Below are 288,358 nucleotides of genomic sequence, written 5' to 3' on the forward strand. Positions count from 1 at the left end.
CACAACCACACTAGGCCCCAATTACTATTGTTTGTACCCCTAAAAGGCTAGATGAGGAGTAGGGGGGGTATGGAACAGGCAGCACCCTCAAACCTTCAGAAGTATGAGATGAACCCCAACAACTTGGAAAGGTGGATCTCTCTCACACGTACCGACACAGACTATCCCGCAATTCAATTGATCCTCAAAGGTTTTTATTGAATAGCGGAATAGGAAATATGATCAAAAAAAGTGTATGTATCTCGCACGTACACAACCACACTAGGCCCCAATTACTATTGTTTGTACCCCTAAAAGGCTAGGAGTAGGGGGAGTATGGAACAGGCAGCACCCTCAAACCTTCAGAAGTATGAGATGAACCCCAACAACTTGGAAAGGTGGATCTCTCTCACACGTACCAACACAGACTATCCCCCAATTTAACTGATCCCCAGAGGTTTTTGATTAAATAGCGGAATAGAAAATATGATCCCAAAAAAGTGTATGTATATCACACGTACACAACCACACTAGGCCCCAATTACTATTGTTTGTACCCCTAAAAGGCTAGGAGTAGGGGGAGTATGGAACAGGCAGCACCCTCAAACCTTCAGAAGTATGAGATGAACCCCAACAACTTGGAAAGGTGGATCTCTCTCACACGTACCAACACAGACTATCCCCCAATTTAACTGATCCCCAAAGGTTTTTGATTAAATAGCGGAATAGAAAATATGATCCCAAAAAAGTGTATGTATATCACACGTACACAACCACACTAGGCCCCAATTACTATTGTTTGTACCCCTAAAAGGCTAGGAGTAGGGGGAGTATGGAACAGGCAGCACCCTCAAACCTTCAGAAGTATGAGATGAACCCCAACAACTTGGAAAGGTGGATCTCTCTCACACGTACCAACACAGACTATCCCCCAATTTAACTGATCCCCAAAGGTTTTTGATTAAATAGCGGAATAGAAAATATGATCCCAAAAAAGTGTATGTATATCACACGTACACAACCACACTAGGCCCCAATTACTATTGTTTGTACCCCTAAAAGGCTAGGAGTAGGGGGAGTATGGAACAGGCAGCACCCTCAAACCTTCAGAAGTATGAGATGAACCCCAACAACTTGGAAAGGTGGATCTCTCTCACACGTACCAACACAGACTATCCCCCAATTTAACTGATCCCCAAAGGTTTTTGATTAAATAGCGGAATAGAAAATATGATCCCAAAAAAGTGTATGTATATCACACGTACACAACCACACTAGGCCCCAATTACTATTGTTTGTACCCCTAAAAGGCTAGGAGTAGGGGGAGTATGGAACAGGCAGCACCCTCAAACCTTCAGAAGTATGAGATGAACCCCAACAACTTGGAAAGGTGGATCTCTCTCACACGTACCAACACAGACTATCCCCCAATTTAACTGATCCCCAAAGGTTTTTGATTAAATAGCGGAATAGAAAATATGATCCCAAAAAAGTGTATGTATATCACACGTACACAACCACACTAGGCCCCAATTACTATTGTTTGTACCCCTAAAAGGCTAGGAGTAGGGGGAGTATGGAACAGGCAGCACCCTCAAACCTTCAGAAGTATGAGATGAACCCCAACAACTTGGAAAGGTGGATCTCTCTCACACGTACCAACACAGACTATCCCCCAATTTAACTGATCCCCAAAGGTTTTTGATTAAATAGCGGAATAGAAAATATGATCCCAAAAAAGTGTATGTATATCACACGTACACAACCACACTAGGCCCCAATTACTATTGTTTGTACCCCTAAAAGGCTAGGAGTAGGGGGAGTATGGAACAGGCAGCACCCTCAAACCTTCAGAAGTATGAGATGAACCCCAACAACTTGGAAAGGTGGATCTCTCTCACACGTACCAACACAGACTATCCCCCAATTTAACTGATCCCCAAAGGTTTTTGATTAAATAGCGGAATAGAAAATATGATCCCAAAAAAGTGTATGTATATCACACGTACACAACCACACTAGGCCCCAATTACTATTGTTTGTACCCCTAAAAGGCTAGGAGTAGGGGGAGTATGGAACAGGCAGCACCCTCAAACCTTCAGAAGTATGAGATGAACCCCAACAACTTGGAAAGGTGGATCTCTCTCACACGTACCAACACAGACTATCCCCCAATTTAACTGATCCCCAGAGGTTTTTGATTAAATAGCGGAATAGAAAATATGATCCCAAAAAAGTGTATGTATATCACACGTACACAACCACACTAGGCCCCAATTACTATTGTTTGTACCCCTAAAAGGCTAGGAGTAGGGGGAGTATGGAACAGGCAGCACCCTCAAACCTTCAGAAGTATGAGATGAACCCCAACAACTTGGAAAGGTGGATCTCTCTCACACGTACCAACACAGACTATCCCCCAATTTAACTGATCCCCAAAGGTTTTTGATTAAATAGCGGAATAGAAAATATGATCCCAAAAAAGTGTATGTATATCACACGTACACAACCACACTAGGCCCCAATTACTATTGTTTGTACCCCTAAAAGGCTAGGAGTAGGGGGAGTATGGAACAGGCAGCACCCTCAAACCTTCAGAAGTATGAGATGAACCCCAACAACTTGGAAAGGTGGATCTCTCTCACACGTACCAACACAGACTATCCCCCAATTTAACTGATCCCCAAAGGTTTTTGATTAAATAGCGGAATAGAAAATATGATCCCAAAAAAGTGTATGTATATCACACGTACACAACCACACTAGGCCCCAATTACTATTGTTTGTACCCCTAAAAGGCTAGGAGTAGGGGGAGTATGGAACAGGCAGCACCCTCAAACCTTCAGAAGTATGAGATGAACCCCAACAACTTGGAAAGGTGGATCTCTCTCACACGTACCAACACAGACTATCCCCCAATTTAACTGATCCCCAAAGGTTTTTGATTAAATAGCGGAATAGAAAATATGATCCCAAAAAAGTGTATGTATATCACACGTACACAACCACACTAGGCCCCAATTACTATTGTTTGTACCCCTAAAAGGCTAGGAGTAGGGGGAGTATGGAACAGGCAGCACCCTCAAACCTTCAGAAGTATGAGATGAACCCCAACAACTTGGAAAGGTGGATCTCTCTCACACGTACCAACACAGACTATCCCCCAATTTAACTGATCCCCAGAGGTTTTTGATTAAATAGCGGAATAGAAAATATGATCCCAAAAAAGTGTATGTATATCACACGTACACAACCACACTAGGCCCCAATTACTATTGTTTGTACCCCTAAAAGGCTAGGAGTAGGGGGAGTATGGAACAGGCAGCACCCTCAAACCTTCAGAAGTATGAGATGAACCCCAACAACTTGGAAAGGTGGATCTCTCTCACACGTACCAACACAGACTATCCCCCAATTTAACTGATCCCCAAAGGTTTTTGATTAAATAGCGGAATAGAAAATATGATCCCAAAAAAGTGTATGTATATCACACGTACACAACCACACTAGGCCCCAATTACTATTGTTTGTACCCCTAAAAGGCTAGGAGTAGGGGGAGTATGGAACAGGCAGCACCCTCAAACCTTCAGAAGTATGAGATGAACCCCAACAACTTGGAAAGGTGGATCTCTCTCACACGTACCAACACAGACTATCCCCCAATTTAACTGATCCCCAGAGGTTTTTGATTAAATAGCGGAATAGAAAATATGATCCCAAAAAAGTGTATGTATATCACACGTACACAACCACACTAGGCCCCAATTACTATTGTTTGTACCCCTAAAAGGCTAGGAGTAGGGGGAGTATGGAACAGGCAGCACCCTCAAACCTTCAGAAGTATGAGATGAACCCCAACAACTTGGAAAGGTGGATCTCTCTCACACGTACCAACACAGACTATCCCCCAATTTAACTGATCCCCAAAGGTTTTTGATTAAATAGCGGAATAGAAAATATGATCCCAAAAAAGTGTATGTATATCACACGTACACAACCACACTAGGCCCCAATTACTATTGTTTGTACCCCTAAAAGGCTAGGAGTAGGGGGAGTATGGAACAGGCAGCACCCTCAAACCTTCAGAAGTATGAGATGAACCCCAACAACTTGGAAAGGTGGATCTCTCTCACACGTACCAACACAGACTATCCCCCAATTTAACTGATCCCCAAAGGTTTTTGATTAAATAGCGGAATAGAAAATATGATCCCAAAAAAGTGTATGTATATCACACGTACACAAGCACACTAGGCCCCAATTACTATTGTTTGTACCCCTAAAAGGCTAGGAGTAGGGGGAGTATGGAACAGGCAGCACCCTCAAACCTTCAGAAGTATGAGATGAACCCCAACAACTTGGAAAGGTGGATCTCTCTCACACGTACCAACACAGACTATCCCCCAATTTAACTGATCCCCAAAGGTTTTTGATTAAATAGCGGAATAGAAAATATGATCCCAAAAAAGTGTATGTATATCACACGTACACAACCACACTAGGCCCCAATTACTATTGTTTGTACCCCTAAAAGGCTAGGAGTAGGGGGAGTATGGAACAGGCAGCACCCTCAAACCTTCAGAAGTATGAGATGAACCCCAACAACTTGGAAAGGTGGATCTCTCTCACACGTACCAACACAGACTATCCCCCAATTTAACTGATCCCCAAAGGTTTTTGATTAAATAGCGGAATAGAAAATATGATCCCAAAAAAGTGTATGTATATCACACGTACACAACCACACTAGGCCCCAATTACTATTGTTTGTACCCCTAAAAGGCTAGGAGTAGGGGGAGTATGGAACAGGCAGCACCCTCAAACCTTCAGAAGTATGAGATGAACCCCAACAACTTGGAAAGGTGGATCTCTCTCACACGTACCAACACAGACTATCCCCCAATTTAACTGATCCCCAGAGGTTTTTGATTAAATAGCCGAATAGAAAATATGATCCCAAAAAAGTGTATGTATATCACACGTACACAACCACACTAGGCCCCAATTACTATTGTTTGTACCCCTAAAAGGCTAGGAGTAGGGGGAGTATGGAACAGGCAGCACCCTCAAACCTTCAGAAGTATGAGATGAACCCCAACAACTTGGAAAGGTGGATCTCTCTCACACGTACCAACACAGACTATCCCCCAATTTAACTGATCCCCAGAGGTTTTTGATTAAATAGCGGAATAGAAAATATGATCCCAAAAAAGTGTATGTATATCACACGTACACAACCACACTAGGCCCCAATTACTATTGTTTGTACCCCTAAAAGGCTAGGAGTAGGGGGAGTATGGAACAGGCAGCACCCTCAAACCTTCAGAAGTATGAGATGAACCCCAACAACTTGGAAAGGTGGATCTCTCTCACACGTACCAACACAGACTATCCCCCAATTTAACTGATCCCCAAAGGTTTTTGATTAAATAGCGGAATAGAAAATATGATCCCAAAAAAGTGTATGTATATCACACGTACACAACCACACTAGGCCCCAATTACTATTGTTTGTACCCCTAAAAGGCTAGGAGTAGGGGGAGTATGGAACAGGCAGCACCCTCAAACCTTCAGAAGTATGAGATGAACCCCAACAACTTGGAAAGGTGGATCTCTCTCACACGTACCAACACAGACTATCCCCCAATTTAACTGATCCCCAAAGGTTTTTGATTAAATAGCGGAATAGAAAATATGATCCCAAAAAAGTGTATGTATATCACACGTACACAACCACACTAGGCCCCAATTACTATTGTTTGTACCCCTAAAAGGCTAGGAGTAGGGGGAGTATGGAACAGGCAGCACCCTCAAACCTTCAGAAGTATGAGATGAACCCCAACAACTTGGAAAGGTGGATCTCTCTCACACGTACCAACACAGACTATCCCCCAATTTAACTGATCCCCAAAGGTTTTTGATTAAATAGCGGAATAGAAAATATGATCCCAAAAAAGTGTATGTATATCACACGTACACAACCACACTAGGCCCCAATTACTATTGTTTGTACCCCTAAAAGGCTAGGAGTAGGGGGAGTATGGAACAGGCAGCACCCTCAAACCTTCAGAAGTATGAGATGAACCCCAACAACTTGGAAAGGTGGATCTCTCTCACACGTACCAACACAGACTATCCCCCAATTTAACTGATCCCCAGAGGTTTTTGATTAAATAGCGGAATAGAAAATATGATCCCAAAAAAGTGTATGTATATCACACGTACACAACCACACTAGGCCCCAATTACTATTGTTTGTACCCCTAAAAGGCTAGGAGTAGGGGGAGTATGGAACAGGCAGCACCCTCAAACCTTCAGAAGTATGAGATGAACCCCAACAACTTGGAAAGGTGGATCTCTCTCACACGTACCAACACAGACTATCCCCCAATTTAACTGATCCCCAAAGGTTTTTGATTAAATAGCGGAATAGAAAATATGATCCCAAAAAAGTGTATGTATATCACACGTACACAACCACACTAGGCCCCAATTACTATTGTTTGTACCCCTAAAAGGCTAGGAGTAGGGGGAGTATGGAACAGGCAGCACCCTCAAACCTTCAGAAGTATGAGATGAACCCCAACAACTTGGAAAGGTGGATCTCTCTCACACGTACCAACACAGACTATCCCCCAATTTAACTGATCCCCAGAGGTTTTTGATTAAATAGCGGAATAGAAAATATGATCCCAAAAAAGTGTATGTATATCACACGTACACAACCACACTAGGCCCCAATTACTATTGTTTGTACCCCTAAAAGGCTAGGAGTAGGGGGAGTATGGAACAGGCAGCACCCTCAAACCTTCAGAAGTATGAGATGAACCCCAACAACTTGGAAAGGTGGATCTCTCTCACACGTACCAACACAGACTATCCCCCAATTTAACTGATCCCCAAAGGTTTTTGATTAAATAGCGGAATAGAAAATATGATCCCAAAAAAGTGTATGTATATCACACGTACACAACCACACTAGGCCCCAATTACTATTGTTTGTACCCCTAAAAGGCTAGGAGTAGGGGGAGTATGGAACAGGCAGCACCCTCAAACCTTCAGAAGTATGAGATGAACCCCAACAACTTGGAAAGGTGGATCTCTCTCACACGTACCAACACAGACTATCCCCCAATTTAACTGATCCCCAAAGGTTTTTGATTAAATAGCGGAATAGAAAATATGATCCCAAAAAAGTGTATGTATATCACACGTACACAACCACACTAGGCCCCAATTACTATTGTTTGTACCCCTAAAAGGCTAGGAGTAGGGGGAGTATGGAACAGGCAGCACCCTCAAACCTTCAGAAGTATGAGATGAACCCCAACAACTTGGAAAGGTGGATCTCTCTCACACGTACCAACACAGACTATCCCCCAATTTAACTGATCCCCAGAGGTTTTTGATTAAATAGCGGAATAGAAAATATGATCCCAAAAAAGTGTATGTATATCACACGTACACAACCACACTAGGCCCCAATTACTATTGTTTGTACCCCTAAAAGGCTAGGAGTAGGGGGAGTATGGAACAGGCAGCACCCTCAAACCTTCAGAAGTATGAGATGAACCCCAACAACTTGGAAAGGTGGATCTCTCTCACACGTACCAACACAGACTATCCCCCAATTTAACTGATCCCCAAAGGTTTTTGATTAAATAGCGGAATAGAAAATATGATCCCAAAAAAGTGTATGTATATCACACGTACACAACCACACTAGGCCCCAATTACTATTGTTTGTACCCCTAAAAGGCTAGGAGTAGGGGGAGTATGGAACAGGCAGCACCCTCAAACCTTCAGAAGTATGAGATGAACCCCAACAACTTGGAAAGGTGGATCTCTCTCACACGTACCAACACAGACTATCCCCCAATTTAACTGATCCCCAAAGGTTTTTGATTAAATAGCGGAATAGAAAATATGATCCCAAAAAAGTGTATGTATATCACACGTACACAACCACACTAGGCCCCAATTACTATTGTTTGTACCCCTAAAAGGCTAGATGAGGAGTAGGGGGAGTATGGAACAGGCAGCACCCTCAAACCTTCAGAAGTATGAGATTGTGTTCACTGTACCCCACAAAGATTGAGTTCACTGCACCCCACAATGATTGTGTTCACTGCACCCCACAAAGATTGTGTTCACTGCACCTCACAAAGATTGTGTTCACTGTACCCCCCAAAGATTGTGTTCACTGCACCCCACAAAGATTCTGTTCACTGTACCCCACAAAGATTGTGTTCACTGCACCCCAAAAAGATTGTGTTCACTGCACCCCAAAAAGGATGTTGTTCACTGCACCCCAAAAAGGATGTTGTTCACTCCACCCCAAAAAGATTGTGTTCACTGCACCCCACAAAGATTGTGTTCACTGCACCCCAAAAAGATTGTGTTCACTGCACCCCAAAAATGATTTTGTTCACTGCACCCCAAAAAGGATTTTGTTCACTGCACCCCAAAAAGGATGTTGTTCACTCCACCCCAAAAAGATTGTGTTCACTGCACCCCAAAAAGATTGTGTTCACTGCACCCCACAAAGGATTTTGTTCACTGCACCCCAAAAAGATTGTGTTCACTGCACCCCAAAAAGGATGTTGTTCACTGCACCCCAAAAAGGATTTTGTTCACTGCACCCCAAAAAGATTGTGTTCACTGCACCCCACAAAGGATTTTGTTCACTGCACCCCACAAAGATTGTGTTCACTGCACACCAAAAAGGATTGTGTTCACTGCACCCCAAAAAGATTTTGTTCACTGCAGCCCAAAAAGATTGTGTTCACTGCAGCCCAAAAAGATTGTGTTCACTGCAGCCCAAAAAGATTGTGTTCACTGCAGCCCAAAACGATTGTGTTCACTGCAGCCCAAAAAGATTGTGTTCACTGCAGCTCACACACAGAAAAATGGATGTGGATCACTGACACCTGCCTATCTCCAATCCCACACCACACAGCAATATCGATTGTAGTTTGTAGAACACAGTTTCCCTAAAATTCAGCAGACTCTGTCCCTAACAGGATTGAGAAGAGATCGTAGATCAGGATTGAGTGCAGACCCCACCCCCCACACAGCAATATCGATTGTAGTTTGTAGAAGACACTGACCCTATAATTCAGCAGACTCTATCCCTAAAATGCCTACAACTCGCCCTGCCTAAACACTCCGACCTGTCCCTCAATTCTATCCGGACACAAATGGTTTTTTCCTGCCTATCTTTCCCTAATCAGCAGCCAGCACGTTGATGTGTGCTCTGTCCCTGAATCTAAGCAGCATAATGACGCCGCTGCGGCTGCCTCGAACTTATAAAGACTTGGTCACATGCTTCAGACGGCCAATCACAGCTACTGAGACATTTGCAGGCATGGCTGGGATGGCTTAAGGCACACCAGTTAAACGATTGTTGATTGGCTGTTGAAAGCCCGCCATGAAAAGAGCGCCAAAGCATGCAAAACCCGGAAATAAAACGACCGAACACGGATTTTTACCCGAACATACAGTAAAGTGTCCGTGTCCGTGTTCGGGTACAAAAAATCCAATTATTCGGTACGAACACGAATAATACAGTCCGTGTTCGCTCAACACTACCTAAGACCACTTTCCTCATAGAGCAGGATGAGAGACCAGCCGTCAGCCTCCTCCGGGGACTCTGCTTCCTGCCAAAGACACCCTGTCACATGCAGGGCCGTTTTTAGATAAAGTGTGGCCCTGGGCAAACCTAAAAGTGGGGCCCCAAATTTTTTTATATTCTACCAAAAATATAGGCGCATTTAATCAAATTTAGCCAAATAAAACATACAACTACATGAAAATATGCTTTAATTAAATAACATTAAATAGAATAAATAAGAAATCAAGTGAGCTTTGCACACCTTCACAAATCAGATCACCCCAATTTCTGCACCTTCACACCTCAGACCACCCCAATTTCTGCACCTTCACACCTCAGACCACCCCAATTTCTGCACCTTCACGCCTCAGACCACCCTAATTCCTGCACCTTCACGCCTCAGATCACCCCAATTTCTGCACCTTCACACCTCAGACCACCCCAATTTCTGCACCTTCACGCCTCAGACCACCCCAATTTCTGCACCTTCACGCCTCAGACCACCCTAATTCCTGCACCTTCACGCCTCAGATCACCCCAATTTCTGCACCTTCACACCTCAGACCACCCCAATTTCTGCACCTTCACGCCTCAGACCACCCCAATTTCTGCACCTTCACACCTCAGACCACCCCAATTCCTGCACCTTCACACCTCAGAACACCCCAATTTCTGCACCTTCACACCTCAGACCACCCCAATTCCTGCACCTTCACACCTCAGACCACCCCAATTCCTGCACCTTCACACCTCAGATCACCCCAATTTCTGCACCTTCACACCTCAGACCACCCCAATTCCTGCACCTTCACACCTCAGGCCACCCCAATTTCTGCACCTTCACACCTCAGGTCACCCCAATTTCTGCACCTTCACACCTCAGACCACCCCAATTCCTGCACCTTCACACCTCAGATCACCCAAATTTCTGCACCTTCACACCTCAGATCAGCCCCTGGTAGGCTGGCACTGGCAGCAAATATTTTATTCAAATCAGGATTTCTTCAGCAAATAGGCTGGCATCAGAGTCAGACAATTACCAAAACCAATGTCATCATGACACATGATCAAAAAAATGAGGAAAAATAAGGATTTCTTCTGCAAATAGCCTGGCAGTGACATCATCAGATCAGACAAGGCACTGGCAGGCATTGTAGTAGACTAGTACTATGCCTGGCTGCCAGTGCCAGGCCAGCCTATTTGCAAAAGAAATTCTGATTTGAATTAAATTGTTGCTGCCAGTGCCAGTATATTTGCAGAAGAAATCCTGATTTCTTTGAATAAAATTGTTGCTGCCAGTGCCAGCCCAGCCTATCTGCAAAATAAATCCATAAGTAGAAGTCACTCCTCTCTCCAGTCCTCCACTTACCTTGGGTGTGCTGTGCGGTGTGGCTGCAGAGTGTTCCCGCTGGACATAGTACAGGAGATGGTCAGAGACTGCAAACATGATACAAGAGATGGTTAGAGACTGAGGACATGATACACGAGATGGTCAGAGACTGAGGACATGATACACGAGATGGTCAGAGACTGAGGACATGATACAGGAGATGGTCAGAGACTGAGGACATGATACAGGAGATGGTCAGAGACTGAGGACATGATACACGAGATGGTCAGAGACTGAGGACATGATACACGAGATGGTCAGAGACTGAGGACATGATACACGAGATGGTCAGAGACTGAGGACATGATACACGAGATGGTCAGAGACTGAGGACATGATACACGAGATGGTCAGAGACTGAGGACATGATACACGAGATGGTCAGAGACTGAGGACATGATACACGAGATGGTCAGAGACTGAGGACATGATACAGGAGATGGTCAGAGACTGAGGACATGATACAGGAGATGGTCAGAGACTGAGGACATGATACAGGAGATGGTCAGAGACTGAGGACATGATACAGGAGATGGTCAGAGACTGAGGACATGATACACGAGATGGTCAGAGACTGAGGACATGATACACGAGATGGTCAGAGACTGAGGACATGATACACGAGATGGTCAGAGACTGAGGACATGATACACGAGATGGTCAGAGACTGAGGACATGATACACGAGATGGTCAGAGACTGAGGACATGATACAGGAGATGGTCAGAGACTGAGGACATGATACAGGAGATGGTCAGAGACTGAGGACATGATACAGGAGATGGTCAGAGACTGAGGACATGATACAGGAGATGGTCAGAGACTGAGGACACGATACAGGAGATGGTCAGAGACTGAGGACACGATACAAGAGATGGTCAGAGACTGAGGACACGATACAGGAGATGGTCAGAGACTGAGGGCACGATACAGGAGATGGTCAGAGACTGAGGGCACGATACAGGAGATGGTCAGAGACTGAGGGCACGATACAGGAGATGGTCAGAGACTGAGGGCACGATACAGGAGATGGTCAGAGACTGAGGGCACGATACAGGAGATGGTCAGAGACTGAGGGCACGATACAGGAGATGGTCAGAGACTGAGGGCACGATACAGGAGATGGTCAGAGACTGAGGGCACGATACAGGAGATGGTCAGAGACTGAGGGCATGATACAGGAGATGGTCAGAGACTGAGGACATGATACAGGAGATGGTCAGAGACTGAGGGCATGATACAGGAGATGGTCAGAGACTGAGGGCATGATACAAGAGATGGTCAGAGACTACAGACATGATACAGTAGATGGTCAGAGAGTGCAGACGTGATACAGTAGATGTTCAGAGAGTGCAGACGTGATACAAGAGATGGTCAGAGACTGCAGACGTGATACAGGAGATGGTCAGAGACTGAGGGCATGATACAAGAGATGGTCAGAGACTACAGACATGATACAGTAGATGGTCAGAGAGTGCAGACGTGATACAGTAGATGTTCAGAGAGTGCAGACGTGATACAAGAGATGGTCAGAGACTGCAGACGTGATACAGGAGATGGTCAGAGACTGCAGACATGATACAAGAGATGGTCAGAGACTGCAGACATGATACAAGAGATGGTCAGAGACTGCAGACATAGTACAGGAGATGGTCCAGAGACTGCGGATGTGATACAAGAGAAGGTCAGAGACTGCAGACATGATAGAAGATAGAAGGACACTAGGGGGGCTGGAGAGCACAGGGAAAGCAGATAGCACTGGAGGAGCTGAAGGGCAAGGGGGGGGGGCGGGGGGGAACTGGAGAGAATTAAGGGGGGGGTTTGGAAAGCATTGCAGGGGGGTTGGAAGGCGCAGGGTGTGGATAGCACTGGGGGGGGGGGGGTGGTGGGCAGGGAAAACCAGGGGGATGGAAAGCATGGGGGGGGGGGGGGTGGTGGTCAGGGAAAACCAGGTGGATGGAAAGCATGGGGGGGGGGACTGGATGGCACTTAAGGGGGAGCCAGGGAGCACAGGGGGGTGGAGAGCACTGGGGGAGCCAGAGAGCATAGGGGGAGATGAAAAGCACTGTGGGGACTTGAAGAGCACGGGGGGGCTAAAGAGTACAGGGGGTTTAAGAGCACTGGGGGAGGGGGGCTAAGATCACTGGGGGGGCTAAGATCACTGGGGAGGGGGGCTACGATCACTGGAAAGGGGGGCTACGATCACTGGAGAGGGGGGCTACGATCACTGGGGAGGGGGGCTATGATCACTGGGGAGGGGGGCTACGATCACTGGGGAGGGGGGGCTACGATCGGGGGGCTACGATCACTGGGAAGGGGGGCTATGATCACTGGGGAGGGGGGCTACGATCACTGAGGAGGGGGGCTACGATCACTGGAGAGGGGGGGCTACGATCACTGGAGAGGGGGGCTACGATCACTGGGGAGGGGGGCTATGATCACTGGGGAGGGGGGCTACGATCACTGGGGAGGGGGGGCTACGATCACTGGGGAGGGGGGCTATGATCACTGGGGAGGGGGGCTACGATCACTGGGGAGGGGGGGCTACGATCACTGGAGAGGGGGGCTACGATCACTGGGGAGGGGGGCTACGATCACTGGGGAGGGGGGCTATGATCACTGGGGAGGGGGGCTACGATCACTGGGGAGGGGGGGCTACGATCACTGGAGAGGGGGGCTACGATCACTGGGAAGGGGGGCTACGATCACTGGGGAGGGGGGCTACGATCACTGGGGAGGGGGGGCTACGATCACTGGAGAGGGGGGCTACGATCACTGGGGAGGGGGGCTACGATCACTGGGGAGGGGGGCTATGATCACTGGGGAGGGGGGCTACGATCACTGGGGAGGGGGGGCTACGATCACTGGAGAGGGGGGCTACGATCACTGGGGAGGGGGGCTACGATCACTGGGGAGGGGGGCTATGATCACTGGGGAGGGGGGCTACGATCACTGGGGAGGGGGGGCTACGATCGGGGGGCTACGATCACTGGGGAGGGGGGGCTACGATCACTGGAGAGGGGGGCTACGATCACTGGAGAGGGGGGCTACGATCACTGGAGAGGGGGGCTACGATCACTGGGGAGGGGGGCTACGATCACTGGGGAGGGGGGCTACGATCACTGGGGAGGGGGGGCTACGATCACTGGAGAAGGGGGCTACGATCACTGGGGAGGGGGGCTACGATCACTGGGGAGGGGGGCTACGATCACTGGGGAGGGGGGGCTACGATCACTGGGGAGGGGGGGCTACGATCACTGGAGAGGGGGGCTACGATCACTGGGGAGGGGGGCTACGATCACTGGGGAGGGGGGCTATGATCACTGGGGAGGGGGGGCTACGATCACTGGAGAGGGGGGCTACGATCACTGGGGAGGGGGGCTACGATCACTGGGGAGGGGGGCTATGATCACTGGGGAGGGGGGCTACGATCACTGGGGAGGGGGGGCTACGATCGGGGGGCTACGATCACTGGGGAGGGGGGGCTACGATCACTGGAGAGGGGGGCTACGATCACTGGAGAGGGGGGCTACGATCACTGGGGGGGGCTAAGAACACAACACTGGGGGGGGGGGCTAAGATCACGGGGGGGGGGCAGTAAAAGAAGTTGAATAGGAGGGGGATGGGACAGCTCAGCTGCATATAGAGAAATTGATATTTCCATATCTCTCCTGCAGCCGCAGAATGCCTGCAGAAGGGAGAAGAATCCATCCAGCGGCATGAGACATCAAATCCTCTCTATATGCAGCCGAGCCGAGCCGCCCCACCCCCCTCCTATTCAGCACAGGCTGCAGTGGCAGTCACTTACCTTCTCTCCCCGCAGCCGCCCCCCCGCGAGCAGCCCGAAGTCGGGCTGAAGGAGCTCCCATCTACAGTGGCTGCCTTCAGTGATCATCGGCGGCCGCGCGGGAAGGAAGACACAGACACACACTGACTACTTGACTTCCGGACCGGCTCCGCGGCCAATCAGCCTTCTGCTCAGGGGGGGGTGTGACCCACACCCCCCCTGAACAGAAGGCTGATTGGCCGCGGAGCCGGTATAGCTGGCAAGTACACCGGCCGGCGGCCGCCCGCAGTGAGGGAATGTCTTCTAGTGTCTCAGTCTGTGAGTGAGTCTGATGACTCTGAGCGCCGCGGCCCACCGGGACACTGCCCGGTCCGGCCCTGGCTGACAGTGACACGGGGCCCCTGGACATTCGGGGCCCTGGGCATTTGCCCAGTTTGCCCCCCCCTAACGCCGGCCCTGGTCACATGTCCCCTTGGCTTTTATGAGCAATCCCAGAATGCACAGCAAGAGTGCCCACCCACTGAGACTCCCGCAAAAGCCAATGTGTCACTGGCTGGGTTTCCTCCACTGTCCAACAAGCTCCCTTATTAGATACAGTGGGGGACACTCCCTCAGACCCAGTGAATCACACCAGGAAACATGCAACAGGCAACCTAATAGATCAGACTCCCCTGATAAGCAGAAGGCACATAAGATGCTTTTACCTAGCACCTACCTAGGGGGGTGCTACATAGTGTTACACCACCTTAGCACCTGATAGCTTAAATACATGTACAAGCTTTTGGGAATTGACAACAGGTATATCTTGTCTCTGTTGTAATGCAGGTCAGTGACCGGACCCGAACCTAGTAACTCTCTGTATTGCTGATGTTGGCATGGTGTCCACTATAAAATTTGCAGTGGCAGAGCAGTGTAGGACTTGCCGTGAGAGGGATTACTTTGACGCAGTTCACTAGTTTAAACGTGAATTGCAATATGTGTGATCTAAAATCCCAGTTTTTCATTGCATAGTTTGCTGGAAAGGGTGTAAAGCAGTGTGCAGAGAGTTCATCCAGAGTTCATGGTCAGTCAGAGTATTATAGCTCTTACACTGTCTGTGCTGTCGCTTACCAACTCTGAAGAAAGCTGCTAAAAAAGACCCTTAATAACTTTAGCCCCGGAGGATTTGGCTGCTCAGTGACCAGGCCCTATTTTGCGATTCGGCACTGCATTATTTTAACAGGCAATTGCACAGTCATACGACTCTGTACCCAAATGAAATTGACATCCTTTTTTTCTCACAAATAGAGCTTTCTTTTGGTGATATTTGATCACCTGTGCAATTTTCAAAAAAAGTGACAATTTTGAAAGAATTACAATATTTTTCACATTCTTTTATATGAAATTCTCTAAAAAAATTTAAAAATCTATTTTTTTTTTAACATTTTAGGCCAATTTGTTTTCTGCTACATATTTTTGGTAAACAAAATCGCAATAAGCGTATTTTGATTGGTTTGAGCAAAAGTTATTGCGTTTATTAACTACAGGAAAGATTTATGTCATTTTTATTGGGTTTTTTGTCGGCGATCTGCGATTTTGTTTTTTTGCGGGACTGCGACAGATCGGACCCTTAACTGACTCTTTGACAGTTTTGTGGGTACCAGTGACATTACTACAGTAATCAGTGCTAAAAATATGCACTGTTACTGTAAAAATGACACTGGCAGGGAAGGGGTTAACAGTATGTATGATCAAGGGGTTAAATGTGTCCCTAGGGGTGTGATTCTAACTGTCAGGGGGCATGGCTTGTGAAGTAATCACAGAGACATGCAATCCTATATAGCAGGATCACATAGCCTCTGTGATCACTTCAGGGAGAATGACAGACGGATGTGTTTACATCAGCCGTCTGTCTTTTTCTCTCAGCTGCAGGAGAACGCGAGTGGCCAGCGGCCATCGGAGCCGCCGGTCACACACACTGGCTCCCCAGCTAACGAGCAGGGGCGGGAGCGCACCACGGGGGGCGGGAGTGCGTCACCGGCGGTGCGCGCTCGCCCCCTGGAGTCTCCTGAGCGAGCGACATAGTATAACATCACTTTGCCCAGGAGCGGCTGCCTGCCGCAGTAAAACTGCGGTGGGGGTCGTTATGTGGTTAAATACACATTTCTAGATTCTGCAAATCTCTGGAGGTTTCTAGAAGGAATACTTAAAAGGGCATTATCTTACAACACCCATACAACCAATAAAAAAAATTGTTCTGCATTAAAAGCAGCCGTAAGTCCATGAAAGTAGGCCCAGATCTGATTGTGCCCACTTTTTTATTCTCTGATTTGATCCTTTTTTTTATCTGCTCCTTGTTCCAGGAGTGTCAGGTTCTACTATCTGTTCCCCCCACCTATCCCTCATTCGATATGTCACATTGATGTTAGATCTGCTCCAGAAAAGCTTCTTGCTGAGACTGAAAGCTACATGTAAACAAAATCTCATATATGGGCTTGACAGCTCCAGTGTCTGCAGGAATCTTAATTCCTGCCCTAAACTCCTCCAATGCTGTTGGATAATGAGACAACTCTCTAGCTTACAGAAAAAATCCACTTGCAGACCACAAGCTGCAACAAAAATACTTTCAGGCAACCATGACAACTTCAGAGAGTAGTAAAAAGCAGTGATGGTAGTAACTGCGTTTAAGTAAACGGCGTTACTTAACGCAGTTACTTTTGAGGGTAACGAGTAATCTAACTGATTACCCGTCCCCTCCCTGTAATGCCGTTGCCGCTACTTTACCACAATTACATCTACCGCCACCAGATGGCAGTAGATGTAATTGTAATTCCCCCTCTCCTCTATGACCGCTGTCCGCGGTACTGGAGAGAGAGGAGGAGGAGACTCAGACTGAGAAATAATGTAAAAAAATATAGTCCAGGACCAGGACTCCACCAGGGCAGCAGGAAGTCCACCACCAGTCCACCACTGCACACAGCCAGCCCAGAAGAGAAGAGAGAGGTGCAGACAGACAGGCCTGGAGGAGGACGGAGCCAGACGGACCTGGACCACAGTGTGCCAGTGCCTGGGCAGGACACACCACCACCAGCAGCCATCACAGCAGGTACCAAAAAACAAAAACCTCAAAGTCACAGACTCAGTCACAGTCAGGAGTCAGGACTCAGACCCCCACCACCACCAGTGTGCCACACCACTACCACCAGTGTGCCACACCGCCACCACCACCACCACCAGTGTGCCACACCACCAGTGTGCCACACCGCCACCACCAGTATGCCACACCGCCACCACCAGTGTGCCACACTGCTACCACCACCACCAGTGTGCCACACCGCCACCACCACCACCACCACCAGTGTGCCACACCACCATCACCACCGTGCCACACTGCCACCACCACCACCAGTGTGCCACACTGCCACCACCACCACCAGTGTGCCACACCGCCACCACCAGTGTGCCACACTGCCACCACCACCACCAATGTGCCACACCGCAACCACCACCACCAGTGTGCCACACCACCACCAGTGTGCAACACCGCCACCACCAGTGTGCCACACTGCCACCGCCACCACCAATGTGCCACACCGCAACCACCAGTGTGCCACACCACCACCACCAGTGTGCCACACCACCACCACCAATGTGCCACACCACCAGTGTGCTACACCACCACCACCTGTATGCCACACCACCACCACCAGTGTGCCACACCCCCACCACCCGTGTGACACACCCCCACCACCCGTGTGACACACCACCACCAGCAGCCAGCCACTCCAGGCAGCAGGTACCAAAAAACAAAATACAGTTACTCACACAGTCAGGAGGACTCAGGACCACAGTGTGCCAAACCGCCATCACTATTAAAGATCTTATAGAACATAATTGCATTATAGAATAGTAAAAAAAAAGTTACAGTTACTTTGCTTAGTAACTAATTACTTTTTCAATTTGGTAACTGAGTCACTAACTCAATTACTTTTTGGGAGAAGTAATTTGTAACTGTAACTAATTACTTTTTTAAAATAAGATGAGATGACCAACACTGGTAAACAGGTGTTGTTAAAAGACTAGGATTCACTGCTTATACAGTCTATGAGCTAGCATCAGTATTATTTTGCAAGTTCACAATTTGTAAATGCTTTGGGAGATGCAGCCTTTCTATTGTTGGTGGTAGTCTGAAATGCTGTCTCATTGTCATGTTAAAGCGGAGTTTCGGCCACAAAATTTTTCAATAAAAATACCCCCGGGACAGCCAGGGCTAGTACATTCCACAATGGATAGCCTCTGTACTGTCCCGGGTCGCACTTACCTTTTAGAAGAAATACTTACCTTGAAATTTTCTTCTCCAGCGCTGCCATCTCGCAACTGAAGCCAGCACGCCCTCTTCTGCGTCCTCTTCCATGTCCTCTTCTCCCAGAAAGCTCTCCCACTTCCGGTGCGGGTGTGTCATCCCTCCACAGCTTCTGGGCATGCCCAGAAGCTGTTTAGCAGGGAATAAGGCGCCCCACTGGAAGTGACGAGCGGGGCCGGTGCAGGCGCATTGATTCCTGGGAGCGATGACGTTCAGCTCCCAGGAATCAGTGCAAAGAGGAAGTGACGGCGCGGGCCGTGGCCGCAGAGGGAGGAAGTGGAAGAAAGGTGAGTATATTTTTCTTCAATAACAAGGTAAGTAAACAAAAAAAAAATCTTAACTATCCATTTCTTTTTCAGGTGACCAATAGCAAGCGGATGGCCCAAAATCGATTATGGCGATTTTGTGGCCGGAACTCCGCTTTAAATGCAACTGTGATTGTGATCATCAGGTTTTGCTGTCAACCTATGCTTCATACGTAAAATCGTACGAAAAAATCGCTTTCAAATTGATTGAGTTGGGGATAGTAGAGGGGAGTTGGGAGCAGCTGACAATATCAGTAGATGAAAGGATGTAGGCATGAAACGTTTTTTACACAACCAAACCACCACCAGGCGCTCATGCTATAACGCACCAAAATGTGAACTGCTCATGGGCCACATTTGTGATGATCAGTGGTGTATTTTGGTTTTGTGCTGCCCTAGGCAAAACTAAAATTGGGCGCCCCCCTCCTTTGTAAATTTGCCCCACTCCTTTTTTAACGGATGTGACTCCTTCCAAAATCGAAGGACTACAAGTCCCAGCATGAACCCCTGAGATCTCACAAGAGGGGGGTGAGAGGGGGTGGGTGTGGGAGGGATAGAGAGGGGGGATTAGAGGGGGTGAGGGAGGGAGAGAGAGGGGGGGATGAAAGAGGGGATGAGAGAGAGAGGGGGAGATGAGAGAGAGGGAAGGGGTCAAAGAGTGAGAGAGAGAGGATGAGAGAGAGGGGATGAGAGAGAGAGGAGGGATGATAGAGAGAGGGAGGGATGAGAGAGAGAGGGGGGATGATAGAGAGAGGGAGGGATGAGAGAGAGAGCGAGAGAGGGGGGTGAGAGAGGAGGGATGAGAGAGGGGGGATGAGAGAGAGGGGGGATGAGAGAGGGGGATGAGAGAGGGGGGATGATAGAGAGAGGGGTGATGAGAGAGAGAGAGATGGATGAGAGAGAAAGAGAGAGGGGGTGAGAGAGAAAGAGAGAGGGGGTGAGAGAGAAAGAGAGAGGGGGTGAGAGAGAGAGAAGGGGGATGAGAGAGAAAGAGAGAGGGGGTGAGAGAGAGAGGGGGTGAGAGAGAGAGAGGGGGTGAGAGAGGGATGTGAGAGAGAGGGAGAGAGACAGGAGGGGTGTGAGAGAGAGAGAGAGAGGGGGGTGAGCGAGGCAATAAAGTCTCAGGTGCAGGGGGGGGGCGACTTTTTTGCTGCCCCCATGCAAAGTGCCGCCCTAGGCCTGGGCCTTGTTGGCCTAGGCCAAAATACAGCACTGGTGATGATAGTGATGATTAGAAGTCCAGAGCCCAGTAACATAATTAGCCAGAAGTCAAATAAAATATAGTTTATTTCAACAATGAGTACCGTCCGAGCTTTGAAGAACCTAGGCTGGGCATTGGGTTTCAGCCTGAGTCTCACACAGTCATGCTTTATTTTTCCCAAATGGTTATCAAAGACTTGTGGGAATCGCTGTTTCAGGGATTCCACCCATCCCTCTTCATCCCCTGATTGGATGGTCACGGTGTTGCAGGGGTTAATGGCGATGTCTGGCATGCCAAAGTGAGCAATCCAGTCTCTCCCAAAGAGAGGGGGTCCCCCATGTTCTAGGATATATAATGGCATTCTTTTCGTCTGACCCTTGTAGGATACCTGTACTTTCACATACCACAGTGGGTGGAGTATCTGCTTTGAGTATGTCTGCAGTTTGATTGGTGTTGGACGGACAGTTGTTCGGATCAGAAGTTTTCTCCATTGTTTCTGGGTGATAACTGAAACTGCTGCTCCTGTGTCTACATCCATCTTGAGTTTCTTTCCTTCCACGGTTACCTCTACAGTCATTGCAGAGGGTGCTGAATGCATATGATGTATGTCCAATCTGTGGAGCACTTCCTCATCCTCTGATTCCGATGACGATGTATATCTTCCCACCATAAATGCCTTTGTCCTGGTGTTCAGAGGTTGTTTATTTCGCACCTTCTTACTACGGCAGACTCGTTTCAGATGACCTGCCTTACCACAATTATGACAGAGCTGATCCTTAAACCGGCAGACTTTGTGATCATGGTCTGTATTCCCACAACGGTAGCAAGCTGACGTCCGGGTTGGTGAGGTTCTATATTTACAGTTAGCTGCAGTTGGCTTGAGTGCTGTTCTGAAAACTTCCTCTTTAACCTCTTCCCTTCTGCTCTGGGGGTTTAATGCCTCTGTATCTTTCACAGCCATTTCCATCACTGAAGCTATCTCAATTGCCTTTGTAAGGGTAAGGTCTTTCTCTGTTAACAGTCTCTTTAGGCTAGACTCACTATTTAGTCCCATGACAAACTTATCCCTCAGTGCAGTCGGTAAATACTCCCCACAAGAACAGGTTGAGGCTAGTCTGCGAAGAGCGAGCACATAAGCCTTAATATCTTCACCCGGCTGTTGCTGCCGCTGATAGAACCTGAATCTCTCTGTAATCTCTAGTGGTTTAGGCTGGAAGTGATTTCCTAACAGTGTCAGGAGCTCTGCCAAAGTCTTAGTTGCTGGTTTTTCAGGGAAAAGGAGATCCCTAAGAGTGTCATATGTCCTAGCACCAACCAGTGTCAGAAATACTGCTACTTGCCTGTCGCCTAGGATGGCATTTGCAGCAAAATATTGTTCCAGTCTCTCAATCCAGGAGCTCCACGATGTCTGAAGTAAGAAGCCAGAGATGAATGTGGAAAAGCATTACCAGAGGTGGATCTGATTCCATCCTGCAGCAGCAGAGGTTTGCCGGCGGGCCCTGATGACAAGGGGAGATCTGCGTATACCAGGAGATCTGGATGGAGGGCAGATCCTGTGTGAGAAAGCCCCCTGCTGCGACCAAACAGTGGGGAAGCACAGTTTACCAGAAATAGTGTGGCTGGAACATAGGGATCAGCTGATTCACCAAAAAGGAAGTGAAGTTGGTTGAAAGGACTACATGTTTTATGGCACACTTCTATGTCAAATTCTGGCTTTTTTTTTAACAAGCCTTTATTAACATGCCTATTTAATGCCCCTGTCAGTTGTTAAGGCAGGATTTGACAAAGGGGTGTGCCATGATGAAACAGGTAGTCCTGGCAACTGACTTCACTTCATTTTTTGTTCAGCTTCCTGTTGGTGGATCAATCAATCTTCTCAATCGCCTGGACCTGCATAGTCCACTTCTCTCCCCCATGATTCAAATTAAAGTTCTTTGCTAAGTCGATATGCAGATCCAAGGTATTGAGAAGAATAGGGTTCTGAAAAGGGGGGGAGAGATGCTTTTCGCCGAGTGTGCCAGAGGGAGGTGTACTGGATATTCCATCTCCAGATTCGCATCCTGCTTGGTCTCAACTTTGAATGGAATGTGAGCCACTTCTACGAGTAGACAAATGGACACCTCTCTCCGGCACTGATGAATACACGTGACCCATGCCTTCACAATTGGTGGGGTCGTGTGTGTGCCTCTAGCCCCCCTTTTGTGAACGTTCTCCTATGTATACTGATATATTGTGGCATGTCTTATTAGAGAGTATTGGCAGACTTCCCCACATAGACATTTTTTATTGGGATAGATTAACTATTTTTAGTTTATTTTGCAAAATATGTATGTACGTGTCGTTTCCTTTTTTTTTTACTACATCTCTTTACTCTTGTCCAAACTTGTTTAATCATTTATTTGGCTTTTTTTTTTTTTCATTGGGTGACAGCTCTTGGTCTAAGCTTTGTCTTGTTTGTTCTTTTTGTGGTCCAAACATTTTTTTAAATTAATCAGGATTTTTTTTTTTCATTTATTTTTATTACATGTTATCTGGGTATTTATACTTATTTAGATATCTGTATATACTGTATGAACCACTATGCTGGATGAAATGGTTCACTCTAGATACAATTTTTTTAAAACAAACAGCTAAGGCAGGGGGAGCCTATATTAACATCACTTGACACCTGTGTCAGGTGTGGGAGGGACTATTTAACCGCTTGCCGACTGCTCACAGTATATAGGTCTACGTCGCTCGCCTGTGAGGCTCTGGGGAGCGAGCGCGCGCCCGCGGAGGCGCGCTCCCGTGCGGTCACGGACCCCCCCGCGCGTGTGACCAGCGGACCCGATGTCCGCCGGTCACTCGGCGATCGGCGGGGGAGAGGGAGAATGTCAGGCAGCTTGTGTAAACAAGCCACCTGTCATTCTCCTCACTGTAAAAACACTGATCACATGGATCTACTATGTAGATCCGTTGATCAGTGTCCTTACAGCTCAAGCCACAGCCAATCATAGTAGAAAGCACGCCCCTAGGGACACACACAGCCCCTCCCTCCCAAATAAAGTTAACCCCTTCACTACCAGTGTATTTTTACAGTAACAGTGCATATATATAGCACTGATTACTGTAGAAATGTCACTGGTAACCCCAAAAGTGTCAAAAATGTCAGTCAAGGGTCCGATCTGTCCGCCCCAATGTCGCAGTACCGCAAAAAAAATCGCAGATCGCCGCCATTACACGTTAAAAAAAAAAACACCAAAAATGACATAAATCTTTCCCTTTGTTAGTAAACGCGATAACTTTTGCGCAAACCAATCAAAATACGCTTTTTGCAATTTTTTTTACCAAACATAGGTAGCATAAAACAAATTGGCCGAAAATTTAAAAAAATTTTGATTTTTACATTTTTTTTTGGGGAATTTCATATAAAAAAATGTGAAAAATATTGTTATTTTTGCAAAATGTATGCTCTTTTTTTTGTTTATAGCACAAAAAGTAAAAATCGCACGGGTGATCAAATACCACCAAAAGAAAGCTCTGTTTGTGGGAAAAAAAGGACGCCAAATTCGTTTAGATACAGCGTCGCACGACCGCGCAATTGTCTTTTAAAGTCACGCAGTGCCGAATCGCAAAATACCCCCTGGTCGTTTAGCAGGAAAATCCTCCGGGGCTTAAGTGGTTAAGGAGTGTCAGTATAGCATCCCTGGGTTATGAATAAGCACAGGGTATTTGTGTGAAACGCATCAACCTTCTGTATCTGCTACTGCCCTGTGTGAATTATTGTTGGGATGTTGCAATAAATGGACTCAAGACTAGCCATGGTGTGCAGCCTTTTCATCTTTAAATATGAGTCCCACGAAAGTGAGCTGGGGCTAGCACCCATGTGTGGAGTTCAATCAGCATAATCATCCCACCTGCAGCGGTCATCCTCTGCCATCCTCTGCATCAACTGCACACTTTCTTTTTCTCATCTATCTCTGAAGATGCTGGTTGTAAAGTATAACTAAACGTTCTTTAGGTTTGGATATAGTGGTTAGAACTTCTGTCAAGTTTTTATTGCTGTCTCTGTTTATCACTCTTTCTAACTTTTTATCCACTGGTTATAAAAATGAGGATAAATAAAAAATTATGAGTTGCCACCAACAAAAGAATAGAGGGAAAATCAAGATCTGACTGCTATTACCTTACGGCTCATTAGCAATTTCCGGATCAGTTATCCTCAGTGCGCATCTTGGGAGCCAATTTGTAATGTTCTCAAAGCTCAAAAAAAGGTCCATGAGCTATTTTGACACATGTCATGCACAATGCAGCCTATATGAATGGGCTGCTCAATGCATGTAGCACAACAACACATCATGCGTCATTGAATGAATGGGTCCTTAAAGTACACAGATTCGATTTCTCAGCTTCCAGGAGGCAGGGGCAGGGATCCGACTCCACACCCTGCATGCATACCCTGCTCTGCATCCAGAGCAGAGAGCTGAGTGTAATCTGACACCTAAGTGAAAGAAATGGACGCACCCCTTCTATGCAGTCTCATTGAGAAACTTGCACATCTGACGCTATCACTCACCTGCTATGTGCTGGGGAAAGGGGTAACAATTATCTTGGACTGACTGATGTCAGAGGAAAGTGTGAAAAGTGACATATGCATATTGCATGAGAAAGACAAAGCAGCCAGGATCCACACTAGGTGCTATGGATTGATAAAAATGTTACTAAATATGAGGATATACTTTGTTTATTTTACTTTCTGAACTTTTACAACCACTTTAGGCTTTTTTTTTTTTTTTTTTTTTTTTTAGGAAGATGAGGTGGGAGTATAGATGTAAAATTTTTTTAGGAAGATGAGGTGGGAGTAGAGATGTAAAATTTCCAGAAAATTTGAAGCTTGGAAAAATGGGGAAAGAATGGAAACTTTAATAATAAAGTGCATATCGTTATCAATGAATATAGAATTAATAAATATTAAAGTGCAAAAGAATATTACAATAGTAAGTCCATTGTGCAACCATATGCAGAAATATTCTGTGCAAAAATACAAGATATATTGATGAAGTGCAGTCCAAAAAAAGGTTCCTTCAAAGAACTAAGGTGCTGGAAAGGTGCTCAAAAAATAGTCCATAAGGTGCCCAAGTGCTCTTCAATAGGGATGATCGAACTTTTGAAAAGTTCGGTTCGACCAGAACACCCGAACTTCACGAAAGTTCGGTTCGGATTTCAGAACCCCATTGAAATCAATGGGACCCGAACTTCTGTAATCAAAAAACACAATTTTTAAGCCCTAAAACCCAATAAATGCCCCTAAAAAGTGCCTAGGGTTCTGGGTCATGCCCCAGGGACTATTAATCACACAAAAAAAAGTTCTTAAAAATTGTTGTTTTTGATAGATAGCCAATTATTGAAAAAATTAAAAAAAAAAAAAAAAAAAAAGAGATTTCTTTGGATTTAGTGTCTGGGGGGTCTAAAAGGTGTACCTGTGAAGTTTCAGCTCTGTAGCATGTCCAGAACCAGAATTACAGCATACCAAACCTTCAAAAATGACTTTTTTGCTTAACCGCACCTTTCTTTTGCTCCTAATCAACGGCTCAGCCAATGTGTATGATGGGGACATAATGCAGTGCACTGGGAACAAGATTAGAGGTTTTTTTGGAAAAAGGTGCTGTCTCTTTAAATGTGCATATAATTAACGGGTGTATTTCCACAATGGGGCTTTTATTACCAAATGTTTCAAGAAGTCCAAAGATGTATGTAATTGCACTTTATTTCATGTAAAATGGTGTTTGGTGCACTTTAACTTGAAATCTCACAAGAAACAGACATATATGCACGGATACATTGAGGGTTAGGGGTAGGGGCCACAATGTAGTGCAGAGTGAACAAGATTAGAGATGTTTTGGATGAATACTGTTGTCTCTTGACTTTGAATAGAAGTAAAGGATGCTTAAAAATTGGGCATTTGGTGGTGCGGACGATGCCTTGACACCATATCCCTATGAAAGTGCTGGTAATGAAAGCAATAATTGCCTTTGTAAGGAAAAAAATTACAATGATATGCATCTGTGTGACAGGTGCGCAAAAATTGTTGTTTGGGTGTTGGCGGAGCCATACCACTGTAAGCCCAAAGAGCTGGTGTTGAAGAAGGCGTAAAAATTATGAAGGTGTGCACCTGTGGAACAGGTGCGCAAACATGGTAGTTTTGGTGTTGGCGGAGCCTCCCCACCATAACCCCAAAGAGCTGGCTTTGAAGGAGGCCCAAAAATTGTAAAGGTGTGCACCTGTGGAACAGGTTCGCAAACATGGTAGTTTTTGTTTAGCATAGCCTCCCCACCTTAACCCCAAAGAGCTGGTGTTGAAGGAGGCCCAAAAATTGTAAAGGTGTGCACCTGTGGAACAGGTGCGCAAACATTGTAGTTTTTGTTTTAGCATAGCCTCCCCACCTTAACCCCAAAGAGCTGGCGTTGAAGGAGGCCCAAAAATTGTAAAGGTGTGCACCTGTGGAACAGGTGCGCAAACACTGTAGTTTTTGTTTTAGCATAGCCTCCCCACCTTAACCCCAAAGAGCTGGTGTTGAAGGAGGCCCAAAAATTGTAAAGGTGTGCACCTGTGGAACAGGTGCGCAAACATTGTCGTTTTTGTTTTAGCATAGCCTCCCCACCTTAACCCCAAAGAGCTGGTGTTGAAGGAGGCCCAAAAATTGTAAAGGTGTGCACCTGTGGAACAGGTGCGCAAACATTGTCGTTTTTGTCATAACCAAAATGAGGTTCTGTGAACGTAAAGAGAATGAGAGGAGGGTTTGAGGGTGGCACCATGGTCCAGGCTTAAACTGAGGCTCAACTGCCACATCACAACGATAGCCTAGTCTACAAGGTCTGCATCAGGTGCATCAAAGCTTGATATCCACGACTGATTCATCTTAATGAATGTCAAACGGTCGACTGAGTCGGTGGAGAGTCTAGTTCGATGGTCTGTGACGAATCCTCCTGCTGCGCTGAATGCCCGTTCCGATAGGACACTGGAAGCAGGGCAGGCCAACAACTCCATGGCATACTGGGCCAGTTCTGGCCAGTGGTCTAATCTTAAGACCCAGTATGCCAGTGGATCGGATTCGTCACATGAAAAGCCCTCTGTGTCACTTTGTGCCCTCACGTAATCGTCCACCATGTGATGCAGACGGTGTCGATGCGATGTGGCAGCTGAGAGGCCTGGGCGGTGAGGACTAAAAAAAGACCGAAAGGCATCCGTCAACCGCACGCCTTCTCCAACGCTCCTCTCGTGACCACCAGTAGAATCCATGGTAGGTTGTCCCCGCCCCTGCACCCTACGGGAGTCGGGGAACATGTTCACCAGATTCCTCTTGAGACTGTCCTCAAGGGATTTGATCCTGTGGACTCTATGGGTGGATGGGAAAAGCTCCGAGACTTTACACTTGTACCGGGGGTCAAGTAGGGTGGCCAACCAATAGTGGTTAGTCTCTTTAATGGCCTTGATTCTGGGGTCCTTTCGCAGGCTCTGGAGCATGATGTTTCCCATGCGTCGCAAATTAGCGAAGGCCTGAGAAGCTGACTCCTCGGGGTCACTCATAACGACATTATCTTCAACGGGCTCCTCCTCCTCCCAGCCACGTACTACTCCAAAGTGTCCCGAGGGAGTCAAACTAGGCCTTGCAGATTGCCGCATGTCTTCCTCCTCCTCCTCCTCAAACCCTGCAAAAGTTCCCGCAGAATCGTCCTCCTCCTCCTCTTCCACCCCTGGATCCTGCTCGGGCCTCTGGGAGCTAGGCATAATGGGGTCAGGATTCTCAGGATAAAGGGGGCCTTGAGAGGCAAGGAAGTCCTCCTCTTCCTCCTGCTGCTCTGCCTCCAGTGCCCTGTCCATAATGCCACGCAGAGTGTGCTCCAACAAAAACAGTACCGGTAGGGTGTCACTGATGCATGCGCTGTCCCGGCTGACCATCCTTGTGGCCTCCTCAAATGGCGAGAGGACAGCGCATGCATCCTTAATCAAAAGCCACTGCCGTGGTGAAAAGAAGCCCAGGCGCGCAGAGCCAGTGCTGGTGCCGTACTCGCATAGGTATTCATTGAGGGCCCTCTGCTGCGTGTACAGGCGCTGCAGCATAGCCAAGGTGGAGTTCCAGCGGGTGGGCATGTCACAGATGAGGCGGTGTACCGGCAGGTGAAACTCGCGCTGCACTTCAGCCAAACGTGCAGTGGCACTGTACGACCGCCTGAAGTGACTGCACACCCTTCTTGCCATCCTTAGCACATCCTGCATTCCCGGGTACGAGTTCAAAAACCGCTGTACCACGAGATTCAGGACATGCGCCAGGCATGGCACATGGGTTAACTTTCCCTGACGAAGGGCGGCCAGGAGGTTTGACCCATTATCAGTAACCACCATCCCTGGCTGCAGCTGGCGTGGTGTCAACCACCTCTGGGCCTGTGCCTGCAGAGCCCCAAGAATCTGAGGGGCAGTGTGCTGCCTGTCCCCTAGACACACAAGCTGCAGCACTGCGTGACACCTTTTGGCCTGAGACATAGAATAGCCCTTTGAACGTTTACGTGGTATCTCATCATATTCAAAGGACCATTCTGCAGAGGAGGGCATGGAGGAGGTAGAGGAGGAGGAGCAGGAGGGGGTAGAAGTGATCGATCTACCCGGATCAGCGACACCACCAGCTGTTTGCAGACGTGGGGGCAACACTGGCTGCAGCACCGAGCCCTGGCTACAATCCCTTCCACTGGCAAGCAGTGTCACCCAGTGAGCAGTGACAGAAATGTACCGTCCCTGCCCATGTTTGCTTGACCAAGTGTCAGCCGTCAAGTGTATCTTACGGCTGACTGACTTGGCCAGGGATGACACTACATTGCCTTCCACATGTTGGTATAGGGATGGCAGGGCCTTACGGGAAAAATAATGCCGACTTGGCACCTGCCACTGTGGAACTGCACATTTTGCGAAGTCACGGAAGGGAGCAGACTCTACCAGGTTAAATGGTAATAGTTGCAGAGCCAGTAGTTTAGCCAAACTACTGTTTAGACGCTGGACATGTGGGTGGCGGGGAGTATACATTTTTTTTCGTTCCAGCATGTGTGGAATCGAAATTTGGCGTCTAGATGATACAGCTGGTGGTGTGCTGGAGGTAGATGCGACACTGCCTGCTATATCATCATCCCTGCCAGTGGAGGCTGCCAACAGGTGACGAGTGACTATAGCAGGGCCAGGAACAGACTGATGTGCAGGTGGAGCAGGTGGAGCAGATGGAGCATGAGGAGGAGCGCGAGGAGAACTAGGAGGCCGACTGACCAATCTTTGGCCCTTTTGTGGGTTCTTTAAATGCTCCTGCCAACGGGCCGAGTGGTGGGTTGTCAAATGCCTGTTTAGGCAGCTTGTACCCAGGTGGTTGACATTTTTGCCACGTTTTATACCCTTCTTACAAATCTTGCAGATCGCAACTGTTTTATCTGCATGGGATGTCTCAAAAAAGGCCCAGCAAGATGAGGTGTGTATAGTGGCCCGGGAGACAACAGGTGCGGCCTTAGATGGAGTAGGCCGTCTGCTCTCCCCTCTTGCTTGCTCTGCCTCCTCCTCAACCTCAGACCCAACATCTGACTCCATCAAAGACTGAGCATCAGGCCTGGCCTGGGAGACAACAGGTGCGGCCTTAGATGGAGCGGGCCGTCTGCTCTCCCCTCTTGTTTGCTCTGCCTCCTCCTCAACCTCAGACCCAACATCTGATTCTATCAAAGACTGAGCATCAGGCCTGGCCTGGGAGACAACAGGTGCGGCCTTAGATGGAGCGGGCCGTCTGCTCTCCCCTCTTGTTTGCTCTGCCTCCTCCTCAAACTCAGACCCAACATCAGACTCCATAAAGGACTGAGCATCAGGCTGGAGTAGATGGCCGACACTGTGGTCAAACAGCTCAGCTGACTCCTCTGCCATGTCTGAAATTGGGTCTAAGGGAGGACATGAGGTGGACATGGACTCATCTGTATTTGTTCTGACAACTGCAGAAGACTGACCACTTTTCTCTGCCTGGGTCACTGTAGTTGCAGATGATGCCGATGATGAGGGTTTGTTCATATAGTCCACCACCTCCTGTACATACTGTGGACGTATAGCTTGGCCACTGCCGGAGAACAATCCAAATGGTGGCCTGGCTGAGGACTGACCACCACGTCCACCCCTGCCTCTAGACACCCTAGAAGCTGTGCCCCTTTCCGCAGCAGGGCCACGTATGCCTTTTCTTGGTCTACCAGGCATATTTCTCAATGATGCGTTGGCAACTGTGTGCGGTGAAAAACGCACACTGCTATGCGACCCACAGTTGTCGCTGGATACAGCACAGCAGTTGCGTGTCACGCACAGTTGCAAAGGCTTTTGTACAGTGCACCTAACGCTTTGAACAACAGGCGTTAAGTTGTCACTGATGCGTTGGCAACTGTGTGCGGTGAAAAACGCACACTGCTATGCGACCCACAGTTGTCGCTGGATACAGCACAGCAGTTGCGTGTCACGCACAGTTGCAAAGGCTTTTGTACAGTGCACCTAACGCTTTGAACAACAGGCGTTAAGTTGTCACTGATGCGTTGGCAACTGTGTGCGGTGAAAAACGCACACTGCTATGCGACCCACAGTTGTCGCTGGATACAGCACAGCAGTTGCGGTTCACGCACAGTAGCAAAGCCTTTTGCACAGTGGACCTAACGCTTTGAACAACAGGCGTTAGGTTGTCACTGATGCGTTGGCAACTGTGTGCGGTGAAAAACGCACACTGCTATGCGACCCACAGTTGTCGCTGGATACAGCACAGCAGTTGCGTGTCACGCACAGTTGCAAAGGCTTTTGTACAGTGCACCTAACGCTTTGAACAACAGGCGTTAAGTTGTCACTGTATTTTGCTGCCTAGCAAGCACGTATACCTGCTGTGATACAGCAGCACTGTGCCACGTGCTCACTAAACAGAACCCTCACACTTTCCCTACAGAAACTAAATTTTCAAATCTAACTAATGTAGTACAAAGTTCCCTAACTACACTAGATATCCCTTTCCACTAAATAGAAAGCTCCATACAGCAGAAGACTGACACTGTCCCTTAAGTTTTTTTTTTTTTTTTAACTCTAAGAACCAGCACAATCGCTGTATCTAACTACACTGGCTGTAAGCTAAATACAATTCTGCTATATGGAGCTTTAGAACCACTCGATATGTAGGAAATGTAGTGTAGCAAGCAGGAGTCAGACAGAACTGCTTCAACTCTCTTCAACAGGCTCTGGATAACTGTGCTAGGGGTTAGGCGGGGCCATCTTATATAGTGTGGGGCGTATTCACTCCTGATTGGCCTCTGGTCCCCGTAGTCACTCCAATCACGTTCCTAGGAGACTCCTGCCCCCTCATTGGCTTTTGCAGACGTTTCTGGGCCAATCACGGGCTTTTAAAGCCCAGTTCCTGTCCCAGTGCATTTTGGGCGGTTCTGGTGGCCGAATACCGAACTTTTGCCGCAAAAAGTTCGGTATTCGGCCGAATATCGAACATCCAATGTTCGGGTCGAACCGATGGTCGACCCGAACCGTTCGATCATCCCTACTCTTCAAGAAGATAAACCCCCCATGGGGATGCACTCACCAGATTGAGGATATATATAGGCTTTGAGCAGATGAAATATCCCCTGGACAAGTAGATGGATCCAATACAGCCTCTTTAAAATCCAATACAGCCTCTATTTGAATGGCCCCTTATTATCTCCTCTCCTCTCCTTTCTCTCACCAACAACGTGTGTCAAAAGAAGGGGAAGAAGCCAGACATAGTGAAGCCCGTAGGTGTATTTATTAAAATCAAATATCAAGAATGGTACTCACAAACATAGTAAAAAATGAGCGTTGGTTAAGCAAAAACACGATGGGTCACTCCACTTCCGCGTACGCTGCCGGCGTGCATTCCACGGTGGTTTCAGGAAATGATGTTGTGATGCTCCGCTGCCCGGAAGTGCGTCGACGCGTTTCGCCCGCCTATTTTGGGCGTTATCAAAGACTTTGATACAGTTATATCGATATATTTATAATTACCTGTTAGCGCTGCCTTTCTGATTGATTTTATCACATTCTGGTTTTTTACTTAGTGAGCAGCAGCTCCAGGAAGCACAGTTTTATTCACATTTATACACCTTTTAGAGCGGGTTTTAACCATTTAGTTTTCACATATTAAAAATATAGTGTAGCCAAACAATTATCACAAACAGAATTTACTTTTTTGTAATATTTATTTGTAACAAAGGGAGCAACAATCTCATTAACTGCTTACTAGTTTATGTGGAACAGCCAAAAAGCCTCCACAAAACAATTTTCAAAACCAAAAGTTACAATTTTTCATATTTCCTCTCCACAGTATTAAATAAAAATAAAAATAAAAAAACCCCATTCTCATAAAAAGAATTGAAGATGGGGGAAGTGTTAAGAAGAGAGTGGGACTAAACAACTCGTCCGACGACAGATCTGCTGATTTTCGGATTGTTAGTATGGTGCTTTCGACAGCCGACTCCGACTTTTCGGCTGACAAAATCCTGATGTGCAGGCATTAAAATTTTTGTCCTCCATCAACACACGTCCGATTTTCATCTTATTAGTACAGACGGGGAAAAATCTTATGAGCAAGACTAGGCATGCTCAGAGATGAAAGAACACATAGAAAGCAATCCAACACATGACATCACTTCTGAAGTAGAATTCTGTCGTACGGGAAAATTCATGTGCATTCTAGAGCACATTCCAACCAACGGACACGCACTCTGGACAGAAGACGGATGACCGGTTGGCGGAAATTCGTAGCGTGTGTACGGGGCTTAAGTTTCAATGGACATGTAATCAGAATCATTTTCTGAGCTGAAATTGTCAGTATCTGTCTCTGCTTCTGCAGCTACTCTTTTCTGTCTGTCATCACAATTAGGAACTTCTAAAAACTGAAGGTTTGCCTGGATCGAAACAAGCTTCTCTACTCTTTCACATGTCAGTTTATTTCTTGACTTAGTGTGAGTGTTTCCAAACATAGATCAGATTCTTTCACATGCTGCAGAAGATGGAGGTATCTGGAGAAGGCGAGAAGCAATAGGAGTCAGAGACTTTGTTGTGCAAAGACCTTGCCACCATTTTGCAGGAGGAATATGTTTGGCAGAATCCCAGATTGCATTCCTGGACCAAATCCCTGAAGATGTTCTATATTCTGCAACATTTGAAAGTACCTTCCCAACATCAAGTCCTAAATGTGATGCTTGTTTTGCGATCTAGTCAAATGCAGTAGCAGTGTCATCATCACTTATGTTTGCACCTTTGAATCTTGAATCCAACAGATTTGCAGCAGCAAGAATTGGATGACAACAAAATTCTTCCCTTTTTTAAATAAAATCTTTCACTTTACTTTCTTCTATAGTTGTAAGTGGAGATATACTGAGATTTTCAAAAACAGTTGTTTTTATCTTGGTCATTAGATAAGGAATTTCTGACAAAAGTGCTCTGATTCAGATGCAGTGATTGCTGCAGCAATTGGCTTTAGAATCTTCAGGGAATTTTGCAGCTGAACCCAGAAGACATCATTACATAGTTACATAGTTTGTGAGGTTGAAAAAAGACATCTGTCCATCCAGTTCAACCTATGATGTGTGTGTGTGTGTGTGTTTGCTGTTAACCGTACATTGTATACCCCTGTATGTTATGGTCTTTAAGGTGCCCATCTAATAGTTTTTTGAAACTATCAATGCTCCCTGCTGATACGACTGCTTGTGGAAGAGAATTCCACATCCTTACTGCTCTGACAGTGAAGAACCCCTTACGTATTTTAAGGTTAAACCGTTTTTCCTCTAGTTTTAGTGAGTGGCCACGTGTCTTATTGTATTCCCTTTCTCTAAAAAGTTTGTTCCTTATGCTAGGGTCGCCAGTACAGTATTTTTACATTGATATCATATCCCCCTTAATCGTCTCTTCTCCAGAGAGAATAAGTTCAGTGCTTGTAGTCTTTCCTCATAGCTGATGTCCTCCATTCCCCTAATTATTTTTGTTGCCCTTCTCTGGACTTTCTCCAGTTCCAGCACATTCTTCCTGAGGACCGGTGCCCAGAACTGGACAGCATACTCCAGATGTGGCCAGACCAGAGTCTTGTAGAGAGGGAGAATAATCTCTTTATTTCTGGAGTGAAATGTGCTGCCCGCCAGTGGCCTTCCCATCAGTGCTGCCCACCAGTGCCCATCATTTCCATCTATCAGTGCCACCCACCAGTGCCCATTATTGCCCACCAGTGCCGCCAATCAGTGCCGCCTATGAGTGGCCATCAGTGCCCATCAGTGCTGCCTATCAGTGCCCATCAATGCCGCCTATCAGTGCCCATCAGTGCTGCCTATCAGTGCCCACCAATGCTGCATATCAGTGCTGCATATCAGTGCCCCCTATCAGTGTCGCATATTTGTGCCACCCCATCAGTGCCTGGTCATCAGTGCCTGTCAGTGCGGCCTCATCAGTGCTCATCAGTGCAGGAAAAAACATATCTATTCACAAATTTTATAACATAAACAAAAAAGTTTTTTTATTCAAACTTTTCGGTCTTTTTTTATTTGTTTAGCAAAAAAGGAAAAACCTTGCAGTGATCAAATACCACCAAAAGAAAGCTCTATTTGTGGGGAAAAAATGACATAAATTTGGTTTAGGTGCAGTGTTGCATGACCGTGCAATTGTCATTCAAAATGCAACAGCGCTAAAAGCTATAAATTGGCCTGGGCGGGAAGTGGGGAAAAGTGCCCGGTATTGAAGCGGTTAATAACTTCTTTTGCTCGTCTATAGACCATTTGAAGGGTGTCTAACTTCATAATATCATTAAAAAGCAAGTTTAGCCCATGGGCTGCACATCCTATTGCAGTAATATGTGGATACTTCTCCATTATGATTTCCCATGCTGCTTTCATGTTGCTGGCATTGTCAGTAAGCAAAGCAAATACTTTACCACTCCCAATTTTCTGTAGGACATCACAGATTTTACAGCTGATATACTCTGCCGCATGTCTGTTCTCTCCATGCTTTTGTAAAAAACTGTCTGGGGTGTTGTTATAACAAAATTTATAATTCCTTCTCCTCTCACATTTGTCCATCCATCTGTAAGTAGTGCAAGACACAGTGCTTCATTCATTTTTCTTTGCACCGATTCCATTACACGATTACAATTCTGGCTCCAAAAGAGGCTTGCTCAAAGAATGCCTGCTGGGCAATTGGTATGATGGTCTTAATAATTTCAAAGCTATGTATTTTCAGTTATTGAAAACGGCATTCCAGAAGAATATATTGCTCTTGCAAGTGCTTGATCACTTTTTTCCTAATCTTCAGGTGTCATCTTGTCTATAAATGAAGTTAGTGAATCATTTTTGGATGCAGCTGTCTTCAGTATCTGTTTACTTGAATATGCTGCTGATGGGACAACACTTTGTGTTGCTGCTGACGCTATAGATGGAGTAGAAAGAGGACTTCTTAAACGAGAATGTTGAGAAAAACGATGTGCATTGTCATCATTGTTGTCCTCTTCACTTCGATCCATGAAGGATTTTTTAATATCTACAGGACACTTGTTACATACAAGAATGTGTTTTGTCATACTGGTAGCATTTGGAAATGCATATTTCATCTGACAATATTTGAAAGTCACATTTTTCTTTTCAGAAGAACTTGTAATGTGAAAATACCTCCATATGCTAGATGTTGGTCTCAACATTTTTCTGAGGGGAGAGGGAAATAAAAACAAGAAAAAATGACTACTTTGCAAGAAGACACTAATCTATGGTTGTGTGTGGGGGGTCACTGGGGAAGAACCAGATTACTGGTAATTAAATTATTATTTACACAAAAGTTTATAAAGATAAACTAATGTAGCTAAATGATTCAGTTTTCTGGATTCAGAATCAGATAAATGTAAACTCTTACCTTTTTTATATTTCAATATTTTTATTGAGTTTTCATGAAAAAGTCACAACAGTGCAAAGTATGACGTCAGGTCACGGCCATAAAATAAAGAAATAATACAGCATCTTCAAAACAGTAGATATAAAAATGGAAAAATGTAAACAGTGGGATACTGGCTTAAACTGTAACATACAGTAGGTATTGCCCCCAATCCTGCACACTCAAGGCCGGCTGGCCCGGGCCCCCCCCTCCGGCGCCCCTATGGGAACTTACTGCGCCCAGGAGGGAAGGCGGCCCCCGACCCCCAACGCCGCACACCCGACCGGGGGAAGAGTCTACCAACTGCCATTCCACAAGAAACCTTTCTGTATACTTAGCCAGGGCAAAGGCCATGGTCAACAGCAACTTCGGACCAACCATGGTCCTCTGGCATTAGAATCTCTGTGACCGGCATTAGAACATGCAATCAAAGAAAGAAATAAGGAAAAGAGATAACTGAGAGAAAAAGGAGGGAAGATGAAAGAAAGGGGAGTGAACAGGTAAAGTGGGATCCAGGAATAATGGAAAGAAGGGAAAGAGCAGTAGGATATGGGTAGGAAAAGGGAGCAGTAGCGATGAAAAAGGAGGGGTCGGCGTCCAGGCCCTTATACCCAAATCGGGGTGCAAATCCAAGTCATGTGATCCAAAAAGTCCCCTGAAACAGTTGGGGGATGCAGTCCGAACCGCCGCCGCCAACCTGACCGGGACCATGTACCATTGTAAAAACACTTTATAGTTAGCTTCTATTAAGGACGTATTAAGTATGGATTTAGAGTTAAACTGAGCTAGAGATATCCAGTCTGTGTGGTCTAGTTCCTCATCCAGATCCTCTTCCCAGCGCATCATATAAGGAAGTTTAGTGTCACCTTCATGCAGTATGTTATAGATCGTGGATATGTAGCTTTTTTGTTTATCTAACGTACGGCATAAGTACTCCATTGGTGTGGAGGTAGTAATGTCACATTTGCACTTGAGGGAGGTTACATAATGAGACAGTTGGGTATAGCGATAGTGTTCTCTCACTGGGAGGGAATGTTTCTCCCGCAGCTGGGCTCTAGTGAGCAATCCCCTGTGATCACCTAAATCTGCCAACCTAAGAAAACCCTTGTTCGTCCACCACTGAAATACTGAGGCACAGATGCCCGGAACAAGGGGTTGCCCAAGAGGGGTGCTAACGGAGCATGGGGGGACTTAAAGTTATGTCTTTTCGACAATCTATCCCATATTCCCAGAGAAAGGGACATGGTAGGGCAAAGAACTCCTGGTCTGTCCTTGGCCCGTAGCCACAACATATGATGGATTGGGACTTGTGGCAAATGGGGTGGGGGTCTCGGGAGTGAAAGCGGATTAGGTGGGTAAATTGAGCAGCATAATAGTACTTCCCCAAATCCGGGACCCAAATCCCCAGAGTAAACAGAGTGCGTCTGTTTACTCTAGGCCTCTTGTCACCCCATATGAATCGGATAACCGTCCCTTGAAATCCCCTAAGATCAGACATTTTAATCATTATAGGTAAAGTGCGAAATAAATATAACAGTCGAGGCAATACATTAATTTTCACCGAATTCAACCTACCGAACCACGATGGGGGACTAGCTGTCCATCTAGCAAGGTCCTCCCGCAACTTTTTGTACAGAGGTGGGTAATTGCGCGTGTAAAGAGTAGCGATGGAGGCCGTGAGATGTATCTCAAGATATGGTATCGACTGTTCCTGCCATGAAACTCTTACCTTTTTTAATTAAGTATATACTTTCAGGTCCTTTTTGTTGCTCTGTATTTTCTTCCAATGCTTTTGAGGCCTAGTGAAGAGGACAGAACAAACCAAACACACTCACTAACATGCAAAAGCTAAACTGAAACCTTTTTCTTGTTACAATAGCAGCACAGCACCTCCTAAAGGAAGAAATGCATACTGTTCTTGCATTGGAGGGTTCAGTTTGTTACTTAGGACTTGCTTATCCTCACTCACAGAAATTAGAATAATCTGATATCATAGATTTTTTTTAGAAATGATTTGGAAAATATTTGAACACCCTGTCTTAAAATATTTTATTTATCATGTTAAAATAAAATATTCCAAATTTTTTTTTCTTTTTTCAATTTTTCCAATTTTTTGGAAAAAAACAAAAAAACATTCAGGAAAAAAAAATTTTTTTTTTTTTTTTTCCGAATTTTTCAGTTTTTTTCCAGGCCTTCACATCTCTAGGTGGGAGGCATAAGTGAAAAGCCTACATTTTATTTTCCTATTACTGTTTGTGTCCACAGAAGGAGAAGAGATTTACAAAAAAAAAGAAGAAAAAGGTCTAGTTCAACCAATATAAAGGGAAAACAAATATTCTAAAGAAAAAAAAATCATACAATTCAATATACACTATCCTTTACCCACAGTTGATCAAAAGGATCAAAAGGAAGGCAAAAACCACAGAAAAGCATGAACCGATTTGATCCAGTGGGGGAAAAAATTCCTTCCTGATCCTGATTCAACTTTATCTATAAATGTTAGTATCAAGTTATTTTACATACATTTAGGAAAGAATCCAGGCCTTTTTAAAGCAATCTACTGAACTGACCAGAACCACCTCTTGATGGAGTCTTTTCCACATTTTCATAGCTCTTACTGTGAAGAAACCTTTCCATTTTTGAAAATGATTGAATTCTCTTTTCCTCTAGCCGTAAAGAGTTCCCCACTTGAACACTGTGATGACCTTAAAGTGAATAACTCAACACCAAGTTCACTATTTGGACCACTTATGTATTTATACATGTTAATAATATCCCCCTTAATCTCCTCTTCTCAAGAGAGCATAAATTCAGTTCCTCTACTTTTTCCTTATAGCTAAGCTCTTCTATGCCTCTTATTAATTTAGTTTTCTTTCTCTGCACTTTCTCCAGTTCCCCAATATCCTTTTTGTGAACTGGTGCCCAAAACTGAACTGCATATTCCAGATGAGGTCTTAATATTGATTTGTACAGGGGCAAAATTATATCTTTTTCTCTGAAATCCATACCTCTCTTAATACAAGAAAGGACTTTGCTTGCTTTGGAAACGCAGCTTGGCATTAATATTTTTATTAAGCTTATAATCTTCCAAAACACAAGGATCCTTCTCCACCATTGATTCCCCCATTTGTACCCCTCCAAATATGTATTATAGTATAAAAAGAAATCTAGTGTGTAACCAAATAGGCATGATTCTAAGAGTTTAAGGTGTGTCTTGAAATAAATTAATTATAGGTATGTTTAGAATATCCGGTACCAACATCCCTGTACTTAAATATAAGTGAAGCTCTGAAATTACAGAGCTCTCGTGTATACGAGAGAAAGGAGGGCTTGGCTATACCAATTTGTTTGGGACTTTTTACGGTACCAGTAAGAGAAATTTGATAAAGACAACAGAAATATAAAAAATTATGAATTTTATTCAAAACATTAAAAAATTCATCTTGTTAAAGATTTTTTAGAATGAATGTTGGTTGACATAGAGACATACAAAGAACATATAAAGAGACCACATATATCTATAGACAATGAAATATATCACATAAGTTTATGCTTGTACATATATAAGATCAAATGGCTGATAGTTGCTCAGAGTGAATAAGCGGAAAATTCATCCACTATGGCAAGATTCAGCGCCCGCCCGACATGTTTAACCACAGGGTGAAAGCCGCCTGTCATTCTCCCCTGTGTAAAAATGGAGATCTCTGTTTTTACAATAGGAGACCTGTCCCATCACAGTTAGAATCACGCCCTTAGGACACACTTAACCCCTCCCTCTCCAATACAGTTAACCCCTTCCCTGCCAGTGTCATTTTTACAGTAACAGTGCATGTATAGCACTGATTACTGCAGTAATGTCACTGGTACCCCCAAAAGTGTCAAAAACGTCAGTCAAGGGTCCGATCTGTCCGCCACAATGTCGCAGTACCGCAAAAAAAATCGCAGATCGCCGCCATTACTCGTTAAAAAAAAAACACCAAAAATCTTTCCCTTTGTTAGTAAACGCGATAACTTTTGCGCAAACCAAACAAAATAAGCTTTTTGCAATTTTTTTTACCAAACATATGTAGCATAAAACAAATTGGCTGAAAATGTTAAAAAATTTTAAATTTTAAATTTTTTTGGGGGGAATTTCATATAAAAAAAAGTGAAAAATATTGTTACTTTTGCAAAATTTACGCTCTTTTTTTGTTTATAGCCATGATCAAAAAATCGCACAGGTGATCAAATACCACCAAAAGAAAGCTCTGTTTGTGGGAAAAAAAGGATGTGAAATTTGTTTAGGTACAGCGTCGCACGACCGAGCAATTGTCCGTTAAAGTCACACAGTAAAAAATCACAAAAAAAACCCTGGTCAGGAAGGGGGTAAAATCTTCCGGGCCTTAAGTGGGTTATACACACAGCATTTGAAATAAATTATTCATGCATCACGGATTAGTGTATTTGATGGACTCATTTTTAAAAGACTTTTCTATATGATATATATTTTTTATGATATATTTTATATATTCACATAATATTTTATTTATGGACATTTTAGTGTTTTTTACTGCACTGTGTAAATTACTATTATCGTTCATTTATGAAAGATCCAACTTTGCGCTACTGTTTTCTTTGATGTGGCACCTATGTCATTTGGTTGCACATTAGATTTCTTTTTATACTATATTTCTGCGTAAGTAGCAGCAGTGAATAGGCATTATATGATATTTGATGTTTTAAGTTTTCCTAAGCACAGGGCTTTACTATATAAGAATATTGAGATTGGTAATTTATTTTTTAATATGCATGCAAATTCTTAGCCCACAAGTGCATGACTTTACATTTCATTTTTCAACATTAAACCTCATCTCCCACATACTGTACCTGTAATTGCACAATAAAACAGTAAGTAGGGGCATATCTAACATGAGGCAAACAAGGCATTTGCCTTGGGTGGAATTTTTTCAGGTTACAGCACCACCCCCAGGCAGAAGGGACACACCTAGGTGTGAGTGGTCTTCAGAGCAGGGCAGCCCAGCGCTTCCTGAGTAGTTTTTCCTGCAGCTCCACCAGCTCCCCTGGGCTGGACAACTGTCACAGCCAAGCTTCCTCTCCCCTGAGGATGGCCGACTCTGCTGCACTTTTATCATTTACACTTCTTTGGGTTCCTTACAGCTCACTCCTGTCTTACCATACACTGTTCAGCTGGCTGTTTGCACTGTGATTTCTATTGTTTCTTATACATACTTCTGTGACTTAATTTGTTTTTATCCAATTGTATACAATTTTTTTGGATATCTGCTCTTCTATAAATGCTTTTTACAGCTCATGTTATCTTTTAAATCTGTTGGTACAGATCCCATCTCTCACCCCCATCTCTCTCTCTCTCACCCCCCCCCTCTCATTTACCCCTCTCTCTCCCCATCTCTGAAGAGGTGGAGCTCTAATAGGAAGGGGTGGGGTTTACAGATGAAGGGGTGAATCTTAAACAGGAAAGGGTGGGACAAATTTATTTAGACAGGAGCTGCGCCCAATTTTAGTCTTGCCTAGGGCAGCAAAAAATCAAAATACACCACTGTCTGTAAGGAAGTTATTCCACTGCATAGCTTGGTGTCATCGGCAAAGACTGAAATGGAAAAAAAAAGAATAAAGCAAAGAAATCATCAAAAACAAGCCAGGATAAATAGGGAACAAAATCATATATAGATTAAACAAGTATTAAAATAAAAGTCAGTTTTCAAAGTTCATAATGTCCTTGGAATATGAGAGTACAACACTAACTCAACTGAGAGTGAAGCATTTCTCTGGAAAAAACAAAGGAACAACAAGGTGCGCCAGACTAAGTGTAGCAGTAAATTCAAAGGGAACTTAATTCAAAAAGAGCCAAATGGCTTTATCTCAACTTTATTTGGCAATTTTTGAATACATTCCCCATTGAATTTACTGCTACACTTAGTCTGGTGCACCTTGTTGTTCCTTTTTTCTAAAGACTGAAATGGTACTTTTAATCCCAGACCCTATATCATTTATAAATATATTAAAAAGTAAGGGTCACAACACTGAACCTTGGGGTACACCAATGAAAACCTTACACCTCAGTCCCAGAGTAATAATAATTAACAACTACTCTCTGAATTAGGTCTTTTAGCCAGTTTTCTATCCATTTACAAACGTATGCCCCTGGTAAGACATCACTGATGATAAAGCACATCGGGATTGACTGTTACTGAAGACATCATGCTTGCTTAGCCATCACTCACTTTCCTTTTTCAAGAGCTGAGAGTCTGCTGTTTTTTTACTTGTGCCTGTTTACAACTCATCAAAGGTACTTTTTATATATTTTATATAAAAGGACTTAAATGTTAGCAGGCTTCACTATGCTTGTTAATTATTTTTATTCCCAATCTTTTTGGAGCTGCGGCTTAGCAGCCACAGCCTATCTCTGATGCTGGGTTATTTCGTGCTTTTATGACCATTATAATTTAAGGTCTATGCTATCTGGTAAGAAGCGTATGCTAAGTGTTGGTGCTTGGGGGTGGATTTCATCAATCAACATTACTTATATACTTTTCTGCACTTTATGGACACTCTTGTTAAATTTTGAAAAGGACTTTTTCATTGAAAGGACTTTTTTATGATCACCCAACACTGGATTTTGCACCTATTTCATTATATCACTTTTATATGATTGATTTTTTTCAATTAAATATTTTGCTCATAATTTATTCACTGCATGTTTAGTTGTTTTTATGCCACATTATTTACCATATGATTATTCATGATTGCACTATTAGGATTTAGCACCGTTTTTTTTATTTTTATTGATCATTTACAGCTGGTATCATAGTTGGTTAGGTGGCTGATTACCTTTTCGTTCTTTTTGCTTGACCTAGCGCAGATTTTTTTCTTGTTTTATATAGTTCCTTTTTTAAATTTAGGTACCACATTGGCCTTATGTCAACGTCCAGTCATTAAAGAGCACCTAAAAATTAGAAACAATGGCTTTGAAATGACAGTCCAATTATTTTAGAATCCATGGGTGTATGCCATCTGGTCATGGTGCTTTATTCACCTTTATTCTGTATAAATATTTCTGGACCGTATCAATTTTCAGCCATTTGTGTATAATTGGGGCCGTGTCAATACAATCCATATTATGGACACGAGCTCCCCCATGCCCCTTTGTATACATTTAGTTACATAGTAAGGTTAAAAAAAGACATTAAGTCCATCTAGTTCAACCAATAAATACACAGAGCTGTATTAATAAATTTGCCTTTCCTTTATCCTTACTCACCCACTCTAGATTATGTTGTAAAGGGCCTACATGCTCAGACTTGACCTTTTTACTATTAATATCTTTGAGGAATTTTTTGCAGTTTATCCTACTATCTTTTGCAATCTGTTGTTTGTTTTGAATTTTTGTGGCCTTGATTTCCTTTTTACATATTGTGCTTTCTTCTTTGTAACATTTAAACAATGATAGTGTTCCTTTATTTTTATCTTTTTAAAAGTTATTTTCTTATTATTTATATATTTTCTAACTTTGGTCGTACGCCACATAGGTTTTTCTTTTTGTTTGCCTTTTAAACTTATTGCCCATGGGGATATACTTTGCAGTGTGTTCAGATAAAGTATTTTTGAAAAATTCCCATTTCTTTTCTGTGTTCATCGATGCCAATATTCCCTCCCAGTCTAAGCCTGGGAAAGTAGCCCTCATCCTTGGAAAATATACTCTCCTAAAGTTAGGTGTTTTTTAATTTCCAGCATGTGCTTGTTACTTACAGCTTACATTAAATAAAATCAGGTTATGGTCACTGCTACCCAGATGTTCTTTTATATGAACATTAGTAATAAGCATGGTTGAGTTTACCAGGTCCAGCAGAGCATAATTCCAAGTCAGGGTCTCTATGAAGTGTACCAAAAAATTGGCTTGTAATACGTTTATACATTTTTGCTCTTTAACCTTTTCACTTCCAGACCCTACGCTCCACTTTTTAACTCATCTGGCATTTTTTTCATAGCTTCATTGTTTTTCCTTTACAGATATTAGAGTTTGTAAAAGACCCCCCAACCCATATGTTTTCTGAGAGCACATGACCAGTAAAATAAAAAGAAGGTGCTACTGATGTTTAAGGCCTCATGATATTTGTGCAAATATTTATCAAACAATATTTTCGCTAAAAATACACTAAAATCATGATTAGCAGCAGATAAACCATTACCATTGTTTACTTAGAGTTTCCAGTGTTTATAAACCCCCCCCCCCCTCCCACATGATATCTATTTTCTGAAAGCACATGACCAATAGAATAAAAAGAAGCTACTGATTTTTAAGACCCCGCAATATTTGCACAACTGTTTATCAAAACAATATTTTTGATAAAATTACACTAAATGTATTATAAGCAGATACAAACACAGCAAATTTTACAACATTCCTGGTAATTTCCTACTAAATATAAAAGTGAAACCTATATTGAGTTAATAAATAACAAATATTTATACATTTTAAATTATGCGTTTTTGCAAAATGGTGGAAATCAAACAAACATACTCAAACATTTCTTTAAAAATCTGGAGGTTTTAATTTTTCACTAACAGCCTTCAGAGTTTGTAAAAGACCCCCCCCAACCATATATTTTCTAAAAGCACATGACTTGTAGAATAAAAATAAGGTGCTACTGATTTTTACGGCCCCTGCAATATTTGCACAAATGTTTATCAATACTTTTGCTAAAAATATATATAGTAATCATTATTAGCAGATACAAACATAGCACATTTTACAAAATCCCTGCTAAATTCTAACTAATAACTAATAAAAGCTTAAACTGTATTGAATCAATAAATTTTTTTTGCGCCTTTCTATGAAATGGTGAAAACGGAAGGTCCGCAAAACTGTAATCAAAAACAATTTACTCTAAAAATCAGCTTTCAGAGTTTGTAAAAGACCCCCCAAACTGTACATTTTCTGAAAACACATTCACAAGACCTATAGAATAAAAAAAATGTGCTACTGATATTTGAGGCCCTTCAATAGTTGCACAAATGTTTGGCAAACCATGATTTTCACTAAGCAAGCACTATAATCATTATTGGTGTACACAAACACAAAATAACTTACAATATTCCTACTACATTCCTAGGATTCATTCACATGGGGCATACTAAAGTGTGTGCCCATAAAGGGGCTGTGTTTACCCACATGTGGATGCCCACTTGTTCCGTGCATCCTCATGCAGGCTATCCCATTCATGTCAATCGGGATGCAGTGGCTACATGGGCTCAGATGCTGCTCCCAATTAGGGATGATCGAACTTTTCAAAAGTTCGGTTCGGCCAGAACATCCGAACTACCCAAAAGTTCGGCCCGGATTTCAGAACCCCATTGAAATCAATGGGACCCGAACTTCGGTAATCAAAAAACACCATTTTGAAGCCCTAAAACCCAATAAATGCCCCTAAAAAGTGCCTAGGGTTCTGGGTCATACCCCAGGGACTATTAATCACACAAAAAAAGTTCTTAAAAATTGTCATTTTTGATAGAGAGACAATTATTTAAAAAATAAAAAAAAAATTAAAAAAAAAAAAAAATTCTTTGGATTTAGTATCTGGGGGGTCTAAAAAGTGTACCTGTGAAGTTTCAGCTCTGTAGCATGTCCAGAACCAGAAAAAAAGATAATTTTTCAGTAGAGCAGGGATGGTGGGACCCTCCTTTCACACCTATATGATGTTTTTTTGGGGGTTCTGGACATGCTACAGAGCTGAAATTTCACAGGTACACCTTTTAGACCCCCCAGACACAAAATCACACAAAAAAGTTCTTAAAAATTGTCATTTTTGATAGAGAGCCAATTATTTAAAAAAAAAATTAAAAAAAAATAAAAATTTCTTTGGATTTAGTATCTTGGGGGTCTAAACAGTGTACCTGTGAAGTTTCAGCTCTGTAGCATGTCCAAAACCAGAAAAAAAAAGATTGTTTGTATTAGTGCAATTATAGATCTGTAATATGGCTTCTCGCTTTTCACACCTTGCCGGTTTAATAGTAGGCGTTTTTTTGGGCATTTTCTTGGGGTTCTTTGGAGTCAGGAAAAACATCTGAACTTGTGTATAGTGGTACTATACACAAGTTCAGATGTTTTGCCTGCCTCCAAAAACCCCCAAAAAATGCCTGCAACAACAACCTGGGCGTTTTTTTTGACGCTAGCGTTTTTTTGGGCATTTTTTTGGGTTCTTTGGAGACAGGCAAAACATTTGAACTTGTGTATAGTGGTATATATACCACTATACACAAGTTCAGATGTTTTTCCTGCCTCAAAAGAACCAAAAAAAAATGCCCAAAAAAACGCCTGCTATTAAACCGGCAAGGTGTGAAAAGCGAAAAAGCCAACATCCTGTGCTGAAAGTGTTCTAATACAAACAATCTTTTTTTTATGGTTCTGGACATGCTACAGAGCTGAAACTTCACAGGTACACTTTTTAGACCCCCCAGACACTAAATCCAAAGAAATTTTTTTTTTATTTTTTTTTCAATAATTGGCTCTCTATCAAAAATGACAATTTTTAAGAACTTTTTTTGTGTGATTTTGTGTCTGGTGGGTCTAAAAGGTGTACCTGTGAAGTTTCAGCTCTGTAGCATGTCCAGAACCAGAAAAAAAAAGATCATATAGGTGTAAAAGGGAGGTCCCACCATCCCTGTTCTACTGAAAAAGTATCTTTTTTCTGGTTCTGGACATGCTACAGAGCTGAAACTTCACAGGTACACTTTTTAGACCCCCCCCCCCCCAGACACTAATCCAAAAAAAAGTCATGCCTGCCTCCAAAAATGCCCGATAAATGCAAGAAAAAAACGCAGTAGAGAAGCCGTATTCCTGTTCTAATAAAAATTATAGGAAAATGCTAATTTCTGGGGGGTTCTGGACATGCTACAGAGCTGAAACTTCACAGGTACACTTTTTAGACCCCCCAGACACTAAATCCAAAGAAATTTTTTATTTTTTTTTATTTTTATATTTTTTTTTTTTCAATAATTGGCTCCCTGTCAAAAATCTATCAAAATGACAATTTTTAAGAACTTTTTTTGTGTGATTTTGTGTCTGGGGGGGGTCTAAAAGGTGTACCTGTAAAGTTTCAGCTCTGTAGCATGTCCAGAACCATAAAAAAAAGATCATATAGGTGTAAAAGGAGGGTCCCACCATCCCTGCTCTACTGAAAAATTATCTTTTTTTCTGGTTCTGGACATGCTACAGAGCTGAAACTTCACAGGTACACTATACACAAGTTCAGATGTTTTGCCTGCCTCCAAAAATCCCCCAAAAATGCCTGCAACAACACACCTGGGAGTTTTTTTTTGGACGCTAGCGTTTTTTTGGGCATTTTTTTGGGTTCGTTGGAGGCAGGCAAAACATCTGAACTTGTGTATAGTGGTGTATATTCACACATACTTATATGTTTATACACACCTAGACATATATAGGTGTGATAGGAGCAGAAATATATTGGTGTTAATTATTTCATTAGCGCAAGTAGTTTTTTCTGCTCCTTTCACACCTATATATGTCTAGGTGTATATATACAGACATGGGTGTGTATATATACCCCCTATACACATGTTCAGATGTCATGTCTGACTCCAAACATGTGCTCAAAAAAGCACTAGCAACGCCTGCAGCCAAAAATGCTGGCGACGGCGAAGCCATATTCCTGCAGCGAAAGTGACACAAGAGAAACTAGCTTTTCTCTATAGCGGTCACCCTGCTATGGAAGGGTTCGGTCACCCTGCCATAGCAGTCACTGTCAGTTCACCCTACACTACATTACGGTCACCCCACTATATGGAAGGGTTCGGTCACCCTGCCATAGCAGTCAGTTAACCCTACACTACATTACGGTCACCCTGACACTTCACACTTTCCCTACAGAAACTACATTTTTGAAGCTAACTAAAGTGTAAAGGAGCACTCTAACTACACTAGATATCCCTTTCCTCACACTAATAAATGCTAAATGACACTTTTAAAGTAAAATTAGCAGAACTGCTTCCACTCTCTTCCATGTCCTGTATTACAATGCTAGGAATTTGGCGGGGGCTATCTTATATACTGGGGGGCGTATTCACTAATGATTGGACTATGGACCCCCTAGTCACTCCAATCACATTCCTAGCATTCTCCTGCCCCCTCAATTGGCTTTTGCTAATGGTTCTGGTCCAATCACGGGCTTTTAAAGCCCATTTCCTGAACCATTGCATTTTGGTCGGTTCTGGTTGCCGAATTCCGAACTTTTTGGGCAAAAAGTTCTAAATTCGGCCGAACCTCGGACACCCAATGTTCGGGCCGAACTGATGGTCGACCTGAACCGTTCGATCATCCCTACTCCCAATCTGACATCCGTGTGGGTGCACAACCCCGTATGTAGACAGTATGAGCTCAGGGACATGCACCTAGACCCGTATGGATGTCAGTTTGGGAGCAATGGCTGTGATCATACAGAAACTACATCTCAAATGACGGCCTGCACAGGGATACACAGAACACCTGTGCATTGCTGAGCAGGTAAACGCGGCCTTCTAGGTGCGTACACTGAAATATTCTCTGTGTGAACAAGGGCTTACTATGGCGTTTTTTATTTTTATTTTTTACAATTTTATTTTTCAATATTTTGTAGGGGAGTATGGGGTGGGGGGTTGGTTAGATACCAGAGGTCTAAACAGACCCCTGATGTCTCCCCTGATGTTCCTTTTTTGAGACAGTGAAAGGGACTGAAAACCCTGAAGTGTCTTTCTCTGCATCCTGAGCTGCACTGTACTTGAATGAATGGGAGTCTGTATAGAGACTCCTATTCATTCACAAAACTGAAGTATAGTAAACACTGTTTCATTTTGTCCAGTGATCAATGGACATAGGAGCGACAGTTTCACTTAGCCCAGCAGAAGCTGCAGCCAGACCCCCCCCCCCCCGAGTGCTGGATTATTTGTTTTATTTTGCTGTGGCTTCCCTGGAGCATCTGTAGCCAGCCAGAGGGAATGGAGGGAAGCTGGCAGCTACAGGGAAGCCACCATTGATCAATACCGGCAATTAGTGCTGGGGGTTATCTGTGCCGTGGGGACCAGTGCAGGAGGGTAGGGGGTATTAGACTAGGGTTGGAGAGGGTAATTTTATCTATGGCAGGGTATGTGGAGGTGGGAGAAGCAGCGGCAAAATGGCAGAGGCAGCAGCAGCGGGTGGGGGGGGTTGGGGGTGTCACTTCTTGGGTCAATAAATCTCAACAGAGGATTGTCATACGCTGATTAGGGCTATAATTTTTTTTTCTTTTTGGATAGCAGACAGTCCCAGGGATTTCGTAACAGGCATGACAAATATTTGGAGGTTGTAGTTTTTTTGTCACAATTTTATGTAAAATGAAGAAATTAAAAAAACATTTAAAAATTAGTTTTTTATTTCACATACTGTCCCCAGTGCAGTACAGCATTATCGTATGACAGGTGTGGTGGTGATCAGGGATACTGACTGGTGACAGTATGTAAAAATAAATTATAAAAATATATTTTTTTTAATTTTTATTAATTTTTTCGTTTCATAAATGTTATTGTGGAAAAGCACATAACGTGTACAAAAACAAAGCAATGATAAGATAATACATCAGAAAAAACATTCTATACACAACAGCGTATAAGTGGAGATAACTTGTCAAACAAAGGAGGATTCAGATCCTATTTATGAATATGCATTGCATCTAGAGTTGAGCGAACACCTGGATGTCCGGGTTTGGCAAATCCAGCCGAACTTGAAAAAAAAGTCTGGGTTCGTGAACCGGACTTAACCCGAACTTTACCCCGATCCCGAACCTCGTTGAAGTCAATGGAGACCCGAACTTTTGAGCACTAAAATGGCTCTAAAACAAACATGGAAAGGGCTAGAGGGCTGCAAATGGCAGCAAAATCATCTTAAGAGCATGGCAAGTGCTCTGCAAACAAATGTGGATAGGGAAATACCTTAAAATAAAATAAAAAACTGAAAAATAAAAAATAATCATCTTGAATGATGTAGGAGGAGGACGAGGCTCATATGGAGTAGGAGGTTGAGGTGGCGGTGGTTATGGCAGTGTAGGTGGAAGCGGCAGCAGTGGAGGAGGAGGACGAGGCCCATATGGAGTAGGAGGTTGAGGTGGCGGTGGATGTGGCGGTGTAGGTGGAAGCGGCGGTGGAGGAGGACGAGGTAGCCAACACTGGTTTTTGTTTTTAATTTTATTTCTTTTTAAATTAGGGTACACCCCAAAATAGTTAGAAAGATCAAATACAGCAATGGCTGGGTAGGGTCGGTATACATGTCTATTCTGCACAAGGCACAGACAAGTCCTGTGGGATCCATGCCTGGTTCATTTTAATGAACGTGAGCTTGTCCACATTGGCTCTAAACAGGCAGCTGCGCTTGTCTGTAATAACGCCCCCAGCCGTGCTAAATACCCGTTCAGATAATACACTGGCTGCAGGGCAGGCCAGCACCTCCAAGGCGTAAAGGGCAAGCTCAGGCCATGTGACCCAGAAGTTGAAGGGGGCAGACCTGTCATTCAGTACGTCTAGGTGTGTGCACACATACTGCTCCACCATGTTAGTGCTGGGTCGTGGTGCTGCTGGAGGAGCTCCTGTTGCAAGGAGAGGATGTGGTCGATCTGTGCCAGCTACACGCACCAGTGAAACACCTTTCTCAGCTGCGAGTAGGCGTCAGAACCTTACAGCAGTATTTGGCAGGGCCTAATGCGCCTCTACAAATGTTGAGGCCAGAACAAGTACAGGCGATAGTAGATTGGGTTGCTGACAGTGCCTCCAGTTCCTTCACATTGTCTCCCGCCCAGTTTTCTGCTGAAAGGTCAGAGTTGGCACCTGCAGCTGATGTTCATCAATCTTTCACCTTATCCCCTTGCAAATCAGCCAAGCAGTCTGAGCCCCAAGTCATGCAGCAGTCTCTTCTTCTTTTTGATGACTCTGTTAGCATGGTTTCCCAGGGCCATCCACCTAGCTCTGCCCCAGAAGTGGAAGAGATTGAGTGCACCGATGCCCAAGCACTTATGTCGCAAGATGAGTACATGGGAGGACCATTGCAGCACGTCTCGGATGATGACGAAACACAGGTGCCAACTGCTGCGGAATTCCGAATAGTGTAGACCGACAAGGGTTGCAGGGGTGAAGACTGGGTGGAAGATGATGTGGAGGACGATGAGGTCCTGAGTAGTTTGGAGGAAGAGGCGGTGGTCGCACAGAGCCACCAGCACAGCAGAAGAGGGAGCAGGGTTCAAAAGTGGAGCGGCCGTGCCCTAGACACTACTACGCCTGCTACTGCCCAATGCAGCAAGGGACCGAGCACACCAAAGCCAGCTTAAAGGAGTTCCCTCGCGTGGCAGTTCTTCAGACAATGTGATGATGACAGGACACGAGTGGTTTGCACGCCTTCTCAACCTGAGCACAACCTGCAAGACCAGGCATCTAAGTGCAAAGCACGAGCTGCAGGGGAGTAGACACCTCAAAAACCAAGAAAGGTCTCTGGCTGCTCCTGCTTCCTCTTCTTCTGCAGTCTTGGCCTCTTCATCCACCTCTGTAGTGAGACCGGTACCTGCCACCCCGTAAACAGAGGATCTGCCAGCAACACCACCACCTGGGTCACCAAAAACCATCTCCACAATGTCCCGTGGAAGCGTTCAGCTTTCTATCTCCCAAACACTGGAGCAGAAGAGGAAGTACCCCCCCTACCCACCCACAATCCCTGGCCCTGAATGCCAGCATTTCAACATTCCTGGCCTTTGAAATGCTGTCATTCCATCTGGTGGAGACGCAGAGTTTTAAAAGCCTTATGGCGGTGGCTGTCCCACAGTACGTCGTGCTCAGCCGCCACTACTTTTCCAGGCAAGCCATCCCTTCCCGGCACAAGCAACTGGGTGACAAAATCAGGTGTGCACTGCGCAACGCCATCTGTGGCAAGGTCCACCTAACTACGGATACGTGGACCAGTAAGCATGGTCAGAGACGTTATATCTCCCTAACAGCACACTGGGTAAATGCAGTGGCGGCTGGGCCTGAGGTGGATAGCAGTTTGGTGCATGTCCTTCCACCACCGAGGATTGCAGTGCTCTTCAGTTTGCCTCCTGTTCCTAACTACTCCTACTCCGCTTCCTCATCCTCTACCGCCTCCTCATCCGGTCAGCACCTTCACCTTCACGACCTAACACCTTCACCACCAACTTCAGCACAGCCAGGGGTAAACGACAGCAGGCAGTTTTAAAACTTGCCTGTTTGGGGGAAAAAAACACTCACCGCGCAGGTGTTGTGGAGGGGCATTCAACAGCAGACCGTTGAGTGGTTGGTGCCAGTGAGCCTCAAGCCCGGCCTGGTGGTGTGCGATAATGGGCGAAATCTCGTAGCAGCTCTGGGCATAGCCGGTTTGACACACATCCCTTGCCTGGCGCATGTGCTGAATTTGGTGGTGCAGAGGTTCCTTAGAAATTACCCGATATGTCAGAGCTGCTGCAGAAAGTGCGGGCCGTCTGTGCACACTTTCGGCGTTCTCACCCTGCTGCTGCTCGCCTGTCAGCGCTGCAGCGTAACCTCGGCCTTCCTGCTCACCGCCTCATATGTGACGTGCCCACTAGGTGGAACTCCACCTTGCACATGCTGGCAAGACTGTGCGAGCAGCAGCAGGCCATAGTGGAGTTTCAGCTGCAGTACGCATGCATGAGTCGCTCTGTGGAACAGCACCACTTCACCACCAGTAACTGGGCCTCCATGCGAGACCTGTGTGCCTTGTTGTGCTGTAACATATGCAGACTAGGCCGCAATTTAATATTTTTTTCCCTAAATGGGTGTTTATTGAATAGCGGAATAGAACAACAGTATCCAAAGGGTGTATCTCACAGTAACATATGCAGACTAGGCCGCAATTTAATATTTTTTCCCCTAATTTGGTGCTTATTGAATAGCGGAATAGAACAACAGTATACAACGGGTGTATCTCACATGTACAGATACAGACTAGGCCGCAATTTGCTTCTTATCCCCTAAATGGGTTTTTATTGCAAAGCGGAATACAACAGTATGCAATGGGTGTATCTCACTGTAACATATGCAGACAGGGCTGCAATCTACTTTTTATTCCCTAAATGGGTTTTTATTGCAAAGCGGAATAAAACAGTATGCAATGGGTGTATCTCACTGTAACATATGCAGACAGGGCCGCGATTAACTTTTTATCCCCTAAATGGGTTTTTATTGCAAAGCGGAATAGAACAGTATGCAATGGGTGTATCTCACTGTACCATATGCAGACCGGGCCGCAATTTACTTGTTATCCCCTAAATGGGTTTTTATTGCAAAGGGGAATACAACAGTATGCAATGGGTGTATCTCACTGTACCATATGAAGACAGGGCCGCAATTTGCTTTTTATCCCCTAAATGGGTTTTTATTGCAAAGCGGAATACAACATGTGAGATGATTACAGCCACACACACCTACACAGGTTGAACTGGATGGACTATTGTCTTTATTCAACCTCACCTACTATGTAACTATGTAACAACAGTATGCAATGGGTGTATCGCACTGTAACGTATGAATGAAAATCTGAAAAATAATTGTCCCCTTAATTGGTGCTTGTTAAATAGCAGATTTGAAATGCTGAAAGTCACAGTAAAATATGAAGGAAAAAAGTTTTCTTCTTTTTTAAATGCAGATTAAGCAGACATATATGCACTGAGCTTGCATGAAATGGCCGCTAGCTAGCTACACACTGCATGCCTAACAGGTTGGATACTGTTTTTGTTCTATTCCGCTATTGAATAAAAAAAAAAAACACATTTGAATGAAAAATTGAAAAATAATTTTTTTCCCCTAAATACTGAAAAATAATTATTTTCCCCTTACATTGGTGCTTTTTGAAGAGCAGGTTAGAAAAGCAGTGTCTGTCTAAACACTGTATGTCAAAGTTAAATATGAAGGAAAATTTTTTTTTCTTTTTTAACCACTTAAGCCCCGGAAGATTTTATCCCCTTCCTGACCAGGCCCTATTTTGCGATTCGGCACTGCGTGACTTTAACGGACAATTGCGCGGTCGTGCGACACTGTTCCCAAATGAAATTGACGTCCTTTTTTTCCCACAAACAGAGCTTTCTTTTGGTGGTATTTGATCACCTGTGCGATTTTTTGATCATGCGATATAAACAAAAAAAGAGCGACAATTTTGCAAAAATAACAATATTTTTTCAAATTTTTTTATATGAAATTCCCCCAAAAATGTAAAAACCCAAATTTTTTAACATTTTAGGCCAATTTGTTTTCTGCTACATATATTTGGTAAAAAAAAATCGCAAAAAGCGTATTTTGATTGATTTGCGCAAAAGTTATTGCATTTACTAACTAAGGGAAAGATTTTTGTCATTTTTATTGTTTTTTTTTTATCGAGTAATGGCGGCGATCTGCGATTTTTTTTGCGGGACTGTGACATTGCGGCAGGCAGATCGGACCCTTGACTGACATTTTTGACACTTTTGGGGGTACCAGTGACATTACTACATATATACATATGCACTGTTACTGTAAAAATGACACCGGCAGTGAAGGGGTTAACTTTATTGGAGAAGGAGGGGTTAAGTGTGTCCCTAGGGGCATGCTTCTAACTGTGATTGGATGTGGCTTTTCATGTAACAGCAGAAATCTACGGTCCTACATAGCAGGACCGTATGATCTCTGCTGTTACACAGGGGAGAAAGACAGGCGGCTTTGTTTACATTAGCCGCCTGCCTTTCTCCTGGTGTAACCGACGATCGGTCCGCCAGTCACACGCATGGAGAGGTCCAAGAGCGAGCGGGAGGGTGCCTCCAGCGGCGCGCGCTCACTCCCTAGAGCCTCACAGGCAAGCGACGTAGTACTACATCACTTTGCCTGTGAGGGGCTGACCGCCGCAGTAAATAGCCGTGCGACGGCCGGCAAGTGGTTAAATGCACGCCTAACAGGTTGGATACTGTGGTTGTTCTATTCCGCTATTGAATAAAAAAAACCCCATTTGAATGAAAAACTGAAAAATCATTTTTTTTCCCTAAATACTGAAAAATAATTATTTTCCCCTTACATTGGTGCTTTTTGAAGAGCAGGTTAGAAAAGCAGTGTCTGTCTAAACATTGTATGTCAAAGTTAAATATGAAGGAAAAATGTTTTTTTCTTTTTTAAATGCAGATTAAGCAAACACATATGCACTGAGCTTGCATTAAATGTGCAGCACCGCACGCCACCCACCTAACAGACTGATAAAAGGTTTTTTTTTCTCCTTTCTCCTCACTGGGCTCAGGTCAGGGCATAAAGATTGTGCACTGCACCCCCACACAATCAAATCAATGTAGATCGCTGTCTGATTAAAGAAGATTCTTCCTATGCTTTCCCTCAAAGCAATCTCCAGCCTGACCCTACAATAATCTCCTATCTCTCCCTCCGGGCAAAAAGATTGTGCACTGAACCCCCACACAATCAAATCAATGTAAATCGCTGTCTGATTAAAGAAGATTCTTCCTATACTTTCCCTCAAAGCAATCTCCAGCCTGACCCTACAGTAATCTCCTATCTCTCCCTCAGCAAAAATATCAGGAACCTCTCCCTAGTACAGTTTGAGCAGAGTGACACGCGGCGCTATGTGACTCCAGCTTATATAGACTCTGGGTCACATGCTGCACTGGCCAATCACAGCCATGCCATTAGTAGGCATGGCTATGATGGCTTCTGGGGCACACTAGTTAAATGCTTGCCGATTGGCTGCCTTGCACCTGTTGAAACCGCGCCAAAACATCAAATAACATTACCGAACAATGGACAGCACCCGAACATACAGTGAAATGTTCGGGTTCGGGTCCGGGTACCGAAAAAGTCCGGTACGAACCCGAACAATACAGTCCGGGTTCACTCAACCCTAATTGCATCTAATTGGATAAACGATATCCCCTTTGAAAATACAATTGAAGGGCAAGGGTAATATTGCATATGAAAATGTGTTCTGTATGGAAGGGTTCATAATAATAAAGTATATGGTGTTAAGGTATTTTGCCTATATGTAATGCCTATATGTTTGCCTATAATATAATTCTGCACGAATAACATGGGGGTGTGGAGGGAGAGAGAAAGAAAAAAAAAAGGGGGGGGAGTGTAGTTATTTGAATGCACAGTATGAGGTCACGATATGTATACACATTTTCTCTTCTCTCTTCTTCCTCCCTCTCTCCCCTTTCTTCTCCCTGACTTCTGTTGATCTCGGCCCCGATCCACGGATGGGGGGACCGGTAGTTTAATTGTAAGGAGAAGCTAGACGGGATGTTTAGTCTCTATACAGTATAGAAGGAACAGATAAATCAGACTCTGATTTTTGATATGTGCTTTTGAATGTTTCGGTAAGTTTGTATCCATGTGATTTTTGCCAGGTTGTAGTAAATCTGAGTATGTTTTCTTGGGAAATGCTTATAAGTTCTTCTATTTCCTCGCTCTTGTTCAGCCTATGGAACCATTCTGTCATTGCGGAGTTATTAGTAGAGCGCCAGTGGGGTGGAATGCAGTTTTCTGCATTAATCATAAACCTTGTTAGGGATTTCAGGTATCTTTGTTTGGGTATTGGGGTATAGTGTAGGAGATATTTGGCTGGGGTGTAATGGATTCTGAGGTAACATTCAAAATTATGTTGTGAACCAGAAGGATTGTAATTTGAGGCACGACCACCATATATGTAGCATTGGGCCTTTTTCCTTTCCGCATCTCCAACAGGTATCAGATACGTGTGGGGAGAATTTGTTTAGGTGGGCTGGTGTTCTATACCACCTGGTTAGGATTTTTTAACCGCATTCCTGGATTGTTACGTTCATGGTTCTTTTGTGTATGTAGGTGCAAATGGTTTCCCAATCTGAGTCCCCCAACTGAAGTCCCAATTCTTGACTCCGGGACTGTTGCATTTGTATGTAGGTAGGGCTTCAAAGAGTGATGAGTACAGTAGTGAGATTAGGTGTCTTGTGGGATTTTTAAGTGTCCACAGGTTTTCTAGTGTCGTGAGCGGTCTTGACCAGTGTTGTTTGAGTTCTTTGTTCGACAAGAAATGGTGTAGCTGCATGTATGTCCAGTGTGTGATTTGGTGAGGCGCCAGTTTTGAGTTGATGTTTGGAAAGGTCATTAGTTTCCCTCTCTTAAAGAAATGGGAGGTCAATACATCCCTGTGAGGCCATATTTGTTAAGGAAAGTCGTTAGACATTCCAGGACAGAAGTCAGGGTTGTCACTCATCGGCGTTAGAGTGCCTAACCATGGGGTTGAATTTGCCTTTTTTTGGGATTTATAAAAGATGTCAAGTGTCGGGTATATCAAAGGGTCAGATTTTACTTCTTGGGAGAAATGCTTGTAGTTGATCCAGGGAAGCGAGTGTTGGGCTTGATCTATTAAGGAGTGTTCTAGTTCGACCCAGCTCTTAATTTTGTGGTGTATGTTCCAGTCTACAATGCGGGCTAGATTGTTAGCCCAGTGGTAGCCCTGTAGGCCCGGGAGTCCTATTCCGCCTTTGGTTCTTGGAAGAGTGAGTCTTGAGAATTTCGCTCTAGAGGGATTATTTTGCCAGATAAAGGAAGTGCAGAGTTTGCGAAATGATATAAAGAAGGAGGATGGAAGATGTATGGGGATCGTTTGCATAAGGTATAGAAAGCGTGGGAGAATAGTCATTTTAATGAGTGCTGATCTTCCAAACCATGAGATATTTAAGGAGGACCCATTTTTCAAATCTTTGCCAGTTTCTGCTAGCATTCTACCAAAGTTTATTGCTTCGTTAGCCCATTTAACTGACTTGACTGGCAGGAGTTGATTATTTCTGGAGGAAGAGTCACATTGAGAGCATTGGACTTAGAATAAATTATTTTAAGGTTGGAAAGTTTTTGGAAGAGGTCAAGATCCTTAAGGAGGTTAGAGATTGAAATGTGAGGTTCTGTAAGGAAAAGGAGAAGGTCATCTGCAAAGGCTGCTAGTTTGTAGGTGCGAGTTTTATTATTGATTCCCTTGATGTCAGGATTGGCTCTAATTTTGTTGAGTAGGGGTTCAAGCGTGAGGACAAATAGTAAGTGGGAAAGGGGACACCCCTGTCTAGTCCCATTATGAAGTTGGAAGGAGTCAGAGAGGTGGCCATTCACCCTTACTCTGGCAGTTGGGGCAGTGTACAGAGCTTTTACATAAGCCCGCATCCTGGGTAAAAAAATCCAGGGAGGCGAGTACTGCTTCCATAAAGTCTCAGGCCACTCTGTCAAATGCCTTCTCTGCGTCCAATAACAGGAAGAAGCCCTGTTGAGGCTGCAATGGTGAAGATTTAAGGGCTTTGATAGTATTATCTCTGGCCTCCCTCCCTGGGACAAACCCCACTTGGTCTACCGACATCAGGGAGGGGAGAAGCGATAATAGTCTATTTGCTAGTATTTTAGCATACATTTTTACATCTACATTAATAGATATGGGTCTATAATTTGAAGCTTGGGTAGAGTCCTTTCCCTCCTTACGTATAACTGTTATATGTGCTTCCATAAGCTGAGTTGATGATTGTGGTGCGTTATATAGGGAGCGGAATGCCGAGAGAAAATGTGGTCTCAGTATATCACTGAACGTTTTGTAATATTGAAGAGGGTATCCGTCTGGACCTGGGGCTTTACCCTGTTTCATATCTTTCAGGGCTTTATCAAATTCATTTTACATAGTGTTCATAAGGAGTGGAAGTATTCTTGAGGAAGTTAATGGGGAAAGGTGCAACGAGAAAGAGTTGCAATGAATAGTTAAAGGGGGAGCCTGGATAAAAAGGGAGAGGTGGTTATGGTCATAGTCAGGTTTCCATTAGTTTTTGCATCTAATGATGTGTATTTTTCATGATTACTCTTTTCTTTTTTTACTCTAGGGAAGTGATCGGGATTTATTTTTTATTTATTTATTTATTTAATTTTTTACACATGATGATTGTTTATACCAGTGAATTTCACTGGTATAAGCAACCATTTTTACTGAATGAAACTGATCTATTCAGTGTGTTTTGTTGTGATTAGTTGTGATTGGCCACAGCTAATCACATGGTACAGATGGGCTGTGATTTGCACTGTCTGTACCATGTGATTACTGTGACCAGTCACAGCTAGTAACACAATTGTACATAATGGATGGCATGAAAAGAAACCCTCTATTGTTTACAATTTTAATGTGATCTACTGTGATTGGTTACAGTGATCACATGGTACAAGCAGCAGGCAGGTACACTGATCCAGTGGACACAGCCGGTAACAGACCACACCACAGCACGGCACGGCAAAAGGGCTACGTGCTAGGTGAGTTTTGGGAGAACGTCATATGACATCCATCTAGATTGACAAAAGTCCCGCCCGGCTGTCAGTTTGCTAAAGGCCAAGCGAGAGGTGGTTAAAGTGTGCCAGGAAATGTCTGAATGATTAATTTCGTCAGCTATATCATTAATTTAATTGATCAATGAACAACAGTACTGTCAGGAACCGGCAGGACTGGTAGTGGATCCTCTGGACCAGAGAGGCGATGGCACGGGTTGTACTAGAGGACCGGTTCTAAGCAGTTACTGGTCTTCACCAGAGCCCGCCGCGGGATGGATTTGCTGCGGCGGTAACTACCAGGTTGCGTCCCCTAGTAACAACTCGACCCCTCTGGCAGCTGATATGGCGTGGTACACAGGGAGTAGGCAAGAGCGTAGTCGGACGTAGCAGAGGTCAGGGCAGGCGGCAAAGGTTCAAAGGCGAGTAGTCGGTAGCAACGGGTTCGGCAACAGGCAAAGCAAACAAACACAGCAGGGAACGCTTTCTCAAAGGCACAAGGCACAAAGATCCGGCAGGAAGCTGTGGGAGGAGAAGGTATTTATGGGTAGTGCACAGGTGAAGCCTAATTAAGTCAGCACTACCTCTCACAAACCTTAACCCTTAATAACCACTTTAGGCCAGGCACCAATCACTGGTGCACTGGCCCTTTGAATCTAAGAGTCCCGGCGCGCGCGCGCGCCCTAGAGAGCGGGGACGCACACGCCGAGACGCTGGAGTGCTGCCTGGAGGCATACGCTGTGAGCGCTCCGAGGCCAGCAGGGGGCCCGGAGCGCTCAGCGTAACAAGTACTTCCAATACAAATATAATTTATATTAAAAAAAATTATTAAGATGCCTAATAACTATATTTGAGATTCTTTTTCAATGCAAAATAAACATGGTTGTAAGTATGGACTAAAGATAATAACAATAAATCCAATTTATTTTACAGAAGTCACTTTACAAACATCATAAATACCAGTCAGATTGGAATATGCACAGACACCAAGATTTTGTCATTAATTGATCTCCTTGTTACAGTAGATTATTATATTATATCAACAATTATTTCAATCTTGTAGATATCCTAACATGTTTTTATTAAATTTGTCAGACAATAATCTGCGTTTGACTAACTATATCCTTTGGGCCACTGCAGCCGGATCAAAAGCCTTAGTCAGTCTGTAAATTATGCCAATAAGGCAAAATATAATAATCTAATTATGGAATATTAGGATATTAGAAGGGGGTTGCAAATTGACCAACACAAAATGATTGAAAACACAATAAAATCAACAAGAAAAATGGAAACTACAGTTTCCCTCCAAAGCGGATGTAGGGCATCACTGGGTAAAACAAGAAGGCTTTAAAATGGCTGCTGACTAGACCTTTAAAATGGCTGCCGATCAAAGGGTGGAGTTGTCTTTATAAAAATGTTGTCTGGCTATGCTGGAGATGTGTGTCCTGGCTTCAGTGAAGTGTGTGTCAGAGATGTGTCTCTGGATCTTCAATGAGTGTCTCTCCCAAATAATCAGTCTGTAGATGATGAATGTGTGTTCTTCTGTCTACCTGACTTGTCATCTTTTCAGGGAAAATATTACAACTCATAAACCCTCCCAGAGGCTGTAATCTTATTTTTTATTGGTAGCCCAGATTATTTATTGTTTTGTGTATTTAAGCAATAACTGACCTGACCACCAGATGGCACACTGGGACACAAAATGTCAATCCTCTAGTTATCGGGGGATATCTAAATCTTGTAGTTTCCAATCTGTTATAAGACAAATTCACCATTTTCTATACAGATACAATTATGTTAGTTTACCTAAAAACATAAAATGTCATTGAGGGCCTGACAGTCTTCTAGTGTGTGGTATTTAACGTTTTGGGTGTATCAGCATTTAAATGGAAAATGTTTGCTACAGAGAAAGGTATTTCATATATAGTGATTAAAATATTGTACACATAAAATAATTTGTATACTTGTAAAATTCTTCCAATCCACTACTTGAGTATGTCTACATGATACACACATATGTTGAACCATAATATTTACCCACAAACACAACTGTTGTAATATTATAGCGGAGTGCCCTTTTTAGATAAGATGATATCTTATGTAGATCTGTAAATTAACCAGTGTTTTAAAACTCTACTTTTTCCAGTCTTTTTCTACAATATCCCAAATATGTTTTATACTGAAATATACTATGTATATATAGTTTATTTTCTTGGCTTGAAATTTTCAGTTCTGTACTTTTGACTTTCTGGTTAAAGTTCTCACAGAATCCTTCAGCTTGAGGACAATGACCACCTAATCGCAGAAACTTGTTGAATGGGACCATATACCTCTTCTCTTCAGGCTGTTATTTCTTTTACTGCCAGAATAATGAAATACCAGCTGGACCATAGGATTTGTGTACAACTAGGTTAACTTGCTTGGGAAGTCAACTTTTCCCCCATTGTTGAAAGTCTCTGACTTAATTGATATGTACACAACCTTCTTGCAGAATAAATTGATTCAGTTTTAGCTTGTTGGTATAGGTAAACTTAGCCTGCAACTGTCCTCTGACCTAGTTGAAATCTGGTCTCAGATCAAAATTATAGAAATGATAAAATATTATTTTTTTATTTATAGAAACTCTAACATAAATCCCATCTGAAATTCTTGTTGAATACTAGAATCAATTACAGAGGCAGAGTTTCAATGAGATGGAGTATGGTAAGTCTCCTCCAATGACAGGTCCAGAGAGATTCTGCGCTGGTACCAGGGCATCTTCAGTTTGAGTTGTGTTCTCTCTAAGCACCTAGTGTACTGGTCCTCGGTCTTTGGTGTTTGATCACCTGTATTTTCTGAGGTTCCTCTATGAGAAGAACTGGTTTCAGATTGATGTGCACGTCCAAGGGTTGTCTTTGGTTTGTCTGTGTTAATAGATATCTCCGGCCAGCTTTGATCCTGGCAGTCTGGACTAAGCGATCATCTCAGGCTGTCTCTGTAAACTCGCCATCAGGAGTATCCCAGAATGCTATACACGACCCATTTTTGGACATCTCGGACACTTATGTCTCTTTGTGACTATTGACCAGTTCATGGACTGATTTCAACATCTTTAGGAATTTGGATTTTATAGGGCCACCGGGAAAATCTTGTCTGTGATGACACTTGGAACCTTCCATGAGGAGAGGAATTTCCTCTCCTTAACCTGGTGACATAGTTACATAGTTAGTCAGGTTGAAAAAAGACACAAGTCCATCTGGCTCAACCAATAAAAAAACAAAAAACAGTAACGAAAACCCAACCATACAATCCCATTTACACAATCACATACCCGCAAAGCATTATCCAATTTGCTACAGCAGGAGAAAAAAATTCCTTCCTGATCCCCCGAGAGGCAATCGGATATTCCTTGGATCAACTTTACCTATAAATATTAGTACCCATTTATATTATGTACACCCAGGAAAGAATCCAGGCCTTTTAAAGCAATCTAGTGAGCTAGCCAGAACCACCTCTGGAGGGAGTCTATTCCACATTTTCACAGCTCTTACGGTGAAGAAACCTTTCCGTATTTGGAGACAAAATCGGTTTTCCTCTAGACGTAGAGTGCCCCCTTGTCCTCTGTGTTGACCTTAAAGTGAATAACTCAACACCAAGATCACTATATGAACTACTTATGTATTTATACAGTACATGTTGATCATATCCCCCCCTTAATCTCCTCTTCTCAAGAGAGAATAAATTCAGTTCCTCTAATCTTTCCTCATTGCTGAGCTCCTCCATGCCTCTTATCAGTTTGGTTGCCCTTCTCTGCACTTTCTCCAGTTCCCCGATATCCTTTTTAAGAACCGGTGCCCAAAACTGAACTGCATATTCCAGATGAGGTCTTACTAATGATTTGTACAGGGGCAAAATTATATCTCTCTCTCTGGAGTCCATGCCTCTGTTAATACAAGAAAGGACTTTGCTTGCTTTGGAAACCACAGCTTGGCATTGCATGCTATTATTAAGCTTATGATCTACCAGAACGCCCAGATCCTTCTCCGCTATGGATTCCCCCAGTTCTACTCCCCCTAGTATATATGATGTATGCATATTCTTCCCCCCCGGTGCATAACTTTACAATTATCAACATTAAACCTCATTTGCCACATAGTTGCTCAATAAAACAGTGCATAGAGGTCAGCTTGTAAGCTAGAGACATCCTGTAAAGAAGTTATTCCACTGCAAAGCTTGGTGTCATCTGCAAAGACTGAAATTGTACTTTTAATCCCAGACCCTATATCATTTATAAAGATATAAAAAATTAAGAGTCCCAACACTGAACCTTGGGGTACACTTCTGTCTTTCATGAATCCATGCTGTATGTTGCTTAAAATATTTTTTTCCAGCAAGAACTCATATATGTGGTCTTTTATTAAACTCTTCAGTATCTTCCCAACTATAGACGTTAAACTAACAGGTCTATAGTTACTTGGCAAAGACTTTGATCCATTTTTACATATAGGCACCCCATTGGCCCTACGCCAATCCAGTGGTACTGTTCCAGTCCTTAAGGAGTCCCTAAAAATTAGAAACAAAGGCTTTGAAATTAGAGAGCTAAATTCTTTTCGGATGCGTGGGTGGGTGCCATCTGGTCCAGGCGCTTTATCCACCCTTATTCTACCCTCTGATAAAGTTGTAAAAATAGACCTTGTCATTAAATCCACAGTCCTTCTTAGTTGTTTTTAGATCATAGTAGGTCTTAGCACTAGTTGCAGCTTTCTCTAGAGTCTTTTGGACAAAGTGTTTCAATAGATCCTCTATGTACTGATGTGTGGTGACAGTCATAAGTTCAACTGGTGATATTATAGTGGCACTATTCGGTGTTGTCCATAACGCCATAAGAATCAATGGTAATTGCCCCCCGCATCCCTGCTGTGACAGCAGAGACGGGGAGAAGGATCTTCTCCCCGTCTCTGCTGCAACAATTTAAAAAAGACGCAGCCATGTGCGGCTCCACCCATGTTACTCATTCACATTACTCTGTGAATGGAAAACAAGTTCTGACAGCCTTTCCAGATTCTTGGGTTGTAGTTTTTAATGAACTACCACGCTGCTGTATGTAAAGTGGTATTTTGTTGGGTCTAACTGTCAGAATTTAAGCCGATACACTGACAAATATGGCATCAGTGATCTGCTGATCGCTGGTGCAATGCTCTCCAGGCTCCAAAAACAAACCTGCAAAAAAATGTGCATTTATAATTTTTTTTGTCAAAAGGTGAACTTATGCTTTAACAATGGTTTGAATGTGTTGTTCCACACTGCCTCTTTAGGCTGCTCTATAATTTCCTTTTAACCCTAAATGTCTTCCATAATTTGGCCATGACCTCACTAGTGAAGTGAGCCCCTCTGACTTGATTCCTTGCGGTAGTCATAATCGGGAAAATACATGGATTAACCAGTTCTGAACAGCAAGCCCGCATCGTACTGTGGTCTGGCAGCCGGCACTGCCTGCTTCTGGATTTAGGGCACACACATGCTCGCCCCTCGCCAACACCCACTGTCATTACACAAGCGGGAGTCTGTCAGCAGACATATTGAACAACCTTGGCAGTAAGTTTGAACAATCCCTAGCATGTGAGGCCTGTAGGCATAATCCTATACAATCTCATATGAGATTTTCCCAACCCGAGGACCAGATATAGGGGCATCGTGGGGATGATGTAACATGAGACCACGAAATTTGAGGGGAACGTCCTACTGTTGATTCCCATTTTGGATGTTCTAACTAGTAACCCATCCTGTAGGGTGAACTGGGATTTGGACTTTACTAAACTTCTCATATCCTCCTTGCCGATTCAGTCCTCCTTTGTAATAGGTTTCTTGTCTAGGATTCCTATCTAGATGAACAGTAATCAGGTCCTCACTGGTAGAATACTGACTCCACTGTGCTTCCTGGGGCTCATCCTGAGCATTGGCTTCATTTTTATTTGTACCCATTAGGTGGTCAATGTCCAGGAATTCCCTCTTAATTTCCCCTTCTTTGGCCAGGGAATCTGCTAAATCATTGCCCTCCTCCTCTTTTTCTTCTCTCTGTACTCTAAAGGGACCCCTGGACCTCTTTCCAAAAGATGGTAAGGCCATTTAATGTTACCAGTTCATCTATTTTGAAAAATTATTTGCCATGCTTCACTGGTTTGTACTTTTTTTTTCAACATACAATTCCTTTTCCAGCTTGGCAAATTAACTACAGTGGTAAACGTTTAACTCAACTTTCATGTTATATTCTACAGCCATTTTGATAACTTTGAGGATTGCTGTAAACTCTGCCACCTGGCTTTTTTTAGGCCCAATGTCATATCCCATGGATACAACCCTGTGTCCCAAGGTTGTGATATCAAGTGCACACATACACCCATGGCAATTGCTGACAGTATTCCTCGTCGTATACTTTATAGGGAGAGGATGCCTGTTCTTCTAAATAATCCTCACTGGTATTCTCTTTAGAGGGATCTGGAGCAGAGCAGTCATTTAGATCATGACATGTAAAAAGGTGCGTATAGGAGCCACAGCCCACATAAACACTAGCAGCGCTAGCAAACAACCTCCAACCGGGTTGAGGGTGTATGGCAAAATGGTGATTATAATAAAGCCAAAGGTCTCCGCCCAGCATCTAGCACACACACCCCCCTCCCCAAAAGGGTACAAATATGAGGAGAAGAGGCCGCGTGCTCACGCCCTCAGTAGAAGTCCAGTGCCGACGAAACGCGTCAGAGCGTGAGCACGCGGCCATTCAGTTGTATACCAAGGACATCCCAGGGGATCCCCAGTTATAACGCCCATTGAGTCCGGGCAACGTCGCGATCAGGTGGCTGGATCACTTGTACCGTGTGGCTCAGTGGGGACAACGTTTGCAGTGGGAGGACCGGGTTTTGTGCCTTGGACATTTGTTTCGCTTGACCATATCCGATTTCATGTGAGTGTGATTTTAACCTTTTAATAAAGCCTTGTTTGTACATATTACACTATGGGTCCCTATTTGTCCCCCTTTATGTGAGAGGAGAGGAGGAGGTGCTGTTCATATCTCTACTGGTTGGAGTGGAGTCCTGAGGGGATCGCCATCTGGGAGTGGAGTGGAGGATCATCTGTTAAACAAAGCGCTAGACCCTAGCGTTAAGGGTACGTGTTCACTCTCAAGGGGGGGAGCACAGTGGTGAGGTGAAGAAGTTTGAGAGTGACCAGCAAAGAAGTTTTGTTCAACACTATATAACATGTTTCCTATGCACCCTATCTTTCGTGTGACTTCACCCTGAGAACACCAAGGACTTCTGAACTTTGGCTTTATAATAATCAACATTTTGCCATACACCCTCAACCCGGTTTGAGGTTGTTTGCTAGCGCTGCTAGTGTTTATGTGGGCTGTGGCTCCTATACGCACCTTTTTACATGTCATGATCTGAGTATAGCGGCTGCTTTATTGGGTATACTGGCACATGAGAACTTACATCTGGCTGTTTGGCTAGTTGTATATGTTGGATCCTTTGAGGATTGCATCACTTAAGCGCTGAGTGGGTGGGATAAGGAACTATTGTTTCTTTCTTGCTCCTTTTGTGAGTCATTTAGATCAGCAAGTCCTTGGGTTACTGGACTTTTATTGCACTGTTTATATTTAATTTCTAATTTCCACACCTATAAGGATAAAATATCTGCGCTGATGCGATTATTAGACACAATACCATCACATATATGCTAACTTTGTAAATGCAGCACTGTAAAGGCTGATGCACAGTCTCCATTATAATATGTTTGCGTTTGATATAACTGCAAAATAACATAATTTTGCACTACCACACAGTAGATAACAGAGCCTTCTCACAGTCATTGAACTTGAACTCTACAGGACATACTGTAGTGTCTTAATGGCATATGCAATGACTTTGCTGATATTGTCCTGTTTCTAGCAAAGGACATTGCTCATGCTCATGCTCACATCTATAAATCCTGTCTCTAGTTAGCAAGGTTTACCTATTTCTAGGTATGCTAGACATGGCCCTGGGTGAGTTTCTTTTTTAGTTAATTCATGGCTATTTCCTGCCCTTTACCCCAGTGCCATGCTACTTCCTTTTTGAGAAAGTGAAGTAAGGGTTTGGCCAGCTCTACATAATAGTCTATAAACTTGCTAGTCTATTTGACCATACCTAGGAATGATTTTAGTTCCTTAAGATTAGTGGGAGTCTAAGTATTCAATAATGCCTCCACCTTCTTCTTCTGAGGATTTAATCCTTCAGAAGTAACCTCGCGACCTAGGAAAATTAACACAGTCCTGATACTATTGAGCCTTCTGAAGGGACAGCATCACACTTGCGTTGTTTATTTGATCTATCATCTAAGACATGTCTAAGCTCTATGAGATGTTTCTTCATATCTGTATTTTTGATCAGGGTGGCATCTACATAGGATAAGGTCCCCTTTTCTAGAGCATCAGGCATGGCTTTGTGCATAAAGACTTTAAATTAATGACGTGAGTTGATGAACCCATAAGGCATGCTTACCCATGTGTATTGCTTATTACCAAGACATAAAGGGCCGTACACACTTGACGAAAATCGGACGAAATATCTTCCGATTTTTCTCTGTCTTCTCAGCGTTAATTACCGTTTTTAGTTGACAGTGCATAAATGTTCACGAAATTTCTCGTCCGATTTTTCTTTTTTTTTTTGGCACATTTGTTCCTAGACTTCCGGGTTGTCAGCAACTTCAGATCATGCGCGGTCTTTCGTATCCAATTTTTCACGGACGTACTGATTTTTCACGGACGTACTGCATACACATTAAACGAAAATCTGTCGTCTGGGGACGGACGAAAAAAAATTTGGTGTTTGTCCCTCCGTTTTTTTTCGTTGAAAATGTCGGCATCGGCTGCTGAAAGTTGTGTACATGCTAGGCGAAAATCGGACGATTTTACCTCGGACGGGAATTTTCGGCAGATTTTCTACTAGTGTGTACCCCACTTAAAGGCCAATTTGTACTGGTCATCCTCTTTTACCCTAATGTTCCAGTATCCCTGTGCACAATCAAGGGCAGTTAATAATTTAGACCCTTGTAACTGGGTGAGGCACTGGTCTATATAAGGCAGGGATAGCCAGATATATAGACAAGTTTATTTAATTCTCTAAAAGGATAAGTTCACCTTTCATAACATGTTACATGTTACACCCATATTCAAGGTGTGTCATGGTGCTATTTGGAAAAAGAATGAGCAGGTGCTGAAAAAAGAGACAGAAGAATAAATATGTGCAAGTGCTGAGGAAAAGACCTGGCAAAGTTGCCAATACTTTACATGGTTATGCTTATTTGCGTAGAAATGCACGCATGCGCAGGAACTAGCACGTGTGCGCGAATGTTCGCACTTGGGTACTTTCTCGCACACCTGCTGCCAGTACTTGTGCCAAACATCCTATAACAGGTCAGTGGCTGCACTTACTTACTGCTGAATGATCTTCAGCTACCAGTACTCCGTACTCCTGTGTTTCTTGTATTCTTTGGGTTACGTGTTATCGACCCAGCTTGCCTCTGGACTTCTCTGCTGCATGATCCCTGGTTTTGACCCTGGCTTGCTCTAAGGACTCTGCTTTTCTTGATCTACTGTGCATGACCCTGGCTTGCTCCTGACTACCCTTCTGTATACTCCCTGGCTTGCCTTACTGTGTATGACTTCAGCGCTCATCTGGACTACGACTCTTCTCAGTTCAGTCCTGCCAGCCTGTTCCTGCTTCTTTCTTGGGATCGCTGCCCTAGTTCTGCTAGACACCTGGGCTTGGGAAGTCCTGCCATCTGCTCTGACAGACCATAGTCTGTATCGGTACGTGTGAGATACACCTTTTAAATTTGTTTGGCACATCTCCTTCCACCGCCGAGGATTGCAGGGTGCAGGGGAATTTTTTTTTTTCCCTTCATAGCCTGCTGCTGACAGTGACATAAAACATAAGACACTGCTGTGTTCACATGTGCTATTGAAAAATCACCAATTTTATATACTTTTTTCTATTCTGCTATTCAATATACACCCTTTTGGGGTGAAAAAAATTAAAATTGCGGTATAGTCTGTATCGGTACGTATGAGATACACCTTTTTATATACTTTTTTCTATTCCGCTATTCAATATACACCCTTTTGGGGTAAAAAAAATTAAATTGCGGCATAGTCTGTATCGGTACGTGTGAGACACACCTTTTTATATACTTTTTTCTATTACGCTATTCAATATACACCCTTTTGGGGTAAAAAAAATTAAATTGCGGCATAGTCTGTATCGGTATGTGTGAGATACACCGTTTTATATACTTTTTTCTATTCCGCTATTCAATATACACCCTTTTGGGGAGCATGAAACAGCAGGCCGATGAGTGGTTGCTGCCAGCGAGCCTCAAGCCCGGCCTGGTGGTGTGCGATAACGGGCGAAATCTCATAGCAGCTCTGGGCCTACCTGTTTTTTTTTTTTAACCAATAATTTTTTTTATTGAAGAAAAATAAACATGTACAAAGAATACGTTCCAACATTTTCATACATCAAGTATATCAGGTTACAAAGGAAAAGTTATTCAAATACATTCTCGTACGTGGTTCCATAAGAGCAAAACAGTAGAAAATCCCCCTGTGTTTTATACCTCTACCTTGAGGGCAGTCGCCTCGCCACCTACTAACACCTTTAGCAAACATGTAGCCCAAACATTACCAACGGGAGATCCTGTCAGGAGAGGAATGATCTCCACAGAGATACCCATCACCCCCAAAGGGGAACACACTGTGATTAGGTACCTCCTTAAGCCGCTGAAAAAGGAAGCAGACGCGCCACTACCTGCCTCCCTGTCCCAACCGGACTACTCTGTGGCTAGCCAGCTTCAAAAGTTGAGAGCAACCGCCTCCCACTTGCCTGTCTGTACACGGGGATCCTCTATAGCCCAACTTGAACCAAGTACTAACATAGGCTATACCATGTTGGAGAGCGAAAATAAAGAAGGAGTTAGGGAAAATTTGCAACTGGGGTTGGGAGGGGGGGGGGCCTGCCAAAGGAGAGATAACCTGTACCTTAGTCCTAGATGCGTCCCTCAAGTGTCAGAGGACCTGAGAATTTGGGGAAGCTATCCTCTAGCACTTATATTTTGTCATTAGAAGCCTTCAACCAAGAGTCCCAATTCTTATGAAACTTGTCTGCCCTCTTTTTTTTGTATACCAGCATCCTTTCCATTTCGCATTGTGAGTTGACTCTCCTCCTGATTTCCAAGACAGTCGGAGATTCAAGGGACCTCCAATGAGCAGCCAATGCTATTCTAGTGGCAAACAAAATGTGTGCCACTACTATCTTGCTCTGAGAAGGGAGGTCAGCAACTCCTATACTCAACATTGCCATCGCTGGATTAATGGTACATTGACGTCCACATATGAGCGAGAGAAGCGAGGAGACCTGTCGCCATAGTGGACGAATCTTAGGACAGTCCCACAGTATATGAAACAGGTTACCTCTATTGTGACACTCCCTCCAACAAATAGGTGAAATCTTAGGGTCTACCGCATGCAATCTAGAGGGGGTCATGTAATAGTTATGCAAGATTTTTTGCAAGTTGTCCCAGTGATCTACACAGGCCGAGGCTTTAGCATTAATTTTCATGGCCGCCGACCATTGAGATACGTGGAACGTTTGTTCCAGTATTTTTTCCCATTTCAACATAGGAGGGGATTTGCGCACTAGAGACCTTTGATGGAAGAGCCTATAAAAAAGTGAAATGCCCTTACTCTCTGTAGCCAAAGATCCCATAAGGAATTTCCAGATATGGAGGGGTATATGAAAATCAGGGAGGGGCGTGCATTTAAGTAGGGAATTTATGCGGTGCAGCGTAACTGCCTCCAGTACATCGGGAAGAAGATTGTGGGGAATAGCAAAATTTACCCCTTGCTTCTTCCACCGAGATATTGACAGTCCTGCAATCAAATGTGGGAAGGCTGCTAAGGGGATGGGGAGTCTTTTAACCCTCATGTCACCAAAGTCAATCTTCAAAAATCTCTGCCAGGCCAGAACAGAGGCCGCAATTGTTGGGTATGTAGATTTGCCGACATTGTGGGCGATACACGCCGCTATTGCCAATGCCGGCAGATCATGTCCCATCGTCACCTGTCGCTCGATTTGATTCCACCAATTGTCTTCCTGTCCCGAAAACCAAAATTGTGAGTGGTTAAGCAATACTGCATAGTAATAAGCCTGGGCGTCTGGTAAGCTCGTGCCCCCCACATATTTATCTGCATACAATTTAGAAATAGCAATCCTAGGTCTCTTCCCACCCCAAATGAAATGCCTAACCTTAGAGGCTAGCTTATCAAAGAACGTTTGGGGGATAGGGATAGGGAGAGTCCTGAAAAAATAGAGTAGTTTAGGGAGGATCTGCATCTTGTAAGCTGCTATCCTACCCAACCATGATAAATGAACCTTTCCAATCTGCTGGAATTCCGTCTCCATTTGGGACAGTAGCAGCAGGAAATTGCACTTATATAGGTCTTCCACTTGAGAGGGTAGCTGAATACCAAGGTAAGTAATTGAGGGGCTATCCCAGTCACATGCAAATAACTTTCTAAGAGCTACCAACCTTCTTTTGGGTATACATACGGGCAGGACAGAGCATTTGGTCTTGTTTACTTTATAGAGTGATACCCTACCAAAGGCATCCAATATTGTTTGAACTGCTGTCAGGGATGACTCAGGGTTGGTTAACGTGAGTATGATGTCGTCTGCGAACAGTCCTAGTTTTTGTTGGGTGGTCCCTATTTGTACGCCCGTCACCTCCGAGTTCGCCCTGATAGCCTCCGCTAGTGGCTCAATGACCAGCGAAAATAAAACGGGGGAGAGCGGGCACCCCTGACGGGTTCCATTGGACAATTTAAAACTTTGGGATAACAGGCCATCATTATATACCCTTGCCGTGGGCGCTGAATATAGAGCCATAATAGCCGTTTGGATACAACCCCTGAACCCGAATTTCTCTAGCGTAGCTGACAAAAAACCCCAGTGGACTCTGTCAAACGCTTTTTCAGCGTCAAGCGCTAAAAGCACCGACTGTTCTGTCTCAGCATCGATTGTACCTGTGACCTTCTTGTAGACCCAGTCTGTAAGTGTGTGCAGCAGGTTGAATGATGGCTTTAACAGATAGTTTACTCAATGAATAAAGACTCCAGAGGTGTTCTCCAATGCTTCTTTATGCTTCAAGTTAGCAAAGGCATAAACATAGAGGCTTTTCCATAGGTAAATTTACAATGAAGTTACACAGCTTCCACACTCTGCAGTCTCCTCATAACAACTAAACAAAATGGCAGTTACAGCAGGAAAATGGAGATGGAAGAAACCATCTAGCCAGAAACAGCAGGGGTGCAAGGAAGATACCAATAACATAACATAACATAACATGTAATAACAACTGCTAGACAGTTAAAGCTGCGTGGCAGCACACTCCCCGCCTGGTATCGTGAGATACCACTACACAATTATTTTCCATAAACATACAATTAACATTGCATACAGTAGAATGCTATGTAGCCCTCTCCTCTAAGCTAACTATGCTAGAGATCTAAGTGACTCCTTCACATAACACTGAATCAGAATTTTTGGAAGCAGGCATAATTAGGACTGTCTCAGTGACTGGTCTCAGGAAGGTTTTTGGGCTCCCGTCCTTTACAATCCTGACTTCCACACTTCGGACCTTTCCATCATCACTAGCAATGGCCTTTGAAATAACTCCAACTGGCCACTGGATCCGATTGGTTTGCTTTTCTTTTAGAAGAACCAGGTCTCCTTCCTTTAAGTTAGGCTTCTGGGTATGCCACTTTTTACGTCCTTGAAGAAGTGTGAGGTATTCCCTCCTCCATCTGTCCCAGAAACAATCTGCAAGGTATTGAGCGTATCTCCATTGATGTGTATATATGTCCTTTTCATCAAAGATGCTCTTTGGCGCTGGGATCTGTCCAATTTTCCGGCTCAATAATGCAGCTGGAGTTAAAACAGTTGGACATTCTGGGTCTGTGGATACAGCTGTCAGCGGTCTTGAGTTGATTATTGCTGCGACCTCAGCAAGGAATGTATTAAGTACTTCATGGGTAAGACGTGAAGAACTCACATCAAGCAACATAGAATCCAGTATGCGCCTTGCCATCCCAATCATACGTTCCCATGCTCCGCCCATGTGTGAAGCGTGTGGTGGGTTGAATTTCCACAGGTTTGCAGTGGCGGAGAAGGTGGCCCTTGGAGGTGGCTCTGTCTGAGAAGCTCGCTCCCGCAGGGGTTTGTTAATGCTCTGGGACGCTCTCTCGCTATAATTGAACTGGTTGGTCAGTTTTCTCTCCTTCTTGTTCCTGGATGATATTTCCTCACCTTCTGTCCATTCTTCACTAGCCTGAGCGTCAGACTTCCTATCTGTATCTTTGTCTCTTGGCTCTGTGGAGTCGTTGGTCTGAGTCTCTTCAATGACTCCCAACTTCGCCATCTGTCGCCGCGCTTCATCAGAGTCTTCGCATGGCATGTTTCCTTCCAGGGAGAAGTGTACGGCCAGCTGGTCCACGATGCTAATGGGTTTGTAGGCCCGTTCCTTAAAACTGTACCTCACAATGTTCTGGGGGGCATGAGGGTTGTTTGTAGTCAGGATACGAGCGAATTTCTCCTTAAGTTCAGCCTCGCTGAGTTCCAGCTGGTCCGGAGGCTTAACCAGAGTCTTGGCCTGCATCCATTCATCAGCTCCATCCCCCATATCTGTGGAGTCATCTTCATCCTCCAAATTTCTTCTTGAGCAGATGTTGGAACTCAATGCTACAACTTCAGGCCGGATTTCCGGATCAGTATCTGGATCCTCCAGGCGGAAATCGATATCTTCTTCTGAGTTTGTAGAAGACTGGTCCATTAAAAACTTGGGTCCTGAAAACCAAATGGTTTGTGTGAGGACAACTGCTGGCACTAAAATCTTCTGCATGAATGCTAGAAAGTGCTCTCGCTTCTCAGGTTTGTTACGGAGAGTTTTCTTCAGTGCAGCAAATCTGGTTAAAGCTTGTTCTCGATTGTTAGGGAGAGTAAGCCTTGGTACTCGGAAGGGTACTGGAGCTACCCAACTGTTGGAATTGTCCTTGAAGAACTCTTCATCCATAATCTTGATGAACTCCTTGTCTTCGACTGAAGGAGCAATCTTGTTGTCATCACAAGTAGTCTGGTACACTGAATCACCAAAGTCCTTTTGAGAAGTGAGCTTACAGTTAATACTTTGAAGTGCTTGATATGGAACTTCGTTTTTGAAATCAAGTCTTTCCTTCACATAGTAGTGCAATGGACATTTCATCAATCGATAGGTAACATTAGTTTTGTAGGAAGCTACATCCAAGAGCTTGTGAGATTGGTCTAAACAGACTTCTCCTATTATCACCCATCCAAGATCAAGTTTCTGGGCCTGAGGAGCATCATCTGGACCGTTACATAACTCTCTTATTTTATGAACTCTAGGAATGTCTCTCCCTAGTAGAATCAAAATCTTAACATCCTTGTTAAGTGGTGGAATGTAGTTAGCAATGTGGCTCAAATGAGGGTGATGACGTGCAACCTCTGGTGTTGGGATTTCTTCTCTGTTGTTCGGTAGCTGATCACATTCGATTAGCGTTGGAAGAGAAAACTCTGTGTCCTCATATTCTGATGCGACTATGAAGCCATGGGCTCTTCTTCCAGAAGTATTGACCTTTCCTGCACATGTCTGCAAGGTATAGGACCAGGTCTCTCCTTGAATGTTGAATAGGTCAAAGAATTCTGTACTGGCCAATGAGCGATTGCTCTGATCATCGAGTATGGCATACATTTTTATGGATTTTTGTGGACATCCTTCAGGAAAAACTCTTACAAGACATATTTTGCTACAAGACTTGCTATGAAGCCCTTCTCCACATACCTCTGTACACCTTGTGGTTACGGGGTCGGCATATTGCTCAGTTCTCTCCCCGCCATCATCTGATGTAGTCTTGGGGTTGCTGCCGAGTGAAGGTTTCCTTTTGAACAGATCTGAATGAAGAGCGTCCACATGTTTGTCACTGTTGCAGAGAGAACATCTGATGGCGATCTTACAGTCTCTAGCTAAATGATCGGAGGATGCACAACACTTAAAACAGATATTATGCTCTTTGAGAAATGACTTGCGTTCTTCAATAGGCTTGTCCTTAAATGCACGACATTTGGAGAGAGAGTGTGGCGCATTATGAATAGGACACTGTTGATTAAGATTGCTAGCTTTGATGTCTGTAGCTAAGACGTTGGATGCTATCGCGGTCTTCCCCACTGCAATAGGATGCCTTAAATCCTTGAATTTACCGTTGGTGGCAATACCCCTTGAAGTACTTAAAGGAATGGTGGTTGTATCTGGATAGAAGAAGCTTGGGTCATTCTTGGATCTTGCAACCTTCCGCACGAACTCTGAAAAATAAGAAAAGGGAGGGAAGGAAACACGATGCTCATACTTATACTTTGATCCTACACTAGTCCACTTTCCCTGAAGATAACTAGGCAACTTTGCTACAATAGGATTTACGCCCTGAGCAGTGTCTAAATAGCTAAGACCTGGTAAACTAGGATCTAACTTAGCAATTTCAAGTTCTTGAAGGAGGTCACCTAACTCTCTAAGCTTATGATTGTCCTTAACAGAGATTTTAGGAAAGTTGTTTAGTCTCTGGAATAAGGCAGATTCAATGACTTCGGGGCTCCCATAGTCTTGTTCTAGACGTTCCCAGGCAGCATCAAGGCCTGCTTTAAAGTTATAAATGTAGACAGATTTAAGTCTCTTTACTTGTTCTGAAGATTGACGCCCCAACCACTTTATTAGTAAGTCAAGTTCTGCTTGAGGATCAATGTCCAAGTTCTTGGTTACCGCCTTAAATGTAGATCTCCAACTCCTGTAGTTCTCTGGGCGGTCATCAAATCCAGACAGTCCAGTTGTAATCAACTCTCGTCGAATCATATACTTGCTGAACTCTGCAATGTCAGTGCTTTCAGTTTTTATAGCCACAGGGTCTACTGATGGTGCGCCGTCTTGGACCATGGTTGGTATCTGATGTTGGCTGGTAGGTAGAGAGAAAGGTGTTGCAGATGGGTTTAATTTAGGTAAGGGTCTGTCGTCTGAAGGTCTCTGAGCATTTGAAGTCAAAGAGAGCTGTATCAAAGGGGGTATAGAGTTCATTCTGTAGTCTTCTGCTGTGCCCTTGTAATCTCTATGCACATAGGGTTGTGGTGGCACATGAGCTGCGTAGGTTGATTCACTTGATTTTGTGACGTGCGGTAGTTGTGGAGGGTCTCTGTTAGTAGGTGTGTCTAGTTGACCAGCTTGCTTTGGCGACACATTGCCTTCTGATCCACTTGCTGGATGATTATGAGAAGAATATCCAACTGTAGGTGAGACTGTATTGTCGTGGTTCTGAGTTAAGACAAACTGTAGGGTCCTTTCAACAGGGTCTTGACAAGCAGCCAAGCTGGTACAAGCTGCTCCTTCTTCTTCCAATAGGGCTTGTTCCAAGACAGATAACTCTGCTAAAGCTACTTCCTTTTCTCTGTTCTTCTGAAGAATTTCTAGCTGAGCCTCTGTTTCTGCTTGAATGCGTTTAACTTCTGCTTTGAAGGCTGCTTCTTTTTCAGAGCAGGCGGCTTGAACCTGGGCTACTGCAACCTTTTGGCGAGCTTTGAGTATTTGGTCGCTCAGTATTGACCTTATAGAGCAGGACCGCAATGACTTAGAAGAAGATTTATGATATGAGCGGGCAGACCTAGAAGATTTTCCTGTGTGTCTGGAAGAAGCAGAGTTACAGGATGTAGTCTCATGTATCTGTGCCAATCTCCCTTCTATCTGTGCCTTTGCTTCAAGATATGTGCTATGCCTCTGCTGGTCAGTAGAAGTAAAGTCCTTTAATTCCAATGCAGCTTCCTCTATGTTGGAATGTGACAATAGGGAATAGTACTTCTCAGAAAGTCTTTTATAATTCTCAAATGCCTTCTTAACCCTTGAGAGAGCAGTGTTCAATTGCTCAGAATTGTTGCTAGTTTCATTAGTGGCTGTTATACAACTTAAAGTCTTTTCCCATAATGCAGTCAGGTTACTAGATGTTTCTTCCTTACTTGCTTCATAAACCTCCCTTGCCTTCAAGGATGGATGAGGGGCTCTGACAGGACGAGCAGAATGAAGTGAGGAGTCTGCTTTATCTTGACTAAATGCAGGTAATTCTGTGAGATCTCTGTCAGACATAATAAGTACTGTATTTCTGGTGTCTTGTTAGAAATCTGCCAGAGCTCAGCTCTGTAAGTAGTGACTTCTGTTATTAAGCAGGCTGGCTGAGGTATTTGTTGTTACAATAGCTAGCTAGGGCTGGAACTAGTTCAAACTGGATCACCTCAGAAGGCTGTAACAGTAATGAAGCAGTAATAGGTGGCTGGCTTCATATGCAGAGTAATGCTTCTGGTGACTCACAGACAAGTGTGGTACTTACAGTTCTGAAGCTGTATATTACAATGGACATTTACTTCAAGTACCTTTTGGAACTGTACTCTCTGAAGCTGTGTATTCCTGGAAATTTACTTTTTGAAGCTGTGTACTCCTTTAAATTTACTCTCTGAAGCTGTGTACTCCTGTAAATTTACTGTTCTGTCTCAGCATCGATTGTACCTGTGACCTTCTTGTAGACCCAGTCTGTAAGTGTGTGCAGCAGGTTGAATGATGGCTTTAACAGATAGTTTACTCAATGAATAAAGACTCCAGAGGTGTTCTCCAATGCTTCTTTATGCTTCAAGTTAGCAAAGGCATAAACATAGAGGCTTTTCCATAGGTAAATTTACAATGAAGTTACACAGCTTCCACACTCTGCAGTCTCCTCATAACAACTAAACAAAATGGCAGTTACAGCAGGAAAATGGAGATGGAAGAAACCATCTAGCCAGAAACAGCAGGGGTGCAAGGAAGATACCAATAACATAACATAACATAACATGTAATAACAACTGCTAGACAGTTAAAGCTGCGTGGCAGCACACCGACGGTGTCCGATGAATCTGCAAATGGGACAACAGATTGATCATACGCCGCGTACCGTCCGGCGCCTGCCTACCTTTGACAAAGCCCACCTGGTCTAAGCCTATTAACATCGGGGTGACATGAAGCAACCTGTTAGCTATTACCTTTGCGTATATCTTAACGTCCACATTTAGGAGCGAAATTGGTCTGAAGTTTTGGGGAGCATCTGGCGATTTCCCCGGTTTGGGGAGGGTAACAATCACAGCCTCAAGCATTTCCCTAGGGAAGGTGCCTGAAGTGAAAGCTGCATTAAAAACCTTGGCTAGGTGTGGAGCTAGATTCTGTGGGAAGGTTTTATAGTACTCAGCAGAAAACCCATCTATTCCCGGTGACTTGTGGAGTGGGAGCAATTTTATTACTGCTACTATTTCCTCCTGTGATATAGGGGAGTTCAAAATGGCAAGTGTGGGTGGGTCCAGGCTAGGTAGGTGGGTACTCAAAAATTGCTGAATCTCTGCTCCAGGAGGCATCGATGCAGGCTCAGAATCTGCTAGGTTATACAGGGATTCATAGTAATCCCTAAAGACTGCCGCAATATCTGTGGGATTAGAGGCTAGTTGTTGTGTCTGGTGGTGCTTCAGCTGAGTTATACGGGCCTTAAGTCTTCTGTGTTTTAGTTGAGAAGCCAACAGCTTCCCTGCTTTATTGCTATGAGAATACCATGAGACCTTCAACCTTTTAAAGTGAAAGTCGTAGTCTGCCGTTAGAGTGTTTCTAAGCTCTAACCTCAACGCTGTCAATTTAGTGAGCACCTCATTATTCCCCAACTGAGTCGTTTTATGTTTTTTCTCCAGATCCGTGATTGCAGTTTGCAGGTCACGAATCCGATGGGTTTTATCCCTCTTAAGCTGAGCTGCCTGTTGGATGAGAAGTCCCCTCGCCACAGCCTTGTGTGCACACCAGACCGTGGCAGGTGAACATTGGCCATTTGCATTAAGTTCAAAATATTCCTCCACCTTTTTCTGCAGGTCATTGCTATACTGCGGGTGGGAGAGCACATAGGTATTATTGCGCCATAGAGGCCTATGTACAGTATTAGGCTGTGAAATTAAATCCAGGGTTACGGGCGCATGATCCGACCACGTAATGGATTGGATACATGCCTTAGAAACATTTTGGAGAGTATATTTATCAGTCAGGAAAAGGTCTATTCTAGAGTACTTCTGGTGTACAGCCGAAAAATAGGAATAATCTCGTTCGGTTGAGTGGAGACATCTCCAGGGGTCATACAGGCCCTCTCCATAGCAGAGGGGTCCTATATTCGGCCTGCGTCTCCGCCCCCCCGAGGTGCAATCGATATCTGAACACATAACAGCATTAAAGTCCCCGCATATGATCAGAGATCCCCGCTTAGCACTATTTGCCATACGAATCATTTTCTTAAGGAATTTAACTGGTTTCTTGTTGGGTGCGTAGATGTTCAGCAATGTATATATTGACCCATTTATCTCCGCTATCAACAGAACGTATCTGCCCAAATCATCATGCTGTTCCTCTAATAGCTTAAAAGAAACCGTGTCCCGTATAGCAATTAATGTTCCATTACGCTTAGCTGGAGCACAAGACGTAAATACATACGGATACTTGGGGTGAGAGCATCTGGGGGCTTGGTCCTTGCAAAAATGTGTCTCTTGAACACAAACGATATCACAAGCATTGTCCATTGCAGTCTTCCAGAGATTTCTCCGTTTTGCTGGGTGGTCCTTCATTGAAGGACATCATCCTAATAGACATGACAGCTTTTCAAAGAGCGTTGGCTCCCTCCAGTGGCAGGTACAGGGAATGCAGGAAGGGAAAAACAAGAAGAAGTTAGGGGAAGAAGGCAAAAACAGGCCGAAACCAGCGGCCGACATAGCTGGTGTGTTTATTAAAAAAGAATAGCGCGCAAATGCAAAAGAAATTACTACCAAATCTGAAGAGAGTCCATAAATAAAAATGGGGGTTTGGTCCCACCATATGGCCATATCGTGCTCAAGCCCACCACTGCGTCAAAGTACCCCATTATCAGTGGGTCCTACACTATCCATGAAAAAGAGATGAATCCAGCCCTTCTAACCCTTGGAGACAACACTCCTTGCTGGGAAAAATGTGCAAATGCACTACAGGGGACTCCTCCTATATCCATTTGATGGTGGACACTGATTGAGTACAGGTGTATGTGGGGGGTGGGGAGGGCTGCTCAACCTCGATAGTCTGGTCAGACCGAATACATAATAAACAGGCAAAAAATTTGGGGGAGCATACCCATGTATTTCCAAAGCTGCTGCAGCTATGAACCAAAAGACATGTATATTAAAAAAGAATAGCGCGCAAATGCAAAAGAAATTACTACCAAATCTGAAGAGAGTCCATAAATAAAAATGGGGGTTTGGTCCCACCATATGGCCATATCGTGCTCAAGCCCACCACTGCGTCAAAGTACCCCATTATCAGTGGGTCCTACACTATCCATGAAAAAGAGATGAATCCAGCCCTTCTAACCCTTGGAGACAACACTCCTTGCTGGGAAAAATGTGCAAATGCACTACAGGGGACTCCTCCTATATCCATTTGATGGTGGACACTGATTGAGTACAGGTGTATGTGGGGGGTGGGGAGGGCTGCTCAACCTCGATAGTCTGGTCAGACCGAATACATAATAAACAGGCAAAAAATTTGGGGGAGCATACCCATGTATTTCCAAAGCTGCTGCAGCTATGAACCAAAAGACATGTATATTAAAAAAGAATAGCGCGCAAATGCAAAAGAAATTACTACCAAATCTGAAGAGAGTCCATAAATAAAAATGGGGGTTTGGTCCCACCATATGGCCATATCGTGCTCAAGCCCACCACTGCGTCAAAGTACCCCATTATCAGTGGGTCCTACACTATCCATGAAAAAGAGATGAATCCAGCCCTTCTAACCCTTGGAGACAACACTCCTTGCTGGGAAAAATGTGCAAATGCACTACAGGGGACTCCTCCTATATCCATTTGATGGTGGACACTGATTGAGTACAGGTGTATGTGGGGGGTGGGGAGGGCTGCTCAACCTCGATAGTCTGGTCAGACCGAATACATAATAAACAGGCAAAAAATTTGGGGGAGCATACCCATGTATTTCCAAAGCTGCTGCAGCTATGAACCAAAAGACATGTATATTAAAAAAGAATAGCGCGCAAATGCAAAAGAAATTACTACCAAATCTGAAGAGAGTCCATAAATAAAAATGGGGGTTTGGTCCCACCATATGGCCATATCGTGCTCAAGCCCACCACTGCGTCAAAGTACCCCATTATCAGTGGGTCCTACCCACCCCCCACATACACCTGTACTCAATCAGTGTCCACCATCAAATGGATATAGGAGGAGTCCCCTGTAGTGCATTTGCACATTTTTCCCAGCAAGGAGTGTTGTCTCCAAGGGTTAGAAGGGCTGGATTCATCTCTTTTTCATGGATAGTGTAGGACCCACTGATAATGGGGTACTTTGACGCAGTGGTGGGCTTGAGCACGATATGGCCATATGGTGGGACCAAACCCCCATTTTTATTTATGGACTCTCTTCAGATTTGGTAGTAATTTCTTTTGCATTTGCGCGCTATTCTTTTTTAATATACATGTCTTTTGGTTCATAGCTGCAGCAGCTTTGGAAATACATGGGTATGCTCCCCCAAATTTTTTGCCTGTTTATTATGTATTCGGTCTGACCAGACTATCGAGGTTGAGCAGCCCTCCCCACCCCCCACATACACCTGTACTCAATCAGTGTCCACCATCAAATGGATATAGGAGGAGTCCCCTGTAGTGCATTTGCACATTTTTCCCAGCAAGGAGTGTTGTCTCCAAGGGTTAGAAGGGCTGGATTCATCTCTTTTTCATGGATAGTGTAGGACCCACTGATAATGGGGTACTTTGACGCAGTGGTGGGCTTGAGCACGATATGGCCATATGGTGGGACCAAACCCCCATTTTTATTTATGGACTCTCTTCAGATTTGGTAGTAATTTCTTTTGCATTTGCGCGCTATTCTTTTTTAATATACATGTCTTTTGGTTCATAGCTGCAGCAGCTTTGGAAATACATGGGTATGCTCCCCCAAATTTTTTGCCTGTTTATTATGTATTTGGTCTGACCAGACTATCGAGGTTGAGCAGCCCTCCCCACCCCCCACATACACCTGTACTCAATCAGTGTCCACCATCAAATGGATATAGGAGGAGTCCCCTGTAGTGCATTTGCACATTTTTCCCAGCAAGGAGTGTTGTCTCCAAGGGTTAGAAGGGCTGGATTCATCTCTTTTTCATGGATAGTGTAGGACCCACTGATAATGGGGTACTTTGACGCAGTGGTGGGCTTGAGCACGATATGGCCATATGGTGGGACCAAACCCCCATTTTTATTTATGGACTCTCTTCAGATTTGGTAGTAATTTCTTTTGCATTTGCGCGCTATTCTTTTTTAATATACATGTCTTTTGGTTCATAGCTGCAGCAGCTTTGGAAATACATGGGTATGCTCCCCCAAATTTTTTGCCTGTTTATTATGTATTCGGTCTGACCAGACTATCGAGGTTGAGCAGCCCTCCCCACCCCCCACATACACCTGTACTCAATCAGTGTCCACCATCAAATGGATATAGGAGGAGTCCCCTGTAGTGCATTTGCACATTTTTCCCAGCAAGGAGTGTTGTCTCCAAGGGTTAGAAGGGCTGGATTCATCTCTTTTTCATGGATAGTGTAGGACCCACTGATAATGGGGTACTTTGACGCAGTGGTGGGCTTGAGCACGATATGGCCATATGGTGGGACCAAACCCCCATTTTTATTTATGGACTCTCTTCAGATTTGGTAGTAATTTCTTTTGCATTTGCGCGCTATTCTTTTTTAATATACATGTCTTTTGGTTCATAGCTGCAGCAGCTTTGGAAATACATGGGTATGCTCCCCCAAATTTTTTGCCTGTTTATAGCTGGTGTGTTAGCTGGTAGTTCTGTTGATAAAACGTAACCGTGCAAAACTTTTGGGGTGCAAGAAATCTCGCACTCAAAGCTGGGGTGAAGAAACATGAGCCGTACCCAGGTCCACGGGTACCAGCCAACCAGTGTATAACAACAACTCATTTTGGCAGATCCAATTTAGATATTGACAACCTTATTGGAACCGCCCGCACTTTTCAGGTGGGTTTGCTTGCGCTAGATTGCCCTCGGGTCCCCGAGGCCTGCGGTTGAAGGTTCTCATCTCTGGGAATAAGCCCCCATTGGCGAAGGAGATCTAGCCCCCTGGCCATGGATTGTATCACGTGTGTCGCATTATTCATGGTCACCGTCAGTTTTGCAGGGAACCCCCACTTGTAAAGGATCTTGTGGTTCCTCAAGATTTTTGTGATAGGAACTAGATTATGGCGGGCTGCTAACGTAGCTTGAGAAAGGTCAGCGTAGAGTGCAATCCCCCCATATGGATCCGGGAGAGAAGCATTCTGTCTGGAGAATCTCATTAGCTGATCCTTGATGTGGAAGAAGTGAATTCTTGCTATCACATCTCTAGGCACAGATTCAGGTATATGAGCCGGCTTGGGCAGCCTGTGTGCCCTGTCTATAATCACATCCGCCTCTGTGAGGCCTGGTAAAGTCTTGAGCATTAGTTGCTGCAGGAACGGTGTGAGTTCAGCTGGTTTCACTGACTCAGATATTCCCCTGAATTTTATGTTGATTCTGCGGGACCTATCTTCGATATCTGCCACCTTTAACTTAAGCTGTTTCAATTCCTCCTCCAATTCAAAGTGTACATCTACTAGCTCATTATGGGCCCCTGTGAATTCGTCCATCTTAGTCTCTACAAAGTCTACCCTCTCCCCCATATCTGAGAGCTTCCTGTTGGTGGACTTCATGAAGGACTGCATGTCCTTTTGGAGTGCCCCCCTCAGTGTCTGTATTAGATCCTTCATGGAGCTGTCCATTATGGGCTGACCTGTTGTGGGGAAGGCATCCAGCTTAAGGCCGCATTCATTAATTTCCTCTGCCTCTTCTCCAGCCAGAGTGTCCATGAGGTCTGAGGCCTGAGGTCCGGAGAGCCTCGTTTTTTGCTTAGCTGGGCTGGCGGTGGGGGAAGACGATTGTAAAGGTTGGCGATCAGCCGACTCACCCCTGTCCCAGTCAGATGCGGATGGATGGGCTTGTCCTTTGCCTCGAGGCGATCTGCTGCGGTTCCGTGCGGCGGCGCCATCTTGCCTGGCGCGGCCCGGAGCTGGGGTGAAGAAATCTAACAGTTTCTTCGGTTTCTCCCGGTCCTTTCGCTTCCCCGCCGCTGCCATGGTGTTCCGCGGGAGGTGAGAGTGAGTTGTGGCCGGTAAACCCTGCTCAAAAAGCCGCTGCGAGTTGCTCTATGGGACCTGGTGTGCGGAGCAGAAGGTTCAGGCGTCCATCCGCTCCGGCTGCCGGCTCCGCCCCCCTCTGGGCCTAGCTGGTTTGACGCACATCCCTTGCCTGGCGCATGTGCTATATTTGGTGGTGCAGAGGTTCCTTAAAAATTACCCCGATATGTCAGAGCTGCTACAGAAAGTGCGGGCCGTCTGTGCGCACTTTGGCGTTCTTACCCTGCTGCTGCTTGCCTGTCAGCGCTGCAGCGTAACTTCGGCCTTCCCGCTCACCGCCTCATATGTGACCTGCACACAAGGTGGAACTCCACCTTGCACATGCTGGAAAGACTGTGCGAGCAGCAGCAGGCCATAGTGGAGTTTCAGCTGCAGCACGCACGCGTGAGTCGCTCTGCGGAACAGCACCACTTCACTACCAATAACTGGGCCTCCATGCGAGACCTGTGTGCCTTGTTGCGCTGTTTTGAGTACTCCACCAACATGGCCAGTGCCGATGACGCCGTTGTCAGCTTAACTATCCCACTTCTATGCCTCCTTCAAAAAATGATTCGGGCGATGATGGAAGAGGATGTGGCACAGGAGGAGGAGAAGGAGGAGGAACAGGGATAATTTCCAAGGCTTTCAGGGCAGTCATTCACAAGTGGCTCCGAGGGTGGTTTCCTGCACCCACAAACGCCAGGTACACAATTGTCCAGCAGGGGCACAGTTCTGGAGGATGAGGAGGATGAGGAGGAGGAGATGGAGGAGGAGATGGAACCATGTTCACAGCAGGGTGGCACCCAGGCCAGCTCATGGCCATCACTGGTGCGTGGCTGGGGAAATACAGAGGACACAGACGATACACCTCCCACAGAGGACAGCCTTTCGTTGCCTCTGGGCAGCATGGCACACATGAGCAATTACATGCTGCAGTATCTCCACAACGACCGCCGAGTTGCCCACATTCTAACTTGTGCTGATTACTGGGTGGCCACGCTGCTGGATCCCCATTACAAGGACAAAGTACCGTCCTTAATTAAAGATGTAGTAGCGCCAAAACACTGAATAACAAATATAAATATGTAAACAATGTGGAGTGTCCACAGAAAGTCCCAATAGTCCAAAAGATGGAGAGATAGTGGAGACCAATTCCCAATTTGCGACTGTGTAGATGTAAAAAGCCAACACCAAGACGTGGAGTAACACCAACTGTTTACCAGATATTATTGGATATAAAGCGATGAAAACAGACTCAAGTAGGCAATCAATCAAAGGATAGATCACACCATATGGTCTCATCAGCTCCAATATATTAGGCAGCCATAATAACAGGGCGGTGAAATAGGCTTAGATCAAACCACCAGGAAAAGACGTATGGTCACAACAACTCCAGTTTACCTCGATAGAAGAAGGCAGGACAATAGTGCAGACTGTACGAACACTCATTTATTGCTTATGCCAAAAACATACTCACACATGGGTGGATACATAAAAGCATCATAAAGGTTAAAAACCGCGGTATATGGTGGCGTGCTGCTCGTTTTCCAGGTCGCCTGATGCGTGTCGTCAAAGTAATGACATCATCAGAGGCGGACCTGACTCCAAACGGCAGCACGCTTAAGACAGACTCAGCCGGAAATGACGTAGGCGGAAACCAGCCGCCGATGCGTTCCACTCGATCATCAAGCGGAACCGGAAGTGACGTAGGCGGAACAATCCGTCCATGCGTTCCATCGGGTTCCAAGCTATAACCGGATACAGTGCGGAGGGGCCGTAATAGGCCAAAAAGGGCCAGAAGAAAATAATGATTGGCCACCTCTCTGTCAGCAAAAAAAACCTAAATGAATAGAATCGCTGAAAACTCCGGTGATTATAATCTGTAATAACAAATCAGCTAGGATCGAGTGGAATACAATAAAATCATTTTAAAAACATAACAATTGTGCAATATTGTCTTAGGCTACAAATTTAACCATTTAAGGCCAAAAGATAGCCAATACATAATTAGACATTACTAAAAGGCCAAGACAAATGGTATTGATGCCAACATAGACGGATATATAGTATATGCATCATACATCCATGTCATCCTAATGATAGAACTCTAAAAACAAGACATTCATAAACATACATATTCCATATAATAGCAGCATGAAAAGAATGTATGTAAAAAAATAAAAATGAAAAATGAAAATAAAAATGAATATAAAAAAATGAATATAAAAAAAACAAAATATAATACATCACTAGAAATCGTCAAAAAATTTTTTTAATCCAACTAATTAGCTGTTGCTGATGTAACAATTTACGTCCCACTCAACATGCAACACCCATGGGGCATAAGTCCTCATATTGAAAATCCAACGAGTTTCCAAACGGGAAATCTCCCGATGGACATGGCTTCCCCTCCAATGGGGGGTGAACTTATCAATCCCCCATATTTTGGTACCCATAGGGTTTTTGTCATGGCAGTTGGCATAATGTCTTGAAACACTATGGTTAGGAAAACCCTTCCTAATATTTTTAATGTGCTCCCTCAACCTCACCGTTAATGTCCTCTTGGTGCGGCCAATGTACTGTAGGCCGCACGGACATTGCAGAAGATAGACCACGTTGGTGGAGGAGCAACCAATGAAGGGCTTAATAGGATGTATCTTAGAGGTAGCCGTAGATGTAACTTCGCAGAATTTTCTGCCAATAAGAGAATTAACCTTAAAAACCGAGCACCTTCTACACGGATAATAACCGGTTAGGGTGTGGAAAAAAGGTAACTGTTCCGGTTTATCCAGAACATTCGGAGCAATCTGGAGACGCAAAGGCTCTACACCCCTAAACGCTACTGGTGGAACTTCAGGGTGTTGAGGGCCCAGCACTTTGTCATTTTGAAGAACCTTCCAATGCTTTTTGAAAATACATTTAACGTCTCTATACTGCTTCGAATAAGTGGTAATAAAGGAAAAACCGAAACGATTGGAATCGGCTTGTTGTTTGGGCTGCTTCTGTAATAAAGTGGACCTATCAATATTCTCCACTTCACGCAGCACCATATTCAAATTGCCCTCGTCATACCCCTTATCTAGGAACTTATCCCTCAACATCAGAGCCTGACTGTGATAAGTATCTGTACTGGTACAGTTGCGACGAAGGCGTAAAAACTGACTTCTGGGTACAGAGCGCAGCCAGGAGGGGTGATGACAGCTCCCGTGCTCGATGTTCCCATTACGATCAGTCGGTTTGAAAAAAGTGCTTGTCACAACTGCACCATCCTTGATCTCTATCGTTAGGTCAAGGAAGTTGATTTTTTTATCACTGACCTCATGCTGAAGGACAATTCCGAGTGTATTGGAATTAAGGTCATTGATAAAACTGTCCAAAGATACTCTGTCGCCATCCCATAGGAGGAGGACATCATCTATATAGCGCCTCCAGAGAACCAATTCGGGTCTCGGCCGGCCATAGATGACGTCCTCCTCCCACTTGGCCATAAACAAATTTGCCATGCTCGGTGCATATTTAGCACCCATGGCAACTCCCCTCTTTTGCAAGAAAAAGGAGCCGCCAAACCAGAAGTAATTATGTTGCATGGCAAAAGTGAGTAGTGACAGGATGAACTCCCTTTGTGATGAAACCAGGGAATCATCCCTCTCCAAAAAGGTTTGAACAGCTTGATGCCCATGTTCATGGGAAATAATAGTATAGAGGGAGGTGACATCTGCTGTAGCCAGCAGATATCCTTCCTTCCACTCTATATGTTCCAATATATTCAGAACCTGTGTAGAATCTCGCAAATAAGAAGGGGTGTTGGTGACAATCGGTTGTAGGTACCCGTCTATATGGTGGACACTTGAAAACCCCCATTTTTATTTATGGACTCTCTTCAGATTTGGTAGTAATTTCTTTTGCATTTGCGCGCTATTCTTTTTTAATATACCCGTCTATATACCTCCCAACCCTACTAGTGACGGAGTCTATTCCGCTCACTATAGGGTGTCCAGGAGGATTAAGGGGGTTCTTATGTACCTTTGGGAGGTAGTATAGAACGGGTACCCTCGGAGCCACCGGAACCAAAAACGACCTCTCCTTCTTATTGATGATATTGTCCTGGTATCCCTGGTCAATTTGGGTAGATAAATCCTTTTTGTACCGATTTGTAGGATTATACAGGAGTGGACTATAAGTGTCCGTATCAGAAAGCAACCTATTCATCTCCGCATAGTAGGAGGATTTGTCGAGAACGACAATTCCCCCCCCCCCTTGTCAGCGGGCCTGACAACAATGTTGTTTCTTTTCTTGAGGGATTTGAGGCCCTCATTGAACCGAAACTCGTTTCTGTCCTTCCTAATTTGTAAGGCCTCTACATCTTTAAGGTTTTTTCGGTTTTTCCTTTATTACCACTTATTCGAAGCAGTATAGAGACGTTAAACGTATTTTCAAAAAGCATTGGAAGGTTCTTCAAAATGACAAAGTGCTGGGCCCTCAACTCCCTGAAGTTCCACCAGTAGTGTTTAGGGGTGTAGAGCCTTTGCGTCTCCAGATTGCTCCGAATGTTCTGGATAAACCGGAACAGTTACCTTTTTTCCACACCCTAACCGGTTATTATCCGTGTAGAAGGTGCTCGGTTTTTAAGGTTAATTCTCTTATTGGCAGAAAATTCTGTGAAGTTACATCTACGGCTACCTCTAAGATACATCCTATTAAGCCCTTCATTGGTTGCTCCTCCACCAACGTGGTCTATCTTCTGCAATGTCCGTGCGGCCTACAGTACATTGGCCGCACCAAGAGGACATTAACGGTGAGGGTGAGGGAGCACGTTAAAAATATTAGGAAGGGTTTTCCTAACCATAGTGTTTCAAGACATTATGCCAACTGCCATGACAAAAACCCTATGGGTACCAAAATATGGGGGATTGATAAGTTCACCCCCCATTGGAGGGGAGGCCATGTCCATCGGGAGATTTCCCGTTTGGAAACTCGTTGGATTTTCAATATGAGGACTTATGCCCCATGGGGGTTGAACGTTGAGTGGGACGTGAATTGTTACATCAGCAACAGCTAATTAGTTGGATTAAAATTATTATTTTTTTTGACGATTTCTAGTGATGTATTATATTTTGTTTTTTTTATATTCATTTTTATTTTCATTTTTATTTTTTTACATACATTCTTTTCATGCTGCTATTATATGGAATATGTATGTTTATGAATGTCTTGTTTTTAGAGTTCTATCATTAGGAGCCACTTGCCAGCAGGTGGTGCTGTGGAGCAGAGCGCGGGATCAGAGGCTGTCAGGGCGTGCAGGAGAGAGGAGTGTGTGTGGAGTGTGTGCGTGACCGACCGCGTGTGAGTAACCCCTTCCCCAGGAGAGCAGCGGCGGGGAGCGGCGCTCGAACCCCGACCCCCCCCCCCAGAAGCGAGCGGCGAGCGGGTCGGTAACCCCCCCCTCTCTTGTTGCGGGTGGCGAGCGGAACAGTAAACCCCCCCCCTTTTTGCGGCGGGCGGCGAGTGGTGCGGACCCCCCCCCCAGACAGAAAGGGAGCAGAGGAGACTAGCGAGCAAAGGCTGACCGGGAAGTGACAGAGGGAGGCGGGTGCAGAGCGGAGACTGACCGTCTGAGGGAAAAAAAAAAAAAAAACAGCCAGGAACTGCTAGAGTCAGACTTAAAGGGACATACACTAGGTAAGTAAGACTGGTGACTGAGATTGTACACTGACTGAGGGTGTAGTGTAGTACCTGAGTATCTGTGAGTACCTGAGTATCTGTGAGTACCTGAGTATCTGTGAGTACCTGAGTATCTGTGAGTACCTGTGAGTATCTGTGAGTACCTGTGAGTATCTGTGAGTACCTGAGTATCTGTAAGTACCTGAGTACCTGTGAGTACCTGTGAGTACCTGAGTACCTGAGTACCTGAGAGTACCTGAGTATCTGTGAGTACCTGAGTATCTGTGAGTACCTGTTGCTACCTGAGTGTCTGGGAGTACCTATCACTACCTGAGTGTTTTGCGTCTGACCGGGCTGTGCGACTGAGTGTTTTGCGTCTGACCGGGCTGTGCGACTGAGCGTTGTGTGTCTGACCGGGCGGTGCGACTGAGCGTTGTGCGTCTGACCGGGCGGTGCGACTGAGCGTTGTGCATCTGACCGGGCGGTGCGACTGAGCGTTGTGCGTCTGACCGGGCTGTGCGACTCAGTGTTGTGCGTCTGACCGGGCTGTGCGACTCAGTGTTTTGCGTCTGACCGGGCTGTGCGACTCAGTGTTTTGCGTCTGACCGGGCTGTGCGACTGAGCGTTGTGCGTCTGACCGGGCTGTGCGACTGAGTGTTGTGCGTCTGACCGGGCTGTGCGACTGAGCGTTGTGCGTCTGACCGGGCTGTGCGACTCAGTGTTGTGCGTCTGACCGGGCTGTGCGACTCAGTGTTGTGCGTCTGACCGGGCTGTGCGACTCAGTGTTTTGCGTCTGACCGGGCTGTGCGACTCAGTGTTTTGCGTCTGACCGGGCTGTGCGACTGAGCGTTGTGCGTCTGACCGGGCTGTGCGACTGAGCGTTGTGCGTCTGACCGGGCTGTGCGACTGAGCGTTGTGTGTCTGACCGGGCTGTGCGACTGAGCGTTGTGCGTCTGACCGGGCTGTGCGACTCAGTGTTGTGCGTCTGACCGGGCTGTGCGACTCAGTGTTGTGCGTCTGACCGGGCTGTGCGACTCAGTGTTTTGCGTCTGACCGGGCTGTGCGACTCAGTGTTTTGCGTCTGACCGGGCTGTGCGACTGAGCGTTGTGCGTCTGACCGGGCTGTGCGACTGAGCGTTGTGCGTCTGACCGGGCTGTGCGACTGAGCGTTGTGCGTCTGACCGGGCTGTGCGACTGAGCGTTGTGCGTCTGACCGGGCTGTGCGACTGAGCGTTGTGCGTCTGACCGGGCTGTGCGACTGAGCGTTGTGCGTCTGACCGGGCTGTGCGACTCAGTGTTGTGCGTCTGACCGGGCTGTGCGACTCAGTGTTGTGCGTCTGACCGGGCTGTGCGACTCAGTGTTGTGCGTCTGACCGGGCTGTGCGACTCAGTGTTGTGCGTCTGACCGGGCTGTGCGACTCAGTGTTGTGCGTCTGACCGGGCTGTGCGACTCTGTTGTGAGTCTGACCGGGCTGTGCGACTGAGTGTTGTGCGTCTGACCGGGCTGTGCGACTCGGTGTTGTGCGTCTGACCGGGCTGTGCGACTCGGTGTTGTGCGTCTGACCGGGCTGTGCGACTCGGTGTTGTGCTTCTGACCGGGCTGTGCGACTGAGTGTTGTGCGTCTGACCGGGCTGTGCGACTGAGTGTTGTGCGTCTGACCGGGCTGTGCGACTTGGTGTTGTGCGTCTGACCGGGCTGTGCGACTCGGTGTTGTGCGTCTGACCGGGCTGTGCGACTCGGTGTTGTGCGTCTGACCGGGCTGTGCGACTCGGTGTTGTGCGTCTGACCGGGCTGTGCGACTCTGTGTTGTGCGTCTGACCGGGCTGTGCGACTCAGTGTGGTGCGTCTGACCGGGCTGTGCGACTCAGTGTTTTGCGTCTGACCGGGCTGTGCGACTCAGTGTTTTGCGTCTGACCGGGCTGTGCGACTGAGCGTTGTGCGTCTGACCGGGCTGTGCGACTGAGCGTTGTGCGTCTGACCGGGCTGTGCGACTGAGCGTTGTGCGTCTGACCGGGCTGTGCGACTGAGCGTTGTGCGTCTGACCGGGCTGTGCGACTGAGCGTTGTGCGTCTGACCGGGCTGTGCGACTGAGCGTTGTGCGTCTGACCGGGCTGTGCGACTCAGTGTTGTGCGTCTGACCGGGCTGTGCGACTCAGTGTTGTGCGTCTGACCGGGCTGTGCGACTCAGTGTTGTGCGTCTGACCGGGCTGTGCGACTCAGTGTTGTGCGTCTGACCGGGCTGTGCGACTCAGTGTTGTGCGTCTGACCGGGCTGTGCGACTCTGTTGTGAGTCTGACCGGGCTGTGCGACTGAGTGTTGTGCGTCTGACCGGGCTGTGCGACTCGGTGTTGTGCGTCTGACCGGGCTGTGCGACTCGGTGTTGTGCGTCTGACCGGGCTGTGCGACTCGGTGTTGTGCTTCTGACCGGGCTGTGCGACTGAGTGTTGTGCGTCTGACCGGGCTGTGCGACTGAGTGTTGTGCGTCTGACCGGGCTGTGCGACTTAGTGTTGTGCGTCTGACCGGGCTGTGCGACTCGGCGTTGTGCGTCTGACCGGGCTGTGAGATTGTGAGTGTTGGGTGACTGACCGGTGTCAAGTGAGTGGAGCGGAATACCAGAGGGTGAGAAGGTAGCGTTAGGAAGCCAGGAAATAGCCACATAGGATAGACTTAAATCGCTGAATCCCCATTAGATTAGATAGTAGGTACAATGCCCGGCGGGTGTGGGGATGCGACTCGGTGTACATCTTGTGATATGTATGCGTTCCTCGGTCATGCGATCGAGGGCGAATACAAATGCGCAAAATGTGAGCACGTTGCTTCCCTGGAAGCTCAGGTCCTGAATCTAGGGAAGCAGCTGGCAACACTGAGACGAATGTCCATACCGGAGGAGAGCCAGGATTGTACCAATCAGGTGCAGACAGGGGCCTGCACAGAGGTGGGCGGAGTATCGGAGGTGCAGACATCAGAGCAGAGCAGAGGGGTGACAGTTAGGAGGGGTAGAAGGGGACAAGTCAAGGAGGCTGATCCTGGGCTGGAGCACCCCAATAGATACGCCCCGTTGTGTGATGTTGGGGAAACCAGTCAGGGACCAGCATTGCTGGAGCAGAGCGACGCCCCTAGCTGCCAGGGGACGAACTCCTCCAGTGAGGCCGGGAGAAAGGGAAAGGAAAGACAGGTGCTGGTGGTAGGGGACTCAATTATTAGAAGGACAGATAGTGTAATCTGTGACATAGACCGTGTGCGCCGAACAGTCTGTTGTTTGCCGGGCGCTCGGGTTCGGCACATCGCGGATCGGGTGAACAGATTATTGGGTGGGGCTGGGGAAGACCCAGCTGTCATGGTACACGTGGGTACCAATGACATAGGCAGAGGAAGACGGAGAGTCCTAAACGATTTCAGGGACTTAGGCGCTAAGTTGAGGACTAGGACCTCCAAGGTAGTATTTTCCGAAATACTACCTGTACCTCGAGCCACACCAGAGAGGCAGCGGGAGATTAGGGAAGTTAACGAGTGGCTGAGGAGCTGGTGTAGTAAGGAGGGTTTCGGGTTCCTGGAGAACTGGGCCGACTTCTCAGTCGGTCACCGGCTCTATGGTAGGGACGGATTGCACCTAAATGGGGTGGGTGCAGCCGTACTGGGTGAGAGGATGGCCAAAAAGTTAGAGGGGCTTTTAAACTAGGGAATGGGGGGGAGGGTACAGATGTAGAATTAGCCAGTGGAAAGCAAGTTTCAGAGGGCAGAAATGGGGGCATTAGCGGTAGGGTGTTCGGAGCCCCTATACCCAGGGTGGGTACGGGGAAAAATCAAGAGAGCAGCCTAAAAACATCAAAATTACGAGGCTTATATACCAATGCCAGAAGCCTGGCCAACAAGATGGGAGAGCTGGAGCTGCTGATGTTTGAGGAGGACTTAGATTTTGTGGGGATAACTGAGACTTGGTTTGACAGTTCTCATGACTGGATGGCGACCATTCAGGGGTATTCCCTTTATCGCAGAGATAGAGAGGGTAAAAAAGGGGGAGGGGTATGTTTGTATATTAAGAACAGTATACAGGTAAATATGAGGGATGATATTAATAATGGAGCTATGGACGAGGCAGAATCCCTATGGGTAGAGCTTCAAAGGAAAGGCACGGTGGGGAAGGTAATATTGGGCGTATGCTATAGGCCCCCCAACCAGAGGGAGGAGGGTGAGGTGGACCTCATGTTACAGATAGGATTGGCAGCAAGGATGGGAAATGTCATTATAATGGGGGACTTTAATTATCCTGATATAGACTGGGCAGAAGGAACCGCGCATTCAGCCAAGGCTCGGCAGTTCCTAAATGTTTTGCAGGACAATTTCATGGGTCAGATGGTGAATGCACCGACAAGAAACAATGCGGTACTTGACCTACTGATTACCAACAATACAGACCTGCTCACGGATATAGAAATACGGGACAACTTAGGGAACAGTGACCATAGGTCAATTGGTTTCAGTATTAATTACAGTAATAGGAAACACAAGGGTAATATAAGGACACTGAATTTCAAAAGAGCCAATTTCCCTAAACTGCGCTCGCTGCTAGAAAATATCAAATGGGATAGAACCCTGGGAACAAAGAACACGGAGGAAAAATGGGAGTGCTTCAAGAGCATACTTAACAAGGGGGTGGGCCAGTGCATTCCACAGGGAAATAAATTTAAAAGAGCAAAACTAAACCCTGGGTGGCTAAACTCCAACATAAAAATGTATATTAGAGCTAAAGAAAAGGCCTTCAAAAAATACAAGACTGAGGGGTCATTGGCAGCATTTAAGCATTACAAAGAGTGTAATAAGAAATGTAAAGATGAAATCAGGGCGGCTAAAATAGAACACGAGAGACATATAGCGGAGGAGAGTAAAAAGAACCCCAAGAAATTCTTTAAGTATATAAACAGTAAGAAAGCGAGGCCAGAACACATTGGCCCCATAAAAGATGATAAAGGAAAAATGGCCACTGAGGACAGAGAAAAGGCGGAAGTGTTAAATAATTTCTTTTCTTCAGTCTTCACAAAGGAATCGGGGGGCTACACGAACCCCGCTTGTAAGGCCGAACTAAATAATACACCTCAGGAAGTGCCGCCATGGCTAACAGAGGATAGACTTAGAGCTAAACTAGAGAAACTTAACATAAATAAATCCCCGGGACCGGATGGCTTGCACCCAAGGGTTCTAAATGAGCTCAGTCAGGTGATTGCCAGACCATTATTCTTGATCTTTAAGGATAGTTTACAGACAGGTATGGTGCCAGCTGATTGGAAAAAAGCTAACGTGGTACCAATGTTTAAAAAGGGGCCGAGATATATCCCGGGTAACTATAGGCCGGTCAGCCTAACATCTGTAGTCTGCAAAATTTTGGAGGGGATGATAAGGGACCACATACAAGACTTTAGTAATGAAAACTGTATTATAAGTAGTAATCAGCATGGATTCATGAAAAATCGTTCATGCCAAACCAATCTATTAACCTTCTACGATGAAGTGAGCTGCCACTTAGATAAAGGTAAGCCTGTGGATGTGGTGTATCTGGACTTTGCAAAGGCCTTTGACACCGTTCCCCACAAACGCTTACTGTACAAACTAAGGAAGGTAGGTATGGACCATAAGGTGAGTACCTGGATAGAGAACTGGCTCCAGGGGAGAGTACAGAGGGTGGTGATTAATGGGGAGTACTCGGATTGGGCGGGTGTGGAAAGTGGGGTCCCCCAGGGTTCTGTCCTGGGACCAATCCTGTTTAATTTATTTATAAATGATCTAGAGGAGGGGATATCTAGTACAATCTCAGTATTTGCAGATGATACTAAATTAGGCATGCCAATATCTTCTATGCAGGATGTGGAAATCTTGCAAGCAGACCTGAACAAAATAACGGGGTGGGCAACTACATGGCAGATGAGATTTAATGTAGAAAAATGTAAAGTAATGCACTTGGGGGCCAGAAACCAGAAAGCAAGCTACTCACTAGGGGGGGAACCTCTGGGTGAGTCTAGGATGGAAAGGGACCTGGGGGTACTGGTAGACAACAGGCTTGGAAGTGGCATGCAATGCCAAGCCGCTGCAAGCAAAGCCAACAGAATACTGGGTTGTATAAAAAAGGGGATTCACTCCAGAAATAAAGAGATTATTCTTCCACTCTACAAGACTCTGGTCCGGCCACATCTGGAGTATGCTGTCCAGTTCTGGGCACCGGTCCTCAGGAAGGATGTGCTGGAACTGGAGAAAGTCCAGAGAAGGGCAACAAAAATAATTAGGGGAATGGAGGACATCGGCTATGAGGAAAGACTACAAGCACTGAACCTATTCTCTCTGGAGAAGAGACGCTTGAGGGGGGATATGATATCAATGTACAAATACTGTACTGGCGACCCTAGCATAAGGAACAAACTATTTAGAGTAAGGGAATACAATAAGACACGTGGCCACTCACTAAAACTAGAGGAAAGGCGGTTTAACCTTAAAGTGCGTAAGGGGTTCTTCACTGTAAGAGCGGTAAGGATGTGGAATTCTCTTCCGCAAGCAGTCGTATCAGCGGGGAGCATTGATAGTTTCAAAAAACTATTGGATGGACACCTTAAAGACCACAACATACAGGGGTATACAATGTACGGTTAAAAGCAAACACACACACATAGGTTGAACTGGATGGACTTGTGTCTTTTTTCAGCCTCACTAACTATGTAACTATGTAACTATGTAAGGATGACATGGATGTATGATGCATATACTATATATCCGTCTATGTTGGCATCAATACCATTTGTCTTGTCCTTTTAGTAATGTCTAATTATGTATTGGCTATCTTTTGGCCTTAAATGGTTAAATTTGTAGCCTAAGACAATATTGCACAATTGTTATGTTTTTAAAATGATTTTATTGTATTCCACTCGATCCTGGCTGATTTGTTATTACAGATTATAATCACCGGAGTTTTCAGCGATTCTATTCATTTAGGTTTTTTTTGCTGACAGAGAGGTGGCCAATCATTATTTTCTTCCGGCCCTTTTTGGCCTATTACGGCCCCTCCGCACTGTATCCGGTTATAGCTTGGAACCCGATGGAACGCATGGACGGATTGTTCCGCCTACGTCACTTCCGGTTCCGCTTGATGATCGAGTGGAACGCATCGGCGGCTGGTTTCCGCCTACGTCATTTCCGGCTGAGTCTGTCTTAAGCGTGCTGCCGTTTGGAGTCAGGTCCGCCCCTGATGATGTCATTACTTTGACGACACGCGTCAGGCGACCTGGAAAACGAGCAGCACGCCACCATATACCGCGGTTTTTAACCTTTATGATGCTTTTATGTATCCACCCATGTGTGAGTATGTTTTTGGCATAAGCAATAAATGAGTGTTCGTACAGTCTGCACTATTGTCCTGCCTTCTTCTATCGAGGTAAACTGGAGTTGTTGTGACCATACGTCTTTTCCTGGTGGTTTGATCTAAGCCTATTTCACCGCCCTGTTATTATGGCTGCCTAATATATTGGAGCTGATGAGACCATATGGTGTGATCTATCCTTTGATTGATGGCCTACTTGAGTCTGTTTTCATCGCTTTATATCCAATAATATCTGGTAAGCAGTTGGTGTTACTCCACGTCTGGGTGTTACATAGTTACATAGTTACATAGTTAATGAGGCTGAAAAAAGACATGAGTCCATCCAGTTCAACCTATGATGTGTGTGTGTGTTTGCTTTTAACCGTACATTGTATACCCCTGTATGTTGTGGTCTTTAAGGTGTCCATCCAATAGTTTTTTGAAACTATCAATGCTCCCCGCTGATACGACTGCTTGTGGAAGAGAATTCCACATCCTTACCGCTCTTACAGTGAAGAACCCCTTACGCACTTTAAGGTTAAACCGCCTTTCCTCAAGTTTTAGTGAGTGGCCACGTGTCTTATTGTATCTCCTTTCTCTGAATAGTTTGTTCCTTATGCTAGGGTCGCCAGTACAGTATTTGTACATTGATATCATATCCCCCCTCAATCGTCTCTTCTCCAGAGAGAATAGGTTCAGTGCTTGTAGTCTTTCCTCATAGCTGATGTCCTCCATTCCCCTAATTATTTTTGTTGCCCTTCTCTGGACTTTCTCCAGTTCCAGCACATCCTTCCTGAGGACCTGTTGGTGATTTCTCTTTATATTCACCCTAGATACCTTAAATGTATACTCAAAAGTTAAGTCCCTGACTTAATAGCAACGTCTAGTCTGTTCTATGCAAATAAGGCAGAGCTCTGGAGAATGTTCTATCCTGCTAAAGAAAACACGTCCAAACCGTGATCAGTCTAAAACATTCTAGTTTTATTTGCAAAGCGGGGTAACTATTATACACAGTATTGAACAGGAAATACAGTTGGGAGGGGGGAATGAGTGCTCTCAGGAAGAGTCATGTCTCACAAAAGTTTAACAATGGGTTAATACAGAATGTTCGTTAGAAATTGCAAAATATGCCTTGTCTAGACCCTAAGACTTAGTATAACTAAAGAGGAAGTTAATGTGCGATAAAGAATGTATCTTTAGCTAAGGTGTGAAAACACTGAAAAAACATATCGGAAGATTTACTTAGGTCATTGTTCGTGTTAACTAAAGACTTAAAGTAACCTTAGGCTGAATTAAGTCATTATAAGTCAAGGCTACATTTAAAATGGTGTGACACAGGTCAAGCATTAGAAAATGGTTGCCAGCAACTAAGAAAGAGGTCCTGTCATTCTCCTTCAATCCCCTCTAGAAAATCATAATTACACATGCATGATTTTTCTCCTTATCATTTACACGGTGTCATCAGAGGACACAAGGCCTCTCTGGGAAGGAATAGCAGGTTAGGCGACAATGTCCTTTGTTTCCTTAGTATAATCAAATAAGGACCTAAACCTGCCCACCTAAATGGTAGACTTAGCTTTCTTAGCTTTATAAAACTTTACATATTCCTGGTAATCAAAAAGGGGTTTGGGTTTGTTGGATCAGAACACCTTGTCTAGCTGTTAGAACTGTGTCAACATTTTCAGCATCTCTGTTAAAGTACAAACTTACATAAGATCCCCCTCTACTAGGTGAGTCTGGGTTCTTTGTGGTTTTAGCAATTAGGCACATAATAAGCTTAAAGCATGCATATAAAAATAATAGAAAAAGTAAAATCATCATAATCATCATAGCAATGTCTTTTAACCAGGAAAACACTCCTCCAAAACCAAACCCTCCCATACCTACAAAGGGATCCCAGCTTTTAGCAATGTTACGGGCCTCTTCTTGCAACTTATTGACCTCCTTTCTGTGTTGGGCAATTATGTCATCATATCAAACCAGGCCCAAGCCAGATGTCCCTTGCTGAACAGATCTCGCTTGATTCTATAAGTCTTAAGGGATATCTTGGATGTGCACCTGCTTCAAGCACGTGCCCATTGTTGTCATTATCCACAACTCCCATAATTGGGACCACTGAAGCTAAATAGCACCATCCTGAGACATGGAGGGGGATCCAGGGGTAACATTCCTTCCCACAACATACATATATACTCTTTCCCAGTGAAAACGGTCTTTGGGAAATATATTCTTGTAGGCGTCTATTCTGTACTGTGGTCACAAGGTGGTCCAGTACTTTTTGTATGTCTCTAGAGAAATTCTGGTAATTACTCATTATGGTCTTATTTAAACTAGGACTTGATATATCAAACAGGGAACATGATTCTCCTAATGGGACTTGGCAGGAAGTAATATTAAGAATTTACTTTTTGCAAATGGAAGGGTTAACACGTGTTATTTCCCAGGCTGAAACATCAGTCTGGGAAATGGCTCCTACCATCTACTGGGAAGGTGATATTATTATTACTTGACACATTAGTTAAAGTAGCAGAGGTCTCTTTAAGAAACTGGGTAATATTCAAAGGGACAGCAATAAGAGGGATGCGGGCTGTTTCTGGATGGAGTTTGCTACATATCCAACATTTCTCAAAACCTGACTTCCTTGCATAAGCATATTTAAATTTTGTTAATAACATTTCACTATGAAAAGTGGGTGGATTCTCATCTACATCATGCTCAATACTCAATTCTCTCTTTGTTCTGTTATGTGTCTCATGTGCAGGGTATGGTCCGCATATACTTCTCATGACACCCAAATTTTCAGGGTGATAGATGCAGTTAGTAACAGTCCATACAAGGGAAAACACTGAAAATGGAATCAGGATTATCAGCAGCCACAGTTTGCCTGAGTCCGATGCAACTAGAAAAGTCATTTTCTACAGGGTCTGGGCGGTCTGCCCCTGTCAGTACCCCCTTTTCTTGACTCTCCTGTTCAAGGTCAGGGCAATCTGCCCCCGTTAGTACCTCTCTTGCTTCTGGATCCTCCTGTTCAAGGTCAGGGCGGTCTGCCCCCGTTAGTACCTTCTTGCTTGCTTCTGGATCCTCTGGCTCAGGTCCTGTCTGCACCAACTTCACTCTAGTGGCATGGATCCAAGTAGGGCTGTGTTTGGTCAAGACAGCGGTCCTGGTAACTGCTACCACAGTGGTCTCTGGGCCGTAGGCGAAATCCTTTTGCTTCTTTGCTTTGGGCAACAGCTTCACTACTACCACGTCTCCTTCCTGAAGGGATGGGTATTTTCCTGTAAAAAGAAAAGAAAAGGTGCGAGCAACTTTTCGTTCCGTTCCACTTGATTCTTAAGTTTCAATTACTCTTTATTTGTGCTATTCATTCTTTCCATTATACCTGAACTCTGCGGATAATAATCTATTTTCAAGATTTTAACTAGTTCCTGGCATATTTTTGATTAGAACTAATTCAAGGCAGGCACCCCCATCCAGGAATAAACTCCTGATTGAGAATGCACACCACCGTGTGGGCATCTCCCTTTTTGTGGTCCTAAAAGCTTCCACTTATCTCTTACACGTTCACTATTTGACTAAAAAAAAACTCTTATTTCTTCCCTGCTTTGGGCCTATATGTGAAATCTATTTGTAGATGTGTGAATGGGTTTGGTATTGGAGATGCTCATGTGTGGCCTTATATGTTTGGATTGTTTGTTCCTAATACAGATGATGCACCTAGCAACATATGCTTGCACTAAACTGTCAGTAATACTTCATATGTTCTTTCCCACCCCCTGTGTCCTATTCCATAATACTAGGCAATACACAGTGGGGTGCTAGCTGCGGGGATACACACAAGAGCTCCCCTCTTTTAGAAAAAGGCTATTCTCAACTTTTTCTAAAACATCACCCAAGTCCTTAAAACCTGTTCTGTAGTATGTGTTTGTAGCTTCAATAATGTGTGATCTTTTGGCTTGGAGCAGGAAACTAACTACAATAACATCCTCTGCTCCCTCTATGGCTGCCTATATACCATGTTGTGGTGTAACACACTCTTTAATACCAGTAGCCCATTTAAAACTGGGGCCTACCTAGGGTAAATGATGTGGTCATCCCTATTACCATCTCACAAGATGCTATGCTTGGAGTCACTTCAGGCATGCCTTTAGGCCTGGACTGCGACCATCTTTGGACAAAAACTATAGGGCAAAGTTTTCCACCATACTCCTGGGCAAGTACACCTGTCATGGTCTTACAATTGTCCCTTGCATAAACACAAAACATTTTTCCATGATTTGGGAGGCCCAGTGCAGGCGCTACAACCATAGCATTTTCAGATATATAAACGCATTTAACATTTCTTGTGATATTTCTGGACCTGTGGTTTGTCTCAAAATGTTATTATAGATAGGAGCAGTCTGGATCCATAACAATTAATGATCCTGTGGGCGGGCAAGACCCACTGTGGGCTGGCAAGACCCACTTCTTATATGACTGACTCTACTATCACCTGTGAGAACAACACCAAGGTAAACAACACTTTCCTGACACCATTGTCATTATTCCTGTGACACTTTGTTTCCACATACATGTACATTTCTTCAATAAACTCACTCGCTCTGACTGGCCTCCACAGAGTGACTACATATGTCATATACATATTGTAGCGGGACTGACCCATGAGCAGGTGTCCATCCCCTCTTGCGTGGTCTGGAGAACTATAGAGCGGACAATTGAATTGTCCGCTTGGCCCTAAGGCATTTCTACACCAGGTAAGTTACCTGGACTGAAAAATAAGAAACAAAGATGGCTGTGTCTCCTCGTCCAATAGGACGCTTTAAAAAAAAACACACTACTTAAACCAATCACTGTACAGTGGGTAGCATCGGATGGTATGGCTGTCTGTAGAGATGGCATATCAGATACCACTTGCATGCTATGATCAGATAAAGAACTAAAAACTTTTTGGCTTAGTGCCAATTTTCCAAAAAACTTTTTTTTTTTTTCTCAGATTCTAACAAAAATCTGGCCAGAGGTTCCCCTCTTTTAATAGAGGATACACATAAAACATAATTTAAAAACTATAATCAGATAAAAAGTTAATCTGATTTGAAACTTTTGGCTCTGTGCCAACAGGGTCCAATGGTCACACTAATTGCGGTAACTCTTTCTGTCCAAAAATAAATTCCATAATTATGACAGGAATAAAGATATGACATGTTAACGCTTTCTTGGCAAGTAGCCAATTTTCAAAATTTTGCAGGAAGGCTCCCCTTCACATAGGGGATCATTTGCCAAATATAATTTTTCATTATCTATAATTCTATAAAAAATAACTGCAAAATATCCTGCCGACAACGGCAATTTATGTTTTTTTTTTTTTTAATAAAATAGTGTTTTCATTCATTATTACTACGCTCATACAAGATGGGCACAAATGTATAAATGGCAAAACTTCTAAAAAATTCTATAAAAATAATTGCATATGTATGGGAATGCTGAGACCGTTTGCTGAGACCGTTTGTTCTACAACTGTTCTGAATTGGGGAACTAATGCAGAAGTGCATTTGCAGCAGTGACCCCCCCTCTTTTCCCCTTGTGTAAGGAAATGTAGTAGTTTTAAATGTATCTGACACATAAACATTTTCTGCTCGTCTGACATTACGAAGAAAACTACACCTGCCTTGGAGAATGAAACTGTGGGGTGCAGGTGTGGTCAGGGGTATTTGTAAGGTAATATTATTATTGTAGGGGGGCCTATGTCTAAAATGTCCTACTCTTTGATTTGCCTCTTCTGATAAGGTCCTTGGAAATGCGCCCTGACAGGCTGCTTTTCTTTAGACAGATCAAAAGAGCCAGCCACATCGCTCTCTGTTATGGCTTTTTTGAAAACCTTACAAAGTTTTAGTAGCCCAATCAGAAACTTGCTGTTTTACAATTAACATGTACTGTGACTTTAAATTAAGGAAAAATGTTTGAATTAGAAGACTGTGCTACTCAGCAATGACATTTAACTGCAGCCCAAAACTTTTAAAGTCTCGCCCGTCTTCTGTCTATAGGCAATCGCTGTGGTCTATATCTATGTGTTTAAAGACTTTCACTTTCACTTCTAATAGCTCTACGTAGCTTTTTTTTCCTAATATCTCTAAGGCTGGCCACACATGTCCGGACAACTCTTTATCGTACAATTTTCTGTTAGATCCACCACAAACCACATAAGAGGTCAAAATTAAACATATTCATCTGCATTCAATTAGGCAGAGGTTTGTACTACATAGCTGAAGGTAAATTTCAAGAAAACTGCACTGAAAATTGTAAGAAAATTGTATCATGTATGGCCAGCATCAGACCTAAACCTTCAGTATAATTTCACAAAAGCATAAACAAAACATGTCTCTAAGAGTTACACATTCACAAAATTACTTAAATGTATCTGGGTCATTAGACCCTCTTTATGGTTAAAAACCCTCCTGAAAAGCCATTTGGTGTATGTATATTACACCTTATACTCCCAGGTATAGTGGCTATCAAGAAGGCTTTCCCACCATTATAGACAAACAAACCATACACATAATAAACATTTTTCTTGATTTGTCTGATAACCTACGATCGGTCAGTCAATTTTTACAGTAATAATGAAACTGTCGCTATCAGAACAGTGTGTTATATTAACAGTCAGCAGGCGCGATTTTTACAAGTCATATATAATTATAGACACAGTTTCCATATATGTCAAACCAGCAATATAATACTCCAATACAATATGACAATATTTTCAAATGAAATAACAAAATAATCACGTGATGAACAAACTTATCTACTTACTAAATAAGCTTTTTAGATCAAATAAACAAATTATCTTATACTCTAAATCTTACAGTTTCTATGCGATAGAAAGATAGAAGCAAGAAAAGGAAAGTATTTGTTTTCTACACAGAACAGACTGACATCTATTTATTATTCACTAACGGAACGGGGTTTTCCTAAAACCCCCTGGGCTTCCCTGAAACCCAAAGAAAAAAACTGTCTTTGTTGAAGACAGCTTCAACACCTCCCAGAGACGTTTTATTTGTCCCTCCCAGAGGAACGGGATTCTTCCCGAGAAAAAAATCCCCTGGGCTTCCCAGAAGCCCCGGATATTGTCTTTCCTTATAAATGACAAATCCTGTGTCTCCCAGAGACACTGTCTCGATACGTTCCCAGAACGTATTCAGGTTCAACAACCTAACATATAATATCTTTCCCTGAAAAATATTATTCTGGCTTCCCTGAAGCCTCCTTATATATATATTAGTATTCAAGCTTCCCTGAAGCTTCTATATATATATATATATGTAAAAATCCAGAGCGTCTCCCAGAGCTGCTCTACTATCCAACACGCTCCCTGAGCGTTTGGTGTCTATGGCTCAAAGAACGGAACCAGGGCCAAACGGCCAAGTCCCACCGGACAGGCAAACAGATAAAATAAAATATCTCCTTACCCAGACCGGTGAATCCTTGGACCCGTGATGGCCGCTCTCTCTCCGTCCCAGACGTAGCCCCCAATCTGTTGGTGATTTCTCTTTATATTCACCCTAGATACCTTAAATGTATACTCAAAAGTTAAGTCCCTGACTTAATAGCAACGTCTAGTCTGTTCTATGCAAATAAGGCAGAGCTCTGGAGAATGTTCTATCCTGCTAAAGAAAACACGTCCAAACCGTGATCAGTCTAAAACATTCTAGTTTTATTTGCAAAGCGGGGTAACTATTATACACAGTATTGAACAGGAAATACAGTTGGGAGGGGGGAATGAGTGCTCTCAGGAAGAGTCATGTCTCACAAAAGTTTAACAATGGGTTAATACAGAATTAGAAATTGCAAAATATGCCTTGTCTAGACCCTAAGACTTAGTATAACTAAAGAGGAAGTTAATGTGCGATAAAGAATGTATCTTTAGCTAAGGTGTGAAAACACTGAAAAAACATATCGGAAGATTTACTTAGGTCATTGTTCGTGTTAACTAAAGACTTAAAGTAACCTTAGGCTGAATTAAGTCATTATAAGTCAAGGCTACATTTAAAATGGTGTGACACAGGTCAAGCATTAGAAAATGGTTGCCAGCAACTAAGAAAGAGGTCCTGTCATTCTCCTTCAGGACCGGTGCCCAGAACTGGACAGCATACTCCAGATGTGGCCGGACCAGAGTCTTGTAGAGCGGGAGAATAATCTCTTTATTTCTGGAGTGAATCCCCTTTTTTATACATCCCAGTATTCTGTTGGCTTTGCTTGCAGCTGCTTGGCATTGCATGCCACTGCCAAGCCTGTTGTCTACCAGTACCCCCAAGTCTTTTTCCATCCTAGACTCCCCCAGAGGTTCCCCCCCTAGTGAGTAGCTTGCTTTCTGGTTTCTGGCCCCCAAGTGCATTACTTTACATTTTTCTACATTAAATCTCATCTGCCATGTAGTTGCCCACCCCGTTATTTTGTTCAGGTCTGCTTGCAAGGTTTCCACATCCTGTATAGAAGATATTGGCATGCCTAATTTAGTATCATCTGCAAATACTGAGATTGTACTAGATATCCCCTCCTCTAGATCATTTATGAATAAATTAAACAGGATTGGTCCCAGGACAGAACCCTGGGGGACCCCACTTTCCACACCCGCCCAATCCGAGTACTCCCCATTAATCACCACCCTCTGTACTCTCCCCTGGAGCCAGTTCTCTATCCAGGTACTCACCTTATGGTCCATACCTACCTTCCTTAGTTTGTACAGTAAGCGTTTGTGGGGAACGGTGTCAAAGGCCTTTGCAAAGTCCAGATACACCACATCCACAGGCTTACCTTTATCTAGGTGGCAGCTCACTTCATCGTAGAAGGTTAATAGATTGGTTTGGCACAAACGATTTTTCATGAATCCATGCTGATTACTACTTATAATACCGTTTTCATTACTAAAGTCTTGTATGTGGTCCCTTATCATCCCCTCCAAAATTTTGCAGACTACTGATGTTAAGCTGACCGGCCTATAGTTACCCGGGACATATCTCGGCCCCTTTTTAAATATTGGTACCACGTTGGCTTTTTTCCAATCAGCTGGCACCATACCCGTCTGTAAACTATCCTTAAAGATCAAGAATAATGGTCTGGCAATCACCTGCCTGAGCTCATTAAGAACCCTTGGGTGCAAGCCATCCGGTCCCGGGGATTTATTTATGTTAAGTTTCTCTAGTTTAGCTCTAAGTCTATCCTCTGTTAGTCATGGCGGCACTTCCTGAGGTGTATTATTTAGTTCGGCCTTACAAGCGGGGTTCGTGTAGCCCCCCGATTCCTTTGTGAAGACTGAAGAAAAGAAATTATTTAACACTTCCGCCTTTTCTCTGTCCTCTGTGGCCATTTTTCCTTTATCATCTTTTATGGGGCCAATGTGCTCTGGCCTCGCTTTCCTACTGTTTATATACTTAAAGAACTTCTTGGGGTTCTTTTTACTCTCCTCCGCTATATGTCTCTCGTGTTCTATTTTAGCCGCCCTGATTTCGTCTTTACATTTCTTATTACACTCTTTGTAATGCTTAAATGCTGCCAATGACCCCTCAGTCTTGTATTTTTTGAAGGCCTTTTCTTTAGCTCTAATATACATTTTTATGTTGGAGTTTAGCCACCCAGGGTTTAGTTTTGCTCTTTTAAATTTATTTCCCTGTGGAATGCACTGGCCCACCCCCTTGTTAAGTATGCTCTTGAAGCACTCCCATTTTTCCTCCGTGTTCTTTGTTCCCAGGGTTCTATCCCATTTAATATTTTCTAGCAGCAAGCGCAGTTTAGGGAAATTGGCTCTTTTGAAATTCAGTGTCCTTATATTACCCTTGTGATTCCTATTACTGTAATTAATACTGAAACCAATTGACCTATGGTCACTGTTCCCTAAGTTGTCCCGTATTTCTATATCCGTGAGCAGGTCTGTATTGTTGGGAATCAGTAGGTCAAGTACCGCATTGTTTCTTGTCGGTGCATTCACCATCTGACCCATGAAATTGTCCTGCAAAACATTTAGGAACTGCCGAGCCTTGGCTGAATGCGCAGTTCCTTCTGCCCAGTCTATATCAGGATAATTAAAGTCCCCCATTATAATGACATTTCCCATCCTTGCTGCCAATCCTATCTGTAACATGAGGTCCGCCTCACCCTCCTCCCTCTGGTTGGGGGGCCTATAGCATACGCCCAATATTACCTTCCCCACCGTGCCTTTCCTTTGAAGCTCTACCCATAGGGATTCTGCCTCGTCCATAGCTCCATTATTAATATCATCCCTCATATTTACCTGTATACTGTTCTTAATATACAAACATACCCCTCCCCCTTTTTTACCTTCTCTATCTCTGCGATAAAGGGAATACCCCTGAATGGTCGCCATCCAGTCATGAGAGCTGTCAAACCAAGTCTCAGTTATCCCCACAAAATCTAAGTCCTCCTCAAACATCAGCAGCTCCAGCTCTCCCATCTTGTTGGCCAGGCTTCTGGCATTGGTATACAAGCCTCGTAATTTTGATCGGTTACATTTATCCTCATTTGATGTTTTTAGGCTGCTCTCTTGATTTTTCCCCGTACCCACCCTGGGTATAGGAGCTCCGAACACCCTACTGCTAATGCCCCCATTTCTGCCCTCTGAAACTTGCTTTCCACTGGCTAATTCTACATCTGTACCCTCCCCCCCATTCCCTAGTTTAAAAGCCCCTCTAACTTTTTGGCCATCCTCTCACCCAGTACGGCTGCACCCACCCCATTTAGGTGCAATCCGTCCCTACCAAAGAGCCAGTGACCGACTGAGAAGTCGGCCCAGTTCTCCAGGAACCCAAAACACTCCTTACTACACCAGCTCCTCAGCCACTCGTTAACTTCCCTAATCTCCCGCTGCCTCTCTGGTGTGGCTCGAGGTACAGGTAGTATTTCGGAAAATACTACCTTGGAGGTCCTAGTCCTCAACTTAGCGCCTAAGTCCCTGAAATCGTTTAGGACTCTCCGTCTTCCTCTGCCTATGTCATTGGTACCCACGTGTACCATGACAGCTGGGTCTTCCCCAGCCCCACCCAACAATCTGTTCACCCGATCCGCGATGTGCCGAACCCGAGCGCCCAGCAAACAACAGACTGTTCGGCGCACACGGTCTTTGTCACAGATTACACTATCTGTCCTTCTAATAATTGAGTCCCCTACCACCAGCACCTGTCTTTCCTTTCCCTTTCTCCCGGCCTCACTGGAGGAGTTCTTCCCCTGGCAGCTAGGGGCGTCGCTCTGCTCCAGCAATGCTGGTCCCTGACTGGTTTCCCCAACATCACACAACGGGGCGTATCTATTGGGGTGCTCCAGCCCAGGATCAGCCTCCTTGCCTTGTCCCCTTCTACCCCTCCTAACTGTCACCCCTCTACTCTACTCTGATGCCTGCACCTCCAATACTCCGCCCACCTCTGTGCAGGCCCCTGTCTGCACCTGACTGGTACGATCCTGGCTCTCCTCCGGTATGGACATTCGTCTCAGTGTTGCCAGCTGCTTCCCTAGATTCAGGACCTGAGCTTCCAGGGAAGCAACGTGCTTACATTTTGCGCATTTGTATTCGCCCTCGATCACATGTCTGAGGAACGCATACATATTACAAGATGTACACCGAATCTCATCTCCACACCCGCCGGGCATTGTACCTACTATCTAATCTAATGGGGATTCAGCGATTTAAGTCTATCCTATGTTGCTATTTCCTGGCTTCCTAACGCTACCTTCTCACCCTCTGGTATTCCGCTCCACTCACTTGACACTCAGTTGCACAACACTCACAATCGCACAGCCCGGTCAGTCACACAACACTCACAATCTCACAGCCCGGTCAGACGCACAACGCTGAGTCGCACAGCCCGGTCAGACGCACAACATTAAGTCGCACAGCCCGGTCAGACGCACAACACTAAGTCGCACAGCGCGGTCAGACGCACAACACTAAGTCGCACAGCCCGGTCAGACGCACAACACTAAGTCGCACAGCCCGGTCAGACGCACAACACTATGTCGCACAGCCCGGTCAGACGCACAACACTGAGTCGCACAGCCCGGTCAGACGCACAACACTGAGTTGCACAGCCCGGTCAGACGCACAACACTGAGTCGCACAGCCCGGTCAGACGCACAACACTGAGTCGCACAGCCCGGTCAGACGCACAACACTGAGTCGCACAGCCCGGTCAGACGCACAACATCAAGTCGCACAGCCGGTCAGACGCACAACACTAAGTCGCACAGCCCGGTCAGACGCACAACGCTGAGTCGCACAGCCCGGTCAGACGCACAACACTGAGTCGCACAGCCCGTGTTGGCTTTTTACATCTACACAGTCGGAAGTTGGGAATTGATCTCCACTATCTCTCCATCTTTTGGACTATTGGGACTTTCTGTGGACACTCCACATTGTTTACATATTTATATTTGTTATTCAGTGTTTTGGCGCTACTACATCTTTATTTATGCCTACTTAGTTTGTAATCCACTATTTAGTTGGCTGCCTACACATATTGTTTTATTTGATCTTCATTGATCCTGATCTTGCTGTCCGAGCGCAGATTCTCCTCCATTTTTTACCGTCCTTAATTCACTCACTGGAGCGTGATAACAAGATGCGCGAGTACAAGCGCACGCTGGTAGACGCGATGCTGCTGGCATTCCCACCTGACAGCGGGGCCACAGTGGAAGCACAAGGCCAAGGCAGAGGAGGAGGAGGAGGAAGAGGTCGCCAACGCAACCAGGGCACCGCCAGCACCTCAGAAAGCAGGGTTAGCATGGCCGAAATGTGGAAAAGCTTTGTCAGCACGCCACAACAAACAGCAGCACCAGCAGCTCAAATGGAACGTCTTAGCAGAAGGCAGCATTTCACCAACATGGTGGAGCAGTATGTGTGCACACGCCTACATGTAGTGAATGACGGGTCTGCCCCCTTCAACTTCTGGGTCTCCAAATTGGGCACATGGCCTGAGCTTGCCCTTTACGCCTTGGAGGTGCTGGCATGCCCTGCAGCCAGTGTATTATCTGAACGTATATTTAGCACGACTGGGGGCGTTATCACAGACAAGCGCAGCCGCCTGTCCAGAGACAATGTGGACAAGCTCACGTTCATTAAAATGAACCAGGCATGGATCCCACAGGACTTTTCCGTACCTTGTGCAGAATAGAGATGGATACCGACCTTACCCAGCCATTGTTATATTTTTGATCTTTCTCACTCTTTTGGGGTGTACCCTAATTTAAAATGACTAAAAAAAAAGCAGTGTTGGCTACCTCGTCCCCCTCCACCGCCGCTTCCACCTACACCGCCACATCCACCACCACCTCAACCTTCCTCCTACTCCATATGGGCCTCGTCCTTCACAGATGAAGAAAATTGTTTTATTTTTCTGTTTGTTTTGTTGTTTTAAGTTATTTCCCTATCCACATTTGTTTGCAGAGCACTTGCCATGCTCTTAACTACATTTTGCTGCCATTTGCAGCACTCTAGCCCTTTCTATTGGTTTTTTAGAGCCATTTTAGTGCCTGAAAGTTCGGGTCCCCATTGACTTCAATGGGGTTCGGTGTCCGGGTAAAGTTTGGAAAAAGTCACGGACCCGGACTTTCTTTTCAAGTTTGGCCGAACCCGCCGAACATCCAGGTGTCTACTCAGGACCCCCTCAGACTCCTGGCCATTCAGTTCAGCAGTACTGTCCTGGTCCAGATAGAATGTCTCCTCAGATGCCTTTCTGTGGTCATTGGGAAGTTGGTGGAGGTGGAGCAGTTCAGGAGGAGGTACTTACATCTTCCCCCTCTGAATGCTGAGGCCTCCATGCATCTGATTGGTTGCTAGGTGGGCCCAGCAACCAATCATTTTGACAGTGACAGGTGGGACTTGGACGTCCTGGGAGATCTGCTGCTGATGCAGGTTTTTTAGTTAAAGACAGCCCTGGGTGTCACCCCTCTGGCAGGTGTCACCTGGGTGTGGTCCGCAACCCCCTAGCGACACCACTAAATATACTTTATTTATAGATTAGCATCAGTTGTAGAGCCTAAAGGACTCTTACCAATGGCAAAAAGAGCAGGTCCAGCCCCCCTCACGAAAAAAATACAAGTCAGAAGCTATAAATACTGTATTTAATATTAGGACTCTTACCTGTTCTGGATTTCAGGAATGTGGGCACCCCAGCCTATGTTTCTATCGGCTCTCGGGTGCTGCCACTGTCATTGCCTGTAAGGGAAACCGGCAGTGAAGCCTTTCAGCTTCACAGCCAGTTCCCTACTGCACATGCACGAAATGCGCTGTGCCCTGTGAGTTGCCCAGTGGCAGCGAAAAGAGGAGAGGGGCCCAACTTCAGGGGGACCTCGCCACATCTTGATGCAGCCAGGTCTCCCGTAAATGGGGATGGTTATCTGTCAAATCAGGTACCCGTTCCCCCCTCCCTCCTGAAAGATGCCAATGGAGGGGGAGGAGGAAGCAGATAAGCGGAGCTTCCACTTTTGGGTAAATCTCCACTTTTAGGACTTCCCTAATTCCTTTTATTTACCAACAGAGAGTTCTTAATGATGAAGGGGCTCTGCAAGACTCCAAAAGGTTGCTTCTGTAGCTATGATGTGATCTCTGAATAAAGTAACCTGTTCTAGAGATCCTTGTTGTTCTGGTAATATTATTGTTCTAAATGGCTTTAGTTTCCAATAATTGAAAAACCTAATGTGGAGACCAATGTGGCCAATTGATATATTCAAATGGTCACCTACCATCCAAAGACCAAGAGGGTATTCCCTATTGGTCATCTACTAATGCAGGGAGCCACCGCAACCTAGGACAAGTACTAAAATAGAAAATGGTTAGGAGCTAGAGAACAGTTCCTTAGGAATGGTTGCATAAAGGGATGCTCACAACTGCTTTATTCAAAAAATCAAAAAAAAAAAAAACGTTATTGAAAAACAAGGCATATCATAGATAAAAAAACCCTGGTCGGGGGGATACAGTGCATGAAATGGAATCAATTGCGATGATGGACAACATAAATGACATAAAAACAATACAATGACTCACACACATAGCGGGCCACACACCCACTCGGTTGAATGGATACACTGTAACAGTGACCTACAGTATATGGCTCAATTCAAGCTTGTTAATACTGCCAAGAACCACTGTCAGTGTATCGGCATGCCACATTCCCAATGTTTCAAAGGTATACCCAGAGCAAAAAAATAATTTGATGTACCAAATGGTATATGATGGTAATTACTTCGAGTTCATACACCGTCACATTGGAAAAATTGATGGGTATAAAAGAACTGTACATGACATTGGCTCCAATCTGAAATCAAATCTGGTCAGGAGACTACTCATCAACTACGGTGACATCCAATAACGTGACTGGTAAGCAATCAGAGCTTCCTCTTAATTATGGACTACTAGAGTTCTATCAAACATATGTAAATGAATGGACTACTGGATGAATACTCCGAATCAGAGGGTAAAGTAAGGTGAAAGGAGGTAGTCAATCCTTGATTAGAATAATCGATTAGCCGGTCTTAATATGATATGGCAGGGGAAAATGATGGCCTGGATGAAATCAAGGGCAATTTTTCATAATCGCAGCCTACCACGATGGTCATCCAGGGACAGAGATGAAAGTTCTTTCAGGGTTTGTCTGGTGTGTTGAAGGAACAAGGGAGAGATGCAGAGCTCGTGTTGAACTGCGCAGGCTCGCACTGGTATGGGTTAACGGTGGGCAGTTATATGAAACATGATTCAGGGTATATCACGGCAGTGAATATCAGCTGTAATGCCTTCCGCTATACCGGAATCCCATACTGCAACTAAATATACCTGGTGTTCACAGCCTTTTCTCAATCCCCATAAGTTTCCTTTCGCTCACCATGTAGCCGAACATGGATGGCTGGATCCAAGCAATGGATGTATCAGACTGTCTCCTGGCGTGATGACCTTCGGCTGCAGTCGGCTCCTCCAAAACACCTGTAGTCAGTGGCGTCTGCCGCGCATGGCGGTTCGTAAGTCTAAGCGGCTGGATCAACGACCTGTTGATTCCTCCAATGGGTGTGTGGCCAGCGTGTGACGTCAACCCGTTTCGCATGCGTGACGCACGCTTCTTCAGGACGTCATTGTATGGGCGGAGAGATATTTTAAAGAGGCATTTCCTGATTGCGGACCAGTCACAGCTGATGCCACTGCAAACGTTCCTCCACATTGACCTCTGGCTTATCTAAAAAGACACCATCTTGTGGATCTAAAGGGGTATATATCCAAAGAGTTACTATGTCCATATTGATGCAGTTCCAGAGCCATTTAGCTGAAAGAATATTTCACAAGACACTTAATCCAAAACACTTAACCTTTCTTGGACTGGCATAAGGTTAATGTATATCACCATCTTGATTTCCCTATCACATAGAGCAGTTTTAAACAAGAGGCATACATTTCAACTCCATTCTAACGTTGTTTATAATTAGAGTGACCAATAGTACAATTTATGTGCAACACAGTACACCAATTCAGTAAATACAATATACCATGCCGCTTATTCACCCATATATGGAGATTTTAAAGAAAATCATACATGGCACCTCTCGTTGTGTTTTATTACAGTATTATAGATGAATGTCTATATGGCATTTTGACAGAGAGATTCCATTGTACATGTAGTAATCAACTACTCACTATGTTCTGGTATACTGTCAGACAGTCTCAGGAGTAGATACATCAGTTCAACACACTTCCCATTTTATGATACAGCTCACACTCTGATAAGAGCCGTCAATTCACGGAAACCTTACAGGATAATTACATGTCACAGTTGGTGGATTCCCCTACCAGAGAAAACACAATCCTGGATCTATTGATCACTAATGACCCAGACCTAATCTCGGAGGTAGGAGTCCAGGACAACCTGGGCTCTAGCGATCACAGGATGATCACATTTAGCGTAAATAACAATATAGCAAGGCAAGTGGGGAACATAAGAACCCTTAACTTCAGAAGTGCAAACTTTCCAAAATTGTACTTGTTGATGGAAAGGGTAAACTGGGACCGAACCCTGGGATCCCTGACCACAGAGGAAAAATGGGAATGCTTTAGGAACATATTAAGCAAAGGCATCTTGCAGTGCATTCCTATGGGAAATAAATTTAGAAGGGACAAAGCCAAACCTGGCTGGCTAAACCGGAGCGTTAAAAAACTTATTAGGGGAAAAAAATTGGCCTTCAGGAAATATAAATCAGAGGGCACAGTATTGGCTTTCGACCAATACAAGGAGGCAAATAGGAAGTGTAAACACAAAATCAAGATGGCTAAAATAGACTTTGAGAGACAAATAGCGGAGGATAGCAAAAAAAAACCCAAAGAAATTCTTTAAGTATATCAACAGCAAAAAAACTAGGGCAGAGCATATTGCACACATAATTAGCGATGATGGGGGGATGGTTACAGAGGACACTGAAAAAGCAACCGTGCTGAATGCTTTTTTCTCATCAGTCTTTACACAGGAATCGGAGGGGTACACTGACCATGACTGTATGGTTAGTAGTAATACACAGGACTTGCCACTATGGCTAACAGAGGGTGAAATCAGGAAAAGGCTGGATAAACTCAACACAAACAAATCACCAGGCCCGGATGGCGTACATCCGAGAGTACTCAAGGAACTCAGTAAGGTTATATCCAGACCACTGTTCCTGATCTTTGCGGACAGTATTAGGACAGGAGATGTACCAGGGGAGTGGAGGAAAGTTAACGTGATTCCGATATTCAAAAAGGGTCAGAGGCATATACCGGGAAATTATAGGCCTGTCAGTCTGACATCAGTAGTATGTAAACTTCTGGAGGGGATGATAAGGGACTATATCGTAGAGTTTGCTAAGGACAACAGCATCATCAGTAGTAACCAGCATGGGTTTACAAATGGGCGTTCTTGTCAAACCAATCTCTTAACATTCTACGAGGAGGTGAGCTGTGAGCTAGATAGGGGCAGACCAGTGGATGTGGTGTACCTAGATTTTGCTAAGGCGTTTGATACAGTTCCCCATAAGCGCTTAATTTATAAAATAAGGTCTGCAGGTATCGACAGCAGGGTTTGCTCTTGGATACGGAACTGGCTAAAAGGGCGTGTCCAAAGGGTAGTAATAAACAGCGCGTACTCAGACTGGTCTGAGGTAGTAAGCGGGGTGCCCCAGGGCTCAGTCCTAGGACCAACCTTGTTCAATTTATTCATAAACAGCATTGAGGACGGGATCAGTAGTTCAATACCAGTTTTTGCAGATGACACAAAATTAGGCAGGGCAATAACAGCACAGCATGAAGCAGATATCCTACAGAATGACCTGGACAAAATAACGGAGTGGGCAAAGACATGGCAAATGAGGTTTAACGTGGAGAAATGTAAGGTTTTACACTTGGGGACTAGAAACATAAAAGCACAATACACGTTAGGAGGGGAACCCTTGGGAGAATCAAAAATGGAGAAGGATCTGGGAGTCTTGGTTGATGATAGACTAGGCAACAGCATGCAATGTCAAGCGGCAGCTGCCAAGGCTAGCAGAATATTAGCATGCATAAAGAAAGGGATGTATTCCAGAGATAAGACTATAATCCTTCCACTTTATAAAACTCTGGTCCGACCTCATCTGGAGTATTCGGTCCAGTTCTGGTCACCAGTCCTCAGAAGGGATGTGTTGGAGCTGGAGAGAGTCCAGAGAAGGGCAACTAAACTAATTAGGGGATTGGAGGACCTTGATTATGAGGAGCGTCTGCAATCGCTTGATTTATTCTCCCTGGAGAAGAGACGCCTGAGGGGGGACATGATAGCAATTTTTAAATATCTAAATGGGGATCTAGGCTTAGAAAAAAAGCTGTTCAGTCGAAGGGATTGCATGAGAACTCGGGGGCATACAATGCGATTAGAGGAGAAGCGTTTTAACCTCAGGCAACGTGGGGGGTTCTTTACTGTTAGGGCTACAAGATTGTGGAATTCTCTACCACATGAGGTGGTTTCTGCGGGTAGTATGGTGGCTTTCAAAAGACTCTTAGACGTACATCTCAAGGATCAGAACATTCAGGGGTATGCAAGATGATTACAGCCACACACATCTACACAGGTTGAACTGGATGGACTTTTGTCTTTATTCAACCTCACCAACTATGTAACTATGTAACTATGTAACTATGAACTATCTATATACTCAATAGGTTGTTCATTTTTTACCAGTGGCGTAGCGTGGATTGTCAGCACCCGGGGCAAGGCAAGTAATTTGCGCCCCCTAACTCGCAGGATTTTAGCACTCGAGTCTCTTCCACTAGATTAGTTAAAGAAACCCTTACCCCCTAAGCACATGTATTGTTTGTAATGAAAATACTGATGTAATTAAAGTAAAATGCATCTAAATACAAGTTTGAATGACCAGCGTGCCCCTTTTCAATGCAGAGAGACCAGCGTGCCCCCATTCAATGCAGAGTGACCAGCGTGCCCCCTTTCAATGCAGAGAGACCAGCGTGCCCCCATTCAATGCAGAGTGACCAGCGTGCCCCCTTTCAATGCAGAGAGACCAGCGTGCCCCCTTTCAACGCAGAGAGAGCAGCGTGCCCCCTTTCAATGCAGAGAGACCAGCGTGCCCCCATTCAATGCAGAGAGACCAGCGTGCCCCCTTTCAATGCAGAATGACCAGGGTGCCCCCTTTCAATGCAGAGAGGCCAACGTGCCCCCTTTCAATGCAGAATGACCAGCGTGCCCCCATTCAATGCAGAGAGACCAGCGTGCCCCCTTTCAATGCAGAATGACCAGGGTGCCCCCTTTCAATGCAGAGAGGCCAGCGTGCCCCCTTTCAATGCAGAATGACCAGCGTGCCCCCTTTCAATGCAGAATGACCAGCGTGCTACCATTTAATGCAGAGAGACCAGCGTGCCCCCTTTCAATGCAGAGAGACCAGCGTGCCCCCTTTCAATGCAGAATGACCAGCGTGCCCCCTTTCATTGCAGAGAGACCAGCATGCCCCCATTCAATGCAGAATGACCAGCGTGCCCCCATTCAATGCAGAATAACCAGCGTGCCCCCTTTCAATGCAGAATGACCAGCGTGCCCCCATTCAATGCAGAATGAGCAGCGTGCCCCCATTCAATGCAGAATGAGCAGCGTGCCCCCTTTTAATGCAGAATGACCACAGCATGCCCCCTTTCAATGCAGAATGACCAGCGTGCCACCTTTAAATAATGAATGACCAGCGTGCCCCCTTTCAATGCAGAGAGATCATCGTGCCCCCTTTCAATGCAGACAGACCAGCGTGCCCCCTTCAATGCAGAGAGACTTACCTGCAGCGGCGGCTTCTCCTCAGTCCCCGGCATCTCCTCGAGTCCCCCGCCTCCTCCTTGGCCAATGGCATGAGTTCGCCTTTCGGCCGATCAGGAAGCGGGTCTCGGACCCGCTTCCTGATTGGCCAGGAGGAGGATCCGTGTGACAATAGCAAATTTTCATTCGCTATTGTCACACAATGGGTGGGCTCGGGGCGCACTGCTCTGCACCCCGGGTCCACCCATTTCTGAAGCCTATTAGAGCCTCTGGCTCTAATCAGGTGATTAAAAAAAAAACACTGTGACAGCGCCAGGCTGCTGACTCACTCGCTGCTAAACTGACTGAGCAGTGAGGAGAGGCGGCATAGGCGGGGCTTGGCTTGCAACGCCACCCCACCCTACACCAATAGACATGTAAGGCACAGTCCAGCCCTGCCCCGCCATTTTCAGCCATAGGGCGGCCGCGCTAGACATCTCCCAGCCTAAAGATGGAGGCAGCCGCAGACAGTGTGTGAACTGTGTATGTCAAAGTCAGACAGACAGAGTGACACTGCGGATGCGCCCCCCCCAGATGTTGCGCCCGGTGCGGCCGGCCCCCCCTGCACCCCCCACGCTACACCACTGTTTTTTACCACATGTAGGCATGGATCTCCCAATCCCGAGCAAAGACCATTTTCTAAAGATGTACAATAACTCCTACTTGAAACTAGAAGGAGGAGAAACCTTACTAAACCCCTACAGATAGAGGGGACTTTTTTGGCTGAAGATAGGGGATTCCCATGGGGTCTATCCAGGGTAGCCCATTACTTGAACAGACATAGCAATGAAGTCTAATAGAGTCACTCCAGAAGAGAACGGGACCTTTTTATATATATACAAAATGAGAAACTCAAAAGAAAGACATATAATCCCAATTATTATGATGTTTTATAATATATAGAGCAACTCTAGTACAATTATACCCTCACCCTTCATGTTCATTATAGACCATGTTAGCCAAGGCATTATCTGATATTCCTTGATTACAATGCCCATGAGGGATGAGGTGGTTTTATACTATTTCAGAGGGGACCTCGAGAGGAGGATGCCTTTTGTTGTACTCCCCCACGGGTGTTCCATGTTCCTTCTCAGGGTTCAAGGAACACTCGTAGACTCATATCGGTATTCAAGCCCAAGGGCACAAGTGTTTGTAGGCAAAAAATCCACGCCTTCTCCTCTCTCAGTAGCACTCTGTCATAGTCACCCCTTCTGGTGGATATCTTCAAGGCCCAGAATCCCTTTATTCTGAGACCTTCTGGGTCACTATTATGTTTGTCTGCGAAATGTAGGCCTATTGGTGTTTCCTCCTTCAGGTGTACACTTTTGAGGTGTTTGAGGCCAATTCTTATACGTAACTGTCTCTTAGTTTTGCCCACATACAACTTGTGACAGGGGCACTCAAATAAGTATAGAACACGCGAAGTAGAACAATTAATAAAGGACTCGATCTTATACGTCACTTCCCCTTTGGAGTCAGTGTATGTCTGGGCCTTCTCTACATGATTGCAAATATTGCAGTGGCCGCATGGGAACATACCCTTCATTGGTGGTAATTCGGTTAACCAGTTGATCATTAAGATTAGTTGCCCTCTTGGCCACCATAAGTGGCCTGGGGCCTACTATTTTTTTAAGAGGTTCGTTTTTTTGGAGGATATGCCAGTGTTGTTCAAGTATTCTCTTTACTTTGTGCCAATGGCACCCAAATTTTGTAATTAATCGCGGTGAGTCGGTACTTTCGATTTTAGGTTTATTCTGAATAAGTAGGTCTTCCCTGTCTCTCATTCCTGCCTTCTTTTTAGCCCTCCTAATCGTACGGTGGGAATAGCTCAAACTCTAGATCTTTGATCTTGTTCAAGACGTCCCCCGTATCTCTCACATACGACGGAAGGTCGAGAACGAGATCTTTGATCAAAGAGTCCAGATACTTCCCTATCCTATCCAGGGGACCACCACAGCCCGAAACTACCGGCCTTCCCGGTGGGTCTGCTGGATTTTTGTGAATCTTTGGGATAATATAAAACGTTGGTAAAACGTTGGCTTTAGTTTCCAGCCAGTGGTCGCTGCAGCACTCGCTTACATTTACAGACATTATCATAGGGTGACCAGACGTCCCTGGTTTCTGGGGACAGTACCCGGACTGAGGACACTGTCCCCGCTTTGCACGGCTGATCCTGGGCAGGTGCACCGCGAGCTGGGTCCAGGGTCCCGCTGGGCCTATAAGGCTGCCTCGGAGGGGAAGGGGGGTCGAGCGCTGCCGGATAACAAAAAAGGGATCTCGCGCTTACACAGCAGCTGCTGTCATATGAAGTCCTGCCTCCTGGACCGACTCCTTTGATAGACAACACACTGGTGACGTCTATCATAGGAGGCAGGACTTTGTATGACAGCGGTTGCACCAGGTAAGCACAAGATCCCCACTCTGTGTGATCTGGCGGCTCTCCAATCCCCATGCACTCATCACCCTGTATTGTTCTGGCACTGGTGAGGCTGCATTGATTTGGCACTGGTGAGGCTGCATTGATCTGGCACTGATGAGACTGCATTGTTGGGGGGACTGGTGAGGCTGCATTGATCTGGCACTGGTGAGGCTGCATTGATCTGGCACTGGTGAGGCTGCATTGATGGGGCACTGGGGAGGTTGCATTGATCTGGCACTGGTGAGGCCTTATTGATGGGGGACTGGTGAGGCTGCATTGATCTGGCACTGGTGAGGCTGCATTGATGGGGGACTGGTGAGGCTGCATTAATAGGGCACTGGTGAGGCTGCATTGATGAGGCTACTTTGATGGGGCACTGGTGAGGCTGCATTGATGGGGCACTGGTGAGGCTGCATTGATGTGGCACTGGTGAGGCTGCATTGATGTGGCACTGGTGAGGCTGCAGTGATCTGGCGCTGGTGAGGCTGTATTGATCTGGCACTGGTGAGGCTGCATTGATGTGGCACTGGTGAGGCTTCATTGATCTGGCACTGGTGAGGCTGCATTGATGTGGCACTGGTTAGGCTGCATTGATCAGGCAATGGTGAGGCTGCATTGATCAGGCAATGGTGAGGCTGCATTGATCTGGCACTGGTGAGGCAGCATTGATCTGGCACTGGTGAGGCTGCATTAATGGGGCGCTGTTGAGGCTGCATTGATGGGGGCCTGGTGAGGCTGTATCGATGTGGCGCTGGTGAGGCTGCACTGATGGGGCGCTGGTGAGGCTGCACTGACGGGGCACTGGTGAGGCTGCACTGACGGGGCACTGTTGAGGTTGCACTGATGGGGCACTGGTGAGGCTGCATTGATCTGGCACTGGCGAGGCTGCATTGATCTGGCACTGGTGAGGCTGCATTGATGGTGCACTGGTGAGGCTGCATTGATTGGGCACTGGTGAGGCTGCAATGATGTGGCACTGGGGAGGCTGCATAGATGTGTCACTGGTGAGGCTGCATAGATGTGTCACTGGTGAGGCTGCATTGATTTGGCACTGGTTAGGCCGCATTGATGGGGCACTGGTTAGGCCGCATTGAGTGGGCACTGGTTAGGCTGCATTGATGGGGCATTGATCACGCTGCATTGGTGGGGCACTGGTGAGGCTGTATTGATATGGCACTGGTTAGGCCGCATTGATGGGGCACTGGTGAAGCTGCATTGATGGGGCATTGATCACGCTGCATTGGTGGGGCACTGGTGAGGCGGCATTGATGGGCACTGGTGAGGCTGCATTGATGGGCACTGGGTATGCTGCATTGACGGGCACTGGTGAAGCTGAGCTGTTTGGCACTGATGGGGCTGCATTGATGGGCATTGATGAGGCTGCCCTAATGGGCACTGATGAGGCTGCAATGATGGGCACTGATGAGTATACATGGTTTTCCTTTTTATGAACAAGAAAATAATGACGGTATGCTCTTGGGCTGGTATAATGCTATGGGGCTGGTATGAAATTATTTCCCGCTCAGTGCCCTCCAGTGCTGCTTGCCAAAAGACTATAGAGGTGGAGGCAGAGCTTCCGGGTTGCTAATGATCTTGCTGGAAGGATGCCTGCAGGAGTTCGTTCTGTGGGGTGTGTGGAGTGAGTTGGCGGGTACAAGATGTTGAGACTGTGCAAGAGCTTGAGGAAGGGGCTTGAGATGGGGGGTGGGGCATTGACAGCAGTGTCTGCAGCAGGAGCCCAATACTAGTGCTGTACAGCTAGCTTCAAATGCTCCATGTATGCCACTGCCAAGTGGCCTCTGCAGTGCTGGAGCAATGAATTAGAACTCATTCACACCATATACTTTTATATCATCTGCACCCCTCTTCTGCACATACTACCCACCGCCATATACTCCACACCCCTCTTCTACACGTACCACCCACCGCCATACACTACGCACTCCTCTCCTACATCTACCACCCACCTCAATACACTCCGAACCCCTCTCCTACATGTATCACCTGCTGCCATACAATCCACACTCTTTACCTACACCTACCACCCACTGCAATCCACTCTGCACCCCTACCCTACACGTACCACTCATCGCCATACACTATGCACTCCTCTCCTACATGTACCACTCACCACCATACACTCTGTACCCTTCTTCCTGCACAGGCTACACCACTCTCCTGCACATACTACCTGCCAGCGTACACTCCATACCCCTCTCCTGTACATACTACCCACGGCCACCGCCATACCCTCCGTACCCATCTAATACTTCATAAAATTTTTCAACATCACAGGAGTTTTTCAGCATCACAGCATACAACAAAAAATGCTTCAGCTCCCTGGATATTTTGGTCAACGTTGATCTTCAGTCTCCACACAGACTGCAACTTTCCTTTCAGACTTTGGCCTGGTCAGGCCCAACTATATGCATGTCTGTGCACAGAGCCTCCAGGACCCAGACTCCATATATGGGGTGCATTCTACTGTAGTACTGAACAAAATCTATGAAAAATCAGGGGGTGATGCTCTCACTATCTCCCACAAGACCCCAGAAGTTGTAAACACATTGTAGAGGATTATGTGTTACACGATATGTGGTTATACTGGACTGACCACATATTTCATAGAAATGTAAGTACTTTTGTTTCTGTTTGAAAGAATACTAAATGGCCATACACACTATAAGATTTTCTGAAGACTTTTTCCTTCAGAGTTACCTTTTCTATGTAGTGCAAGGGCCTGCCAGATTGCATACAAATTGAAAGTGTTTAGGTTTGACCTCATATTATATGGATTTTGGTAAATCTAAATGAAAAAGTCTTTAGAAAATCTTATAGTGTGTATGGCCCATTAGCCTGGATACACACTATACAACTTTTGTTGTCAGATTTCCTTTAGATTTACCTTTTCTATGTAGTGCTAGGTCCTGCCTGATTGCATACAAATTGAAAGTGTTTAGGTTTGACCTCATATTATATGGTTTTGGTAAGTCTGAAGGAAAAAATCTAAAGAAAATTGTATAGTGTGTATGGCCCTTTAGTCCTTTTCAATGTCCAGGACAATTATACAATCACCTATGGCAATGTATGATTTTTGCAAAAATCTTACTTCTTGAACTCTGTTATGTAAGCAGGTCTTTGTAAAAAGGACTAAAATTTTAACTGCTGCTGCAAAAAAAAGCTTACTTACTGATAGTAAGTGATTTATTTATTTATTTTTAACAAGGATTACAATCACATGTGCTAATTTGCATACAAATCATCACTAATTGAACTCTGTTGTGCAAATGAGTTATTTAAACCACTTAAGCCCCAGCCCTATTTCGGACACTTTTTGTTTACAAGTTAAAAAAAGTATTTTTTCCTAGAAAACTACTTAGAACCCCCCAACATTATATATATATATATATATATATATATATATATATATATATATATATATTTTTTAGCAAAGACTCTGGAGAATACAATGTCGGTCATTGCAATATTTTTTGTCACGCGGTATTTGCGCAGCGGTCTTTAAAACGCCATTTTTTTTTTTAAAAATTACGAAAAATCACATTTCACTGCATTTAAAAAATACTGAACAGTAACATTAGCTCATTTTTTTCTATATTGTGAAAGATGATGTCATGCAGAGTAAATAGATACCCAACATGTTACGGTTTAAAATTGCGCACACCCGTGGAATGGCGACAAACTACGGTCAATAATTTCTATTTTCTCCATAGGCGGCGCTTTAAATTTTTTTTACAGTTACCAGTTTAGAGTTAGAGTGTAGCTCTTTTTTTTAATTATTGCTCACGCTCTGGTGATCGCGGCGATACCTCACATGTGTGGTTTGAACAGTGATTTCATTCGCGGCTCGACTTCCGTATACACTTTCTTTTGTGCGCGAGCTAACGGGGGCGGCTAAAAAATTTTTTTTCCTATTTATTTATTTATTTTTTTAACTTTATTACAGGTTTTTTTTTAAAAAAAAATCTGATCACTTTTATTGCTGTCACAGGCAATGTAAACATCCCTTGTGACACCAATATGCAGTGACAGGTACTCTTTATGGAGGGATCGAGGGTCTAAAAGACCCTAGACCCCTCCACTACACTTTCATGTATGCAAAACGCCGAAAACTGCATTTTTGCATACAGCCATTTTTTAAATCTGCCGCCTTTTGCAGCAGAGTAACCCGGAAGTGACGTCATGGACGCCACCTCCGGGTTACGTCACGGGAGACCCGATCAAAGCCACTTCCGGCTTAGATCGGGACTCCATCCAGGCGGCGGACGCGCCGGCTGGGTGCTCGGGTCTCCCGGTGGGACAGGAGGCCCGGGCAAATTCACGGAAGGCGGCGGGAGGGGGAGGGACGTTCCCTCCCGCTCACCCGGGTAACGATCGGTCGTTACCGATGGAAAGCCGACCGTTGTCTCTAAACCACAGTACCGGGATGGTGCCTCTAGCTAGAGGCATCATCCCAGTATAACCCCGCAAAGTTTGCCGACGTAGCCCTATGTAAGTGGTTAAACCAGGATTACAGTCATATCTGCTGCTGGGAAACTTCACAAAGATTTTCAGTGATGAAGAAACTTTTGAACAGAATTTCATTACAAGTACTGTATCGCTTTAAGCCCTCGTTCACACTGAGTCAGCTGAACTCGCACAATTTCAAACCCGCATGTTAGTGCGAGTTCAGGGGCGATTTGGCAGACATCTGTACGGGTTCTTGCACAAATGTCTATTGAAATCACCCCCGAAGTCGCCAAAAGTAGTCCAGAAACTACTTTTGGGAATCGGTACGGCGCAGCACTGATTTGGACATTGCCGTTGCCAGCAATAGGCTCTGATTTGGCATGCAATTTGACATGTCAAATCAGCCCCATGTGAGCGGGGGCTTAACCACTTCTGGACCGGAAGGATTTGCCCCCTTAATGACTAGGCCATTTTTTTGTGATTCGGCACTGCGTTACTTTAACGGACAATTGTGTGGTCCTGCGACGCTGTACCTAAATACAATTGATGTCCTTTTTCCCACAAATAGAGCTTTCTTTTGGTGGTATTTGATCACCTGTGCGATTTTTTATTTTTTGCTCTTGCTCTATAAACAAAAATAGAGCGACAAGTCTGGAAAAAAAACTATATTTTTCACTTCCTGCTATATAACATTCCCCCAAAAAAATAAATAAAAAAATCAAACTTTTTAACATTTTAGGCCAATTTGTTGTGTGCTACATATTTTTGGTAAAAAAATAAATAAAATCACAATAAGCGTATTTTGATTGGCTTGCGCAAAAGTTATTGTGTCTACTAACTACGGGAAAGATTTATGTAATTTTTTTTTTTTATTTTTTTTTTTTTACTAGAATTGGCGAGGATCTGCGATTTTTAGCGGGACTGCGACATTGCAGCGGACAGATCGGACCCCTAACTGACATTTTTGACACCTTTGGGGGGACCAGTGACATTACTACAATAATCGGTGCTAAAAATATGCACTGTTACTGTAATAATGACACTGGCAGGGAAGGGTTTAACACAGTGGGTGATCAAGGGGTTAAATGTGTACCTAGGGGCGTGTTTCTAACTGTATGGGGGATGGGCTTTTGAAATGATCACAGAGACCTGTGATCCTATAGAGAAGGATCACAGCAGGCGCTCTGTGATCATTCCAGGTAGAAGAACGATCGGTGTTTACAATAGCTGCCCGCTCTTCTCTCTCAGCAGCAATCAGAACCGCCTGCCCCATGCATCGGAGTCCCCGCTGTTGCTGGGAGTGGAAGCGCGCGGTTCGCGAAGGAGGGGCAGCCTGCCGCAGTAAAACTGAAGGTCCGTAAGTAGTTAAAGGAAGTCTTTAGCTACAAAATACCATTAATCACAAGGACAGGTGTATTGGAACAATTCACAACCCTTCTCCAATAGTCACCCTTATGCCCCATACACACGTGCAGATTATCTGCAGACTTTTGTCTGCAGACTTACCAAAACCATATAATATGAGGTCAAACCTAAACACTTTCAATTTGTATGCAATCCGGCAGGCCCTTGCACTACATAGAAAAGGTAAGTCTGCAGACAAAAGTCTGCAGATAATCTGCAGGTGTGTATGGGGCATTATGCCCCATACACACGTGCAGATTATCTGCAGACTTTTGTCTGCAGACTTACCTTTTCTATGGCTGGCCATACACCATACAATTTTCTTATTCAATTTCCTTTAGATTTACCTTCAACTATGTAGTGCAAGGGCCTGCCTGATTGCATACAAATTGAAAGTGTTCAGGTTTGAACTTATATTATATGGTTTTGGTAAATCTAAAGGAAAGTTGAACAAGAAAATTGTATAGTGTATGGCCAGCCTAAGTAGTGCAAGGGCCTGCCGGATTGCATACAAATTGAAAGTGTTTAGGTTTGACCTCATATTATATGGTTTTGGTAAGTCTGCAGACAAAAGTCTGCAGATAATCTGCACGTGTGTATGGGGCATTAGCAATATGTAAGTGAAATAAAATCATATTGACTGAACTATGCAATGTGAGCTGGTCATTTAAACAGATACAACTACATCTGCTGTTGTGAATGCTAAAACTTCACCTATTGAACTGTGGTTTTTAGCTGATTGATTGAGGGGATTTAAAATATTGATTTGGGACTGAGATGTTCCATTAAAGAACCACTAGATGGCGCTGGTCCATTTAGGAGCAGCCATTTTAAGAAATATCTATAAATAGAAGCCGCTTAGAGAAGAGTTGCCATTTGCCATGTGGTGTTTATAGCACTTTATTCTTTGAGCACTTATGATTTACTTGTTGCACCCAGGAAAAAACTCAATTTTTGAGCGAAACGTGTAGGGTACTTTGGGTTCACAGGATTGGTTTTGGAGCACGATGACTTCAACATTGGAATATATTTGGGGGGGGTTTGATCAGTCTGGCTAATCTTCTACATCAGGGATAGGAGTGATTTATATACTGCAGCATAGGACAGTTTTGGGTCCAGTTAGAATAGAAAGATCGGGGACACTTTTTCAGGAGTGCCTTTAAATAGGGAGGACATTTATGCCACGTACACACTCAACGATTGTTGGCCAACCGATCGGACGTCTTTTGTCCAGTGTTGTTTTGTTGGTTGAAATGTGCTCTAGACTGCACACAAATTTTTTCGGCCAACAAAAACCAACTTCAGAAGTAATGTCATGTACTGGTTTACTTTCCGTGTGTCTTTTCTTCTCTGAGCATGCCCAGTCTTGCTCATCTGATTTTTGTCTGCCGAAATCTGTACTGACTGACGAACAATCGGCCGTTCTGTTGACGGCCAACAAAAATTTTATAGCCTGCACACCAGATTTTGTTCGGCCGAAAAGTCAGTCGGTTGTCGGAAGCATCATACTAACAAGCCGACAATCGGCCGATCGGACGTTGGCCGAAAATTCACGGCCAACAATCGTTGCGTGTGTACGAGGCATTAGTGGCAAGTTATTCTGGGACCTCACCTCCCCAGTATGCTCCAGCTAATTGCTGCAGTGCAGATAGACATAACCAGACTAATGCCTCGTACACACGTTCAGATAATCGGACGACTTACCGTTCACATTTTGTTGCGCGATATTAATATCAAATTCAATAATGCATATAAACGTAGGATTTTTTTCGTAGATTCTGGAAAAGCTTCCTGGTTGCGTAGCTACGTATCAAATGGTGCAAAACAAAAACAATGGCGGCCAGGCTTTTTCTGTGCTATTTTAGTGTTTCTGATCATGCGCTGTCTTTGTCTATCAATTTTTAGCAGACGCATAGTGTACTGATTAAACAATTGTCATTCACTAGGCTATCGTACAACACAAGCTTTCCTGTTTGTCCCTTTGGATTTTGTTGGACGAACTGTCGGGATCGGCTGTCAAAAGCTGTGTACTAATGATCAGATTATCGCGCGATCAGGTCGAAAGCAAGTTTTATCGTACGATTATCTGAACGTGCGTACGAGGCATAAAGCTGGATACACACTATACAACTTTTGTTGTTAGATTTCCTTTAGATTTACCTCCTATTACTATGTAGTGCAGGGGCCTGCCTGATTGCATACAAATTGAAAGTGTTTAGGTATAACCTCATATTAAATGGTTTTGATAAATCTAAAGGAAAAAATCTAAAGACAATTGTATAGTGTGTATGGCCCATAAGAGGAATGTTTTGAATAGACCTTATTTCCCTATAAGTGAAAACACACACACCCAACAAATCAATCTAACAAAGTCCTAATAATCTTTAGGCGTCGTCCCTAGGTCTTTTGGTGTGTGGGCATGCACACCTTGTTTTGAATTAGAGATGGTTGTATGTAGGGTCCTTTCACACGAGTGGTCCATATGTCAGTTTTTCATCCCATTTTTTTGCGGATAAAAAACTGACATAATGTCTATGGGATTGCGGATGTCAGCGGATGACCATCGATTTGCGTCCTTTCCGATCAGTTCCATCTTTTGGAACGGAAGAGAACTCTATTTTTCTTCCGTTTAAAAAAAAAAAAAAACAGAACGGACGCAAAAACGGATGTCAGTGGTGTCATCCGCTGACATCCGCAGTCCCATTGACATACATTATCTCCGTTTATCATCCGCAAACGGATGGGATGATAAATGGGACATACGGACCGGATGACACAAGTGTCATCCGTGTCTGTTTAAAAAAAAAAAAAAAAAAAAAGTGCCGGAGGGGATCAAAAAACGGTCTGCCCCGTTTGAAAGGACCCAAAGACTACAATTATATGTGCTGTTGTGGATGCAAAATCCCACTCAATTGAACGGATTCCTTAAAGGATTCTAGTCACAGGTGCTTGTATGATACTACATAGCTCCCAGCTGTCCCTGATTTGGAACAAAGTCCCTCTTTCCTCCTCATTTTGATCTGATCTATATGGTTGTATTTTAACTTCTTCCGATCTGCGCTATAGCTGAAGTGCGGCTACAGCGCGGACTCTAATTTCCAGGAGGCAGTCTTTAAACGGCCTCCCAGAGACAGGCTCCCCGCGCGCTCCCGCATCAGGGAAAATCTGTGTCGGCCATGTCCCTTGGACACAGCCAATCACAGATTGCGGTAAATGGCCAATCACAGTGGCCATTTACCACGTGATTGGCCCATGCAATGAGAGATGATCTCATATGTAAACATATGAGATCATCTCTCATCGCCAGCGCTCCTTCCTCACACAGAGACTGCAGTGTGAGGAAGGAGCAGAGCCGATCAGCTGTTCGGGGACACAGAGGAATGTAATCAGGGCACTGATCACCAGTGCCCTGATTACACAAGGTAAATAAAATACACTAAGTGCCCGCCATCAGTGCCCCCCATCAGTGCCCACAATCAGTGCCCATAGTGCTGCCAGTCAGTGCCTGCTCATCTAGGAACTGATGAGCACTGACTGGCAGCACTATGGGCACTGAGTGTGGGCACTGATGGTGCTGCCCATCAGTGGTTATCAGTGCTGCCCATCAGTGCCACCCGTCAGTGTCTATCAGTGCCACCCATCAGTGTCCAGCAGTGCCGCCCGTCAGTGCCGCCTCTCAGTGCCCAGCAGTGCCACCTCTCAGTGCCCAGTAGTGCCACCTCTCAGTGCCCAGCAGTGCCACCTATCAGTGCTCATCAGTGCTGCCTATCAGTGCTCATCAGTGCGGCATATTAGTACCTCCTCATCAGTGCCCATAAGTGCCACCTCATCAGTGCCGCCTATCAGTGCCGCCTATCAGTGCCCATCAGTGCCGCCTCATCAGCGCACATCAGTGAAGGAGAAAAATGTATTCAAAATTTACTCGCAGAAAATAAGAAAAACTTTTTTTTTTTCAAAATTTTCTGTCTTTTTTCTTTTTTTTTTTTGTAAGAAATAAAAAAACCCAGAGATGATTAAATACCACCAAAAGAAAGCTCTATTTGTATGAAAAAAATGATAAAAATTTCATATGGGTACAGTGTAGCATGACCGCGCAATTGTCATTCAAAGCGTGAGAGCACTGAAAGCTGAAAATTGGTCTGGATAGGAAGGGGGTGAAAGTGCCCGGTAGGCAAGTGGTTAAATGCAATATTTATCTTACAAAACATGTTTCCAGTGCTAAACCTTTCATACAATTTCTAAATTGTTGCATATGTACATTTCAAAAGCCAGTATAAAAGAATAGTAGTGGTATAAAAGCACTTATGGGTTTAACTAATCTTTTTTTTTTTTTTGTATAATTCTTTTTTAGGGGGGCTTGGCAGAGGGTGTGTCCTATGCCTATATATGTTTACTTTCGATTGATTGTGCTCTGATATTTTGTTAGTTTTGTTGATACCTACATCCCAAATTACATGATTCCTTCCTTTTTTTTTCTTCCTTCGGCTTCCTTAGTTAAACATGTTTGCCAGTAAACTTTGGTGAGGTCTAAGGTGGTAATGTATCAGGCTGGTCCCAACCTCTCTATCAGTTTGTCTACTCGGGGCATTGGGTATGCATCGAACCTCAATACCTCATTGAGTTTTCTGAAAGTCCTGTTGGGCTTTGGTACCAACACAATCAAGCTAAATCACTCGCTCTGGGATTCCTCAATGATATCGAGTTCATGAATTCTCGGGACTTCCTCTGACACTATTTTCCTATCTGCCTCAGGGATGCGATAGAGTTTCAATTGAACCTTCACATTAGGTTCCATGACAATATCATATTCAATAACCCTAGTAAGACATGCCAGTTCTGGGAACTCTCTCTATTCCTCTGTAAGAACTCCTTTACCTGCTGCTTTTGCGGCTTGGATAGGGAGGTGGAAACTGAGACCGAGGTATCTCCTATCAGGGGCTTAGAATTAACCTCAGCCAGGGCAACGTCCTGCTCACAATTCTTTCAAGACTTCAGGAGATTTACATGGTATATCTGATAGGGCTTCCTCCTCCCAGATTGGTGTCTCTTAAAGTTGATCCTCCCCAACCTTTTCTACCACCTCAAAGGGCCCCTGCCACCTGGCCGGGATAATTACTTTCTACTGTAGGTATAAGCAAAGATACCCGATCTTCAACCTAAAACTGTCTAAATTTGTCAGACCGGTTGTACACCCTTCTTTGTGCCCCCTGCACCTTTTTTCATGTTTTCCTTGACAGGGGCATCACCTTCGCAATCCTCTCTCATCTGAATTATATGTTCTACAACTGTCTTCGTGGTCTTCACCCGTACACCAATTCAAATGGGGAAAATCCTGTGGACGCCTAAGGCACTTCCCTAGTAGCAAACATCAGTGCTGGGAGTAGACAGTCCCATTCTTTACCATCTTGTTGCACAACCCTTTTAAGAATTGACTTGAGAGTTTTATTGAACTGCTCTACCAGTCCATCTATCTGTGGATGATAGACAGATATGCCCAGTTGTTTGATTTGGAATAACTTGCACAGATCTGGCATCACCCAAGACATGAATGGGGTGCCCTGGTTGGTTAAGATCTCCTTTGGGAATCATGCCCTAGGGAACATATTAAACAATTCCCTGGCAATTGCTTTTGAAGTAGTCTGCCTTAGGGGAACTGCCTCTAGATTGCCTCAGAGTACCATGAGGATGTATTGGTGGCACGGAGCTGATTTCACCAAAGGGTCCACCAAATCCAATGCAATGCGCTTAAAATGGTACCTCAATAATGGGCAATGGCACCAACGGGTTCCTCAAGGGGGGCATTGGTGCAGTCAGCTGGCAGGTGGGACATGAACTGCAATAATGTCTCACCTCTGCTGACACTTCCGGACAGTAAAACTGGTCTGGCATACATGCCTCACTCTTGTCAGCCCCTAGGTGACCCCCCCTAATGTGTCAATGTGGACTAGATCGAGCACTGTGTATCTGAAAGGCTGGGCAACCAGTAACTTGTCAAACACTTCTCCCCTGACCTTAGTAACCCGGTATAGCTTTTTTCGGCCTCAGGTACTTGTGACACCCTATTAACTTCTTCCTGACCGCCCGCCGCAGATGTACTGTGGCAGGCTGGCTCCTACAGGCAAATCGCTGTACATGTACGGCGCCCACTCTGGGGAGTCTAGGGGGCGAGGGCGCACCGCGCCAGCGGGGAAGCCAGTGCATGAGTCAGATGGCACCGATTGCCGCCTGACACCGGCGATCTCTCCCCGCTGAGAGAAAAGGACGGTCGGCTGTTGTAAACACAGCCAACCGTTCTTCTCCCTGGGATGATCACAGAGACCATGTGATCCTGCTATATAGGATGGCATGTCTGTGTGATCATTTCACAAGCCCAACCCCCCCACAGTTAGAATCACTCCCCTAGGCTGACATTTAACTCCTTGATCACCAACAGTATTAACTCCTTCCCGGCCAATGGCATTTTTTACAGTAACAGTGCATATTTTTAGCACTGATTACTGTAGTAATGCCACTGGTACCCCCAAAAGTGTCAAAAATGTCAGTTAGGGGTCCGATCTATCTGCTGCAATGCCACAGCCCCACAAAAATTCGCAGATCACCGCCATTACTAGTAAAAAAAAAAAACCAATAAAAATGACTTAAATCTTTCCCGTAGTTAGTAGACGCAATAACTTTTGCCCAAACCAATCAAAATACGCTTATTTTTTTTACAAAAATATGTAGCAGAAAACAAATTGGCCTAAAATGTTAAAAAAAAAAAATATTTTTTGAGAATGCCATATAAAAGAATGTGAAAAATATAATTTTTTTGTCGCTATTTTTTGTTTCTAGGGCAAAAAATAAAAATCGCACAGGTGATCAAATACCACCAAAAGGAAGCTCTATTTGTGGGGAAAAAAAAGGATGTAAATTTCGTTTGGGTACAGTGTCGCGCGACTGCGCAGTTATCCGTTAAATTAACGCAGTGCCGAATCGCAAAATGGGGCCTGGTCAGGAAGGGGGAAAAATCTTTCGGGGCTGAAGTGGTTAACTACGGTAACCGGTTCCCAGGCTAGAAAATGCACCCTGTGATACTCATGATCAGGGTGGGCAAGACTAGAGCAGCTTTCTCCCTCACCCTGTTCGGACATAACCTGCAGAGGGGAGACATGACCTGCATAAAAGTAGCCCCCCCCCCCCCCTTATGGGTCCCTTTTAGCTGGTGGATCATCTGCCCCAGATGCAACTCTATCAGTGTTGGCGTTCAGCCCCTTAAAGGGAACAGAGCAGTCCTGCTGTCCCAGTAGTCCTTGGCTCACGTAGGCTCAAAGTTCAACAAATAAAGGGCAGTACCTTCCTATAATAACATCATGGATGCGGTCTGGTTCCACCCCAACCACAGGCCATGGTGATTGTCACTGATACCAGTGGGTGTTCCTTGGTGTCCCTGTGTATTCACACCACCCTCAGGGTTCTTGCTCCCGGACACACCTCCTCTGCTACCCCAGTATCCACAAGTGTTACCATACTTCCGGAGTCCCACAGTGCTCGGGCATGAAGCTGGTTCACCCAAAGGTCACATTCAAACCGCCCCTCAGTCAGGTCCAGCTGGGCAGCAAAGCCCTTCTGTGCATAAAAGGACATCCTCTGTAGAGCGCTACACTCCATGGGTTCCTCCTGCAGGTGACAGTGGGTCTGGATATGGCCCCGGGAATGACACAGCCAGCACAGCACGTCCTCATTTCTTCATGCCGGAGCAGAGCTCTGGGATACTGGGGTGGTGGCTCCTTGACTCTACTGAGTGCTTACTCCCTGGTTTATGGATGGCTTGGCTCGAATCGCTGGCAGGGGTCCTCAAGGTTTGAAGGTCCCAGTAGATCCTCCATTTCCACTAGTTCACCTGCTGTCTTAGGGTCCCCATAAAGGTAATTTGGCAGCGACCTTAGGTACCGGTCTAACACGACCTGCTCCACCATCTGAGGACCCATTAACACCTCGGGCTCCAGCCATTTTTTGACTAGCTGACTCAGATCATGCATCTAAGCCCTTGGCGGACAGAAATTAACTCTGGGGTGGCCCTGTTGGCCACCTCTCATTTGACATCCTTTAATTGAAGGATCAAAATAACCAAAAATTTCAGCAGAAAGCTGTCTGGATTCAATCAAACTGCGAGAGCCACAGGTGTCCTAATACAATAGACACAGTGAGATTTGTCATTGGATAGAAGAATCCATTTGTTTTTACTTAAGTTGGCCATACACTAATCGTTTTTTTTTCAGTCTGCAAACTGAATTTTAAACTATGAAACAAACTAACTAAACTAACTAAAGTAAAACATAAGGAAACCAACCTAAACCGAGTACAAACGAAAGCTGGGAGAATATGGCAGAGCATGATCAGACTGGAGGAGCAAGGAACAATTTGGTGAGAATGCTGAGCAGAGAACGCTAACATCATTAGGATAACTGGTTGGAAGGGCAATGAAACAGAGTGAATGGGGACACAGGTAGAAAGCCAAAGCATTGAGAGATAACAGAGGTGGAACTCGATATCCTCTCAGCAGCCAAAACCTGGTGCTGTTGCAGCAAATAGTTATTTGAAACCCAAAGATGGAATCCTCAGATGCAGACTTTCAGGAAAACAAACCTTTTTTTATTCGCTAGTAAAAAATGACTTTGCCGAGCTCATGCCCATTTGCCAACTGCCCAAAATAGGCATACAGATCACTTATATATATCAACAGTTACCTCAAAAGTGCATATACGAAAAAAATTACTGAATTTTCCTTTGTCTAAGCAGAACATATCCAGTAGTCACCTATCCAGTAGTTCCTGTAATTTCTATTTCAGATATGAGGTTTTTTACACTTGACTGTGTTCTTTGCAAAAGAGGAAGTGATACAAAGGAGACAGAGCGTGCGCAGCTATGCTATTTCTGCTGTTCTCTGTAGTTCCACAAACAAACTTGTTAGAACAACCATCCGCCATGTTGGAAGGCTTTTCAGCTGATGCTACATACCCCCTTTTGATGCTATCGTAGCGAGAGTTTGAGCGGAGACTAAGCATCACATAGCATTATTGCGAAGCAAAAAATTCAGAGGGTAAAACCCTGGGGTGCGGGAAGCAGTCATGGTAGTTCTAATTCGTCCCAGGGAGCTAATGTTTGGTACTTCCAGATGGCCATTACATTGGCCACTGCCTTTCTCTCTACAGTGGTCTCAATGAAACTTTGGATCATCCTGGCCAGTGGCGGCTGGTGCTCAAAATTTTTTTTTGGGGGGGGCGCACAAACAGAAAAATGTAATAGGCATTGCTTTGCGGCAAAAAACGCTGTAAAAAATTGCATGACTTTGAGGTCACAAAAGTGTGAAAGGGGCCTTCAGTAATTAAGGTATAGCATACCCCCTTTCAATGCAGAGATGCCAGGGTGCCCCCTTTCAATGCAGAGATGCCAGGGTGCCCCCTTTCAATGCAGAGATGCCAGGGTGCCCCCTTTCAATGCAGAGATACCAGCGTGCCCCCTTTCAATACACAGAGACCAGCGTGCCCCCTTTCAATGAAGTGATGCCAACGTGCCCCCTTTCAATGCAGAGTGACCAGCGTAAGCGTGCCCCCCCCCCCCCCGCGCGAGACCAGTGCACTTACCGTCCCAGCAATAAATCACAGGCATTGCTATTTAAACTGGTCTGGTATGGAGGACTGATCTGCATAGGTGTGCAATGGGGGAGTAGGGGCAACACATGACATTTGACTAGTAAGTATTCACATAGATATATATATATATATATATATATATATATATATATAAAAAAAAGATTCTAATTATGTCAATTTGCCAAGAGCTCTCCAATCTCGTAATTGCATTCAGCTGGAGACAGCTTCTTGGAGTAGAACCCACAAGGAAGTAAGGATCCATCAGGTGTCCGACGCTGACACAGGAGGGCACCGACTCCTGTCTCAGACGCATGCACCTCTAGGACAAAGGGAAAACCAGGATTGGAATGGGAGCCAAAGTGAAAGCAGACTTAAAGGGCTTGAAAGCTTGGATGGAAGCAGTCGTCCAATTGTGGCAATCGCTACCATTCTTGGTCAGATCTGAGATAGGTTTGGCTAAAAAGGAAAAGTTCCTGATAAATTTCCGATAGTAGTTGGAAAACCCAAGGAAACGCTGAATGGAACAGAAAACACTAGCGCGAAGCCATTGTAGAACAGCCGAAACCTTCTGAGGGTCCATGGAGAACCCTTCAGCAGAAATGATGTAGCCCAAGAAGGCAACCTGAGACAGGTGGAATTCACATTTCTCAAGCTTACAGAAAAGCACTTTCTCACGTAACTGTTGCAGCACCCGTCTGACATCCAGGTAGTGTGATTCAATGGAGTCCAAGTATATCAAGATGTTGTCCAAATAAACTACCACGCATTGTTGCAACATATCATGAATGAACTTCTGGAAGACAGCGGGTGCATTGCACAAGCCAAAGGGCATCACTAGTTATTCGTAATGACCGGTTCTAGTATTAAACGCGGTCTTCCACTCATCACCCTCCTTGATCCTTATGAGGTTACAGCTTAGGTCAAGCTTAGTAAAGTAAAGTGTTGCTCCCTTGAGGCCATCGAACAATTCAGTAATCAACAGAATCGGGTATGCATTCTTTACTGTGATGTGATTAAGGCCCCTATAATCAGTGCAAGGTCTCAACTCACCCCCCTTCTTTACGAAGAAAAAACCGACACCCGCTGGAGAAGTAGACTTGCAAATGTGCCCCAGGGCAAGCACATCTGCCACTCATCCATGGCCTTATTCTCCGCAACCAAGAGAGGATAAACCCTGCCACGTGGGGGAATGGCACCTGGTTGCAAGTCTATGGCACAATCGTACGGACGATTACGGGGAAGAGTATCAGCGCGCACCCTGTCAAATACATCTTGATATTCACGATATTCAGTAGGCAACACTGAATCTGAGGAGGTACAAAGTACCTTAACAGGCTAATGGATACAAACAGTGCCACACTGTGGAGACCAAGAGAGGATCTCGAACGACTGCCAATCAAAGGTCGAATTGTGTCTCTGAAGCCAAGGCTACCTCAAAACAACAGAGTAGTGTGGGGAAGATATAACCTGGAAACAGGTTGACTCCCTGTGAACAGCCCCTATCATCATGTCAACCTGAACAGTCTTGTGCGTAACCTGTGCTGGTTGCAGGGGTCTGGAATTCGCAGCAGCAAACGTACTGTCAATAAAATAACCGCTAGAACCGGAGTCCACCAATACCTGAGTAACCACCGAACCCGCTGCCCAGGAGAGGACAACTGTGATTAGCGATTTATCCTTATGGAAAACCGGGGACGAGGAAATTCCACCTAAGATCTGCCCCTGACAGGACCTTAGGTGCGGGCGTTTCCCGGACGGGTAGGACAAGATTTCAGGAAATGCAATACAGGCACCAGCCCTCCCTCCTTCTAAAGGCCTGCTCAGCCTCAGAAAGGCAAATGAACCCCACCTGCATGAGTTCACAGCCAGATGCACCATCTCCAAGAAAAAGGTGAAGGCACCTCTAAGTGCAGCTGGTGATACTTCTTTTTGCACACGGAGATTAAAACACTTACAAGATGGATGAGTGGTAGCGTTATCACTCGGAGTCCATTCCTGACCCTGCGGCTCTAACTTCTTAGGCTGTCCAGCAGCAAGGAGATGGTGGAATAGAGGAGCCCAGCAAGGAGCAGTTCTTCCAGTCTGAGGCTGCGGTGGAACGCGCGCCTAGCCTGTGGATCGCACAGGGCGTAATGACGTCAGGGGCGTTAACGCATTTCGGAGCATGCGCAATAGTGCTCCTTCATCAGACCAGGAGGTGTGGGAGATTAGGGAGGAATGGGTGGGGAAGAAAAGTAGGAGCTTATCTGGTAAGAGGCCTCTGCTTAAATGATGGTCTCTCCCTGAGCCTGGTATCGATCAAAATCAGGAAAGAAATGAGAGCCTCGAGCTTGTCAGGGAGATCCTTGGCCGCAATCTCGTCCTTCAATGCATGAAAGAGACTATGAAAGAAGACAGCCACCAGAGCCTCATTATTCCAGCTCACCTCTGCTGCCAGGGTACGAAATTAGATGGCATACTCGGCAATGGTTTGTATACCCTGTTGAATGGACAGGAGCAGCTTAGCAGCAGAGGCAGAGCGAGCCGACACATTGAATACCCTACAGAAGGAGGCAACAAAACTCGGGTAGTTGAGTATCACAGGATTATCATTTTCCCATAAGGGATTCGCCCAGGCTAAGGCCTTGTCCGAGAGCAACGAGATTAAGAAGCCCACCTTGGACCTGTCAGAGGGAAATGCCTGCGAAACCATCTCAAAATAAATGCCCACTTGGTTTAGGAAACCACGACACTGACTCGGTTCACCTGCATAGCGCTGCGGGAGGAGGTCTGAACCGGTCATCCCTCCAGTAACAGCGATTCCAGATGCAGGAGTGGCAACAGGAGCAGCAGCAAGAGGAACCACCGGCCTAGCAGCATCAGGAGCAAGGTGTGCTGTGCGTTCAAGCAACATCTGCAACGCCTGAGCGAAGCAACCCAAAAGGTGATCTTGGTAATTGAGCCTGGAAACCAGCATGGGGAGCGTAGGAGCACCTGCATCATCAGGATTCATGGTCCTTGTGTACTGTCAGGGTGCCAGGAGATCAGACCACATGAAAGTGCAAGTAAAATAAAGAAGTTTATTAGAACAACAACAATAAACGCACAGCAAGGGTAAGGAGCAAAATCAGGAACAGCCAAGGTCAAGTCCAGAGGGGTAGTCACCCAAGCCGGGATCAAGTCTAGAAGCGGGTAGTCTTCTAAGCCAGGGTTGAGTCCAGAGGCGGGTACTCTGCCTCTGCGATCGCCGGAATGGCGCGAAACATGTAGTTGCGGCAACCAGAAGCGTGCGTGTCACTATCCACATCCGGCCAAGCGTTCCATCGAGGCTCCGGTCGTCACTTCCGGTGATGTCATCTGCACGACAGTTCCGGCGATCGCAGAGAATCCGACTTCGGGTCTGTGTAGCGGCCGCACACAGCACCCATCAAGTCACCTCTAGCCACTGCAACGCCTCTTTGCACACCGGAGGTTCCATACCATCTCTCCCCTTCTTCTACCATCTTGCGTTTTGGATCGCCTTGCTTTTTGTGGCTTGGGATTCCCACAGCACCCCAGGGAGAACCGGAGACCCCAGGATTGGTTTGGCTATTTTAACTTTTATTTTGCATTCAATAAATTTCATACTTCAATTTGATACTCTCTTGCCAGGAATTTATGCAATATGTATACCACAGTGCGCCATCCCTCTTTTTCCCTAGTTCTGACAGTTTGCACATCATCCTGTGTTAGGGATTTGGCAGCCTGTGTGTAACATCCATCATTGGTCTTATCCACAATGCTACAGCCATTTGGCTCCATTACCTCTTAGGAACCTGGTTATAGGATTAAGCGCCTGGACCATTTGTTGTTGGATCTGTACACTACACTGACTGCACTAAACTGAATGAACACACTATCCACTAACTACTAATCTCCATTGTCACACACTATACACGGCTGCCGTGAAAGCAGCAGCCTTATATAGTGTAGGGCGTGGACTTAGCCCCTGAGCCATGATTGGCCAGAGGCACTCTGCCTCACAGTACATTGTGCTGTGATTGGCCAAAGCATACAGGTCAGGTGCATGCTTTGGCCAATCATCAGCAATCAATGCACTGCAAGAGCGCAGCGCATTATGGGGCAGTCATCGGTGGACGAACTTCCTGCCGAGCCCCCCATTTGTTTATATGTTCAGCGAACACACAGGTACAACTCGAAAAGTACAGCCCTAGCACAAGGTATGCATTGATAAGCCCTATGTGAACAAGGCTAATTGGTGACACTGGGATTGATGCGGTGGTATTCAGGGACACTGAGACTGACTGTACTGGCATACATTGTCAGCCAGCCAGTTTCTCTGATCACTAACCATAGCAGTACAATGCCACCTTGTGCCACTAGTAAAACTGCACTGCTCTGATGATAATGTTTAAAAAACAAATATCACAGTCGCCAGAGCAGTGCAGTGTCACCAAGCTGAAACTGTACTGCAGTGGCTAGTGATCAGAAACACTGGCTTGCTGCACTGGCATACAGTGTCATCAGTGCAGCCAGCCAGTGTCTCCAATCATTAGGCACAGCAGTACAATCTCACTATAGTGACACTGCACTGCTGTGGCAACTGCGATTGTGCGTTTTTTTCCCTATATTTAGGAAACACTCCTCTCACAGCCGATCACTAGGAGAGGAAACATTTCAAAGCTGTAACATGCAGCCTTTATTTACAAATGTGACTGCTGTGACTGGTCACAGTGATCACATGGTACAGGGCCTGGTACAGGGCAGTGGGAGCAGGAAAACATACATCTACACCCTCCCGAATCCGGGAAGCCACCATCCAGCTGTATATATGAAGGTCGGGCAGGAAACAGTTAAGAAAACTGCACAAGTGATATGCAACATAAACACAACAATCAATACAAACTCTAACTACAACAATAAATACAAAAACCCAGTGAGCCTATGCAGGTTAACCTAACAAGTGAAAGCAAAATGAACTAAAGCAAAACAGGAAAACATACTTAACCACTTGCCTACTGGGCACTTTTACCTCCTTACTGCCTAGGCCAATTTTTACTTTCAGCACTGTCCCACTTCAAATGACAATTGTGCAAACATGCATTGCTGTACCCAAATGACATTTTTAGCATTTGCTTAACACAAATAGAGCTTTCTTTTATTCACTGCTGGGTTTTTTATTTTATTTTTTACTTAAAAAAAAAAAAGGAAGAAATACCAAACATTTTGAAAAAATAAAAACAGTTTTTCCTAGTTTTTGTCGGTAAATTTTGTAAATAAGTAATTTTTCTCCTTCACTGATGTGCACTGATGAGGCGGCACTGATGGGCACTGATGAGGAGGCACCAATTTGCTGCACTGAGGTCACTGATGGGCACTGATTGAGGTCACTGATGGGCATTTCTTGGTGTCACTGATGTCCCCTATTTGGTGTCACTGATGGGCACTGCTGGGGCCTTACTGTAATCAGGACACAAATCAGTGCCCTGATTACCTGTCCTGCTCACCCCTTCGAGGAGGAACCACAGATCGGCTCTCCTCGCCACACACTCTGACGTTGTAAGGCGAGGAGTGCCGATAAACGGCACTTCTGCATTCCCATGTGAATGGCTGTGATTGGAAACAGCCGATCACATAGGTAAAGAGCCACGTCATTGGCTCTTTACCAAGATCGGGTTTGCGCCATGTTCTAGGAACACAGCGCCGCCACTATCACCGTGCTGCGCACCTCTGTGGGTGCATGAGATTGGCCGTTTTGGGGCGCCGTCGTATGACGTTGTCCCAGAACGAGAGCCACACCACTCTGCCTTCATTTGATGGAGGGCGGGTGGGAAGTAGTTAAGCTGACTACAAACTAAAGCTATATACCAACCAGCAGCGCAGAGCATGATCAGGCTGGATGAGCAAGGAACAGTGGGTCAGACAAGTCAGTAATGGGCCAGAATAGGAAACAGATGGAGACAGGCAGGTATCACATTTACCCCTGACGCAGGTGGTCAGACACTATAGCTGGCTACTGTGTTATTAACTTATAGCAGCCCCCTTTCCCATAGGGCAAGTAGGCCTACCAGTACTCGGTTGCCATCAGGACTTATACACAATGCTATAGTGCCTGGCTAACACGCCAGGGCAGGTGTGAACTGAGCAAAGCAAACAGGTACTTGTGGTTGGCAGACAGGTAGAGGGGTTCAATGACAGTCCAGGTAAAAGGCAGGCAGTTCAGAGAATAGTCGTTATTCCGTCTGAGGTCATACACAGTGAAATCCAATCTAGCAGAGCAGGGCAGACAGACAGGAAGCCTGATTAGATGTTAGACACATTATCACACTCTACCACAAGCATGAGACTGAAGGTTTGGCTGGCTTAATCAGGTCTAGTCTCCACCCAGAGACTGGTCACATAAATCATCTTGCAGGTGGACAGGCAGACAAGGAGAAAGCCACAACCAAACTCAGGATACTGGAATGAGGAGCAGGGGTGCTAGGCACTCCTGACCAGGGCCAGGACAAGGGGTGGGCAGGAGGGGGGGCTGCTCTGGGCATTGTGGTATCATGTAAAATGGGGGGGGGGGGGGACACCACAAGGAGATTGTGGGAAGGGAATGTGTGTTGGGAGGGAGAATTTGGGGGGATTTGTGTTGGAAGGGGGAATGGGTGAAAAGGATTTGTGGTAGGAGGGGGGATTTGGGGGATTTGTAGTAATGGGGGGGGGGAATTTGTGTTAGGATCAGGCATTTTTTGGGGGGGGGGGGATTTATGCTAGTAGGGATGATTGAGGGGATTTTTGCTAGGAGGGGGGATTTGGAGTGGGGGGGGGGTAGGGGGTAGAGGATTTGTGCTAGGAGGGGGAAGTTTTTTTTTGGGAAAGGGGAGGGGGAATTTGTGCTGGGAACATTAGGGGAGTGAGAGGGTTTGAGCTGGGGGGGGGGGGGGGAAACACTTGTGCCAGGAGGGGGGATTTCAACAGGGGGGTGGATTTGTACTGGAAGGAAGGGGGTATTTATGCTTAGAGGGGAATATGCAGATTAGTGATTGATTTGTTTTGTGGGACGGGGATGACTGACACATAATCATACATCTTGGGGGAGGCACAATTTGGCATGTTCGCCCTGAGCTCTGAATGACCTTGTCCTGGCACTGTTCCTGACAGCAGGATAATGATCAGGATACTGGGTCAAAGAGCAATGGATAAGAGCAAGTGGGAAATAGGACACAGGGGCACTGAAAAATAACTGAGTAGGAGCTAAATACCCTCCCAGCAGCCCAGCACCTGGTGGAGTCTGTTTCCTGGGACTTATTGGCTGTTGGGAGACACCCACTGGTTGACACAGGAATTGCGTGCTTCAGGTCTGTGGACTCCAGTGCCACCAGCAGGTGATGCAGCTCATAATAGTGAAGAAGACCACCCTGAGTGTTCCAATAGGAAACAGGCCGATATTCTGTTATTGCTTACTTCTTACTCTTATGTTCCCCTTGTATGTTAATCCACTGCCTCTGCATGAGCACTACTATTGTTTTTTCTCCTTGTAAATTAAACATTAGTGAAACAGTCACATTTTGCCTTAGTTAGTAAATGATGTCTCAAACCATGTTGTGTTTATACCAAAGTATATGCATTCTTGATAATCTTCTGCAAGTAGATTACTGCAAGTTCTGGCATTTGGCATCTGAAAATATTAATTTGACAAAATTTGTCCAAATTGCTTGGATAAGCTAAAATTACATACTTTAGGTTTCAAAAAGACACACGTCTATCTAGTATAAAGAAAGGGTGCTTTATGCCATCATGCAAATCTGTTTTTCCACTTTCCAATTTTCACTAATTGATTATGTGAACATACAACTTCTTTCAGAAAAAGGCCAAAACCCTTTATTTATAATGGCTAAAAGTAGTTCCGTAAAACGTCAACGATAAAAAAGTACAGAGAAAACAGGGTGCCAATTTATATGAGCTAGAGCAAAGGAATGTAAAGGCAAGGCATTGTTCATAGCAACCCATTAGGTTCCAGCTGCATTTTTCTAGTATAAGCTGAAAACTGAATGTGAACACCTTATTTTTCCTTTACTGCAGTTTTGTATAGTCAGCCTCTCAAAATACAAGTATAAAACATTATGTTGCATAAAAGAATACAAGCATATCATAACTGTAATGCAATGATTTTTAAGCAGGGGTTAGCTTTACACATTTTTTTTCTGTTTATTGTTCTAGCCATGAAGAGTCACTGGGACCCTGCTGTCTTTTTGATAGCCAGACTATGCCCCCTTGGCATGACAAGACTCTGGTATGAGGTTGAGGTTAGATTTTCTAATAGCAGTAGGACCCAGCTGAGGAGATGTAATAATTCCAGAATGCAGCCGTGGGGCGTGGGCACTAGGGCAGATTGGCACACTGTTATTTGGCACTTGCATCTCTCTCGCTCTCTTTTTTTTCTTACTTTGAGAGCAGCTGAGCCAGGGAAAGGGAGGGGGTGGCACGTTTTCACCTGCCTTTTAATTGGATGTATTTTTAATTAATGGGGCTCCTGAGACCGACATGAGACCAATTTGATCCCTGAATAGGGGTTGGGGAGGCATTGGAAGAGGTACGAGGATTGGACCACTGGGTGCCCTTAAATCCAGGCTCTGTCATCAATCACATGGCACTTTCAACGCTTGCCAGTGTGCCAGGGATGCGCAGCAGACAGTTAACATCCCGGAATGGCGTAGCAGCCCATAGCTCTGTGTGCCAACCCCAGCACATATGACACTCACTTGAGACCTTCCAACTATACATATACTGTGCCACCCATGTATCACCGCAGCCAGTGCTGTCGTAAAACTTTGCAGCAGAAGCACACATGAGTACAGCCAACTATACCCAGAGGTTGAAACTGGGGCATAAGTAGAGTTTTTGACCATAAAAAATAACCAGATTCCTTGTTTTATTTTCAGATTACAGGTGTAAAAATTAAACGTGGAACCAAATTGGTTCTACCTGCTTGGTTTTTATGACTCTAACTTTGTGGCTGTTTTCATAAAGCTTCCTGCTCCTTCTTGTCCTACCTAAGTTCCCTGACTATCTCTCATATTTCTCATAAGACTGAAAGGCTGATTTAAGAGGACTGAAGCAGATAGGTGTCTGTATCATCACACTACTGATCATTTCTTCTTTTGTGTGTGTGTGTGTGTGTGTTAGGCTACAAAAGGAAAGTGAAAAGCTGATTGGTTGCTAGGGGTAAATGTCCCATTATTGATTTCCTCCAGTTTTTGATAAATGAACCCGTTGTATAAATGAACCATTTTGGCACTGTAGTAGATAAAGTGTGCAAAGGAAGACATACAGTATCTTGCTGTCTATAGAAAACAATCAGAATCCTTGTTTCCTTTCCAAATCTAAACTGCAGAAATAATGATAGTAGGAAAATGATTGGTTACTATAGACAACAACATTTTTTTTCCTATAGGGTACTATGCCCTCTAGATATAAAAAAAGCAGAATTGTGGGCACTCCTTAATCACTTAAGCCCCGGAAGATTTTACCCCCTTCCTGACCAGGTCCTATTTTGCGATTTGGCACTGCGTGATTTTAACGGACAATTGCGCAGTCGTGCGACGCTGTACCTAAACTAATTTGACGTCCTTTTTTTCCCACAAACAGAGCTTTCTTTTGGTGGTATTTTATCACCTGTGCGATTTTTTGATCATGCGCTATAAACAAAAAAAGAGCATCCATTTTGCAAAAATAACAATATTTTCCACATTTTTTTATATGAAATTCCCCCCCCCCCCAAAAATGTAAAAATCAAACTTTTTAACATTTTTGGCCAATTTGTTTTATGCTACATATGTTTGGTAAAAAAAAATCGCAAAAAGCGTATTTTGATTGGTTTGCGCAAAAGTTATTGCGTTTACTAACAAAGGGAAAGATTTTTGTCATTTTTGTTGTTTTTTTTTAACGCGTAATGGCGGCGATCTGCGATTTTTTTTTTGCGGTACTGCGACATTGCGGCGGACAGATCGGACCCTTGACTGACATTTTTGACACTTTTGGGGTTACCAGTGACATTTCTACAGTAATCGGTGCTAAACATATGCACTGTTACTGTAAAATTTCACTGGAAGTGAAGGGGTTAACTTTTTTTGGAGAGGGAGGGGTGTTGTGTGTCCCTAGGGGCGTGATTCTAACTGTGATTTGCTGTGGCTTGAGCTGTAGGAACAGTGATCAACGGTCCTACATAGTAGAACCATATGATCACTGTTTCTACACAGGGGAGAATGACAGGCGGCTTGTTTACATCAGCCGCCTGCCTTTCTCCCGCTGTAACCGACGATCGCCGAGTGACTACGCCGAGTACTACGTCGCTCTGCCTGTGAGGGGCTGATCGCTGCAGTAAATAGTCGTGCGGTGGTCGGCAAGCAGATAGACAACAACATTTTTTTCCTATAGGGTACTTCTTCTACATTGTCCTCTAGATATAAAAAGCAGAATTGTGGGCACTCCTTATACATCATCCTCTATTTATTAAAACACAGAATTGTGTGTAATTGTTACACAGATTGTATTGTTTATAGCAATCAGTCAGATTCTAACAATCAGCTTACAATATACTCCATTTTGGAAAATAGAAGGTAAAATCATATTGGTTGATTGGAGTTACTTTACCCTTAGCATTTTCATTTTCTTCAGGTATATATGCAACCTATATATATAAAAAATAAACCTATGCGCTACCAAAAAGAGAGAAGGAGACGGAAATGAGGAGGGAGAAGAAGAAGATCAATGGAGCACCAGAATTCTGCAGCTAATTCTGTAGTGTCACCACATACAACAAAGTATAAAAAGGAGTAAAAAAATCAGCGCAGATATTCTAAAATCAAGATTTACTCCGCTTTGCAACGGAAGAGTTGCAGTGGTTCACTCTTCATAGGGCACTTTTTTTTTTTTTCTGATCATTGGATCAGTACATTTTACAACTTATTTACTCACGGTGGTTCACTTTGCACAAGATACCCACTCAGTTTCATCATAAATTATTTATATTGATCACCTTTTGATCACTTAGGCCCCTTTCACACTAGTGCGACTTGTCCCGTGATTTTGGACCGCAAAATCGCATGACAAGTCGTTTTCCATTATTTTCAATGAGCCCCATTCATATCAGTGCGTTTTGAAGTCGCACCGACTTCAAAGTAGTTCCTGCACTACTTTGCCACGATTTTAATGCGTTTTGAGGCATATAGCCTTGCCATTGCTTTCAAAATCACATCAAAATCGCGTCAAAATTGCGCCGCAAAATCGCGTCGCATAAGTGTGAAAGGGGCCTTAATTGCACTATTAGTATCCCTTTGTGATATTCATCTGGCACATGAGCACTTTGCTATTTATTGTTTGAAGATTTATGAAGATTTTTATAGTATTTATTATCTTTTTTATGTATATTTATGGTTCACTGATTTTCGAATATCTGCACTGATTTTTTTACTCCTTTTTATATATGCAACCTAACTCTTCTATAAAGGCTTTTGCCATAGAATGTTATATAAAATTATACTTATATTAATTAGGTAGTGCAATAAGTGTGGAACAAAGTTCCGAAATCCTAAGCAGCCAATCATCTTTCTATCTTTGTAGTTATTATAGGATAATTAAAAATGCTAATTAGGTGCTATGTCACCGCATATTGCTTTATTGGGGCTTATTCACATGGGCATATGCGTATTTTCTGCATGGAATGCAGGTTCTTGCTGGCAGAGCTAGTAGAAGATTTTGTATAAAATAAAATCATAAATAGGTGCATTTAGAAGCCTTTAGACATGTACAGCATTTAGTCGCATATAATCCTTCTTCTTTCATTATAATGAATAGCTACAAATGTATGCGTGTACATATGTATGCGCATTTACACCCATTTATGTGCACACATTTTGGCAGGTAGGTGCAGCTGTATGTATGGGCTCATTGATTACTATAGTGCTGTCATTAGAAGCGCCGTCCACATCCGTCCACAGCCCTTAAACATCCCTGAATATCTTTCCTTTCTAAAACCAAATATGAAAGAAGATTAGATAAGCTTAGCTCTGTGAATACAGTTCGTCTCATTGTATCCCCCTGGTTACTCTCGTTTTTCTTTTTTAACCATTATTTGTCTTTTTCTATTTAATTTTTTTTTGCTGTTGATTGCTGTTAAGCACTTTGATGCTATGGAGTATTGGTATAAAATACATTAAACAGAAATCTATTTGCAGTAGAGATGGTAAATTTGTAGCATGTATATATAGGAAGTTAGTGCTGACATGTATATACAGTAACACAGCTGGTTCCTTCTTCTCCTGCATCACTGCTTCAGTCTCTCTCCCTCTGCCTTCTGGTGGCAGAAGCTGCAGGGCCCGCTGGGGGTAAATTGCAGGCAGAGGATCCCACTGGCACCATAAGCTGGCAGAAGGGCAGCTGCCTGTGATGGGAGGGGGAAGATGAGCAGAAGGAACTCTCCTCTCATCCTGGGGTCAGGTGTGTGTTGGTGTATGTAGGGCACTCATGAATATTTAGTGATTAACCCTTTTTAGCTGGGGAGGGGGAATAATTGGAACTATTGGCTGTGGATGTCATTTAAGGTGGGCGCTTGACCTGTGGGTATGAGTATGTGCCAGTTACTGCGAGAGGTTGTAACACATGGTATACTAGTGGCTGTCATAATTGACAGAACAAGGAGAGCGGCTGGTAAATATGGATCAGATAAAGGACTTGTGTTCCTGTTTTATTGTAACTCTAGATGACCACATTTAACAGTTGTTACCTATTATTTATTGATCATTTTAAATAGATGCTTACATGGGGCTTTAAATAATAATTCAGTAATATGACAGCATGTTCAGTGAGTAAAAGTCCCAAACTGCCCTGGTAGCTGTTGATTTATGCTGAGAGATGTAGTTCTTCAATAGCTAGCAGACCTTAATTTACAGTAGTACAGTTGTACATGTACTTCTGGAAACATATTGTCATTTGTGACAGGGATAGCTTTGGATGTCATAATGCCTTTATTCCCATTATAGCTATAGCTTTCTATGTGTTACATAACACTGTTTTGTGTTTTATAGAAAAACAGGGGACTGTTTTGTTTTTTTACACACGATGACTTAGCAAAGCTGGAGCATAATGGTTGTATTGCTCATAGCAATCCACTTATTTCTAGCTATCCCTTGTCTAGAGCAAAATATAAAGTAAAGGGTGGTCACTACTTTTGACTCACACTTCCTAGATTTCTCATGCGTTGCAACTCTTTTTTGGAACTCCCTTACATAGTCTGTAAGGTTTTTATTCTCATGTTTATTTTTTTCATGTAGCACTGCCCCCTAGAGGACTTCCGAGAATTACACTTTCTGGATTCCCCTGGGTTACCCTTAGCAACTGATAGCAGACAAACAGCATTGAAATTCCTTGGCCCAGTTAATAATCAATCCAGGGAATGTTGGTTTTTGTGTTTTTATTGAGAACTGCTGTGTGGGATACTCCAACTATGAACTATGCACAAACTTGAGGACAACTAGCTGTAGTGTGCAGCAAGGCTGCTGCTTCACCTTACCATTGAAATGAAGATAGTTTAAAAGGTTCCTGTTTTAGCTATTCTCGTCAGGGTTCTGAAAATGGCACCCCCTTTCCTCCCAATACCGGGGTGTGATGACACCCGTCCACTGACGCTAGCTTCTGGAGTGGTCCCCTTCCTGGCAGACCCCTGGGCAAGTTCCTCTGTACTCACGGACACTGTTTTTCCAGAGTCACCGTTGCCTCCAAACTCCACTTGTCAGCATCCACTGGACCTCTGTGTTCAGCAACACCTTCAGGTTCACCAGGCCAACTGCCTGTGACCACCTTTCCCAACTGCAGAAGGAGAAACAGCCGTACTCTCCTGGGACTTGGCTTCCCACCCAAAGACACCCTGCCACATGTGCCCTTGGCTTTTATAGCCTATCCCAGGATGCACCACTGTCTGTGCCAACCCACTGGGGCAGCTACAAAGCCTGTGTGTCACTGGCTGGGTTTCCTCCACTGTCCAACAGACCTCCCTATTGGACACAGTGGGGAAACTCACTCAGACCAGATGAATCACACATGAACACATGCAACAGGCATAACTGACAATCAGGCTCCCCTGATAAGCAGATGGAGATATTAGGCTTTACCTACCTAGAGCATCTACCTAGGAGGTGCTACATTCATAAATGCTACTAAATTGCATTACACACTGTTTTTTTAATCTCTGTGCAATGGCATTGCTGATACCCCCTTAGAAGGTCATGGCTTCTTAGAGATTCAGTCTTTTCATTTCAGAAGGGGGATTCTTAACTCCCACTTCAAAATTGTACATAATGCAAAAAAAAAAAAAGTAAGTTGAACTTGGACACTAAAAAGCTGATATATAAAAACTAGATTCCCCAAAAGATTAAAGAATGCAGCAAACAATTTAACCTGCTAGCACTAGTTTTAGGTGGACTGATTCCTAAAGTGGTTCTAAAGGCAGAAGGTTTTTTTTTTTTTTTACCTTAATGTATTCTATGCGTTAAGGTAAAAAACCTTCTTGGTGCAGCTCCTCTCCCAGCCCCTCCTTATGCTTACCTGAGTCCCATCTTGAACCAGCAATGTGCATGAGAGCAGCAGCTCTCCCAGGTCTCTCTCACCCTTTTGGCTCACACAGTAGCAGAAGCCATTAGCTCCTGCTGCTGTCAATCATAGCCGGTGAGCTGATGAGGACAGATTTGGGGGCAGGGCCGAGACACGTTATTTGTGTGAACGAATAATGTCCATTTACAGGAGTGAGGCTCGGGAGCAAGTCGGCTCCAGTGTCCCCATAGCCCCTTGACAGGGGGGACTAGCCAGGGGACCCAAAAAGAAAAAAAGATCGGGGGTGCTCTGTGCAAAACCATTGCACAGAGCAGATAAGTATAACATTTTTTCTCTATCGTTCATTGACGGACGCAGTCTCTGATGAATATGAGTAGGACACTCCTGTAGGGGGCAGTATAACCCTACTGATTTGCATCAGAGACTGCGTCCGTCAATGAACTTAAGAGTATAGGATTTTACGGTAAGTCAAAAATCCAGTTTATTTTTACTACGCACTTTAGATTCACTTTAAGACAAACCTCTAGCCTTTTAACCACTTGCCGACCGGTCACGTTGACCGTACTGCGGCAAAGTGGCTCGATATCGTCCAGCGACGTAGACCTACCGGTCACCTATTCAGTCACAGCGGGAGTCGGGCCAGGGGAGGAGAGGCGGTGATCACCGCTGCTCTTCCCCGATCGTCAGGGATCGAGTGAGGAGATCCGCCCGCTTGTGTAAACAAAGCGGGCGGATCTCCTAAGTGACAAACAGTGACAGATTGCAGGATTCAGCATAGCTGAACCTGCGATCTGTGCCTGTGTCAAACAGTCCCCTCCCCCCACACACGTTAGTAAGCACCCGGCATACATTAACCCCTTGATCACCAATAAAAGTTAAGCCCTTCCCTGCCAGTGTCATTTTTTCAGTAACAGTGCATATTTATAGCACTGATTACTGTAGTAATGTCACTGGTACCCCCAAAAGTGTCAAAAATGTCAGTCAAGGGTCCGATCTGTCCGGCGCAATGTCGCAGTCCCGCAAAAAAAATTGCAGATCGCTGCCAGATCGCCGCCATTACTAGTTAAAAAAAAAACAATAAAAATGACATAAATTTCCCGTAGTTAGTAGCTTTTGCGCAAACCAATCAAAATACGCTTATTGCGATTTTTTTTTTTTTACCAAAAATATGTAGCAGAAAACAAATTGGCCTAAAATGTTAAAATATTTTGATTTTTAAATTTTTTTTGGGGGGGGGGTGGAATTTCATATAAAAATATTTGAAAAATATTGTTATTTTTTTCAAAATTGTCGCTATTTTTTTGTTTATAGCGCAAAAAGTAAAAATCGCACAGGTGATCAAATACCACCAAAAGAAAGCTCTATTTATGGGGAAAAAAAGGACATACATTTAATTTGGGTACAGCATCGCACAACTGTGCAATTGTCCGTTAAAGTAACACAGTGCCGAATTGCAAAATATGGCCTGGTCAGGAATGGGGTAAAATCTTCCGGTCTTAAAACGGTTAAAAATACGCTCATTGAGAATTTTTTTGTCAAAGACATGTAGCTAAATACATCTTGGCCTAAATATATGACAAAAATTTAATATATTGGATATTTTTTAACTGTCAAAGTAGAAAAATATTGTTATTCTTCAAAATTGTTGAATTTTTTTATTAATATCGCAAAAAATGAAAACCGCACAGGTGATCAAATACCACCAAAAGAAAGCTCTGTTTGTGGGAAAAAAAGGACGTAAATTTCGTTTGGGTACGGCGTTGCATGCCCGCGCAATTGTCAGTTAAAGTCGCACAGTGCCGAATCGCAAAAAGTGGCCTGGACGTAGGACAGCAAAATCCTCCGGTGGTAAAGTGGTTAAAAGAATTAATTAATTAAAATTGTCCTCTTCTCCACACCCGTTGTATTTCTTCTTGTGAGCTCAGGCCTCATTGACACACTCACATCCTACTCCTTGGTGGTGTGTTATCATGCTGCCAAAAAGTTCACAGAAAACTTATGAAGATAATAAATGAGCCCCCTTTATTGCCTACCAAGCGTAGGCAGTATGGGAGGGCAAGCATCTATATTATAGATTAATAAATAACTTTATTAATATAGCTGTGCAGACCGGAAGCGGAAGCTGTGCAGAGAGAGAGCCGTGCGCTGTGCTGCGTGTGTGCGGACGAGCGGCGTGTGGCGAGGGAGCCGTGCGCTGTGCTGAACCGAGTGCGGAGCTGTGTGTGTGCAAGGAGGAAGAAGAGCTGCGGGAGACCAAAGCGGGAGGACCGAGCAGCGGCGGCGGTTGGCCAGAAGGAGGGAGCGATAGCAGCAGGGACGTAGTAGGACCCCAGGGACCGGGGCAGAGAGGGCAGAGAGCAGTGGTGGCGGCGGCGGACGGACACGCACGTATCGTGAGGAGAGAGTTCCCGGGAGGAGGAGGAGAAGAGGAGGAGGGGACCGTCCCCAGTGTGTGAGGCAGCAGCAGCAGCTGCAAGCAAGGCAGGGAAGAGAGAGCCGTGTGAACCAATAACAGCGGCGACGACAAGGACCTGACAGGACCTGACTGGGGACGTAAGGTAACAACTGATCAGCTGGTGGGGTGACTAAAAGCACAACACTACTATCACCGCGACTGACCGCTCTGCGACCGACTGACCGCTCTGCGACCGACTGACTGCTATGCGACCGACTGACTGCTATGCGACCGACTGACCGCTCTCCGACCGACTGACCGCTCTCCGACCGACTGACCGCTCTGCGACCGACTGACCGCTCTGCGACCGACTGACCGCTCTGCGACTGTCTGACTGTGCTCTGCGACTGACTGACTGTGTTCTGTGACCGACCGACTGGTGAAGATCTTTGGACGGGTGAGTATCCTTGCGACTGGTGAGTATCTTTGCGACTGGTGAGTATCTCTGCGACTGGTGAGTATCTCTGCGACTGGTGAGTATCTTTGTGACTGGTGAGTATCTCTGCGACTGGTGAGTATCTCTGCGACTGGGAGTAACTTGCGATTGGTGAGTATCTTGCGTCTAGTGAGTATCTTTGCGTCTGAGGTATCTTTGCGACTGGTAAGTGAGTGTTGTGCAACTGAGTGTCAAGTGAGTGAAGCGGAGTACCAGAGGGTGAGAAGGTAGCGTTAGGAAGCCAGGAAATAGCCACATAGGATAGACTTAAATTACTGAATCCCCATTAGATTAGATAGTAGGTACAATGCCCGGCGGGTGTGGAGATGCGACTCGGTGTACATCTTGTAATATGTATGCGTTCCTCAGACATGTGATCGAGGGCGAATACGTATGCTCAAAATGTAAGCACGTTGTTTCCCTGGAAGCTCAGGTCCTGAATCTAGGGAAGCAGCTGGCAACACTGAGACGAATGTCCATACCGGAGGAGAGCCAGGATTGTACCAGTCAGGTGCAGGCAGGGGTCTGCACACCTCTGCGGAGTATTGGAGGTGCAGGCATCAGAGCAGTTTAGAGGGGTGACAGTTAGGAGGGGTAGAAGGGAACAAGGCAAGGAGGCTGATCCTGGGCTGGAGCACCCCAATAGATACGCCCCGTTGTGTGATGTTGGGGAAACCAGTCAGGGACCAGCATTGCTGGAGCAGAGTGACGCCCCTAGCTGCCAGGGGAAGAACTCCTCCAGTAAGGCCGGGAGAAAGGGAAAGGAAAGACAGGTGCTGGTGGTAGGGGACTCAATTATTAGAAGGACAGACAGTGTAATCTGTGACAAAGACCGTGTGTGCCAAACAGTCTGCTGTTTGCCGGGCGCTCGGGTTCGGCACATCGCGGATCGGGTGGACAGATTATTGGGTGGGGCTGGGGAAGACCCAGATGTCATGGTACACGTGGGTACCAATGACATAGGCAGAGGAAGACGGAAAGTCCTAAATGATTTCAGGGACTTAGGCGCTAAGTTGAGGACTAGGACCTCCAAGGTAGTATTTTCCGAAATACTACCTGTACCTCGAGCCACACCAGAGAGGCAGCGGGAGATTAGGGAAGTTAACGAGTGGCTGAGGAGCTGGTGTAGTAAGGAGGGTTTCGGGTTCCTGGAGAACTGGGCTGACTTCTCAGTCGGTCACCGGCTCTATGGTAGGGACGGATTGCACCTAAATGGGGTGGGTGCAGCCGTACTGGGTGCAAGGATGGCCAAAAAGTTAGAGGGGCTTTTAAACTAGGGAATGGGGGGGAGGGTACAGATGTAGAATTAGCCAGTGGAAAGCAAGTTTCAGAGGGCAGAAATGGGGGCATTAGCGGTAGGGTGTTCGGAGCTCCTATACCCAGGGTGGGTATGGGGAAAAATCAAGAGAGCAGCCTAAAAACATCAAATGAGCATAAATGTAACCGATCAAAATTAAGAGGTTTGTATACCAATGCCAGAAGCCTGGCCAACAATATGGGAGAGCTGGAGCTGCTGATGTTTGAGGAGGACTTAGATTTTGTGGGGATAACTGAGACTTGGTTCGACAGCTCTCATGATTGGATGGCGACCATTCAGGGGTATTCCCTTTATCGCAGAGATAGAGAAGGTAAAAAAGGGGGAGGGGTATGTCTGTATATTAAGAACAGCATACAGGTAAATGTGAGGGATGATATTAATAATGGAGCTATGGATGAGGCAGAATCCCTATGGGTAGAGCTTCAAAGGGATGGCACGGCGGGGAAGGTAATATTGGGCGTATGCTATAGGCCCCCCAACCAGAGGGAGGAGGGTGAGGCGGACCTCCTTTTACAGATAGGATTGGCAGCAAGGATGGGAAATGTCATTATAATGGGGGACTTTAATTATCCAGATATAGACTGGGCAGAAGGAACCGCGCACTCAGCCAAGGCTAGGCAGTTCCTAAATGTTTTGCAGGACAATTTTATGGGTCAGATGGTGAATGCACCGACAAGAAACAATGCGGTACTTGACCTACTGATTACCAACGATACAGACCTGATCACGGATATAGAAATACGGGACAACTTAGGAAACAGTGACCATAGGTCAATAAGTTTCAGTATTAATTACAGTAATAGGAAGCATAGGGGTAATATAAGAACACTGAATTTCAAAAGAGCCAATTTCCCTAAACTGCGCTTGCTGCTAGAAAATATCAATTGGGATAGAACCCTGGGAACAAAGAACACGGAGGAAAAATGGGAGCGCTTCAAGAGCATACTAAACAGGGGGATTGGCCAGTGCATTCCAAAGGGAAATAAATTTAAAAGAGCAAAAATAAACCCTGGATGGCTAAACTCCAACATAAAAATGTATATTAGTGCTAAAGAAAAGGCCTTCAAAAAATACAAGACTGAGGGGTCATTGGCAGCATTTAAGCATTACAAAGAATGTAATAAGAAATGTAAAGATGAAATCAGGGCGGCTAAAATAGAACACGAGAGACATATAGCGGAGGAGAGTAAAAAGAACCCCAAGAAGTTCTTTAAGTATATAAACAGTAAGAAAGCGAGGCCAGAACACATTGGCCCCATAAAAGATGATAAAGGAAATATGGACACTGAGGACAAAGAAAAGGCGGAAGTGTTAAATAATTTCTTCTCTTCAGTCTTCACAAAAGAATCGGGGGGCTACACGAACCCAGCTTGTAAGGCCGAACTAAATAATACACCTCAGGAAGTGCCGCCATGGCTAACAGAGGATAGACTTAGAGCTAAACTAGAGAAACTTAACATAAATAAATCCCCGGGACCGGATGGCTTGCACCCGAGGGTTCTTAATGAGCTCAGCCAGGTGATTGCCAGACCATTATTCTTGATCTTTAAGGATAGTTTACAGACAGGTATGGTGCCAGCTGATTGGAAAAAAGCCAACGTGGTACCAATATTTAAGAAGGGGCCGAGATATATCCCGGGTAACTATAGGCCGGTCAGCCTAACATCTGTAGTCTGCAAAATTTTGGAGGGGATGTTAAGGGACCACATACAAGACTTTAGTAATGAAAACGGTATTATAAGTAGTAATCAGCATGGATTTATGAAAAATCGTTCCTGCCAAACCAATCTATTAACCTTCTACGATGAAGTGAGCAGCCACCTAGATAAAGGGAAGCCTGTGGATGTGGTATATCTGGACTTTGCAAAGGCCTTTGACACCGTTCGCCACAAATGATTACTGTTCAAACTAAGGAAGGTAGGTATGGATCATAAGGTGAGTATCTGGATAGAGAACTGGCTCCAGGGGAGAGTACAGAGGGTGGTGATTAATGGGGAGTACTCGGATTGGGCGGGTGTGGAAAGTGGGGTCCCCCAGGGTTCTGTCCTGGGACCAATCCTGTTTAATTTGTTCATAAATGATCTAGAGGAGGGGATATCTAGTACAATCTCAGTATTTGCAGATGATACTAAACTAGGCATGCCAATATCTTCTATGCAGGATGTGGAAACCTTGCAAGCAGACCTGAACAAAATAACGGGGTGGGCAACTACATGGCAGATGAGGTTTAATGTTGATAAATGTAAAGTAATGCACTTGGGGGCCAGAAACCAGAAAGCAAGCTACTCACTAGGGGGGGAACCTCTGGGTGAGTCTAGGATGGAAAAGGACTTGGGGGTACTGGTAGACAACAGGCTTGGCAGTGGCATGCAATGCCAAGCCGCCGCAAGCAAAGCCAACAGAATACTGGGATGTATAAAAAAGGGGATTCACTCCAGAAATAAAGAGATTATTCTCCCACTCTACAAGACTCTGGTCCGGCCACATCTGGAGTATGCTGTCCAGTTCTGGGCACCGGTCCTCAGGAAGGATGTGCTGGAATTGGAGAGAGTCCAGAGAAGGGCAACAAAAATAATTAGGGGAATGGAGGACATCAGCTATGAGGAAAGACTACAAGCACTGAACCTTTTCTCTCTGGAGAAAAGACGATTGAGGGGGGATATGATATCAATGTACAAATACTGTACTGGTGACCCGAGCATAAGGAACAAACTATTCAGAGAAAGGAGATACAATAAGACACGTGGCCACTCACTAAAACTTGAGGAAAGGCGGTTCAACCTTAAAGTGCGTAAGGGGTTCTTCACTGTAAGAACGGTAAGGATGTGGAATTCTCTTCCACAAGCAGTCGTATCAGCAGGGAGCATTGATAGTTTCAAAAAACTATTAGATGGACACCTTAAAGACCACAACATACAGGGGTATACAATGTACGGTTAAAAGCAAACACACACACACATCATAGGTTGAACTGGATGGACTGATGTCTTTTTTCAACCTCACTAACTATGTAACTATGTAACTTACACCAGACAGCTTTATTGGATAATAACTTGGCCACGGCCTTTATTTATTGGTTTATAAATTAATTAACTCATTAATCCATCAATCAATAATTTTTCACTTTTACCATTAGCATAACTTTGCAATACATAACACAACTACCCAGCTTTGACGCTCGGGTTATCACTTAACCATATAAAGACTCCTCCACTAAGTCAGGAGGTACTAACCTCCTGACTACCCCACCAGCCCGCGGCCAATTCTATTGCTGTCTGGAAGCCTAAATTCATTATATCCAAACCTATATCCGAAAGATGTATCCCATCCTTCCAATACAGGCCCGGAATACCCCCTTCCAAATCCACATGCCTAAAGGATATGCCATAACCCACCCTCATTAATTTCTCTAGTCTATGATTAATTCTTCTCCTCATTTTCTCAAATACCTTTCCTACTTTATCTTGCAACCAAATAAGTCGAGGGATGATCTCGGAAAATATGACAACCGTACCCGGGGAAAAAGCCTTCCATTTTTTGATGACAAAACATATTTTAAATAATAGTCTCACCGTCTTTATTTTCCCGATGTCATTTCAAGGAAACACAATACCAATCTCTCTGAAATTGCCATCCGTCCATTATTGGTCTCATGTAAGAATGACAACCACAGTGACCAGGAGCTGCAATAGCTTTTCCATGTTGAGTACGCCAGGGAGTTACGAATATTCTCTTGTACTAAACTAAGCCCCGGTTCACACTACTGCGTGTGCGGGGTTCGCATGTCATGTCGGAGCGCACTGCTCCGACATGACATGCGATCAGCTGTGCGGTGCGAGTTTAGCCATACAGTTTGTATGGCTAAATTCGCATCGCACCCGCAGCAAACACGCACAGGAGGCATTTTTGCTGCCGCATCAGGATCGGATCGCACAGCGGTTCACACTTGTGCGATCCGATCCTGTGCGAAGTGCACGATCGCACTGCGATATGCGATCAAACTGGGGGTGTCGTTAAGATTACATTGACACCCCCAGCGGATCGCATATGGCAGTGTGAACTGCCGGGGGTGCGTGTGCGATGCGGGAACAGGCTGCGAATTCGCAGCCTTCCCGCATCGCATCAGTGTGAACCGAGCCTAAGTCCCATAGATGTCCGAGACATTCCATACCCACTTTGCTGGCCTCCGGCACCATTTCGAAGAATTTGCTCATCTGTAAACGTGAGAGAGCATCAGCAATAACATTAAGTTTACCTGGAATATAACGAGCTTTTAACCAAATGTTATACAACAGGCACCTGGAAACGAAATATTGTATCATTGAAATAACTGGTTGTATTCTAGAATTTAAACAATTTATTGCGAATAATACTCCTTTATTATCGGTACTCAACAGAATCCTCCTGTTCTGAAACTTCCGTCCCCAAATCTCCACTGCCACTATGACTGGAAATATTTCCAACAATACTATGTTTTGTAACCGACCTTTTTCTTTCCATTTTGCCGGCCATCTCTCTGCACACCACTCATTTCTCCAAATGGCAGAAAACCCGATAGAACCTGCTGCATCCGTGAATAAACAGAATTGTGAGTCTGTAATGAATTCTTCTTGGATCACTGTTCTACCATTGAATGTTTGCAAAAATTGTGTCCATATCAGCATATCCTCACGAATATCCTGAGTCAGCCTTATATGTGAAAATAGACTCTTCAATCCTGACATTTTAAGATACATACGCCTTGAGTATATTCTCCCAACTGGCAGGATTCTAGTAGCAAAAGCCAGATTACCTAAGAGCATCTGCAGTTCTTTCAGCAAAAGCTTCTTTTTCCTAATCAATATTAAGATGAGATTGTAAATCTTATCCAACTTATCCTTAGGTAATTTAAATTCCATGTTATGAGAATCTATCAAAATTCCCAAAAATTCTAATTTCTGAGAAGGAGGTACTGTTTTTTCTTCAGCTAGGGGGAATGTTAAACTGGGCACATATATCTCTGAACGATTTTAATAAATGTAAACAGCCACTAGAATTTTTTGGACCCAAAAATAAAAAATCGTCCAGATAATGCATTGTATATTTGGAACCTGATTTTTCTTTCAGAACCCATTCCAGAAAGGTGGCGAATGTTTCAAAATATGCACACGATAAAGAACACCCCATAGGCAGTGGTGGGATTCAGCCGGTTCGCACCGGTTCCATAGAACCGGTTACTAACTTTCTGCAAGTTCGCAGAACCGGCTGAATCCCTCTGCGCGTCCGAGCGCAGTACAATTGAATGTCCCGCGCTCGGACCGCGCAGCCGCAGACGTGGCGGCCAGGGAGGGAGCAGCGCGCCCCACCCGCCCATTCTGTGACAATAGCGAATGAGAATTCGCTATTGTCACACGGATCCTCCTCCTGGCCAATTGGGGGCAATGCTGTGGCACTCTGCAATGATTGGGGGCAATGCTGTGGCACTCTGCAATGATTGGGGGCAATGCTGTGGTCACTGTGCATTGAAAGGGGGCACGCTGGTCACTGTGGTTTGAAAGGGGGCACGCTGGTCATTCTGCTGGGAAAGTCGGAACTGGTTACTAAAATTTTTGAATCCCACCACTGCCCATAGGGAGAAACATGTCAAAATAAAATCTATCTTTGAACATGAATCCTAGCGAGTTGAAGCAACTCGGATGAATAGGTAACAACCTAAATGCTGACAAAATATCCGCCTTGCTCATCAATGCTCCTTTGCCCAGCTCCCTCAACAAAGCTATCGCCTGTTCGAATGAAGCATACTCCACCGAGCAATCGCTCGGATCTATCTGGTCATTAAGGGAACTGCCCGAGGGAAAAGATAAGTGATGTATTAGCCTAAATTTATTCGGCTCTTTCTTTGGAAGGATACCTAAAGGTGAAATTCTAAAGTTATTAAATGGTGGATTACGAAATGGGCCTGCAACCCTACCCGCTGCAATTTCTTTATTAATTTTGTCTTCTACTATATGCGGTAAATCCTCAATTGACTTTAAATTTCTCACCCGTACAAAACCTTTTCCTTCAAAGATAGGTAGTCTAAAACCCTCTGCAAAACCCTCATAAAGTATGTTGGCCATCTGTTGATCTGGGTATTTGCACAGCCAGGTTTGCATTTCTTGCAGGTTCACCAGGAGTTTGCCCCTTAAGAAATGGCTCTTTTCCTGATTGAGTATTGGCTGCCATCTTTTTAAAGCATTTAGACACGCTATGTGCTCCTGCACAAAAAAGCGCATTCATGTCTAAAACGGCAATTATGTAGCCACTTACAATGAGAGTCATTAAATGCAAAGCATATACCTTTCTTATAACTTGTGACCTGATTAGCTCCCACACTTAATTGTCTGGCAATTTGCGGTCTTTGTGGGATTAGCAGGTTAAGCCACAGACCCACATCTTTACAGCCCCACTGTAGCTCTTTATGTACAGACAACTTTTGTCGGAAAGATTCATCGTAGGAAAACCAACCAAAGCCTCCAAAATTCTTGTATGCTTCAAGTATGATTTCCACATGATGAAAAAGCCCCGCTGCTTTGCCAGGCTGTTTTTCACACAATACACCTGCAAATATGCAGAAAGCCTGCAGCCAATTACTAAAAGATTTAGCCACCAGTCTTCTCCTATCCTCATCATTTTTCTCTGGCTTTAGGAATTCCTTGCTGGATAAAAGTAGGGACAGGATATCCACGAATTCCTCATTCCAAATTTTCTCCTTAATACCTGCACTCAGGTGAAAACCTAGAGGAGATGGTGAACAGGGCATGGTTTCCTTCAACACAATTTCTGGTACTTTATCCTTGAAACCTGTTGACCTCTCTGACACTAATTTCACCTCCTCAGGATTTTGCCACATTGAAGACACATTCTCTGGTTGTACTTTACTGTGTAAACTATTTAAGGAATTGACTATTAGATTTAGGGACTGATTCAAGTGTTCAAATATAGCCAAATTTAACTCACCCGGCCCGGCAGTACCCGGTTCTTCCAAAACCTGCATTTCTTCTGCCGGCCAATACAAAGGGCTGTCTTCTCTATTGCTTCTTCGGCAGCTGCCACTGAGGCCAGCAGTGGACCTCCCTCCGACAGCCCCTGCCTCTGTTACTTCATGTTGCCACGACGCTGCACCCGCCTCCACTTCTCTCACTGCTTCTTGTCTTCCCCGCCGTCTTCCCGCCTTCCGTTCTTCAACCAGCGGACTGAACTGTCTTCTTGGCGTCCTTCTTCTCTTCAGCCGCTCTTCGGTAGTTGCGGCACTCTCCTGTTGTTCCAGTCCCGGTCCTGCGACGCTCCGGTTCGGCATAACTTCTTCCGCAGCTGCCTCCTTTTTGCTCCGCCGTCCTCCGCTTGGCCTGCCTCTCTTCCCGCCTCTTCTTCCGTCACCGCTGACTTCTTCTTCAGCGGTCCTCTTCTTTTCTTCAGCCACGTCTCTTCTTTGAGGCCCTTTGTCTTCAGTCTCTTCGTCTGCCGTTAGCTCCAGGCAGCGCCGCAGCCACTTCTCTCCTCCCTCCGCTTCAGCTTTCTCCAGCAGCTGACGAAGTAGCGTCTTCATCCTGAAGCTCCGCTCCGGCTGATCTTCTGAGGCGACTGACTCCGCGCCCTCGCTCCCACTCCTATATATAGCCTGCCTCGGTTCCAGAAACTTCGGTCACCTGACCTTCCGCAGGCAGCTATTCTAGCCAATCAGAATCTTCCTACCTCCGTATCTCCCGTCTGAAAGCTCTATACAGGGGGAACTAGAAACTGCCTATCTGCAGCCCTCCAATGAGGAAAAAGTAGGAAAATGGGGTCCCTTGAAACCCCTTTCCCTTTTTCCATTCATTCTTTTCCCATTCTTTTCCTAAAGGTGGATATTACATAGTTAATCAGGTTGAAAATAGACACAAGTCAACAAATAAAAAATAACCAATAGTTAAAGAAAATAAAATAAAATCACAGATACACAATCCTTTACCCACAGTTGATCCAGAGAAAGACAAAACACCCTAGCAAAGCATAATCCAATTTTCTTTGTTTTTATTCAATCATTATTAGGTACCTGGTATTGCCTTCAGTGATCTCTGTGATACTGCAAGTTTTGTTTACTTAAAGCCCCGTACACACGAGAAGAAATTCGGCCGGGAAATTTCGTCCGACGACCGATCTGCCGATTTTCGGCTTGTTAGTATGGTGCTGCCGACAACCAACTCCGACTTTTCAGCCGAAAAAATCCTGGTGCGCAGACTATATAATTTTTGTCGACCTTCAAAACACGTCCGATTTTCGTCTCATTTGTACAGATTTCGATGGGGAAAATATCTTATGAGCAAGAATAGGCATGCTCAGAGATGAAAGAACACATAGAAAGCAATCCAACACATGACATCACTTCTGAAGTAGAATTCTGTCGTGTGGGAAAATTCGTGTGCAGTCTAGAGCACATTCCAACCAACAGACACGCACTCTGGACAAAAGACGGACGACCGGTCGGCGGAAATTCATTGCGTGTACGAGGCTTTAACCTAGTGTGTCAGAGGGGCTGGAAAAAGGATTCTTCAGGCAGGCAGGCCTAAAGAGACTGCTCAGAATCACATGTACCTCTCCTAGCCGCAGCCTGGGAAATAAAGAGCTTGCTCTAGCTCACTCCAAATTTTGATAACCTTTCCCATGATGCTCCACTGACAAGAAAACTTCTAGTGGTTGGCTGGGAAAATGTACAGGTACAGTATGTATATTAAAAATCCAAGCCCACTGTGTATCCTCACACTAATGCCAGAGGCATCAGTGACACCTACAAACAGAAGGAAGAGATGACTGCTAGGCTGAATTTATGGGGAAGTGAACCAAGATAGACTACAAATTAGCACTGACTGATTACAGGCGAGCAGTCTAGATTTGATGAGACACTCCTGCTTATGGTAGGTTGGCTATGTACTGCATTCCATTTGGTCACAAACACAAAAGAACAAAAATTCTAACCTATGAGGGTAAATTCTAGTATAAAAAAGGGACCTTTAAAAAGGATGAATGGACGTACTTGGCATTGCAGATTTATAAGGAATACAGCAAGAAATAAAAAGGAGCAATCAAGGAAGCTAAAATAGAATGCAAGAAAGATGCTGCCACAGCAAGGAAAACAAGTCCCATTTTTTTTTTTAAACATATCAATAGTAAAAAGGCTATCAAACATCAGATAGGCCCCATTACAAATGAATGTGGGAAGTTGCCCACAGATTACAGGGAAAGGTTAGATATATTAAATCTCTTGTTTTTGCAGATGAAAAAAGATGAGATTGTTAGTCATAACAGTAATACTAATGACGTTTCACCAAAGGTACCTCTGTGACTGATTGAAAACCAGATACAAAAGAGACTGGAGAATCTTAACCACTTGCCGACTGCCCACAGTAACACTACTGCGGCAGTGTGGCTCCCCTGGGTCCAGTCACGTAGTACTGAAGGAGAAGGGGTTTAGACACAGCGGGAGGCGGGCCGCCGGCTGCGGGAGGAGAGGTGGCGATTGCCACCTCCCCCCCGATCGTTCGGTAAATGGAGAGAAGACCCGCCTGCTTATGTAAACAAAGCAGGCGGATCTTCTGTGAGACAGTCAGGGACAGATCTGAAGTTTCAGCTAAGCAATCTTTCTGTCCCCCCCCCCCACGCACACACACAAACACACACACAGTTAGTAAGCATAAAGGCATACATTAACCCCTTCACTGCCAATGGCATTATTACAGTAACAGTGCATATTTTTAGCACTGATTACTGTAGTAATGTCACTGGTACCCCCAAAAGTGTCAAAAATGTCAGTTAGGGTTCCGATCTGTCCGCAAAAATCGCAGATCGCCGCCATTACGAGAAAAAAAAACAATAAAAATGACATAAATCTTTCCCGTAGTTAGTAGACGCGGTAACTTTTGCGCAAACCAATCAAAATTCGCTTATTGCGATTTTTTTTTTATACCAAAAATATGTAGCAGAAAACAAATTGGCCTAAAATGTTAAAAATTTTTGTTTTTTACATTTTTTTTTTTTTTGGGAATGTTATATAGGAGAATGTGAAAAATATTGTTTTTTTTTTGTTCACAATTGTCGTTTTTTTTTTTTGTTTATAGCGCAAAAAAAAAAAAATCGCACAGGTAATCAAATACCACCAAAAAGCTCTATTTGTGGGGAAAAAGGACATCAATTTCGTTTGGGTACAGCGTCGCATAAACGCGCAATTGTCCGTTAAAGTAACGTAGTGCCGAATCACAAAATAGGGCCTGGTCGTTAAGGGGGCAAATCCTTCCGGGCTGAAGTGGTTAATGTGAACAAATCGCTGGATCTAAATTACCTGCATCCATGACTCCATAGGAAACTTGCCAATATGCTATTTTTAATTTTTAAAGACACCCTACTGACTGGAATAGTACCAGCAGATTGGCGTAGAGAAAATGTGGAAAAATTTACAAAATTACAAAAAAGGATCAATGGTGTATGTATACCAGGGAACTACAGACTAGTCAGCCTAATATCAATAGTATTTAAGGTTTTTGAGGAAATGGTAAAGGACCTTATTCAATAATTTCTCTGCAATAAAGGTATTATAAGTGACAACCAGCTTGTATTTATGAAAGACCGTTGTTCTTAGACTAACCTGTTATTCTATGTCGAAGTAAGCGAGAAATTAGATGGCGGAAGTCCAGTGGAAGTAGATTTTTCTAAAGTGTTTGATACTGTACCTCATAAATGTTTATTCTATGAAATAAGGTCTGTTAAAGTTGAATAAATTGTATATACATGGAGAGGAAAATGGTTACATAAACAGGTCCAGAGAGTTGAAATAAATGACTCATTCTCTGAATGCACTGGCATAGCTATAGGACCTCGCCAATGCTCCCAGGGGCCCGCACAGCCTCCCTGTCAGAGTCCCCCTCCTATGTAAAGGGACCCCTGGATCCCCTCCTCTCCTGATCTCTCTTTCACCCCCTCCTGTTTTCCACCATGTCCTGTGCTGGCACTGTGCTCCTGGTACTGCCTCCCTCCCTGGTGTGGCAGCTCTCTGTCCCTGGTGTCTGGGACCCTCTCCTCTGCTAATCGCCCGATCCTCCTGCCCCTAACCCCTCCTCCCGCTCAATGCTTATCTGCTCAGTGCTACAGTGTCTCAGCCCTTCCGTCCTTCTGTTTTCATTCACAGCCTAGGTGAACTTTTGCATTGTGGCCCACAAACCTCTGTCTGAATAGTTTAAGGTTGTGAGTCATCAGCCTCAGGGTTCTGTCTTGGGGCCAATGCTGTTGAATGTATTAGATTGGAATAGCTCAGTGTATGCAGATGATACCAAATTGGGCAGAGAAATAACCTTGGCATAGGATATAGCCTCATTACAAGACCTTGACAAAAAAGGGGCTGAGCAGCTACAGTGTGGATTAGGCTCAATATTGAGAAATGTGGTTGTGCAAAAAATACACATGCAAAATACACATTAGGAGTGGCTCCCTTGGGCTAATCTGTGATAGAAATCTGGGGGTTCTTGTAGATCACAGACTTAGTAATAACATGTCATATACAGTACACACAAGGTGATATTCACCATCCGTGCGCTAATCATACCAGTCCAACGGTAGCTTGTGTGTCTTCCTTCCAGAACATAGTTACATAAATAATTGCTCATTTTGTCTATATCCCAACGGTGCCACATCCCAAAAAGTGACTACCAAACCAAAAAGGAAATTCCCCTAGGGGTGGGACTTTTTAGGCACCATAAAATAAATAATATGAGTAGCAACCAATTTATATATAAAAAGATAAATTCTTTATTAATTGATACAAAGAGAATAAAAACATAGAGGCAAGCTGTAAAATACTTCACATCAAACAGTCGAACTTGTGACCACACGGCCCCTGGGCTATAACCCGACGCGTTTCGGAGTCTATTTAAGCTCCTTCCTCAGGGGTACCCTTGGAGGGTGGTCTGTGGGTGATCAATACACAACAAATTAATTACAACATTTTAAGACATAATTGCAAATACATTGAGCAAGGTGTTGAACAACAACTTACATAGTTCACTGTGGTGATGAGCATCGTCAGGCGCTACTTATGCTCATCGCCACAGTGAACTATGTAAGTTGTTGTTCAACACCTTGCTCAATGTATTTGCAATTATGTATTAAAATGTTGTAATTTGTTGTGTATTGATCACCCACAGACCACCCTCCAAGGGTACCCCTGAGGAAGGAGCTTAAATAGACTCCGAAACGCGTCGGGTTATAGCCCAGGGGCCGTGTGGTCACAAGTTCGACTGTTTGATGTGAAGTATTTTACAGCTTGCCTCTATGTTTTTATTCTCTTTGTATCAATTAATAAAGAATTTATCTTTTTATATATAAATTGGTTGCTACTCATATTATTATTTATTTTATGGTGCCTAAAAAGTCCCACCCCTAGGGGAATTTCCTTTTTGGTTTGGTAGTTCTACCAGAACATAAGTCTATTAAAGCTAGGTGGCTGCTGCTCCAGTCAACTCTACTGGGTGGCAGAAGAGAACACTGTGCAAAAGATAAACAAAACTAGGTAGGTTCCTCTCCTGCTGTATGGCCTCTTCAGATCCCGCACTGTACCCACTCAGTGTCCCCTGGAAAGTGAAGCTCCCCTCAGGACAAGCGATCCGCGGCACCTCTGGCAGATCACGCACTGTCCCACTCAGTGTCCCCTGGAAAGTGAAGCTTCCCTCAAGACGAGCGCCTGAGGTCTGCCTAGAGCACGTGAATCCCACACAACGCACAAGGATCCAGGCAGAAGCCGATAACTATGGGGACAGAACAACTCCGGCAGATGGTGGTGGAGGATGGAAACTAAGGCCCAGCACTGATTGCTATGACATAGCAACCAGCAGGAGAGGAACCTACATATACCCAGTACTTGCTGTACCATGTGAGTACATTTCATATTGTGTAGGGATCTGCTGCCCTATACTGTCTGAAAGTGCCTGTGCTACTTAATGTTCACAGATGTATTTATGCACATTACCTCCTGTCTCTGTGGTTTGGGAAACTCTAGTGGGGGAAGTGGAGAGAGAGAACAACAGGGAACTGAGCCATGTGGCCATATACACACTGGAGCTGTTACTGCTGCAGCATTTTTACCCAGACGAGAAACAGAGACTGATAAGCAAGTATGCTCTAATAGTCTAGCTGAAACTTCCCATAGGTTCTTGAGTGTGTGTCCTTGTGGCAGATTTATCTCTGCCCTATTGTTATTTTCCCACATGCACAGTGCCAAATAGCTAGGTCTCTATTACTCGTGTATATGTGTGTAGTGGTCACCTTCCAGTATATTAGTAGGTGAACATGTTTATTGCAATAGAGTTTACATGCAGTTCCTGTTATTTTAGGTAACCCTGTCCCTACTGGTCTGGGATTCTATAGCTAGTTTTAGCTCAGGGCTAAATAACCAGCATAGGCTAGAGCCAAGTTAGGCATCGCACAGCCACCTCTAGTAGTTAGAAATCCAGTTGCATGTTAGATTAGAAATATACTAGGCAGTAAAGAGTAGGGATGATCGAACTTTTGAAAAGTTCGGTTCGACCAGAACACCCGAACTTCCCGAAAGTTCGGGTCCGGGTTCCAGAGCCACATTGAAATCAATGGGACCCGAACTTCGGTAATCAAAAAACACCATTTTGAAGCCCTAAAACCCAATAAATGCCCCTAAAAAGTGCCTAGGGTTCTGGGTCATGCCCCAGGGACTATTAATCACACACAAAAAGTTCTTAAAAATTGTAGTTTTTGATAGAGAGCCAATTATTGAAAAAATTATTGGAAAAAAAAGAGAGATTTCTTTGGATTTAGTGTCTGGGGGGTCTAAAAGGTGTACCTGTGAAGTTTCAGCTCTGTAGCATGTCCAGAACCAGAAAAAAAAGACCGTTTGTCTTAGAATTGCAGAAGAGCAGGGATGGGGCTCCGCACCTTTCACACCTGGGCGTTTTTGTTTCAGGCGTTTATTGGGCTTTTTTTGTGGACGTCTTTGGAGGCAGGTATGACATCTGAACTTCTGTGTAGGGGTATATAAACACACACACATATATGTATATATACACATACACACATATAGGTGTGAAAGTAGCGGAACCCTATCCCTGCGCTAATGAAATTATTTGCAGGGATGTGGTTCCGCTCCTATCACACCTATATGTGTATATATACATATATGTGTGTGTGTATATATACCCCTATACAGAAGTTCAGATGTTATGCCTGCCTCCAAAGACGCCCAAAAAATGCCCAATAAATGCCTGCAACAACACACCTGGGCGTTTTTGTTGCAGGTGTTTATTGTGCATTTTTTGGGCGTCTTTGGAGGCAGGCATGACATCTGAACTTCTGTATAGAGGTATATACACACACACACACACACACACATATATGTATATATATATATACACATACACACATATAGGTGTGAAAGTAGTGGAACCCTATCCCTGCGCTAATGAAATTATTTGCAGGGATGGGGTTCCGCTCCTATCACACCTATTTGTGTGTATGTGTATATATACATATATGTGTGTGTGTGTATATATACCCCTATACAGAAGTTCAGATGTTATGCCTCCAAAGACCCAAAAAATGCACAATAAACGCCTGCAACAAAAACGCCCAGGTGTGTTGTGCTAAGTTCTAAAAAGAGGGCTACACATGGCATGCCAAGCAACAGCTAACAAAGCTATAAAATGCTCTCTTATGCATAGTTAAGGGCATAGTTTCAAAAGATAAATATTTTCATCCCTTTATAAAACATTTGTTCAGCCTTATCTTGAATATGCAGTTCAGTTTTGGTCACCAGTCCTCAGGATCCTCAGTAATTGCTATAAACTTCTTACTCTAAGTTCTCTGAAGAGGACACACTGACACGATTTTAGGTTAGAAAAAAAGAGGTTAACCTTAGATAAGGGAAAGAATTCTTTACTGTTATGTTTACTGTCACTGTACCTGATTGGAGACTAAAATGACGAATTTCCTGTATCTTTAGCCTGCTGACGATGGATCAGAGGGTACTGAGGGACAAGAGGAACACGAGTGCCGGCAGGTGTTGCTAGGGTAGCTTGCAGCAGGCAATGCGGTCCCAGGCAGGCTGGCAGAACATCAGGTCAGGAACAGTAACTGTGCATGGAGATCCAGCTGAAGTTAAAGGGGCACTCTACATGGGCTACAGGTTCCATATGCAAGGCTTGTCAGAGCTCCCAGCAGACTTAAGATATGAAATCACTGTGGTGAGCAGAGCTGGTACAGATGACAGCCAGGTAGGCACTCAAACCGGATGTGGGAACAGAGCCAGGAACAGAAGCGTGGCCACAGGAATAGCCGAGGTCAGCAGCAGGCAGGCAGCAAGGTACTGAATCATAAGACAGAGACGTGGTCAGGAATGGAGCCGGGGTCAGAAACTGGCAACAAGGCAGAAACAGCATCCAAGTTCAGGTCAGAGGCAAGCCGGGTCAGCAACAAGGGAACAAGCAGAGTAGTAGCAGGATGCAGTGAATAGCTGAAAGACCAGTCAGCACTTAAGCATGAGCAGAAGCATCTTTAAATAGTTTGTCTCGTGCCAACATGTGCGCCTGTTCACCCTTCTGTTCAGAATGTCGTGCGCATGCGCATGTCTGTGGGCCAAACGTCTGATAGGTATTCCCTGACATTGCCTCCCCCCCTTAAGGATAGCCTCTGGATGTTCACCAAGTACTGTTTTTCAGAGTAAAGTCGGAGGTAAGCTTGTACGAACCATAGAGCATGAACATTAGAAGAAGGCTCCCAGGAGTTGTCCTCTGGACCATAGCCCTTCCATTTAATGAAGAACTGGGTTTGATCTCTTCCTTTTCCTGCAATGCAGGATGGCTTTAACCTCATATTCTTTATTACTATCCACAAGTAGGGGAGCTGGAATCTCTGGTTTCTGATCAGTAAACAGATTGGAAACAGTTTGTTTTAATAAAGACATGTGAAAAATAGGATGAATCCTAAGTTTCTTTAGGCAGAGTTAACTCAAATGCTACTTTGTTAATATTTCTGTTTACTGGAAAAGGACCAATACTGTATACCTTAGACCCAATTTCTTCGAGGGGCAGGCCAGTTTCAAGTTTGCTGTGGATAACCATACTTTATCTGCAGGTTTTATATCCAGGTTACCCCTTTTCCTCTTATCAAGAATTTTTTTGTTACTCACCTGAGCTTTGGGGATAGCTTCCAACACAAACTAGTTGTTGGATCGCTATAATTCCAGATGATCCTGTACAGCTAGTAACGAAGATTCCCGAGGAACATTGGGCAGAAAAGAGCGGTGAAAGCCATAGTTTGTGAAAAAAAAGGTGCTTGTTTGGTGGCAGAGTGCACTTAATTGTTGTACGCAAACTCTTCTAAAGGAAGAAGATGCACCCAATCATCTTGCACAAAAGACGAAAAACATTGCAAGTATTGTTTTAGTATTTGATTTGTGCTTTTTAGTCTGACCATTTGTCTGTGGATGATATGCTGAGGACAGGTGATGTTCAATGTCCAAAGCTTCACATAGGACTTTCCAAAACCAGGAAGTAAACTGTAAGCCACAATCAGAAATGCTATTGCTGGGAATACCATGTAAACGCACCACCTCTGTGATAAAGGTAGTTGCGGCCTTAGCAGCAAAAGGTGTTCCCTTTAAGGCAGGGGTGGGGAACCTTTTTTCTGCCAAAGGCCATTTGGATTTTTGTAACATCATTCGGGGGCCGTACAAAATGTATGCATAAATGTAATAGGCATTGCTTTGCGGCAAAAAACGCTGTAAAAATTGCGTGACTTTGAGGTCACAAAAGTGTGAAAGGGGCCTTCAGTAATCAAGGTACAGCGTGCCCCCTTTCAATGCAGACTGACCATAGCGTGCCCCCTTTCAATGCAGACTGACCACAGGGTGCCCCCTTTCAATGCAGACAGACCACATTGTGCCCCCTTTCAATGCAGAGTGACCACAGTGTGCCCCCTTTCAATGCAGAGTGACCACAGTGTACCCCCTTTCAATGCAGACTGACCACAGCAGGCCCCCTTTCAATGCAGACTGACCCCAGCATACCCCCTTTCAATGCAGACTGACCACAGCATGCCCCCTTTCAATGCAGACTGACCACAGCATGCCCCCTTTCAATGCAGACTGACCACAGCATGCCCCCTTTCAATGCAGACTGACCACAGCGTGCCCCCTTTTAATGCAGACTGACCACAGCGTGCCCCCTTTTAATGCAGACTGACCACAGCGTGCCCCTTTTAATGCAGACTGACCACAGCGTGCCCCCTTTTAATGCAGACTGACCACTGCGTGCCCCCTTTCAATGCAGACTGACCACAGTGTGCCCCCTTCCAATGCAGAAAGACCACAGTGTGCCCCCTTTTAATGCAGACTGACCACAGTGTACCCCCTTCCAATGCAGACTGACCACAGTGTGCCCCCTTCCAATGCAGACTGACCACAGTGTGCCCCCTTTAAATGCAGACTGACCACAGCGTGCCCCCTTTAAATGCAGACTGACCACAGCGTGCCCCCTTTCAATGCAGACTAACCACTGCGTGCCACCTTTCAATGCAGACTGACCACTGCGTACCCCCTTTCAATGCAGACTGACCACTGCGTGCCCCCCTTTCAAAGCAGACTGATTACAGTGTGCCCCCTTTCAATGCAGGCTGACCACAGCATGCCCCCTTTCAATGCAGACTGACCACTGCGTGCCCCCTTTCAATGCAGACAACCAGTGCTCTTACCTGCAGTGGCGGCTTCTCCTCGAGTCCTCCCACCTCCTCCTCCTCCTCCTCCTCCAATGGCATGTGTTCGCCTTTTCGGCCAATCAGGAAGCGGGTCTCAAACTTGGCGAACCGGGCGAACCGCCATAGACTTCAATAGGCAGGCGAATTTTAAAACACACAGGGACTCTTTCTGGCCACAATAGTGATGGAAAAGTTGTTTCAAGGGGACTAACACCTGGACTGTGGCATGCCGGAGGGGGATCCATGGCAAAACTCCCATGGAAAATTACGTCGTTGACGCAGAGTCGGGTTTTGATCCATAAAGGGCATAAATCACCTAACATTCCTAAATTGTTTGGAATAACGTGCTTTAAAACATCCAGTGTGTGAATACGATCAGGTATGATGTTGTATCGGTCAAGTAGTGTAAGGGTTACGCCCGCTTCACAGTGACAGACCAAACTCCCCGTTTAACAGTCAGTCAGTCCATTTGCACAACCGCAAACTCCACATTTGCACAAGGTTGGATACCAAGCTAGCTATGTCCCGTTCCTTGTCCTCACTGACATCATTGAAGGTCTCTTCCTCCACCCAGCCACGTACAACAACAAGCCCCCTGGGACGCCTGCTGTGGCTGGTATTCCACCTCCTCAAAGCCACCTTCCTCCTCTGACTTCTCTTCTTCAGACTCCTCTCTCTGCGTTGCCACAGGTCCAGCAATTGACAACGACAAGGCTGCTTCTGGTGGTGATGGGGAGTGGACCACAACACTTCCTCTTCATGCTCATCTACAGCCTGATCCAGTACTCTTCGCAGGGCACGCTCCAGAAAAAACGCATATGGGATGAGGTCGATGATGTTGCCTTGGGTTCGACTGACCACCAGGGTTGTCACCTCCGCAAAAGGAAAGGACGCATGAGCCTACAGCCATTGTTCATGAGCATTCAGTAACGCGGCCAAAAAATACCCAGCTCCGCAGAAAGAATGAAAGAAAATGAATGTTTTTTCTATGAAAAATTATCCTGCGGATCGCTTTTGGTCTGTACACAATGAAGCAACGACCTTATCATCTGGGGTGTGCCAACACAATCCTAGAGGTGATCGCTTCATTGTGATACGCAAGCCCCTTCACCACGACAAGGTAACGATCACGAAGGGGAATTGACACATGTATGTGCCTTTTTTTTTGTTTTTTTGCAGCCACAGTGTAGCACCAGAGGCCAGAAAAATTAGGCATGTACACATGCATGAAAAAGTAGGTATTGTTGCAGCCGCTGCTGTAGCAGCGGCCTGAAAAATTGAGGTTTTCAAGGCAGAAAGTGCACTAAAACATTGCGGCTTGAACCGTAGTTGGTGGCGGAGACGTCACGTAAGTCATCCGGCATGCAGAGAATGATTATATACAGCAGCGTGTGGACCATTTTTAGGCCAAGGCATCTCAGTCATCATCAGGCCTTTTTTAGTCAAATGCATCCCCCACTGTCAGTCCCTTCGGGATCCATGCCTCATTCATCTTAATAAACGTGAGGTAATCAAGACTTTTTTGACCTAGGTGACTTCTCTTCTCAGTGACAATACCTCCTGCTGCGCTGAAGGTCCTTTCTGACAGCACACTTGAAGCGGGGCAGGCCAGAAGTTCAATGGCAAATTGGGATAGCTCAGGCCACAGGTCAAGCCTGCACACCGAGTAGTCAAGGGGTTCATCGCTCCTCAGAGTGTCGATATCTGCAGTTAAGGCAAGGTAGTCTGCTACCTGTCGGTCGAGTCGTTCTCTGAGGGTGGACCCCGAAGGGCTGTGGCGATGCATAGGACTAAAAAAGCTCCGCATGTCCTCCATCAACAAGACGTCTGTAAAGCGTCCTGTCCTTGCAGGCGTGGTTGTGGTGATAGGAGGAGGATTACTTTCACCTCTTCCCCTGTTGGATTCCCGTTGTGCTGTGACATCACCCTTATATGCTGTGTAAAGCATACTTTTCAACTTATTTTGTAGCTGCTGCATCCTTTGCGACTGCCGGTAATTGGGTAACATATCAGAGACTTTCTGCTTATACCGGGGGTCTAGTAGCGTGGCCACCCAGTACAGGTTGTTCTCCTTCAGCCTTTTTATACAAGGGTCCCTCAACAGGCATGACAGCATGAAAGACCCCATTTGCACAAGGTTGGATGCCGAGCTACTCATGTCCAATTCCTCGTCCTCACTGATGTCATTGAAGGTGTGTTCTTCCCCCCAGCCACGTACAACACCACGGGTACCAGATAGGTGACAACGAGCACCCTGGGATGCCTGCTGTGGTTGGTGTTCCTCCTCCTCAAAGCCACATTCCTCCTCTGACTCCTCTTCCTCACACTCCTCTTCCAGTGTTGCCGCAGGTCCAGCAAGCGATGGTAAGGCTGTTTCTGGTGGTGGTGATGGTGACCACAACTCTTCCTCTTCACGCTCATCTACGGCCTGATCCAGCACTCTTCGCAGGGCACGCTCCAGGAAAAAAACATATGGGATGATGTCGCTGATGGTGCCTTCGGTGCGACTCACTAGGTTTGTCACCTCCTCAAAAGGATGCATGAGCCTACAGGCATTGCGCATGAGCGTCCAGTAACGTGGCAAAAAAATACCCAGCTCCGCAGAGGCTGTCCTAGCACCCCGGTCATACAAATACTCGTTGACCGCTTTTTCTTGTTGGAGCAGGCGGTCGAACATTAGCAGTGTTGAATTCCAACGTGTCGGGCTGTCGCAAATCAAGTGCCTCACTGGCATGTTGTTTCGCCGCTGAATATCTGCAAAGTGCGCCATGGCCGTGTAGGAACGCCTGAAATGGCCACACACCTTCCTGGCCTGCTTGAGGATGTCCTGTAAGCCTGGGTACTTCTGCACAAAACGTTGCACAATCAGATTCAACACATGTGCCATGCACGGCACATGTGTCAACTTGCCCAAATTCAATGCCGCCAACAAATTGCTGCCGTTGTCACACACCACTTTGCCGATCTCCAGTTGGTGCGGGGTCAGCCACTGATCCACCTGTGCGTTCAGGGCGGACAGTAGTGCTGGTCCGGTGTGACTCTCTGCTTTCAGGCAAGTCAACCCCAAGACAGCGTGACACTGTCTTATCCGGCAAGTGGAATAGCCCCTGGGGAGCTGGGGGGGTGCAGTTGGTGTGGAGCAAGACGCAACAGCAGAAGAGGACTCAGCCGAGGAGGTTAGCAAAGAGGATGGAGTAGGAGGAGTAGAGGAGGTGGCAGCAGGCCTGCCTGCAAGTCGTGGCGGTGTCACCAACTCCTCTGCAGCAGAGCCACGCATTCCATGCTTGGCAGCCGCCAGCAGGTTTACCCAATGCGCAGTGTAAGTTATATACCTGCCCTGACCGTGCTTTGCAGACCAGTTATCAGTGGTCAGATGGACCCTTGCCCCAACACTGTGTGCCAGACGTGACATGATTTCCTTTTCCACAATAGAGTACAGGTTGGGGATTGCCTTTTGTGAAAAATAATTTCGGCCGGGTACCTTCCACTGCGGTGTCCCAATAGCAACAAATTTTTTGAAGGCCTCAGACTCCACCAGCTTGTTTGGTAAAAGCTGGCGGGCTAAGAGTTCCGACAAGCCAGCTGTCAGACGCCGGGCAAGGGGGTGACTCTGTGAGATTGGCTTCTTACGCTCAAACATTTCCTTGACAGACACCTGACTGTGGGCAGGTGAGCAGGAACTGCTGAAGGTGAGAGGCGGAGGGGCGGGTTGTTGATAGGGGGCATGGAGGACAGCAGTGGTTGACGTGGCTGAAGATGCTGGACCAGGAGGAGGATGGTGGCTTTCAGTTTGTGTGCTGCTTTTACTCATGTGTTGATCCCATAGGCGTTTGTGATGTGAGATCATGTGCCTTCGCAAAGCAGTTGTACCTAGGTGGGTGTTGGACTTCCCACGACTCAGTTTCTTTTGGCACAGGTTACAAATGGCATCGCTGATATCAGAGGCAGACACACAAAAAAAATGCCACACTGCTGAGCTTTGCAAGGACGGCATTCTGGTGGTGGCAACAGCTTGCGTTGATTGGCGTGCTGTCTGGCTGACCCCGGGTGCCGAATCTACATGCTGTCTGACTGCGCCACTAGCTCCTTGCGATGACCTCCTCCCCCTGCTTCCAACTCGTCTCCTCCTCCTCTCTGTCTCCCCATCTGAACTTTCCCCTCTTCTTCTGCTCTTCGAGCAGGCACCCAGGTGACATCCACAGACACATCGTCATCATCAGCCGCTTCACTTGACAACTCAGCAAAGGCAGCAGCAGCAGGTACAACATCATCATCATCATCATCACAATGTACGTCCATGTGTATAATGCTGCCTGACTGAGACATATCCCCGTTATCTACATCCTCTGGCACTAATAGTTGCGCATCACTTATTTCTTCCAACTGATGTGAAAATAACTCCTCTGACGGATCAAGTGAAGCGGCTGTGGTGCTAGTGTTGGTGGTGGTGCCGGCGGGCTGGCGAGTGGTAAATTGAGAGGTGCCCAAAGCTGAGCTGGAGGAGGATGGTGCATTAAGGTTCTGAGCGGAAGCTGTAGACGATTGGGTGTCCTGTGTAAGCCAGTCAACTATGGCCTCAGAATTTTTTGAGTTCAGGGTCTGTGGTGGCCTCTGAACACTGGGCATTATTCTACGGCCTAAGGAAATCACAGCACCACGACCACGACGGCCCTTGCGGGGTGGCCTGCCTCTGCCTGTCATTTTTTTTTTAATGTGTTGTTACTGTTGTACTATGAGTGCAAGGTGCTGTGCCACCCCTATAGGAGTGTTGGGCAGTGGGTACAGTACACTCTGTGGACCTGACAGTCACTGGCACCCAGGCAACTGCAATTAAAAAATATATATATTTTTTTTTACTTTGCAAGCTGCTGTGCCACCTTATATATCAGTGGTGGGTGGGCAGTGGCACAGTACACTCTCTGTGGACCTGACAGCAGTCACTGGCACCCAGGCAACTGCAATTAAAAAATATATATATATTTTTTTACTTTGCAAGCTGCTGTGCCACCTTATATATCAGTGGTGGGTGGGCAGTGGCACAGTACACTCTCTGTGGACCTGACAGCAGTCACTGGCACCCAGGCAACTGCAATTAAAAAATATATATATATTTTTTTAATTTGCAAGCTGTTGTGCCACCTTATATATCAGTGGTGGGTGGGCAGTGGCACAGTACACTCTCTGTGGACCTGACAGCAGTCACTGGCACCCAGGCAACTGCAATTAAAAAAAATATATATATTTTTTTACTTTGCAAGCTGCTGTGCCACCTTATATATCAGTGGTGGGTGGGCATTGGCACAGTACACTCTCTGTGGACCTGACAGCAGTCACTGGCACCCAGGCAACTGCAATTAAAAATATATATATATATTTTTTTACTTTGCAAGCTGCTGTGCCACCTTATATATCAGTGGTGGGTGGGCACACAGTGGCACTGCAGTGGGCACAGTCAGAGGCGTAACTAGAACCTTCAGGGCCCTGATGCAAGAAACCATGAAGGGCCCCCCAGACCCCTGGCCGGGGCCCTTACCTTCAAACCCAGGGCTCTTCCCACTAATCCTGGGGCTCTTTACACGCGTTCCATGGCCTTTTATTACGGTCCCGCAGCAGGATTCTTTCACAAGTTCTGCAGTGGGCCCCCTTCCTGCAATCTTGTGGGCCCCCTTCCTGCAATCTTGGGGCCTCCCCACAGTGGTGCAATGCCAGGGTCCGGTCGCAAGTGTGACCTTTGCGATCCTGGAAGTTCACCCACTGGTTTGCTATGGGGCCCGGTAGCGATTGCAACCCCTGTAGTTACGCCCCTGGGCACAGTACACTCTGTGGACCTGACAGTCACTGGCAGCCCAGGCAACTGCAATAATAAAAAATATTTTTTTTTTAATTTATTGCAACAAGATGCTGTGCCACCGTATATATATCAGTGGTGGGCAGTGCACTGCAGTGGGTACAGTGCACTCTGTGGACCTGACACAGCACTCACTGCAATTATGACAGAGGAAAAAAAAAATATTTTTTAAAATGCAAGGTACTGTGCCTGTGCCACCCAAAATGAGTGTGGTGTGCACACAGTACAGTCTGTGGTAGGTCTGTGGCCTCTCACACACAGTGGGCAGGCAACTGCAGTCACAGTGTACAATAGATATATTACCTTACCAGCCCTTAAAAGGGCTTTTGGGGACGCTAGATATATATATATATATATATATATATATATATATATATATATATATAAATAAAAAAAAAATCCTCAATTACCAGCCCTTAAAAGGGCTTTTGGGGACACTAGATATATATATATATATATATATATATATAAAAAAATTACACAAATACCAGCCCTTAGAAGGGCTTTTTGGGGTGCTGTCCTTACAGCAGTAGTGGACCAAGAACACTGCAAGACCAGGAACACTGACTAACTGTCCCTAGCTTAACAGTAGCAGCAGCAGCAGCAGCAGCAGCTCTCCCTACTCTCACTACACACACTGCTTCAGAATGATCTAAGATGGATGCTGCCCTTGCTTATTTATAGGAGGTGGGAGGGTGTGGGAGGGAGGTATGCTGATTGGCTGGAAATGTGCCTGCTGACTGTAAAGTTCAGGGTCAAAGTTTGCCTCAATGATGTATTATGGGGGGCGGACCGAACATCGCATATGTTCGCCCGCAGCGGCGAACGCGAACATGCTAAGTTCGCCGGGAACTGTCCGCCGGCGAACAGTTCTGTACATCTCTACCCTTCAACTTCTGCAGCAATGCTGGCAGCACTCATACATCTATTTCCCAAAGACAACCTCTGGATATAACGCTGAGCACGTGCACTCAACTTCTTTGATCGACCATGGCGAGGCCTGCTCTGAGTGAAACCTGTCCTGTTAAACCACTGTATGGTCTTGGCCACCGTGCTGCAGCTCAGTTTCAGGGTCTTGGCAATCTTCTTATAGCCTAGGCCATCTTTATGTAGAGCAACAATTCTTTTTTTCAGATCCTCAGAGAGTTCTTTGCCATGAGGTGCCGTGTTGAACTTCCATTGACCAGTATGAGAGAGTGAGAGTGATAACACCAAATTTAACACACCTGCTTCCCATTCACACCTGAGACCTTGTAACACTAAGGAGTCACATGACACCGGAGAAAGAAAAAATCTAATAGGGCCCAATTTGGACATTTTAACTTAGGGGTGTACTCACTTTTGTTGCCAGTGGTTTAGACATTATTGGCTGTATGTTGAGTTATCTTGAAGGGACAGTAAATTTACACTGTTATACAAGCTGTACACTCACTACTTTACATTGTAGCAAAGTGTAATTTCTTCAGTGTTGTCACATGAAAAGATATAATAAAATATTTACAAAAATGTCAGGGGTGTACTCACTTTTGTGAAATACTGTATATAAGAAGAAGAAATGCCTTTAGTTGGAGAATATGCACTTGTGGTCACTGAACACACCCTGGGTAAAACGGAGCCTGTCCTTGTATGGTAGTAAACCATGGGCGGAGAGTCTCGTATCATATCCTGTTTTGTATGCCATATAATTCTGTATGATACCCGGAAATAAACAAGTAATGCTTTAGTGACAAACGGTGTTTGGGTCTAAGTGCATTGCTTCCAAGGCCTTGTGTATCTGTGGTAGAACGGAGAAATGCCGGCAATTAAGGTCAGTAAATAATAGTAACAAAGATGATAGGGAATAGAGTTACTAACAGCGTGCAGGTTTCCAAGAAGGGCTCTCCTTTGTTGGAATTTAGTATTGCCTATACGTTCTTAGGGAGTGAAGTATGTGGTATAGTTGTGTTTACAGTATTCTGCTGTAGTGAAGGGGTATAGGTGGTTTCAAAGCTATCACCTGTGTTATCCCAAGTAAAGTGTGGCTCCTTAGCATCTGAGGAGGAAGGAAACTTTCGCTTGTGAGGGGGTACCCGTGGGAAGAGGAAATATTTTGTTTTCTTTGATTTCCTACCACCTGAACCAGAAAATGTCTGAAATTCATTATGTTTTACAGATCCATGTTGTCCTTGTGTTGAACTCTGAAAAGACAAAACTGAAGATGAAGTTGATGTATCAGAGACATTACCACATTCCCCTGTTGTATTTTAAATTGCCCATCCTTTTATTCTGTCTATGATTATTTATATGCCATCTATAGGCTTTGCCTGTTCTACATGCTACTGTATCTTTAGAAAATGTTATATTTTTTGTAGTAACCAATTGTTTGTTGTACTGGTCAAATTATTCTCTTAGCTCTCTATTCTGTGTTTGAAATGTCGATGGCTGATGAAATGTAGTCAGTTTTTGTGAGATCAATTGTATCTCTGTGTCTAGTTTACCTATTTCTGCATTGTAGTGTTGTTAAAGCATTTCAAGCATATTAAAGAGGTTGTAAACTCGTTAAAAAAAATTTTTTTTCTTTTACAACCTGCAAGAGAAAGACATAATGAGCTAGTATGCATCGCATACTAGCTCATTATGAAATACTTACCTTAGAACGAGCCCCCGCCGTGCCGCTCTCTTACCTGTATGACGAGCGACATGTTCAGTCGCCCGTCTTCCGGGATCGCGGCATCCGGCCATCGGATTGGCCGGAGCCGCGGTGACGTCACTCCTGCGCACGCGCGCAGGAGCCGACGGTCACGGCACGGGGCTCTGAAGGAACGGCACGATCAGCCGTTCCTTCAGAGCGCATGCGCCAGTGACGTCACTGGCTGCATTAAAGGTAAATATCTCCTAAACCGTACATGTTTAGGAGATATTTACAGTACCTATAGGTAAGCCTTATCATAGGCTTACCTATAGGTACAACTTCCTGAGGAGGGTTTACTTCCTCTTTAAGAGAACATGTATTATGGTTTTGTTCCCATTTTTCTTTAAGGATAAAGGGAGGAATTATTAATGGTAGGAAACACCTGAATACATAATCCCATTGGGATAACTTTAGCATCAATGTATGATTAAAAAAATTGGCTATGCCGGAAAAAATTTGATTTATGTTCTAATAAATGTTTTAATTGTGTGATCAATACTAAAACTTCATTATGATCCCCCTACTATGTCTGCTCTCAATTTGATCATATGTTCTTGCCATATCATCCAACGAAAATCTGCCATCCCTGTAAATTTCTTAACAAAAAATCATAAATGTTATTAGAAAATAGTGCACATAATACACTGTATAATTTTAGATTTACAACATTAATTGATGCCTGGCATATTACTTTAAAAATTTAGAAATAGGGTATTATCCCCTAAAAGTATTTGTAGGCGAGGAATGTTATACCATGCATCCAAATCTTAACTTGGTTCACATTGACATCATCCCATGTATATATGTAGGTAGAGTTTAGAAAGATAAAGGGACTTTAATTATGCCTATTTACTTGAAAACCATTCTCAAGAATATAATATGTAGCGCCCTCTAGTGTGCTACTAGTGTAAGCGTAGGCAAATGTATGTTTTAACTCATAGTTAACTTGTGAGTCTTAATTGGGTCATGGGTTTACTGCAGGTCAGGATGGATGACTTATACAGGAAGGTCTCTCTCTGGTGCTTCCCCCTGGTTCTAGAAGTTTGTAGAAATTTCTAGAAGCTGGAGGGAGGATGCCAGAAGGGTTGACCTGCGTACTTAGGGGAGCTTGGCCAATCCCCAGGCAGTAGGCCTGGCAGGGTGGCTGAGGGAAGTCAGGTGGAAGATGCTAAGGAGTCTGTCGGTGGCCTTAGAAGAGAACCCCTGATATGGAGGGGTTGGGGGGGGGGGTTTCCTTAGGCTGGAGCTCGGTCTGGCTTGAGAGGGTCCTGACAGCAGTGTGGTTTGAAAGGAATCTTCCCTAAGAAGCAGGGGGAGCAAGAAGGACAGTGTGAGTACATCAGCACACTAAACTATTTCTATTGTATTGATAGTTGTCTAAGTTTTAGGGTTATATACTGTATACAGTGCCTTGCAAAAGTATTCGGCCCCCTTGAACTTTGTGACCTTTTGCCACATTTTAGGCTTCAAACATAAAGATTAGGGTTGAGCGAACACGGACTGTATTATTCGTGTTCGTACCGAATAATTGGATTTTTGTTACCCGAACACGGACCCGAAAACTTTACTGTATGTTTGGGTAAAAATCCGTGTTCGGTCGTTTTATTTCCGGGTTTTGCATGCTTTGGCGCGCTTTTCATGGCGGGCTTTCAACAGCCAATCAACAAGCGTTTAACTGGTGTGCCTAAGCCATCCCAGCCATGCCTACAAATGTATCAGTAGCTGTGATTGGCCGTCTGAAGCATGTGACCAAGTCTTTATAAGTTCGAGGCAGCGCCGCTGCGGCGTCATTCTGCTGTTTAGTTCAGGGAGAGAGCACACATCAACGTGCTGCCTGCTGATTAGGGACAGACAGGAAAAAAAAACATTTGTGTCCGGATAGAATTGAGGGACAGGTGTTAGGCAGTGCGAGTTGTAGGCATTTTAGGGAGAGAGTCTGCTGATTTTTAGGGTCAGTGTGTTCTACAAACTACAATCGATATTGCTGTGTGGGATGGGGTTTGCAGTCACCCGATCTACGATCTTAGCAATCCTTTTAGGGACAGAGTCTGCAGATTTTTAGGGTCAGACAGTGTGTTCTACAAACTACAATCGATATTGCTGTGTGGGGTGGGGTTTGCAGTGACCGATCTACGATCTTATCAATCCTTTTAGGGAGAGAGTCTGCTGATTTTTAGGGTCAGTGTGTTCTACAAACTACAATCGATATTGCTGTGTGGTGTGGGATAGGAGATAGGCAGGTGTCAGTGGTCCACATCCATTTTGCTGTGTGTGGGCTGCAGTGAACACAATCATTTTGGGCTGCAGTAAACACAATCTTTTTGGGGTGCAGTGAACACAATATTTTTGGGGTACAGTGAACACAATCTTTTTGGGCTGCTGTGAACACAATCTTTTTGGGGTGCAGTGAACACAATCTTTTTGGGGTACAGTGAACACAATCTTTTTGGGGTGCTGGCTGCTGATTAGGGACAGACAGGAAAAAAAAAACATTTGTGTCCGGATAGAATTGAGGGACAGGTCGGAGTGTGTTAGGCAGGGCGAGTTGTAGGCATTTTAGGGAGAGAGTCTGCTGATTTTTAGGGTCAGTGTGTTCTACAAACTACAATCGATATTGCTGTGTGGGGTGGGGTTTGCAGTGACCGATCTACGATCTTAGCAATCCTTTTAGGGACAGAGTCTGCAGATTTTTAGGGTCAGTGTGTTCTACAGACTACAATCGATATTGCTGTGTGGTGTGGGATAGGAGATAGGCAGGTGTCAGTGGTCCACATCCATTTTGCTGTGTGTGGGCTGCAGTGAACACAATCTTTTTGGGGTGCAGTGAACACAATTTTTTTGGGGTGCAGTGAACACAATCTTTTTGGGGTGCAGTGAACACAATCTTTTTTGCCCACTGAGGAGGAGGGAGAAAAGTATTTTTCTATCAGGCACTGTGTGCAGCATTTTTCCTTCAGCTGTGCTGTGCTGAGTGACTGATCATACACTGCTGTGTTCAGTTCACATGTGCTAATATTGAGTGGTTTCAGAAATCATACACTTTTTTTCTATTCCACTATTCAATATACAGCCTTGGGTTAAAAAAAATAAAATTGTGGCCTGCAGCAGAGCTGAATGATATTTGGGGTTTTTGGGGTTCATCTCATACTTCTGAAGATTTGAGGGTGCTGCCTGTTCCATACTCCTCCTACTCCTCATTCAGCCTTTTAGGGGTACAAACAATAGTAATTGGGGCCTAGTGTGGTTTTGTACGTGTGAGATACATACACTTTTTTTGATCATATTTCCTATTCCGTTATTCAATAAAAACCTTTGGGGATCAATTAAATTGCGGGATAGTTTGTGTTGGTACGTGTGAGATCCACCTTTCCAAGTTTTTGGGGTTCATCTCATACTTCTGAAGATTTGAGGGTGCTGCCTGTTCCATACTCCTCCTACTCCTCATTCAGCCTTTTAGGGGTACAAACAATAGTAATTGGGGCCTAGTGTGCTTCTGTACGTGTGAGATACATACACTTTTTTTGATCATATTTCCTATTCCGCTATTCAATAAAAACCTTTGGGGATCAATTAAATTGCGGGATAGTTTGTGTTGGTACGTGTGAGATCCACCTTTCCAAGTTTTTGGGGTTCATCTCATACTTCTGAAGATTTGAGGGTACTGCCTGTTCCATACTCCTCCTACTCCTCATTCAGCCTTTTAGGGGTACAAACAATAATAATTGGGGCCTAGTGTGGTTTTGTACGTGTGAGATACATACACTTTTTTTGATCATATTTCCTATTCCGCTATTCAATAAAAACCTTTGGGGATCAATTAAATTGCGGGATAGTTTGTGTTGGTACGTGTGAGATCCACCTTTCCAAATTTTTGGGGTTCATCTCATACTTCTGAAGATTTGAGGGTGCTGCCTGTTCCATACTACTCCTACTCCTCATTCAGCCTTTTAGGGGTACAAAAAATAGTAATTGGGGCTTAGTGTGCTTCTGTACGTGTGAGATACATACACTTTTTTTGATCATATTTCCAATTCCGCTATTCAATAAAAACCTTTGGGGATCAATTAAATTGCGGGATAGTTTGTGTTGGTACGTGTGAGATCCACCTTTCCAAGTTTTTGGGGTTCATCTCATACTTCTGAAGATTTGAGGGTGCTGCCTGTTCCAAACTCCTCCTACTCCTCATCCAGCCTTTTAGGGGTACAAACAATAGTAATTGGGGCCTAGTGTGCTTCTGTACGTGTGAGATACATACACTTTTTATGATCATATTTCCTATTCCGCTATTCAATAAAAACCTTTGGGGATCAATTAAATTGCGGGATTGTTTGTGTTGGTACGTGTGAGATACACCTTTCCAAGTTTTTGGGGTTCATCTCATACTTCTGAAGATTTGAGGGTGCTGCCTGTTCCATACTCCTCCTACTCCTCATTCAGCCTTTTAGGGGTACAAACAATAGTAATTGGGGCCTAGTGTGCTTCTGTACGTGTGAGATACATACACTTTTTTTGATCATATTTCCTATTCCGCTATTCAATAAAAACCTTTGGGGATGAATTAAATTGCGGGATAGTTTGTGTTGGTACGTGTGAGATACACCTTTCCAAGTTTTTGGGGTTCATCTCATACTTCTGAAGATTTGAGGGTGCTGCCTGTTCCAATCTCCTCCTACTCCTCATCCAGCCTTTTAGGGGTACAAACAATAGTAATTGGGGCCTAGTGTGCTTCTGTACGTGTGAGATACATACACTTTTTTTGATCATATTTCCTATTCCGCTATTCAATAAAAACCTTTGGGGATCAATTAAATTGTGGGATTGTTTGTGTTGGTACGTGTGAGATCCACCTTTCCAAGTTTTTGGGGTTCATCTCATACTTCTGAAGATTTGAGGGTGCTGCCTGTTCCATACTCCTCCTACTCCTCATTCAGCCTTTTAGGGGTACAAACAATAATAATTGGGGCCTAGTGTGCTTCTGTACGTGTGAGATACATACACTTTTTTTGATCATATTTCCTATTCCGCTATTCAATAAAAACCTTTGGGGATCAATTAAATTGCGGGATAGTTTGTGTTGGTACGTGTGAGATCCACCTTTCCAAGTTTTTGGGGTTCATCTCATACTTCTGAAGATTTGAGGGTGCTGCCTGTTCCAAACTCCTCCTACTCCTCATCCAGCCTTTTAGGGGTACAAACAATAGTAATTGGGGCCTAGTGTGCCTCTGTACGTGTGAGATACATACACTTTTTTTGATCATATTTCCTATTCCGCTATTCAATAAAAACCTTTGGGGATCAATTAAATTGCGGGATAGTTTGTGTTGGTACGTGTGAGATCCACCTTTCCAAGTTTTTGGGGTTCATCTCATACTTATGAAGATTTGAGGGTGCTGCCTGTTCCAAACTCCTCCTACTCCTCATTCAGCCTTTTAGGGGTACAAACAATAGTAATTGGGGCCTAGTGTGCTTCTGTACGTGTGAGATACATACACTTTTTTGATCATATTTTCTATTCCGCTATTTAATCAAAACCTTTGGGTATAAACAATTAAATTGCGGGATAGTCTGTGTCGGTACGTGTGAGATACACCTTTTCAATTTTTGGGGCGCATCTCATACTGCCGAGGATTTGAGGATGCTTCAGTCTGCCTCCTGCCTGTTCCGAACTCCTCCTACTCCTCATCCTGCCTTTAGGGTACAAAAAATTGTAATCGGGGCCTAGATTGTGTTTGTACGTGTGAGATACACCGTTTTGTAAAATTTGTCCTATTCCGCTATTCAATATACACCCTGTTTGAGTGTAAAAAATTTAATTGCGGGATAGTCTGTATCGGTACATGTGAGATACACCTTTTTAAATTTGTTTGGCGCATCTCCTTCTACCGCCGAGGATTGCAGGGCGCTTCAGTTTGCCTCCTGTTCCCAACTCCTCCTACTCCTCTTCCTCATCCTGCCTTTAGGGTACAAAAAATTGTAATCGGGGCCTAGTTGGTGTTTGTACGTGTGAGATACACCGTTTTGTAAAATTTGTCCTATTCCGCTATTCAATATACACCCTGTTTGAGTGTAAAAAATTAAATTGCGGGATAGTCTGTATCGGTACATGTGAGATACACCTTTTTAAATTTGTTTGGCGCATCTCCTTCTACCGCCGAGGATTGCAGGGCGCTTCAGTTTGCCTCCTGTTCCCAACTCCTCCTACTCCTCTTCCTCATCCTGCCTTTAGGGTACAAAAAATTGTAATCGGGGCCTAGTTGGTGTTTGTACGTGTGAGATACACCGTATTATAACATTTTTCCTATTCCGCTATTCAATATACACCCTTTTGGAGTGTAAGAAAATTAAATTAAGGCATAGTCTGTATCGGTACGTGTGAGATACACCTTTTAAATTTGTTTGGCGCATCTCCTTCCACCGCCAAGGATTGCAGGGCGCTTCAGTTTGCCTCCTGTTCCCAACTCCTCCTACTCCTTTTCCTCATCCTCCCTTTAGGGTACAAAAAATTTTAATCGGGGCCTAGTCTGTGTTTGTACGTGTGAGATACACCGTTTTTTTATCCTTTTTCCTATTCCGCTATTCAATATACACCCTTTTGGGGTAAAAAACATTAAATTGCGGCATAGTTTGCATATTTGACTGTCAGATACACCCGTGCGATACTGTTGTTGTTTTGTTCCGCTATTCAATAAACACCTTTCTAGGGCAAGATCATAAATAACAGAAATATGAGGAGACCGTCAAATAGGGGCCGTGGCCTGGGTCGTGGTGCTGCTGGTAGAGCTCCTGTTGCAAGGAGAGGACGTGGTCGATCTGTGCCAGCTACACGCACAAGTGAAACACCTTCCTCAAGTGTTAGTAGGCAACAGAACCTGCATCAGTATTTGGTAGGGCATCATACGCCTCTAGAAGTGATGAGGCCTGAACACAGAGAGGCGATAGTAGATTGGTTTGCTGCTGACAGTGCCTCCAGTTCCTTCACATTGTCTCCCACCCAGTCTACTGCAGAAAGGTCAGAGTTGGCACCTGCAGCCGATGTCCAACCGTCTTTCACCTCACCCCCTTGCAAATCAGGCAAGCAGTCTGAGCCCCAAGCCATACAGCAGTCTCTTGTTCTTTTTGAGGACTCTGTCAGCAGGGTTTCCCAGGGCCATCCACCTAGCCCTGCCCCAGAAGTGGAAGAGATTGAGTGCAGCGATGCCCAACCACTCATTTCTCAAGATGAGTACATGCAAGGACCATCGCAGCGTGTCTCCGATGATGACGAAACGCAGGTGCCAACTGCTGCGGCGTTCAGCATTGTGGAGACCGACAAGGAGGGCAGGGGTGAAGACTGGGTGGAAGATGATGTGGAGGATGATGAGGTCCTCGACCCCACATGGAATGAACGTCATGCAGGTGACCTGAGTAGTTTGGAGGAAGAGGCGGTGGTCGCACAGAGCCACCAGCACAGCAGAAGAGGGAGCAGGGTGCAGAAGCGGAGCGCCCGTGCCCTAGACACTACGCCTGCTACTGCCCAACGCAGCAAGGGAACGAGCGCACCAAAGTCAGCTCAAAGGAGTTCTGTAGCGTGGAAGTTCTTTAGAAAATGTGCTGATGACAGGACACGAGTGGTTTGCACCCTGTGCAATCAGAGCCTGAAGCGAGGCATAAACCTTCTCAACCTGAGCACAACCTGCATGATCAGGCATCTAAGTGCAAAGCACGAGCTGCAGTGGAGTAGACACCTTCAAAACCAAGAAACGTCTCTGGCTCATTCTGCTTCCTCTTCTGCTGCAGTCTCGGCTGCTCCAGCCACATCTGTAGTGATACCGGCACCTGCCACCCCGCAAACAGAGGATCTGTCCGCAACACCACCACCTGGGTCACCAACCATCTCCACAATGTCCCGTGAAAGCGTTCAGCTTTCCATCTCCCAAACACTTGAGAGGGAGAGGAAGAGGAAGTACCCCCCTACCTACCCGCGATCCCTGGCCCTGAATGCCAGCATTTCAAAATTCTTGGCATTTGAAATGCTGTCATTCCGTCTGGTGGAGACGCACAGTTTTAAAAACCTTATGTCGGTGGCACTACTTTTCCAGGCAAGCAATCCCTTCCCTGCACAACCAAGTGGGGGAAAAAATCAGGTGTGCACTGCGCAACGCCATCTCTGGCAAGGTCCACCTAACTACCGATACGTGGACCAGTAAGCACGGTCAGGGGCGTTATATCTCCCTAACGGCACACTGGGTAAATGCAGTGGCGGATGGGCCTGAGGCGGATAGCAATTTGGCGCATCTCCTTCCACCGCCGAGGATTGCAGGGCGCTTCAATTTGCCTCCTGTTCTGAACTCCTCCTACTCCTCTTCCTCATCCTCCCTTTAGGGTACAAAAAATTGTAATTGGGGCCTTGTCTGTGTTTGTACGTGTGAGATACACTGTTTTATAAAAAATTTTCTATTCCGCTATTCAATATACACCCTTTTGGGGTGAAAAAAATTAAATTTTGGCATACTTTGCATATTTGACTGTGAGATACACCCGTTGTATTTGTATACTGTTTTTCTATTCCGCTATTAAATAAACACCCTTTTGGGGTAAAAAAAATTAAATTGCGGCATAGTTTGCATATTTGACTGTGAGATACACCCGTGCGATACTGTTGTTGTTTTGTTCCACTATTCAATAAGCACCTTTCTAGGGCAAGATCATAAATTACAGAAATATGAGAACGTCAAATAGGGGCCGTGGCCTGGGTCGTGGTGCTGCTGGTAGAGCTCCTGTTGCAAGGAGAGGACGTGGTTGATCTGTGCCAGCTACACGCACAAGTGAAACATCTTCCTTAAGTGTGAGTAGGAGACAGAACCTGCAGCAGTATTTGGTAGGACCTCTAGAAGTGTTGAGGCAAGAACAAGTACAGGCGATAGTAGATTGGGTTGCTGACAGTGCCTCCAGTTCCTTCACATTGTCTCCCACCCAGTCTACTGCAGAAAAGTCAGAGTTGGCACCTGCAGCTGATGTCCAACCGTCTTTCACCTCACCCCCTTGCAAATCAGGCAAGCAGTCTGAGCCCCAAGTCATGCAGCAGTCTCTTCTTCTTTTTGATGACTCTGTCAGCAGGGTTTCCCAGGGCCATCCACCTAGCCCTGCCCCAGAAGTGGAAGAGATTGAGTGCAGTGATGCCCAACCACTTATTTCTCAAGATGAGTACATGGAAGGACCATCGCAGCACGTCTCCGATGATGACGAAACGCAGGTGCCAACTGCTGCGGCACTCAGAATTGTGGAGACCGACAAGGAGGGCAGGGGTGAAGACTGGGTGGAAGATGATGTGGAGGACGATGAGGTCCTCGACCCCACATGGAATGAAGGTCATGCAGGTGACCTGAGTAGTTTGGAGGAAGAGGCGGTGGTCGCACAGAGCCACCAGCACAGCAGAAGAGGGAGCAGGGTGCAGAAGCGAAGCGCCCGTGCCCTAGACACTACGCCTGCTACTGCCCAACGCAGCAAGGGAACGAGCGCACCAAAGTCAGCTCAAAGGAGTTCTCTAGCGTGGAAGTTCTTTAGAAAATGTGCTGATGACAGGACACGAGTGGTTTGCACCCTGTGCAATCAGAGCCTGAAGCAAGGCATAAACCTTCTCAACCTGAGCACAACCTGCATGATCAGGCATCTAAGTGCAAAGCACGAGCTGCAGTGGAGTAGACACCTTCAAAACCAAGAAACGTCTCTGGCTCATCCTGCTTCCTCTTCTGCTGCAGTCTCGGCAGCTCCAGCCACATCTGTAGTGATACCGGCACCTGCCACCCCGCAAACAGAGGATCTGTCAGCAACACCACCACCTGGGTCACCAACCATCTCAACAATGTCCCGTGGAAGTGTTCAGCTTTCCATCTCCCAAACACTTGAGAGGGAGAGGAAGTACCCCCCTACCCACCCGCGATCCCTGGCCCTGAATGCCAGCATTTCAAAATTCTTGGCCTTTGAAATGCTGTCATTTCGTCTGGTGGAGACGCACAGTTTTAAAAACCTTATGTCGGTGGCACTACTTTTCCAGGCAAGCAATCCCTTCCCTGCACAACCAAGTGGGGGAAAAAATCAGGTGTGCACTGCGCAACGCCATCTCTGGCAAGGTCCACCTAACTACCGATACGTGGACCAGTAAGCACGGTCAGGGGCGTTATATCTCCCTAACGGCACACTGGGTAAATGCAGTGGCGGATGGGCCTGAGGCGGATAGCAATTTGGCACATGTCCTTCCACCACCGAGGATTGCAGGGCGCTTCAGTTTGCCTCCTGTTCCTAACTCCTCCTACTCCGCTTCCTCATCCTCTACCGCCTCCTCATCCGGACAGTGTAACACCTTCACCACCAACTTCAGCACGGCCAGGGGTAAACGACAGCAGGCAGTTTTAAAACTTGCCTGTTTGGGGGACAAACCACACACCGCGCAGGAGTTGTGGAGGAGCATGGAACAGCAGACAAATGAGTGGTTGCTGCCAGCGAGCCTCAAGCCCGGCCTGGTGGTGTGCGATAACGGGCGAAATCTCATAGCAGCTCTGGGCCTTGCCGGTTTGACGCACATCCCTTGCCTGGCGCATGTGCTGAATTTGGTGGTGCAGAGGTTCCTTAAAAACTACCCCGATATGTCAGAGCTGCTGCAGAAAGTGCGGGTCGTCTGTGCACACTTTCGGCGTTCTCACCCTGCTGCTGCTCGCCTGTCAGCGCTGCAGCGTAACTTCGGCCTTCCCGCTCACCGCCTCATATGTGACGTGCCCACAAGGTGGAACTCCACCTTGCACATGCTGGAAAGACTGTGCGAGCAGCAGCAGGCCATAGTGGAGTTTCAGTTGCAGCACGCACGCGTGAGTCGCTCTGCGGAACAGCACCACTTCACCACCAATAACTGGGCCTCCATGCGAGACCTGTGTGCCTTGTTGCGCTGTTTTGAGTACTCCACCAACATGGCCAGTGCCGATGACGCCGTTCTCAGCTTAACTATCCCACTTCTATGCCTCCTTGAAAAAACAATTCGGACGATGATGGAAGAGGATGTGGCACAGGATGATGAGGAGGAGGATGAAGAGGTAACATTTCCAAGGCTTTCAGGGCAGTCATTCGCAAGGGGCTCCGAGGGTGGGTTCCTGCACACACAAACGCCAGGGACACAATTGTCCAGCAGGGGCACAGTTCTGGAGGATGAGGAGGAGGAGCTGGAGGAGGAGATGGAAGCAGGGTGGCACCCAGGCCAGCTCATGGCCATCACTGGTGCGTGGCTGGGGGGATACAGAGGACATGGACGATACACCTCCCACAGAGGACAGCCTTTCGTTGCCTCTGGGCAGCCTGGCACACATGAGCGATTACATGCTGCAGTGTCTCCACAACGACCGCCGAGTTGCCCACATTCTAACTTGTGCTGATTACTGGGTGGCCACGCTGCTGGATCCCCGTTACAAGGACAACGTACCGTCCTTAATTCACTCACTGGAGCGCGATCGCAAGATGCGCGAGTACAAGCGCACGCTGGTAGACGCCATGCTGCTGGCATTCCCACCTGACAGCGGGGCCTCAGTGGAAGCACAAGGCAGAGGAGGAGGAGGAGGAGGAAGAGGTCGCCAACGCAACCAGGGCACCGCCATCACCTCAGAAGGCAGGGTTAGCATGGCCGAAATGTGGAAAAGCTTTGTCAGCACGCCACAACAAACAGCAGCACCAGCAGCTCATATGGAACGTCTTAGCAGGAGGCAGCATTTCACCAACATGGTGGAGTAGTATGTGTGCACACGCCTAGACGTACTGAATGAGGGGTCTGACCCCTTCAACTTCTTGGTCTCCAAGTTGGGCACATGGCCTGAGCTTGCCCTTTACGCCTTGGAGGTGCTGGCGTGCCCTGCAGCCAGTGTATTATCTGAACGGGTATTTAGCACGGCTGGGGGCGTTATCACAGACAAGCGCAGCCGCCTGTCCAGAGACAATGTGGACAAGCTCACGTTCATTAAAATGAACCAGGCATGGATCCCACGGGACTTTTCCGTACCTTGTGCAGAATAGCGATGGATACCGACCTTACCCAGCCATTGTTCCATTTTTGCTCTTTCTCACTCTTTTGGGGTGTACCCTCATTTAAAATTTGTGAAAAGAAGCAGTGTTGGCTACCTTGTCCTCCTCAGGGCCAGATTAACGTAGGGGCTATTGGAGCTGCAGTTCCAGGCCCCTACCTTTATATAGGCCCCAGGTTGGCCATATTCACTGTTACCGCTCTTCTGTCACTTGTAAACACAGAAGTCTGACTTCTATGCTCGCTTCCCCAGGCAGCTCCCTCAGAAACTCCCCACACAGCACGAAGGCCGGACAAGGAGGGACAGTTGCCGATGCATGGATGTGTTTATGGGCTTCAGAGACAGCATCCCATGTGGAATTAGGCATGCATGGCTGCACCCTTCCTCCTCTGGGTGCATGCCAAGGCACGGCCCTTAAGGCCCTTCAAAATCCTCAGCACCAAGCCCATGATGCTCTTAATCCGGCCCTGGTCCTTCTCCACCGCCGCTTCCACCTACACCGCCCATAGGTGTGCGCAGCCTATTGCATTAGGGTGTGCACCCCAAAGTTTAAATACACATGCATGTGTTTGCCTACATGTACATGGCCCCGATACATTACTTTCCCTGCTGGCAAAGAGAAATAGAGCAGAGCAGGTCCGAGGGAGATCTTTCCCATCTCCTCACTGGCAAACAGAGCGATAATGCTATGTGCCCTAGGTGATTAGGGTGTGCCCAGGTACACCTGGCACACCCTGTGCGCATGCCTATGACACCGCCACATCCACCACCACCTCAACCTCCCTCCTACTCCATATGGGCCTCGTCCTTCAGAGATGAAGAACATTGTTTTATTTTTCTGTTTTTTTTTGTTGTTTTAAGTTATTTCCCTATCCACATTTGTTTGCAGAGCACTTGCCATGCTCTTAACTACGTTTTGCTGCCATTTGCAGCACTCTAGCCCTTTCCATTGGTGTTTTAGAGCCATTTTAGTGCCTTAACGTTCGGGTCCCCATTGACTTCAATGGGGTTCTGTGTCCGGGAAAAGTTCGGCAAAAGTCCGGGACACGGACCCAGACTTTTTTTTAAAGTTCGGCCGAACCCGCCGAACACGGACATCCAGGTGTCCGCTAAACTCTAATAAAGATATAAAACTGTAATTTTTTGTTTTGGGGCGTGCAAATTGGGCGTGCAAAATTATTCAGCCCCTTTACTTTCAGTGCAGCAAACTCTCTCCAGAAGTTCAGTGAGGATATCTGAATGATCCAATGTTGACCTAAATGACTAATGATGATAAATAGAATCCACCTGTGTGTAATCAAGTCTCCGTATAAATGCACCTGCACTGTGATAGTCTCAGAGGTCCGTTTAAAGCGCAGAGAGTATCATGAAGAACAAGAAACACACCAGGCAGGTCCGAGATACTGTTGTGGAGAAGTTTAAAGCCGGATTTGGATACAAAAAGATTTCCCAAGCTTTAAACATCCCAAAGAGCACTGTGCAAGCGATAATATTGAAATGGAAGGAGTATCAGACCACTGCAAATCTACGAAGACCTAGCCATCCCTCTAAACTTTCAGCTCATACAAGGAGAAGACTGATCAGAGATACAGCCAAGAGGCCCATGATCACTGAACTGCAGAGATCTACAGCTGAGGTGGGAGACTCTGTCCATAGGACAACAATCAGTTGTATACTGCACAAATCTGGCCTTTATGGAAGAGTGACAAGAAGAAAGCCATTTCTTAAAGATATCCATAAAAAGTGTAGTTTAAAGTTTGCCACAAGCCACCTGGGAGACACACCAAACATGTGGTCTGGTCAGATGAAGGTGCTCTGGTCAGATGAAACCAAAATCAAACTTTTTGGCAACAATGCAAAATGTTATGTTTGGCGTAAAAGCAACACAGCTCATCACCCTGAACACACCATCCCCACTGTCAAACATGGTGGTGGCAGCATCATGGTTTGGGCCTGCTTTTCTTCAGCAGGGACAGGGAAGATGGTTAAAATTGATGGGAAGATGGATGGAGCCAAATACATGACCAATCTGGAAGAAAACCTGATGGAGTCTGCAAAAGACCTGAGACTGGGACGGAGATTTGTCTTCCAACAAGACAATGATCCAAAACATAAAGCAAAATCTACAATGTATTGGTTCACAAATAAACATATCCAGGTGTTAGAATGGCCAAGTCAAAGTCCAGACCTGAATCCAATCGAGAATCTGTGGAAAGAACTGAAAACTGCTGTTCACAAACACTCTCCATCCAACCTCACTGAGCTCGAGCTGTTTTGCAAGAAGGAATGGGCAAAAATTTCAGTCTCTCGATGTGCAAAACTGATAGAGACATACCCCAATCGACTTACAGCTGTAATCGCAGCAAAAGGTGGCGCTAGAAAGTATTAACTTAAGGGGGCTGAATAATTTTTCACGCCCAATTTTTCAGTTTTTTATTTGTTAAAAAAGTTTGAAATATCCAATAAATTTCATTCCACTTCATGATTGTGTCCCACTTGTTGATTCTTCACAAAAAATTACAGTTTTATATCTTTATGTTTGAAGCCTGAAATGTGGCAAAAGGTCGCAAAGTTCAAGGGGGCCGAATACTTTCATAAGGCACTGTATATAAAAAGTTTTTCTTTATCTCTTTCTGTGTGACATCTATATTGATTTTTGTCTTTTTCTTCTTTGCTTTTAGTCAGAGCGTTATGTACAGAATAATTTATATAACATACAGTACATGGTCCTGAGGAAGCGGGGGCTCCCATGAAACAAGTAGACACCTGGTAATTAAATCATCAATTTACAAAATGAACCAGCTCTGAACTGTTGAAAGGTTTTTCTTTCTGTATACTTCCAAAGATATGTTTTAAATGATGGTTCTCATGGGCATATTCAAAGTCTTTCTAAACTCTACCTACTGCTCATATCTGTCCAGCTAAGGCTCCTGCACTTTTACACAGATGAGCTTGTAGGTGCATTTGTGTGTGCCAGCACACATCGGTGCACACATCCACGTGCATTGGTGCCAAGCTGCCTATTTAAAGGAGATCCTGGTGTGCGCTAATTGCTAAATATTGTTCAGCTTTCCTGTGAGCCTTGTTCCTGTGTTCCTGCTTTGCTGACTGATCTTCAGTTGCTGACCGGCTCGTTCCTGACCTTGCTCTGTGGATTCTGAAAACTGACCTCCGCTTAGCTCTGACTATACTCTGCTTGCTTCCCTGCTACTGACCTCGGCCTGCTCCTGGACTTTGCTCTGCCTGCTTCCCTGGTACTGACCTGCTCCTGGACTTTGCTCTGCCTGCTTCCCTGGTACTGACTAGGGATGATCGAACTTTTGAAAAGTTTGGTTCGACCAGAACACCCGAACCTCCCAAAAGTTCGGCCCGGATTTCAGAACCCCATTGAAATCAATGGGACCCGAACTTCGGTAATCAAAAAACATAATTTTGAAGCCCTAAAACCCAATAAATGCCCCTAAAATGTACCTAGGGTTCTGGGTCATACCCCAGGGACTATTAACCACTTTACCACCGGAGGATTTTCCTGCTAAAAGACCAGGGGTTATTTTGCGATTTTTTACTGCGTGACTTTAACGGACAATCGCGCGGTCGTGCGACGCTGTACCTAAATGAATTTCACGTCCTTTTTTTCCCACAAACAGAGCTTTCTTTTGGTGGTATTTGATCACCTGTGCGATTTTTTGATCACGCGCTATAAACAAAAAAAGAGCGTAATTTTTGCAAAAACAACAATATTTTTCACTTTTTTTTATATGAAATTCCCCCCAAAAAAAATGTAAAAATCAAAATTTTTTAAAATTTTCGGCCAATTTGTTTTACGCTACCTATGTTTGGTAAAAAAAATCGCAAAAAGCGTATTTTGATTGGTTTGCGCAAAAGTTATCGCGTTTACTAACAAAGGGAAAGATTTTTGTCATTTTTGGTGTTTTTTTTTTTAACGAGTAATGGCGGCGATCTGCGATTTTTTTTGCGGTACTGCGACATTGCGGCGGACAGATCGGACCCTTGACTGACATTTTTGACACTTTTGGGGGTACCAGTGACATTACTGCAGTAATCAGTGCTATATATATGCACTGTTACTGCAAAAATGACACTGGCAGGGAAGGGGTTAACAGTATTGGACAGGGAGGGGTTAAGTGTGTCCTAGGGGCGTGATTCTAACTGTAGTGGGACAGGTCTACTAGTGTAAAAACAAAGATCAACAGTTCTACATAGTAGAACTGTTTGATCTTCACTTTTACACAGGGAGAACTGACAGGTGGCTTGTTTACACAAGCCGCTCTGTCTTTCTCCCGCTGTACCGGCGATCGTAGTGTGACCGGCGGACATCGGGTCCGCCAGTCACACTCCCGCACTCCTCCGTGAACGAGCCGAGGCGGGCGCGCGCCTCGGCGGGCGCGCGCCCGCCCGCTATTGGCTCTGGAAGGAGTGACAGGCGAGCGACGTAGACCTACGTCACTCTGCCTGGCCGGGGCCGACTGCCGCAGTAAATATACTGTGCGCAGTCGGCAAGCGGTTAATCACACAAAAAAAGTTCTTAAAAATTGTCATTTTTGTTTGATAGAGAGCCAATTATTGAAGAAAAAAAAAAAAAATTTCTTTGGATTTAGTATCTGGGGGGGGGGGGGGGGGGGGTCTAAGAAGTGTACCTGTGAAGTTTCAGCTCTGTAGCATGTCCAGAACCATAAAAAAAAGATTGTTTGTCTTTTGTCACTAGAACAGGTTAGTGGCTTCTCTCTTTTTTTTGGGGGTCTTTTCAGGCAGGCAAAACATCTGAACTTGTGTATACGGGTATATATACACACATACTTATATGTATATATACACCTAGACATATATAGGTGTGATAGTAGCAGAAATAAATGCTTGCGCTAATGAAATCATTTTCACGAATATGGCTCCACTCCTATAACACCTATATATGTCTAAGTGTAAAATACATATAAGTATGTGTGTATATATACCACTATACACAAGTTCAGATGTTTTGCCTGCCTCCAAAAACCCCCAAAAATGCCTGCAACAACACACCTGGGCGTTTTTTCTTTTTTTTTTGGCGCTAGCGTTTTTTTGGCATTTTTTTGGGTTCTTTGGAGGCAGGCAAAACATCTGAACTTGTGTATAGTGGTATATATACACACATACTATGTATTTTACACTTAGACATATATAGGTGTGATAGGAGCGTAAGTATATTGGTGTTAATTATTTCATTAGCGCAAGTAGTGTTTTCTGCTCCTTTCACACCTATATATGTGCAGGTGTATATATACATACATGGGTGTGTATATATACCCCCTATACACATGTTCAGATGTTATGCCTGACTCCAAACATGTGCTCAAAAAATCCCTATAGACGCCTGCAGCCAAAAAGCAAGCTGACGGGGGCGAAGCCATATTACTGCAGCGAAAGTGACTTCAGAGAAACTAGCTTTTCTATATAGTGGTCACCCTGATATGGAAGGGTTTGGTCACCCTGCCATAGCAGTCACTGTCAGTTCACCCTACACTACACTACGGTCACCCTGGCACTTAACACTTTCCCTACAGAAACTAAATTATTAAAGCTAACTAAAGTGTAAAAGAGAACCCTAACTACACTAGATATCCCTTTCCTCACACTAATAAATGCTAAATGACACTTTGTAGCATAAGTCCACAAACTGCTTCCACTCTCTTCCATGTCCCTGTATAACAATGCTAGGAATTTGGCGGGGGCTAGCCTATATACTGGGGGCGTATTCACTAATGATTGGTCTATGGACCCCCTAGTCACTCCAATCACATTCCTAGCATTCTCCTGCCCCCTCAATTGGCTTTTGCTAATGGTTCTGGTCCAATCATGGGCTTTTAAAGCCCATTTCCTGTCCCATTGCATTTTGGTCGGTTCTGGTTGCCGAATTCCAAACCTTTTAGTCAAAAAGTTCTAAATTCAGCCGAACCTCGAACAGCCAATGTTCGGGTCGAACCGATGGTCGACCCGAACCGTTCGATCATCCCTAGTGGTGACCTCGGCCTGCTACTTGACTTTGCTCTGCCTGCTTCCTGACTACATTGCTGCCTTACCTTGTATAACCCTGGCTCCCCTTGACTAGGTCTCTATCAATGGCAATCATCTGCTACCAAGTTTCCGGCACCTGTGCTTCTTTGAGCCTTGTACCTCTGTCACAATCAGGGGTGCTCTGGACCAGAGCCACAAGGGAAGCCCTCTCGTCAACTTGGCCTCCAACCAAGGTACATGACATGGGCACTTGTTTGTTTACACCTGGCTGCTCTTAGAGCTATCATAGGTTCACCCAAGTCCACCAGACACAAACTGAATGGGCATTTATTTCAATCAGCAAGGGATCTGCTCATGGATTCCCTGCTGAAAGGAGCAGAGCAGCTCCATGTGAAAGTGTCCTTATTCCTATACAGACTGCAGCCACATACTCTGATTGAGCCACAGAGACATTGCTGCAAAGAGTCCATGTTTGTGCTGCTTTCGTCTGTTTTGTATTATTGTGCAGTGTATGCATGATCTTTGCTATTGTAACCCTGTTTTGCATTATTGATTTAAACTTTGATCCTGTTTACTCTTTGCAAACAAAAAAAGTGCAGCGCTAGTAATTATATATCATTGTAAAGTACCTTGTGTATTAAACTCCATAAATGAGCAATGTGCTAAAAATGTGCAATAAATATAAAATCTCATCAAATACATGTACCATTTACCAAATATAATCATCAAAAGTGCCTGGTGCAGAGTGACTCCAAATCAACAATAGAAATGAAAGTACTTAAGTACCCAATAAAAAGAATAAATAAATATGTTTCATCCAAAGCATATATTAGTAAACGATAGACAATAAAGTCTTTCTTACTGAAATATAGGTGGTGATTAGTGTTGAGCGAACACGGACTGTATTATTCGTGTTCGTACCGAATAATTGGATTTTTTTTACCCGAACACGGACACGGACACTTTACTGTATGTTCGGGTAAAAATCCGTGTTCGGTCGTTTTATTTCCGGGTTTTGCATGCTTTGGCGCTCTTTTCATGGCGGGCTTTCAACAGCCAATCAACAATCGTTTAACTGGTGTGCCTTAAGCCATCCCAGCCATGCCTGCAAATGTCTTAGTAGCTGTGATTGGCCGTCTGAAGCATGTGACCAAGTCTTTATAAGTTCGAGGCAGCCGCCGCAGCAGCGTCATTCTGCTGCTTAGCTAAGGGACAGAGCACACATCAATGTGCTGGCTGCTGATTAGGGAAAGATAGGCAGGAAAAAACCATTTGTGTCCGGATAGAATTGAGGGACAGGTCGGAGTGTTTAGGCAGGGCGAGTTGTAGGCATTTTAGGGATAGAGTCTGCTGAATTATAGGGTCAGTGTCTTCTACAAACTACAATCGATATTGCTGTGTGGGGGGTGGGGTGAATCTGCACTCAATCCTGATCTACGATCTCTTCTCAATCCTGTTAGGGACAGAGTCTGCTGAATTTTAGGGAAACTGTGTTCTACAAACTACAATCGATATTGCTGTGTGGTGTGGGATTGGAGATAGGCAGGTGTCAGTGATCCACATCCATTTTTCTGTGTGTGAGCTGCAGTGAACACAATCTTTTTGGGCTGCAGTGAACACAATCTTTTTGGGCTGCAGTGAACACAATCTTTTTGGGCTGCAGTGAACACAATCTTTTTGGGGTGCAGTGAACAAAATCTTTTTGGGGTGCAGTGAACACAATCCTTTTTGGTGTGCAGTGAACACAATCTTTGTGGGGTGCAGTGAACAAAATCCTTTGTGGGGTGCAGTGAACACAATCTTTTTGGGGTGCAGTGAACAAAATCCTTTTTGGGGTGCAGTGAACAACATCCTTTTTGGGGTGCAGTGAACACAATCTTTTTGGGGTGCAGTGAACAAAATCCTTTGTGGGGTGCAGTGAACACAATCTTTTTGGGGTGCAGTGAACACAATCTTTTTGGGGTGGAGTGAACAACATCCTTTTTGGGGTGCAGTGAACAAAATCCTTTTTGGGGTGCAGTGAACAAAATCATTTTTGGGGTGCAGTGAACACAATCTTTTTGGGGTGCAGTGAACACAATCTTTGTGGGGTGCAGTGAACACAATCTTTTTGGGGTGGAGTGAACAACATCCTTTTTGGGGTGCAGTGAACAACATCCTTTTTGGGGTGCAGTGAACACAATCTTTGTGGGGTACAGTGAACAGAATCTTTGTGGGGTACAGTGAACAGAATCTTTGTGGGGTGCAGTGAACACAATCTTTGGGGGGTACAGTGAACACAATCTTTTTGGGGTGCAGTGAACACAATCTTTGTGGGGTGCAGTGAACACAATCTTTTTGGGGTGGAGTGAACAAAATCATTTTTGGGGTGCAGTGAACAACATCCTTTTTGGGGTGCAGTGATCAAAATCCTTTTTGGGGTGCAGTGAACACAATCTTTTTGGGGTGCAGTGAACAAAATCCTTTGTGGGGTACAGTGAACAGAATCTTTGTGGGGTACAGTGAACACAATCTTTTTGGGGTGCAGTGAACACAATCTTTGGGGGGTACAGTGAACACAATCTTTTTGGGGTGCAGTGAACACAATCTTTGTGGGGTGCAGTGAACACAATCTTTGGGGGGGTACAGTGAACACAATCTTTTTGGGGTGCAGTGAACAACATCCTTTTAGGGTGCAGTGAACACAATCTTTGTGGGGTGCAGTGAACAACATCCTTTTAGGGTGCAGTGAACACAATCTTTGTGGGGTACAGTGAACAGAATCTTTGTGGGGTGCAGTGAACACAATCTTTGGGGGGTACAGTGAACACAATCTTTGTGAGGTGCAGTGAACACAATCTTTGTGGGGTGCAGTGAACACAATCATTGTGGGGTGCAGTGAACTCAATCTTTGTGGGGTACAGTGAACACAATCTCATACTTCTGAAGATTTGAGGGTGCTGCCTGTTCCATACTCCCCCTACTCCTCATCTAGCCTTTTAGGGGTACAAACAATAGTAATTGGGGCCTAGTGTGGTTGTGTACGTGTGATATACATACACTTTTTTTGGATCATATTTTCTATTCCGCTATTTAATCAAAAACCTTTGGGGATCAGTTAAATTGGGGGATAGTCTGTGTTGGTACGTGTGAGAGAGATCCACCTTTCCAAGTTGTTGGGGTTCATCTCATACTTCTGAAGGTTTGAGGGTGCTGCCTGTTCCATACTCCCCCTACTCCTAGCCTTTTAGGGGTACAAACAATAGTAATTGGGGCCTAGTGTGGTTGTGTACGTGTGATATACATACACTTTTTTTGGATCATATTTTCTATTCCGCTATTTAATCAAAAACCTTTGGGGATCAGTTAAATTGGGGGATAGTCTGTGTTGGTACGTGTGAGAGAGATCCACCTTTCCAAGTTGTTGGGGTTCATCTCATACTTCTGAAGGTTTGAGGGTGCTGCCTGTTCCATACCCCCCCTACTCCTCATCTAGCCTTTTAGGGGTACAAACAATAGTAATTGGGGCCTAGTGTGGTTGTGTACGTGTGATATACATACACTTTTTTTGGATCATATTTTCTATTCCGCTATTTAATCAAAAACCTTTGGGGATCAGTTAAATTGGGGGATAGTCTGTGTTGGTACGTGTGAGAGAGATCCACCTTTCCAAGTTGTTGGGGTTCATCTCATACTTCTGAAGGTTTGAGGGTGCTGCCTGTTCCATACTCCCCCTACTCCTCATCTAGCCTTTTAGGGGTACAAACAATAGTAATTGGGGCCCAGTGTGGTTGTGTACGTGTGATATACATACACTTTTTTTGGATCATATTTTCTATTCCGCTATTTAATCAAAAACCTTTGGGGATCAGTTAAATTGGGGGATAGTCTGTGTTGGTACGTGTGAGAGAGATCCACCTTTCCAAGTTGTTGGGGTTCATCTCATACTTCTGAAGGTTTGAGGGTGCTGCCTGTTCCATACCCCCCCTACTCCTCATCTAGCCTTTTAGGGGTACAAACAATAGTAATTGGGGCCTAGTGTGGTTGTGTACGTGTGATATACATACACTTTTTTTGGATCATATTTTCTATTCCGCTATTTAATCAAAAACCTTTGGGGATCAGTTAAATTGGGGGATAGTCTGTGTTGGTACGTGTGAGAGAGATCCACCTTTCCAAGTTGTTGGGGTTCATCTCATACTTCTGAAGGTTTGAGGGTGCTGCCTGTTCCATACTCCCCCTACTCCTCATCTAGCCTTTTAGGGGTACAAACAATAGTAATTGGGGCCTAGTGTGGTTGTGTACGTGTGATATACATACACTTTTTTTGGATCATATTTTCTATTCCGCTATTTAATCAAAAACCTTTGGGGATCAGTTAAATTGGGGGATAGTCTGTGTTGGTACGTGTGAGAGAGATCCACCTTTCCAAGTTGTTGGGGTTCATCTCATACTTCTGAAGGTTTGAGGGTGCTGCCTGTTCCATACTCCCCCTACTCCTAGCCTTTTAGGGGTACAAACAATAGTAATTGGGGCCTAGTGTGGTTGTGTACGTGTGATATACATACACTTTTTTTGGATCATATTTTCTATTCCGCTATTTAATCAAAAACCTTTGGGGATCAGTTAAATTGGGGGATAGTCTGTGTTGGTACGTGTGAGAGAGATCCACCTTTCCAAGTTGTTGGGGTTCATCTCATACTTCTGAAGGTTTGAGGGTGCTGCCTGTTCCATACCCCCCCTACTCCTCATCTAGCCTTTTAGGGGTACAAACAATAGTAATTGGGGCCTAGTGTGGTTGTGTACGTGTGATATACATACACTTTTTTTGGATCATATTTTCTATTCCGCTATTTAATCAAAAACCTTTGGGGATCAGTTAAATTGGGGGATAGTCTGTGTTGGTACGTGTGAGAGAGATCCACCTTTTCAAGTTTTTGGGGTTCATCTCATACTTCTGAAGATTTGAGGGTGCTGCCTGTTCCATACCCCCCCTACTCCTCATCTAGCCTTTTAGGGGTACAAACAATAGTAATTGGGGCCTAGTGTGGTTGTGTACGTGTGATATACATACACTTTTTTTGGATCATATTTTCTATTCCGCTATTTAATCAAAAACCTTTGGGGATCAGTTAAATTGGGGGATAGTCTGTGTTGGTACGTGTGAGAGAGATCCACCTTTCCAAGTTGTTGGGGTTCATCTCATACTTCTGAAGGTTTGAGGGTGCTGCCTGTTCCATACTCCCCCTACTCCTCATCTAGCCTTTTAGGGGTACAAACAATAGTAATTGGGGCCTAGTGTGGTTGTGTACGTGTGATATACATACACTTTTTTTGGATCATATTTTCTATTCCGCTATTTAATCAAAAACCTTTGGGGATCAGTTAAATTGGGGGATAGTCTGTGTTGGTACGTGTGAGAGAGATCCACCTTTCCAAGTTGTTGGGGTTCATCTCATACTTCTGAAGGTTTGAGGGTGCTGCCTGTTCCATACTCCCCCTACTCCTAGCCTTTTAGGGGTACAAACAATAGTAATTGGGGCCTAGGGTGGTTGTGTACGTGTGATATACATACACTTTTTTTGGATCATATTTTCTATTCCGCTATTTAATCAAAAACCTTTGGGGATCAGTTAAATTGGGGGATAGTCTGTGTTGGTACGTGTGAGAGAGATCCACCTTTCCAAGTTGTTGGGGTTCATCTCATACTTCTGAAGGTTTGAGGGTGCTGCCTGTTCCATACCCCCCCTACTCCTCATCTAGCCTTTTAGGGGTACAAACAATAGTAATTGGGGCCTAGTGTGGTTGTGTACGTGTGATATACATACACTTTTTTTGATCATATTTCCTATTCCGCTATTCAATAAAAACCTTTGAGGATCAATTGAATTGCGGGATAGTCTGTGTCGGTACGTGTGAGATCCACCTTTCCAAGTTTTTGGGGTTCATCTCATACTTCTGAAGATTTGAGGGTGCTGCCTGTTCCATACTCCTCCTCCTACTCCTCATCCATCCTTTTAGGGGTACAAACAATAGTAATTGGGGCCTAGTGTGGTTGTGTATGTGCGAGATACATACACTTTTTTTGATCATATTTCCTATTCCGCTATTCAATAAAAACCTTTGAGGATCAATTGAATTGCGGGATAGTCTGTGTCGGTACGTGTGAGATCCACCTTTCCAAGTTTTTGGGGTTCATCTCATACTTCTGAAGATTTGAGGGTGCTGTCTGTTCCATACTCCTCCTACTCCTCATCCATCCTTTTAGGGGTAGAAACAATAGTAATTGGGGCCTAGTGTGGTTTTGTACGTGCGAGATACATACACTTTTTTGGATCATATTTCCTATTCCGCTATTCAATAAAAACCTTTCTAGGGCAAGATCTTAAATTACAGAAATATGAGGAGACCGTCAAATAAGGGCCGTGGCCTGGGTCGTGGTGCTGCTGGTAGAGCTCCTGTTGCAAGGAGAGGACGTGGTCGATCTGTGCCAGCTACACGCACAAGTGAAACACCTTCCTCAAGTGTGAGTAGGCGACAGAACCTGCATCAGTATTTGGTAGGGCATCAAACGCCCCTAGAAGTGATGAGGCCAGAACAAGTTGAGGCGATAGTAGATTGGTTTGCTGCTGACAGTGCCTCCAGTTCCTTCACATTGTCTCCCACCCAGTCTACTGCAGAAAGGTCAGAGTTGGCACCTGCAGCCAATGTCCAACCGTCTTTCACCTCACCCCCTTGCAAATCAGGCCAGCAGTCTGAGCCCCAAGCCATACAGCAGTCTCTTATTCTTTTTGAGGACTCTGTCAGCAGGGTTTCCCAGGGCCATCCACCTAGCCCTGCCCCAGAAGTGGAAGAGATTGAGTGCAGCGATGCCCAACCACTTATTTCTCAAGATGAGTACATGCAAGGATCATCGCAGCACGTCTCCGATGATGACGAAACGCAGGTGCCAACTGCTGCGGCGTTCAGCATTGTGGAGACCGACAAGGAGGGCAGGGGTGAAGACTGGGTGGAAGATGATGTGGAGGACGATGAGGTCCTCGACCCCACATGGAATGAACGTCATGCAGGTGACCTGAGTAGTTTGGAGGAAGAGGCGGTGGTCGCACAGAGCCACCAGCACAGCAGAAGAGGGAGCAGGGTGCAGAAGCGGAGCGGCCGTGCCCTAGACACTACGCCCGCTACTGCCCAACGCAGCAAGGGAACGAGCGCACCAAAGTCAGCTCAAAGGAGTTCTCTAGCGTGGAAGTTCTTTAGAAAATGTGCTGATGACAGGACACGAGTGGTTTGCACCCTGTGCAATCAGAGCTTGAAGCGAGGCATAAACCTTCTCAACCTGAGCACAACCTGCATGATCAGGCATCTAAGTGCAAAGCACGAGCTGCAGTGGAGTACACACCTTCAAAACCAAGAAACGTCTCTGGCTCATCCTGCTTCCTCTTCTGCTGCAGTCTCGGCCGCTCCAGCCACATCTGTAGTGATACCGGCACCTGCCACCCCGCAAACAGACGATCTGTCAGCAACACCACCACCTGGGTCACCAACAACCATCTCCACAATGTCCCGTGGAAGCGTTCAGCTTTCCATCTCCCAAACACTTGAGAGGAAGAGGAAGTACCCCCCTACCCACCCGCGATCCCTGGCCCTGAATGCCAGCATTTCAAAATTATTGGCCTTTGAAATGCTGTCATTCCGTCTGGTGGAGACGCACAGTTTTAAAAACCTTATGTCGGTGGCTGTCCCACAGTACGTCGTGCCCAGCCGCCACTACTTTTCCAGGCAAGCCATCCCTTCCCTGCACAACCAAGTGGGGGAAAATATCAGGTGTGCACTGCGCAACGCCATCTGTGCCAAGGTCCACCTAACTACGGATACGTGGACCAGTAAGCACGGTCAGGGGTGTTATATCTCCCTAACGGCACACTGGGTAAATGCAGTGGCGGATGGGCCTGAGGCGGATAGCAATTTGGCGCATGTCCTTCCACCACCGAGGATTTCAGGGCGCTTCAGTTTGCCTCCTGTTCCTAACTCCTCCTACTCCGCTTCCTCATCCTCTACCGCCTCCTCATCCGGACAGCGTAACACCTTCACCACCAACTTCAGCACGGCCAGGGGTAAACGACAGCAGGCAGTTTTACAACTTGCCTGTTTGGGGGACAAACCACACACCGCGCAGGAGTTGTGGAGGAGCATGGAACAGCAGACAAATGAGTGGTTGCTGCCAGCGAGCCTCAAGCCCGGCCTGGTGGTGTGCGATAACGGGCGAAATCTCATAGCAGCTCTGGGCCTAGCCGGTTTGACGCACATCCCTTGCCTGGCGCATGTGCTGAATTTGGTGGTGCAGAGGTTCCTTAAAAACTACCCCGATATGTCAGAGCTGCTGCAGAAAGTGCGGGCCGTTTGTGCGCACTTTCGGCGTTCTCACCCTGCTGCTGCTCGCCTGGCAGCGCTGCAGCTTAACTTCGGCCTTCCCGCTCACCGCCTCATATGTGACGTGCCCACAAGGTGGAACTCCACCTTGCACATGCTGGAAAGACTGTGCGAGCAGCAGCAGGCCATAGTGGAGTTTCAGCTGCAGCACGCACGCGTGAGTCGCTCTGCGGAACAGCACCACTTCACCACCAATAACTGGGCCTCCATGCGAGACCTGTGTGCCTTGTTGCGCTGTTTTGAGTACTCCACCAACATGGCCAGTGGCAATGACGCCGTTCTCAGCTTAACTATCCCACTTCTATGCCTCCTTGAAAAAACAATTCGGGCGATGATGGAAGAGGATGTGGCACAGGATGAGGAGGAGGAGGAGGATGAAGAGGTAACATTTCCAAGGCTTTCAGGGCAGTCATTCGCAAGGGGCTCCGAGGGTGGGTTCCTGCACACGCAAACGCCAGGGACGCAATTGTCCAGCAGGGGCACAGTTCTGGAGGATGAGGAGGATGAGGAGGAGGAGGAGCTGGAGGAGGAGATGGAACCATGTTCACAGCAGGGTGGCACCCAGGCCAGCTCATGGCCATCACTGGTGCGTGGCTGGGGGGATACAGAGGACACGGACGATACACCTCCCACAGAGGACAGCCTTTCGTCGCCTCTGGGCAGCCTGGCACACATGAGCGATTACATGCTGCAGTGTCTCCACAACGACCGCCGAGTTGCCCACATTCTAACTTGTGCTGATTACTGGGTGGCCACGCTGCTGGATCCCCGTTACAAGGACAACGTACCGTCCTTAATTCACTCACTGGAGCGCGATCGCAAGATGCGCGAGTACAAGCGCACGCTGGTAGACGCCATGCTGCTGGCATTCCCATCTGACAGCGGGGCCACAGTGGAAGCACAAGGCAGAGGAGGAGGAGGAGGAGGTCGCCAACGCAACCAGGGCACCGCCAGCACCTCAGAAGGCAGGGTTAGCATGGCCGAAATGTGGAAAAGCTTTGTCAGCACGCCACAACAAACAGCAGCACCAGCAGCTCAGATGGAACGTCTTAGCAGGAGGCAGCATTTTACCAACATGGTGGAGCAGTATGTGTGCACACGCCTACATGTAGTGAATGACGGGTCTGCCCCCTTCAACTTCTGGGTCTCCAAATTGGGCACATGGCCTGAGCTTGCCCTTTACGCCTTGGAGGTGCTGGCGTGCCCTGCAGCCAGTGTATTATCTGAACGGGTATTTAGCACGGCTGGGGGCGTTATAACAGACAAGCGCAGCCGCCTGTCCAGAGACAATGTGGACAAGCTCACGTTCATTAAAATGAACCAGGCATGGATCCCACGGGACTTTTCCGTACCTTATGCAGAATAGCAATGGATACCGACCTTACCCACCCATTGTTCCATTTTTGCTCTTTCTCACTCTTTTGGGGTGTACCCTCATTTAAAATTTTTGAAAAGAAGCAGTGTTGGCTACCTCGTCCTCCTCCTCAGGGCCAGATTAATGTAGGGGCTATTGGAGCTGCAGCTCCAGGCCCCTACCTTTTATATAGGCCCCGGGTTGGCCATATTCACTGTTACCGCTCTTCTGTCACTTGTAAACACAGAAGTCTGGCTTCTATGCTCGCTTCCCCAGGCAGCACCCTCAGAACCTCCCCACACAGCGTGAAGGCCGGACAAGGAGGGACAGTTGGCGATGCATGGATGTGTTTATGGGCTTCAGAGACAGCATCCCATGTTGAATTAGGCATGCATGGCTGCACCCTTCCTCCTCTGGGTGCATGGCAAGGCACGGCCCTTAAGGCCCTTCAAAATCCTCAGCACCAAGCCCATGATGCTGTTAATCCGGCCCTGGTCCTCCTCCACCGCCGCTTCCACCTACACCGCCCATAGGTGTGCGCAGCCTATTGCATTAAGGTGTGCACCCCAAAGTTGAAATACACATGCATGTGTTTGCCAGCAGGGAGAGTAATGTATCGGGGCCATGTACCTGTAGGCAAGGAGAAATAGAGCAGAGCAGGTCCCAGGGAGATCTTTCCCATCTCCTCACTGGCAATGCTATGTGCCCTAGGTGATTAGGGTGTGCCCAGGCACACCCAGCACACCCTGTGCGCACGCCTATGTCACCGCCACATCCACCACCACCTCAACCTCCCTCCTACTCCATATGGGCCTCGTCCTTCAGAGATGAAGAAGAACATTGTTTTATTTTTCTGTTTTTTTTTGTTGTTTTAAGTTATTTCCCTATCCACATTTGTTTGCAGAGCACTTGCCATGCTCTTAATTACGTTTTGCTGCCATTTGCAGCACTCTAGCCCTTTCCTTTGGTGTTTTAGAGCCATTTTAGTGCCTTAAAGTTCGGGTCCCCATTGACTTCAATGGGGTTCGGTGTCCGGGAAAAGTTCGGTAAAAGTCCGGGACACGGACCCGGACTTTTTTTTAAAGTTCGGCCGAACCCGTCGAACACGGACATCTAGGTGTCCGCTCAACCCTAGTGGTGATTTCAGATTAAATGGTAGATGATAAAAAAGAACCACAGTCCTTTTAAACCGTGTGAAAACATGTCACCGGAAGAAAAGATACTGTATATAGGACATGTCCAAAACACCCAAGAAGGGGGTCACGCCACCCTAGTGTGACAAATGGGAGGCTTACCTATTAAGGTGGTAAAAAAAAGCCTTAGCTGGTGCAATCCTTTACATCAAACATCTACTCCCACCATGATCATATAAGTGCAAATGAGTCCTTCAGACATTCCAGTATGCAACAGTAAGAACAGAGGTCTCAAGCCCAGCCAGCCAGTCTCTCTCATCACAATTATGTGGATATAACAAAAGAAACCAACCATAGTGAAGTCCCGTTTAAATATAAAATAACTTAATAAAAGTATTTCACTTACACATATATGCATCGTTCAAGCGTGTTCAATGCATTAGGAGTTCCAGTCGGCCAAGTTCCAAATTGGCTGCGATGGGACCGCAGATTTGGGTTCTTTAGTTACCAATTATGAATTGTTGACATTGTAAAATGGCTGAGCCCCTTTAGAGCTGAAAAGTGTATTTGATGAGATTTTTTATTGTTAAGAGTTGCTGATCTCTGGCTGGTAATTTTTTCCTTTTTTTTTTATTGTGAACTAGCGCGGCTCTGTATCCCCCTTCTTTTTAAAACCGATTATAAAACTTCAGTAGCGCAATCAACTTAAAAGGACAAAATCCCCATACACCTCTTATAGAGATGCATGTAATTAATGATTAATAAACCGCACAGCTCATCTGCTGTTACTATAAATCAATAAAAGTTCATAAGAGTTCATAAACGTCCAAAACGAGGTCCAATTGAGGTACACCAGTGTCTTTATAGGATCACCCACAAGCTCTGTCACCACTGTGCAGACGTATATCAGGCAAAGGGGGGACTCACCAGATATCTTTGCCTACCCACTCTCATGGATCAGGCAAATAGGCATAAATATGGCAATTAGGTAAATGGTTAGATCCAATATTCCTCTTTCAACCACCAACTGTCCTGATGGAATGACTGCTCATCGGCTCACATGTAGGGGTATAAACATGAGGCTCCACTAGTGTAATAACATTTTGAATCAAGTTTATTTAAAACAAACATCATACATTGCATTGACTTTTTAGCAGTGGTAAATAGCGACTGAGCTGGGTTGGATGATGAGCTGGAAGGAGTAAACTGCAAATCCCACAAGGCACAGGGGCAAAGAGCAGAGGTGGTACCCTACTGTTTTTTATTTTGCCTGAAGTGAAGAAGTGTGGAGGCTTTTTACACACGCTTTCACATTAACTTTTCACCTAGCCAGGTGTGTCAGAGTGTGTGATGCTATTTGTAGAATCGGGAACAGGGGATCCATAACATCCAGTGGCTCCTTTGGTGGAAAGCACTACACCTGTGCTTGGAAAACATCAGGACTATCCCCCACAAAATTTCTGGATAACAATCAAACATTGATGCTCTCAAAGTGAGAAGCAGCGCCTTTATTAACCACGTAAGGACCAGCAACCTCTTCCTATCCTGCCCATTTTTCACTTTTCAGCTCTGTAATACTTAGACTGACAATTACCCAGTCATGCAACATAGTTACATAGTTAGTCAGGTTGAAAAAAGACACAAGTCCATCTGGCTCAACCAATAAAAAAAAAAAAAAAAAAACAATAATGAAAACCCAACCATACAATCCCATATACACAATCCTATAGCCGCAGTTGATCCAGAGGAAGGCGAAAAAACCCCAGGAAAGCATGATCCAATTTGCTACAGCAGGGGGAAAGAAATTCCTTCCAGATCCCCTGAGAGGCAATCGGATATTCCCTGGATCAACTTTACCTATAAATATTAGTACCCATTTATATTATGTACACCCAGGAAAGAATCCAGGCCTTTTTTAAAGCAATCTAGTGAGCTAGCCAGAACCACTTCTGGAGGGAGTCTATTCCACATTTTCACAGCTCTTACGGTGAAGCAACCTTTCTGTATTTGGAGACGAAATTGGTTTTCCTCTAGATGTAAAACACTGTAGCCAAATAAATTGTATATCTTTTTTGCAACATATACAGATTTCTATTGGTGGTATTTTATAACCACTAGCTTTTTATTTTACTGTATAGTACAAAACCCCCAAAACAAAGACCCCTTATGGAAAGTAGACACCCAGGGTGATATGTTTTTAATTTTTTTTTTTTTTTTTTTCAGAAATAAGGAAACATTTGATTATTGAGGAAATTAAATCACTGAACTCGTAATGGTGCATAGGTATGTTAAAGGTACAGGTCATACAAAGAGGGAGGAGTAGGTGACACAAATAAAATACCAGTCACATAAAAAGAGGGGATGGAGATGAAAGGGTTAATATACAGATGTAAAGGATAAGGGAGGTGAGGGGTTTCTATACAGTTGGGATCAGAGACAGGATAGGGCTGACATATACTGTAGAGGGGTGATGACTGTAGACTCAGAGGGATGTATATCGGTGTTTACAGTACTGGTTACACTTTTGTTACTTTTTACTGTGTATTGGCTATTATAAGGAACTTCATTTTCATCTTACACAGCACGGGGGCCTCCCCCGCCCCTGTCGCTGCACTATCTGGCCCTTTATATGCAAAGGCTGGACATCAAGAGAATAATCTCTGCCTGTACTTGCTGAAGCAACATTTGACTGGCTGCTAGAATAGAGCAACATGCCTTGAAAGAAGTTCAAGGTAGAACTGAAAATAATTTGTTAGCACTCCTGACTTTACTGCAGTGTTCAGAATTTCCTGCAGTGCTTACTTAGGATAGAAAATATAAATCACCAAAAGAGCTGTAAGCACCCCTAACATTATTATATGTGTATCTGACTCAACATAACAAATTATTATTTGATGTACATACACCTTTTTTTCAGTTTTTATTACTCAATAGTCCTGGGCTTCTAATTTACCATGTTGTGGATTTCCAGACATTTATGTGAGGCATTGGATATACTGACACTTCCGGGCCAAGCTTTCCCAAAATGCAGTGTAGCCTGTTCTTGCTATGTGCAATTAGTATTTTTCTGGCATTGTGATGCAGACAGAGTGAGAGGAACAGATGCCGAATCCTCATTGTGTTCCATGTAACCTAGAGACAGCCTGCTGGCCCTGCCTCCCTCCCTACAATCTCAATCCCAATCAACCCCAAGCCTCACACCTTCAAGGAACCCCCCTCCACATTCAAACATACACCCGTTCTCGATTAAATATGTTGATCAGATGCTTTTGTAAGTCAACAAAAAATTAAACAAACAGCATACAAAGAATATGATTATATATGTAAAGACTGGTTTGTTTTCTATAGCACACAGTTGTAATATGCTGTCTGAAAAAGGCTTCATTTTTGTTGATAGGCCCAAAACTTTGTAAAGCATGTACGGCACCGGAAACAAAAGGCAGTGTATTGGTAAATACTCATTTCAGACTTAGGACCAAATTGTGTGCTTTAAATCGAGTTCTCATTGGACAAGTACCAATATTTTAAACAGTATAAGTATCAACGCTGCTCTAGGTAACAAATAAAGTGCTTGGTGCAAATTAGTGGTGCAAAATTAGCAAAATCAGCAGTGCATAATCTCCAAAAGTGCACAATAAACAATGACAAACAATTATAAACATCCTCTGATCGTCATCAATGAATAGTCTTTTTAAATAAAGTGTTAGTGCTATATTGATCAACAAAAATAAGTCCTTTAAATCAATTGATGTGCAGATCACCTCGTGCTCCCCTCCTGTTTCCCCACTCACTAGACAGATGGGGAGATGGTGCATAAATAATATTCTTTGCTGCAGTGCCTTGAGATAGGAGGTCCTCCCAGTGGCGATTTTCCCAATCTGGATATATGATCAAAAAGTGATCTCCATAGTGTAAGATTGTAGAGATTTATTAAAGGCAATAAAATGTTACACTTACATGAGTGAAATAGTAAAATGCTTGTAATGCAGAGCGCCGTAGCGGTGTGCGTTCCAATCGCAACTAGATATGACGTCCAGTGCGTTCCAACAAGTGACGCTAGATTCCAGCATGATGTGTTTGGCCCCTCCTCCTGGGCATCATCTCAAGCTCATTTTACTATTTCACTCGTGTAAGTGTAACATTTTATTGCCTTTAATAAATCTTTACAATCTTACACTATGGAGATCTCTTTTTGATCATATATCCACACTGGGAAAATCGCCACTGGGAGGACCTCCTATCTCAAGGCACTACAGCAAAGAATATTATTTATGCACCATCTCCCCATCTGTCTGGTGAGTGGGCAAACAGGAGGGGAGCACGGAGTGATCTGCACATCAACTGCATTACAGCATGGGAACTTAAGGACCTATTTGTTGATCAATATAGCACTAACACTTTATTTAAAAATACTATTTTTTTATGACAATCAGAGGACATTTATAATTGTTTGTCATTGTTTATTGTGCACTTTTGTTGGAGACTATGCACTGCTAATTTTGCACCACTAATTTGCACCAAGCATTTTATTTGTTACCTAGAGAAGCGCTGATACTTTTATTGTTTATCATAGGGACTATTTAGCCTCATATCAGCAGCAGCCTAGTATTAGGAAACACACATTTGTTTACAGCCACTTATAGTAGCAGCGCTGATATACATCTCAAGTTTTTAAATGTAAAGTGACTGTACTAAAGTGAATTGGCCCATAAAAATCAATAATATCTAAGGTACCTACAGTGGCAGAATATATTGCACTCTTTGATTGTATTTAGTACAAATAAGTACAGCTTGTTCCACATGGGTGTACTTTCCACAGACAAATGTGAGAAGAGTGTATAGCTGCCATAGAAACCAGCGGACCCTATGGTTCCTCTGTTTGTGAAGTCATGGTCTAACAAAGGAGATAGGAAGGTCTGTATATATAGTGTGAAATGTGCAGAAACTGCGCTAATTCTAGTGTATCTTTAGCTACTCGCACCACAATGGACAAAATCAAAGAAAGTTCATCGTTAAACCAAATCGCAAAATAAATAACCCATAATAAACTGAACAAAAAATGTGAAGAAATATATATGATGATAACAATAATAAAATGACAGTGCAGTCCAAGGGAATAAAGTCCACAGAATAGAAAACATATATCCCAATGTAGTGAATAATCGCAGAAGAGGGTCGTGCCACCTTCTGTGCTCCAATCCCCAATGTGAAAACCTTCCACGTCTTGTAAAAAGGACTGCTTACCAGAACATATGGACTCAGTTACCCATACAGGTACTTGGTCAACCATGTTTTGAATGTGTCCAGGAGTGGTACTAGAAGACTCCAAATGTTTCCACGCGTAACAAAGCGATTAATCCGCTCCACATAGATTGGTGTCAAAACAGTGCGTTGCACCATAAAGATAAAGAAAGGCTCCACATAGTGTAAAAGCTTACATCATTCCCAATAAACAAGTGCTTGTAACATCATCCAGTATACAAGATCATAGTGCAATGGCCTGAATGGTAAGAAACATACTATTCAGGCCATTATGGCATCTTTCTTTTGCGATTTGGTTAGGCGCTGCACTTTCTTTGATTGTATATATGGGGTACATAAAAAAATCGTCAGTACATCATGCTCCAAGCTTGAGAAAGAGCTCAGAACAGCTTGAAACATTGCTGTGATGAATTTACAGAATTGTGTGCCATTTTGTACTACCAATCTGGTATTTTTATCATATTAAAGAGCTGTCTTTAGGTAGCTGGTGCTATTGACAAATTTTTATGGGGATATATATACACTAGATTACAAAAATTATTGAGAAACCTGCTTTAACATGCACATGAACTTTTATGGTATCCCAGTCCTAGTCCTATGGGTTCAATATTGAGTTGGCCCACACTTTGCAATTATAACAGCTTTAAATCTTCTGGGAAGGCTGTCCACAAGGTTGTGGAGTGTGTCTGAGGAAATGTTTGAGCATTTTTCTAGAAGCTAATTAAGTAAGCCAAACTATACAGGTCCTTCTAAAAAAATTAGCATATTGTGATAAAGTTCATTATTTTCTGTAATGTACTGATAAACATTAGACTTTCATATATTTTAGATTCATTACACACAACTGAAGTAGTGCAAGCCTTTTATTGTTTTAATATTGATGATTTTGGCATACAGCTCATGAAAACCCAAAATTCCTATCTCAAAAAATTAGCATATTTCATCCGACCAATAAAAGAAAAGTGTTTTTAATACAAAAAAGTCAACCTTCAAAAAATTATGTTCAGTTATGCACTCAATACTTGGTTGGGAATCCTTTTGCAGAAATGACTGCTTCAATGCGGCGTGGCATGGAGGCAATCAGCCTGTGGCACTGCTGAGGTGTTATGGAGGCCCAGGATGCTTCGATAGCGGCCTTGAGCTCATCCAGAGTGTTGGGTCTTGCGTCTCTCAACTTTCTCTTCACAACATCCCACAGATTCTCTATGGGGTTCAGGTCAGGAGAGTTGGCAGGCCAATTGAGCACAGTAATACCATGGTCAGTAAACCATTTACCAGTGGTTTTGGCACTGTGAGCAGGTGCCAGGTCGTGCTGAAAAATGAAATCTTCATCTCCATAAAGCTTTTCAGCAGATGGAAGCATGAAGTGCTCCAAAATCTCCTGATAGCTAGCTGCATTGACCCTGCCCTTGATAAAACACAGTGGACCAACACCAGCAGCTGACATGGCACCCCAGACCATCACTGACTGTGGGTACTTGACACTGGACTTCAGGCATTTTGGCATTTCCCTCTCCCCAGTCTTCCTCCAGACTCTGGCACCTTGATTTCCGAATGACATGCAAAACTTGCTTTCATCCGAAAAAAGTACTTTGGACCACTGAGCAACAGTCCAGTGCTGCTTCTCTGTAGCCCAGGTCAGGCGCTTCTGCCGCTGTTTCTGGTTCAAAAGTGGCTTGACCTGGGGAATGCGGCACCTGTAGCCCATTTCCTGCACACGCCTGTACACGGTGGCTCTAGATGTTTCTACTCCAGACTCAGTCCACTGCTTCCGCAGGTCCCCCAAGTTCTGGAATCGGTCCTTCTCCACAATCTTCCTCAGGGTCCGGTCACCTCTTCTCGTTGTGCAGCGTTTTCTGCCACACTTTTTCCTTCCCACAGACTTCCCACTGAGGTGCCTTGATACAGCACTCTGGGAACAGCCTATTCGTTCAGAAATTTCTTTCTGTCTTACCCTCTTGCTTGAGGGTGTCAATGATGGCCTTCTGGACAGCAGTCAGGTCGGCAGTCTTACCCATGATTGCGGTTTTGAGTAATGAACCAGGCTGGGAATCTCAGGAATCTTTTGCAGGTGTTTAGAGTTAATTAGTTGATTCAGATGATTAGGTTAATAGCTCGTTTAGAGAACCTTTTCGTGATATGCTAATTTTTTGAGATAGGAATTTTGGGTTTTCATGAGCTGTATGCCAAAATCATCAATATTAAAACAATAAAAGGCTTGCACTACTTCAGTTGTGTGTAATGAATCTAAAATATATGAAAGTCTAATGTTTATCAGTACATTACAGAAAATAATGAACTTCATCACAATATGCTAATTTTTTGAGAAGGACCTGTAGACACATAACTGGCTGTGGTTATATTACACAGTTCCCTGTGCATGGCTAAGGTGTAGGGTAAAGTCTATAGGCTTAGAAAAATCAGTTTGTAAATGGATAGAAAGATTGTATTCAGAGAGTAGTGGTTAATGATTCATACTTTGAATGGTCTAAGGTTAATAGTGGTGTACCCCAAGGTTTAGTTTGGAATTAAATGTATAATTTCTGTTTTTGCAGATGACATCAAGCTATGGAGAGAAAAAAAAGTTATTAAAGGGTGGACTCCAACTTACAAGCAGACCTTAACGCACTTTTTAATTGGGAAACTAGGGTGCAAAGCATTAATAAGACCTCATTTGGATTATACAGTTGCTCTGCCATACCAATGGACTTTGTAATGCCATGTCTTTAGAACTCCTATGGTCAAAACCATGTTTTTTTACCCAGTAACTCAAGTTTGCCCTTCGTGAAGAAGCATAAAAAGATGAGAATGCATCTGAGTGGTGTGCATTGAAGTTGGTAGCATGTAAAACGGGTACACCCATTTAAAGGCTTAAGCTAGTTGGGCACAGCATTAAAGCCTTACAATGTACTGGATGAAAGCAGAACTAGTATTACACCTGTAGCATGACCCTCTGGGGGGCTGCTAGGTAACTGTACTTCCTCCACACTCCCTAGACCCTGAGGTAACTCCAACCCACTAGGCACTACAGGTTCAGACATATTGAAATAATAATATTCGTGACACTCAAGTATCAGTATAGTAATTTACTGAATTCAAGCAAAAAGGTAACAGATATAAGTTCAACACAACTGGAATAGGAATGAAAGGTTATTACTGGATTTTGAATCCCTGTGCCCCAAATGTGAATGTGGGGCCTTAAGACACAAAACCCCAAAACAATATAACAGGTTATGAATTTTTATATATGTATGTACCAACTACTAAAGGAGTAGTGAGAGTGACTGTCAGACAATCTTATCTGATATGACTTCAAAACATTGAACTACTAGTATAGCTCAGCAATGTCAGTTTATCTAATTGAATGTACTCATCATTCAAATCTAAAAAAACTGTGATAATCACACTCTAACACCTGTAGGGGGCCCCCTTTAAGAATTAATCACTAGAGTCACTGTCCTAGCAAGGCCCTGCAATTCTTTGCCGGCAGTTGGAGCTCTGGCCACTTAATTAAGTGACATTTGTAATCCAGAGGTAAAAGGGGGGTATGATTATATCCAAGGTCTGTGTTTAAGTGTAAACAGTGTGTGCAACTTTAAATATACTTGAGGTTCTCCAAATCGCCATGCACTTCAATATCTGAGCAGTGTTCACTGGCAACCGTCACAGCCTCTCATGATCTCCTTCCTTCCTTCCTTCCTTGCTGTGACACAGACTCTCTCCCTGCACTGGCAGCAGTTAGGCCTCTCTCACCCAACTCCGCACCGCTTCCGATCCGCTGACCTCCACACAGGCTAGTCACCTCACTGTGACTCCCGCTGCCTCTGAGATGCGCTCTCTCTCTCTCTCCCAACACAGGCCTCAGTCTCCGCTCTCTCTCTGCCCGATCCGTCCTGCTCCTCTCCCAGTCCTCCGATCTCCATGAGGTCCCCGAAGCAAGAGAGTGTGTATCTGACTCCACCCCCAATTTATCCTTTTCCAATCATCCTCTGTGGATCCCTCAGCTCCCAGGGAGTGTAGTTCAGCCAGTCCAATCCTGCATAGTCCTCACACTTTTTTCAACTATATCCCCATAATCCAGTTCACCCTTCTCACAGGAAAAGCCATATTATTTGCAGTTCTTAAAGGAGTAATACTTCAGGCTTATATTGTACAACGGGACCACATTTTCACCTGGCTACACACCTGTTTGTGATGTGTGTTGCCCTTCCATGTATACATGCCGACAAAGGATAGTTATGGGTTTGGGTGCTTGACACTTTTTTGTACAGTCAGTATAACACCTGTGTTTAGCTTGTACCTGGGGAAATCTTTCTAGTAGCTAGTTCTGAATAGCTGCAATGGTGGTCATTTACACGGGTCAGTCAGTGGCAGTGACGGGGAAAGTTCCTCCAGTGCATCTTCCAAGATATCTGGGCACTCATGTAATACTGGTCCTAGGTGTGAACATAACTACTTGTACAATCAACCTGTAACTGCGGTAGTAATCAAAGCCTCTGAAGTGAAGTATAAAGTACTTCATCCTAGTTCCAAGTAAAACTATAAAGCATCTGCTTAGTGAACCAGTGTGACAAGGCAGAGCTTTGGCTCAACATCACTGTAAAGATGCTCAGTGAAGTGCCCCTTGTAGGTGCGGGAACTGGTATGCTAGGGGGCCCGCCAACATACATGTTTTTCTGGGTCAGTGATGAAAAAACTAGAACCAGAGACAGCCATGCATCTAGCCTTTTTTAAAGCAGATCAGTTATGGTATGGTTATATCTGTATATGTTTCTTTTAATGGCAGCCAGAATGATTAGATTTTTTTTTATGCATAAATTTAATTCACAATTCAGTTGGCTTTTTACTTAGGTACAAATGAACAAGATATACAGCATTGTATTGACAATGGCTAAGTGCATTTTTTAAAGGCTCTCACTTTAGAGATATTAGTTACAGAGCAATTTCTTAAAATAGAGTCACTTTCCTTCTTTTAATCTATGCCTTTCCTCCCCCACACTTCAGTCTATGTCACCCATCTGTCCATTTCTCATATCACAGTCTCTATTTTTTCTATACCCTTTTCCACTCTATTTTCCTCGGTCTTTCTCAATTCTTCCTCCTCTCAGCAAGTTTCTTTTTTTTTATGTGATTGCAAGCACTGCATGGTAATTAGTGCTAAACTCATTTGCACAAGTACAGTTAATTGGCTACAGCAATTAATTAATGTGTTGAAGATCTGGCACCAGAAAAAAAAAAAGTTTTGTCATAAAACAAAGGGAAGTCAAACTGTCCTACTTCCTGTTTGTAGGCTGGTATATACCAGGCAATCCAGGCGTCTGTTTCTCACCCCCAAAAAAATATATGCAAAGCTTTGTTGTAAAGCATGGAGCAGGCAGGAGGGAGGGGGGTATTTTTTTTAAAATACTATTTATTATGCTTTTAAACAGGTAGTACAATACAGTTGCAAAAAGCAAACAGATTTGTAATTTACCTAAAAAGGATCTTCTGTCTGTTTAAAAAATAAAAATAAAATAAGTAGTTAAAAATACTGTAGCTGTTGGCTTTTAAAAAAGAGACACTTACTTGTCCAGGGATCCAGCGCTGTCCTCATCCAGGCCAGTTTTTTCCAGTCTTCAGGTCCACAGCGATGCCATGTTTCCTTTGGAAAGCCAGCTGTGGCTCCTTCACTTTCCCAGCCAGTGCCCCACTACTGTATGTATGCACGAGTCACACTGCATTTTGTAAATAGACCCACAGCCTCCTGGGCCTGTGATGTGTCTTAGGAGGTTGGGTTGGGGTTTAAGGTGAACTACTACACAGATCGCCTAGGTGATCCAAGCAGGTATTTGTCAAAACTAGGTACCCACGTCTAAAGGTGGGAGAGGATGGAGGGAGAGGAGATAAAGAGCAGAACTTCCCTTTTTAGGTGTCAACATTACATAGCATTAGTGTAGTGGTGGCATTGTAGTCAGTTACATACATTCTTAAATGTACTGTATGTGGAGAGAGGAATTGGAGATTGTGATATTTTGAGGGCCACATTAGGGTCAAGTTGCAAGAGGAGGATCGTTCCAATAGACCTAGATCTTATTGAAGCTCTTAGGGGCAACTCTAGTAGTATAGGTGAGTTGACATAAGAGAAGAACAGATTTAATTAACATCTTCCACTGACAAAGTTGTAGGCAAGGGTCTCTTACAGGTGATTACATTTTTTTGGCATGAAAGCATAGCGCCCTTAAATGGTCCTCCCTGAACAGGATATTGTGATAAATGTTTAGGTAAATAAGAGAACCAGAACCTTCTCTAGGTGGAATAGGTGGAAGAGTGGGTTTTATAATAAAGTTGGTAAAGCTTGAAACAAAATAATGTTCCTCCACTCAGGACAGGGCCAATGTGAACAGAAAGGATTCCCTTTCAGGGAAATGAACCAGTTATCTAATCAAAATAGTTTGAAACAGAGGAACTATTGCAGACAGAATATAGTATTGACTATAAGTACAGTATATAGATGTACACCAGCATGGAAATAATATGAGCTTTTGACAATAAAAGATTCATTGTAATACATACATTCAATGTACAAACAGGTGATATCAGCAAAGGGCCAAACACGAGTCCTGGTGGAATTGTGCACATGTAGTTGGGTATATATATTTATTATTAAGGATAACACAAGAGGAATGTTGAAGCAAAGTCTAGTTGCAGAGCCCTGAGGATGATTGCAATGTGGAGTCTGCCTTAGTGTCAGAGACCTGAAGACAAGATTAGTGATGATGGGGAGATCCTCCAGCTGTTGTTCAACCAGCCTGGAACGCAGCTTCTCACCAGCAGAAACTGCGGTGTGGCACTGGAACTCAGAGTTAGCTGTTAGAGTCGCTAATTATTCGCATGGACTCCTGAATTGAGATGGGCTGGATGTTCGAGTCGAACAGAAGTTCGAACATCGGGTGTTCATGTGTTTACTGAACACACAAACAAATGGGGCACTCAGCGGGAAGTTTGCCAGCTGACGGGTGCCCCATAATGCACTGAGATCTTGCAGTACATTGATTGAGTTGACATAAGCATGCACCTGACCTGTACGCTTTGGCCAATCACAGCACAATGTACTGTGAGCCATGATTGGCCAAAGGCAGGGTGCCTTTGGCCAATCATGGTTCCGGGGTTAAGTTTACCCCCCACACTATATAAGGCTGCTTACACGTTAGGCTTGTGTAGTGTGTTAGTGGAGATAAGGTAGGGTAATCAGTGTAGTGTAGTGCTGTGATTCTTGTGTAACAATAGTGTAGTGGTAGTGGTGCCACTGAAGTGTTGAGGTACACAACACCTCTGTGTCACCCCAACTGATCTCATATTTTTTAATTGATCATTTTTTTTTCTTTTTTTTTTATGCAGCATCAGCCTCTGTTGCTCCATTATTAGTACTTCCCCTCCTGTGTCGCAGGTGCTATTCCTTTTGTGTCAGCAGTGGTTTTCTCCTTTTTTTTTATTTTGGCGCAGCAGCACTAATAATATTTAGGGCATAATTGCTGTCCCCCTTTTTGCACAACTCCAATGATGCAGGATGTCCTCCAGGGGCTGGCTTAAGGGCAGCCACCCTATTGCATCACACTACAGAGCTCCAAAAGTGCAGGGCACTGATGACTCCTCGCTGACTTCCAAAAAGTTCATTGGTGTGGCCTTTTTTTCAACAATGTTACATAGTTACATAGTTAGTGAGGTTAGTGAGGTTGAAAAAAGACATCAGTCCATCCAGTTCCACCTGTGTGTGTGTGTTTGCTGTTAACCGTACATTGTTTACCCCTGTACGTTGTGGTCTTTAAGGTGCCCATCTAATAGTTTTTTTAAAACTATCAATGCTCCCTGCTGATATGACTGTTTGCAGAAGAGAATTCCACATCCTTACTGCTCTGACAGTGAAGAACCCCCTACGTATTTTAAGGTTAAACCGCCTTTCCTCTAGTTTTAGTGAGTGGCCACGTGTCTTATTGTATTCCCTTTCTCTGAATAGTTTGTTCCTTATGCTAAGGTCGCCAGTACAGTATTTGTACATTGAAATCATATCCCCCTTTAATCGTCTCTTCTCCAGAGAGAATAAGTTCAGTGCTTGTAGTCTTTGTGCAGCAGACTGCAGCGTTGCTGTTTGCAATCTCTGTCTGAAGCGGACCAAGCGTGGCCAGAACACCAGCTGCTTGGGCACCACATGCCTGACAAGACATATGACGATCTGCAGTCCATTGGCAACAGCACCTGAAAGACCCACATCATAAAAGAGTGCAGACTTCTCCTTGCTCCTCATCTGTGATTTCGACCCCTACTATACCTCAAGTCTTCTCAAAAACCTGCACAGAGAGGGATGATGACATAGCAATGGGTGCCACAGGTACTTGCACCCAATCTGCTAGCAGTACATCACCTGTTGATTTCACCAGGCAAATTTCGCTATCTCAGTTGCTGAACTGTAAAAAAAATCCTGTCTAAACCATCCACATGCTTAGCATCTAAATGCTAGCTTGGCCAAATTGATAGCACCACAACTGCTGCCTTTTCATCTGGTAGACTTTGCCCCCGTGAATTTGCAGAATGTGCTGTACCACAGTGGCAGGTTCCAAAAATACATTTATTTTCACGTAAGGCCATTCCAGCTCTGTAGTATCATGTGGATACAGTCAGCAGCAAGGTTCATATTACTGCTGGCTACTCGTGGTCCAGCAGGCATGGTCAGGGACGTTATATTTCCTTCACGGCGCACTGGGTAACTCTGCTGGCAGCTGGTAAGGATGCAGGACAGGGTTCAGTGCTAGAGCTTGTTCCGCCACTATGCCTTCAAAAAGCTGGCTGTGATTCTGCCCCATCTGTTTGCTCCACCCCCTCCTCTTCTTTTTCCTCTATGGCCTCTTCTGCTGAATTGTCCTCTTAACCAGCAGTGCTCCCTAAGCATTCAAAGGGCTACGCAAGCAGTCAGGGTAAAAGATGCCATTCCATGCCGTGCTTCAGTTGGGACTGTCTAGGGGACAGAAGCCACCCCGGGCCAGAGATTCTGTCAGCTCTGCAGGGGCAGGCTAAGAGGTGGTTGACACCATGGCAGCATGAGCCAGGAATGGTTGAATGCGACAATGGCACCAACATTCTCTCCGCCCTCTGACAGGGACACTTGACACAGGTTCCATGCTTGGCATATACCCTAAATTTGGTGGTGCAGCATTTCTTGAACAGGTACCCGGGCTTACAGGATCTTCTGAGGCAGGCCAGAAAAGTCTGTGGCCATTTCTGGTGGTCATACAATGCCAGTGCTCGGCTGACTGACATTCAATGGGAATTCAACCTGCCCACCAACCGCCTCATTTGTGACATGTCCCCAGATGGAACTCAACATTGACAATGCTGCAGCGGCTGCACACACAGCAGAGGACCATCAATGAGTACCTGTGTGTGGGACAAGGACAAGCTCAGGGGAGCTTCTTTTCGCCACACCAGTGGCTGTTGATAAAGGATGCATGCACTCTCCTGTCACCATTTGAGGAGGCCACAAGGATGGTGAACCATGGCAATGCATGCATCAGTGACACTATCCCTTTAGTCTTCCTGCTGGAGCACACACTTTGTGGAATCATGGACAGGGCACTTGAGGCAGAACAGCAGGAGGAAGAGGAGGACTTCCTTTCCTCTCAAGGCCCCCTTTATGCAGATACCATTTCTGTGGAGCCGCAAAACACACAGGAGGAGGAGGCGGAGGATTGTGGCAATGTGGATGTAGAGGATAACATACAGCAGTCTTCAAAGGATGGTTTTCATTCCCCAGAAACCCCAGGAGTTGTACGTGGCTGGGGAGAGGTAATTCCTGACAATGTCATCCTTAGTTACCCAGAGGACTCAGAATCTTATACCTCCTCAAATTTACGTTTCATGGGCTCCCTGATTCTGCAAAGCCTGTGAAAGGAACCAAGGATTTGTGGTATCAAGGAGAGGGATCATTACTGGTTGGCAACTGTTCTTCATCCATGTTACAAGGGGAAAGTTGCAGAGCTCATTCTGCCTTCACAAAGGGAGCAGGGGATGAAACATCTTGAGGACGGCTTGAGGAAAAATTTGTGTAACACCTTTTCAGACACTGGGAGGTTACCATATCCTGGACAACATGTTTCTGAGGCTTCGTTCGGTCAAAGGAAGAGTGGTGGAGGTGATCAGCTGACCAATGCCTTTAAACAATTCTTTAGTCCTCAGCACTCAAGGCTGTTAGGTTTAAGCAACCATCAGCATCGTATGCATCATATGTTGCAGGATTATCTAGGGGCAAGAGCAGACTTGGAGACCTTTCCAACTCAGCATCCACTGCTTTACTGAGTCTTGAGGTTGGACCACTGGCCAGAACTTGCTCAATATGGAATCGAGCTACTGGCCTGTCCTGCTTCCAGTGTGCTTTCTGAATGGACATTCAGTGCTGCTGGAGCTTTTGTGATGGATAAAAGATTGCGTCTTTCCACAGACTCTGTTGACTGGCTGACATTTATCAAAATGAATCAGTCCTGGATCAACAGCAGCTATAAAGCCCCTGATGATGATGTAACTGATTGAATTTGCTAGGGATCTGGTCATGCTATTAACTGTCACCTTTGCAATGCCTCATGGGACTTGTAGTTGCGCAACACCTGGAGGGCCGCCGGTTTGACACCTGTGCCTTAAAGACTCCCTATGCTGCCTATTAGAGTTGAGCGGACACCTGGATCTCCGTGTTCGGCGGGTTCGACCGAACTTGAAAAAAAAGTCCGGGTCCGTGACCCAGACTTTTTCCGAGCTTTACCCGGACAGAAAACCCATTGAAGTCAATGGGGACCCGAACTTTCAGGCACTAAAATGGATCTAAAAAACCAATGGAAAGGGCTAGAGTGCTGCAAATGGCAGCAAAATGTAGTTAAGAGCATGGCAAGTGCTCTTAAAAAAAATTCCCCTTTAAATTTGTAATTTTTAAATAGCAGATTAGAACAGCACTCTGTAGTAAAATATAGCTGAACGCTGCACACAACAGACTGATAAAAATATTTTTTTTTCTCCCTCCTCCTCCTCCTCCTCCTCAGTGGGCTCAAGTGAGGGCAAAAAGATCGTTCACTGCACCACCCCCCACACAGCAAAATCGATGTAGATCGCTAACGGACGATTGTTCTGTCCTGTGTCTCCTAATCTCTCCCTGCCTAATCTCTCCAGCCTGTCCCTAAAATGCTCAAATATCTTTCCCTGCCTACACTCCGACCTGTCCCTGCATTCTTTTCGGGCACAATGTTGTTTTTCCCTGTCTGTCCCTAATCAGCAGCAGCCAGCACCGTTATGTGTGCTCTCTCCCTACACTACAGCAGACTGACGCACAGCGCGCTGTGTCTCTAGCTTATAAAGACCTGGGTCACATGCTTCAGCTGGCTTCTATGGCACACCAGTTAAACGCTTGTTGATTGGCTGTTGAAAGCCCGCCATTAAAACCGCGCCATTACATACAGGAAATAAAATTACCGAACACGGATTTTAAACCCGAACATACAGTAAAGTTTTCGGGTCCGTGTCCGGGTAACAAAAATCCAATTATCCGGTACAGACCCGAATAATACAGTCCATGTTCACTCAACACTACTGCCTATCCTATTCCTGAATCTTGATTATGCTTACAACAATGTTTTTGGTTTAGGGCACCACCAACACCCAAGGCCTAATTTTTCTGCACCTGTTTGACAGTTGCATGTCATTTCAATTTTTTTTTTAATTTTTAACAGCAGGGCCCGTAAGAGTAACTGTAAGGGGTTACAGTGTTTATGCACCACTAGGGATGGAAGAACGGTTTGGGCCAAGCATAAGTTTGGCCTGAACATCGCCCATTCAGGTACTCGCCTAACACCTGAACTTTCTCGGCACTTAGCTGGATGTTCGCCTGTGGAGCGCACAGCCAATAGGTTGTTAAGGCTTTCCTGCTAAGAGCTGAATTTAAAAAAAATATTTGTAAAAAAAAAAAATGTAAATGAAAAAAAATTGGGGTAAAAACAGCTTGTTATCTTTTTTAAGTGGAACCCCAGGACAGAAATAAGAAAATAAAACAGCATGGGCCCCCCCCCCCAAAATCAATACTAGGCCCTTTGGGTCTGGTATAGATTTAAGAGAAACTCCTCGCCAAGATTTTAAAAAAATATGGCTGGGGTCCTCTCCAAAATCCTTACCAGGCCCTTTGGGTCTGTTATAGATTTTAAGGAGAACTCCCCGCCAAAATAAAAAAAAAAAATGGCATTAGGACAAGGGCCTCTTACCGACTGGGCTGTGGTTGTCGGGGTCTGTGGGTGGTGGGCATATCAGAATCTGGAAACAATCTTTAACAAGAGGGCCCCAGATCCCACCCCCCACCCCATGTGAATGGGTATTAGGTATCCCTACCCATTCACCAAAAAAAGTGTCAAAAAGTAATAATCACAGGAAACTGTTTTTCACAAGTCCTTTATTAAAAATAAAAAACAAAAAAATTGTGTCCCTCGATGTATATCCATCGTCAATCGCAACGTCCGCTGGACCTGACCTGGGCCTCCTGACATCTGCCCACCTCTCCGCTTTGACAGTTCTTATATAGGCAAGGGGCAGGGCCACCCTGCTACGTCACTCGGTGGCAGTGCCCCTTCTGATGTCGCGTGATGTCAGAAGGGGCGGGGCCACCAGGTGACGTAGGCATGTGGCCCCGCCCCTTGCCTATATAAGTGCTGTCAAAGCAAAAAGGATGCAGCCGGCGGAAGGCCTCCCAGGTGGAATGTATTTTATTTTTTCTATTTTTTGGGTCCAGCGGGCATTGTGATTGATGATGGATTTTTAGAGGGACACTAATTTATTATTTTTTATTTTTTAATAAAGGACTTGTTAAAAACAGTTTTCTGTGTTTCTTACTTTTTGACACTTTTTTGGGTGAATGTGTAGGGGTATGATGTACCTGATACCCATTCACATAGGGGAGAAGGCCAGGATCTGAGGGCACCCTTCCAGATTCCGATAAGCCCCCCACCCGCAGACCCTAAAAAAACAAAGCCCAGGGTTGTTGGGAAGAGGCCCTTGTCCCTATCAACATGGGGACAAGGTGCTTTGGGGTGGGGGGAGCAGAGCCTCCCCTGCCCCAAAGCCCCCAACCCCCCATGTTGAAGGCATGTTGCCTGGTATAATTCAGGAAAGAGGGGGCGCTCGGTCATCCCCCCTTTCCTGGCCTGCCAGGCTGCATGCTCGGATAAGGGTCTGGTGTGGATTTTAGGGGGGATCCTACACCATTTTTTTTCTTTTTCCTTTTGGCTTGGGGTTAAAATCCATATCAGACCAAGTGTAAATTACTTTTTTCTTTTAGAAATGTCAGTATTGCTGCAGCAGTCTCTATACTTCATACAGACCCCACAGGCATGATATTTAAAGCAATTTTTAATTTTTATTGTTTTCACTTTAAGCATCATTAAAACCAATTCTCCTTTAAAAATAGTTTTAAAAAAATGTTTTGCATTGATACATGTCCCCCAGGGCAGTACCCAGGTCCCCATACACTTAATAAATTTCATATAAGCCTTTAAAATGAGGACTTTTGATTTTTCTTGTTCGTGTCCCATAGATTTTAATAGAGTTTGCATGTTCACTAGAACTTTTTCCCTATAGAAGATGTTCTGGTGCAAACCAAACAGGGGGGTGTTTGGCCCATCCCTACTCCTGAAGAAGTTTTATGCAAAAGCGTCAAATTAACATGTGGAGATCTAAACAAATACTTCAACCCTATTTTTAATATTTTGTTGTCTGGTTTGTGTTTTGGCTTTTATTGAATGTTATAACAAAATGTATGGTTTTTATACATGCAGTATTTTCCTTTTATCTATATGTTCCTCTGAAAGTATATGTACTGTATATATGCTACCTTTAAAGTGGATGCAAAGTCAGAAGGTTTCTTTATTCTGTATTCTATGCAATAAGATAAGTCTTCTGTTTGCAGCAGCCCCTTTAATATTTACCTTAGATCAATCTAGATCCAGCGATGTTGCAGGAGTGTCTGGGCTGCTCAGGACTCCCCTCCTCATTGGCTGAGACAGCAGCATGGCGCTATTGAATCCCACTGCTGTTAATCAAAGTCAGTCAGCCAATAAGGAGAGAAAGTAGATGGGGCACTCAACAGGAGGGAGGGGCAAGGAGAACCAAAGAGGGATCCAAGAAGAGGAGGATTGGGGCTGCTCTGTGCAAAACCACTGTATGAAATGTTTGTTGTTTTAACTATGAAAAAAAATGAGACTTTACTATCACTTTAAGGGCGAGGACATATAGCACCCAGTAAATTTGATAATCCACTTTCAAATGTATTAGCTGAAGTAAAATGAAGTGGTTACCACTGTCAGAGTGGTAAAACATTTGACCTACATCTACCCCATGAACTCCCATCATGCGAATGGTAATCCTGAAACATTAAAGAAGCTAGCTCATGATAATCATGTGTAGCGGTACCCCTCACAGGAGCCGCTTGGATATTGGTTTGCCCCAGGCTCAACTGATTACTCCACAGCCAGGTATAGGGTATTTTCACACAGCCAGATGCACACACTCTTCTGCTTGTTATCTTAATGACCAGTCTAAGGCATTTGTTTTTGTATTTTATTTGGAGAACTTGGATAGGAGAAGGGATTCAGTAGAATACTCCAAATTAACGATTTACAGGTGAGGAAATCTCTCTCAAAAGAACTGTATAGAAGATCTTCTGCAGGACCTTATAGTGCCTGTATGGGATGAACAAGTCCCTTTGTAGCTGAAGGAACTCATTGAATTTTGTCTCTTCAAGACACTAGCCACTGTCCTCTTTAGCTTGAACCAAGTAACTGACTTCTAGCACCCAAAGGAGGATCTAGCAGCACAAGTCCCAAGGATCCCCTGTTGGAGTCTGTACTCACAAGGCTCCTGAAGCACACATCCTCCCTCAGTCAGCTCTCATTAGGACCATGGGTTGCAACTTCAATGTTTTAGACTCTCAGGTCGACCACCTGAGGCCACATGGCAGCCTGTGCTGGGGAAAGGCAGCAGCCCCATCCCCACCTGGACCTCTCTCCCTAGAGGTAGACTGGACCCCGAGCCCATGTACTCTTCAGATGTAAATACAGGTACCCAGCATTCCTTGGGGTACATCCCCTTCTGATTGGCCAGAGATCTACAGACATCCATGCTCTCATCTGCCAGGTTTCCACCCACTGTCCAATATACTTCATAGCTATTGGATCAGTGTAAAACTTTCAAGACAGCGTGAGCAGAACCTGAGCACACTGAGCAGACCTTACTAAACAATCACAGCTCTCTGTTAAGCAGACAGGACATACAATTGCCTGGCTGTCTCCCTGTTAAGCAGAGAAACCAAAAGCTATATACTGAGACAAAAAGCAAGGGGCAGGAAAAACTGCCCAGCAGCGCATAACCCTGGAGGAATAGTTGTAAAGCTCACTGCAAAAAAGAAGAAAATGGTCGCACACCATCACGGAATCCAATGAAGAAATGTTCCTTTATTCACATAAGTGGTACAAGGTACAGCAGGGTAGGACAGTAGACGCATTTCACACGACTGCTATGTGCTTGTTCACTACTCTGCTGTACCTTGTACCACTTATGTGAATAAAGGAACTTTTCTTCATTGGATGTGTGACCATTTTCTTCTTTTATGCTTCTCCGGGTGGCGAGCCGAGGTTTAGCACCCACCTTAAATCGTGGACTTTGACTAGCCTGAGCGGTGTTATCTCTCTTCATTGTTAAGCCCACTGCAAAGCAAGTATTGTACAAAATGTAAAAAAATGTTAAAACAGGCCACGCAGCATCTCCTCAATCCCTGTTGAGGCTGAAGAAGAAGCGACATGCTTTGAAACGCATCCCTATCTCCCAACGCATTCCAGCGGTGTAAGGCATCCTCTCCATTCGGGGTCCAACTTCTATCCCTTGTAGAGTTGTCTTCCTGCAGCAGCAGCTCCCTCCTCCCTGTGCTCTTCTCCCCCTGCACACGGCCGAAGCAGGGGAATTTCACAATAACACCGGGCTCCAGAGGCAGCAGCTTTGACTTTAACCGCTTTGCGCAAGCTTCCCCTTTGCGAGTGTGCTTTTAATTATTATTAAATATTGTTCACCTTTCTTTCTACACTATGGAGGTTGCGCTTGTCTTTTCCATTTTGCAAAAACTATATACACTCACTTTAGCACCTACCTAGGAGGGCGCTATATCAACCCCCCCCCCCCACCAGAAATAAGCCACGTCCCTAGTAGCTTGGGCAGCTGCCCCTACAAAATTTTTTCCAAAAATCTAGCAAAGTATCCTACAAATTTGGAAAGGGTTAAAAAGGCAGACCGTTGTTCTGTAAGCTATCATCACAGGGCTCCTGTGTTCCTCCTATTTAGGAACACAGGTCCCTGTATTGATCCAATAAGCCCACCCCCCTCACAGTTAGAAAACACCCTCTAGGTTCACATTTAACTCTTTGACTGCCCCTGGGTTAACCCCTTCCCTGCCAGTGTCATTATTACAGTAACAGTGCATATATTTAGCACTGATTACTGTAGTAATGTCACTGATCCCCCCCAAAAGTTTCAAAAATGTCAGGTAGTGGTCCGATCTGTCCACCGCAATGTCGCAGTCCCTCTAAAAATCGCTCATCACCACCATTAAGTAAAAAATAAAAATGACATAAATCTTTCGCCTAGTTTGTAGACGCGATAACTTTTGCACAAAGCAATCAAAATACGCCTTTTGGGATTTTTTTCACCAAAATAATTTAGCAGAATACAAATTGTCCTAAAATTATGAAAAAATTTGATTTTTAAATTTTTCTTTTAAGTGTTATATATAGCAGAAAGTGAAAAAAAATATATATATTTCCAGATTTGTCGGCCTTTTTTTGTTTATAGCGCAACAAATAAAAATCACACAGGTGATCAAATACCACCAAAGGAAGTCTTTATTTGTGGGAAAAATGGACATCAATTTTTTTGGGCACAGCAGTCGCACAACCGCGCAATTGTCCATTAAAGTAACGCAGTGCCAAATCGCAAAGAATGGCCTGGTCATTAAGGGGGTAAAACTTTCCGGTCCAGAAGCGATTAAAGTAAAACTAAAGGAAAAACTTTTTGTTGTTTTTTTTTTTTGGATAGAACGGAGAGGGATTAGAATGCTTATCCATTTTTATTGCTGTCTGTGCCCCCAGTAAGGACATTCACCCTCTCTATTTGTCCTGTTTACCATTATAAATTAAAGTGAAAGTAAAATAAAATCCCAAATTTTGGCTTGTCCCCAGAAAAGTAATAGAGGGGAATCTTCCAATGGGGAGACTAGTTCTGGTGAGCTGGGGGTCCCCAAGGAATTCCCTTAATTTGCAGGAATTTGCTCTCACTTCCTGTTTGGCTATGAGACAGTATGTGAAGGGAAATCTCTGCAATGGGGCACAGAAGGTGAAAATAAACAGGGGTTATAACCCACCCTTGCTCTATCCAAAATTAAAAAAAGTTTTACCTATAATTCTACTTTAAGTAGAACTCTGCCAAGTGCACTTTGTTTGTGCACCCCCCCCCCCCGACAAACAAAGAATAATTGATAAGATTACCCTGACTAACTATGCTACACAATATAGTACAGTCACATATTTACAGCATATCTCTGTGGGGTGCCTCAGCTGAGGCATAGGAACTCCTTGCAGTCCTGCAAAGGAAAAGAGAAAAGTACACATATACATCACTTTTACACATCCTGAGCAACTATCAGTAGGAACATCCTCTCTACAGAGGCGACCTTCCCACTTGACATGCATCTACTGCTAGCATTCACATAGAGGCATTTCTGCGAATCCTTCCCCATAAGGGACACATCGTCTCCTTGTATTCCTGCAAAACAAACATCCTACCAATCTAACTGGCTAGGCATTTTCAGTAATAACCTGGACTTTAGCAATAAGGCTAAAGCATGTAAAGTCCCTTTATATGCCTGTGTTCTGACCCACTGTTACTCAAACCAAGGAACCAGCATGAAGAAATGTGAAGTCCACTCAACTGGTTACTGCAGTGCCATCACCTCTGCAGCATCAGGAGCAACATATCTTCTTCTTGTGGCAAGCCATTGCCTGAGCCTACAGCAATGACTCACCTGTATGTAGACAATGAACAAAGAGTTAATTGAATCTGGAGAAGCTTTCAGTGGAAGTCCTTTTCCCCGACACTTCACTTGTAGGCGTTAGCATCTCGGAAGTAAAACCTGTCTCCCAATTTACATACAGAATCCTTTTCTGACAATTACTCGGCTCTAGCTTCAGCAGCATCTCTCCGCAATGCCCACATTGACCCCCCGCACACAACCTCACAGTCACACACTGGCATCTGTCACATACCAGACCAATGTGCTCCATATCCTCTTTGCGCCAGACTTCCACAGGGTACTAACTGGACTCCTTTATCGGTCATCGTTCGGCTCTGCGAGTCAGTCCGCTCTCCAGGTTCTCTGCCAACACATGTAACAGCCCCAGGACTCTGGCTCACTCCGGCGTTTGCCTTTTTGTTGCTCATCACACGTGTCTCTCTCTCTCTCAGCTGCATCTGGCGGTGGAAGTGATGTCACAGTTTGTCCCCGTTCACTGGATTGGCAGACCGCGTCCCCAGACTAGCTTACTTTTTGGCGGTGGCTCCTCCTGCTATATGAGAACTTTTCTCTTTTTGATCCTATACAGGAGAAAAAGCTAAGAGGAACCAGAATGGCAATTGATTAACATTGAAGGATCCTAGGGATTTATAATGAAACATCCACATTAACCTGGAAGGATACAGTACATACAAAAGAGCATAATAATTATATGTTAAAGGAAAAAGCGCGTTTGACCTGATATATATTGGGTCCATCTTGTGAGGTGAGAGCGGTATAATATTGGTGGAGGGATAAGTACACTACAAATGCAAACAACCCCATAACATTCACTGGTATGGAAAATTCTATATATTCACATTATAGCACAAAAAATAAATACATATTCCCAGAAGTATTGGGACGCCTGCCTTTACATGCACATGAACTTTTACAACATCTAAGTCTTAGTGCGTAGGATTCAGTATTGAGTTGTCCCACCCTTTGCAGCTATAACAGCTTCAACTCTTCTGGGTAGGCTGCCCACAGGGTTTAGGAGCGTGTCTATGGGAATGTTTCACCATTCTTCCAGAAGCGTATTTTTGAGGTCAGGCACTGATGGGGATGAGAAGGCTTGGCTCGCAGTCTCCGCTCTAATTCATCCCAAAGATGTTCTATCGGGTTGAGGTTAGGGCTTTGTGCAGCCAAGTCAAGTTCCTCCACCCCAAATTTGCTCATCCATGTCTTTATGGACCTTGCTTTGTGCATTGGTGCGCAGTTATATTGGAACAGGAAGGGGCCATTCTCAAACTGTTCCCACAAAGTTGGGAGCATGAAATTGTCTAAAATGTCTTGGTATGCTGATGCCTTAAGAGTTACCTTCACTGGAACTAAGGGGCCAAGCCCAATCCCTGCAAAACAACCCCACACCATAATCCCCCCTCCACTAATTGATTTGGACCAGTGCACAAAGCAAGGTTCATAAAGACATGGATGAGCGAGTTTGGGTGGAGGAACTTGACTGGCCTGCATAGAGTCCTGACCTCAACCCGATAGAACACCTTTGGAGTCTGCGAGCCAGGCCTTCTCGTCCACATCAGTGTCTGACCTCAAAAATGCGCTTCTGGAAGAATGGTAAAACATTCCCATAGACACACTCCTAAACCTTGTGGGCAGCCTTTCCAGAAGAGTTGAAGCTGCAAAGGGTGGGTTCAATATTTAACCCTACGGACTAAGACTGGGATGACATTAAAGCTCTGTTGGGGGCATTAGTGGAAGGGAAGGGTGACTAAAATACCTAAACAGGTAAAAGGTAGGTAGGTTGGCAAACCCCAATTGCAGCCTCATAGCAACTAACAAGGAAATAATTTGTGACAGGAAAAATGTGCAAGGCATGTACAAAAATGCTAGAAGTCTAGCTACTAAAATGGGAGATCTGTAGCTGCTAATTTACAAGGAGGATTTTGATTTTGTGGGAATTTTTCAAAACTTGGTTTCAGGGGTATTCAGGCATATTCCCTGTATCGTAGGGACAGGGAGGGTAGGAAAGGGGGAGGGGTATGCCTGTACATCAATAATGAATTGCAAGTGAATGTGAGGGACGGCATTACTTATTGAGCAAGGAAGGAAGTGGAATTCCTGTGGTTGGAGCTTCATAGGAAGGAAACTAATGGGTAAGTAATAGTGAGTGTATGCTACAGTCCCCCTAACCTTAGGGATGAGAAGGAGTCTCACCTCCTATCACAGTTAAGAGCTGCAGCAAGGCAGGGCATTGTTATTATAATGGGGGAATTCAGTTTCCAGATATCGACTAGGTGGAAGGAACCTCTCATTCATCTAAGGCTCGCCATTTCCTAAATGTCTTGCAGGACAATTTTATGGGTCAGTTGGTGATGGTGAATGCACCAACAAGAGATAATGCATTACTAGACCTACTGATTACAAACAACACAGACCTGATCACAGATTTGGAAATACAAGGAAACTTAGGAAAAACAGTGATCACAGGTTAATTACATTATTATTATTATACATGATTTATATAGCGCCAATAGTTTGTGCAGTGCTTTACAATATGAGGGAATACAATACAGTTACAATACAACTCAATACAGGAGGAATTAGAGGGCCCTGCTCATTAGAGCTTACAATCTCGAAGAGAGGCTCAAGTGAAACAAAAGTCAATAACTGTGGGGGATGAGCTGTTGAAGAAAATGGAAGTACAGTTGTTAGGTGTGGGTAGGATAGGCTTCTCTGAAGCTGAGGGTTTTCAGGGATCTTCTAAAAGCTAAAAGAGTAGGAGATAATCGGACAGATTGGGGTAAGGAGTTCAATTGGATTAAAGAGGCTCTGGAAAAGTCCTGGAGGGGAGCATGGGGGGAGGCGACGAGGGAGCTAGAGAGCAGGAGGTTTTGAGAGGAACAAAGAGAGCGATTAGGTTGGTATTTTGAGACTAGGCTAGTGATGTATCTAGGGGCTTAATTGTGGATGACTTTGTAAGTTGTTGTTAGCATTTTGAATTTAAATAGTTGGGTGAGCGGAAGCCAGTCGAGGTATTGACAGAGAGGAGTAGCAGACACTGAGCAATTGGTAAGGTGGATGAGTCTGACAGCAGCATTCATGATGGACTGAAGGGATGATAGCCTATGTAGAGGTAAGCCCATGAGAAGGGAATTGAAGTAGTCGAAGCACGAGATGACCAGGGAGTGAACTAGGAGCTTTCTTGTGTCATTGGTTAGAAAGGGGCGTATTTTGGAGATGTTGCAGAGGTTGAGGCGGCAAGATTTGCATTGAGTATAAACCACAGGAAAAGGAAGCACGAGAGTAAGTACAAGTACACTGAATTTCAAAAGAGACAACTTCCCTAAACTACCCTCTATACTACATGATATTGAATGGGATAAAATCCTAGGAACAAGGAACACTGAGGAGTAATGGGAGTGCTTTTAGAACATATTAAATAAAGGTTTATGGCCAGTGCATTCCAATGGGCAATAAATGTAAAAAGAGCTTAGATTAAATCTGAGTGGCTAATCTATAACGTAAAAATGCATATAAAAAAGAAAAAAAAGGCCTTGAACAAATATAAGGCTGAGGGGTCATTGTCGGCATTCCAACACAACAAAGAATGCAATAAGTGTAAGAGTGCAATCAGAGTGGCTAAAATAGACCACGAAAGGCACATAGTGGAGGAGAGTAAAAAAAATCCCAATACATTTTCTAAATATAATAACAGTAAGAAAGTGAGGCCAGACCATATTGGCCCCCAATAAAGGATGTTGAAGGGAATTTGGTAACAAGAGGCAAGGAGAAGGGAACCATTTATAATTCATTATTCGCCTCTTTTTTACAAAGGAAAAGGGAACACCAATGACTGGGAAATTAAATTCACCTACGATTGCAGCAAGGAATCCATCAATTTTCTGGATTTGGTCATCTCCAGAGAAGGAACTAAAACATACTTTAGGCCCACGGATAGAAATGGCTTCATCCCTATAGACAGTTGCCACCACCCCCTCTGGCTAAAAGCCTTCCCTAAGGGACAATTCAGAAGGATTTGTCATAACTGTTCCAACATTGATACTTTTGAGGTACAGGCAGGGATCCTTAGGGAGAGGTTTCTACAAAAGGAGTATGACAACTCTTTTTTAGAAAAGGATGAAGCCAGTATTGCAATGATGGAACGTAAGAACCTATTGATTCCAAGTTAGAGGAGGAAGGGTAACTCTTCTGACTATGAAACAGCCTGTATCACCTACTTTTCAAAACAACATGGGATGATAAACCAGATAATAAAGAAACACTGGAAGGTTCTGAAAGGGGATAAAGTTCTAGGTTCTTCTTTACCTGATAAGCCTAGTATCATTTTCAGAAGAGCCCCTACTTTAAGGGATATTATTGCTCCTAACCCAACTGAGAAACAAGTAGAACCAGTCATGTTTGGGAATCTAAAGGGCTTTTACCCATGTAGGAGATGTAACGTTTGTCAGAACTCCAAGACCATCAAAACCTCCACATTTAAATCTAACGTTACCGGAAAAACGTATTCTATAAAAAGTTTAATTTCATGTCATACAAAAAGAGTTGTATATCTCTAAGCTGTAAATGTGGATTTTAATATGTAGGGAGAACTGTGCTCACTCTATAAGGGTAGGTGAACACCTGTTAAACATTCGCAAAGGGTTTGTGGGTCACAGTCTCTCTCAACATTTCTCCAGGTGTCATCAAAAAAATCTATGTACAAAACTGTTGTGGAATTTTGTAAAGGCCTCCTGTAAAGGCCAATAAGGTATCCAGAAAATGCGAGATAGGTATGCCACGACAGAACTTTCCTGATTGAATGCAAAGAGCCATGTAGTTTTCTGAAAGAATTAGAACCTCTGTTACACTGTATATACATAGACCCATAACAACAAATGGATAAATGATAAACCTATTTTTATCTATTTTTATGTTTTATTTTTATTAACTTTTTACATTTCAACTCTTAACCTATTTTTATATAGTCTCTGTCCCTTTATTAACATTGATTATATTGAAAATTTTTAAGAGTGAAATAGGGTAAGAATTAAATTGTCACTCTATATGAAAATTATTTTATTATACATATAATATATTTTTTAAACAAATTATATTTGTTTATGTAGCTATAAATTTTAAGCTACATTTTTTTAGGTTCACCCTGATGTCCAATTAATGCCTTTATAGGTATTGCTTATAGATAATTTTTTGATAAATATTTTAAATAGATTTGTTTCATGATAAGAATTTTTTTGTCATTTTTTTGAAGACTTTCTATAACATGTTTTGTAATTAGGCTGCCCAGATGGTATATTTTATCTCTTGTCGGTCCCAGACAATGATGATGTATCACACTTAGTTTTCGATTATATGGGTGGAAGTAATGGATTTCTGACCCGGGGGTTCTTTGCACTCCGCCGGAAGTTCTCCACCTCCATTGTACAAATTTTGAGAGAGTGACAGCGCCGGCTACATACCATTCCCAGTTGACGCTTGTCAGAAGGGGAAACGCGTCGGATGGAGTTTCCAAAAGCCTGTCACTCTACATGGCTTGCACTCACTGCAGGCGGCCGTGTTAGTTATCACTGTGAACCATTTTGCTTCATTTCCACGGACTTGATGCAAGTGCAACTTTTAATTAAAGCCATTGTTACAAAGGTAACACACTATCAGTCCCCTTCTTTTCATACACGTTCTTCATATACATGGAGCCCATAGGCTGCCTTGCCTTTGATGCCGTTTTTGGAATTTGATTAGAAGGGGACCATCACCTTGCTATAAAAGTTTGGTCATTTCATGCTGTTAATATGCAGCCATCTGGTTAGCGGCCATTACTTCACTTCACTACAGGTTGGATTTGGGAGCACCTGGAGCAGTTCTTTCTCATCAACTCAGTCACAGGCAGTGAAGCATTTTTCTTTTTCTTATAAGGGATTGGACTTTTTTCTTTCATAACTGTTTCTCAACAGTGTTTTTTAAACACCTTGACACATTGTATGCAAGTGTTTAACCACTTAATGACCGACCGTCTGCCGTCGATTTACGTCGGTCCTTTGACTCTAAATACCGGGGTTATGGCAGCAGATAGCTGCCATAACCCCGGTATTTTTTTCAGCGGCGGGCGATTGGCTTTCAGGTAAGGGTGGTCCTAGTGGGGGATTCGCCACGGGATCACCCTTACTGTGCGGCAGAAGAGGTGCCCCCAGTCCTTTTTTCCGCTTACCGGACCCGATCCGGTCTCGGATCCTCTTAGACAAGAGAGTCGAGTGAGCAAGATGCCCCTCACGACTCTATGGTTTTGGAGGACCGGAGCGACGTCAAACGTTGTTGCCTAGCAACCAGCTTAAAGAGCCAATTTTTTTTTTTTTTTTTTTTTTTAACCATTTTTTTTCTTTTTTTAGTGTACTTGTGAGGTCTGAGGTCTTTTTGACCCCAGATCTCACAATAAAGATGTCCTGTCATGGCTATTTCTATTACAAGGATAGTAATAAAAACTGGGTAAAAATAAAAAATATTAAATAAAATAAATAGGAAAAAAAAAATGAAAGCACCCTGTCCCCGTTAGCTCGCGCGCAGAAGCGAATGCATATGGAAGCCCCGCCTACATATGTAAACGGTGTTCAAACCACACATGTGAGGTATCGCCACGATCGTTAGAGTGAGAGCAATAATTTGAGCCCTAGACCTCCTCTGTAATTTTAAGCTGGTAACCTGTAGACATTTTTAAAATGTCGTCTATGGGATTTTTAAGCACCAAAGTTTGTCGCCATTCCGCAAGCATGCACAATTATGAAGCATGACATGTTGGGTATCTATTTACTTGGCGTAACATTATATTTCACATTATGGAAAAAATTGGGCTTACTTTACTGTTTTCTTATTTTTTAATAAAAAAAGTGAATTTTTTCCAAAAAAATTGCGTTTGGAAGACCGCTGCGCAAATACAGTGTGATAAAAAATATTGCAACAATCTCCATTTTATCCTCTAGGATCTCTGCTAACAAAATATATATATATATATATATATATATATATATATATAATGTTTTGGGGTTCTAAGTAGTTTTCTAGCAAAATAAAACTGATTTTAGCTTGTAAACACCCCGTGTCAAAAATAGGCTTGGTCTTAAAGTGGTTAATCACGTATTCATTTACATTTTTGTGTATATTTATTTTTATGTATATATTACACATCCTTATTGTTTTTTTGATTTTACATATTTCTATACATCACAATTATTTTTTATTATTGTAGGCATGCTATGTCATATATATATTTTCTAGGATAGCGCATTTATTACTACTTTCACAATATTCTCCATTATTCAGGATCACTAAGTGCAGCAATCCACCTTTTTATCAGCGCATCTTTAACAGAAATTGTTCCATATTTTGACGCTCTGCCTATCCATTCACTTGCACCCTCAACTTAAATTCAATGTTAGCCTTCTCTATCTGAGAGGGGCCAACTTTAGGAACCTCTCAAAGGTGGTACTACCCCACTCTGCCTTTCTTGACCCCCCCTATTCTCCCTCCCCCTCCTCTTCCTTCGTTCCCTCCCTCTCTCCCCCCCCCCCCCATCTTTCCATATTTGTTTATATTGTTTTATCTTGCCTATCCAGCATGTAATATTTTAAAGTTGACCTCTGGGCCTTCCCTAGGTCTGCTTTGGTCTATGCAATTGTTGACTTTGTAGTTAAAAATTTCAAAAAAATATTAATAAAAAAAAATACTCAGGGTCATACCAGCAGGGGCAGTGGAGTTTGGGTAGAAGCTGGAGATGGAGTGCTGAGGAGGCTGTTGGTGGCCTTTGAGGGTAACTCCCTAGTCTGAGGGGGGTGACTTTGGGCCTGGGGCTCAGGTGCTGGAGGGATCCTCTTACAACATATGGAGGAGTCCTGTCCAGAGGCACTGAAGCAAGAATGAGGACAGCAGAAGCCAGCAAGCACATCCAGGAGGTCTCCAGGAGAAGTCAGCTAAGTGGGCTGGTGTGTATACAGTCTGAGCAGACTGTGGGTTGTAGCTAGGAGAGCTAGTGAAAGGGGGTGCTGCAGCCAGGCAGGCTGGCAGAGACTTAAAAGGTAGTGCTGGGACCAGTGACCACAGGAGGAAGTGAAAGTGTCTGTGGTGTCTCCCCATTGTTCTGAAGTATTCGGCCCTGCGGTCCTGCCCTGCCTGTAAAGGGCTATTGCTACAAACTTTTACAAGAATGGCACCACAGTAGGATCTGCAAGCAAGTTGTGTGCAGGAGGCAGAAGAGTAGTGTACATAGACTGTAAAAAGTTGAAGTGTCCCTGAAGAGAATTTGTTCCAGTCAAGTGGGCATCCCATAATACCCCATCCCCATCCAAGTTTATTAACCCCTAATAAAACACAAAAAAAAAATTGCTGGAAGGTTTTTCTGTCTTAAGTGTGCCTGTGAAAATTGGGTGTGCCTGGCTGTGCAGGGTGGGGGATCCCTATTCACCTGCGGCTACTACGTGGGGTGAGCTACAATTGTTTTATAGTAGTTTATTATGAATGAACAGATGATTTACGTTATACAGTGCAACATGTTTGTAATTAGTGTAGAGAGATACTCAGTATCATTATGAAGTGCAGTATGTTCATTATCAGTATTGTGAGATGCACAGCAGTTCAAAATGTTCATTATCAAACCAGACATACTCAATTGTGGAGCTTCTTAATGATCTGGCCAGAGATACATTTCTGTACAGTGCAATGTGTTTACTGTGAGTATGCCATGATAGTTTGCATCCTTGTACAATAAAGCAAATTTATCAGTGTAACAATTTGCTCAGAATTTTTTATACAGTGTAGTTTGATAAATAACATTACATAGATCATTACTCAGCATTATTATACTGTGTAGTGCGTTCATTAATACTATACAGACGTACTCATTACCATTGTACAATGCAGTGAGCTCTTTATCAGTGAATAGAGATACCCTGCATCATTATACAGTGCAGCATGTTTATTATGAGTATACAAAGACAATTAGCATCAATATACAGCTCATTGTTTTATTAATAATGTACAGAGATATTCACCACCATTATACTGTACATGGTGTGGTATTTTCTTCCATGTATTGAGACACTCACTTTCAACACGAGGGTGATGCGCTTTCTTACCAAGCACTAACTCCTTTCGATCCTTAAAACTTCACTTTTTTATAACAAAAAATAAAATAAAACAAACTAAGAAGCAACTTCTATATGGCAAAGCAACGTTACCTACAGCTTGATATGGAGAGATAAACTTATAAAGTAAAGTATGAAGGAGGACTACTTAGTAGCTTTAAAGTGCAAATCTGCTGATACTTCAAGCTAACCACTTTGTCTTCAAATCCAAGAATAATCCTTCTCCTAGCAGCGGAGTAGTTTTCATCATTCAGAGGTAGCTAAATGCTGTGTCTGGAAGCAGAAACACTCTGCTATGGCCACATACAATAGTTTTTGTACAGCCAAAACTCCACAGAAACGCTGACCCTGGGTGCACACTGGCTGCCAGGATCAGTCAGAGGTTCTATTTGCGTGGAACTGCTTAGTACAAACATGACTTAGTGACGATGATTCATCTGTTCCTCTAGCTGCACATGAAAAGGCGCTAGTGGATGCACTGATTGTATCAGTGCGGGAAACCTTACATATGGAAGATGCAACTAACGCAGCTTCAGAGGCGCAGGTCACCTTTGGCACTCATGGCTCCTCCAAAGCGGCAAGGGTATTCCCCTTTCCCGCCTTCTTTGACTATATTGTCTCAAAACAGTGGGGGTGTCCAAAACGCACCTTTGTAATCCCTAAGTGTTTTGCAATGTCCTTCCTTAAAAAATGGACAGTACCTCCTGTAGTGGACTCCCCGGTTTCCAGGTTGAATAAAGCCACTGTAGTAGCGGTCAAAGAGTCCCCGGTCTTCTCTGATCCGGCTGAGAGGAGGTTGGAGGCCTTGACCCGCCAAATGTTCACTGTGGCTGGGCCGGCACTTAGGCCGTGTTTACCATCACCCTGGTGTCACAAGCTATGACTGAATGGGCCAAAATTCTATGCCGGGACCAGAAGGAGAGGCAGCCCCCCCTGCCTTTGTAGAGCTGGCGGATCAGTTGGTCCAAGGGCTACAGTTTGTCTGTAATGCCTCTTTGGATGCCGATCCCCTGATTTCTAGGCTGTCTCAGCAGTGGTCCTGCAGCGCATTATCTGGCTGCAATGCTGGTCTGTGGGCAAGGCTTCTAAGAAGGCCTTGTCCAATCTTCCATTCGTGGGGGAGCTTCCTTGGATGACATCATCAAAGGCCTCACAGGGGGGAAAGAGTACTTTTCTTCCTCAGGCTTCCAAGGGTAAGGAGTCCCGTCACAGATGGGGACCCTCTTTTTAAGCCCACAAGCGGCCTTTTTGTCCCTAAGGGTCTCAAGACAAGGGATCTAAATCCTTCAGGGCCTCCACTGGGGGTTCCAAGAAGACTTGGTTGGGAAAACCACGAGCAGGTTCTGCCAGACCTGCGGACGAAAATTCCTCTGTATGAAGGGGCGCCCTCACCCATATGGGGGTGGGGGGACATCTTCGCTGTTTTACAGATCCGTGGACTTCCCTGATCCAGGACAAGTGGGTCCACAAAGTCATTCGCTTTAGCTACAAGATCAAGTTTTGGTCTTATCCTCCGGAAAGGTTCTTCCCTTCCAACCTGTACACTTATCCCCAGATCACTTAAAGGATCTCTATGGGGCAGTGCAAGACTTATTACTTCAAGGGGTGATTGTTCAGGTTCCGATATCAGAACGTTTTCAAGGTTTTTGCTCAAACCTGTTTATGGTTCCCAGGAAGGAGGGCAAGGTGTGTCCAATTCTGGACCTCAGGGCACTAAACTGCTTTGTGCAGATACAGAAGTTCTGAATATAATTAATTTGCACGATGGTGGAGTCCCTACATCAAGGAGATTTTTTCACCTCCATCGACATCAAGGATGTCTACCTTCACATCCACATATATGTCGCCCATCAGCGCTTCCTCCGCTTTGCAGTGGGCAAGGAGCATTATCAATTTGTGGATTTACTTTTTGGCCTCGCTTCCGCCCCTCAGGCCTTCACGGAAGTGATGGCCCCAGTTCTAGCATTACTGAATCAGCAGGAGATCACGATACTGGGGTACCTGGACAATCTCTGCTTTTGTGAGCAGAGTCTTTGACTGCTCTGTTGACCAACTTGTAGATTACTTTGCAAACACTGAGGGAGTTCAGTTAGATTCTGAATCTTTAGAAGTCTGCTCTGGTTCCGTCCACAAGCCTGGACTATCTGGGTCTGACTCTGGACTCGGCCTCGGCCAGAGTGTTTCTTCCTCTGTAAAAATGCCTAAAGTTGCAGGAGGCCATGCGGCCTCTGCTGTCCAGCAGAAGGTCATCTCTGCGGGCTTGCATGTGGGTGTTGGGCCTGATGGTGTCTACCTTTTGAGGTGTTTCCATTTGCACAGTTTCACTCGATCTCTACAAAAGGAGATTCTGGTGAAATGGAACAAGGATCCTCTGTCCCTAGATGAGGAGGTCCCTGGTTTGGTGACTTTATTCTCCAGCGCTTCTTCAGGGAAAATCATTTTTTCCCCTGCACTGGACAGTTGTTACCACACATGCCAGCCTGTCCGGATGGACTCTGCTCAGGGGGTCTGTGATCAGGGGGTCTGGACTCTGGAGCTTAATGTACTGGAGCTCTGAGCTCTCAGGCTTTGTCTGGATAATTGGAAAAATCATCTTCAGGGGTGTCTGGTACGGATTCAATTGGACAATGCCATGGCTGTGGCCTATGTCAAATCACCAAGGGGGCAAAAGAAGTGTCCTGGCAGCTCGGGAAGTAACCGGCATTCTAAGGTGGGCAGAATGATTAGTTCCAGCCCTCTCTGATGTGCTTATTCCAGGAGTGGAATATTGGCAGGTGGACTATCTCAGTTGACAGGCGTTAGACCAAGGAGAATGGTCACTTCATCTGGAGGTGTTCCATCAGTTGTGTCTCTGGTGGGGGATTCCCAAGGTGTATCTGTTGGCCTCTCGCCTCAACAGGAAAGTACAGAGGTTTGTGGCATGATCTTGGGATCCTCTAGCTGACGCCACAGACGGATTAGTGGCTCCCTGGAGTCAGAATCATCTGATTTACGCCTTTCTTCCTCTCAAGCTTCTGCCGAGAATCCTGCACAGGATCGAGACAGAAGGGATTCCGGTCATCCTAGTGGCTCCAGACTGGTCTAGCTGGTACACCGATCTAGTACAGCTGGTCGTGTGTGGGGAACAAGTATACTACATTCACAGCCACCCCTCTATCCACCTACTTACTAACCACCTCCTAAAACAAAATCAGGTTTGTTTGACAACGACTGTCTTTCATAAATCCATGCTATCTGTTGCTTAAAATATTTTTTTCCAGCAAGAACTCATCTATGTGGTATTTTATTAAACTCTCCAGTATCTTCCTGACTATAGAAGTTAAACTAACAGGTCTACAGTTACTTGCCAAAGACTTTGATCCTTTTTAAATATATATACAGTGGGTACGGAAAGTATTCAGACCCCCTTAACTTTTTCACTCTTTGTTATATTGCAGCCATTTGCTAAAATCATTTAAGTTCATTCTTCTTCCTCATGAATGTACACATAGCACCCCATACTGACAGAAAAACACAGAATTGTTGACATTGTTGCAGATTTATTAAAAAAGAAAAACTGAAATATCACATGGTCCTAAGTATTCAGACCCTTTGCTGTGACACTCATATATTTAACTCAGGTGCTTTCCATTTCTTCTGATCATCCTTGAGATGGTTCTACACCTTCATTTGAGTCCAGCTGTGTTTGATTATACTGATTGGACTTGATTAGGAAAGCCACACACCTGTCTATATAAGACCTTCCAGATCACAATGCATGTCAGAGCAAATGAGAATCATGAGGTCAAAGGAACTGCCTGAAGAGCTCAGAGACAGAATTGTGGCAAGGCACAGATCCGGCCAAGGTTACAAAAAGATTTCTGCTGCACTTAAGGTTCCTAAGAGCACAGTGGCCTCCATAATCCTCAAATGGAAGACGTTTGGGACGACCAGAACCCTTCCTAGAGCTGGCCGTCCGGCCAAACTGAGCTATCGGAGGAGAAGAGCCTTGGTGAGAGAGGTAAAGAAGAACCCAAAGATCACTGTGTCTGAGCTCCAGAGATGCAGTCAGGAGATGGGAGAAAGTTGTAGAAAGTCAATCATCACTGCAGCCCTCCACCAGTCGGGGCTTTATGGCAGAGTGGCCCGACGGAAGCCTCTCCTCAGTGTAAGACACATGAAAGCCCGCATGGAGTTTGCTAAAAAACACCTGAAGGACTCCAAGATGGTGAGAAATAAGATTCTCTGGTCTGATGAGACCAAAATAGAACTTTTTGGCCTTAATTCTAAGCGGTATGTGTGGAGAAAATCAGGCACTGCTCATCACCTGTCCAATACAGTCCCAACAGTGAAGCATGGTGGTGGCAGCATCATGCTGTGGGGGTGTTTTTCAGCTGCAGGGACAGGACGACTGGTTGCAATCGAGGGAAAGATGAATGCGGCCAAGTACAGGGATATCCTGGACAAAAACCTTCTCCAGAGTGCTCTGGACCTCAGACTGGGCCGAAGGTTTACCTTCCAACAAGACAATGACCCTAAGCACACAGCTAAAATAACGAAGGAGTGGCTTCACAACAACTCCGTGACTGTTCTTGAATGGCCCAGCCAGAGCCCTGACTTAAACCCAATTGAGCATCTCTGGAGAGACCTAAAAATGGCTGTCCACCAACGTTTACCATCCAACCTGACAGAACTGGAGAGGATCTGCAAGGAGGAATGGCAGAGGATCCCCAAATCCAGGTGTGAAAGACTTGTTGCATCTTTCCCAAAAAGACTCCTGGCTGTATTAGATCAAAAGGGGGCTTCTACTAAATACTGAACAAAGGGTCTGAATACTTAGGACCATGTGATATTTCAGTTTTTCTTTTTTAATAAATCTGCAACAATGTCAACAATTCTGTGTTTTTCTGTCAGTATGGGGTGCTATGTGTACATTCATTAAGAAGAATGAACTTAAATGATTTTAGCAAATGGCTGCAATATAACAAAGAGTGAAAAATTTAAGGGGGTCTGAATACTTTCCGTACCCACTGTATATGCACTACATTGGCCCTACGCCAATCCAGTGGTACTATTCCAGTTCTTAATGAGTCCCTAAAAATTAGAAACAAAGGCTTTGAAATGACAGAGCTCAATTATTTTAGGATGCGTGGGTGGATTCCATCTGGTCCAGGCCACCTTTATTCTGTCTAAATATTTCTGGACCATATCACTTTTGACCCATTGTGGATCATTTGGGTTAGTGTCAATACCATCCTCATTATGGTCATGAGCTCCCTCATGCTCCTTTGTATACACAGAGCTGAAGAAAGTATTTAATACATTTTCCTTCTCTTTGTCCCCAGTCACCCACTTTAGATTATTTTGTAAGGGGCCTACATGCTCAGACACGACCTTTTTACTATTAATATATTTGAAGAATGTTTTGGGGTTTGTCCTACTATCTTTTGCAATCTGTTGTTCATTTAGAATTTTTACATAATTACACAGTTAATCAGGTTGAAAAAAGAAAAGTCGATCTGGCTCAACCAATAAAAAATAAAAAACAGTAAAGAAAACCCAATCATACAATCCCATATACACAATCCTATAACCGCAGTTGATCCAGATGAAGGCGAAAAACACTAGAAAAGCATGATCCAATTTGCAAAGATCCTTCCTGATCCCCGAGAGGCAATCTGATATTCCCTTGGATCAAATTTATCTTTAAATATTAGTACCCATTTATATTATGTACACCTAGGAAAGAATCCAGGCCTTTTTTAAAATAATCCAGTGAGCTAGCCTGAGCCACCTCTGGAGGGAGTCTATTTCACATTTTCACAGCTCTTATGGTGAAGAAACATTTTGCGTCCTTGATTTCCTATTTACATATTCTTTTTTTTTTTTCTCAATATAAAACTTTTATTCGTGAAAATGAACAAACAAGGAATAGTATGCATTGCAATGGTAAAGTGTATATCAAATTTAGACATTTTGTTCAGTAACATTCAAATAAGGTTAAGAAACATTCATATAAGGTATCCACAATCCATTCTCAAAGAGAAGGTGTGAGATGCATAAATGAAAATAGACCTGCATATAGATTTCCAAACGTATACATTTTATAAGCATATAGTCCATAAAGAGGAATGTAAGTCAGTTACTGTTGTGATATTGTCCAACAGACGAGTCACGTGAAGTGGCTCGTCTGTATAATGAAGAAAAACAGAGAAAAAAGGAAGAGAAAGAAAGATGAGAGATGAAAAGAAATATAAAGGAGTGAGAAGTAGAGATAATAGAAGAGGGGGTAGGGAAGTAAAGGGATGGGGGATAGGGGTGGGGTAAAAGTTGTCAGTGTGCCTGAGTTTGAGTGAATGACCTATTTGAGTTTTATTGAGCTGCCATAAGGTCTTTGTACTCTGATGAGACCGTGAATGTTTTCCAGGGGGACCACATTTTTTGAAAAATATTGTTTCTTTCCAGTTTTATAGCCAGAGTCTCCTCCATCTCATATATGTAGCCAATTCTGTCCAGCCAATCTTTTGTTGTGGGGGCCACTTTTGTATTCCAATGTATTGGGATGAGGGATTTAGCAGCGTTAAGCATATGTCTTGTCAATGATTTTTTGTATTTTCTATAGGGAAAATGATTAATATGTAGTAGACAACATGCTGCTTCTAGATTGAGCGTAGTTTCTGTAATATGTCGTATCCATTTGGAAATTTCTTTCCAGAAGCTTTCTATGACAGGACAATCACACCAAATGTGGAGGAATGTGCCTTGAGATGAATCACATCGCCAACACGTACTAGTGTTTTGTTCAGACCAACGGTGAAGGACAACAGGTGTGCGGTACCATTGGGTTCTGATTTTATAGGATGTCTCCTGTATTTTCGTGCTCAAAGAACATTTATGAGAAAAACAACAGGCTTTCTCCCATTGAGCTGGTGTGAATAAACAGCCTAGTTCCTGTTCCCACTTTTCTTTATATGGGTCAATAAAATCTGGTGACACCGTGATAAGCTTTTTGTACGATTGGGATGTGGCACCCTCAACCCTCTCTCCTTTCACGCACTGCTCCTCAAAACCTGTCAGTGGCCTATAAAGGAGTTCTTTACGTTTAGTGCGTGAGATGTAATCGTGCAGTTGTAGGTAGGACCAGAACTTTAGGGGGTTTTTGCTCGAGCAATCCAGTTTAAGATTGTCAAAGGACCTAAATGTGTTGTTTCGGAAACATTGATTGACCCTCATCGGGAGCAGACGGCCATTCTTTTCTAGAAGAAAAGAGTTATTCTCAATACCAGGCAAAAAGTCTGGGTTTTTGTGAAGTGGTACAAGTGGACTTGGGAAGGAGGAGATCTTTTGTGCCAATGTTACATTTTTGAAAATGTTAAGGGTATTACTTATGAGTGGGTGTTTCTTGATGTCTGTGGGGTAATTTCGTTGGTCTGTCCACAAGAGGTGGTGTGAAGGTATAGAGCTCCATCCAACTTCCACACCCACCCAGTCTTTGCTGTTAGAGTGGCAATGCCAGTCTAGGACCCTTGTCAGGTGCGTTGCTTGATAATACTTTTGGAAGTTTGGCAACGCCATACCGCCATTCAGTTTAGGCATTTGTAAATAGCTAAGTTTAATTCGTGGTTTTCTATTTGCCCAAACAAAAGTTCTTTGTAAGGCCGTTAATTTACGGAAAAAAAGTGTGGGTATCTTGACTGGGAGCGTGTAGAAGAGGTAAAGCAACCTCGGCAGTACCGTCATTTTTATGATGGACGCCCTGCCAAACCAAGAAAATGTCTTCACATTCCATTTTTTAAGGTCCCCTGCTATTTGTTTCAGTATGGGTATAAAATTTGCTTCGTATAAGTCATCTATCTGTTTCGTAAGTTTGATGCCTAGGTATTTCAATGCCTTGGGTTCCCATCTATATGGGCAATTTGCTTTCGTTAGTTTGAGGAGATCATTAGAGAGGGTTAGGTTAAGGGCTTCGGACTTACTGTGATTAATTTTAAAATTAAATAGATATCTATATTTGTTAAATTGGTTATTTAAATTTGGGATAGAGATGTGCGGTTGGTATATGAAGAATAGTAGGTCATCTGCGTAAGCTGAGAGTTTAAACTCTCTAGTTCCTCTTTGGAAGCCATGAATGTCTGGAGAAAGGTTTATGGTGCGAATTAGGGGTTCAAGGGTCAGAATAAACAAAAGCGGTGACAAGGGACAACCTTGTCTGGTACCATTTCTCAGTGGGAATGGAGAAGACAGGCTGTTATTAACCTTGACCCTTGCTGTGGGGTTTGAATACAAAATTTGAAGCCAACTCATCATATTCGGTACCATTCCAATATGCTTACATGTGTGCATTAGAAAATCCCACGCCACCCTGTCGAAGGCCTTCTCCGCATCTGTGGAGAGCAGAAGGCCCTCGACAGCAGTGTCTCGTACTCCATGAATTAAGTTTATCGCTTTTATGACACTATCTTTGGCCTCCCTTCCCTGCATAAATCCCACCTGTTTTGGCCCTATGATATGATGTAGCAGGGTACCAAGTCTAGTTGCCATTATTTTAGTCAAAATCTTTAAGTCTAAATTTAGGAGCGAAATTGGCCTATAGCTTGCACAGATAGTAGGGTCTTTGTCGGGTTTGGGGATGACTGAGATGTGTGCCATCAAAAAATCTCTGGATGGGACATGTTTTCCAAGCATGGAATTTAATGCGTTTGTGAGATGAGGCGCTATTGAATCTATATATATTTTATAGTACTGGGATGTGAAGCCGTCCTGGCCCGGACTCTTCCCCGTTTTCAATTCTTTTATTACATTCTTCGTTTCTTCTACTGAAATCATCTTTTCTAGTTCATCCAATGCATCTTTGTAACGCTCCTGCGTTTTTATTGTAAGCTGGATTTGCAGCTGCAGAATCTCCACTCAGTAGTCATGTAGAGATGTGTTGGAATACCAGATCCAACTCTCCAGACTCATCACTGTGGGCCTGTCTGCTTCAGCATACAGATATACACACACTCAATAAGATGTTCCTGGAGTGATAGGATGTATATGATAGTATGGTAGTGATGTGCTGAAGGGACAGGTGTGAGCAGTGACAGTAATGGTAAGCACGTGATAGTAATGTTCAGGAGAGTAGTAGATGGTAATAGGTAGAATGCAGATAGGTTAGTAATCATGTATGGTAACAGGTGGTAAGGACAGCAGATGACATAGACAGGATAGACTGGTAAGACTGGTAACCCACTGTTGACCAGGTAATCCCGGATTAGCTCGTCACGGGATCCGTGTAACCCCTCTGGTTTTTTCTGCGGTGGAATATGATATAATTTGGAATAGAAAGATCCAAAGTTGTCTGCTATTTTGTGTGGGTCTCTTATCAATTCACCATCTTTGCCTTTGATGCAATGGATATTGTTGTCAAGTTGGGTTTCCTTCAGGGCCCTAGCAAATAGTTTACCTCCCTTATCCCCCTGTTCATAATAGATTGACTTTTTGAGGAACAGTGACCTTTTGATCTTAAATTGTAGGAGATCATTCAAAGCCTTTCTTTGTGTTGCTAGTTCTTGCTCTACTTTTTGCAAAGTGCTGAATTTGTGTTGCCCTTCAAGTTCAGAGATTTTCTTTATCAGGGTTTCCGTGAGTTTGTCTCTCTCCTTTTTACATATTGCCCCATGCCTAATGAGCTCACCTCTGACCACACACTTGTGTGCTTCCCAGAGCAATAGGGGTGAGATATCCTCTGAAGCATTATCTTTGAAATAATTTGTTATGGTATTTTGAATGTCATATTGAATGTTTTTTTTCACTAACAGTGATGAATTCAATCTCCATGTGAACTCACTTCTAGCTGGTGTGTCTATTATAAGCGAAATGGAGACCGGTGCATGGTCCGAAAAGGAAATAATGCCTATGTCAGCATTGGTCAGTTTGAAAAGGTATCTTTGGGTTATGTAAATGTGATCTATCCGAGTGTATCGTTTGTGTGGGGCTGAGTAGAATGTGTAATCTTTTACTGTCGGGTTAAGCGCTCTCCATGTGTCAATAAGTGTTAGGGATCTGAGGAGTGTTTTAATTTTTTAAATGATTTTGTATGAGATACAAGATTTACCCGAGGATGTGTCTTGTAATGGGTCTAGGGGTATGTTAAAATCCCCCCCCCCCCTAATATTATGCATCCCTTTGCATGTTTTTTAAGTTCATCTATAATCAAGTTACAGAATGTGATGTGTGCTGTATTCGGAAAGTAGACGTTCGCCAACATCATCGGATTTCCGTTAAGGGTTCCTATTAAGAGCAGATATCTACCATCTGGATCTGATATCTGTTCGTCTAGTTTAAATTTGCAATTTTTATGGAGCAGGATTGTCACTCCTTTTGTTTTGGCTTGAGAATTGGTTGCGTGAAAAATCTTAGGATAGTATCTAGTACTTAATTTGGGTATGTTGGCACTACGGAAGTGTGTTTCCTGCAAGTAGACTATTTGAGCTTTGGATTTTTTAAGCTCATACAATAGGCGACTTCTTTTTTCTGGGATGTTAAGGCCATTTACATTATGAGATATAATAAAGGGCACTTTATCTAACCGTGAATAGGCCATCTTGTAATGTTTAAGGGGAAGGGAAAGAGGGGGAGGAGGGTGGGATGGGGGTAAGGGAGAAAACAGGAAAGAGAAGAGAGTGAAGTTCGAGAAAAGTAGAGAAAAAAAGACACCAAATAGGTAACAACGACCACCTGTGACTAACTAGTCCAGATGGAAGGTAAAGTTTCAGAGGCTACAATAGTATAAAATGGCTCCTGTTACACTGTAAGAACAGGTGAACAGTCTGCCAGCCTCTGTCTGGGGGAAAAATGGTTGGCACCCTCAGAAATGACCACTTCATCCAAATGGGAAAATAAACCAGGAAATGGAACAATACTAATTTCCCCAGATGTATCAAGTTCTATGAATAAATCAGTCATTCCAGGAGGCCCCCCTACTCCATAGAAAAAGGATAACATTAAACAATGAAAACCGGTATACTTCAGGAAGCATACCTTTAAAATACTTACAGCTTGTTAACAGGGATTTGGGTACCTACGTTGAGAAGATCGGTATCTGAAAAAAGTAAACTCACTTTTCGGTACCCCTGTCTGCTAGCTCCTGTGAGTCCGCATCTTGACATAAATACAGTGGTAATCTTCCATTGTAGATGCTCGCGTATGCATTATGACAATGCTATGGGTACATGGATCGTTTATCCAGTATCCAGCAATGGATTCCCCAACATTAGATCAAGCAATGACATTTCCCTATATAAATGTCTGTCAGAGATCATTTGTCACTTTGCCTACGCGAGCAGAACAAAAGGGGTTCTTGCACTAGAAGAAGGAAACTATAATATCAGATAGCATTGAAAAAGTGGAGAACACTTATCATTAACAATTGTATATGAACCAGGGTGATCATAGGAATATATGTCACTATACATCTTTACTGCAAAGTCCAAGACATTCACGTGGGTGGTACCTAAAGACCAATGACTTAATTCAAAGTTAATTCTAACTGCATTGCGATAACATAATAACTGCTGCTACCTGGTTGCGCATCCGTGTACTACCGCACCAACAGTCATCAGCTATGGAAGTCATTACTTACAGTTTAGATAAATGAATATGGTCAATTAACCTACAGAAATAACATTAGCGTTAGCATTAGGGAGTAACGGTGGTATCTTAAGAAAGGTTTTCCAGAACTGTGTTCTTGTTCACGTCGCCATGGTAATCATGACCTTGTTTTTAATGACCAATCATCATGGGTCAAAGTAGAATAGTGGTATGTGGTCTCCACAATATCAAGGTAAAAGATTAAATGTAAATGTGTCTCAACTTCACACCGATCATTACTCCTAAACAGTTGAAGTCATAGTTTTAAGTATAGACATCTAGTTCTAGGGACCAGATTGAATTCGGGGTAAGGAAAAGACATCTTCTTCCAATGTGGGTGTGAATGGGACGACACGGTCGATCACCTGCATTTATCATTTATCAAGAATGCGGCCATGCGGGCAAAAAAAGTAGACAAAGTTCATTCAATAGAGTCATTTATGATCTCTTATTCTCGGTGTCCTTGGTGGGGATGAGAATAGATTTCCAGGGTCACGAAACTTTTGTCTCTTTCCACTTTTCCCGCCTGGGGTTCGCGCTGGAGAGGGATTAGGGGTTCTTTGGTTTCCCATGGGATCTGGAGGGAGCAGAAACTCAGCATACCAATCTGGAAGGGAGATTGGTTCAAGGTGTAAAGAGTCACAAAAGGCTGGCAAATCATCCGGGGTTTTGAGCATATATTGTCTGCCCCCTGAGCTGGCCTACAGGGCAAAAGGAAACTTCCAGCGGTACGGTATATGTTTTGCCTGTAGAATTTCCAGTAGTGGTTTCAGTGCCCTTCTATTTTTTAGCGTGATAGGGGACAGATCCTGGAATAGGAGGATCGGTTGCTCATTAAAAATGATCTGATCATTTTGGCGCGCCTGTTTCAGAATCTCTTCTTTCAAAGGATGACTGCTTAGACAGCATATGATGTCACGAGGCGGGGTATTATCTGGTGCTTTAGGCCTAAGGGCTCTGTGTGCCCTGTCAAAATCAATTGGAGATTCTGCGGGTCTGCTTAAGAGGCCGTTGAAGATCGAGCATAAAGCGGGTTTCAATCGATCATTATCAACCTCTTCTGGTACTCCTCTCACCCTAATGTTATTTCGTCTACCCCTGTTATCCAGGTCTTCCAGTTGACGATTCATCATTATTAGATGTGATGAGTGTGAGTTAGTCACCTCCTCAAGCCGTTGTATAGCTCTGTCTCTTGACCTACCAGCTTTCTCCCCTACTGCCATTTGTTCCTTAATGCCCATAATGTCAGTCTTAAGGTCAATTAGTGCTGCAGCAAACGATCCCTTAATGTCTGCTGCGATGGCAGTCATGTCGTTGAAAGTTAATGTACGGTCCGGTCTAGCACACTCACCTCCCAGATCTTCTGATGCGGCCAGTGATTCTAGATCATCTTCTTCCCCTGTTGGGGCCGGAATTTGCGCCATTTTGGAATTCGCCATGTTTCTTTTGCACTTAGACTGAGTCTTGAACAGATCGGGTATAACCTTGCTACCCTCTGATTTTCCAGACCGTAGTTGTTTTGGGTGTAGTCCAGGCTTCGAGAGCTTGCCCATTTCAGGAGCGGTTTGCTATGGATGAAGCTGTATAGCCGTGGAGCAGGAGGGCCGCCAGCGGAATTGCTCTAGCAGGCAGCCATTCCGTTCGTGCGCACAACCACGCTCCCCCACATCTTGTATATAGATAGAAAAGTCATACGTCACTTAACAGTATTAGAGTGTACTGCCAATAAAAGGGTTTCTATATTGTTGGGAAAGTTGTGCAGTACTCTGGAGACTCAATCAGACAGTGTGACAAGGACCAGTCCAGCTTAGGGGGTGGGTATGATTGTGGTAAAGCGTGGATTAGATATCCAGTGTCTCTTATAGGAGGTGAGGCTGTGCTTGTGGGATAAGAACACTCTGCCTGCAGCAGTGCTGTGCCCACTGATTCCTCTAATGGCAGATAGTGCGGCCTAAGGGACTGCTGGGTCACAATTGGAGTGTCTGAGTGGGGCAGGGGGTGGCAGTATTAATGAGGGATGCCTGAAAGTCGCTTGAAGGGCTTAGTACCTCAGCCTTACTGGGCCTCGTGTGCACTCTCGGGTGCTCCTCTATAGGAAAGGCCGCAGTCTCGGGCAGTGACTAGGCCGCAGGCACAGAACTCTCCTGTTTGACCTTTTAACTGGTCGATGAGGGACTGACCAGCTCGTGTGGGTCCGCTGGGGGCACTCTGTAGTGTTGTGCAGGCTACTGGCGGGGATATGAATGCTGCAAGACAGCTCCGGGCTAGGCCAAGATGGCGGTTGCGGCCGTGGAGACAGGAGCCAGCACCCAGCTCGAGGGACTCCCCCGAAGTAGAGGCTCGGCAGCGGTGGTGTTTTGGCAGCGGGTCCTACCTCCTTCCTTGGATGCTCGATCCCGGACCTCGCGGAAGGTGAGCCCGCGGCCGGATGCCGCTGTAATCGAGTCCCCGGCTTCTGGTCCCGCCTAGGCCGCAAGTGGCGATCTGCCTCAGGTAGTCTGATTTCAAAAATTTTTGCCCGGTTAGAGTCTTTAGGGGTTGGGGGTGCTAGGCAAGCACTGATGCCCCCGAAAAAACCAGCTAAATCCGAGGATTGCTCCGGATTCAGTTGCTGAATCGGCGGAGCTCTTGTCTCCTACGTCTGCCTTATTCCCCTTCCGGTCACGCCCCCCTACATATTTTTTTTTTTTTCTTTTATATTCTTTTATATTCTTTTCATATTCTTTTATATTCTTTGTAACAATTAAACAATGATAGTGTTCCTTCATTTTTATTCTTTTTAAAAGCTCTTTTCTTATTATTTATAGCTTTTTCAACTTTAGCCGTGAGCCACATGTTTTATTTTTAGCCTTTTAAACATATTGCCCATGGGAATATACTTTACAGTGAGTTTGCATACAGTCTTTTTGAATAATTCCTATTTCTGTTCTGTGTTCATCAATGCCAATATTCCCTCCCAGTCTAAGTCTTGGAGAGCAGCCCTCATCCTTGGAAAATTTGCTCTCTTAAAGTTAAGTGTTTTTATATTTCCTGTACACATTTGACACATTTGTACATCTAATTTGTAGACTTTTTACAGTATATTCTGATGGGAATAGTTAATTTCTTTGTATCTTTTTTTTTGCTACATTTAGCAGACATGCTCACATCTAGCAATAATAAGTATGCATGTGCACAGTGGAGATGTTATATATGCTTTTGATTATGTCTGCTTTAGGTTAGTCCTATATGTGCACATATATATTCTTTCAGTGCATCATGTCCCCACAATATTGCACCAATGTTTTTACATTTTTTAATTTTTTCTTTTTGTTAAATGCTATACCTTGTGTTTATTTCTATGCAGTGGTTTATTTAAATGTGTTGAGACATACACATGCCGTGATTGCACATTAGTGGAACCTGGAGTGTTGTTTTTGCAGTCAAATCAATTGTGAACACCTGTTTTTCATTTATTGATGTTGTATATATACACGTGGACTGCATTATCCTGCTGTTTTGATAAAGCACGAATCTCTTGTGAAACGTGTCAACCTCTCTTTCCCTTCCCTGCCTATCAGTATTGATTGTTTTTAATGGATTTTCTGTATACAGCAATAAAGCCATTTTTCTGCATGATTTGAGAGTGCAGCCATCCGATAATTTGGTCTACAAGGGTTCAGATGTAGTGCTAGACAGCAATATGCAAGGTTAAGTGGGTAATATTGGGGGCATTAGTGGTAGGATGACCAGAATACCAAAACAAGGTAAGTAAGTTGGCAAATCCTAAATGCATAGTAAAGTAAATAGTATGCGACTGGACACCAATGCTAGAAGTCTAGCTAATTCAATTGGAGTGCTGGAGCTGCTAACATACGAGCAGGATTTCAACTTTGTGGGAATTTCAGAAACTTGGTTTGACAGCTCACATTACTAGCCAGCAACCATTCAGGGGTATTCCCTATATTGTAGGGACAGGGAGGGTAGGAAAGGGGAGGGGTATGCCTGTACATCAAGAATGACTTACAAGTGAACATGATGCACGACATTACTAATGGAGCAAGGGAGGAGGAGGTGGAATCTTTGTGGGTGGAGCTCCAAAGGGAGCAAGCTAATGGTAAGTAACAGTGGGCATATGCTACAGGCCCCCTAGTCTAGAGGGATGAGGAGTCTGACCTCCTATCACAGGTAGGAATGGCGGCAAGGCAGGGCAATATCATTATAAAGGGGGATTTTAATTATGCAGATATCGACTGGGCAGAAAACCATATATTCATCTGAGGCTCACCATTTCCTAAATGGCTTGCAGGACAATTTCATGGGTCAGTTGGTGAATGCACCAATAAGACACAATGCATTACTAGACCTACTGATTACAAACAACATAGATCTGATTGTGGATGTGGAAATACAGAGAAACTTAGAAAACAGCAATCACAGGTTAATTACATTTAGTATAAATCACAGTAATACTGAATTTCAAAAGAGCCAACTTCCATAAACTGCGATCAATGCTGCATGATATTAAATGGGATAAAATCCAAGGAACAAGGAACACTGAGAAAAAAATGAGAGTGCTTTAAGGACATATAAAGGTATTGGCCAGTGCATTCCAATGGGCAAAAAGTATAAAAAAGATAAGATTAAACCTAGATGTTTAAACTCTGACGTAAAAATGCCTATAAAAGCAAATGAAGAGGCCTTAAAAAAAATATAAGGCTAAGGGATCATTGTTAGCATTGCAACACTACAAAGAATGCAATAAGAAATGTAACTGCACAATCAGGGCAGGTAAATTAGACCATGAAAGGCATGGAGTAAAAAAAAATCCCAAGAATTGTTTTAAATATATTAACAGAAAGAAAGTGAAGCCAGATCATGTTGACCCCATAAGGGGGATCAGGGGAATTTGGTAACAAGAGACAAGGAGAAGGCAAAGGTTTTAAATGCATTCTTCTCCTCAATTCTCACAAAGCAAAAGGGGGATATAGTAACCAAGGCCATAATGTAATAACACCTCACAGATCTCATCATCGCTAACAGAAGCCAGGGTCAGACATATACTTAAAAATTCCTTAAAGAACTCAGTCAGGTGATGGCTAGACCATTGTTCCTAATTTTTATAGACAGTTTACTGACTGGAATTGTAACAGCTGGTTGGAAAAAAGCCAACGTGGCACCAATAATTAAAAATGGGCTGAGACATATACCTGGAAACTACAGATCAGTCAGCCTAACAACAATAGTGTGTAAATTATTAGAGGGGATGATACGGGACCATATCCAAGAAATTTAAGATGAAAACTGATTTATTAGTTTAGCAAATGAGGTTTAATGTTCAAAAATGTAAAGTAATGCATTTGGGTGCTAAAAACATGAATGCAAGTTACTTGCAAGAGGGAGAACCTCTGGGGGAATCCAGGATGGAAAAAGATCTGGGGTCCTAGTAGATGACTGGCTCAGCAATGGCATGCAATGCCAAGCCGCTGCAAGCAAAGCCAGCAGAATATTAGCATGCATCAGAAAGGGATTTACTCCAGAGATAAAACAATAATTTTGCCACTCGGCAAGACTCTAGTCCAGCCGCATCTTGAGTATGCCGTCCAGTTCTGGGCACCAGACCTTAAGAAGGATGTGTTCGAACTAAAGAAAGTCCAGAGAAGAGCAACAAAGCTAATAAAGGGACTAGAGAACCTCCGCTATGAGGAACGACTACAAGAATTAAATGTATTCTCTCTGGAGAAGAGATGCTTGAGAGGAGATATGATAGCAATATTCGAATACCTTACTGGTGACCCTAGCATAGGGAAAAATCGTTTTAGTGGGAGGAAGTTTCAAAAGATACGCGGCTGGAAGAGAAGCAGTTTAACTTTAAACTGCAAAGAAGGTTCTATCAAGTACTGTCATAGTGGTAAGGATTTTGAATTACCTTTCACAAGCAGTGGTATCAGCAGGGAGTTTCATTAGTTTAAAAATCTATTAGATGGGCAACTTAATGATCACAACATACAGGGATATGGGATTTACTATTGACATAAAATCACACATGCACACACACACTACAGGTTGAACTGGATGGACTGGTGCCTTTGTTCAACCTTACCAACTATGTAACTATGTAAAATTTGAGACACAAATACAATCAATCATTCCGATCAAGTATTTCTCCAAGCCACTGACAGCGTCTGAGGAAGCTGCACCCTCTCAATCCAACAAGAACCCTGACTGCATCTACAGCCAAGAGATTGATGCTATTTTATTTCCTCCAAGTGAGGACAAGGTGTTTGGGACCAAAATTACTACTGTCATACAGTGTATATTGTGAAATCAACCATTTAAAGAAAGGACGTGTCAACCATGAGTTACAGTACATGATCAGACATCAGAATATTACAGGGCAAAGAAAACCTAGAGGGGCTTACGCAGTAAGAATACACCGACTATTGGTCGCCACTAACGTGTGTTCTGTGAGAAATGGTGCGAGGTCTCAACACAGAATTCTTATAATTATATATTGATCATTATTGAAGAAGTAAAAGTACAACTGTGCCAAGTAAAGAGAGAATTGACAGCTCTTGAACTCCCTTTCCAGGACAAGGACAACAAACAGGAACACTCCAGAAAATCGAGAACCAGGTCACAATTTACGGACGACAGAACGACAGAAACAAGGTAAGAGTAATGAACAAAATTGTCAATCAAGATTATCAGGAAGGCTTGGTATATCACTGGCTCACAGGTTCCACCCACCCCAGGAGGAGACTCTGCACACGCCCTCTGGGTACAACATATAAAAATGATCGACCTTCTACATCAGACAGTGATCGCCCTACCGACAATCCCTCAACAGGCAGCAAAGCCGAAACGAAATAAAACCCCTTTTCTGGATGCCAGCGGAGATAGTAGCCCAGGAGGGGTATTTAGAGACTGCGGCATTCAGCCCCTATGTAGCAGCTGATGAAAGGGACCAGGCGAGCCTTGAAATTAACCTTTCTTCCAGACACATTACCCATGGTGAGTTGAGACTCCTGTCTAAAGGCCTTTTGTTTTGTCCTGCTACCAGGATTAATAAGTTTGACTTTGAAGTAGAAATGTTTAAATTTGAGAAAACGTTAAAAATTAAAAAAATTTTCAGCACGCAGCCCATCATACAGCCCACAATGATGCCAGCCCCCTTTAAAGCGGAGTTCCGGCCACAAATTTTTTTTTTTCAATAAAAATACCCCCGGGACAGTCAGGGCCAGTACCTTTTAGAAGAAATACTTACCTTGAAAATGTCTTTTCCAGCGCTGCCATCTCGGATGTGGGCAACTGAAGCCAGCGCGTCCTCTTCTGCATCCTCTTCTGTGTCCTCTTCTCCCAGAATGTGCCTGCACCGGCCCCGCTCGTCACTTCCTGTGCGGGCGCATCATCCCTCCACAGCTTCTGGGCATTCCGGTGCAGGCGCATTGATTCCTGGGAGCGTTGACGTTCAGCTCCCAGGAATCCATGCAAAGAGGAAGTGACGGCGCGGGCCGCGGCCGCAGAGGGAGGAAGCGGAAGAAAGGTCAGTATATTTTTCTTCAATAACAAGGTAAGTAAACAAAAAAAAAAAATCGTAACTATCCATTTCTTTTTCAGGTGACCAAAATGATGTTGATTATGATGATGATTATGTCGATTTTGTGGCCGGAACTCCGCTTTAAGTTTTAAAGTAAGTTTATACCTCTGGGACAGTTCGAATCAATAGTAAGCTACACCCGCAAGGTTAAACATGATGTCTTCAGTGACCTCTCCAGGGATACTCATACAGTGGGTGTGCAGTCATGGTGCTCACAGAGTAATCTGTTTATACATTTATGTACAAGTGTTTGTATATACGTTGACAACTTATGATGGAGTCTTTATAGGGCTGAGAAAGACAGAAGTGACCAGCGCTATGGAGTGTGTGGTGATAGTGAATAGATAATAGGTGTAAGCAGCCAACAACCAAACACCGAGGGGTTAAAATCAATAAAAGTGCAGAGAAGTTGATACGGTGCTACCTATGAGTGATCAAGTGTCGGAGTAAATGATATGTTAACTTCAAGTAATAGACTCCAAAAAAAGAAATGACACCAATGAAATAAAATAAGTGCTACACAATATCAATCCAATCGAATCAACTGGATCTTACTGTGTGTAGTGACCTCGTGCAAAAGTGCTTGTGTGCAAATAAATAAACAAATTTCCAAAATAAGTGATTAATTTATTCCAATGCTATTTTTACAGTGCAGAAGCTGATAAAATATATATAGTTACTGTAAATAAAATAGTGTCCAAAGAAAGGGAATGCTGGTGATGCTGTGGTGAAAGGTGAATAGCAATTCCCAATTGTAAATGAAAAAAGGCTGCAACCACCTGTGTGACCACTAGGTGTCACAACCTGTTAGCGTAGTAGGCAGATTATGTGCACATCCTAGGGGTTCCTCTCCTCGGCCAAGCAGGCACAGGCTGGCTGGTTTCACAGAGAAAAAAGAGAGGGGAGCCCCATGATGCTATATATACTTGCGAGCGATATAGGTAAATGTAGTAACTCATGGTGAGGCTGTCTTTGATCAGTGTGGGTCATCCGCCGGGAAGCTTCAGCGTTCCACGGCTCGATAATCATAATCCAAAACCGGAAGTGACGTTATGACGCAATGGACTCTTCCTTACGCGTTTCATCAGAGGACGTCTGCTGGATCGGCGTCACCATAGCGCACTCCCGGTGGTTAAATAGCCTGCCCGTGTCATGGCAACCAAACGGCTACCCGCTGCCATCTTGGTGCTCATTACTGTTGCCGATCGGGGGAAATCTTGCGCCTCACTGCAATACTAGCTACGTGCAGATAAAGAAGGGCGGCTCATTTAACATCATTTCAAAGTAGCCTCACCGAACCAGTATATAAAAGAAAAAAAACTTTATTATTGAAATTTTAAAAATTAGGTGCTAAAAAATGTTTTAAAATTATTTTCTTTGGTAAACTTTTAAAATTGTAAAAAGACAAAAAATACAAGGTAAAAAACTAAGAGAAAGATTATTTTATTTGAAAAAAGCCACATCAGGTGTTGTATGTCATGAGGGATGGCTGGGGGGAAAAAACCCGTGCCCGCCAAAAAAAGGATAATTCTGTGTTAGGAACACCCTACGGTTACATAAAAAATATTGTGAGAGAAGACAATACAGTAACAATACAATTCAATACAGGAGGAATTAGAGGGTCCTGCTCGTTAGAGCTTACAATCTAGAAGGGAGGGTTAAGTGAAACAAAAGACAATAACCGTGGGGGATGGGCTGATGGAGAAAATGGAAGTATAGTTGCTAGGTGTGGGTAGGATATTGTATATTTTTTGCGTTTTGTACTTTTTGTAATAATACATATGTAACAATTTTTATTCATTTTCTGTACTACGTTTAATTAATTGGGTTAAAAACAATCATTAGGATAAAGACCATTAACCACTTGCCGACCGCCTCCTGTATTTTTACTGTGGCAGGCTGGCTCCTACAGTGTAAAAAATGTCAGTCAGGGGTCCGATCTGTCCGCTGCAATGTTGCAGTCCCACAAAAAATTGCAGATCGCCGCCATTAATAGTTAAAAAAAAACAATAAAAATTACATAAATCTTTTCCGTAGTTAGTAGACACGATAACTTTTGCGCAAGCCAATCAAAATACGCTTATTGCGATTTTTTTTTTTTTTTTACCAAAAATATGTAGCAGAAAACAAATTGGCTTAAAATGTTAAGGACATCAATTTTATTTGGGTACAGCATCGCACGACCGCGCAATTGTCCATTAAAGTAACGCAGTGCCGAATAGCAAAATAGGACCTGGTCATTAAGGGTGCAAATCCTTCCGGTCTTAAAGTGGTTAAAGTCCCATCCAGGGGGGTCCTTCCTCTCTGTCTTTTCTGTATCAGGAATGTGGGTCTTATCCTTTATCTTTTCCACTCACTAGCTTTTCCTGTATCCTTATTGGCTGACTGACTTTGATTGATAGCAGTGGGAGCCAATCGCGCCATGCTGCTGTTTCAGCCAATGAGAAGGGAAGTTCTGGGCAGCTGAGACACTCCTGCAATAAAAAGAACAACTCCTGCACATGCTGATGCACAACTTGTACATAGAGGGGTACTTCACCAGCCCATGGCGCTGTCCATGTGTCCACCTTCTATTGGATGTATGTTATCAAGCTATGATGTCCTGGCCGCTGCAGCTCCTCTCGCACTCCACTGGGGGGGGGGGGGGGGGGGTGGGGGTGCGGATAGCAAGCAATTTCCAATCTATAATAGAGAGAAGCGCACGCAGACCTCGGGCAATAATGCTTTATTAAAGGACAAATTTCACAGAACAGTTAAAATGCACTCACACTTTATCTTCTTGGTATTCACATATCGGCATTCCAACAAGAGCTTCTCGTTCCTCCCGTCCCTCCAGATGGTGACACTCCGGTCTCCTATCTTGCGGCTCCCGCCGCTATGACCCCGCTCTCCTCCACTTCCTGTGTCTAGCTCCACCACCGGGTCATCGAGTGCCAGTACCAGTGCGCCTGCTCACTATACCGCCGTATACCGCAGCGACTCGGGATAGCCTAAGCCGGAGCCCAAACCACAAGCTTCAGGGAGCTACAAGGTGGAGGGTACAACCACGGATGCACTGCCTCTGCTGTTGCTACGGACAACGCGTTTCGGAGGCGGAGCCTCCTTCAGGTCCCACCTTGCTTCCTGTTGCCACCCCTTCCCTATATACCCGGAATACCTTCGGCATTAACTAATTAATTACACACTCTTAAAGAGCCAGTAACCACTTGTCACTTATTGTCTACCTCGGTTGGGAGGGGAGGAGCAAGGGGCTATCCGTATTCAAACTGTAATACAAACACAGATATTATAGAGAACTGTTGCAAATTGAAAACTGTTAAAAAATTATTAAAAAAATTATTACAAAGTGTATTATTAAAAATTACATTCCATATATTGCATTAATTGTCTCTACTTGTATATATATGTATAGGACTCTAAACTTATAGGACTTTAATCTACATTAGCATCTTCTTCCTTTCATACTTCCTACAAACACCAATGGATATAGTGAATAAAATAAACATTCTTATAAAATCCATAGATAAAAATTCAATATTATCTCACATATGAGATCATTTTCATCTGTATACTGTAACAAATAAAAATCAATAAGATTCAATAAAATACCATACAATACAATTCGATATGAGGGTCTTACTCTATATAGACTATATAAACTGTATGTAATTTCAACCATTACTCCAATACAATTATTCCATATGGCAATTATTTATATCTATCAGGGGTGAAGCCCAGAGCATGCCTATATGTATATTATTATTATGTATGCCCGGCTCTACTTACCCTACCATGGCAGTAAACTTAACATCATGTCCTAATGTCACTGGACTAGAATGTTATTGTATGAGCATGAGCAAGCATATGTCTACATGCACACCCCACGGATACTGGGCCAGGCATGAACTGATGTCATGTTCCTTTTCCCAGCCTCCGCGTACATGCGCACGCACACATAACCACTCGACCATACCCACACTCTCATACACGTGCTAGTATGTCAAATTATCGTGTTGATTTCCAGCTCTTCATTGAGCACTCCTGGCGACATAGACCCAAGCGTGAAGATCCAGAATGTTTCTTGCCTACACAAAATCGAAAACCTTTCAGCTTCTGGGAGAGTCATAGATATGGCTTCAATCCCAAATAGTTCCAGGCCTGTAGTTTCCCCTCCATGCGCTTTACAGAAGTGCCTTGGCACACTGTGCTTGTCTTTTTTCTGTTCAATGAAACGGCGATGTTCGCCAAACCTGGTGCGCATTGCTCTAACTGTCCTACCTACATACAGGAAACCACATGGGCACCTCAAGCCATAGACTACAAATTGTGTGCCACAGCTTATAAATTGTTTAATATTAAAGGAGCGCCCTACTGCAGACGTAAAGCTACTCTTACCGTGTTGCATAAACGCACAAGCTCTGTTTGCAACTGTAGGAGCCTACCATATTGAAAAGAACTGGGATGTTCGACACTCGATTATGGCCTTTGGTGCTTTTTATTTTGCTTGGAGCAACCAGACTCTTTACATTACTAGCCCGCCTGTCTAGTTTCTACCCGCACCATGTCAAGAATGAATACACTAAGACTTTCTATGCCATGATGTATGTGGATTTTAACAAAATTTGTGCCCGTCCCAAGGGGAAGTTAAGCATTAACAAAAAGTGGCACTCAACCACTTAAAAAAGAATAATGATATAATTATAAGGGTGGCGGACAAAGGAGGAGGAATAGTAGTCCAAAATAGGGAGGATTATATTGGGGAAGCGGTAAGGCTACTGTCCGACCATAACATCTATGAGGTCCTGAGCCAAGATCCCCTTCCTCAATATAAGATAGAACTACAGGAGTTGATCAATAAGGCCTTTTAACAGTAAAATCATCAATAAATCTGAAAAACTGTTTTTCCTGAACAATTATTTTAAAACTCCGTACTCCTCCCACATCCCTAAGATACACAAAAATCCAGTATGTCCTCCTGGGAGGCCAATTGTGGCGGCCATGGAGAGCATTACTAGCAGACTCTCCCAATATGTGGATCTCCATCTGCAGCCGATAGTTACTTCACTTCCGGCATACATTAGGGACTCCACACAGATGCTTGAGATACTGCAGAATTATAGGTGGGAGCCCAGTTACCTGTGGTTGTCCCTGGATGTGTGCTCCCTGTATACTTCGATACCTCACGAAGGGGGGTTAAAGGCAGTGGAGCATTTTCTGTTGGGTGCAGAATACCTTCACCCGGACCAGTCGGAATTCATCAGTGCATGCACAAAGTTTGCACTAGAAAGGAATTATTTTGAGTTCCAGGGAACACACTATAGGCAGATCTCAGGCACAGCGATGGGCGCTCATTTTGCACCATGCTATGCAAACCTATTTATGGGGTTTTGGGAAAAACTTCATATTTGGACACAGAACCCGTTTGCACAGCATTTGGTGTACTATGGGCGTTACATCGATGATGTAATAATAATCTGGGCCGGTACAGCTGAGAGGGCAGTAGAATTTGTGAACTACTGTAATAAAAATCCATATGGCATCAGTTTTACGCATGTATTAGATGCTAAGTCTCTGGTATTTTTAGATCTAGAATTGACCTGGAATGAAGAAGGGGCCATCGCCTCCAAAACACACTTTAAAGAAACAGCAGGTAACTCTTATCTACACTGGAAGAGCTGCCATTTGCCCAAATGGAATGAGAACATACCCTACAGCCAATTCTGTAGGCTGCGCAGAAATTGCACAGATACTAAGCAATACCTGCTGCAAGCCAATATCCTAGAGAAAAAATTTGTAGAAAAAGGGTATGCTGTGCAGCATATACATAAAGCCAGGGACCGGTATACAGAAGGCTGTAGTAGTACGACAGCTGTGGAGAATGGTGCCCCACGGGAAGTTATGTTAATTACAAAATTCAATGATCAACATTGGGCCATCAAGAGAGTATTGCAGAAATACTGGCCAATCTTGCAACAGGATGCAGCTCTAAGGAGAGTGCTCCCAAAAAAACCCAAAGTGGTGTTCAGGCGGGCTAGTAATGTAAAGAGTCTGGTTGCTCCAAGCAAAATAAAAAGCTACAAAGGCCATATTTGAGTGTCGAACATCCCAGTTCTTTTCAATATGGTAGGCTCCTACAGGTGCAACACGGTAAGAGTAGCTTTACGTCTGCAGTAGGGCGCTCCTTTAATATTAAACAATTTATAAGCTGTGGCACACAATTTGTAGTCTATGGCTTGAGGTGCCCATGTGGTTTCCTGTATGTAGGTAGGACAGTTAGAGCAATGCGCACCAGGTTTGGCGAACATTGCCGTTTCATTGAACAGAAAAAAGACAAGCACAGTGTGCCAAGGCACTTCTGTAAAGCGCATGGAGGGGAGACTACAGGCCTGGAACTATTTGGGATTGAAGCCATATCTATGACTCTCCCAGAAGGTGAAAGGTTTTCGATTTTGTGTAGGCTAGAAACATTCTGGATCTTCACGCTTGGGTCTATGTCGCCAGGAGGGCTCAATGAAGAGCTGGAAATCAACACGATAATTTGACATACTAGCACGTGTATGAGAGTGTGGGTATGGTCGAGTGGTTATGTGTGCGTGCGCATGTACGCGGAGGCTGGGAAAAGGAACATGACATCAGTTCATGCCTGGCACAGTATCCGTGGGGTGTGCATGTAGACATATGCTCGCTCATGCTCATACAATAACATTCTAGTCCAGTGACATTAGGACATGATGTTAAGTTTACTGCCATGGTAGGGTAAGTAGAGCCGGGCATACATAATAATAATATACATATAGGCATGCTTTGGGCGTCACCCCTGATAGATATAAATAATTGCCATATGGAATAATTGTATTGGTACAAGTAATGGTTGAAATTACATACAGTTTATATAGTCTATATAGAGTAAGACCCTCATATCGAATTGTATTGTATGGTATTTTATTGAATCTTATTGATTTTTATTTGTTACAGTATACAGATGAAAATGATCTCATATGTGAGATAATATTGAATTTTTATCTATGGATTTTATAAGAATGTTTATTTTATTCACTATATCCATTGGTGTTTGTAGGAAGTATGAAAGGAAGAAGATGCTGATGTAGTTTAAAGTCTTATAGGTGTAGATTAAAGTCCTATAAGTTTAAAGTCCTATACATATATATACAAGTAGAGACAATTAATGCAATATATGGAATGTAATTTTTAATAATACACTTTGAAATAATTTTTTAAATAATTTTTTAACAGTTTTCAATTTGCAACAGTTCTCTATAATATCTGTGTTTGTATTACAGTTTGAATACGGATAGCCCCTTGCTCCTCCCCTCCCAACCGAGGTAAGACAATGATAAGTGACAAGTGGTTACTGGCCCTTTAAGAGTGTGTAATTAATTAGTTAGGGCCGAAGGTATTTATAGGGAAGGGGTGGCAACAGGAAGCAAGGTGGGACCTGAAGAAGGAGGCTCCGCCTCCGAAACGCGTTGTCCGTAGCAACAGCAGAGGCAGTGCACCCGTGATGGTACCCTCCACCTTGTAGCTCCCTGCAGCTTGTGGTTTGGGCTCCGGCTTAGGCTATCCCGAGTCGCTGCGGTATACGGCGGTATAGTGCGCAGGCGCACTGGTACTGGCACTCGATGACCCGGTGGTGGAGCTAGACACAGGAAGTGGAGGAGAGCGGGGTCATAGCGGCGGGAGTCGCACAATAGGAGACTGGTGTGTCACCATCTGGAGGGACGGGAGGAGCGAGAAGCTCTTGTTGGAATGCCGATATGTGAATACCAAGAAGATAAAGTGTGAGTGCATTTTAACTGTTCTGTGAAATTTGTCCTTTAATAAAGCGTTATTGCCCGAGGTCTGCGTGTGCTTCCCTCTATTATAGATTGGAGACACTCCTGCAACATCGCTGATGAGGCTCAGGTTAGTGTTAGAGGGGCTGCTGCACACAGAAGGCTTTTTAATCTTAATGCACAGAATGCATTAAGATAAAAAAAACCTTCTGCCTTTACAATCCCTTTAAGGGTGATAAAAGCATTATTATTTGTAGCACTCTCTAGTGTGTGCTAGATGTAGGACATATTTTGTAGTGTAGGTGTTTTAGAGTAGGAAAATGTAGTTTGGCTCAGGGCACAGCCTGAGCTGTGAATCTGGGTCAGAGTTTACTGAGTCAGGTCTGAATTACTCATCCTGACAGCTCCTCTGGTGCCTCTCCTAGTCGAGAAGATTGTAGAAACTTCTAGAGCTGGTGGGTGGAGGTAAGGAGGGGCTGTTTGGAATATATGGGGGCCGGGCTTGGGTGCTGGAAGGGTCCTACCATACCACATGGTGGAAGTCCTTCCTGGAGGCATGGGAGAAAATGTGAGGACAGTAAGTACAGCAACACTACTGGGGACTTACAAGGGGGGGAGATTGTCATATGTAACCAGTTCTACCTGAAGGCCGCATTGTGCCAAGTCTTGAGCCGGGTGGGATGCTGTGAGTCAGTCTGGAGGACTGTGGAGGAATGTTAGTCTGAAGGGCTAGTGAAAGGGGCATCTGCAGCCAGGTGGGCTGGCAGTACCTGAAGAAGTGTTGCTGGGACCAGAAGCAACATGAGGAGTAATACCAGCTGATCACACAACAAGGGGCTTCAAGTTCCTGCCTGCAAAGGGGCATTGCTAAAATCAGACTCTGCCTGTCAGATCCACAAACCGTGATTCAACTGGAACTGCATTTAAGTGAAGTGCTGGAGGAGTGTCAAGGAGGCTGTATATAGACTGTATATAGACTGTTTATAGGAAGATGCCCCTGAAGTTGTTGTCAGGTTTGTTGCTGAAGTCAAGTGGGCATTCCATAACTTCTCATCCCCATTAAAGTTTTTAACCCTCAATAAACCACAAAAACAAAGTCACGGACTGTTCTCTGTCTCTGGATTGCCTTTGAAAATTTGATGTGCCTGGCAGTGCAGGGTGGGGATCACAGTTTACTTGTGGCTCCTTGGGTGCGCTACATATTAAACGCGCCAATAAGGGTGGGGGAGTCGTGATTATGGATTATACTGATTACAGGGATGGCAGTGCCGGGACAAGGTCTTCCAGCTCCCAGGGCAAAGATGCCAAACTGTGCCCCCCCTCCCTTAGGGTTAGGATAAGGGTGCCCCCATCTCTGCAGTAAACTTTTGCACCCAGGGCAGCCGTCCCTCCTGCCCATCCCCTTGTCTCGGCCCTGAGGGATGGCATGCTGTATATGATGGCTGACACCATGATAAAATAATTATCCTCGTATGCCGGTCATTTATGGCCTTCCTAAAATACATAAGGGATTCACCCCCTTAAAGTTTATACCAATGTTTTGGCCCAGGGGCAGTCACCCAACCATTGGTGCAGTTTATTGACTCATACAACCAGTTGTCAAGGACTTACCAGCATATAGCTGTGATACCAGTAACTTCCTAGACAAGCTGAAGGTTTTCTCCTCGTTTAATGAAGATTCGAAGCAGGCCACAACGGACATTACCTCTCTATACCCAATGTTGCTGGTTTACATGCTGTTGGACATTTTCTTTCCAGACGAGTCTCTTCTAGGTTACCAAATATATATATACATTGGAATGTCTTTAATTTGTTCTTGTCAATACCACTTTAAATTCAAGGAAAAAACATAAACACAAATTAGAGGTACCACTATGGTAAGTTCAGCGGCATTCACAAACCTGTTTATGGGCTACTTAGAGGATTGAAATGTTTACCCATGCATTCTGTTCACCAAATACATGAAGGGATGGATGATGTATATAGATAACATTTTCCTCATGTGGACTAGTGGTAACGATGATTTTCTTGCATTTGTTACATAGTTACATAGTTAGTCAGGTTGGAAAAAGACCATCCGGCTCAACCAATAAAGTAATAAAAAAAACAGTAATGAAAACCCAAACATACAATCCCATATACACAATCTTATACCTGCAGTTTATCAAGAGGAAGGCAAAAAAAACCCCCAGCAAAGCATGATCCAATTTGCTACAGCAGGGGAAAAAAAATTCCTTCTTGATCCCCCGAGAGGCAATCGAATATTCCCTGGATCAACTTTACCTATAAATATTAGTACCCATTTATATTCTGTACAACCAGGAAAGAATCCAGGCCTTTTTTAAAGCAATCTAGTGAGCTGGCCAGAACCACCTCTGGAGGGAGTCTATTCCACATTTTCACAGCTCTTACGGTGAAAAAAACCTTTCCATATTTGGAGACAAAATCTGTTTTCCTCTAGACTTAAAGAGTGCCCCCTTGTCCTCTGTGTTGACCTTAAAGTGAATTTGTTGATTCTCTTAACAAGGTTTTCCCAGGGAGATTTCATCTAAACAGATCACCTTCCTTGATCTATTAACCACTAATACCCTAATACTAATATCCAAATTGTTATGCAATCCATACACCTTTCACAAGTGAAAAAAACCTACCTGATCCAAAAAGGTTAAGTTTCTTTTAGGTGGGTCAACTACATTTCTAGCCAGCTTATTTCTCAGAGTGGGCGGCTTAGTATATATAAATTGCGTTTTTTTTGGGCAAAATTATTATAATATATATTAATATATAATATCTGATCTATATTTATCCAGTTTTATCTATAATACTTTTTATAGATACAGACAGTGCATTGCGAATGTATTCGGCCCCCTTGAACTTTTCGACCTTTTGCCACATTTCAGGCTTCAAACATAAAGATATAAAACTGTAATTTTTTATGAAGAATCAAGAACAAGTGGGACACAATCGTGAAGTAGAACGAAATTTATTGGATATTTCAAACTTTTTTAACAAATAAAAAACTGAAAAATTGGGCGTGCAAAATTATTCAGCCCCCTTAAGTTAATACTTTGTAGCGCCACCTTTTGCTGCGATTACAGCTGTAAGTCACTTGGGGTATGTCTCTATCAGTTTTGCACATCGAGAGACAGAAATTTTTGCCCATTCCTTCTTGCAAAACAGCTCGAGCTCAGTGAGGTTGGATGGAGAGCGTTTGTGAACAGCAGTTTTCAGTTCTTTCCACAGATTCTCGATTAGATTCAGGTCTGGACTTTGACTTGGCCATTCTAGCACCTGGATATGTTTATTTGTGAACCATTCCATTGTAGATTTTGCTTTATGTTTTGGATCATTGTCTTGTTGGAAGACAAATCTCAGTCTCAGGTCTTTTGCAGACTCCATCAGGTTTTCTTCCAGAATGGTCCTGTATTTGGCTCCATCCATCTTCCCATCAATTTTAACCATCTTCCCTGTCCCTGCTGAAGAAAAGCAGGCCCAAACCATGATGCTGCCACCACCATGTTTGACAGTGGGGATGGTGTGTTCAGGGTGATGAGCTGTGTTGCTTTTACGCCAAACATAATGTTTTGCATTGTTGCCAAAAAGTTTGATTTTGGTTTCATCTGACCAGAGCACCTTCTTCCACATGTTTGGTGTGTCTCCCAGGTGGCTTGTGGCAAACTTTAAACGACACTTTTTATGGATATCTTTAAGAAATGGCTTTCTTCTTGCCACTCTTCCATAAAGGCCAGATTTGTGCAGTATACGACTGATTGTTGTCCTATGGACAGAGTCTCCCACCTCAGCTGTAGATCTCTGCAGTTCATCCAGAGTGATCATGGGCCTCTTGGCTGCATCTCTGATCAGTCTTCTCCTTGTATGAGCTGTAAGTTTAGAGGGACGGCCAGGTCTTCGTAGATTTGCAGTGGTCTGATACTCCTTCCATTTCAATATTATCGCTTGCACAGTGCTCCTTGGGATGTTTAAAGCTTGGGAAATCTTTTTGTATCCAAATCCGGCTAACCGAGCAAATAGTACGGGGACCGTCTGCAGTACGCAGGTTGACCTTCTTCCATGTTTATGCTTTATATGCTGAATTTTGTTGTAAGTGCAATTGCTTCAGGGGTATGTTTTTTTGGGGAAAATAAAAGGTTCCATTTATGCAGTATCACGCTATGAGACCTCATTACTCTTTCATGCACCACGATCTATCGATTGGCCCCATGTGAGATCATCCCATCCAATGGTCGTTAGGCTTTCTGAGATACACCAAGGTATTTCTGGTGGAGTTGGGTTCCTCATCCAGAGTCTCAAGGTGGTCGGATGGTCCGATATTGTCCTGTTAACGGCAGTATTCTGGGCTTCTATATATATCATTTATCTGGTGAGTTCACAACCAAGGGGTGAGCACCGTGGTGAGGTGAAGGGTCCTTTGTGTGATGATCGTTTGAGGATCTAGACGGTTTGGACTGTCATCTTTAGAGGACATTGGGGCACAGTGCATGAACTCTATCTATGGACTTTTTTTCACATTTACAGTCTTTTACTCTGATTTATATGATTATATGTTGGGACATATGATTCAGCGCTGCTAGTGTGTCATTTATGGTGTAGCTATCAGCTTCTTCACCTAGTGTATACACCTATATTTATTCTGTCTGTTTTTATAGCAGCTGCTTTTATATTAATGTAATTTATTGTTTAAGCGCCGGGTGAGCAAGTTGTTTTCCCTCCTCCCCCTTACATTTGCATTCTTGCTCCCATTTATATACTTGAAATGATACTCCAAAACACATTCTGCTACTCGTATGGGGATGCCACATGTGTGAGCCTTTACACAGCCTGGCCCCATACAGAGAACCAACATCCAAATAGCACCTTCAGGAGTTCTAGGAGCATAAATTACACATATAATTTCCTTACTAATTATCAAATCTTTGAGGGTCCTGAAGCACCAGGACAATGTAAATGGTAACAAAATGACCCAATTTTGGAAAGCAAATGTCCCAATGTATATTCTATGAGGCATAATGAGCCTTTTGAGCATGTCATTTTTTCCCACAAGTTTTTGAAAAATGTGGAAAGAAAAGGAAAACATACATTTTTTTTTACACAAAATTGTCAATTTATAAGATATTTGTAACACATAGCATGTACTTAGCAAAAATTGCACCCCAAAATACATTATGCTATTCGTCCTGAGTATGGCGATACCACATGTGTCAGACTTTTACACAGCCTGGCCACATACAGAGGCCCAACATGAAGGGAGCACTGTCAGGCATTCTGGGGAGATAATTTCCTGACTACCTATCACACCTGTGAAGGCTCTGGAGCACCAGGACAATGGATATGCCCACAAAATGACCCCACGAGATAGGTACACAGGTACTCTGATGGGCTGGAGACAGGTACACGGGTACTCTAATGGGCTGGAGACAGGTAATCAGGTACTCTAATGGGCTGGAGACAGGTACTCGGATACTCTTATGGGATGCAGATAGGTACTCGGGTACTCTGATGGGCTGGAGACAGGTACTCGGGTACTCTGATGCAATGCAGATATATGCGTGTGCAATCTGGACTCCAGATAGGTACTTGGGTACTCTTGGCTGCAGATAGGTACTCTGGTATTCTGGGCTGCAGGTAGGTACTCAGGTACTTTGATGGGCTGGAGACAGATACCCGGGTACTCTGATGGGCGGGACACAGGTACTCGGGTACTCTTATAGGCTGCAGATAGACACTCGGGTACTCTGATGGGCTAGTGGCAGGTACTCAGGTAATCTGATGGGCTTACAGACAGGCACTTCAGTACTTTAATGGGCTGCAGATAGGTACTTGGGTACTCTAAGATACAGATAGGTACTCGGGTACACTGATGGGCTGGTGACAGGTACTCGGGTACTCTGATGGGCTGGATACAGATACTCGGGTACTCTGATGGGCTTACAGACAGGTACTCTGATGAGCATATAGACAGGTCCTCTTTATTTTGGGGACAATCAGGGCATAGTACTGTAATACTGCAACTTGCTGTTTCCAGATCTCCTCACAAACTGAGGAGAAGAACCGGTAATGGCGAGTTACAGCTGTTTGTTGACATTTGTGACCGGCTGTGATTGGACACAGCCAGTCACGTAGTAAAGAGCCAATTTCATTGGCTCTTTACCGTGATCAGGGATGGGCTGTTTTCCAAGGGAGAACATGGAAGACTGGGAGGAAAGGATTTTCCAGGCACATAGTATAATTAAAATGTTATTTATTAACCACTTTACCACTGAGTACGGTAGTACTACTGCGGCAAAGTGGCTCTTGTAGGTCTGGTCACGTAGACCTACGTCGGCGCGTTCTCGGCTCCCAGATCGCGCTCCCGCGCGATACCGGTGCCAATTCTAATCGGATTCGGTAGGGAACCGATCAATCACCAGATACTGACCAATGATTTTTGGTCAGTGTCTGGCGATCGGTCCCAACCAATGGCAATCTGTCCCCTGTCTGTGTAATGTAAACACAGGCAGGGGACGTGATGTCACTGTCCCTCCTGGAGTCCTTTCGGTTCCAGGAGAAGACAGAGACACAGCAAAAACGTGAGTTCCACCAAACAGCACACTGACACACCTCACATAGGCACATTTAACCCCTTCATCACCTCTGATCACCCCCCAAACCCCTCACAGTGAACACTATATACAGTGGTATACAGATATTTTACTGATCACTGTATAAGTGTCACTTGTGAGCGTAGTTTGCGCTTGCGCTAGGCCCAAATAGGGTTAGGGCACCCGCCACCTATCCCCTAATAAAGTTTTAACCCCTTGATCACCCACAGTTAACCCCTTTACACCCTATTACTCTGTGCACTAAATACAGTATATAGGTAAATACTGATCACTGTATTTAGTGTCACTAGTGACCCTAATTTGCGCTTGCGCTAAGCCCAGATAGGGTTAGGGCACCCGCCACCTATCCCCTAAAAAACTTTTAACCCCTTGATCTTCCCCAGTTAACCCCTTCACTCTCTATAACACAGTGCACTAATATATACAGTAAATCAGATAACTACTGATCACTGTATTTAGTGTCACTTGTGACCCTAATTTGCGCTTGCGCTAGGCCCGAATAGGTTTAGGCCACCCGCCATCTATCCTCTATAAAGGTTTAACCCCTTGATCTCCCCCAGTTTAACCCCTTCACTTCCCTGTCACAGTGTTCACTATATACAGTGATTACCGATCACTGTATTAGCGTCACGGGTGACACAACTTAGGCTAGCTAGTTAGCGTCAGGGTCCCACTACACCACCGTTACTTAGCGTCAGTTAGAGTCAATTACACTAACACACACACACACACCTCCATTACCATTATAGTGTTTGAACAGATCAATATCTGATCTGATCAGAACTATACTAGCGTCCCCATAATTTAGTGTTCCCCAAACGCAGTGTTTGGACAATCAGCACTGATTCCTGCTAGCACCTGAGTTTAGCCCCCTTGCCCAGACCACCTTACCCAGGCAAGTGTAGTAATCAATAGATTACTGACACTTCCAAAAAACACAAATCACACAAAACCGCTGCGTTAGCAGAGTCAGGCCTGATCTCTGTTAGCACTAGCAGTTTTTTTTTGTAGCGACCAAATAGTCCTCGACAACCAGGTGCTTTTATTACCTAGTAGTCGCACTACTCTACCGGTAAATTTAGTTACTAAAATGACAAAACGTTGGTACAGTGGTGAAGAGTAGTGTTGAGCGAACACGGACTGTATTATTCGTGTTCGTACCGAATAATTGGATTTTTTTTACCCGAACACGGACACGGACACTTTACTGTATGTTCGGGTAAAAATCCGTGTTCGGTCGTTTTATTTCCGGGTTTTGCATGCTTTGGCGCTCTTTTCATGGCGGGCTTTCAACAGCCAATCAACAATCGTTTAACTGGTGTGCCTTAAGCCATCCCAGCCATGCCTGCAAATGTCTTAGTAGCTGTGATTGGCCGTCTGAAGCATGTGACCAAGTCTTTATAAGTTCGAGGCAGCCGCCGCAGCAGCGTCATTCTGCTGCTTAGCTAAGGGACAGAGCACACATCAATGTGCAGGCTGCTGATTAGGGAAAGATAGGCAGGAAAAAACCATTTGTGTCCGGATAGAATTGAGGGACAGGTCGGAGTGTTTAGGCAGGGCGAGTTGTAGGCATTTTAGGGATAGAGTCTGCTGAATTATAGGGTCAGTGTCTTCTACAAACTACAATCGATATTGCTGTGTGGGGGGTGGGGTGAATCTGCACTCAATCCTGATCTACGATCTCTTCTCAATCCTGTTAGGGACAGAGTCTGCTGAATTTTAGGGAAACTGTGTTCTACAAACTACAATCGATATTGCTGTGTGGTGTGGGATTGGAGATAGGCAGGTGTCAGTGATCCACATCCATTTTTCTGTGTGTGAGCTGCAGTGAACACAATCTTTTTGGGCTGCAGTGAACACAATCTTTTTGGGCTGCAGTGAACACAATCTTTTTGGGCTGCAGTGAACACAATCTTTTTGGGGTGCAGTGAACAAAATCTTTTTGGGGTGCAGTGAACACAATCCTTTTTGGTGTGCAGTGAACACAATCTTTGTGGGGTGCAGTGAACAAAATCCTTTGTGGGGTGCAGTGAACACAATCTTTTTGGGGTGCAGTGAACAAAATCCTTTTTGGGGTGCAGTGAACAACATCCTTTTTGGGGTGCAGTGAACACAATCTTTTTGGGGTGCAGTGAACAAAATCCTTTGTGGGGTGCAGTGAACACAATCTTTTTGGGGTGCAGTGAACACAATCTTTTTGGGGTGGAGTGAACAACATCCTTTTTGGGGTGCAGTGAACAAAATCCTTTTTGGGGTGCAGTGAACAAAATCATTTTTGGGGTGCAGTGAACACAATCTTTTTGGGGTGCAGTGAACACAATCTTTGTGGGGTGCAGTGAACACAATCTTTTTGGGGTGGAGTGAACAACATCCTTTTTGGGGTGCAGTGAACAACATCCTTTTTGGGGTGCAGTGAACACAATCTTTTTGGGGTGCAGTGAACACAATCTTTGTGGGGTACAGTGAACAGAATCTTTGTGGGGTGCAGTGAACACAATCTTTGGGGGGTACAGTGAACACAATCTTTTTGGGGTGCAGTGAACACAATCTTTGTGGGGTGCAGTGAACACAATCTTTTTGGGGTGGAGTGAACAAAATCATTTTTGGGGTGCAGTGAACAACATCCTTTTTGGGGTGCAGTGATCAAAATCCTTTTTGGGGTGCAGTGAACACAATCTTTTTGGGGTGCAGTGAACAACATCCTTTTAGGGTGCAGTGAACACAATCTTTGTGGGGTACAGTGAACAGAATCTTTGTGGGGTGCAGTGAACACAATCTTTGGGGGGTACAGTGAACACAATCTTTGTGAGGTGCAGTGAACACAATCTTTGTGGGGTGCAGTGAACACAATCATTGTGGGGTGCAGTGAACTCAATCTTTGTGGGGTACAGTGAACACAATCTCATACTTCTGAAGATTTGAGGGTGCTGCCTGTTCCATACTCCCCCTACTCCTCATCTAGCCTTTTAGGGGTACAAACAATAGTAATTGGGGCCTAGTGTGGTTGTGTACGTGTGATATACATACACTTTTTTTGGATCATATTTTCTATTCCGCTATTTAATCAAAAACCTTTGGGGATCAGTTAAATTGGGGGATAGTCTGTGTTGGTACGTGTGAGAGAGATCCACCTTTCCAAGTTGTTGGGGTTCATCTCATACTTCTGAAGGTTTGAGGGTGCTGCCTGTTCCATACTCCCCCTACTCCTAGCCTTTTAGGGGTACAAACAATAGTAATTGGGGCCTAGTGTGGTTGTGTACGTGTGATATACATACACTTTTTTTGGATCATATTTTCTATTCCGCTATTTAATCAAAAACCTTTGGGGATCAGTTAAATTGGGGGATAGTCTGTGTTGGTACGTGTGAGAGAGATCCACCTTTCCAAGTTGTTGGGGTTCATCTCATACTTCTGAAGGTTTGAGGGTGCTGCCTGTTCCATACCCCCCCTACTCCTCATCTAGCCTTTTAGGGGTACAAACAATAGTAATTGGGGCCTAGTGTGGTTGTGTACGTGTGATATACATACACTTTTTTTGGATCATATTTTCTATTCCGCTATTTAATCAAAAACCTTTGGGGATCAGTTAAATTGGGGGATAGTCTGTGTTGGTACGTGTGAGAGAGATCCACCTTTCCAAGTTGTTGGGGTTCATCTCATACTTCTGAAGGTTTGAGGGTGCTGCCTGTTCCATACTCCCCCTACTCCTCATCTAGCCTTTTAGGGGTACAAACAATAGTAATTGGGGCCCAGTGTGGTTGTGTACGTGTGATATACATACACTTTTTTTGGATCATATTTTCTATTCCGCTATTTAATCAAAAACCTTTGGGGATCAGTTAAATTGGGGGATAGTCTGTGTTGGTACGTGTGAGAGAGATCCACCTTTCCAAGTTGTTGGGGTTCATCTCATACTTCTGAAGGTTTGAGGGTGCTGCCTGTTCCATACCCCCCCTACTCCTCATCTAGCCTTTTAGGGGTACAAACAATAGTAATTGGGGCCTAGTGTGGTTGTGTACGTGTGATATACATACACTTTTTTTGGATCATATTTTCTATTCCGCTATTTAATCAAAAACCTTTGGGGATCAGTTAAATTGGGGGATAGTCTGTGTTGGTACGTGTGAGAGAGATCCACCTTTCCAAGTTGTTGGGGTTCATCTCATACTTCTGAAGGTTTGAGGGTGCTGCCTGTTCCATACCCCCCCTACTCCTCATCTAGCCTTTTAGGGGTACAAACAATAGTAATTGGGGCCTAGTGTGGTTGTGTACGTGTGATATACATACACTTTTTTTGGATCATATTTTCTATTCCGCTATTTAATCAAAAACCTTTGGGGATCAGTTAAATTGGGGGATAGTCTGTGTTGGTACGTGTGAGAGAGATCCACCTTTCCAAGTTGTTGGGGTTCATCTCATACTTCTGAAGGTTTGAGGGTGCTGCCTGTTCCATACCCCCCCTACTCCTCATCTAGCCTTTTAGGGGTACAAACAATAGTAATTGGGGCCTAGTGTGGTTGTGTACGTGTGATATACATACACTTTTTTTGGATCATATTTTCTATTCCGCTATTTAATCAAAAACCTTTGGGGATCAGTTAAATTGGGGGATAGTCTGTGTTGGTACGTGTGAGAGAGATCCACCTTTCCAAGTTGTTGGGGTTCATCTCATACTTCTGAAGGTTTGAGGGTGCTGCCTGTTCCATACCCCCCCTACTCCTCATCTAGCCTTTTAGGGGTACAAACAATAGTAATTGGGGCCTAGTGTGGTTGTGTACGTGTGATATACATACACTTTTTTTGGATCATATTTTCTATTCCGCTATTTAATCAAAAACCTTTGGGGATCAGTTAAATTGGGGGATAGTCTGTGTTGGTACGTGTGAGAGAGATCCACCTTTCCAAGTTGTTGGGGTTCATCTCATACTTCTGAAGGTTTGAGGGTGCTGCCTGTTCCATACTCCCCCTACTCCTCATCTAGCCTTTTAGGGGTACAAACAATAGTAATTGGGGCCCAGTGTGGTTGTGTACGTGTGATATACATACACTTTTTTTGGATCATATTTTCTATTCCGCTATTTAATTTAACTGGGCCTCCATGCGAGACCTGTGTGCCTTGTTGCGCTGTTTTGAGTACTCCACCAACATGGCCAGTGGCAATGACGCCGTTCTCAGCTTAACTATCCCACTTCTATGCCTCCTTGAAAAAACAATTCGGGCGATGATGGAAGAGGATGTGGCACAGGATGAGGAGGAGGAGGAGGATGAAGAGGTAACATTTCCAAGGCTTTCAGGGCAGTCATTCGCAAGGGGCTCCGAGGGTGGGTTCCTGCACACGCAAACGCCAGGGACGCAATTGTCCAGCAGGGGCACAGTTCTGGAGGATGAGGAGGATGAGGAGGAGGAGGAGCTGGAGGAGGAGATGGAACCATGTTCACAGCAGGGTGGCACCCAGGCCAGCTCATGGCCATCACTGGTGCGTGGCTGGGGGGATACAGAGGACACGGACGATACACCTCCCACAGAGGACAGCCTTTCGTTGCCTCTGGGCAGCCTGGCACACATGAGCGATTACATGCTGCAGTGTCTCCACAACGACCGCCGAGTTGCCCACATTCTAACTTGTGCTGATTACTGGGTGGCCACGCTGCTGGATCCCCGTTACAAGGACAACGTACCGTCCTTAATTCACTCACTGGAGCGCGATCGCAAGATGCGCGAGTACAAGCGCACGCTGGTAGACGCCATGCTGCTGGCATTCCCATCTGACAGCGGGGCCACAGTGGAAGCACAAGGCAGAGGAGGAGGAGGAGGAGGTCGCCAACGCAACCAGGGCACCGCCAGCACCTCAGAAGGCAGGGTTAGCATGGCCGAAATGTGGAAAAGCTTTGTCAGCACGCCACAACAAACAGCAGCACCAGCAGCTCAGATGGAACGTCTTAGCAGGAGGCAGCATTTTACCAACATGGTGGAGCAGTATGTGTGCACACGCCTACATGTAGTGAATGACGGGTCTGCCCCCTTCAACTTCTGGGTCTCCAAATTGGGCACATGGCCTGAGCTTGCCCTTTACGCCTTGGAGGTGCTGGCGTGCCCTGCAGCCAGTGTATTATCTGAACGGGTATTTAGCACGGCTGGGGGCGTTATAACAGACAAGCGCAGCCGCCTGTCCAGAGACAATGTGGACAAGCTCACGTTCATTAAAATGAACCAGGCATGGATCCCACGGGACTTTTCCGTACCTTATGCAGAATAGCAATGGATACCGACCTTACCCACCCATTGTTCCATTTTTGCTCTTTCTCACTCTTTTGGGGTGTACCCTCATTTAAAATTTTTGAAAAGAAGCAGTGTTGGCTACCTCGTCCTCCTCCTCAGGGCCAGATTAATGTAGGGGCTATTGGAGCTGCAGCTCCAGGCCCCTACCTTTTATATAGGCCCCGGGTTGGCCATATTCACTGTTACCGCTCTTCTGTCACTTGTAAACACAGAAGTCTGGCTTCTATGCTCGCTTCCCCAGGCAGCACCCTCAGAACCTCCCCACACAGCGTGAAGGCCGGACAAGGAGGGACAGTTGGCGATGCATGGATGTGTTTATGGGCTTCAGAGACAGCATCCCATGTTGAATTAGGCATGCATGGCTGCACCCTTCCTCCTCTGGGTGCATGGCAAGGCACGGCCCTTAAGGCCCTTCAAAATCCTCAGCACCAAGCCCATGATGCTGTTAATCCGGCCCTGATCCTCCTCCACCGCCGCTTCCACCTACACCGCCCATAGGTGTGCGCAGCCTATTGCATTAAGGTGTGCACCCCAAAGTTGAAATACACATGCATGTGTTTGCCAGCAGGGAGAGTAATGTATCGGGGCCATGTACCTGTAGGCAAGGAGAAATAGAGCAGAGCAGGTCCCAGGGAGATCTTTCCCATCTCCTCACTGGCAATGCTATGTGCCCTAGGTGATTAGGGTGTGCCCAGGCACACCCAGCACACCCTGTGCGCACGCCTATGTCACCGCCACATCCACCACCACCTCAACCTCCCTCCTACTCCATATGGGCCTCGTCCTTCAGAGATGAAGAAGAACATTGTTTTATTTTTCTGTTTTTTTTTGTTGTTTTAAGTTATTTCCCTATCCACATTTGTTTGCAGAGCACTTGCCATGCTCTTAATTACGTTTTGCTGCCATTTGCAGCACTCTAGCCCTTTCCTTTGGTGTTTTAGAGCCATTTTAGTGCCTTAAAGTTCGGGTCCCCATTGACTTCAATGGGGTTCGGTGTCCGGGAAAAGTTCGGTAAAAGTCCGGGACACGGACCCGGACTTTTTTTTAAAGTTCGGCCGAACCCGTCGAACACGGACATCTAGGTGTCCGCTCAACCCTAGTGAAGAGGTCTACGAAATACTGACCACGGCACGTGTGAGCGATGGGGAAGCCTCACTGTCAGAATCAGGGTCAATATACGAACCAGATGACAGCAGCGGCTCCCTGACAGATAGCACCGACAGAGGGGTCCCTGCTAGGGATAGGCGTACCCGACCCCATTCTGGAGTTGCTGACTTGCAAGAACCGGGAGTTTCTCGTATGCAGCAGAGTGCCAGTACTAGTGCTGCTCACACTTCTCGTGAACTGGCAAGCACAAGCGGCCTAGTACATCCTGGACCTTCAACCAGCACTGCAGTATCACCTGGTGACGTGGCGAGTCACCTGAGTGCAGTTGAAGCTGGTGCGGTGGCTAGCACGAGTAGTGGCCCGCAGCCACCGCGTATCTGAAGACAGGCCCGTAGAGCCCATAGTGTCCTCCCTGAAGCGCTGGCATATCCTAATTGGGAGCCCACTGATTCTACAGCGCCAGTACTTCCCCCATTCACCGCCCAACCCGGAATCCAAGTGGAAACAGCTGGTTTTAATCCCATAAACTTTTTTGAGCTGTTTTTCACTGAAGATCTTTTCAGATCTATTGTGGACCAATCAAATTTGTACGCTCAACAATTCATCGCCGCCAACCCAAATTCACCCCTTGCCAGACCATTCGCCTGGAATCCTATTACGATTCAGGAGTTTAAAACCTTTCTGGGCCTTTCCTTCAACACGGGCATTACAAGAATGAATGAAATGCGGTTATATTGGTCCACTGACCCAATTCATCAAATGCACGTGTTCTCTGCTGCTATGTCCAGGATTCAATACGAACAAATATTTCGGTTCATGCATTTCAACGACAATTAACTCTGTTGTCCTCGGGGAGACCCTGAATATGATCGGCTCCACAAAATTCGGCCCCTCATAGACCACTTCAATCAGCGGTTCGCAGCCTTGTTTACCCCCCAACAAGATGTCTGCGTTGACGAGTCCCTGATTAAGTTTACTGGTCACCTTGCTATCAAATAGTACCTCCCCAGCAAGCGTGCCAGATACAGGGTCAAGTTGTATAAGCTTTGTGACAGGGCCACAGGCTATACAGTTAATTTCCGTGTCTATGAGGGAAAAGATAGCACTGTGGAGCCCCCCGACTGCCCAGGCTACATAGGGAGCAGCGGCAAGATAGTTTGGGACTTGGTGTCACCCTTATTCGGAAAGGGGTACCACTTGTACGTGGACAATTTCTATTCAAGTGTGCCACTTTTTAAACACCTCTTTCAATTGCAAATTGGCGCTTGTGGCACCGTGCGATCTAATCGCCGGGGCTTCCCCCAACGGCTAGTGAATGCCCCACTGAGCTCGGGGGAGAGAGCCTGCTTGAGGTGCGAGGAATTGCTTGCAGTGAAGTGGAGGGACAAACAAAACGTTTACGTGCTGTCCTCCATTCACCCAGTCACGGCAGTCCAAATTACTACGGTCACCGGTGTTGTTGTTGAGAAGCCCCTCTGTGTCCACAACTATAACCGTAAAATGGGAGGGGTGGACTTCAACGACCAGATGTTGGGACCGTACTTAATTGCCCGTAAGGCCAGACGCTGGTACAAAAAAGTGTCTGTATACCTATTTCAGTTGGCTGTTTACAACGTTTTTGTCTTATACAAAGCGTCTGCCGGAACATTATCCTTCTTTCAATTCCAAGAAGAGATAATCAGAGCCCTCCTGTATCCAGCTGGTGCTCCTGCCCAACTTCCCCAACCAGATGCAGTGAGCCGGCTGCATGAGAGGCATTTTCCGCAATACCTCCCGAGTACCCCTAAACAAAGATACCCCCAAAAAAGATGCCGTGTCTGCAGCAAGCGCGGATTTAGGCGTGACACCCGGAATTATTGTCCCGACTGTCCGACCTGGTCTTTGCCACGGTGACTGTTTCCGTCGCTACCACACACTACTGGATTATTAGCGTAGGGTACAGCACGGCACAGTTTAGGGCACATTTACACAGGGTCTCAAAAGATGTTCGATGGCTATTGTCATTTTGAGAGACCCGAACCTGGAACCTGGAACTCGACGTTTGAAGAAAAAAAAAAATAATACAGAAAAGCCAAAAATAGTTGTCGTCTCAGTCATTTTTTATGTTCTTCTACACTTACTACTGTACTTTTAATGTCCTTTGTTTGTTTTTTCATTCTTTTGTGACCTGTTTCTCTTGCAGGTACTCGTCGGCTACCACGCATTGATTTTATATATTCTGACACAAACAGTGTTTGCGCTCAGCATATATGGATACCTTTGCTGATAGCAGCTGTGGTGATTTTCTGATTTCAGCACTGCAGTTAAAATCCTATTTTGGTATACGTGGATAGTGTCGTGTATACCCATCATTAAATTCAGTGGGGGGTTGTTTGGGCGGTTAATGATGAGTAATACTACGCATTATTCCTGTGCTGATTTCTGATAGGTTCTCTTTTTTTTGGTTCAGCCCACAGGCTGCATGAAAAAAAAAAAAAACCTATATGCCAAACAAGGACCAGCAATGTACTGGTACGTTGCTGGACTTTGAGTGGTTATACCAGGATGATGCCTGCAGATTTAGGCATCATCTTGGTATCGTTTTTTACAGCCAGCGGTCGGCTTACATGTAAAAGCAATCCTAGCAGGTAATTGGCCGCTAGACTGCTTTTACATACAATGGGAGGGGACTCCCCCCCCCCCACCGCCGCCTTCCGCAGCCTTCCGTGGTTTTTCTCGGGCTCTCCTGTCCCACCGGTTAACTCTAGAGTTCAGCCGGTGGTTCAATTATCTAACCATAGAGCGGATTGGAGATGAGAATGGCTCCAATCATCTCTATGGCCTAAGATATCGGAAGCTACGAGCAATTCATGACTTCTGTTTCGCCAGAAATAAACAGCGCCATTGGGAAATTGGGAAAGTATTTTATCACACCAATTTTGGTGTGGTCAGATGCGTTAAGGTCAGAGGAGAGATCTAGAGTCTAAAAGACCCCAATTTATTTTAAAAAGAGTACCTGTCACTACAGATTGCTATCATAGGGGAAATTTAAATTCACCGTGATAACAATAAAAATGATAAAAAAAAATGAAAGAAAAGGTGTCAAAATAACATAGAAAAGCAAATTAAAAAAAAAAAAATCAAGCCCCCCTGTCCCCCTGTGCTTGCGCGCAAATGCGCACACAAGCGTTGGTCTAGTGTCATATGTAAACTGCAATTGCACCATGCATGTGAGGTATCGCCGCGAACGCCAGGTCGAGGGCAGTAATTCTTGCAGTAGACCTCCTCTGTAAGTCCAAAGTGGTAACCTGTAAAGACTTTTAAAGGCTTTTAAAACCATACGTAGTTTGTTGCCGCGGCACGGGCGTGCGCAATTTTTAAAGCATGTCATGTTAGGTATCTATGAACTCGGCATAAGATCATCTTTTAAATTTTACCAAACAATTTGGAATTATATAGTGTATTTCTGCATTAAATATAAAAAAAGTGTTTTTTTTACGCAAAAATTGCGTTTGGTAAATGTGTGCGCAAATACCGTGTGACAAAAAAAATTGCAACATCCACCATTTTGTTCTGTAGGGCCTCTGCTTTAAAAAAATATATAATGTTTGGGGGTTCAAAGTAATTTTCTTGTAAAAAAAAAATATTTTTTCATGTAAACAAAAAGTCACAGAAAAGGCTTGGTTTTCAAGTGGTTAGAAGAGTGGGTGACGTGTTGCTAAAATTGAGCATAAAATGTCAGGACTGTTCAAACACCCCCCAAATGACCCCTTTTTGGAAAGTAGACACCCAAAGCTATTTGCTGAGAGGCATATTGAGTCCATGGAGTATTTTACATTTTGCCCTAAGTTTCAGGAATATGACCATTTGTTTTTTTTTTTACACAAAGTTGTCAGTAAATGATATAATGCTCACACATGCCATGGGTATATGTGAAATGACACCCCAAAAGACATTCTGCTGCTTCTCCTGAATACAGGGATACCCCATGTGTGAGACTTTTTGGCAGTCTAGCCGCGTACAGGACCCGGAAAACCAATCCGCACATTCTGGCTTTCTAAGGGCGTAAATTGTTGATCTCACTCCTTACCAGAGATGTATAGTAACTAAGTAGAACTACTTCACTACTGTACTTAAGTACCAAAAGGCGGTATCTGTACTTTCCTAGAGTAGAATTTTTTTCTCCTACTTCCACTTTTACTTCACTACATTTTTTCAATGATTTCAATACTTCTACTCCGATATTTTTTTTTTGTGCTGTATAGTTACTCGTTACTATTATAAA

Source organism: Pelophylax lessonae (genome assembly GCF_965119305.1).
Source record: "Pelophylax lessonae genome assembly, chromosome: 11".
In the NCBI taxonomy this organism is placed as follows: domain Eukaryota; kingdom Metazoa; phylum Chordata; class Amphibia; order Anura; family Ranidae; genus Pelophylax; species Pelophylax lessonae.